Raw genomic sequence first — 207,286 nt, 5'->3', positions numbered from 1 at the left:
AGATTCCAAAGGCATCTGGCTCCGACACTAGCAAATATTTGCCAAGCACCTCCTGTTAATTCGATTTTTCTTTCACTTCTCTCACACATGTCTATCTAGTGACTCCTAGAAGCCAAGTATTGTCTGAAGCTGGAGGGGGGGGGCATGGCGCAGGTGTGAACAGATCTGAACTAGGATGAAGTCTGTATCGTAGTAAGAGAAAGGGAGACAGATAATGGTGTGTGTGTGTGTGTCCTGGTGGGGGGGAGTTGAACTTGGGGCCTGTGTGCTGCTGAGCTTTTGTGCTCCAGGCTGGTGCCACAGCTCCACTTCCGGTTTTCTGGTGGTTCATTGGAGATAAGAGTTTCATGGACTTTCCTGCCTGGGCTGGCTTTGAACCTTGATCCTCAGATCTCAGCCTCCTGAGCTGAGATCTGATGTTTGGTGTAGCCCTTGGCCAGGAAATACAATGAAGGAGCCAACTATACAGTGTGTGAGGTGATTGGGGCTGTGCAGAAGTCACCTGGGAGAGAAGGAAGGGGCACTGGGTGCGTGTGGAATGTTGGGACAGCCGGGGCAGGGGCAGTCCCTGTGGGTGCAGCCTGGGCCCCGGCACAGGGCCGCAGCTCATGGGGCCTGTGAGGGCTTCAGAAGGCTCCCCTCTCCTCCTTCTTCTTCCCAAGACTCAGATTGGAACTCAAGCCCACTGAGCTTTTTTGCTCAAGGCTGGCACTCTACCACTTGAGCCACAGCTCCACTTCCAGCTTTTCGCTGTTTAGCTGGAGACGAGCCTCCTGGACTTTCCTGCCCAAGCTGACTTTGAACCAAGATCCTCAGATCTCAGCCTCCTGAATAGCGGGATGAGAGCTTTGCAGAGGCCTTGTCTGGTGTGGGGTCCATGGTCCCATTGCTAAGCTTCTAATCAAGAAGCGTTTAAAGGCCAGGATCCAAAGAAAATGACATTGGCCAGTTTTAGAAAAACAATTCCCCCCCCCCCAAGGAAAACTGAAAAGTCAGTATTTTAAGAACAGGAAAGAGGGGCTGGGCAGGTGGCTCCGTGGTAGAGCGCTTGCCTTGCATGCATGAAGCCCTGGGTTTGATTCCTCAGCACCACATAAGCAGAAAAGGCCGGAAGTGGCGCTGTGGCTCAAGTGGTAGAGCATTAGCCTTGAGCTGAAGAGCTAAGGGACAGTGCCCAGGCCCAGAGTTCAAGTCCCATGACCAACAAAAAACAAAATAAAAAAACCAGGAAAGAAATCCAGAATGGTGAGCCCATGCTCATGAACGGGATTGAATTTGCACGAAGTAAATGGGAGCAGATGTCCTCGGTAAGGTTGGAACGTCCACGCTACCACGCCACCACCCTCCACCACACCCCAGTCTTCACACAGAAAAATCACCCCTACCTGAGGCTTTAGGTTATGCACTCTAATACCAATAATAAAATTTAAAAACAAAACCGTGAAAGTGCACACTTCTTGCTTCTGACCATTCTCCCTTGAGTAATTACTCACATAGATGTCCCTTGAGTAATTATTTGCATGGATATTGTTCATTTCTTCACTCATTAAATTTTTAATGAGCCCTGAGCAGATGCCAGCCCCTCTGGGGACCCGGGGGAGAACAAAGGTGACCGGGTGCCCGCTGCCCTGGGGTGGCCCACGCTGGCCAGGGCGCCAGGCACACAATGCATCGGGCCAGCGGGCGGGCCACGTCATGTCCTTACTTGTGCCAGAAAACAAGCGGCCCGATGGAGAGGAGACAGTGATGAAGGCAGGTGCTACGCCCACGGGATAGGACTCCAGACTTGGCATTTGAGAGTGGGAATGAGCCCCGGGCAGTCATGTAATTCTCGGTATTCTGGCAAGGTCCATTGCTTGGAGGGGAAGAACCTACCTGGTCTGGTTGAGAAGCCAATGAGGTGGAAATACAGTGGGTGACGGCGAGGTCAGAGGGAAAATGGAGCTGCAGATGATGCAGGCTTACCAGCTAGGGCAAGGCCAGGTTCCACAGAGAGACAGATGACAGACAGATGGGTGACTGACAAGACAGATGGACAGACAGATGGATAACATAGATGAGACTGTCAGACAGATGGCAATTACTAGGTAGATGATGGATCTATCAAGACCATTGCTAGAGAGTTGATAGATGAAGAGATGTGATTGCCAGATGAAGATGATTTCTGCGTAGATGATTGATAGATCAATAGGACACATCAAAAGATACATCAATAAGATTCATAGGTGATCAGTAGATAGATCGATAGATCAGCAGCATAGGTCAGATGTTGATACATGGTAAGTCAATAGACTGAAAGCTGCTCTTTGGTTTGCCCACGGAGTTCTGCATGATCTTGGTAAGAACTGTGGAGCAGTGGGCCAAGAAAAGCCCTGTGTGCATATACCTCATACCCACACAAGGAATAAACCGACTTCCTGAGTCCTGGCCAGGCATATGGGCGGGAGGCTGGCTCAGGGGGAGTGTTACGCTAGCATGTACAAAGCCTTCATTTCTATCCACAGCACTGCTTACCTCCCACCACCACCAAAAAATGCTGACTGCCTTTCCTTCTGCTCATTGTCAGTTTTTCTGCCAGGGCCTTCAGTATCTCACCCTGATATACAGGGTACGGTGGCCATAGATGGCCTTGCGCCCCCATGGTGGGAACTAGCTGACCTGGGGGGGGGAGAAAACTGGGGAGAAGCTGCCTGGACTCAGCCCCAACCTTGGGAGTCTCACATTCTACCCCCTCCTGTTCTACTTAGCAAATCACTGCAGAGCTGGGCACGGGTGGGTGGCTCACACCTGTCAGCCCAGCTACTAAGGAGGGTGAGATCTGAGGATCACGGTTCAAAGGCAGCCCGGGCAGGAAAATCCCTGAGACTCTCATCTCCAACGAACCACCAGAAAACACTTATGACCTCCGGAGAGCGAGACAATCCATCGAGGCACAGACAGGGAAAGGTGGAGAAGAGAAGTTTATTTACCCTATTTGCACCAGAAAAGGGTCTTGAGACTACCTGTCCTGGGCTAGATACCAAGAATCAACAGCAGCCTTGACCACCAAACCTCTGAGCCTCCAATAGGCAGTCCTGACCAACCCCCCCCCCCGACCTTTATGAGTTGGTCTGCAAACCTCCAAACCTCACACCTCCAAACCTCCAAAGGGGAAGGCTTTTTTCCCCTTCCTCCTTCTCTCCAGGCCTCTCCACTGTCCACAGGCCTGCACTGCTCTGCTTCTGGAGGCGCCTCTCCACAGGCTTCTCTAGAGGAAGGTCCCAAATGGCCTCTCGAGGAGGCCCGGGGTGACCTCCCGAGGACTGCCCTGTCCTTCACTCCTACTCCTCCCCTTCCTCGGTGCTAACTCCATCTTAACTTCCTAAGGGTTTTCTCCTAACGGTTTTCCAACTGCCAGTTATGCTCCTCCCCCAAGCTGCCCACTGCCCAATCCCTTCCTGACAGCTCACCGTGGGAGGGTCAATGCTCCACCCCTCCAGGACATGCCCCGCCCTTTCGGCGGCACACCCCGCCCCTTTCGGCGGCATGGCCTCTTGATGCCCCGCCCCCTCCAGCAGGCCGGGCCCCACCCGGTTATTACAAAACCAGAAGTGGCGCTGTGGCTCAAGTGGTAGAGCACCAGCCTTGAGCGAAAAGAGCTCAGGGACCAGGCCGAGGCCCGGAGTTCAAGGCCCGGGGCTGGCAAAACAAGAACAAAACCCTGCACTCTTTACCTGATCTACGTTAACCGTCACCCTCCGCACATCACCTGTAGAATGACAATCAGAAATAAACCAACGTAGAAAAAGCAAGAGGGCTGTGTAGCCAGGAGCCACCACTAAAACGAAGCGAGTGAATGGGCTGTCTGCGAGCACCCCGCGTGGTAACGTGGACACCGGGGAGCCGTTAATGTTAAAAATAAAACCAATCCCCCCCACCTCGGGGTCCGCTTTTTCTTTGTTGCAAAATTGGCATTTAAAAAGGAAAAAGAAAGCCAGGGCTGGGAGGCGGCGGGGCTGGGCCACCGGCTCTGGCCCAGCGCGTGCAGCGACCCGGGTTCGATCCCCAGGAGGACCAAAGAGCAAAAAGATCAGAAAAATAAAAGCATTTGCATTTCCTCTTTTTCCCTGAGGTTTCTGTTTCAACCGTCGGGCCCAGCTCTCCCCGGTCCGGGGAGAGGGGGGGGATCGGACCCGTCCCAGCCAGGACGGGGGATAGCGCGGGGAAGCCCCACGGTGGAGTCGGTCCCAGCGGAGGCCGCCAAGGCGCAGGCGCAGACTCCCCGGGCCGCGCTGGTAAACAAGCCTCAGCACAGGCGCCGTGGAGGAAGCCAAAGCGCCGTTAACCCTCTCTGCGCAGGCGCACACCCGTCCACCCGCGATGTCATCCGTTCTGCGCAAGCGCTGCAGCGCCCCCCCCCCCCCCCCCCCCGCGCGCTCGGCTCGTTCTGCGCAGGCGCAGCGTGTTAAAAAAAAGTTCGTAGCCTTTGGGGTTTCGCTTCTGGAAAAAAAGGAAAAGAAAACCTGGCGTCCGAAAGGTGACCGACCATTCGCTCTGTCGTCCCTTCACCATTTCTTCCGCACTTTTACGGGTGAAGAAGGACGTTCCCGCGGCCGCCGCCGAATGTGCTCGTGGCACTAATGCGCCGGGGCTGGGAGACGAATTTCCTAAAAAAACCCACCAAAAAAGAAAAGAAGAGGACGGGGGGGGGGGGGGGCACCAACACACAAAACCTCTCCGAGACTTCCGCGAGCAGCGACAGTCTTCCTCCGGGTGCGCATGCGCAGGGCGTTTAGTAAGCCTTTTTTGCCCCTGGGCCAGTGCGCATGCGCCTGGTGATAAGCGCGGGAATTTTTGAAACTGTGCAGGGTTCGCCCAGGTTCCAGATTGGGCGCTCGGGAAAATGTCCTTCGGGGCGACGCCGCGCATTCAGTAACCCAGCGCCATGGTCTCGGAGAATGTTTTCTTCCATATATATAATATATTAGACATACATACACAAACATATGTATAACGTATATATTATACATATATAATGTATATTATACATTATATGCTATAATGTATAATACACATAATATGTTTTATATGTTATACACATATATAATATATAACACATTATGTATAACATAGTATGTATGATATATATTATACATATATTGACGGTTGTGGGGGCTCGAACTCGGGGCCTGGGTGCCGTCCCTCAGCTCTTTTGCACAAGGCTGGTGCTCTGCCACTTTGAGCCACTCCTGGTTTTCTGGAGTTCACTGGAGATAAGTTGACCTTGAACCTCCATCCTCAGATCTCAGCCTCCAGGCCCCTCCCCTGCTGTTGGTCCCATGTCTGACTCAGAGCTCCCAGTGGAGGGGCTGAGGTTTGTTCCCAGCCCAGGGAGCAGCTGCAGTGACCATCCGGCCTCTGGCCTTCCCAAAGCGTGTGTTCCAGCTGGGTAAGAACAAAGCTGACTGAGAGAAAGGTATGAGGAGGAGGAGGGGGGTGTGAGGAGGAAGAGGAAGAAAGTGTGGGGAGGAGCAGGAGGTGTGAGGAGGAGGAGGGTGTGGGGAGGAGGAGGAGGGTGTGAGGAGGAGGAGAAGGGTGTGAGGAGGAGGAGGGTATGGGGAGGAGGAGGGGGTTTGGGGAGGAGAAGGAAGGTGTGGGGAGGAGGAGGCTGTGAGCAGGAGGGTGTGGGGAGGAGGGTGTGAGGAGGAGGAGGAGGGTGTGAGGAGGAGGGTGTAGGGAGGAGGAAGAGGTTGTGAGGAGGAGGAGGGTGTGGGGAGCAGGGGGAGGCTGTGAGGAAGAGGAGGGTGTGGGGAGGAGGGGGAGGGTGTGAGGAGGAGGAGGCTGTGAGGAGGAGGAGGGTGTGGGGAGGAGGAGGAGGGTGTGGGGAGGAGGGGGAGGGTGTAAGGAGGAGGAGGCTGTGAAGAGGAGGAGGCTGTGAGGAGGAGGAGGGTGTGGGGAGGAGGGGAAGGGTGTGAGGAGGAGGAGGGTGTGGGGAGGAGGGGGAGGGTGTAAGGAGGAGGAGGCTGTGAGGAGGGGGAGGGTGTGGGGAGGAGGGGGAGGGTGTGAGGAGGAGGAGGGTGTGAGGAGGAGGAGGGTGTGGGGAGGAGGGGGAGGGTGTGAGGAGGAGAAGGGTGTGGGGAGGAGGGGGAGGGTGTGAGGAGGAGAAGGGTGTGGGGAGGAGGGGGAGGGTGTGAGGAGGAGGGTGTGGGGAGGAGGGGGAGGCTGTGAGAAGGAGGAGGGTGTGGGGAGGAGGAGGAGGCTGTGAGGAGGAAGAGGGTGTGGGGAGGAGGGGGAGGGTGTGAGGAGGAGGAGGCTGTGAGGAGGGGGAGGGTGTGGGGAGGAGGGGGAGGGTGTGAGGAGGAGGAGGCTGTGGGGGGAGGCTGTGAGGAGGAGGAAGAGCAGGCTGTGGGAGGAGGGTGTCCCCCAGGTCTCCCAGGGAACCTGCTCCAGACCCCTGGAGGAGGAGGAGGAGGTGCATGGCACCCAGGGCCTTTGTGGAACATAGCGGAACATTTGCATATACACTGTGCCTGTTGGTGGAGGTGGACTTGCGATCTCTAGAGTACAAGTGATATGGAAATCCATGCAAATGATATGCAAATCGATCCGCAGGGAATGATGATGAGAAGATTTGCACACATTCACCTCAAGTGTCCTTGAACTCCTGTTGGTTGAAGCAGAGAATGTGTACCCTGCAGATGCTGGAGACATGAATGTCCACCTGTCTGTCTGTGAGAGAGTGGAAGGAGGAAGGAAAGACAGAAGGAAGGAAAGAGAAAGAAGGAGGAAAGAAAAACGAGGTGTGGTCTTGCTCTACCAAACACTTCATTTTTCTTTTTTCTTTTTCTTTTTTTGGCCAGTACTAGGGTTTGAACTCAGGGCCTGGGCACTATCCCTGAGCTCTTTCACTCAAGGCTGGCATTTTACCACTTGAGCCACAGCACCACTTCTGGTTCACTGGAGATCAGAGTCTCATGGACTTTCCTGCAGGGGCTGGCTTTGAACCGAGATCCTCAGATCTCAGCCTCCTGAGTAGCTGGGATGACAGGTGTGAGCCACCGTACTGGGCCTAAATATAGACTGTTTGTTTGTCTTGCAGAGCTAAGGACCGAACTCAGGGTCTCACCAGCACTTGCCAGGCAAGTGCTTCCACTGAGCTAAATCCATCCCCCTAAAAAAACAAAGAAAGTTTTAAGGGAGGAGGCGGTGGAGGATGGGTGGCGCTGCCCTGGGGAGAAAGTTGAGCTCTGGGTGAGCGCATGGAGGCCCCAGCAGGATCTTTAGCCAGCACTGTTTCCTGGTGAGCACTTCTGAAAGGAGTCCTCCCCTCAACCAGCCCCAGCTCCATGGCAACCAGACGTCAGCAGCCGGGGTGGGGAGAGTCAGGCAGGCAGGCCCACGCAGGGTGGGGGGGGTAGGGGAGCTGTGCACCCCAGGAACCCTGTCATGTGAGGGTTTACCCCACTAAGCACAGGCGGAGGGTGGGCTGAGGGCGGGCATGAGTGAAGGACGGAGCTGCAGGATGAAGAATCACTGGGTTTTTATATATATTTAGTCAGTCAGATATGGGGCGATTCGTGTTTATAAGGGAAGTGAACAGTAGGGGAAGTCAGAACCCCACATCCAAGGTGCGCATCTGAGCTGTGAGCACAAGATCTCGGGGGCGGAAGAGGGGGGACCCGGTGTAAATGCCTTTATTTACCTGCGCGTGGACTGAGAGGCTGGCTCTAAGGAGCACTGGAAGGGGAGCACTACTGTCCGTGGTGCTGAAGGCTTTCCGGGCCTGTACGGGCTCTTGGGGGAAGGGGTTCTGGGGGGGGGGGCGGTGAGGAATGCCCTGGTCACCCCGGTGACCCCGCTTCTCCCCTTCCTTCGGTGCCAAGCAGCCCTGGGTGCTGAGGACAAAGATCACCGGATGACAATGAGCCAGGGGTGGAGGCGGGTGCCGAGATGGGATGGTGGGAGCCAATCAGGTCAGCGATGGCGGCAGCTCTGCTCCTGAAAGGAAAAAAAAAAGGGAGGGAGGACCGGGAGGGAGAGGATGGCCACATTTTTCCCCCCAGAACCACGTGACCCAGCTCCCACGTGACACATTCCAGCAGCTTGGAGAGAGGGAGGGAGGAGGGGGAGCGGGGAGCTGGGCTTGGGGGTGGGCGGGAGGCAGCTGAGCCCGGCCTGGCCTGCATCATCTCCCTGCCCGCAGCAGCCCAGGGCCAAGCTGGGGAGGGTGGGAGCAGGGCAGGGGACAGCCATGCCCACGTGCCCAGCGTCTCCCGGTGCCCCTGGGGATTCTCCAGACTCCTGACCACGAAGACCCCCCCCAGGAGAAACTGAGTCCAGATGGAGGAGGTAGGTGCTAGAGAGCTCTAGACGTCACACTGAGAGCTGACCACCCCAACACCCCATCCCTGCTAGGTAATTTGGGGTTCAGTGGTATCTTGGGTAGGCAATCAGTCCCTGATTTTGTGCCATGCGTGACGGAGGAGCATGGGTGGACCCGAATTGGGGAATTGTGAAAGTGCTCGTTGAATCCTGGAAAGAGACGGGGGGGGGGGGGGGGGGGAGCACGTGTGCGGTGGCCCCTCGAGGGGGGGTGAGGGCGGGGGGGGGCGTTTTGGCTGCTCTGGGCCAGTTCCCAGGGCTCTGGGAAGCCAGGGAGCCGGGCCACTGCCTTGCTTCTTCCCCCTGCTCCCGAACCCGGGGCGCAGCCCCTCCGAATTGCCACCAAGATGGCCCTAGGGAAGTTCTTAAAGAAAGCGACCAAAGTGATAGGCTAAAATTTGCCAGGGACTCGGCTGTGTGTGTGTGTGTGTGTGTGTGTGTGTGTGTGTGTGTGTCTGTCTGTCTGTCTGTCTGTATGTATGTCTGTATGTCTGTATGTATGTATGTATGTCATGGGCCTTGAACTCAGGGCCTGGGCACTGTCCCAGAGCTTCTTTTTGCTCCAGGCTGGCACTCTACCACTTGGGCCACAAGCCCTACTTCCAGCTTTTTGGGGGTTCATTGGAGATAAAGGTATCTCAGACTTTCCTGCCCTGTCTGGCTTTGAACTATGACCCTCAGATCTCAGCCTGCTGCGTGGCTGGGAGTGCAGACATGAGCCACCAGCAGCCAGCTCATTTCATTCCTACAGCACACGGTTTAAAAAGGAGAAAACCAGGGCGCAGAAACATTAAGGAACGTGGCTCAGGTCTCAGAGCTTACAAATAGACCTGGAGTTTGGAGCCAAGGACTCGGACCCCAGGGTGGGCATTCTTGACCGCCTGCTTGTCGGCAGTGACTTCTCTCCAGCAGCAGCAACTGGAGGAATAAATCAGCCCGCCCGGCTCATCCAGACCCCCGGGGAAATTGACGTTTGATCTTGAATTATCCACACAGGCACATTCCGTACCCCCAAATAACCCAGTAAGTAATTGCTCATTCTCCCTCCCTCCCTCCCCACCTCTCTCTGGCTGTATAGATATTTGGTAGTAAGACACCACGTTGCCATGGTGACCGAAGGATGGCTAAAGGGAAAAAGCACCTGGATTACATCATGGCTGATTTTTTTTTTTTAATTGAATCTAGAAGCACCCTGCTATCAGACATACCCTCGTCACAGGCTGGGCTGGATGCACTGTTTTGTTGTCTTTTTTGTTGGTGATGGTGGTGGTCGTGGGGCTTGAACTCTGAGCCTGGGTGCTGTCCCTCAGCTCTTCAGCTCAAGGTGAGTGCTCTGCCACTTGAGCCACAGCGCCACTTCTGAGTTTTTCTGCTTATGTGGTGCTGAGGAATCGAACCCAGGGCCTAATGCATGCGAGGCGAGCACTCTACAACTGAGCCATCTTCCCATCCCCTCTACTTTGTTCTTACAGGGATTAAAAACATCTTAAAACAATGCCCGTGACATAGGCTGTCAAACAGACTAGATCCACAGCTTTAAAATAATAACAACAATAATAATAATGATAATAATAAATATCACACTGCAAAGTAAGGGGACACATCATTCCTTGCCAGTTAGGGCTTTCGGGGTGCAAGGAGAAACGCTCATTTTTTTTAATGTTGTCCTGTGTGGATGCAGGTACTCTCCTGCGAGCCTTCCAGAAGTAGCTGGGGCAGCAATCTTGAAGTTGCAAATTCTTGACTGAGTGCTGCTCTTCCTCTAATGCTGAGTACTGCGCAGTACTTTGTGGAGTAACTGCGACCCTTGGAGCATTGAACCCGCTCTTTTCCAGCCTGGAGCCTTTGGTTCCTGCTGAGATAAATGACAGGACCCACTGGGACAGGAGTCTCGTGGGGTGTGGCGGGGCATGGGGTGCGCCCTCAGGATTCGCCTGTGAATGTGGTACACTTGGCTGAAGGCAAGTTTAGGCTCCGGGGCACTATTACTAGCAAAGCCAAAACAGTATTAAAGTTTTGGGGGGTTTGTATGTGTGTACTGGTGTGAACTCAGGGCCTCACACACTCAGCCTTCTTGCTCACAGCAGGCGTTGTACCACTTGGTTTATGCCCCCATCCTGGCATTTGCTAGTTACTCAGAGATAGGTCTTGGGGCTTCAAACCAGGGTGGGTGGTCTTCCTGGTTTCAGCCTCTGGAGTAGCTAGGATTGCAGGCGTGAGCCACCCGTACCTGGCCCCGTTTCCCTGTGTTTGCCAGTGCCCCATGGTGATAAGGAAATATTTATAGAGCACCTGCTTGGTGCCACACATCGTTCTCAGTTCCTTTTCCTGTGCCGTTGATCATATTTGCACAACCAGTGGGCATGGGGCATTTGTGGGCCAAGACAGTAAGCACCAAGATGTCCAGGACCCCAAGGTGATGTTGCTTAGTGGCCTGTACACCAGAGCTGGTGTGTAACATGCACACTTTCCCAGCAGGCTTCCTCTCCTGTACTTTTGTGCTAGTCTGGGGGCTTGAACTCAGGACCTGGGCGCTGTGCCCAAGCTTTGGTGCTCCAGGCTGGTGCTCTACCACTTGAGCCAGAGGTCTGCTTTTGGCTTTGTTGTGGTAGTTTTCTGGAGAGAAGATCCTTTACAGACTTTTCTAAGCCAGGGCTGGCTTAGAACTGCAATCCTCAGATCTCAGTCTCCTGAGCAGCTGGGATGACAGGCGTGAACCACTGGCTCCGTCTCTGTCCAGCTGGCTGGGTTGTGTCTGCAGGGTTGGCTGTAATCCCACCATCTCCAACCATGTTTATTTATGCTTTCTTTTGTTTTTTTTTTTTGTCATCTAAATAAGGTTTGTTTCCAGAGAACCAGGTGTTTTAGGTGATCTTTTATATTTGCTTTTCAATCTTGATTTTTGTTTATTTCCGCTCTGGTCTTTTCACCACTACTGGGGTTTAACTCAGGGCCTGTTTGCTATGCCTCTAGTCCAGCTTTTTGCTGGTTAACTGGAAATGTAGTCCTTTTTTTTTTTAAATTTATTTATTTATTTTGGGGCCTGGTCGTGGGGCCTGAACTCTGGGCCTGGGCGCTGTCCCTCAGCTCTTCAGCTCAAGGCTAGTGCTCTACCACTTGAGCCACAGTGCCACTTCCTGCTTTTTTTTCTTGCTTATGTGGTGCTGAGGAATTGAACCCAGGGCCTCATGCATGCAAGGCAAGCGCTCTACCACTGAGCCACCTTGCCAGCCCCATGGAAATGTAGTCTTGAGTACTTTTCTACCTCATCTAGCTTCCACAATCCTCCAGCTCTCAGCCTCCTGAGTAGCCTGGATTACAGGTGTGAGCCACAGGTGTCCAGCATTTTCTGGGACCTTATTTTGACTGAACCCGGGACCCTACCCCCCAAGCCCCCTGTAGTTAGCGCTGAGAGTTGAACCTGAGACCTTGTTCATTTCACACATATGCCCTACTACTGCGCTACATTCCCATCCCAGTTCTTTTCATTCTTTTCATCCCTTTGGAAGATTTCCTCTCCTTCCCGCTCCATCCCCAGGCTGCCCTGGCCTTGCCTGGAATTCAAGCAGGCGGCTTGCTCTTTCAAATCTGCAGTCGCTGCTGGTTTCTGGCACTAGATGGCGTCCCGAGTCCAAGTTCACCCCAGTCCACTGTGGGTGTGTGGACACTGTTGTAGCACTAGAGGGCCTGCCAAGCCCAGGTTTCCCTCACATCTGCTGTTGATGTACATGGCGTGAACTGGGGAAGTGCCCTGGCCTTTTCCTGTATTCTGGGGCCAGGGTGGCCCCCAAATGACACATCCCCCAGCTGTTGCCACAGACAAACACCTCACACTGTGCTACACCAGAGCCCAAGCTGCCTGGTCCAGCAGTCTGTGGAGAGCACTGGTACCCACCTCCATTCCTTTCCACCAAGACCATGGATTTCAGAGACAGAATGACTGGAACATAAACTCCAGTCTTTTGGAAGCATGTGTGTGGAGTAGGCCCTGACTTTCAGAGCATTGCTGTGATGATGGCAGAGGCTGGGGATAGGCCTCCTGCGGGCCCACCATCCAGCCTCTTGTTCTACTATTTTAGAATTTGTGTGAAGGAGAAGAGATCAGTAAAGGGGGCAGGGTGCCCTGTTCCTAAAACCCAGGAATCCAGAAGTCCTTGCCCAAGAAGCACCTTCACTTGCAGTGAAGTTAGAAAAGTTTTATTTTTAATGTGTGTGTGTGTGTGTGTGTGTGTGTGTGTGTGTGTATGTATGGTCCTAGGGCTTGAACTCAGGGCCTGTCCACTGTCCCTGAGTCCCTTTGTGCTCAAGGCTAGCGCTCTATCACTTTGAGCCACAGCTCCATTTCTGGCATTCCTGAGTAGTTTATTGGAGATCAGAGTCTCATAGAGTTTCCTGCCTGGGCTGGCTTTGAACCATGATCCTCAGATCTCAGCCTCTCGAATAGCTGGGATGACAGGTGTGAGCTCCTAGCTTTTTATAGAGAGGCAGCTCAAGCCTGTGCAGGAAGGGTTTGAGGAAAATTATCCACTGCCATGATATTTTGTTGTTGTTGTCGGTCGTGGGGCCTGAACTCTGGGCCTGGCCACTGTCCTTCAGCTCTTCAGCTCAAGGCTCTACCACTTGAGCCACAGCGCCACTTCTGGCTTTTTCTGCTTATGTGGTGCCAAGGAGTCGAACCCAGGGCCTCATGCATGCAAACCGAGCACTCTATGGCTGAGCCACTTGCCCAGCCCCGTGCCATGGTATTTTCTAACAGAAAATGATTAAATGTACAAGGTGGTTCCCCTCCTGGACAGTGCACACAGGCGTCCGTGCTCCTCCCGTCTGTGTAGAAGGTGCCCCAGCTGCTAGCTATGGTGAAGTCCAGTCCCCTCCCGTTCAAGGGGGACAGAGCCTCTCCTGCACTCTCGACACCCGTGTGCGGCCCTGAGCCGGCGTGTTTTGTGATCCCCCCATGTTCTGGTGGGCACTCAGCAGATGCATCGTGGGCCACGGGCCGTGGGATTACTATGAATTCCCATGTCTGCATGCTAAGTCTAGGAAAATCCAGACGGTGCGACCAGTGTGCCAGTCTGAGTTCAGACCCGGCCTGAGCCCGACTCAGGAGGCTGGGATCTGAGGATCGTGAGTCAAAGCCAGACTGGGGCAGGGAAGTCTGTGAGATTCTTAACTCCAACGAAGCACCAAAAAGCCAGAAGTGGCCCTGTGGCTCAAGTAGTAGAGCGCTAGCTTTGAGTAAAATAGCTCAGGGACAGCGCCCAGGCCCTGAGTGCAAGCCCTAGAACTTGGGGGTGGGGGGAATAGGGACCAAAGCTGAGTGCCAGTGGCTCACGCCTGTAACCCTAACTCCTCAGGAGGCTGGGGTCTGAGGATTAAGGTTTGAAGCCAGCCTGGGGAGGAAAAGTCCGTGAGACCCTTATCGCCAATAAACCAGAAAAAAGCCAAAAAGTGGAGCTTGTGGCTCAAGTGGTGGAGTCTGGGCCTGGCACAGCGCCCAGGCCCTGCCTGAGTTTGAACCCCAGTGCACCATCTGGACCCACACTGCCGAGGGAGGAGCCCAGGCCTGATGGGACAGCAGTCCATGGTGGGGGGGACCATGTGACAGGGTTTTAACGGGGGCTCGCTCTTCTCTCCTCAGTAGAACTGACCGGAAGGCGGAGAACATGGCTGCGCTCACGATGGACAGGAGCCGGCCACCGTTCCTCTTCCCCACGCTCCCGGTGCCCGTCCACAACCACAGCGAGGTGGAGACGGCCTCACCCAGCCCCGGCCCGCTGGGACTAAATGAGGACGCCGGCTGGCCCGGCAACAGGACAGGCCCCTGGTACGCGCGGACCCCCGGGGAAGTGGCCGCGGCCAGCGTCTTCTTCGGGACCCTGTGGTTGTCTTCTGTCCTCGGCAATTCCCTGGTCTGTTTGGTTATCCACAGGAGCCGGAGGGCGCAGTCCACCACCAACTACTTTGTGGTGTCCTTGGCGTGCGCCGACCTCCTGGCCAGCGTGGCAGGCGCGCCCTTTGTGCTGCTGCAGTTCGCGCTGGGCCGCTGGGCGCTGGGCGGGGCTGCGTGCCGCCTGGTGCGCTTCACGCAGTACCTGACGCCCGGCGTGCAGACCTCCGTGCTCCTGTGCATCTCTGTCGACCGCTTCTACACCGTCGTCTACCCGCTCAGCTTCAAGGTGTCCCGGGAGAAGGCCAAGAGGATGATCGCCGCCTCGTGGCTGCTGGACGCGGCGCTGGCCAGCCCCGTGCTCTTCCTCTTCGGCCCGGCCGGGGACGGCCACTGCCCGCACTTCCCCCCTGCGTCCTGGCCGGGCACGGCCTTCGCCGTGCTGCACGTGCTGGCGGCCTTTGCCGCGCCCTCGGCGTTGCTGGTGCTGGTCTACCGCCGGGTGGCTAGGCACATCTGGAGGCTGGGCGGCCACGGGCGCGCGGTGCGCAGGACCATGAACGTGGTGCCCAGGACCAAGGTGAGGACGGTGCAGGTGTTCCTGCTGCTCAGCCTGCTCTTCCTGCTCTCCTGGCTGCCCTTCCACGTGGCGCAGCTATGGCACCCCGGCGAGCACGAGGCCCGGCAGAGCGCGTTGGTGTTCACGGCTGTCGCCTGCATCGCCTTCAGCTCCTCGGCCTCCAAGCCCGCGCTCTATGCCATCTCCAATGCCAACTTCAGGCGGGGCGTGAAGGAGACCTTCTGCATGTCGGCCACCAAGTGCTACCGCAGCAACGCCTACACCATCACCACCAGCTCCCGCATGGCCAAGCGGAACTACGTCGGCATCTCCGAGATCCCGCCCCTCGCCAAGGCCGGCACCAAAGACTCCATCTATGACTCCTTCAACCGGGAGGCCAAGGGCAAGAAGCTGGCATGGCCCATCAACTCAAACCCGCCTAACACGTTCGTCTAGCGCCTTGGTTCCTTCTGTGACTGTCCTGTGCAGGGTATTAAAAAACGCTCTGGATCAGAAAAACAGAGAGGATTTGATGTATTTTTCTCCCACCCTACTTTCTGAGTCTCTTTTTTCTTTTGGGCTGGTCCTGGGGCTTGAACTCAGGGCCTGGGTGCCATCCCTGAGCTCTTTTGGTTCAAGTCTCTTTCGCTAACATGCTTTCATCTACCAGAATGGAGCTGGTTTCACATCAGACATTGTACCACAGCGTGCGTGAGTTGGATGCCTAGAATAATGTACATTAGCCAGGCACTGGTGGCTCACGTCTGTCATGCTGAGAGGCCGAGATCTGATGTTTGTAGTTCAAACTAACCTGGGCAGGAAAGTCCATGAGACTCTTTTATCTCCAACAAACTACCAAAAACCCCCCAAAACTGGAAGTGGCTCTGTGGCTCAAGTGGTAGAGCACCAGACTTGAGCAAAAGCAGCTCAGGGGCAGCGCCCAGGCCTTGATTTCAAGCTCCAGGATTGGCACCGAAAGAAAAAAAAGAAATATATACATTAGTTACAATATAATTACAATACAATTACAACGTGTGTCAGTTTGATGCCTTCTAGAAGGAAGCATCTTTCTCACTTTTTCAGTCTTGGTTGAAGCCTCCTCTGCCTCACCATATATATGTTTTTCCCTCCACACTGAGTTTTTTTTTTTTTTTTTAACTATGGGGTTACATAGGTCAAACATTCTCAAATATGCCAGTGTGGAACGTTCCAGGAGCTTTTCTTACTTCTACCAAGTAGCATCTAGGAGGAGTACTGTCCACATTCTCTTGTAGCCACAGGCAATGCAAAGCCCTGCTCCATACATTGGGGGGGTCTTTTTTTTTTTCCTACCCAGTACTGGGGCTTGAATTCAGGGCCTGGGTGCTGTCCTTCAACTCTCTCTCTTTTTTTTTTTTTGCTCAAGGCTAGTGCTCTACCACTTGAACCACAGCTCATTTCCAACTTTGTGCTGGTTAGTTGCAGATGAAGAGTCTCATGGGTTTTCCTGGCTGTCTGGCTTCAAACTGTGATCCTCAGATCTCAGCCTCCTGAGTGGCTGGGATGACAGGCGTGAGCCACCAGTGCCTGCTACGTTGCAGATCTTGCCGGGAGCCTCCCATCATTTAATCTCATGGCGAAACAATCAGGAACCTTAGGTAGAAAATGCGTAGCGTTGCCTAATTTTCCCTCTTTGAAGCTGTCCCCATCTGTAATAAGCACAAACGAAACAAGCAAATTAGAGTCAGCACAGAAGGAGCCAAGCCCACATTATTCAGAAGATGAACTCATAAAGAGGTGACATCAGGGTCAACCAAAATGCCTTCTGCACCCCCAGCTCAGCACCGTTTCACCCCTACCCTTGGCCTGTGCCAAGTATGAAGAAGGTTCCTGGCGTGGCCGCTTGGTGGCGGTGTGGCCAGCAGCAGCTGCCAGCACAGGAGGGACAAGGCTGAGATAAACTAGTCAGCGAACAAACAACAAACTTCCCCCCTACCAGATGGCGTTCCCACATCACATGAAACCTGCAAACGCACTCACTAGTCACAGGGTTACCTATATGAACGTGACCATTTCCTAACCCCACGGGACCCCCAAACTGGCAGTGGTACCCCACATCTGCCAGAGTCTCTCCCTTTTCTACCCCTTTAGCATGGGACTCAGAATTCACAGCCTGATGGAAAGGAAGGTATGGTGCAAGTGGTAGAGCGCCAGCCTCGGGTGAAAACGTCAAGCTGGAGCGAAAGCAGAGTTCAAACCCCAGGATTAGTGCACAGATGTGCACAGGCACACGCACATGTACACACACACATACCCCTACCTTAGGGAAAATTTCAGGAAAGGCCTCAATAAAAGTTGCCTGTGTTCCTTGTTAAATTCTGTTGTTGCCTCGCACGCGCGTGCACATGCGCGCGTGTGTGTGCATGGAAGTTCTTTTTAATACCACACAGCCTGTGCTAGCTCCACTGGGAACAGTGGAAATTGCCCGACCACAGGCCAGCTTTCCTTCCTGGGTTTCCATCTGGGTTGGGTGAGACCTTTAGATTCAGGGCGTTGGGAGGGAAGGAGTCCAGTGGGACAGAAGGGAAGAAGGTGGCAGGGGTCCACTTGTCCTCTGCCCCTTCCAAATGCTTGCTAGGCAGGAACAGCTTAAAAGTTGGGGTGCAGAACACAGAAGGAAGCAGCCTTGGGTGGGTGCAGGGCTGGGATTCTCACTCACAGGGAAGTCAGCAAGGCAACGTGCCTGGAATGCCCCCAGCCACTCTGGGGCACGGGCCGCCATTAGGGCAAACACAGGCCTACTCGGAATCAAGCGAGAGCAGGTGCTAAAAAGACAGCTTTGGTGATTGTGAGGTGAGACCCCAAGTAAGATCGAAATGGAGGCACACAAATATTGTAAAGAACTTGGATTTGAGACTGGGGGTGTATGTGGCTCAAGTCCCACCTGACATACAAGGCCTTGGGTTTGATCCCCAATACTGAAATAACGATTACAAAAGCCCCTTTATTTTCTTTGGTCGGTCTTGGGGCTTGAACTCTGGGCTTGGGCGCTGTCCCTGCGCTCTTCAGCTGAAGGCAAGTGCTCTACCGTTTGAGCCACAGCGCCACTTCAGGTTTTCTAGTGGCTTATTGGAGATACAAGTCTCACAGACTTTCCTTGCCTGGGCTGGCTTTGAACCATGATCCTCATCCTCAGATCTCAGCCTCCTGAGTAGCTAGGATTACAGGCATGAGCCACGGGCGCCTGGCACAAAAGCCCCTTTAATTTGTATTGTTTCGCAGGTAATACAGCTTGAACTCACAGCTGCATCAACTTTTTTGCTCATGGTCAACACACCACTTGAGCCATGCCTCCAAGGCTGGCTGGTTAACTAAACATGGAAACCCTCAACTTTTTAGCTTGGGCTAGCTTTGAACCACATTCTTCCAGGTCTTACTCTCCTGAGTAGCTAAGATTGCAGGAATGAGCCACCAGCATCCAGGCCTTTGATTTTTCTGAAAAATTTGAAATTGGCATGCTGCTTTGATTACAGGAGATGGGGCGGGGGCGGGGAGCAGCTACTTTTACTTCAGATGATTAGCTGGGCACATAATGATTGGGCTGGGAACCTGGAGCTCTGCAGAAGGAACTTCCAGCTCCTGGTCAGGTGCTGGAACCCGCCAGGCATCCAGGGCCCATCCACCATGCTGGGACTGGGGTGGACGTGTACCCCTACTTCTCCCCAATGGAGACAAGAACGTGAGCCAGCCAGAGAAGCAGTGGGGCCTGTGGGTGATCGCCCCTCCCAGCAAGCTCCAGGTTCAGACAGCACTTCCACAACAACTGGGGCTAGGAGTCGTCTGGGAGTTGCTTGTGGAGTCTGGAATCTGAAAAGCAGGAAGGAGAGCTAGGACTGCCTTCGTCGTTATCTGGTGGAAGATGTTCTAGACTATTAACTAAATATGAAATATGTACTTAAGGAAAACAGAAGATCTGTAACGGCCATCTACTGCTGCATAACAAATCACCCCTTTGCTTTCTGGTATTGAGGATTAGATCCTAAGCTTCATGCTTGCTAGGCACATGTTTTACCACCAGACACAGACACATTCACTTTTTTTTTTTTTTTTTATTGTGGTGGTACTGAGGTCTGAACTCAGGTTCTTGTGCTCACTCGAAGCTGCCTGCCTGACTTGTGCTCTACTGCTTGAACCATGCCTCCAGCCTGGCTTTTGGCTGGTTGCTTTGGAGATGGAGTCTCACAGACTTTTCTGCTTCCACTGATTTTTGAGCCAAGATATTCTCGTTCAAGGTGACTCAGAAATGGGCCCAGACCGATTTTTCTCTTTAAATCCCATACTTTTTAAAAACAACGCTAAGCAGACAGACATATTACAGTGCTCTGAAAAAGACAGCTGGACATGTTTCTGGTGAAGATACTTTATTTCTCATAAAAATATAATTGTACAATGCTCTTCAGGAAAAGAAAAATCCTTCAATGCCCCAAATACCATGTGGCTTAATCGTCGTCGTCGTCCTTTGAGAACTAAAGAGGTAATTGATATTACGCAGCTGATTTGTGAAATACAGCACTTATGTTTTTAAGTTTTATTTGCCTTTAACTAGAGGTTAAGTCCAGTTTAAACCTATACTTTCTGTAATTAGCCAAATCAAATCTATCATAATTCAAAGATGATAGGATAAAATAAAATGCTAACTGGTGATGCTGAGTTTAAGTCAATTAGTTGGCAAACAGTGATAGTTGTGATTTAGACAGAAGAGAGAGATTTCTGACTTCACCTGGGCCCTACGCCCTGGCCCAGCCTGGGGGGGCTGCACTCCCTGCTGGTCCATGCTGGGGAGCCGATGCTGAAATTCTGGCAGGTCTCTGGGATACACACCACGCCTCCCCACTTCCGTGCCTTTCTCTATGAAGCGGGATGGGGGCTGTGCTCAGTGGGGGTCAGCCCCAGTGGACAAGCAGGGGCGCCCCCTCACATGCCCTGCAGAGAGAGAGGAAGGGAGAAGCGGGGAGGGGAAGGAGGGAGGGAAGGAAGAAGGGGAAGGGTGAAGGTTGAGGCAGGGCCCATGGCTTCGATCAAAGGGAGCACATGCTTCCAGGCTGCCAAAGTGCACGGCCAGCACCGTTCCCACGGCAATCAGAACTCTTTTGTCAAGCCCAGGAGAGTCTCTTGGTCTGATCAGGTCCAAAATACCAAGTGGAAAAAGTCAAATAAATCATGCACCAGGCACAGGGACCACCAGAAAGGGGCTCCTCGACGCTCACTTTGGAATGTTTGCTTTGAAAGGACTCCGGGCTATCAAAAGGGACTAAATCCAGCACAGAGGAACAAGAACAGACCACAGTTGACCAGTGGACAATCCGAAGCCGCCTTTAAATCAGCAGCCGCATCCTTGAGCACGGTCAGCCATCTCCATTCTGTCTCCAGCACGGCCCTAGGAAGACATGAATCTCCTGCGAACGCAACGCAGAAACTGGACCTGCTGGCCGCGCTCACCAGTGATCTGAGTGTGGACTGCGCACAGGACGGGCCAGGCTGAGTCTGCTTCTTCCAGTGCCTGCAGGAGGGGAGGGGAGGGGAGGGGAGGGGAGGGGAGGGGAGGGGAGGGGAGAGGAGGGGAGAGGAACACAGCCTGGCTCTGCCCCAGATAGCAAGATTCAGTCTCAACATCTGCTTCTCCATCTTCTTCAGAAAGTTCTCACTGAACTGAGAACACAAGCAGGCCAGTCCTCTGGACACAGACGGGCACACACACATACACACTGTGGGTGACTGATGGCTGCTTTGGTTAAAAATCAAATGTGATCACTACTCTCCACGTGTCCACGTGGCCGTGGCAAAATCGTTAAGTATAGCTGGGAAGACAGCAGTTGCCCAGATGGGGGCTGCCACGGGGCCTCCTCGGTGGGTTTTGCTGATATGTGCATTGTGCAGCACAGGTGTAGATTGTGACAACAGAGACTAGATTCACTAATGCTTGCGTTGGAACGGCTGACAGGAGCCAGAAATACATGTGACTCAAGTCAACGTAAAGACCCAGCACCTAGTCCGTCATCAGCCCATTTGGTTTCTCTTTGTGGGGTGACCAAAAGGAGAGGAGGTGACACCCAAACTCGCACACACATGTACATACACATGCACGCACTGCGCCCATGTACACAATTACATGGAAAGAACATCAATTAACCAAAGAAGCCATATGGAGTGCAGGTACCAAGGCCCAGTCTTCACCCGTTTTCTATTCCCGGTGTTCGAGCATCGCCACACTTGAACGTGGTGGGCATGGTGGGGTTAGAGCAGAAACTCTACGCTCTGATCTGTGATCCACGCTCGCTTGCACAACTGGCAGATGCCGCACACTCTCAGAGTCGGACCCAAGGCCTGGGGTGGTGATCAGATCTCCTCACAGACCTTCACCCTGAAAAACACCAGGTTCACTGGTCGGTGAGGTCTGCCCAGCCTGTCCTACAACGCATGGCCTTTGTCTTTTGAAAAGTTGTATCAGGCCAGGCACTGGTGGCTCACGCCTGTCATCCCAGCTACTCAGGAGCTGAGATCTGAGGATCGTGGTTTGAAGCCAGCCCAGGCACAGAAAGTCTCCATGAGACTTATCTCCAATGAACCACCAAAAAGCCAGAAGTCAAGCTGTGGTTCAAATGGTAGAGCACTAGCTTTGAGCAAAAGAGCTCAGGGACAGCGCCTGGGCCCTGAGTTTAAGTCCCATGACCAACCAAAAAAAGAAAAAGAAGAGAAATGCAAACTAAGAGACAAGTAGCAAAATTTTGCTTTTTTTTTTACTATCAGTTTGGACTCAGTTAATAAACATCAAGTCAAGGCTGGGAAGGTGGTTCAGTAGTAGAGTGCTCGCCTAGAATGCATGAAGCCCTGGGTTCGATTCCTCAGTACCACATACACAGAAAATGCCAGAAGCCGGGTGCTGGTGGCTCACACCTCTGTAATCCTAGCTACTCAGGAGGCTGAGATCTGAGGATCATGGTTCAAAGCCAGCCCGGGCAGTAAAGTCCATGAGACTCTTATCTCCAATAAACCACTAGAAAACCGGAAGTGGCACTTTGGCTCAAGTGGGAGAGTGCTCCCTTTGAGCTGAAAAGTGCAGGGACAGAGTTCGAGGACCATGACCGACCAAAAAAGAAAATGCCAGAAGTGGCACTGTGGCTCAAGTGGTAGAGCCCAGGCCCTGAGTTCAAGTCCCAGGACTGGCTATAGATAAAAATGAACATCAAGCCCACGTCTTCAACTCACACAGGTTTTATGAAAGGTGGTATCTTCTCCTGTTCAAGCTCCTGTAAGCAGGCGCTCCAGCACTGCTTTTTTCTCCTAACTACTCAGTGTCACCAGAGCATCTGCAGAACGAGGCCACTACCTGGCATCCTCCTCATCCTCATTTTTCTTAGATGGCTAACTAGCCAAGGTTGGCCCAGAATTCACAATCCTCTTGCCTCAGGCTCCCAAGTGCTGGGACTACAGGAGTGTGCCACTATAGCAGGCCCAACACCATATAGTCTTCAAAGTCTGAACAAGTGCTGTTCATAGCCCACAGCCTCCCTCACGCTGTCAAGAAAAACAAACGGGAACTGGAGCCACGTCCAACTTCTGAGATAAATGCTGCGGCCAATCTTCCTGACCTTGGGCTGTGACGCCAGCTCTGAGCAACATAGAGAACAAGATAAGCCCATTTCCTCCAAATGGACACTTTGTACATCAAGGCCATCTAGAAGTGAGGATGTCTGAGTGGGGGAGGGGGGCCGCCAGCCAGACCTGGGAGAGGCCAGCACTAGACAAAGAGCGTTCAACAAAACTCAATGCACACACAGAGAAGCTAGGCATTCTCCCCAAGCAAGATCCAGCCCTGAGGATGGTATGACCAAGTGCCTCACCTACCCGCGCCCCCCCCCCCCCCCCCCCGCACAGCTCCTAGTGTATCTCACTTCATTAGAAAGATGGCCCTCCAGCAGCCTTGGTTTAACCGCCACCACTGCACCTGGGGCCCTGGGGGGGAGGGGGGTCCTCATCCAGCCCGCTCTTAATTCTTCCATTTTGTGGGAGCTGGGACTGAACCCCGGGCCCTCAGGTATGCTAAGCATATAGTGTATACTCCCAAAGAATTAAAAGTATAAACCTTCATTGCAATTATTAAATATTTAACCTACGTGAAAGTTCTTGTGAGCTAGAAACAGTAAGTGATGCCACTCCTGCTTATGGACGGAGCTCTTGCTAGGTGGTCGGGCCAGCCTGGCGCTGGAATTACAGGTGCACACCGCCACACTTGGCCTTCGCTTGCTCTCTATGAACACCATGGGAATCACACTTCAGTATGGAGAATGCATGGCCCCTTCAGCTGCACTTGTGCACTGCACCCCCACATCAAGCTCATGCTTTAAGCACACGCATCATGTAACACACTCACACACCCCCGGCCTGCGGGCCGCCCCAGGGCGGGCACTGTACGCACAGGAATTGCTGGCGGCGTCTGCCTTGCCGGTCTTGCTGAGCCTGCTGGTGCTCTGCTGAGATTTGCTCTGCTCTTCTGCAGTGAGCAGGGCCTTGATCTCAGAAGGGATTTTTCCTTGGTCCATGGCCACGCACCACTGTTTATACTGGAAGAGAAGCAAGTATCGGTGAAAGGTCACACGCACACTGCGGGAGGGAGCCCGCTCCACCCCCATGGGTGCTGGTTATCCCTCTCATGAAGTGTCAGATGCTGCTTGAACTCTTGTCTCCCCAGTGTGCTGTCCCCCAAGCCTGAGGGAAATCTAGTGGGTGCTCCTCTCACTTCCCTTGCCTACCCTCCAGCTCTCTCACATACACACATATACACGCAGCCTCCACACCATGACCTCGTGGTACACATGCCATCAGCACCTGCGTTGGCTCTGGTGTTGCACAGGTGAGGGACCCTGGTATCTGCCCAGCTGAGGTCTCTGCCCGGCTGCCTTCTCTGGCTGGTTGCAGTCTCTGCCCCAGCATCTCAGAGCTCATGCTGGCATCACTATCATCCCACACCAACCGCCATCACCCCACAACTGGATAAACATGGAAATTCACCTGGCCACCATTACACAGCGTTCTACTGCACGTCTGCAACAGGAAATAGATACATGTGCTGTGATTTGAGAAAGAGTCGCTAGACAGCCCAGGCTGGCCTCAATCTACTTATCTTCCTGCTTTAGCGTTCATTGTGCGGGGATCATAGGCATGGGCCACCATGCCTGGCTACAAAGTAGTCACAGTATATGAATGTAGAGCCTCTTCTTTTAGCCAGGGTGATTTTCTAGTGTCTTCTCTCATTAGCAATCTCCCCATGGAACAGGCAGGCACAACTGTCCTGCATCAGTGGTGTGAGGAAATGTAAGCCTGCTGTGCATGCGCACACACGTACACACACACACAAACACACGGGCTACCAGAGGAACAGCCTTTGCAGTGATGCTGCAGGACAGGCTGCTCCATTTTGGGGATCCTGTGACCACCAGGTGGCACTGAGGGCATCCCACCATTACCATGTCCAGCTCCTCTCGGAGAGCACATATGGCCCGCTCTCGGCTGGACACCAGCTCCTCCAGGTATTGGTATCTGAGCTTCTTCCGGGCACGGCACTCCCGGGCACTCTGCCGGCTCCTCTCCAGTTTGGCTTTCAGGTCAATTTTGGCTGGCTTCCGGCCCCGCTTGCCTGGCTTCTTCACTTTGCCACCTACCACCTGCAGCAAGAGAGAAGGCAGGGTCCAATCAGCCTCTGGCCAACCTCAGCCCCTCCCAGGATCCTCATGGAAAAAAGAGGTGCACAGAGACTTTTGCTAGCAAGTCAGTCATAATTAAGTTTGGGTGCCAGTGGTTCACACCTGTAATCTCAGCTATTCGGGAATTTGGAATCTGAGGATCTCAGTTCAAAGCCAGCCCAAATAGGAAAGTTTGCAAGACTCTTATCTCCAATAAACTACTCAGGAAAAAGCTGGAAGTGGTGCTGTGGCTCAAGTGGTAGAGCACTAGCCTTGGGTACAAAGAGGCTTGGCGACAGCGCCCAAGCCCTGAGTTCAAGCATAGGACCAGCCAAAAAAAAAATTATATTCTTTAGCAGTACACTTTTTAGGCCATTTAAAGGTGGATAATACACTAAATGTTTAGTTTATGAAGAATTTTTAATTACCTGAGGAAGTAAAAAATCCATACTCAAAATTACAAGCTCGTTGTGATTGCCATGTTAACAACTCAACAGAGAAGTATACAAAGATTGTGAAGAATTCTCTGAGTATTGCTTTATCTATGTTTTATGCTTATGAAACTCTATGAGAAATGATGTATCCCGAGCAATTTAGTTCAGGAAAGGGGAAAAGGCTAGCTGATGATGGATATTAAGTAGGTTAATAGGAATTTCAGGATTTTCTTTTTGTGCTGGTCCTGGGGCTTGAACGAAGGGCCTGGACACTGTCCCATAGCGTTTGTGCTCAAAGCTCTACCACTTGAGGGGCTGGGACAGTGGCTCAGTGGTAGAGCACTTGTCTAGCATGCATGAGGCCCTGGGTTCGATTCCTCAGAACCACATAAGCAGAAAAAGCCAGAAGTGGCGCTGTGGCTGAAGTGGTAGAGTGCTCACCTTGAGCTGAAGAGCTGAGGGACAGTGCCCAGGCCCACAGTTCAGGCCCCATGACCAGCCAAAAAAAAAAAAATTAGAATTTGGGCTGGGAAGGTAGCTCAGTGGTAGAGTGCTTGCCTCCCATGCATGAAGCCCTGGGTTCGATTCCTCAGCACCACATAAGCAGAAAAAAAAAAAAGCTCTACCACTTGAGCCTCAGCTTTTTGCTAGTTAAGGGACTCTGAGAGTTTTCTGAAGCAAATGCTCAGATCTCCACCTCCTGAGTGGCTAGGATTAGGGGCAGGCAGAGCCATGGCCCTGGCTCCAAGTGCTCTTCTTTTTTGTTTTTTTTTTTGGGTCCGGTTGTGGGGCCTGAACTCTGGGCCGGGGCACTGTCCCTCAGCTCTTCAGCTCAAGGCTAGCACTCTACCACTTGAGCCTCAGCGCCACTTCTGGCTTTTATCTTTTTGCTTATGTGGTGCTGAGGAATTGAATCCAGGGCCTCATGCATGCAAGGCAAGCTCTCTACCACTGAGCCACCTTCCCAGCCCCCAAGTGCTCTTCTTGGAGAAGGTGTTCTAGAGGAGGTGAGCCGTGGCGCTCTGGCCACAGAACCCCCGAGGGCCCCACCAAGGGGAGAGACTCCAGTATGGGGGCGCTCAGTGAGGATCCACAGAGGGGTCCATTGGTTAACAGGGGTCAACTGGGAGGCACGGAGCCCATGAAGAAAAGGCACAGCGGCTCCTTCCCTTGGCCAGGGGCCATGTCCAGGCGCAGGCTTGCACTTCTGAGAAGAGCTGGCCAACTGGGTTGCCAGAGGGGTGACCAGAGTGGAGGCCTAGGCCTGAGTCTCGCAGGCCCCTCAGGCTTAGGGCGCTGAAGGCCCAGGGGCAGGGCGGCACTTGGGAAAAAATCAGGAGGAGGCGGGGCCCACTGGTGCCCCGGGCCCCCCATTTCACTATCCACTCTGGCCCCCACGCCCACCATGGCCCCCCACACCACCCCATGTTCCCCTCTCACGCCCCCCACTTCCCCATGCCACCCCACTTCCCACCTCACACCCTCCACGCCCTCCCTCCCCCTTCAAGTCCCCATCCCCCCTCATGCCCCCAGATCCCCCCTCACGCCCCCACGTCCCCCCATCCCCCCTCATGCCCCCAGGTCCCCCCTCACGCCCCCCACGTCCTGTCACGCCTCCTCCCCCCCACGTTCCCCGTTTCCCCCTCACAACCCCCGTACCCCCTTCGGCCCCCCCACGTCCCCCTCACGCCCACCTTGCTGTCGTCCATGGCCACGGGCCTCCGCCCGCCCGGGCGCCGCCGAGGACGAGATGAGGTCCGCCGCTCCTCCCCGGCCCGCCGCCTCCTCCCCGCAGCCGCAGTCCGCGGGCCCGGAGGCCGCCTCAAGACCGGCGAAGCGGACGCCGGGGGCCGCGAACGCCCCGCGGCGGGGCCGCCGCCTCCGCCGCTCGCCCCATGGCGGCCTCAGGGTGTTTACAGACGCCCGCGACCGGCCGAGACCGGAGACGCGGCGCTCGGCGGCCGCCGTGCCCGCGCGGGATTCTGGGAATGGTAGTCGGCTCTCCCGCAGTCTGAACGCGGCCGACTGGGGAAAGAACTACAAGTCCCAGAGAGCTTCGGCCAGGGCGACTGTTGTTCGGCGGCCCGCAGGCGCCCGGGGGCGGGGCCGGGTGCCAGGGGAACTACGACTCCCACAATGCACTGTGCCCGGCGTCCGGGGGCCCCCCCTAGCGCGCCTGCGCTCTGGAGGCCCGGAGGCTGTTGACCCCAGTTCGAAGCCAGCCTGGGCAGAAACGTGCGTTACTGCCAACTGACCAGCAAAAAGCCAGAAGTGGAGCTGTAGCTCCAGTGGTAGAGCACCAGACTTGAGCTGAAGAGCAGAGGGACAGTGCTCAGGCCCTGAATTCAAGCCCCAGGACCGACAAAAAACAGTATTCCTACAAACAAACAAACAAAAGTTGGGAATGACTTAGAAGAAGGTGGTCCCTGGATGGACAGCTGTCCATCTCTATCCGTGATCCCACCTTTGCTACCTGCAAGGCCCACCGAGCCTCCACCATGCAGCTTCCCCCATTCCCTGCACCTGGGACTCCACACAGAGGCACTGTTGCCCTGCTGGAACATTCTCCCACTGTACTGTTTCTCCTGGTGACAGACTGGCTGCGTGGCACACACCGGTCCCACCTGTTCTTCCAGCTCTCTGTGCCCCCTCACCCCCCTCTCTCCTCTTATTAAAATAGCTTTGTTAGGAGCCAACTGTCCATGGCTCATGCAGGTCATCCCAGCTGGGAGGCTGAGATCTGAGGATCAGGACTTGAAGCAGCCTGGACAGGAAAGTCTGTTTGGTGGGGGTAAATCCCTAGACAAAAAAAACCTCAAGTGGTAGAGCACCTGACTTGAGTGAAAAAGCTCAGGGACAGCACCCAAGCCCCAAGTTCAAGCCTCAGGACACACACACACACACACACACACACACACACACACACACACACACACACACACCTTACACTCCCCACAGAAAACCACTGAATGGGTGGTCAGTATTCTGCACCCCAGAATGCCAGGGCCGTGGTGAACAACAGAGACTTCTTGCTGCTGTTAAGGAGAGCAAAACGAACTCCATCTTCAATGCACTAAGAGCTTCCCCACCCCTGAGAATTAAAATACTGCTCTCTCACAAGCACCTCAAGATCAGGAAATACGCTGTCTCTGTTGAGATTCTAGGAAAGGTCGAGACTGTTTGGACAGTCCCTCTGCTTGCTGTGATAAGATTGTGTAATCTGCTTGACCACCAGCATGGTGAAATGTCAAAGGTTAACAATAGTAAAGCAGCCCGGCCACCTTTGCCCTTCCAGGATGGAGTAGCCTTATTCCCACCCCCATGGGGAAGAATATCCCCCTGCTTTGTGTGGGGACCCATCACATTTGAGTGCCAGTTCAAACCAAGATGAGAGGTTAGTTCAAGCAGTGACGATGAGGCAGACTGTCACTCCATTGGTCACCTGTGTGTGGCCTGGCTGGACTACATGGTTTGCCCTTAAAACCCCTAGCTTGAGGCCTGCTGGGGGGAGAGGGGGGCGCAGTGGGAGAGGGGGGCGCAGTCTGAGCTCCTGAGTCTGTGCTGCATCCCTGGCTGATCAGCTATCCACTTCCCCAATAAATGCATCTTTTTTTTTTTTTTTTTTTGCATGAGACTGTCTCTGTGTGGGACGTGAAATCCCCTCCCACAGACCCTAGTGCACTGACTAAGAAAGAAACCTTAACCACCTTTTGGGGGAAGATGCCCCAGGTGAAGAAAAGAGACCTCTGGATGAGTACAACTCCATGGGCTGCGGTATACTGTGTTGAGAAAGTGCACTGTGGGCCTAAGACAGAGAGAGGCTGGACACAGTGAAGCTCTCTAAGGCTGGGTGGTCAAGGGTTGCCTTGACACCCTTGTGAATGTCCTTATTGCGAGTGATGTGAAATCCCCTCCCAGGAACCAAGGTGATATTGCCTTTATCAGAACAACAGACATTTTGCCTCCCTGATAGCAGTTGTCATAGGGAGAGGATTGGCCGATAATGAAAATGGTCTAAAAAGGAGAGATTTTTACCTTGTTCCTTGTTCTGTGTACTGTCGTGTCTGTCTGTGTCTGTGCTTGCTTCTGCTCTTTTTTTTTTTTTTTTTTTTTTTTTGTCAGTCGTGGGGCTTGAACTCTGGGCCTGGGCGCTGTCCCTCAGCTCTTCAGCTCAAGGCGAGCGCTCTACCACTTGAGCTACAGCGCCACTTCTGGTTTTCTGGTGGTTTATTGGAGATAGGAGTCTCACGGTCTCTCCTGCCCAGGCTGGCTTTGAACCGCGATCCTCAGATCTCAGCCTCCTGAGTAGCTAGGATTACAGGCATGAGCCACCAGCGCCCGGCTGCTTCTGCTCTTGTTTGCTGTTGTTGTGACTGGATTTACTTCACAGGAAGACATGGGACAAGCAGTACCTACTGAGGTACTTTCCCTAGATCTAGTCCTGCGATGATTTAAGGATTTTAAAAAGAAAGCTAATGATAGATTATTAGACTTTGCCAGAGAACCATGCAGACATCCAGGTACAGAGAACAAAGGAAGGTTTATTGCTGGGAAAGGGGACCGGCAAGACCCCTTCTCACAAGGGAGAAGTGAGAAGCAACACTGGCTATTGTTTGGAGTGACCAATATAACCTAGGAGGTTTAGGAGGGGCTAGAAGGGGCTAGGAGGCAGAGACTCTGGTGTGGAAATGAGGGCCAAGGGCTTCATCATGGTGGGCTAGGATTTATGGCTGCTATCCAAATAGTAGATAAGGGTCCTGCAGCTGCTCAGACAGACCTGAAGGTCACTCTGAGGGGCTCTGGCTACCTTCTATGGTGGTAGCTGCCTCAGAGAAGTGCCATCCCAAGGTAAAGGGGGTTGGAAGTTGATTCTTTACTGCCTTTGCTACCTGGGCCTAGTGTTGCCTAGGAAGGGAGCATGCTAAGCTGAGGAGAAGGGAAGGAGTGGACTAAACTATGGGAAGGGAGCTCATTTCACTAACATTCCCAACTCTTTGGTTTTATAAATGATGGGGGGGCACCAGGTCAGGATTATGGGCAAACGTCTCTTCTTCTGGAGCTGCTTCCTGCTGAGAGGTGGTTAAGTGGTACCCTTCCGGGAGCATTTGATTGACAGACTGATTGGTGACAGGTCTCATCTTCACCATGAGGATGTTCTTCATGTACCTGAGCAAGCAAGGCATGATCAAAATAAGGCAGAACATTGTGGTTAAGGGACCCAAGATAGGCATGAGCCAGGGAGTAAACCACCCAAAGAGGTCCCATCCCCCTTTATTTTGTTGGATTTTGTTTTAAAATTCCTTGAGAAGCCTGATTTGTTCCTTAATGGCATAGCTGTTATCGGTTAAGTTAAAACAGCATGTTTTTTACCTCCTCGCACCCTTGATGGTGAAGTAAGAGTAGGTAATCAATGGCAGCACTATTGTCAAGCCTGTGTTCCTGCTGCTTTTGATTTAGCAGTGCAGTAGCAGAGGAGGTGTAATTAATATTTTTGACCACTATGCGTGCCAAACACATGACACCCTTATAGGCCCCGCTGCCAATCCTGGTGTCCCAATCAAGGAGAAAGTGAGGGTAGTATATTATGCTTCAGATCGAAGGTGTAGTTTATCAAAACTTTCATCCAGCACCAGATTTCTAGTTTTACGACCTCATTGAGGCTGGAAAAACTCCTTATGGGGCAGCACCACAGCTAGACAGCTTTAGGCAGCAGTGGGAGTTATGAGACAGATAGGCAGAGATATAAACAAAAGTGTAACTTTCACAGGTCAAAAAATAGCCATTGGTTACGGAGACATGACCCTCCACATACAAAATACGTTCATAGTTGGCATAAGTAAAGTTGCCCTCTTTAGTGCTATACAGTCATGGGTGCAATTTTGGACCTGGGCACAGGTGTTATTTTCCAGCATTATAATCTAGGGTGGTGTATAACATCAGGGTATCTGCTGGTCTCTCATGTAAAGGTTTTCCCAATTATAGAAGCCAGCATAGATGGTATTTATATCTACTGCAGGTTTGCATACCGGAAGAAACAAGCAGGACCTGAGTACAAGTCCCAACTCCAGTTCCTGCCTCAGACAAAAATTAGAGGTGTTAGTCATTTGGAACAGGCAAAACCAGATGTCACAATGCATGTGGTCCTGTAAGGTCTCTGAGGAAGAGGATCCTCCATGTTAGTATTTTAGGTTTCTTGGGCTACAGCAGTGTAGCATGTTTAACACTCTGGTTTGTAAAAACATTTTTCTGGCTGGCAAAGAAAAGCTGATTTCTAGTGGCCCTAACAATGCCTACCCTGGTAGGCCTTTAGGCAGATCTCAATAGGGACATAATCTCAGGTCTACAAACTTTTTTCCTTAACAGATCAATTTATGTGGCTGGTGTTAGCCTAAAAGTCACTGCCAATTATGACACTGAGCAGATACAGGGCATTTGAGATTTAAACTATCCCCAACATTTTACAACCTTAGCTTTTTATTACCTACGATCACAGATGACTGGCAAGTTCTTGCCCAAAAGTGGACAGACATGGCCATTAGAAAGGCATGCTTACAATCTACTTTCCCATGACCTCCCAGCTCTGATCAATTTTTGAAGGGCCAAACACAAGTGACTCCAGGATCTGACACCATCTCTGCCATCCAGGCAGTGGCTTGTAACTGCCTCTGGATGCTCCATCATTGCTTGGGTCCCAGGAGTGCCTTTCTCTATGCTGGGATAAATGCACCTTTGGTATCTTCCTTGGTTGGTCACTGTACTTGAACACAGGGTTTGAGCACTGTACCTCAGCTCTTCAGCTCAGGGCTAGTGCTCTGCCACTTTGAGCTCCAAAGCAACTCTGCTTTTCAACACTCTGCTGGCAGATTAGAGATGACAGTTTCACAGGGACCTTTCTTTGCCCAGGCTGGCTTCGAACCGCAGTTCTCAGGTGAGCAAGTCTTTACAAAAGGTCACTTTACTCCAATTAAAGCAACAAAGATGGTCATTGGAAGTAGCTTTATAAGCATGGTCGTACCTGGAACTTATTAAAGGCCAAAGTTACCTCTGACAGACTTGTAAGACTCCTCTGTCCTTCCCAATGGGGTTGTTGGAAACTGTTACCAAAAAACTATAAGGACAAGCTATAATAGTCATTAAACGATTATTTTGGCAGTCCTAATTTATCTTTTTTTCTGCTTTGAAACATTTACTTTTTAATTTTTTCTCTAGGAAGCCAGCCATGCTACTTCCCAAATTTTTATAAAGGGGATGTCATTTTTTGTTTGTTTGTTTTTTTGGGTCCGGTCATGGGGCCTGAACTCTGGGTCTGGGCACTGTCCCTCAGCTCTTCAGCTCAAGGCTAGCAGTCCACCACTTGAGCCACAGAGCCACTTCCAGCTTTTTTTTTCCTTTTTTGCTTATGTGGTGCTGAGGAATGGAACCCAGGGCTTCAGGCATGCAAGGCAAGTGCTCTACCACTGAGCCACCTTCCCAGCCCAGTACTGGTTTTTCTTAATGCAAGAATTACAAGAACTAGCACTGTACCAAGAACCTAGACTTAGCATCTTTATTTATTTATTTATTTTAGAGCTATATCCAATCCCAAAGTAGCACAGAAATCAAATCACATTCTTTGTTCATATACCACTTATGGTCTGATTTGTGAAGATTAACATTACCGATAGGTGGAAGGGAACACAAGCAATTCAGGACGATATAAAGGTGTGAGCTTCAGTAGATCTGAAGTGGCTTGTGCTTTTTTACCCAGAATCAGCAGGCTTTAGTCATGTGTGATGCAGTAAGGCTGGGGTCAGGGCTAGGCCCAGCCAGTGTGGATTGTTGTACCTCCTGCTGTTTTCCTGCAACATTTCTACACATACTGGTTAAAGACCTGGTTTACATTGGCTTTTGCAGGCTGGTGCCACTGGTTTAGGCAGCTGTGACAACTTTGTTTTGTTCCCTGGGCCTTTCCCCATGCACTGGAGCAAACTACATCTGTTCTCTTGATCTTAAAGGGAGATGATCAGCACACAGGAGAGAAGATGGGAAAACAAAACCTTAGCCTTATTTTACTAGCTGTGATCAGCTGTACAACATTTAACTTTTAGCATAGACAGACATGAGGAATGACATAAATCACAGTCAATTTAATTTACGTTCCAAAGGAAACCATTTTTTAAAAAATTTCTTTCCTAAGGCCCTTTAAAACTGCCTGTTTCCCCCTCCCCCCCCCTTTGGCTTGCTGTCAGGTCTTAGGACTTTCAAAGCAACTCAGATTAAATCACAGCTTCCATTGACAAAGATCTTTCAGCAAGCACAATACTTGCAAGGTGACTTGGAAACCATGACAATTTTACATACAGATAGACAGATGTGTTTGTGCACAAATCATAGAGTGCACTTAGATTTTAATATCTGCCATTTAAGGTTTTTTTTTCTTTTTTTTTGGGGGGGGGATTATTTTATGATGGAACCACGTGGTCAGTTGAAAAGCAAAACTTTGCCAACAACAAAAAACTTAGGCTGGAAACACCAGAAAACCAGAAGTGGCGCTGTGGCTCAAGTGGTAGAGTGCTTGCCTTGAGCTGAAGAGCTGAGGGACAGCTCCCAGGCCGAGTTCAAGCCCCATGACCGACAAACAACAACAACAACAAAAAACTTAGACAGGAGACAGGACAGGAACACAGAGACACGCAGTATGCCAGAATGGACAGGAACACAGAGACACAAGACTGAACAGAAGGATCATCCCCAGGCTTTAGACAAACATATAAACATAAAACAGGACAAAGATAAAGAGACTTTGGAAGGTTTTTTTTTTTTTTTTTTTTGGTTGGTCATGGGGCTTGAACTCTGGGCCTGGGCGCTGTCCCTCAGCTCTTCAGCTCAAGGCGAGCGCTCTACCACTTGAGCTATAGCACCACTTCCGGTTTTCTGGTGGTTTATTGGAGATAGGAGTCTTATGGTCTCTCCTGCCCGGGCTGGCTTTGAACCGCAATCCTCAGATCTCAGCCTCCTGAGTAGCTAGGATTACAGGCGTGAGCCACCAGCGCCCGGCTTTGGAAGGTTTTTGAGTGACCTCAAAAAGATGTTTGGATGGCATGTCCAGAATCAATGAACTGGCTGTCAGAGTGGTGGAAAGCCCACAGGGTCCTGAAATTTGTCAGGGGGTGCACCTCCCCTGTAGGGGTTTCCATTGCCTGGCATCCAGCCCCCCCCCCCACCATGGCCATCCTCCAGTGGCTTTCCTTGGCATTGGGATTTTGGTGAGATCTTTAGAAGCCACATCTTGAAGGATTGAATCTTAGAGCCCCTTGATACACTTAATACAGTTAGGAAATAGGCCAGAGAGGATAGAAAGAATGAAGACAATACCGACATACCAGTTCAGCTCCAATGGAGAGTTAAACTGGGGTGCATGGTGGCCAAAGAAGAGCAAGTCAGGAGACTTTTTTTGGTGGGGAAAAGGAGAGAGCAGTAAAAGAGAGGCGCTGGTCCAGCATGTTAGCCAGCCAGCCACTGTCAGTGATGGATTAACTACAGACAGAGCAGAGGCCTGTGTATTTGGGGTCTAGAAGTGCAGAAGGTGTTAGCCAGAGGAGGGGCTTGGGAAATGTAAGGTGTATGCCCACAAGAGAGACAGGCAGGGAGGCAGGGACAGAGGTTAGCAGAAGGAATTTGTAGTAGACCAATGGTTTCGTTTAGAAAATCCGAACCCGCTACAGAGAGGAAGAATGTACAAGAGGAACCACTGATCCAGGACGGCTGGTCCTTGAGAGGGACTGTGTGTGTGTGTGTGTGTGTGTGTGTGTGTGTGTGTGTGTGTGTGTGTGTGTGTGTGGCGGGGGGTCCCTGGGACCCTGCCTGCATCACACTCTCAGGGTAAGTCGAAGGTCTGTCAGCAGGAGTGGAGGCGATCTAGTAGGAAGTGATCTCCAGTCTGGAGAGAGAGAGAGACATATAGACAGACAGACAGAGACAGAGATGGAGCTGATACCAGACAAGAAAAGTTAGAAGAGATGGCTGGGAGATTTATTGCAGAGAAGGACTTAGGGCAGTGTAGGACAAGTGTGTGTGTGTGGGGGGGGCTTGGAAAGGGGAGGGGCAGCCAAGGCCTGGAATGAGGAGCAATGCCAGGCGGGAGTTTGCCTTGAGAGAGAGGAGGGCTTTGGTCCTGAAAGCTTGGTGGGGAGGAGAAACCACTGAGGAGATGGGAGGGAGTGGAGTGGGAGAAGGGGCTGAGATGGGAGAAGCCATCGGAGGAGCTGCTGAAAGGAAGAAGAGATGCATAGGAGCCAGAGCTGGAGTGGGAGGAGGGGCTGAAGGGTCAGCTGCCACCAGCGTGGGAGGAGGGAGCTGCACCCCTCTGGGACCCCAAGAAGTTGGAAGGGGGAAGGGTTAAGAAGTTAGAGGTAAACCGGGGCACTGGTGGCTCACGCCTGTAATCCTAGCTACTCAGGAGGCTGAGATCTGAGGATTGCGGTTCAAAGCCAGCCCGGGCAGGAGAGACCGTGAAACTCCTATCTCCAATAAACCACCAGAAAACCGGAAGTGGCGCTGTAGCTCAAGTGGTAGAGCGCTCGCCTTGAGCTGAAGAGCTGAGGGACAACGCCCAGGCCCAGAGTTCAAGCCTCACGACCGACCAAAAATAAAAAAAAAAAAAAAAAAAAGAAGAAGTTAGAGGTAGCAGTGATGGCAACAGGAACCCCAGGGAAGGCCAGAGAGAGAAACTTTGAAGACAGTTTGGCCTTGAGAGGGAGAATTTAGCATGTAAGGTATAAGGGCATAAGTAGGGGGGGAGAGGGGGAGGGAGAGGGAGGGGATTTTTAGTCTGGAGATAGTTAGAGTGAAGAAACAAAAAGTCCTGCATGTGTTCCATTTTCTGAGTGCTCACAAGAGTTGTATAAATCCCAAATAATGATGGGGTGAAAGGTGCCATTTTAGGCGGCCATTTGGATGGGCTACCTAGGTCATAATCAAGCCGTGTTCAATCGCAGATCAATGAGGTACCTGAGCTTGAGGCCAGGGACCAGGTGGAGTCAGTATGCACTGGGGGGGGGGGTGCAGTCAGATGGGATCTTAGACTGAGCATTACCCATTGGTGATGTGATCTAAGGCCAAAGAACCCAGGCATCCCTGGAATGACTCGGTCCTTAGGGAGAATAACAGCCGTGCGACACAGTAAAAGGGTCATCGCCCAACCCCTGTGTCCCTGAACGCAGGTCCTGGGTCTTTGTCTGGGGTCTCACAGAAGCCTGGTACCAGGGCTTCAAACTGTGAGACTGGATAAGAGAGAAAGAACATCACCATAGGAGGGCTGGGAAGGTGGCTCAATGGTCGAGTGCTTGCCTCACATGCATGAGGCCCTGGGTTCGATTCCTCAGCACCACATAAGCAAAAAGAAAAGCCGGAAGTGGCGCTGTGGCTCAAGTGGTAGAGCACTAGCCTTGAGCTGAAGAGCTGAGGGACGGAGCCCAGGCCCAGAGTTCAGGCCCCACTACCCCCCCCCCCAAAAAAATAAAGAACATCACCATAGGAATCCCAAGTCCACTTATCCCATACAGATGAATGAAGGACGGTGAATTGGCTGTGGGAGATTGCTGGCATGGTGGCTGTGTCTGTCTGGCAGAAGCCTGGGCCCCTGGGGTCACAACTCTCAGGGTGAAAGGGTGACTAGCACAGAAGCAATGGAGACCCAGGCTAGTTCTAGGCCAGGGCACTACTGTTAGATTATTAGACTTTGCCAGAGAACCACACAACATCTAGGTACAGAGAACAAAGGAAGGTTTATTACGGGGAAAGGGGCTGGCAAGACTCCTTCTCACAAAGGAGAAGTGACAAGCAGCACTGGCCATTGTCTGGGGTGAGCTATGTAACCTAGGAGGTTCAGGAGGGGCTGGAGGGGGCTAGGAGGTGGAGACTGTGGTGGGGACCTGTGGGCCAGAGGCTTTATAATGGCGGACTAGGATTGAAGGCTGCTGTCTAAGTGGTAGATAAGGGGTCCTGCAGCTGCCCAGACTTGAAGGTCACTCTAAGGGGCTCTTGTTGCTTTATATATGGTGGTAGCTGCCCCAGAGAAGTGCCATGTTTACTGATGGACGCAGCTACGTGATGGACAGGGTGAGGTTAGTGGTTGTGGAAGGGAAACAAGTCATTTGGGCCAAGCTGTTACCAGTGAGCACCTGAGCACAAAAGGCTGAGCTCATTGCCCTAACCCAAGCTTTGACGCTGGGAAAGGACAGGAAGGTCAACATCTATACAGACAGCAGGTATGCAATCGCCATGTACATGTATATGGAGCCATTTACCGGGAACACAGGCTGCTGCCAGCTGAGGGAAAAGCCATCAAAACAAAGAACAGATGTTAGACTTACTTCAAGCCATATGGTTGCCAAAGGCAGTCACTGTAATGCACTTATTAAACAAATACACCAAGGAACTCATTTAGGAAAAAGCAAGTTAGTGGAATTGATCCACCGGTTCTACTATATACCTGAAATGGACAAAATGTTAGAAGACATTACCAGCCGGTGTGTACCCTGCCAAAGGACAAATGTGGCTGCCCGTATAGCCGCCAAGGGAAAAAGAGAAAGGGGAACCGTACTAGGAGCTTATTGGGAGGTAGGTTGTCTGCTAGTTTTTGTAGACACTTTTTCAGGATGGATGGAAGCTTTCCCAACCAAGCGGGAAACAGCACCGACAGTAGCAAAGAAGCTTCTGGAGGAAATAACCCCCAGGTTTGGACTCCTGGTGGCCATAGGTTCAGACAATGGACCCTCTTTGATCTCCCAGGTAACTCAGTTACTAGGTAAGTCACTGGGGATCAATTGGAAATTATTGTGCCTATCACCTCCAAAGCTCAAGTCAGGTAGAGAGGATGAATAGGACTTTAAAAGAGACCTTAACCAAATTAACTCTTGAGACTGGCGAAAACTGGACAGCCCTCCTACCATTTGTCCTCCTGCAAGTATGCTGTACACTGTAATTCAAGGGTATCACACCTTATACGATACTGTGCCCTCTCCCTATTCTCTAAGCTTGGATCTGAGGCAATAGCTGAACTGTCTAACCACTGTTTGTTATAGTCCCTGCAGGCGCTGCAAAAGGTCCAAAAGGAACTTTACTCACAGACCAGGGCTGCTCATAAGCAGTTACCTAAGGATGGCCCAACCTTACACCCTTTCCTTCCAGGACAGGTGGTGTGGGTAAAGTGACATAAGAGTGAGTCCTTGGGGGCTGGGAAGGTGGCTCAGTGGTAGAGCGCTTGCCTTGTGTACATGAGGCCCTGGGTTGGATTCCTCAGCACCACATAAGCAAAAAGAAAAAAGCTGGAAGTGGCGCTGTGGCTTAAGTGGTAGAGCGCTAGCCTTGAGCTGAAGAGCTGAGGCACAGCGCCCAGGCCCAGAGTTCAGTCCCCACAACTAGACCAGAAAAAAAAAAAAAGAGCAAGTCCTTGGAGCCTCACTGGAAAGGCCCCGACACTGTAATCCTGATTACCCCTACAGCTGTTAAGGTGGACGGCCTGAAGACCTGGCTCCACGCCTCCCACATCAAAGCAGCCAGCCTGACCAGGGAGGACAAAGGGAAGGCAGTACAACCTGGTGACGATCCACAGAAATGGACATTTGTAAAAAAAATTTATTAGACTGGTAATGATCTTATGGCTGGGATGCAGCATGGTGGAGGGTGGAGACGCATCCCACCCAATGGAGAGATACAGGTAGAAAATTTGGAGGGAAGGGTCGGAGGGTGTACAGGGCAAGGAAAGACTAACTCACCATCAAGTACAATTAGATGTAAACGTGTGTCAGCTGGCTCCACATGTCCCGAACTGTGGAAGTAAAAATAAGGGTGACAGCGTGCCCCATCAATTCTATATGTGCCCAAGTACGGTGGCCTCAGGCTGTGACACCCCGGGAGAATATTATTGTGCCCATTGGGGTTGTGAGAGAATAGTGGTGGCAGATGCCAGGGGATATTGGGTGCTCTCCTGACCTGATCCTGACATCCAGGTCAAAAGAAAGGGGTGTCATGGTTTTGATTGGATGGCAAGGGTCTCAGTTAATAGCCCTGGCCTCCAGGTTATTTTTTCTATAATAAATCCCCAAGACCCCGTTTGGGACCAAGGTCAAACCTGGGGAATGGGACTTTATAGAAGTGTTGTGAGAGACCACAGCACATATGTAAGTGTACAAAGAGTTAAAGTTAACAAGCCACCTCAGCCGATGGGGTCAAACTCCACCCTTCACCTCCAGCCAAGCTTAAACAATGAACCCCTGCCACCTAGTAACAACTAACTCCGACAAAGTGTCTGATACGCCAGAAGAACAAAAAATGGACTTTGATGAACATGGGTCTGGAGTAGAGGCTGAACTGAGACATCTAAGTAAGTCTATTGACAAGCTCACGGACTTGGTGGGGTCTCTAGCTGAAGTCATCCTCCAGAACAGAAGAGGACTAGATAAGCTGTCTTCAGAGAAAGGAGATCTGTGCGTTGCCCTTGGAGAAGAATGCTGCTTTTGGGCAAACCACACTGGAGTCCTAAAGGACAGTCTTGCGGCCGTTAAACCAAGGCTTGATGAGCTTGAAAAAAAGACGAGAGTCTCAAGGATGGTAGGAAAAGCTATTTCACTGGTCTCCCTGGGCAACGTCCCTGATTTCAGCCACAATTGGCCTGCTCGTGATTATTTTGATGTTACTGTTAATTGGCCTGTGCGTAATTAATGCTATACTGTCATTTGTACAAAAGAGGATCGGGGCTATAAAACTAATCATCCTGTGCACCCCATGTAACCCCCTCTGTACTAAGGTAAATGAGTCAAGGATTTGACTAGGCTAAAAGGAAAAGGAGGGAATGTTAAGGAGAGCAAAATGGACTCCATCTTCAATGCACTAAGAGCTCCCCCACCCCTGAGAATTAAAATACTGCTCTCTCACAAGCACCTCAAGATCAGGAAATACGCCGTCTCTGTTGAGATTCTAGGAAAGGTCAAGACTGTTTGGACAGTCCCTCTGCTTGCTGTGATAAGATTGTGTAATCTGCTTGACCACCAGCATGGTGAAATGTCAAAGGTTAACAATAGTAAAGCAGCCCGGCCACCTTTGCCCTTCCAGGATGGAGTAGCCTTATTCCCACCCCCATGGGGAAGAATATCCCCCTGCTTTGTGTGGGGACCCATCACATTTGAGTGCCAGTTCAAACCAAGATGAGAGGTTAGTTCAAGCAGTGACGATGAGGCAGACTGTCACTCCATTGGCCACCTGTGTGTGGCCTGGCTGGACTACATGGTTTGCCCTTAAAAACCCCAGCTTTGAGGATTGCTGGGGGGAAGGCGGGGGGTGCAGTCTGAGCTCCTGAGTCTGTGCTGCATCCCTGGCCAGTCAGCTATTAACTTCCCTAATAAATGCATTTTTTTTTTTGCATGAGACTGTCTCTGTGTGGGACGTGAAATCCCCTCCCACAGACCCTGGTGACTGAGCATGGGGGGTGGGGACTAGGGGGGACTAGTGGGTGACCTGGGAGCTGCAGAGCATACTTGAGCTAACCCAGTCTGCAGGGTTGGTGATCTGCTTCCAGGTGATTTATCTACCTGCCAGGGTCTGTTTCCCCGCCCTCCTCCCCTCCCTGGACTTTCTGCTTGCAAGAACGTTCGTCTCGTCAACTGGGCCTCAAAAGATTCCATGTCAGAGAGCTTTTTGTTTTTGTCCTAAAAGGGATTTGGCCCCGTGCCCGTCTCCCTCTTCCTTTGGCCCACACAGGCAACTATGCCTGCATTCACTCTGCCCTTGCCCAGTGTGGGGGGAAATTTCTAGAGGGAGGGCAAATAACTCAGCCCCCACTGGACCAGGGGAGGCCACGGGGTGCGCTCTAAGCTGGTGGGCAGAGGTGAAGGAAGAGGAACAATGCTCAGGGAGCTAAAAGCCTTCCCTGTCCCAACTTGCCTCCCCTCACCTCTCCCACCCCCCCCCGCCCCTCCCCAGGCGAGGACGGATTCCTCTCCAAGTCCACAACAGCTCATTCTTTGCCAGGACTGGACTTCGGACTCAAGGCCTCTGGCTCACTTGGCTTGGTGCTCTACTCCGGGAGCCACGCCTCCCGCCTGGCTTTTATTTGCTGGTCGTTTGGAGATGGAGTTTCTTGGGCTTTTTTTTTTTTTTTTTTTTTTTTTTTGCACCCGCTGACCTTGAATTTGAATCCTTCCATCTCTGCTGGGATTGCAGGCGTGAGCTACTGGCACCTGGCTCACAAGAGTTTTTTGCTTGTTTGTTTTGAATAGCGTTTTCTTTTTTGCTACTTGAAATACTGAGGTGTTTCTAAGCCGGGGACATGTGTGGTGGGGGTGGGGATACAGTGAGTCCTTGCTTGAATGCTTGCCTGGGCCTTACCTCCAGCCCTTGGTTCCTCTTGTGAGGAGATCCATACATTCAGAGGTGGCCCTGAAACCAATTACTTCTGTTTCATCTTGTGCTGGTGCCACGCGAAGCTGTTCTGGAAGTGACAAATTTGAGCGACTCGCATTTCTCACTCTGGTCTTCATAATTTTGGATCATGCACACACACACACACACACACACTGCCCACCACCCCACAAAGAGGAAAGGTCTAGAAAGCTGAGGACACCAGGTCCCCTCCCAGGCCCTGCTGTAGAAGAGCCTGGGTTGGGCCTGGCTCCCATGGCCCCCAGAACCCAAGGGACACCCCTATCATAAGCCCAGATGCCTGGGCCCCCATTTCCTGACTCTTCTGGGTAACTCCCTCCTCAGCCTTGAGTGTCGCTTTAAGCATCTCACTTTCTTAATCCGGTCAGCAAGAGGAGATCACACGGGGTGGGGTAACCGGTTCTCCATGATACGGGAGAAGTCCCAGGGGAAACCGACTGTGCGAGTCTCTGGACTGCAAAGACTCAGTGCCAGATCTCATGCTAAATCTCCACAGCACCCATACCAACCCGAGCGAGGGGACGGACCCAGGGCATCCTCAAAGAGGTAGGCCTCATACAAGACAGGCCAACTGGGTGGGCGGGGTGGGGGGGGCTTGGTTGAAGGCTTTGGGGGATCCAAAGGTGGTGTTTGCATGTGTGTGTGTGTGTGTGTGTGTGTGTATGTGTGTACGTCACAGGGACTTGAACTCAGGGCCTGGGCAGCTGGGTACTGGTGGTGCACACATGCCATCCCAGTAGCTCAGGAGGCCGAGATCTAAGAATCATGGTTCAAAGCCAGCCCAGCCAGGGCAGGAAAGTTCACCAGGCTCTTATTTCCAATGAGCCACCAAAAAACCACAAGTAGAGCTGTGACTCAAGTGGTAGAGCGCCAGCCTTGAGCACAAAAAGCTCAGGGACAGCACCAAGGCCCTGAGTTCAAGCCCCAGGACTGGAAGCCCTTCCTGTCCTGTGGGGCTGTCGGATTCTCCCCCTGACTTGACCCCAACCCATCAGATGGGCCTGTGCCCAGTGGCTGCGTGGTAACGGGGGCCAGCGGTACTTCACAGCTCTGTGTTGGCTGGCCAGACCCTGCGTGGTTCACTGGCTCCCAGTCCTTTGGCTCCTCCTTTGTTAGATAACGGGGAAAGGCTGCCATGGCAGGAGGGGATTTCATGAGGCTCTAATGAGGCCATCGGTGTGGATGCGCAAGGCCCACATGGGAACCGGGTCATGGGGCTCCCAGCCAGGCTGTCCCACGACCTGGGGTGGGTTCTATAACCCGTGTGGGCCTCGCCTTTCCTTCTGGAAGATGGACCTACAACCAGCACCAACACCACGGGCCTGAGGTGGGGCGAGAAGATGTCACCCATGTCCTGTGCTTCATGGACAGTGCCCACATCCCTGCGTGCCTTAGCAGGTGCCAGCTGTGTGACGTCACACCACACTGAGCTGGGACGTCACACCACACCGAGGCTACCACTCCAGGCCTCAGGAGCCCTTCCCTCGTGTAATCTCTTCCATGTGGGCTCTCCCACGGACCCCTGCTTGGTTTGTGTGGCCCTGGGGCTTGAACTCAGGGCCTGGGCACTGTCCCTGAACTGCTTTTGCTCAAGGCTGGAATTCTACCACTTGAGCCACAGCGCCACTTCCAGCCTTTTCTGTGTATGTGGGACTGAGGAACCAAACCCAGGGCTTTGTGCATACTAGGCAAGCACGCTACCATTGAGCCACCTTCCCAGCCTGTATACATTCTTAAACCATTTCCCCAAACAGGCTGGCCATGTCAGGACTTTCCAGGACAGGTTGGTCAGGACTTTCCTGACCCGCTGGGCGTCCATTTCTCTTTCGGAACGTCACCCCCTTCCTTCACGTTCCCTGTTTCCCCCTCCCAGCCCTGCCCACAAGTTGTATCATTCATTTTCCATACAGCATCTACTGTAGACTACATTCTTTAGACCCGGTATATAGATGCCAATGGGTGTAGGTCAAGGAGCTCCTGATGCATAGAACAAGGTCCTGAGGCCCCAAGAGGCTGGAGGAGTACTAGGTGCAGAGACCCTGCTCTCATAAAGGAGGAGGCAGGTGAGGGTGGAGGCCGGCCTCCGCCAGCAGACACAGACAGGAAGGTGTCCGCATTCAAGTTTGACTCTCACGGTGACTGCTGTGACCAGCTTTGCCTTTGACCAGTTCCCCAAGTTCCCTTACACAACATTTGCCCCATGGTGAAACTGGTTTTGCATGAAACTTCCCCTGGCTGGAAGCAAACCAGCAGGCCAGTGTTTGCATAGGAGGGTTTTACCCTCGCCTGAGTGCCCATCAAGATGCAATGGAGGAGGAAGGTCCTGCAAACCTGAGCACCTTCCCACTGTGGGAGAGATTCTCACACAGGGATTTCCCAGTCTAACACGGAGAGGGCCAAGAAAGACCCAATCAATCCATCCATCAGAGAGGGCCAAGAAAGACCCATCAAGCCATCAATCAGAGAGGGCCAAGAAAGACCCAATCAATCCATCAATCAGAGAGGGACAAAAAAGACCCAATCAATCAACCAATCAATGAGAGGGACAAGAAAAGCCTGATCAATCAATCAATCACAGGGCTAAGAAAGACCCAATCAATCAGAGAGGGCCAAGAAAGACCCAATCAATCACAGGGTCAAGAAAGACCCAATCAACCAATCAACCAATCACAGGGACAAGAAAGACCTCATTAACCAATAAATCAATCACAGAGAGAGCCAAGAAAGACCCAATCCATCAAGTAAACCGAGAGGGACAAGAAAGACCCTATCAGTCAATCACAGAGAGGAACAAGAAAGACTGGTCCAGATGCCAGGTGAACGCATTGTCTCTGCCCCAGTTCTCAAGGTCACCGCAGCCTCCTTTACCTGCTCTGCACCTGGAGGTTCAGCCTTCAGAATCACCCCGGTCTTGTTAATCTGTGATACCAAGCTAGCTGTGTTTCCTGAAAACACAGACTAGATTTTATTCTCTTGTGGAGCCACTCAAAATAATTTAACTAGAAGACACAAAGAAAAGTCTCAGTGGTAACTGTTGTGAGACACGTTTGGGGAAATAAAAATTCATTAAAAAGTAAATGGTAGTCCCTCTGTACAATAGACTAACAGTAACAAATCATTATTTTTTAAAAGCCCTATCAAGGAGACTATCTTTCTGTGCACACACCTAGTCCTGTATTTTTCTGGTTAATTGTAGACAAAATATCACAGACATTTCTGCTTGGGCTGACTTCGAACCTTGATCCTCAGATCTCAGCCTCCTGAGTAGCCAGGATGACAGGCATGAGCCCCCAGTGCCTCGCTAATACTTTTTCATTTTAGTAACTGGTTTGTGTTGGGGGCCTTGCCATTCTTTGTGGTGTTAGCAGCAGAATGGAGCCAAGAAAATATAGGTAGGACACGGGTACCCTGGTCCAGAAGGAATGGCACCACAGTCAATACCTGAGGTCACTTTCCTGAGTTCTTTCCCTCCCAGCCACAAAGACCAGACATTTCCAGAGACTACCTGAGTTCTTTGTGTTTTTATTTTGGTCAGTCGTGGGGCTTGAACTCTGGGCCTAGGTGCTATCCCTGTAAGGAGAGCGCTTTACCACTAGTACTTAATTACATCTGGTGTTCCCCAGTTAAACACAGCCTTCCCATCAACGCAAGGAGGTAGACATGTGTATGTGTGTATTTGTAGTTGTGTGCTGGTCCTGGGTCTTGAACTCAGGGCCTGGGTGCTGTCCCTGAGCTTTTCCAGGCAAGGCTAGTGTTCTACCACTTCAGTCACAGCTCTACTTCTGGCTTTTTGGTGGTTCATTGCAAATGAGTCTCATGGATTTTTCTTTCCTGGGCTGTCTTTGAACTGCACTCCTCAGATCTCAGCCTCCTGAGTGGCTAGAATTATAAGCATGAGCCACCGGTGCTGGCTTTTTCTCCCTCTCTTTTAACAGTTGCTTGTTGTACAAAACAAAAGCAAACTTTAGTGACATCTTTGGGTCCCGGGGAATCTCTGTAGGTCCTCACCACCCTGTCTCCTGATTTTTCTCCTTTAACACTCAACCTTGTGGAAAGAACAGGTCCTATTGTTTCTATTTTCCTCCCTTCCTCCCTTCTTCTAGTAGTACTGGGGTTTGAACTCAGTCATGTTTCAGGCAGGGCCTAGTTCTCATCTCCTGGAGCCCGGACTGGGTCTCCCCCTTTGTGGGTAGCAGGCTGGCAGGCACTCCCTGATTCCTTGTGTCCACTTTCTTCCTTTTCTTTGCAGTGACTGAAATCTTGCCACTTGGTCTTCAGTAAATCTTCCTGCCCTGACATATCTGCTAAAGCAGGCTTGGAGGGCCTCTACCAACACTTCTTCCTGGGCTGAAGGTCAGTATTGCTTTTTCTCTAGGCCCCAAGTTCCTTCTTCCCCATCTCTGGGCTTGTCTACTGCTTCCTAACCACTTTTCTCCTCCCCTGGTGATCTCACCACAGACTAAGCCTGCAGAGAAACCAGCCAATAAACTGCAAAGCCTTATCTCCAGCCAGGTCTGGCCCTGGACCTTCACCCCACAGATGCCAGGGGCGGCCACACCTTGTGGATTCTATGGGTCTTTGGACTCTGATGGCTTTGAGTTCAGCTTCCCATCTTTCCTTTCCAGGGGCTTGTGCATAGAAATAATTTTTACTTTTTTTTTTTTTTTTTTACCAGTCCTGGGGCTGGAACTCAAGGCCTGGACGCTGTCCCTGAGCTGCTTTTGCTCAAGGCTAGCACTCTACCACTTGAGCCACAGCACCATTTCTGTTTTTTTCTGTGTATGTGGTACCGAGGAATTGAACCCAGGGCTCCATGCGTGCTAGGTGAGCACTCTACCACTGAGCCAACTTCCCAGGCCTCTCCAGTATTTTCATCAATGTTGGGTGCCATTCAATTATCAGCTGAGACTTTTTTTGGGGGGGTCTGGTCGTGGGGCCTGAACTCTGGGCCTCGACGCTGTCCCTCAGCTCTTCAGCTCAAGGATAGCACTCTACCACTTGAGCCTCAGTACCACTTCCGGCTTTTTTTTCCCTCTGCTTATGTGGTGCTGAGGAATCGAACCCAGGGCCTCATGCATGCAAGGCAAGCGCTCTACCACTGAGCCACCTTTCCAGCCCATCAGCTGAGATTTTTTTAATCCGTTTTTATAATCATTGGTGTCTTGTTTCCTAATTTATTTGTCACGAAGAGGCTCCTCGAAGAACTCATGTGCAGCAGCCGTTCCACAAGTGTATAAATGGAGAAGGGGTGGGAAGTTTTCAGGCATCTCTGAGAAATGGAGGTAACGGGAAGGGGACAAGGTAACACTGTCCTGGGGACCTCTCTGGTCCACCCACCCTCCCCTGGCCAGGTTCCCTTCTTCCCACCTCGCTGTCTTTTCTCTCCGGACTCCAGTGGATTTTGAATAGTAGACACGGCCAGTGGGTTTATAGATGTCTCTTTCCAGGGTCCCCGTGGAGCTACAGCTCTAACTCCTGGCTCACAAGAGGGTTAGGATGGGAGAGACCTTGGGTCAGCAGAGGTCAAGACACAGGCCCCATAGGTGTGCGTCTGCGGCCTTGTCACAGAGCAGAGCCCGGCTGTCCCCATCTTCAGCGGGAACCCTTGTTCTCCCGAGAGAAATGAGCCGGAAGCATTCACGGGGGTGTTCCACGATGCTTCTTCAAGCGAGGTCCTTTGCCATTCTTACTTTTGCATGCGCATTTGCCGGTCCTGGGCCTCGAACTCGGGGCCTGGGGTGTTGTCCCGGAGCTTTCTGCTCAGGGCTGGCGATGTATCCCCGCAGCCAGATCTCCACCGCGGGCTTTTCTGCGGGTTGAGAGACCAGGGTCTCCGCCACGATCCTGCCTGGGCTGGCTTGGAACGGGGACCCCGACACCTCAGCCCCGGGTCCCCGCGAGGCCTGCCCGGTCCTCGCCCTCAGGGGTCCCCGTGAGGCCTGCCCGGTCCCCGCCCTCAGGGCGTCGCCTCTGCCCTCGCCTTTGCACCCCAGTGGGGCCAGATCTTCAGGAAAGATCGGCGGGAGAAGAGTCGAGAACGCGTGAACGACGACTACCACCCGATCACGCAGAAGAGGTTTGTTCCAAAGAGAGAGTTCAGGCGGCGTGCGTCGCCGCGCCGGCGCGCTGCGCCGTGACGTCACCGCGCCTGCGACTACAAATAGTCCAGGGGCCGGCCACGTGGGGCCTCCCACGACGAGCGCACTCCGAGTGCGCGGCCGCGCGGGCCTCGGCCCCACCTCCGGGGGTGTGAAGCGCAAGCCCGGAGCGCGCCGCCCCGCCCACCCTCCTCCCAACCACCCCCCCCGCCCACCCTCCTCCCAACCACCCCCCCCCCCCGCTGCACGCCCCCTTCCCGCCTCCTCCTCGCCGCCCCTCCAGACACAAGGCCCGCCCGCGCCGTCGTGGCCCCGCCCAGAACGGCCCCGCCCCTTCCCGGGCGGTCCCTCCACTCCCCGAGGTCCCGCCCCTTTCTCCCGGGCCTCCCCGCTTCCCCTCCGCCCCCTCCGTCCCCGCCTCTCGCCGAGGCCCCGCCCCTCCCTACAAGGACGCCCTCCCTGAAGACCCGCCCCTCCCTACCCGCGCTACCCTCCCCGAGGCCCCGCCCCCTCCCTGTAGGGACGCCCTCCACGAGGCCCCGCCCCTCCCTGCACGGAGGCCCTCCCTGAGGTCCCGGCCCCCTTCGCGCGGCGCCTTCCCCGAGGCCCCGCCCCCACCCTGCACGGGACCACCTCTCCGAGGCCCCGCCCCTCCCAGCGCGGAGCCCTGCGGCGGCGTCCTCCCCGAGGCCCCGCCCCTCCGCGAGTCGCGGCCCCGCCCCGGCCTGCCGGCCCCGCCCTCCTCGGGGATCCGCTGAGTTCATTCACTGGGATTGGTTTCAAGTGACGCCATCGCTTTATTTTTAAACCGATGACCTCATCGGCGCTTGAAGTTTCCTGACCCGCGGCTCGGCCCGCACCCCCGCCCCCGCCCGCCCGCCCCGCGGCCCGCGCCCCGCGCCCGGCCGGTCCCGACCCCTTCCTCCCGCTTCTCGACCTTTTCCGGCGAGTCGAGAGCAGCCGCCTGGGCCCCGGTCCCTCGGCGAGAAGACGGGGACGCGGCGACAGCGACGGCCCGGGACGGCCGGTGGGCCGCGGGCGGGCGCCGGGCCGGACGCCGGGGACTCGGCCCGCGCGGACCCGGAGGCCGGAGGTCAGCAGCGGGGCGCGGGCGGCGGGGCGCGGGCCGGACCGGACGGGACCCCGCAGGCCAAGCCGCGAGCGCCGCCGGGCCCCGCTCCCCTCACCGCGGGGCGCACGCGGGGCCCCGGTTCCCGAACCCCGAACCCCGCTCTCCTCACCCGACCCCCGCTCCCCTCGCCCCTCACCCTCGCTCCCCTCACCCCGGTCCCCTCACCCCAATCCGCGCTCCCCTTACTCCCCACCGTGCTCCCCTCACCCCGGATCCCCGCTCCCCTCACCCTGGGCCCGCTCACTTCTCACCCCTCACCCCGGACCCCTTCACCCCGGGGCCCCGCTGGAACTCTGGATCGGGGTTCAAGGCATTCAGGGGGGGGTTCAGGCGGCTCCGGGGGTTCAGGGGTGTCTTGAGAGATGGAAGCGCCGAGCACCTGTGTGGTGTGAGGATAGGGGGCGGGGCGGGGGTCCCAGGAGGGGCGGAGCCCCTCCCCCGCCCCCCACCCGCAGGTGTTGCGCTCACTCACCGCAGCCCCTTTGCACACTTAGCCCGTATGCCCGTGTGTGTGCAGAGACTGAAGCAGGGAAGCGTGAGGTCCTGGGAAGTGCTCAGGATGGCTGGGAGAGCTTCGCAAGGCCGAGGGGCTGGCCGGCGTGGGGGACACCTGTGCCGCGGGGTGCCGGGGTGCGCCTGGCGGGACCCGGAACCCCGGTGGGGGGAGCTGCGGTGCGCCTCGCCGGCCCCGCACCCCGCCGGCCAAACCCATCAGACCTGTTTAGGAAATGACCAGGTGTGCTTCGTCTTTCTCAACGTGTGTGTGTGTGTGTGTGTGTGTGTGTGTGTGTGTGTGCACAATCTGCTGCCAGGTGTGCTTCGTCTTTCTCAACGTGTGTGTGTATGCACAATCTGCTGCCGCCGGTCCGAACCTGGGTTTGGGCGATGGGGTGCAGGAAGCTGCTTCCCGGGCTCGGGGGGCCGAGGGGGGCCGAAGGAGGCTCGGCTCCCCAGGCCTCTGCACACACCCACCCGAGTCTGGAAGTGCAGGTACGTGTTAAAAGAAGGTATAACATTGATGAGCAGGGCAGGGGAAGGCCGCGCTTTAGGGCTGGTGTGTGTGTGTGTGTGTGTGTGTGTGTGTGTGTGTGTGTGTGTGTGTGTGTGTGTGTGTGTGTGTGTGTGTGTGTGTGTGTGTGTGTGTGCTGTGAGAGCAGTGGCCTGGAGAATTAATTAGGAAAACTAAGAATCCACCGCTTTATGTGAGTGTTGTAGTCAAGAGAGTCACTAGGGCACCAGAGAAAAAGTGGTGGGAAGTACTGAGTCTGTACGTGGAAGACTGCTTGGGAAAATACTGGGGTTTTGTTTGTGCTGGGCGCCAGTGGCTCACACGCCTGTAATCGCAGCCACTCAGGAGGCTGAGATCGGAGGACTGAACACACTGAGGTTTGAAGGGGGAGAAGGGGAGACAAAGGGGGTGCGCAGCAAGGTCTGTGAGTGTCTTCGTGTCTTCATCTCCAATGAACTACCAAAAAGCCAGTAGCAGAGTTGTGGGGTTTTTTTGTTTTTTTTTGTTTTTTCTTCCAGTAGTGGGGCTTGAACTCTGGGCCTGGGCCCTGTCCCTGTGCTCTTCAGCTCAAGGTGAGCACTCTACCACTTGAGCCACAGGGCCACTTCCGGTTTTCTAGTAGTTTATTGGAGATAAGTGTCTCACAGACTTTCCTGCCTCCTGAGTAGTTAGGATTACAGGCGTGAATTTTGTTGTCATTCACAGTATCTTAGGTTAAAAGAAGGGGTGGGGCTGGGGCTGGGAAGGTGGCTCAGTGGTAGAGTGCTTGCCTTGCATTCCTGAGGCCCTGGGTTCGATTCCTCAGCACCACATAAGCAAAAAGCTGGAAGTGGTGCTGTGGCTCAAGTGGTAGAGCTCTAGACTTGAGCTGAAGAGCTGAGGGCCAGCGGCCAGGCCCAGAGTTCAGGCCCCCCCCCCAAAAAAGGGGGTGCCGGAACTAAATAACTCCAGTCGGAGCTGGCTTTTAGGTAAAATAATTGGCGCTTAGTGTTTCACACTGGGGAGAATTAGAAATGAACTGGTCTTGAATTGTAGTTGGTCCCAGCACTACTAAACCTACTTTCAGACATACGGAACCTGTGTCACCTGTAGTGTTGAGATGGAACTTTTTTTTTTTCTTTTTTAACCTCTAATTGGAAATCTTACAGGTTTTCTAGAATGTTCAGTTAGTGCGTACTTTTGGTGGGGCATGGGGCTAGGCCTCTGCCTGCTGCGCCCTCTTCACTCTGGGAAGTCCCTGACTGCTGCTCAGCTGTGACCCCAACTGAGCACCTGTAAGAGCAAGGTGGGGTGCACAGTGTGGATTCCAGAGGCTTCCAGGCAGCAGCTGTATGGGCGGAGAATGCTTCTCTTCACCTCTGAGCTAACTCACAGGTAGTTGAGCTACAGCTTTCCAAACTTCAAAACAAGAATATTGTGCCTGGCACCCGTGGCGCACGCCTATAATCCTAGCTACTCAGGTGGCTGAGATCTGAGGTGAGATCTGAGGATCACGTTTCAAAGCCAGCCAGGACAGGAAAGTCCTTGAGACTCTTATCTCCAATAAACCACTAAAAATCCAGAAGTGGAGCTGTGCCTCAAGGGATAGAGTGCTTGAGCACAAAGCTCTAGGACAGTGCTCAGGACACACACACACACACACACACACACACACACACACACACACACACGTTTGGAAATGTAAATGGACGTAGGGCAAACTTGCTTGGATCAGAATGTCAAGGAAAGGCAATCAGGGAAAAAACCACATTTTACAACAGACTCCAGCAGCCTGAAGAACAAGTTAAAAAGATTTCCTAGGGGGGAAAAAAAAAAAAACACCAGTACTTGCTTAGTTGGCTTTAACTTTTTCTTTTTCTTTCTTTTTTTTTTTTTTTTTAGTCGGTTATGGGCTTGAACTCTGGGCCTGGGCGCTGTCCCTCAGCTCTTCAGCTCAAGGCTAGTGCTCAACCACTTGAGCTACAGCTGCATTTCTGGTTTTTTCATGGTTTATTGGAGATAAGAGTTTCACGGACTTTCTTGCTCAGGCTGGCTCTGAACTGTGACCCTCAGATCTCAGCCTATTGAGTAGCTAGGATTACAGGCATGAGCCACTGGTGCCTGGCTAGCTTTAACTTTTTCTTTGTTCAAAATTGCACTGGATTTTAAAATTGAGCCTGATAGAATCTTACTAACACTGGGCTTACGCAAAAAATGAGATTCAGAAAGTAAATTTCATAAGGATATTTTCCAGTGTTTGTTGTCATTTAACCCAATTTTGTTGTTGTGTTGTATTGTGATGTAAATAGAGGGGAAGGCCTTAAAGACTGGCTGAACTTAAAGAAGTGTGGTCCTCACACACCAGAGATTGAGATAGGGTTAGTAATTCAGTTATGTAAAGGACCAGAGGGAACAAGAGCTGTTTAAAGGAAGGATCTAAGGCAGACTGAATGAGGCCAAAGTCCAAAGCTCACTGGACTAGTAGAGAAGTAAATAGACAACTTGGCATGAATGGGAACCCCTTTCGTACCTCAGCTACAAGAAGGGAGGTATGGCTATGAGCTGGTGGCCCACCCCTTTAATCTCAGCTACTCAGGAGGCTGAGATTTGAGAATCCCAGTTTGAGGCCAGCCCTGGCAGGAAAGTCTGTGAAGCTCTTATCTCCAATTAACCACTAAAAAGCCAGAAGTGAGAGCCCTAGCCTTGAGCAAAAGAGCTCAGAGACAGCACTCAGGTCCTGAGTTGAAACCCTAGGGCCAATGTACACGCACGCGTGTGCACACACGCACACATGCGCGCGCGCACACATACACACACACTAAAATCCTGGAAACTTCCAGGATGGAGGAGGACTCATTCTAGTGGGTTTTGTTTTTGTTTTTGTTTTGTCAGTCTGTAACTCTGGGCCTGGACATGGTCCCTTAACTCTTCAGCTCAAGGTGAGCATTCTACCACTTGAACCACAGGGCCACTTCAGGTTTTCTAGTGGTTTATTGGAGATAAGAGTCTTACAGCCTTTCCTGCCCAGACTGGCTTTGAACCATGATTCTCAGATCTCAGTGATAACAGAACTGGAGTCCGGCCTGGGGAGTTGGGTCTGTCCATCCTTCTAATAATGTGCAGGATTCTGTCACCCCTCAACCAAATGCACCGTCCATGCTAGGGAAAACAAGACAGAAGGGTTTTGGCCTTCTGGAACTTACAGTCTGACAGGAGAGGACAGTAAGCTGCAGAAAAGTTTCTACCTCAGGTGACTGATGAGCAAGGAAGTTATAGAGGCTGGCTGCAGTCCCATTGCTCTGTGAACCTGCAGCCTGAGACACTCTGATGACTGATATCGATGTGGAAATTTGAATATCCACACACAGTCAGAACCTATTTGATAATTAACCTTCTATATAGCTTATATATATATTTTTTTGTTGTTGTTGGTGGTGGTCGTGGGGCTTGAACTCTGGGCCTGGGCACTATCCCTCAGCTTTTCAACTCAAGGCTAGTGCTCTACCACTTGAACCACAGCGCCACTTCTGGTTTTCTGGTGGTTCATTGGAGATGAGAGTCTCACAGACTTTCCTGCCTGGGGTGGCTTTGAACTGCCATCCTCAGATCTCATCCTCCTGAGTAGTTAGGATTACAGGCGTGAGCCACGGGCGCTCGGCTGCCATTTGTTTTTTATGGGAACATTAACATCATGTCTAGTGTGGTAAGGGCTGTGTGGTGCTGGGCAGTCCAGGACTGGGAAATGCCTGGTCTGCTGGCATAATAGCTTCTACGTTCCATCTGTGTGGACCCATTGTTTTGGCTGAGGTTCATGGAGAAAGGCAGGTACACACAGATATGTAGGGAAAAAGATGGGGTGGGTCTAAATAGTCTCCATGTAGGTGTGTGTGTGTGTGTGTGTGTGTGTGTGTGTGTGTGTGTGTGTGTGTGTGTGTGTGTGTGTGTGTGTGTGTGTGTGTGTGTGTGTGATGTGGTACCCAGAGCTCAATGAGTGGTCAGTCACGGTGCTGATCTGCTCGGTGAACAGTCAATCATAGCGCTGATCTGCTTGGTGAGCGGTTGGTCATGGTGCCGATCTTGGTGAGTGGTCAGTCATGGTGCTGATCTGCTCGGTGAACGTGGGTCGCTGTGCAGATTTCTGTGCAGTGCTGATCTCGGTGCATGGTCAGTCACCATGCTGACCTCGGCGAGCGTCGGTCACGGTGTTGATCTCAGTGAGTGGTCGGTCCTGGTCCTGACCTCAGTGACCATGAGTCGCGGTGCTGATTGCAGTGCATGGTTGTGCTCTGATCTCGGTGAGTGGTCAGTTATGGTCCTGACTTCAGTGAGCATGGGTCGTGGTGCTGACCTCAGTGTGTGGTCACTTGCGGTGCTGATCTGCTTTGTGAGTGGTCAGTCACAGTGCTGACCTCAGTGAGTGTTCAGTTATGGTCCTGGCCTCAGTGAGCATGGGTCCCGGTGCTGATCTCGGTGAGTGGTCAGTCATGGTGCTGATCTTGGTGAGTGGTCAGTTACGGTGCTGACCTCAGTGAGTGTGGATCACAGCGCTGACCTGCACCCACTTGTGGATGTTTGTACTCGGAGGCGTTCACCTGGGGCCCGGTACTGCGGAGGCTCTGCCCCGCGTGGGAGGGGAATGGGGCTCTGACCGGGGCGGCACCCACGCGTGTCTGAGAAGCGGGGCCAGTAAGATGCTGGTTGGTGCGTCAGGTCCGTGGCCACCCCGTGACATCACCGCATCCCCACGACGTCACTGCGACGGCACCGCAATACCTCGCCCCCCAACATGTGTCACCCTCTGTGGAAAATGGCTCTAAACCCGTTTACCGCCGCTTGGAAGTCTCCATGAACAGCGGGGCCGAGCAGGGTCTTCTTTAGCTCTGTCCATGCGTGCCAGCAATGGCGTTGTCTTCATGGCTCATGGGGTGACTGCTGTGGGGGAATCCCCACAGCTGTGGGCAGGGCCATGGTGGGGCAGGAGCCCCATAAAGTGGGGTCCCCAGAGATGGTGGTATGGGAGTCGGGGGAGGGGGGGAGTAGCCAGGAGCATTTGCTTGTCCTCTCACTTTTTTTTTTTTAAATAAAAAACAAGAGCAATGTGTCAGGGACTCGATGAGTGGAGGCTGAGATCTGAGGATCACAGTTCAAAGCCAGCCCAGGCAGGGAAGTGAGACTCTTTAACTCCAATGAACCCCCAGGTATTTAAGGGAGAATTTTTCAGAATAAAATGCAGAGCTGCCCATGAACCCCAGAATCACTTTGAACTGCTTAGGAACAGTGTCTAATTTCATTACCACCAGATTCCTAAATATTGGTTTAGGAACCTTGTCCTAGTACTGAAACCCTTATTGGTATTTAAAGCAATTGTGTTTGTTTTTGATCCTGTGGATGACTGAGAAGCTTATTCGGGAAGCTTAATTATTTTTGGGGGGGGGGGCGGTCGGTCGTGGGGCTTGAACTCTGGGGCTAGGCGCTGTCCCTGTGCTCTTCAGCTCAAGGGGAGCGCTTTACCACTTGAACCACAGCACCACTTCTGGTTTTCTAGTGGTTTATTGGAAATAAGAGTCTCACAGATGTTCCTGCCCTCCATCCTCAGATCTCAGCCTCCTGAGTAGCTAGGATTATAGGCGTGAGCCACCGGCGCCCAGCAGCTTTTTGGTTCTAAAACTGACAATAAGGATCCTGCACAGCAGAAAGCCCCTCATCTTGCGCCAGCAGCCCAAAGGGGAGATGGGGCCTACCGGCTTTTGTGGCTTTGTTGTAGGATGTAGTCATTGTGGTGTTAGTTTAAAAAGAAGTGTATTTGAGGGGAGTGTTCAAATACCAAGTATTGGGTATTGTGGCATTTGTGTTGCCAGGAAAAAGTAGTTTAAGTTTTCGATAAAATGTTACAAGTCAGTGGCGATTCTTTTATTATGAGCATGACCTTCGTTCATTCATTAAGACAGGGACTTTGGTTTCTGAGCCTCATAGACATTTTTTCTAGACAAAAGATCTATTCTTCTGCTAGTGATGTCTTTGTTATTAGCATGAACAAGTATTTGCTTAGTGACTTTTAGGGGTGAGCGTGGCCCTGGCCTTCTCTGCTTTCTGCCTCTTCGTTTAAAGGAGCTTCCTAGGAAATCTCACTTGTCTTTGCTCTAGGGGGCTCCTCAATTTAGGGCCCACCTCCCTGCGCCCCCTTACAAGGCAAGATGAGCCATGAGGGCTGTCCACCCGAAGCCCCTGTGGACCATTTCCCTCCTCTTCTGGGAATGTGGGCAACCTGCCCCTCACTCTGCCCTCGCCTTTCTTTGTCACCTGCCTCTGTGGGAAAAGCCTGGCCCACGGGCCCCAGGAAGGCCAAATTTTCTGGCAGCTCGGGTACTAGGTACTGCCTTTCACCCCACTCCCCAGTGGCAGCGCCTGCCCACAGCAGGTTTGTTGAATAGCTGGGCCTGGGCACTGTCCCTCAGCTCTTCAGCTCAAGGTGAGCACTCTACCACCTGACCCACAGTGCCACTTCCAGTTCTCTGGTGGTTTATTAGAGACAAGAATCTCACAGACTTTCCTGCCCTGGCTGGCTTTGAACCATGATCCTCAGATCACAGCCTCCTTAGTAGCTAGGATTACAGGTGTGAGCCATCGGTGCCCGGCTATATAACAGATTTATTTATTTAGGTTGTGGGGCCTGGGTATTGTCCCTCACCTCTTCAGCTCAAGGTGAGCACTCTACCACTTGATCTACAGCACCACTTCCGGCTTTTTCTGCTTATGTGGTGCTGAAGAATTGAACCCAGGGCCTCATGCATGCAAGGCAAGCGCTCTACCACTGAGCCACTTACCAGCCCCTACATCACAGATTTTTTTTTTTTTTGTCGGTTGTGGGTCTTGAACGCTGGGCCTGGGCGCTGTCCCTCAGCTCTTCAGCTCAAGGCTAGCACTCTACTGTTTGAGCCACAGTGCCACTTCCGGTTTTCTAGTGGTTTATTGGAGATAAGAGTCTCACGGACTTTCCTGCCTAGGCTGGCTTTGAACCTCGATCCTCAGATCTCAGCCTCCCCCGTAGCTAGCATTACAGGCATGAGCCACTGGCTCCTGGCTACATCACAGATTTTTAAGGCTACGTTATTCCTCATCTCTTGAAATCTGTTTCTTTCTGTGTTCTTTAGAAACCTGTTTTAAAATGGGAAACATTTTGGTAAGCCCAAGAGGACTGTCGTATTTCTCAAAGCTCTGTCTCCCGCCACGGAGGAATTGTGTGGTTTGGGGCGAATTCCTAAAATTTTGTAAAAGGACAGTGTTAACGGCTCCAGGTAGAATTCCACAGCTTAGAGATTTGGAGCATCTCGGTCTCAATTCCAACTCCTTATTGTGCCAGCGCATTCCGTTCAGATTCGACTTTGTACCTTTTATGTTCTCGGGGTCAGAGAGAGCAAAGGTCAGTGGGTTTCATTAAGTGAATAAATGTCAGCAGTGTCAACATGAAGAAAAGTCCAAAGGGACATCTTTCAACAATGTGATTGTCCGGTTTCTGTTTTAGACCCACAGGTGAGTCTGGGTGGTATTTTTTTTTTTTTTTTTGTCAGTTGTGGCGCTTGAACTCTGGGCCTGAGTGCTGTCCCTCAGCAATTCAGCTCAAGGCGAGCTCTCTACCTCTTGAGCCACAGCGTCACTTCCGGCTTTCTGGTGGTTCATTGGAGATAAGAGTCTCACGGACTTTATTGCCTGGGCTGGCTTTGAGCCATGATCCTCAGATCTCAGCCTCCTGAGTAGCTAGGCTTATAGGTGTGGGCCACTGGTGCCCCACTGGGTGGTGTTTTTATTCCACTCCTAAGTGATGATGAACTTCGTTGGTGTTCAGTCCATGAGCTCACATCTTCAACCCCGGAATTACCAGTTAGCTCATTTGTGATGCGGTCTACAACCTCAGGACGCAAGCACTGTTTTGCAAGAGAAAAAAGTTGAACATTTACAATGTTGTACTTTACCCCGCTTACACATGCTTGCTAGCAGATGGCTGAGGGCAGTTCACCCGCACGTGGGGTGTGGCGTGGGGTGTGGCATGGGCTGTGTGTGGGGGGGGAGATTAGGTATTTTCATGTTTCGGCCAAGGACAGCTAAGCAGTGTGTTGGACACTTAACTAGTGATTTTCTGTGTTGGGAGAGGATCTTCACCCTGCACTGCTGCCTTGTGTGCGTGCTAGGGCCGGGGTGCGGGCTCCGTGGTGCATTGCACACCCACGTCACTGGGACACACTGCTGAGATGAGCTACTTCAGGAGGAAGGAGGTGTCTGGGGTGGCTTTAAAGGTCCCACCAGGGTCAGCTCCAGCACTGCCAGGCAGGTTGGGGGCAGAAGGTGTGGGGGACACGTGTCCCCTGGTGGGGACCAGGAGGGCTGCACAGGGCTCTGTTTCTTCCCAGCCTGGCCTCTCCGGAAATCGGCACATGGGCTGTGGGGAAGCTGGGCATCAGCATGGCCACACACTCAAACACACGCACTCACACACCCTAGTGATCAGTCCTGGTCTCCCGTTGCTGCTGGTAATGGGGGCTGCAGTACCCCCTGGCCCCGGCTCCCACCATCCTCCAGCCCCACAGTTATTTTTAGCCCCGGGGCCTTGGGAGCAGGTGTGGTCTGAGCTCCAAGGTCAAGCCTGGAATGTGTTCAAGCCTTGTGCCTGTCTGCTTAGGAGCTGAGAGCTTTGGGAAGTAGCTGCGGTGCTAGGTGAGATAGTGCTGGGTGAGTTAGCGGTGGGTGAGTTAGCTGGTCCTGGCTGAGCCAGTGCTGGGTTGGAGAAAAGTGCTAAGTGAATCAGTGCTAGGTGAACCAGTGCTGGGTGAGCCTGTGCTAGGTGAGCCTGTGCTGGGTGAGCCAGTGTTGGGTAAGCCGTTGCTGGGTGAGCTGGTACTGGGTGAGCAGGTGCTGGCTGGGGACTTTCCCGTATTGTAATGAAGTAATCGCTACTTCCTTGTTAAACAGTTTTCCAAGCATTCATCTTGCTTAGCATGTCTTAATTTTATCCTGTTTCATTCTATAAAATCAAGACTTATAGCCTGGTGCTGGTGACGCATGCCTGTCATCCTAGCTATGCAGGAGGTTGAGATCTGAAGATCTCAGTTCCAAGCCTGCCTGGGCAGGAAAGGCCATGAGACTCTGATCTCCAATGAACCACCAGAAAACCTGAAGTGGAGCTGTGGCTTAAGTGGTAGGGCACCAGCCTTGAGCTGAAGAGCTGAGGGACAGCGCCCAGGTCCAGAGTTGAAGCCCCATGACCGACAAAATAAATAAATAAATAGAGACTTACTAGATATAGATGTTGGCAGGGTTGGAAAGCTAGTACTGAGCTAACATTAGTTGTGATCTTCCTTATAATGGTGTTCTCTCCAATTCTTGAGCAATGCATGTCACTAATAGGAAGACTGCAGTTCCTCTCTGTGCAGAGTTAAAGGGTGAGGCTCCTGAATTTCCCAGAGTACCCTGCATTGGCGGCAGGGCCCCTGGGGAGGTGAGGGAGCCTTGGTGTATTGGACCATCACCACAGAAAGAGAGCAGGGCATGGGAAAGAGCATGCACCCTGTCACTGATTTTGTTACACGTTAATTTCAGTCCTGGTGAATCCATCTAAGAGTTTTTAGTCTTTCAACTCCTTTCAGGAAGTTTGCGTGAGATTTTCCCAGTATGTGTGTGTGTGGGGGGGGGGAGGTAATTGATAAAGTATTTTCTTTTTATCTAAGTCCTACTCGATTCAAAAAGACTTTGAAAACCACAGGGCTGTGGGTGTCCTTTGGAATGAAATGTTAGAAGTCGGAGTTGAAGGGGGCACGGGGAGGATGGGACCCCACTAAAAGTCTCTTTCTGTAAACAAGCAGGACTAAGATCACTGAGGCCCCAGGCCCCCACAGCCCCAGTCAGCAGCCATTCAGGACTATAGGCAACCTGAGCTGGGGCAAAAAGTGGGACAGGACCCAGCGGCCTCAGCCCGGCCCGCTCCCTGCCAGGCAAGATGGGCAGGGAGGGTCTGGGTCCCGGGGGAGGGGTGCTGTCCTGCCAGGTTGTCTGCCCCGAGAAGCAATGGGAGCAGGTCCTGCTCCACCTTGTACATGTTTGTGTCTGCTCACCCCCACCTTGCTGTGTCACGTGGGTCTCGTGGATCTTGTCGCCAGAGGCCAGCTGGGAGGGTGGGTGGAGGCAGAGAGAGGGAGGCAGAGGGAGGGGGGCGGGCTCAGCCAGGGAGGACTGCTCCCGCGTGTTCTCAGGTTTCCATGTTCTGTGCTTCCCCGGGCATCCTTGTGATCAAGGCCCGTCCTCTCCTGTTGGGAAACAGGACACTGGGTTGGAGACTGTCTGAGGAGGCTGGTGTGGCTCGCCCTGTGGGCAGGGAGTGGTGCGGTGGAAAGCATGGTTGATCAGAAACAGGTTCACAGATGTCTGTTAGGGCTGCAGATTGTTTTTGGATCATGGAGGGTTTTACTCACGGTAGTCTTGAGGAACATCCTCTGTGGGAAGGCATGGGGGAAGGCATGGTGCACAGGGCTACCACCGGCATCTTGAGGGGCTGGAGAAGGGGGGAGGGGAGGGTGGGTCAGGTCTGAGCTCCTCCTCCCGCTGTCTGCCACCAGGAAATGGCTGGGGACAGAAATGTGGCAGGCAGAAGGCACAGGGATGTTGGGGTCCTGTGCTAGGGGCTGAGATTTCAGGGGGGTAGGGACCAGTGACTTGAGAATACAGCATGGGGAAGAAGAGGCAAAGGTGGGGGGGTGATGGAGGGGGGGAGGGGGAGAGGCCAGCGCCTAGCCCTCAGCATTCTTCTTCCTCTCTTTTATTCATTTATCTGTTTACCTATTTATTTTTGTGCCAGTACTGAGGCTTGAACTCAGGGCCTGGGCACCATCCCGGAGCTTTTGTGCTCGTGGCTAGCCCTCTACCACTTGAGCCCCAGCTCCATTTCCAGTGTTTTGGTGGCTCATTAGAAATCAGAGTCTCACAGACTTTTCCTGCCCAGGGTGGCTTCAAACTGCGATCTTGAGATTTCAACCTCCTGAGTAGCTAGGATTACAGGTACCAGGCCCCAGCTTCCTTTCATTTTTTGAAAAGTTTTTTTTTGCCAGTCGTGAAGCTTGAACTCGGGTCCTGGGTGCTATACCTGAACTCTTTCGCTCAAAGCTAGCGTTCTACTCCTTTTAGCCATGGTGCCACTTCTAATTTTTGATGGTTCATTGGAAATAAGAGTCTCATGGGGCATTTTCTGCCCAGGTTGGCTTCCGGCTATGATCAGGTCGGAGCCATGGGTGCCTGGCCTGTGGTCCTTTTACTCTCATATGTGTATAATCCTTTATAGTTCTTTTATTATTTATTTATTTTGTTGGTGGTGGGGCTTGAACTCTGGGCCTGGGCGCTGTCCCTCAGCTCTTCAGCTCAAGGTGAGTGCTCTGCCACTTGAGCCACAGCACCCACTTCTGGCTTTTTCTGCATATGTAATGCTGCTGGAATCGAACCCAGGTCCTCATGCATGCGAGGCAGACACTCTACCACTGAGCCACCTTCCCAGCCCTATAGTCATTTTATTTGCACACCAGCCATTTAGTGCTGGGGGCCAGGTGACTAGAACTCATGAATATGCTGCTTTCTGGGAGCTTTTCACACTTGGAGGTAAACTTGAATGTCTCTTGCACACTTTCCCTTGCACCATACCCAGGTGGCTTTCTGGGGCTGGTTCAAATGAACAAGGCGTTCGGTGTGGGCTGAGAGGAGCGAGGACCGGTTCATGCTGTAGTCTGACCCATGCTTTGTCTCTGTCTGTGCAGGCTGTCACCCAGTGGGCTTGGCCGGGGATGGTACAGCGCCTGGGCTGCCCCCAAGCCCCTGTGCCTGGGGCAGCGTGTACCCGGCTGGTGCTGTAAGGGGGACCAGAGCCAACCAAGAGCCAGGACTTCCAAGGAGGACCCCCAAAATGGGATCGGCCCTGCATTGCCAGGCCTGGGCCCCTTGACCCCGTCCCCGCCATGGGGCGGCTGGGCCTGTGAGCACACCACCCTCTTGGGCCGCGGGCACCGAGGAGGAACCAAGGATCGGCAGTGGTCATGGCCCATGACGCAGCTGCAGGTCCCATTGTCACCGAGAAGCTGGTGGCCCTGCTGGAGAGCGGGGCGGAGAAGGTGCTGCTGATCGACAGCCGGCCGTTCGTGGAGTATAACACCTCCCACATCCTGGATGCCATCAATGTCAACTGCTCCAAGCTCATGAAGCGCCGGCTGCAGCAGGACAAAGTGCTGATCACTGAGCTCATCCAACACTCGGCCAAGCACAAGGTGGGCATCCGCGCCCAGCCTGCCCTAGCCCCTCGAACTGATGATTCTTAGGGGCGTTTGGTGTGATGTGTGCTAACACTGGCATCTTCAGGGCATCAAGGCTCAAGGTCACCCTGGGTGACCATCGGACAGGAAGGTCATGGCTCCCCCCCCCGTCCCCCTCGCGCCCCCCCCTTGCCCCCGTACCCTGGGAATGAAGATGAACTCATTGTTTGGTTTCAGTACACAGCGATGCCTTCATTGCTGTGCATTAGGCCAAGGGCAGAAAGCATGTCCCATTGACTGCCCGAAGTGGGCATCAGGTGTCAGCATGTGGCAGAGTCCTACACGGCCTGTGGCGATGAGCCGATGCCCGCCAGCCCTTGCCCGCCTGTCCCCCTAAACAGCCTGTATGCATTCCAGGTGGACATCGAGGGCACCCAGACGGTGGTAGTCTACGACCAGAGCTCCCAGGACATGGCATCCCTGTCGTCCGACTGCTTTCTCACCGTGCTGCTGGGGAAACTGGAGAAGAGCTTCTGTTCTGTTCACCTGCTCGCAGGTGGGGCCAGGGTGGCCAAGCCTCGGGGTGGCTCCTGGGGGCCGTGCACAGGGGCACGAAAGGTTTACAGCCTCTGGGATTTCCTCACTGGGGTGTGGCCTGGTCTGTGGATGTGAGGAGCAGGGCTGATGGCTGCGGGGTGCTATTAGCTGCGTGTGCAAAGCTCCTGGTGCCATTCGGCGGCTCAGAGCCGCGAAGTCCAGGAGGGGTTCCCTGCCTTGTGTTGGTGGGGCCCACCCCAGCAGCAGGGTCCGCCCACCCCAAACCCAGGGAGCTAGTGGACTGCTAGTGGCGGTCACCCCCTGGGCCTTCCTCACTGTGTAGTGTGTGTGAAAAGGATGCTTCTTTTCATTACGGCCTGGTCTACCCGTGGGTTTTTTGGTTTTCCAAGTGGAAAACAGTCTCAGCGTTGGAAATGCTGAGCTGTGAGGAGGCTTCAGAAAGCACTGGGAGACGCATGTGGGAGATGTGCCCTGGGGAGCATGTTGGGGCTCTGCTCCACCCTCTTGCTCCCTCCCCCTGACCCCGTGGCCCCCAGCGTTTGCTGCCCGGCTCACAGGATAGGGTGGTGCAGCTGCTCCACGCATGCTCCTTCCACCCTGGCTCACACCTGTGATCTCGGCTGCTTGGAGGCAGGAGTTGGGAGGATGGAAGTTCAAAGCCATTCCAACTCCAGTTTTTTTGTATTTTTTTTTCTTTTGGTTCCACTTTTGTATGCAGTAGTGATCTTTAAGTCAACATCAGGTCAGGCTCCCGCCTGTCATCCTAGCTGTTTAGGAGGCTGAGATCTGAAAACCAAAGTCAGGCCAGCCCGCACAGGAAAGCCCACGAGACTCTCATCTCCAATGAACCACCAAAAAGCCAGAAGTGGTTCAAATTGTTAAAGCCCAGGCCCTGAGTTCAAACCCCAAGACTGGCACTTGAGCACGCGCGCGCGCGTGTGTGCGCACCCACCCACGCACACACCACACACACACACACACACACACACACAGGGATCTGCTTTAGAATTTGGGACTTAAAGAAATTTGAATGCCACAAAGCTGAAATACCACTGCTTCTGTGTTCACCTCTACAATTTTAAGCAAGGGGTCAAAGGAGAGAGAAGCAAGCCCGCACTCTGAACTGTTCAGCAGAGGTGTTACATGTATTTTATTTTCTCCCCACAGTGGAATCCCCAGTGGCATTTTTAGAACACAGGGCTGCTGGTTGGAACGGGGAGGGGCAAGGCCTTTCCTCTGGGCTGTGCTAGAATGTAGTGGTCTGTAAGTCATGCATGCCTCAGGTGTGCTGAATGTTTTTTTGTTTGTTTGTTTGATTTTGGGTCCCGTCATGGGGCCTGAACTCTGGGCCTGGGCGCTGTCCCTCAGCTCTTCAGCTCAAGACTAGCGCTCTACCACTTGAGCCACAGTGCCACTTCCGGCTTTTTTCTTTTTGCTTATGTGGTGCTGAGGAATCGAACCCAGGGCCTCAGGCATGCAAGGCAAGCGCTCTACCACTGAGCCACCTTCCCAGCCCAGTGCTGAATGTTTTAAACTTCAGCTGCCCTTGAGCCACACACAACCTTCAAGAGCAGGTGCCCTGGGGCCCACGCCGTGCGAGTGTGACAGGCAGACAGACAGGTGGCACTGTGCTCTGTGACCACCGCTTGTGCGGTGGGACCTCCAGCGCTGTGGCAGTGACTCCCTGTCCTTGATTATGGCTGGAGCAAGGGTCAGAGGTACCAGGCAGGAGAGAAACACTCGTGGAAGAAAGATGATAAATCTGAACAGCGGGCATCAGTGCCGGCGTTGGCAGTGGGCACCGGTGCCAGCATGGTGACATGCTGCAATGAGGAATTCTGACTCCACTCCTGTGCCTGCCGTGGTCTCGTCTGACATCTCAGGGGTGTGAGTTTAGCCAGGTTTTAGGGGATCCTGTGGTCAGATGGGCCTGTAATAGCTTATAGATAAAAGCCGTTTCTTTGGCGACTCTGTGGAGCCTTTGACACGCGAGTGTGTGCTATGGTTCCCTGGGCAAAGGGCTTGCTCTATTTTGTGAGCAGAAGTCACATGCCTGGTGAGGCATGTGCTGGGCCCGGGCGCTGGGCGGGGCATGGTGCTGGGCGGGGCATGGCCCAGGGCGTGGGCACTTGGCCGACCCCTGTGCTGCGAGTCAGCGGCTAGCTGTGGGTCTAGCCATGCATGGGTCGGGGGAGGAGGCCTCCCTCTGATGATGCCAGGCCCTGGTCATTGTGCTGAACACAGGAGGCACCACCGAGACCTCCGTCCCACCACACGCCTGATGCCCAGTGCCCCTTGGCACCCCAGGGCAATGGTGGACAGCGGTGCCCTGGTCTTATCAATGGCAAAGTGGGAGCCCAGGGCCTCGGCAGTTTTACCAAATGAGGCATCTGGAGACTGGAAGAGTCAGCATGGCGCAGACTGGATATTCAGGGTGGGGCCGCAGTGGGAGGAAGGGGGACTGGGTCTGGCTGGACAGTTAGAAAGGAAGCCACGCATGCAGATTCCGCGCAGATATAACTCACACATGTGGGGCTATCGCTCTGCACCTGGCTGGCCAGCCTTGGCCAGCACAGTCTCTCTAGATAGGACCTGTGTGGTGATGCGTGACCTCTGATGTCTGCCCATGGGTGACACGTGGCCCCTCCGTCTGTCCTCAGGTGGGTTCGCCGAGTTCTCGCGTTGCTTCCCGGGCCTCTGTGAAGGGAAGGCCACCCTGGTGCCCACCTGCATCTCTCAGCCATGTCTCCCTGTCGCCAACACTGGGCCGACCCGAATCCTTCCCAACCTTTACCTGGGCTGCCAGCTGGATGTCCTCAACAAGGTGAGCAGCAGAGGTCAGAGGTCAGGGGAGAAGCTGGACAGTTTTCTGTCACTTGACATCACTGGCCTCCGAGAGGACTTTGTTTACCCTCCCCTCTTAGGCCCAGCACCATGGCTCATGCCGGGCATCCCAGCTACTCAGGAGGCTGAGATCAGAAGATTGTGGTTCAAAGCCAGCCCCTGCAGGAAATCCATGAGACTCTTATCACCAATGAGCCACCAGAAAGCCAGAAGTGGCACTGTGGCTCAAGTGGTAGAGCACCAGCCTTGAGCAGAAGAGCTCAAAGACAGCATCCAGGCCACAAGTTCAAGTCGGGAGGTTGGCACACACACAAAAAGATGTGCATGCTGTTGACTGCCCTTAGACTGACGCTGTTTTGGGGGTGTGCCTGGCTGCAGTCCTGGGGCGTCTACCACTGAATGTGGGCAGAGGTACTGCCACCACTCCACTTCATGTCCGCAGGCAGCTGGGCACTTTCTTTATCCAGCAAGCCGCACCGAGGCTCCTCCATCCTGTGCCGTCTCTTTATTGTTCTGCATTCTCTGTTCCACTTTTCTCCCAAGCAGTGGCGCTCATGGAACTCTATGATGGCCACATTGATGTGATTTAAAAGCTTTTTTATTTTTCTGGTCCCAGAGCCTGGGACCTAAACTTGAACTCAGGGCCTGGGCATTGTCCCTGAGCTTTTGTGCTCAAGTCTAGCATTCTACCACTTGAGCCACAGCTCCTCTTCCAGCTTTTGGGTGGTTCACTGGGGATAAGAGTCTCACCGCGACTTTTCTATCTGGGCTGACTTCAAATCATTATCCTCTGATCTCAGCCTGAGTAGCTGGGATGACAGGCGTGAGCCACCAATGCCAGCTTTCAATGATTTTTGTTGTTGTTGTTGGTGGTGGTGGTGGTCATGGGGTTTAAACTCAGGGCCTGGGCGCTGTCCCTCAGTTCTTCAGCTCAAGGCTGGCACTCTACCACCTGAGCCACAGTGCAACTTCCGGTTTTCTGGTGGTTCATTGGAGATCAGAGTTTCTTCGACTTTCTTGTCCGGGCTGGCTTTGAACTGCGATCCTCAGCCCCCAGCCTCTTGAGTAGCTGGGATGACAGGCATGAGCCACCGGCACCCCGCTCAAGTGTATTTTTTAAAGCGGGTCTTTTTTCTCATAAAGCAAAACCAAACAGACCATGTTTTAAGCCTCTAAATGCCACTTTGCCTATGTGAGTGAAGTAAGTAATGGTAACCTTGAACTTGCCAAGTGGCTGCTGAGGCCTGGCATGTGACCTCCAGCCCGTGACTCCTGCTCTCCCCTGTCCCTGGCAGGAGCTTATGCTGCAACATGGGATTGGCTACGTGCTGAACGCCAGCAACAGCTGCCCGAAGCCAGACTTCATCCCCGAGTCCCACTTCCTGCGCGTGCCTGTGAGCGACAGCTTCGGCGAGCGGATCCTGCCGTGGCTGGACGCGTCCGTGGACTTCATTGGTGGGTACCCGGCGCGGCACCGCCCTCCACCCCCTGTCACGAAAGGAGCCTGCCCTAGACATCTGAAACCAGAGACTCCATGGGCCAGTGCGCGCGCTCACCCATGGGAGGTCAGGCAATGGCCACGGTGCTGGGTGCCTCGGTGGTGTGTCCAGTCAATGACACCTCCCCTCCTGCTTTTTCTTGCTCGAGTCTGGTGCTCTACCACCTGAGCCATGCCTCCAGGCCTCCTCTGACCTTTTCAAGTCTTGTGGAATAGTGAATTTCTGAAGCCCCTTCTTGGACCAACCCCAGCAACACCTCTTTAGCGTGTTCTAGACGTGTGACCCTCACCCGTGTCCCGCTGTTTTCAGTGGTTAGGGGGCTGACAAAACCCAACAAAGAGGCAACACGCGGTCGCCCGGCGGCAAGGGGCACATGGTGCGGTGGCTTTGTCATCAAACTCCAGTCAGTTCAATCTGCAGGACACACAGACGTGACCTAAGGAAATACAGACTTAACCCAGCACCACCCACAAAATAACCAGGTCCAGTGTTTCAGTGAGGTGTTGGGACCAGTCCTCCTTGCGATGGCGGCTGGGACATCGGAGATGGAGACTGATTTTAGCTAGCCCCTCTCCCATGCACTCGGGGCAATATGAGGGGTCCAGTGACACAGGAAACAAAACCCCACATCCTATGGTCAGGAGAGGCCACATTTCCCCCTCCACATGCGCGTCTGTGTGTTTCCCATACTTAGCAGGCAGGACATATTCAAACAACAGCCGGGCCGCCCCGGAGAGCCGAGTGCTGGCCTTGGCCGCCCAGGGCCTCCACCGCCCTGGTCCGCAGTGCGATGGTGTCTTCACTCCCAGGACCAGGGGAGGAGGCGCAGCGAGTCTCACGTTTCCTTTGTTGGCTTTGACTGTGCAGAGAAAGCGAAGGCCTGCAACGGCTGCGTGCTGGTGCACTGCCTGGCCGGCATCTCCCGCTCCGCCACCATCGCCATCGCCTACATCATGAAGCGGATGGACATGCCCCTGGACGAGGCCTACAGGTGAGCGCCACCACCCTGGTCCACAGAGAGGGGGGTGCTGTGCATGTGCGTGAGCTGGGCTGCAGCATCAGCTCCGGCCAGGGAGAGGGGAGGGCAGGTGAGTCAGGTCTGTCTGTCCATCTGGCTTTGAACCATCATCCTCAGATCTTTTTTTTTTTTTTTTTTTGTCGGTCGTGGGGGCTTGAACTCTGGGCCTGGGCGCTGTCCCTCAGCTCTTCAGCTCAAGGCTAGCGCTCTACCACTTGAGCTATAGCGCCACTTCCGGTTTTCTGGTGGTTTATTGGAGATAGGAGTCTCATGGTCTTTCCTGCCCGGGCTGGCTTTGAACCGTGATCCTCAGATCTCAGCCTCCTGAGTAGCTAGGATTACAGGCGTGAGCCACCAGCGCCCGGCTCATCCTCAGATCTTAAGCCTCAGACTTTAGTAGCCATGAGGGCCCCGTACCTCAACTGCACTCCTCACGGAGCCCGGGCATTCGGATTCCCTGGTTACCAGCACAGGACCGTCCCCCGTCCATCATGCTAGAAGCCGTGGGTCAGAGTTGGCAGAGCTGGAATGTCCAGCTGATGCTTGTAGCGATGTCCTGCCCTTCCCCCCCCCCATTCACTCAACCAGTCTCCATAAGATAGAGCCTGGTGGGAGGGCCCACTGCTGTAATCTCAGCACGTGGGAGGCCAGGGCAGGAGGACCAGCTCAGGCTCCACAGCAAGAAAAAAAGAAAAATTCGGGCACCAGTGGGCACGCCTATAATCCTAGCTACTCAGGAGGTTAGGCTGAGATCTGAGGATCACGGTTCAAAGCCAGCCCAGGCAGGAAAGTCCATGAGACTCTTATCTCCAATAAACCACTAGAAAACCAGAAGTGGTGCTGTGGCTCAAATGGTAGAGCTCTTGCCTTGAGCTGAAGAGCACAGGGACAGCGCCCAGGCCCAGAGTTCAAGACCACTACTGACAAAAAGAAAGAAAGAAAATTAGAATCCTTAGCTGGGAATGTGGCTTAATGGTAGAGTGTTCGCCTAACATGCATGGGTTCGATTCCTTAGTACCACACAGAGACAAAGTCTGCAATGGAGCTGTGGCTCACATGGTAGAGCGCTAGTCTTGAGCACAGAGACCGTGAGAGCTCAGGAACATTGCCAGGTCCTGAGTTCAAGACCCAGGACTGGCAAAAAAGAAAATCCTTAAGATCAGCAGCTGCCGTGGGCTTCAGGCTCCTGGCCTCATCCTTTCTCCGTAGGTTTGTGAAGGAGAAAAGGCCGACCATCTCTCCGAACTTTAACTTCCTGGGCCAGCTGCTGGACTACGAGAAGAAGATCAAGACGCAGCCCGGCACGGGGCCAAAGGGCAAACTGAAGCTCCTGCACCTGGAGAAGCCGCTGGAGCCCGCAGCGGCCGCCCCAGAGAGTGGACACGGGGGTGAGCCACCCCGCAGCGGCCCCTGGGCCCTCAGTGCTGCCTTGGAGGCCCGGCCAAGGTCCGCGGCCCCCATGGCCCCCACGGCCAGCGCACTGGTGGAGGCCGGGCCCCTGGCGCAGGCCCTCGGGGGCCTCCAGCTGGCCCCGGAGCCAGAGGACAGCCAGCGGCTCAAGCGCTCTTTCTCGCTGGACATCAAGTCCGTGTCCTGCTCGACAGGCACGAGCGCGCGTGAGGACACAGCGGATGCGTATAAACCCGCTGCCACGCTCGACGGTCCCGCCAAGCACAGCCATTTTTCACCCGTGCGAGAGGTGTCAGAGCAGACGCCGGAGAGCAGCCCCGACGGGGAGCCGCCGCAGCCCCCGCGGGCCCCGGCCAGCCAGGGCCAGCGCCAGCACCCCACGAGGACAGGGGCGCCCCCCCGGCTGCCCTTTGCACCGCTGCAGCGGAGCGGCAGCGTGGAGGACACTGGCCGCGCTGGCTTCCTCCTCGGCCTGTCCACCAGCCAGCAGCACCTGGCCAAGTCCGCCGCGGGGCTGGGCCTCAAGGGCTGGCACTCGGACACACTGGCCCCGCAGGCCGCGGCCCCCACGCTGGCCGGCGGCTGGTACTTTGCCACCGAGCCCCCGCACTTCTACGCGGCCTCGGCCATGTATGGCGCCAGGGCCAGCTACTCGGCCTACAGCTGCAGCCAGCTGCCCACGGGCGAGCACGGTGGCTCGGTGCGCAGACGGCCGCGGCCCAGCGAGCGCGGAGACTCGCGGCGCAGCTGGCACGAAGAGAGCCCTTTTGAGAAGCAGCTGAAGCGCAGGAGCTGCCAGATGGAGTTCGGGGAGGGCCTGGTGGCCGACAGCCGCTCGCGGGAGGAGCTGGGCACAGTGGGCAGCCAGTCCAGCTTCTCGGGCAGCATGGAGGTCATCGAAGTGTCCTGAGGGTCTCCGCCGGCTCCCCGATGTGTTCCTGCACAGCCGAAGTCCGCACAACCATGGCTGTTTCTGGAAGGTGGAGCCATGGTGGGAGAGGCCCGTGGGGCCAGGGCAGGAGCCGGAGCCCACGCCCCTGCAGAAGCAGCCCACCGACCCCACGCCCTGCCCAAGGAGACTACCTTCAGTCATGGCCCGGCTCCTCCGGTGGAGGCCGAGCCAGCCCCGGAGCCAGTGAAGGCAGAAGCCAGGGGTGAGTCCACGAGAAACCATCCTGTCCCAGGCTGGCCTCCCCAGACCTAAGCCAGTACCACCTCATGCCACGGCCCCACCGATGGCACAGAATCCCCACCGCCCACGGCCTGTCCTCCATCCCCCAGGCCTCTGCACCGAGGCTGGGACGGGTTGGAGGCCCCGTGTGGACGTGGGTTGCAAGACCTCTCAGCTCAGCTGAGCATCTTCCACTTGGTCCGTGGTGCAAATGTATCAAGGCGGAATCTCCTAGGAAATGACTTAGTGAGGAAAAGCCGGGGAGATGAAGGAGGCAGCGCCAGGCGCCCAGCCGGGCACCGAGGCTCCGCCGCACCAGCTCCTGGGTTGGTCTGAAAAGCGGTGGGCTCTGACTTAGGACCTGGTGGCGGGGCCTCTGTGCTCAAGAATGATGCTGAGTGGGGAAAAGTGAGGCAGAGGAGACCCGGTCGCGCCCTGCAGAGCTGCGTCTGGAGTGGGTCAGACATGTCGGGAAGGCAGCATCCTCCCCCTCGGTACCGCACGTGGCCTTCGCCAGCCCCAGGCAAACCCTGCCGCGTCACCTGCCGCTCCCGGGCGTGGTCCTGTGGGCCCACCCAAGACCACAGCGGAGCGTGGGTGGGACGTGTGGGAGCTGCGCTGTGCGTTTCTCATGTGATGTCTTGTCTGTTAATATGAAATAAAGTCAGAACTGTGCCTGTGTACACGCAGGTGCGGGCGTGTCTGTGGGTATGGGACCCCGTTCTTGTCCCTCATCCCCAGCCTTTGTCCCATGGGCCTGGCCCTCAGCCTTCAGGCCCTAGTGTCAGATGTGAGGCCGGTGATGATGTGGTCATATGATGTGGGCTGACCCAGTGCAGGCCCAAGACCCTGAGTTCAACCCTGGCACCTGCCTTCCACCCCCCCCCAAAAAAAAATCTGTTCTCCCCATTTTCATACACACCTCTGCGATGTATTTACATGAACAGGAGGTTAGTGAAAAGCATGTGTGAGCCGGGCGCCGGTGCTCACGCCTGTCATCCCAGCTACTCAGGAGGCTGAGGGCTGAGAATCGCAGTTCACTGCCAGCCCAGGCAGGAAAGTCCTTGAGACTCTGATCTCCAGTGACCCACCAGAAAACCGGAAGTGGAGGTGTGGCTCCAGTGGTAGAATGATAGCTTTGAACAAAAAGACCTCAGGCCCTGAGTTCAAGTCCCATGACTGACGGAAAGAATGGGCGTCAGTTGCTGATGGAAAGTGATTTGAGGTTGCTAAACACCAGGCCTCATGGCAGCACTCAGAGGGTCCCCAGGACAGGAATGGCCACAGCGCCCTCCCACAACACTGCACAGCAGAGCCCTGGCTGCTCCCAGTGGCCATTAGATTCGGTGTCTCGCAGTACTGGTGTTTGCACCTAGGGCCTCTTGTTAGCAAGCAGCATGAATAAAAAGTTACCTGGGCGGAGTGCCAGGGAGCGATACCTGTCTGTCATTCCAGCTACTCAGGAGGCTGAGGACTGAGAGTCCAGGTTCAAAGCCAGCCTGGGCAGGAAAGTCCAAGAGACCCCAGAACCACCAGAAAAACGGAAGTGGCACTGTGGTTCAAGTGGTAGGGCACCAGCCTTGAGCTGAAGAGTTCAGGGACAGCGTCCAGGCCCCATCACCGACAAAAATTACAATGCCACATGCCAGTCCTGAGGTTGAACCCAGGCTGGGTGCTGTCCTGAGCTGTTCTCGAGGCTGGCGCTCTACTACTTGAGCCACAGCTTGTGGCAGATAAAGAGTCTCATAGATCTTTTTGGCTTCAATTGTGATCCTCAGATCTCAGCCTCCCAAGTAGCTAGGATGACTGGTGCCCGGCTCAATGATCTCCTCTGCAGGGAATTCTGGGAAGAGCCCAGGCTTCCAGGGGAACCCGTGTTCTAAGGCAGGGGCTTTGTGTACGTGGCTCCTAGAAGGTGAGGCACCCACACGTCAGAGCAGACCATTTCTGGGTGAGATCGCTCCTTTTATTGACTTATTTTAGAATAAAAGACTTTCCACAAACACCCCACATGGGAGGTGGAGACAGCGTAGCTAGGCTGGACGAGGCATGGCGGCGGGGCTGAATGAGGTGTGCCTGGGTCCCATCTGAAGGCCGCTTCGAAGCCTGGTGTGCTGCCCGGGCAGTACCCTGGGCCCAGGCTTTGTCTCCATTGCCCCCATTCCCATTCCAGCCTCACAGAGAGAGAGGCGCCCCACGGCCGCGGTATTCATGGGACAGGCTCTACATGAGGGGCAAGGCACCCCAGGACCACAGGGTTCACAGGACAGACTCCACGCGAGGAGCAAGGCGCCCCACAGCCATGGCATTCACGGGACAGGCTCCACGCTGGGGGCAAAGCGCAATGAGTGCACAGACCCAGTGAAGGGGGGACTGTCCACTCCCAGCCCAAGTTGGAGCCTGGGGCGCCCCTCAGTTTTCTCACGCCCCCTCCCTCCACATGTCCATTTTTGTCCCTACATGGTGCACGTTTGGTTTGCTTTAAACGTGAAATGAAAACAACACTGTGGGGTTCTTTGAGGAATTCCTAACAATCCCAACATCCCAACCCCAGCCACTCTGAGGGGCCCCATTTTGGCATGGCACCGTCCACAAGGGGAGGGGAGGTTGCCTTGGTGGCCAAGACCCAGCTGCTCTCCCCCCACCTCTGCCCCTGCCGGCCTCCACCTGGCCAGGCAGAGGAAGGGGAGAGGCCCAAGGGGCTGCTCTAGAGGCGCTCGGGCTTCATGCTGAAGGGCTCCAGCCGCTCGCTCTCGGGCAGTAGGCTATTGAGCCGCTCCATGAGCGGCAGGGTCTGGTCGATGCCCAGCTGCACGCGCCGCAGGATGGCCGACATCTCCTGCACCTTCTGAATCTGCTCGGCGTACCTGGCGAAGCGCTTCTGCCGCTCCTGCATGGAGCCGAACAGGGCGCCCACTGACAGGTCCATCTGCGGGTGGAGGCAACAGAGAAGCGGTGGGCGTGAGCCTCGGCCACTGCCACCGCCACCACAGGGAGCTGCGGGGCTATGCCGGGGCCACGCGTGGCTCCACTGTGCTCCTGTGAGCTGGCAACAACGTGGGGACCCCGACCCCCCTCCCCAAACCACAGTGACGGGCCAGCTCACACTCGGGACAGACACAAGTCAGCTCACACCGGGGAACAGACACCAGCCAGCTCACGCTCGGGACAGACACAAGTCAGCTCACACTTAGGGGACAGACACCAGCCAGCTCATACTCGGAGACAGGCGACTGGCCAGCTCACACCTGGGGGACAGACACCAGCCAGCTCACACTCGGGGTTCAGACACCAGCCAGTTCACACTTGGGGGACAGACACCAGCCGAGTCACACTCGGGGGACAGGCGACTGGCCAGCCCAACCATACTGAACACACAGCGCTGCCGGCAGGGAGGGGGGCTGTGGCAGGGAGGGGGGCTCACACAGCTGAGGGAACCCCCAGGAATCCATGTTTCAGGTGGAGATTTTGTAACGTACAGAAAAATGAGGGCCGCCAGCACCACAGGCCACCTCGCCACTCCAAAGCAACCACAGCTGCCTCGTCCCTTCCCGCAGCCCAGCTGCCCAGATGTGGCCACGAGCCGGGCCTCTGCCAGCACCTCTCGGGTGGGCGGGCAGACTGTGAACCGGCTGCAAACCAGGGCAGGACAGGATGGGCGGGGCGTGGTGACTCGGGGCTCCAGCGCCTGCGACCAGCTAATGGGATCTCACTGAAGCGGGAAATGGTGCTGCTCACACCTGCTCACTTGTCAGTTCAGGGCCTGGATAGGGTTAAATCACATTTAAATGCTGGGCTTTGCTCTTTGCCAAAGAATACAGCCTGTGTCTCCACAGGCAGGGGGTCATCGGGGCTGGGCCTCACCGGGATCCCTGGGCCTGGGCAGGGGCCTGGGCAGCGCTGAGGTGAAGGAAGTGTGGGCCAGGCCCAGGGAAAGCAGTTTACCTCCTCCGAGGCAGGCCAGAACGAGCCCACCCTCGCCATGTGTCCTGCTGCTGCCACGGACCACAACAGCCACATTTCCTGCCAGCCAGGGGCCACAACGAGCCACGTTTCCTGCTGCCATGGACCACCATCTTGCTGCGTTTCCAGACACAATCACCACATTTCCTGCCACCACCCATTTTGCCACATTTCCTGGCGCCATGGGACCAGCTGGATTTCTCACCACAGACCAGGGGGAAGTTAGTAATGACACTGCAGGCTCGCAGCCTGACATACAGAGACAGAAAGGGAGCTCCACGTTTTCTAGAAACATCTAGAAACATCCAGCAATGTGCTATCCGGGTCTCTTGTTTTAGAGTAACCTGTCCAACTCACTTCACCATTTCAGGGTGAGGAAGGAGGAAGGGACGTCAAATGTGCTCTAAGGTTAACAAGAATCTGCCAACACTGTTACTTAGATGCACGTGATGTGGCAGCGCTTCCTGGCGAAGGGCCCCAGGGGCATGGCCAGCTCTCCCCGTGCCCAGTGGGAGGGGGGCTGGTGGCCCCAGGCCTTACCTCCTTGATCCGCTTGACCAGGGCGTTCTGGTCGAAGGCCACGGCCTCGGCGCATTGGTGCAGGTGGTCCTGGTACCGCAGGCACAGCTGCAGTACCTGCTGTGCGTCCAGCTTCTCCAGACGGGCGTTGCTCGGTGAGGTCTGGCCGCTCAGGAGCCCTGCCGGGATGGGGGTGATGGGGGGAAATGTCACAGGACGGGGGGGGGGCAGTGGGGTGGAGGTCACAGGTCCAGGGTGGTGGGCAGAGGTCACGGGACAGGGACAGTGGGGCAGAGGTTACTACTCACAGCCATGCTCGGACCAGCCTTCCTTGCAGGGAATGCAGGCTGGGCTGGGCTGAGCTGCATGCACCATACCCCGCACACGCTCACAGCCCCCACCTTCGGGACACTGCTCACAGCCTCCACCTCCACAGACACCATCCGTTCACCTCACCGCCTTGGGAATGGGGGTTACTGGGCTCTCGGACACTGGCCCAGCCAGTTTGGGCCATGTGGATGGTCATGGAACACGGCAGTGGAGATGAAAGGCCATGACAGCCGAAGGTGACAAGACCCAGCGCCCCCAGGGCCCACCGATCGAGTGAGGTGTCTCCTGGCTCCTTCACTGCTGGCCCGCCCTTCCCCTTCCTCATCGGCTTGAGAATCACAGGCCTGAGCTGAGGCCCGGATCACGCAGCTGGGAAGAGCACATGCCCTGGCACTGGGGAACTTGTGGTCTGAGCTGGAGATACTGCCCCAAGCTCCAGGCTCTTGCTTGTAAGTACTGTAAGCATTGAGAATCGTGAGGTACAGGTCACGACACGATGTCCACAGAAGCGTGGCTGCCGTGGTCGTGGACAACAAGCGTAGCATGCGTGCTCTGGACCTGCCCTACACGCCCAGCTGCAGGGAGATGGGCATCAGAGACCCTGAAGCTGCAGGGGCCGCTCACCAGGTGGAGGGGTGAGGTTGGGGGGGAGTGCCTGCGGTGGTGGGGGGGAGGAAGGAGGGGAGTGGCAGGGAGCTGTTCAGTGGTAAAACACTCAGAAACAGCCCAAGCTGGGCACCAGTGGCCCACACCTGTCATCCCAGCTATTTGGGAGGCTGAGATCTGAGGATTGAGGTTTGAAGCCAGCCTGGACAGGAAAAGTAGAGCTGTGGCTCAAATGGTAGAGTGCTAGCCTTGAGCAAAAGACCTCAAGGACAGCACCCAAGCCTTGAGTTCAAGCCCCACAACCAACAACAAAAAAGGTCAGTAACATGTTTCCTGTGGCTTCTGCCGTAACACCCGAGTGTGGCAAGCTGCGTATGCTTTTCCCACCAGCTTGCGCTGAGCTGAGCTGTGACCTGGTTTCCAGGAAATCAGGACACTGCAGAGCCAGTGTTACTGCCCAAAGGCCTTTGAAACATTACCCAGAGGCACCATGGATCCACTTGCCAGGAGCTTTGTCTGTTGCCACCTAGTGGCAGAAGGGTCTAAGCACAGAGGCTGAAGGTCTGGGCACAGAGGACACGGAGAGTCCCCACTTGACCTTGGAGGAGAGAACGATCTTGGGAAAGAATGAGGCCGTGGGAAAGGGAGAGAGAGCTCTTGGTCCAGCCCAACTCTCCTCACTTACTGTTTATAGTGTGTGTGTGTGTGTGTGTGTGTGTGTGTGTGTGTGTGTGTGTGTGTGTGTGTGTGTGTGTATGTGTGTGCAGGTGTGGGTGTCAGAGCCTGAGCTCTTATGCTTAAGGCCGGTGGTCTACCCCTTGAGCCACAGCACCACTTCTGGCATTGGACTGCGATCCTCAGATCTCAGCCTCCTAGGGCAGCTGGAATTACAGGCGTGAGCACCTGGCTTTCTCATGGCTGTTTTTGGTACTTTATTGGTCTTTCAAGTCAGTCAAGGCCTTGTGCTCATTTCCCCGCCTGGGTGGGGATGGGGGTGGGGGTGGGGGTGCCAGGTTGCCAAACCCTTCTTAGGGGAGAGCAGGCCCGGAGCAATGGGGCACAGGCTTAGCAAGTATGGGCACAAAGTGGTCCACCAACTCACTGCCAAGAAAACTAGGCTGCAATCATAAACAGGGCAAGGGGGCACGGCGGCGGGAGACAAGCAAATGGGGCCCGTGGCTGACCCCCCACAGGCTGGCCCAGGACGGAGCCCAGCCCTCACCTTTCAGAAGGGGCTGGAAAGCTGGGATCTCTTGCAGTTTGATGACGTCCGGGTCGTTGCTGACGTTCCGCGAGGCCTGCGAGCCCTGAGCCACCACCACGATGTCGCCCATCTTGGCTCGGTGCTTGGCAGGAGGGGTTGCTAGAAAGAGTCAGACGGCTCCAGAAAGCTGGCCGGCTGCCCTGAGCCCCAGCCCAGCAAAGAGGCTTCCCACGCCATCAGCAAGCCCACTTTTACATAACACAGCGTGTGTGCTTAGGACGGGACCAGGGAGTAAGCAAGGAGGCCCACACAGACACATGCATCCAAGAGATGGGAAGTGGACCTGCCTTGGTAGCAGTCCCAGATGCCTGCAATGTGCCTCAGCCTACACTGCTAATTACTACACTGACTGATTACTACACTACTGATTGATTACTACACCAGTTCATTACTGCTGCCACCTGTGGCTGGGCCCAGGCCATCTTAAGGGAGCCTGGCGGACTGTGCTGGGGCCGCAGTTCTGTGGCCTGTGGTGATCTCCAGTGCTTTCGTGATTCTGTTTCTGCACCGTTATCTCAGGCAAAACACAGCCAAATGTCACACCCTCACATCCCCACCTGTAATATTAGAGACCACTAAGTCAGGAGGATCTGAGATCAAAGGAGAAATTTAAAACACTATCTGTCTGGATGTTCCATGCTGAATTATAAAATGTTCCTATGTGTTTGGGATGCCTTAGACCTGTTGTCGATGGTAACCATGGTCCCCATCCTGTCACCCTGTCCAGCATGCACATGGAGTTTGGTTCTGATGGCTGTGGAAGAGCGGCAGCCGGCTTCCCCCCTTCCCCTCCCAGCGTGGCTTTATGACTTGGTCACTTGGCTGGATGAAAGAAACTCAAGCTAGGTCTGGGAAGGTGGCTCAGTGGTAGAGCGTTTGCCTTGCATGCCTGAGGCCCTGGGTTCGATCCTTCAGCACCACATAAGCAAAAACAAAAAAACCGGAAGTGGCGCTGTGGCTCAAGTGGTAGAGCGCTAGCCTTGAGCTGAAGAGCTGAGGGACAGCGCCCAGGCCCAGAGTTCAGGCCCCACGACCGGACCAAAAAAAAAAAAAAGAAAAGAAAAGAAAAGAAACTCAAGCCACAGCAGGGTCCCTTTGGCCAAGTCACCTCCAGATCTGCTCTGGCCCCGTGAGGATGGACTGAACTTTATCCTGCAGTCTAGAGGGTGTAGTTAATTCCCACGTGGATGGACCGAGCTCTGTTCTGCGGTCTAGAGGATGTAGTTAATTCCCAGCTCTCAGTCACACCTCGGGGCTGGCCAGCTGTTTTGGGGAAAATGAGCCGATCTCTGCTACCTTCACTCCGCCTCAGGAAAAGTCCCCTCACTTCTTTCTGGAAATATGAGTAGCATCCCGCCACCGACTTAACGTGATTCTCGGAGGGGGGGGAGGGGATAAGGAGTAGAGGGGGAGATAAAGGGAGGGGGGGGGGGGGCTTCCAACATGTTCTCCAGCTTCCCAGGTTGTACTCAAGATGCGGCCTCAGAGAGAGGCGCAGGTGAAGGGCGGGGCAGAGCGGGGAGTGGCCCCGCCCCCAGCCCACGCCAGCCCCGCCCCGCCCGCCAGCCCCGCCCCCTGCTGCGGGCAGAGACCGACGCTCGGCTTCCCAGGAAACAGCAAAGTCAACCGCCGCCACCGGCTGCCGCGGGGGTCTGCGCTAGATCTATGCCAGGGCCTGTGTGGATCGAGGCCCCCGCGTGCCGCGTTAGCCGGGTCCTGTGAGGGCGGCCCCGCCCGGCCCCGCCACGCCGCCCGGCCCGCGCCCCGACCTGAGCTGGGGTCGCTGGGGCGGCCCTCGGCCTCGGTGCTCTGCTCGCTGCCCATGGCTCCGGCGGCGCAGGGAGGGTGGGCCGCGCCCGGGCCGGAGCCTGGCGGGCGGCGAGGCCTGGCCCGCGGCTCCCGGGCTCCGTGGAGCCCGGAGAACGAAGGCGGAAAGTGGATGTCAGCGGGCGGCGCCGCTTCCCTTCAGGTCTCGGATGCCTCAGCGCGTTGCTTCCGGGACGCGGGCTTCAGTTCCGGGTCGGGAGGCCACGCCCCCTTGAGGAGGGGCGGGGGAATGAGCGCGCGAGGGGCGTGACCACGCCCCCTTAAAGAGCCAGAGCCCCTCCCCCCGGGCCTGAACTGCCCCCAAAGCTAGAAAGCCCAGATTCACCTGCAAGCACCGCCCACCCGTGTGGCCACGCCCACCTGTGAGCGCGGCCTATCTGCTGTGGCCATGTCCACAATCACTTATACGCACCGCCCACCCTTGGTTAGCACGCCCACACTCGCCTGTTACCGCTGCCCACACCCTGTGACCACTCCTGCCTGCAAACACCGCCCATCCGCGGTGGCCACGCCCATTATTCCCTGTAAGCACCTCCCACCTGTGATGGTCAAGCCCACTCTACCCTGTAAGCACCGCCCACCTGCGGTGGCCACGCCCACGATCCCTCTAAGCCCCGCCTACCTGCGGTGGCCGTGCCTACTCTCCCCCGTAAGCACCTCCCACCTGTTTTGGTCACGCCTACTCTCCCTGAAGCACCGCCCATCTGCTGTAAGCACCGCCCACCTGCCCCCAACTTGCACCAGCTGCGAGGCCGCGCCGCCCCCCAGCCGGCTGGTGCCGCGAGCCCGGGTGGGAGCTGCGCGGGGTCGGGGTCCGCGCTGCCCGGGATTATCCGGAGATGGCGTTTCCTGGCTCCGGACTCCACACCCACTGGGGCCGGCAGTGTGCCGGGCGCCAGGTAGAGGCCTGCCGTTGACACTGGGGCCGCTGGAAGAGGGGAGGGGGGGGGCGGGGAGACGCTCCGGGGGCGGGGCGGGGGGCGGGGCGGGACGGGGGGGGGGGGCTGCGCTGTCCCCACTGCAAACTTTCCGCCCCAGGCGGAAGCAGGAACTGGATGCCAAGCAGGAGCCGCCGCCGCCGGGTATGGGACCCCCCCCCCCGTGCATCCCCGCACCCCGCCTTGCGCGCAACCCCCACACACACTACCCCCGCGCCCCCTCGGCCGCGGGTGGATTCAGGTGCTGGCGGGTGGGAACCGGGCCCCTGTCCAGGCACCTGCAGGCCAGGGCTCCTCTCGCGGTTCTTAAAACCCAGCCAGGCCACTGGGGGCTGAGAGCTGAGGATCGCAGTTTGAAGCCAGCCCCAGCAGGAAAGTCCGTGAGACTCTTATCTCCATGAACCACCAGAAAACCAGAAGTGGAGCTGTGGCTCAAGTGGTGGAGCACCAGCCTTGAGTGAAAGAGCTGAGGGACAGCGCCCAGGCCCTGAGTTTGAGACATAGGATTAGCAAAAATAGGTAGATAGGAAGATAAGATAGACAGATAGACAGAATCTTTGGATGGAAAAACAGATGGATGGATGGATAGATAGATGGATAGATAGTTGGATAGATGGATGGATAAATAGTTGGATAGATGGATGGATAGATGGACAGATGGATAGATAGTTGGATAGATGGATGGATTGGTGGATGGATGGATAGTTAGATGGATGGATGGATAGTTGGATGGATAGATGGATGGATGATAGACAGAACTCATTAAGGGCTCTATTTCTATTCTAGAGAGAGAGTTCTCTGGGTGTCTGAGCCTGCCAGGGTGTCACCTTCGACCTCTGGGGGCCACGATGCTTCCCACGGAAGACTGCAGCTGGCTGTACACCCTGGTGACCCTCAGCCTGCTGACCCTGCGGCTGTCGGCCGGCCAGAAGTGTCTGTCCCAGAGCCTGGAGGACGTGGTCATTGACATCCAGTCCTCGCTTGCCAGAGGCATCCGGGGCGAGGAGCCCACCCATGCCGCGTCTCAGGCAGATTGCCTCCGTCGCTGCTGCTCCACGAAAAACATTGCAGGTCAGGGCGCAGGGGCCAGTAACGTGGGGGGCACACACACTGGCAGGAGTGCAGTATGAGGGCCAGGCACCACAGCTCACGCCTGTCATCCCAGCTACTCAGGAGGCTGAGATCTGAGGATCAGGGGATTGAAGCCGGACCGGGGAAGCAAAGTCTGTGAGCCTCTGTTTCCAATAAACCACTAAAAAGCTGGACAGGGAGCTGTGGCTCAAGCCGTAGAATGCCAGTCTTAAGAAAGTTCAAAGACAGTGCCCAGGCTCTGAGTTCAAGCCCCAGGACTGGCACAAAAGCAAACACACAAATCTTCCTGCCAGGCCCTGGCAGTGGCTCATACCTGTAATACCTATTTGGAGCTTTAGCTAGAAGGATCCAGGTTTGAAGACAACCTGGGGTAGATAAATCCCAGAGATTCTCATCTCCGGCAATAAGCTTGAAGTAGTGGGTGTGGTGCACATGAGAGTGCCCACATTGAGTGGAAAAAGCCACGTAAGAGCACAAGTCTGGGAGTTCAAAGCCAGTATCGGTATGCACGCATAGGCACACATACGCTCATTTTGCCAAAGAGTTTCACAACTAAGGGACAGAGAAGGGAAGGACAAGAGGTCAGTGGGACAAGTGTCTGTGGTGGACTTTAGAGGCCGGGCTTGTTCTGCTAGGCCTCCTGGGGAGGCAGGATCCCGTCCCAGCAGCCTCCCTTGGCAAACTTTCCTTCACAGGAAACAAAGTGTGCAATCTGATGATTTTTGACGCTCGAAAAGCAGAGGGACAGCCCAACTGTTACCTGTTCTTCTGCCCCAGCAAGGAGTCCTGTCCCCTGAAGCCGGCAGCCGCCGGACTCCACACACACAGGCTCATTCCTGGTAAGTTTTCAAGGACCTGGTTTCTTTCTTTTTTCTTTCTTTCTTTCTTTTTTTACTGTCAGTCATGGGGCTTGAACTCTAGTCTTGGGCGCTGTCCCTTAGCTCTTCAGCTCAAGGCGAGCTCTCTACCACTTGAGCCACAGTGCCACTTGGTTTTCTGAGTGGTTTATTGGAGATAAGAGTCTTATGGACTTTCCTGCCTGGGCTGGCTTTGAACCGCAATCCTTAGATCTCAGCCTCCTGAGTAGCTGGGATGACAGGCGTGAGCTACCGGCACCCAGCAAGGATCCAGTGTCTGTGGGAGAGTTTCTCCTTAAGATTCCTTAAGTAGGATTTGAATTTTTTATTTTCTTTCTCTTTCTTTCTTTCTTTTTTTTTTCTTCTTTTTTTGCTTGTCCTGGGGTTTGAACTCTGGGCCTGGGCACTGTCCCTGAGCTTCTTTTGCTCAAAGTGAGTGCTCTACCACCTGAGCACCACTTCGTGTGTGTGTGTGTGTGTGTGTGTGTGTGTGTGTGTGTGTGTGTGTGTGTGTGTGTGTATGATAGGTTATTAGAGCTAAGAGTCTCATGGAGTTTCCTGTCTGGGCTGGCTTTGAATGGTGATCCTCAGATCTCAGACTCCTGAGTAGCTAGGATGACAGGCATGAGCCACTGGGCACATTTTGAATTTCATTATACCAAAATTTGTTTTCCGGTGAAAGTCTTTGCTTAGTTAATTCTATGTATACCTTCCTACTAAAATAAACATACATAGGAAGGCTGGTGTCTATAATCCTAGTTATTCACAGGAGGCTGAAATCTGAGGATTGCAGTTCAAAGCCAGCCCAGGCTGGAAAATCTGTGAGACTCTTACCTCCAATAACCACCAGAAAACTGGAAGTGGCACTGTGGATCAAATGGTAGAGTGGTCGCTTTGAGCTGAAGAGTTCATGGACAGCTCCCAGGCCCTGAGTTCAAGCCCCATGACTGACAAAAAATAAATCCAGAAATGGAGCTATGGCTGAAATGGTAGAGTACTAGCCTTGAGCAAAAAAACTGGGACCTCAGGTCCTGAGTTTGAGTCCATGGAATTATATCACCCCACCCATTGCTTATGAAACAGGTTTTGCTTGAGGTCCTGGAGTTTGAATTCAAGGCCTCAGGCTGGCGGGGCTGGCTCTCTACCACTTGAGCCACACCTCCAGCTCAGGAGGCTTTGTGTTGTTCTTACTTTCTGGTTTGCAATCCTGCTGGGCTGGGCTTTGATGGTCAGGTTTACAAGCATCCTTTGCACACCTACCATGGGCCTGATTCGCTGCACTTTGTCTGCACACTCCTTGCTCACTGCGCGCCCCCCCCCCCCCCCAGGTCCTATCTGAGCCTCTTACAATTCTTTTTGTACATTCTCAGATGACCACGCATGGCCGGGAGCTGCCTTGCCACACCAAGAGTTGACAGCAAACAGGACCTCCCCTGGCCCTGAGGGGACCCCAGGCACTGTCACCCCCTCTCCCCGGGAGCCCACCCGGCCCTGGGGAGGAGGTGTGTCTTCTTGGACCCTCAAAGCCTCAGACCCAGCTCAGGCCACCTCCCCAGCCAGCAGCTCTGCCACCCCAACACCTGACTCCGGAACCCCACAGATGCCCCCCGTTCCCTCCCAGCCGGTGTCTGCGGGTTTTCCAGGTGCGGGGACTTCCTTTGTGGTTCCCAGCACTGTCTTCCCTACACCTTCAGAGGCCCAGGGAGCCACGTCCAGGCTGACCACAAGCCGGGGACACGCGCCGGCCCCTGCCATGCTCTCCCTGTCCGCAACTGCCATCACGGCCACGGCCTGGGGACTTGGGGAGGCCAGGGGGCGCCCCGCCACCCCCGCCTCCCCCTTGGAGAGGTGGCTGCTGTTGGGGACCCTGCTGTCCGGTGTCCTGCTGCTGGCCCTGGGCCTGGTCCTCTTGGGCAAGGCGCTGCTCCACGCCCTACGCACCAGGCCCTACTCGCGCCTGGACTACCTGATCAACGGCGTCTACGTGGGCATCTGAGGGAAGCCATGGGAAGCCTGTCACTGACCAGCCAGGGGAAGGCCACCCACAGGTCCTCTCCCCTTCCCTCCTCTTCTTGACCTCTTCTCTTCTTCCTCCTCTCCTCTTTCCCTGCTCTTCCTCCCCCTGGTCCTTTCCCTCCCTCCTCGCCCCCCCTCCTCTCCCATCTCCTTTCTCCAGGGCTACCAGCCTGTGCCTACAGCCACTACCATCATTTTCTTTCTCTCCCTTCCTTCCTTCCTTTTTCCCTTCCTCCCTCCCTCCCTCTCTCTCTCTCTCTCTCTCTCTCTCTCTCTGTCTCTCTCTCTCTCTCTCTCTTTCTTTCTTTCTTTTTTTTTTTTTTTTTTTTGTCGGTCGTGGGGCTTGAACTCTGGGCCTGGACGCTGTCCCTCAGCTCTTCAGCTTCAAGGCGAGCGCTCTACCACTTGAGCTACAGCGCCACTTCCGGTTTTCTGGTGGTTTATTGGAGATAGGAGTCTCACGGTCTCTCCTGCCCGGGCTGGCTTTAAACCGCGATCCTCAGATCTCAGCCTCCTGAGTAGCTAGGATTACAGGCGTGAGCCACCGGCGCCCGGCTCTCTCTTTCTTTCTTGTCGGTCATGGGGCTTGAGCTCTTCAGCTCAAGGCAAGCACTTACCACTTGAGCCACAGTGCCACTTTGGGTTTTCTGGTGATTCCTTGGAGATAAGAGTCTCACGGACTTGGGGCTGGGAAGGTGGCCCAGTGGTAGAGTGCTTGCCTTGCATGCATGAGGCCCTGGGTTTGATTCCTCAGCACCACATAAGCAAAAAGCCGGAAGTGGCGCTGTAGCTCAAGTGGTAGAGCGCTAGCCTTGAGCTGAAGAGCTGAGGGACAGCGCCCAGGCCCAGAGTTCAGGCCCCACAACCGGACCCAAAAAAAAAAAAAAGAAGAGTCTCACGGACTTTCCTGCCTGGGCTTGGCTTTGAACCGTGATCCTCAGACCTCAGCCTCTTGAGTAGCTAGGATTATAGGTGTGAGCCACCAGGGCCTGGCTCTTTTTATTTTTTACTTTCTTTGTGCTAGTCATGGGGCTTGAACTCAGGGCCTGGGCACTGTCCTTGAGTTTCTTTTGCTCAAGGCTGGTACTCTACCACTTGAGCCACAGCACCACTTCTGTCTTTTTCTGTGTATGTAGTGCTGAGGAATCGAACCCGGGGCTCCATGCATGGTAGGCGAGCACTCTACCACTGAGCCACCTGCCTAGCCTCGATTTTTCTTTTGAAGGAGAAATAAATCAAGTCATTTGAGTGATCTGTCCCCAATTAACTGAGAATAAAACTCTACAAAGTTGCAAGTAGATTGGAATGCCGGGTGGGCCTGTGCGAGGAAGAAGGAGCGGGCATCTTGGCGCGTGAATGTTTCTGGTTCCAGATCAGGTCGATCATCGGTGATTCTAGTTACAAGGGCTTTACCTTTCTTTTTGTATGAATTTCAATCACTTATCCCAGGTGTGTTTCCTTCCAAATAAAGACCTAGATAAATCTGCTGCTCAGTAATGACAGAAGTAGGGAAGTGTGTTTTCCCAGTGAGACAACTCCCTTCCCATCAGTCCACTTGATGCCATCCCAAGGCTTTAACTCAAGGCCTACGCGCTGTCCCTGAACTTTCCCTCTCAAGCCTGGTGCTCTACCACTTGAGCCACGACTGTATATCCCGATTTTTGCTGGCTAATTGTAGGCAACTTCTCTGCTGGGTGGCTGGCTTCAAACCTCAATCCTCAGATCTCAGCCTCCTGAGTAGCTAGGATGACAGTTGACTTGCTCTGCTTATACATTTAACACTTACTGATGTTATTTACAAGCCTTTATCTGAACTCTGATCTGTGATCAGTTATTACTGTATTGGGAGCAATAGTAATAAAATGACATATAGCACCGAGATTAACATGCTGTTATTATTAATTTTGTTTAGTTGCTTTCATTTCTGGGAAATGCTTGTGGTACAGAGAGAAACAAGTTAGAGGGCAGGCAGCTGGTCAAGAGCAACAGACAGCGTTTCCAGACAAGTTACAGGAGGGCAGAGAGTCGGGAAGGCAGCCTCAAGTCCATCTCCGGATTTCAAGGTACTAATCCACAAAAAACAACAGGATTTCTGAGTCCCCTCCAGGCTGGGCTGGTAAAGATGAAAGCCGACTTCCGATGAGAACGCTGTCCCATCAGTGGGCACCAGAGGGCGCAGGAGCTGGGGTCTCCATGAAGGCCTGACTGACCCTCTTTCTACCACCTTCCTCTTCCTTTTCCTTCCCAGGGAGAAATTCGGGTCCCTTTTCCCCCATCTTTAGGGATCAACGTTTAAAGTGATATTAGAAGGGGAGCAGTCCTCCTGAAAGCATCCCTTTTTCGTCCATTTTTTTTTTTCCAACTTAGCAAGCTTGACATAAATTCCCAAGGGGCTCACAGTAGGGTAATAGCAGTAGGGTGGATAAATAAAATCCTTAGTGGGTTTAATTCCGCATGTATTCCTTGCTTTATTTATTTTTGCCAGGTCTGGGGCTTGAACTTGGGGCCTGGGCGCTGTCCCTGAGGTCTTTTGCTCAAGGCTGGCGCTCTACCACTTTTAGCCATGACCTCCACTTCTGGCTTTTCGGTGATTAATTCCAGTCTCCTGGGCTTCCCTGACCAGGGGCTGGCTTTGAACCACCATCCTCAAGATCTCAGCCTCCTGAGTAGCTAGGGTTCCAGACGTGAGCCAGGGGCACCCGACTTGTTTTCCACCTTTCAAGTGGACAATCTCTCTTCCTGGCAACATCAAAGGGGCCTGGGAGACATCCACTCCTTGCCTATCTCCACCCACATGTCACAGGCCACCGGTGGCTAGAGTGCAGACCTATTTTTCCCTTCATCACGTCCTAATTACAGCGTTGGAAAGGATTAGAAAATCCAGCTTAGACAGCGGAAAGACCGGTCCAGCCTGGTCCTCCCTCCGCCCTCCACCCTCCGTCCACAGTCAATAAACGCGGGTTTGTCTAAACGCCTTCTGCCTTCCCCACGCTCTGGGTGCTGTGGCCTAGAGGAAATGAAACCTAGACAAAACGTACAAGAGTTCAGAGTGGTGGGATCGTTCCCGCCATGCAGGCCCGGGACCCCGAGACTAGTACTGCCTCCCGCGCCCCCTTCCACAGGCCACAGGCTCGGCTTCTGTGGGAAGCATGGAGAGAGGAGGACCCAGGGAGACGGGGGACACAGTAGAACGGGGAGATGATGATGGAACGGACAGGGTTTCCTAGAGATGTCATCTCACTCATGTCATCCAACTTACCACACCAATAGACCACACAGCCGAGAGACAGACAGACAGACAAAGAGACAGGCAGGGCTGGGAAGGTGGTCTAGTGGTAGACTGCTTTCCTAACATGCATGCAGCCCTGGCTTTGATTCCTCAGCACCACATACACAGAAAAAGCCACAAGTGGCATTGTGGCTCAAGTGGTAGAGAACCAGCCTTGAGCAAAAGAAACTCAGGGACAGCGCCCAGGCCCTGAGTTCAAGCCCCAGAACTGACCAAAACAACAACAAAATCCAGGACAATTCTGCATTGCCAGGACTTGGTTTGGGGCTGTCCACTCCCTCCCCGGCCCCCCACCCCTACTTCTCACAGCAGCCCGGCTGGCCCCATGAGCCCTCCCAGTCTCCTCCCTGCAGTGTAGGGGGGCGGTGAAGGGGAGGGGGGGAGTCAGACTTTGAGAAAAACAAGTATGGAGAGTTGATGGTGTGTGCTGAACTTTAAAAAACGTGAAATGGTGGTGAACGGTATTTTGGAAAAGAGGCTATCTCCCAAATCGCGCTGCGTTAGTAAAGTTAATGAGGCCCTGATGTTGGGGAGTGAGACTTAGGAAAACACACTGAAAACAAATGCTTTCCTGCCTGCCAGGGGAAATGTGATCTACTGTTTAATATTCAGCCAGCCCCTGGTCAACAACATGCTTTAGAATGGTAATAATTCCACAGGCCGGCCAGGGCTCTGTGTGTGTGTGTGTGTGTGTGTGTGTGTGTGTGTGTGTGTGTGTGTGTGTGTGTGTGTGTGTGTGTGTGTGTGTGTGTGTGTGTGTGTGTGTGTGTGTGTGTGTAGGAGGGGGAACTAACCAGAGGCCCCTCATCTACTCCCCCCTGCATCTACTCCCCCCTGCCAGCTCTGGGCAAGGGGCTCTTTTTCATGGTTCTTGCTCCATTTTCTCAGCTCCAAAGCGGGGTGGGCGCTGGGACCGCAGCAGTGTTCGGTGTTTATGAGGCCTACTAAAGTGGCACCAAGCCACTTACAAAGGGTTAATGGCTGCTGCTCCTTTCATGACCAGGCCCTGAGACGCCTGTGATTCCACTTTCAGTGGCGTGGAGATGTCTGGAGACAGCGAAAGGCGTGTGCCGGGCGTTTCCCTTAGTGCTCCCCGCTGCCCCCTGCCCCGTGCCAGGCTCACCCCTGGCCAGTGGGGGGAAGGGGAGGAAGAAAAGCAGGCCTGCCAGGGCGCCAGGCCTCCCCTGGGAAGCACAGGGATCACGGGGAAATGGGGAACACTCCTTCCTGAGTTGTGAAGACGTGGGGCATGCGGGGGGGGGGGGGGCAGAGAAGGGGTGGCTTGCCTTCCTGGGCAGTTGGTCGCAGAAGCTGTGGCTGGAGGTCTGGGGCCTGCCTGGGTGTAACGTGTGCACATGTACATAGATGTGTGTGTGTGTGTGTATGCATGTGTGTGTGATTTCACACCACTCAGAGATTTTTTACTTTTATTTTTTTGCCAGTCCTGGGGCTTGAACTTGTGGTCTGGGCGCTGTCCCTGAGCTGCTTTTGCTCAAGGCTGGTACTCTACCACCTGAGCCACAGCGCCACTTCCAGCTCTTTCTGTGTATGTGGTGCTGAGGAATCGAACCCAGGACTTCATGCATGCAAGAGGAGCACTCTACCACTGAGCCAACTTCCCAGCCCCATTCAGAGAGGTTTAGAACAAGCTGGTTTAGAAGAAAGAGGTTGAACCCAACCAGTGATATTCACTGTCCTGAATGAATTGATCAGCACTCAGGAGACTGTGTCCAGGACTTGTCACCAGCTGGGGGAGGGGAGGGGCTTGCACCAGGCCACACCCTGCCCCGGGCCTCCACCGCAGGTGTGCATGGTGCACACTCATTTGCATGCAGAGGTACACATGCCTGTGCACCTATAGGTACAAACATGTATCCACGCCCGTGTGTGCATTGGCTATACTTGCATGTGTGTGTGTGAAATATTTCCTAGCTTGGGAGACGCTTGGGTTAGAGTTGGTTTTCTTCTCTTTTATCTGCAAGGGTGGGCATTCCCTGCAGGATTCCCTTCCAAGGCTACACTCAGGGCTGGAGCGGGTGGCAGCCAGGGAGGGCTGAACCTTATTTATCTGGAGGTGGATGTCCACTGTAGCAATGGAAGGCGAGCCCCTGTGGCTCAGGGCTTCCTCGTGCCACACCTGCCTGAGTTTCCAGCAGCAACCCTGTCTCCTCTGTGGAGCTGGAGAGCTGTGGAGGAGGAGCACAGGGACCAGGACTTGGGCTGCAGGCCCAGCTCACAGGTTGCTGAGAGAAAGTCGTTAGTGGGGTGACTCACACAAGCGGGGAAGTCCAGTTCTCAGGGTGCCAAAGATGAGACAGATTAGGCCCTAGGCAGGGGGCTCCAGGCAGTCTTGTGAATGGGTTACAGATTACAACTACCTTGGGTAGGGAGGGGAGGGAGGGAGAGAGTTCTATTTACATTCATAATAAACCCTCACTGTTAATCTTCCAGATGACATATTTTTCTTTTTTTTTTTTTTTGCCAGTCATAGGGCCTGAACTCATGGCCTAGGCACTGTCCCTCAGCTCTTCAGCTCAAGGCTAGCGCTCTACCACTTGAGCCACAGAACCACTTTTACTACTTTTTCTACTTATGTGGTGCTGAGGAATCAAACCCAGAGCCTTATGCATGCAAGGCAAGCGCTCTACCACTGAGCCATCTTCCCAGCCCCTACTTTTTTTTTTTTTTTGAGTTGTTGTGGAGCTTGAATTCAGGGCCTGAGCACTGTCCCTGAGCTCTGTCACTCAAGGCTGGTGCTCTACCACTTGAGCCACAGCACTACTTCCGGTTTTCTGGTGGTTCATTGGGAGATCAGAGTCTCATGGACTTTCCTACCCTGGCTGGCTTTGAACCACAATCCTCAGATCTCAGCCTCCTGAATACTTAGGATTCCAGGCATGAGTCACTAGTGTCCGGCTCTCATAATATTCCCATTGTTAAAAAATATAAAAGTGGGCTGGGATGTAGCTCAGTGGCAAAGCGCTTACCTAGCAAGTGCAACGTCCTGGGTTCGATCCCCAGTACCAAAAAAGACAAAAAAAAATACAGTTAAAAAAAAACACCAAACAACAACAAAAAAAAGTATGGGGGGGGGTGGGAGATGGGAAGGGATGGGAAGGGGAAACAAAGGAGGAGGCAACAATGCTTGGTAAGAAATGTACTCATTACCTTGCCCATGTAATTGTAACCCCTCTGTATGGTATTTTCACAATTAAAACATATATATATATATATATATATATATATATATATATATATATATATATATATATAGAAGTAGGCTGGGAATGTAGCTCAGTGGTAGAGTGCTTGTCTAGCATGTGTGAAGCCCTGGGTTCGATTCCTCAGTACCACACACAGAAAAAGCTGGAAGTAGCACTGTGGCTCAAATGGTAGAGGGCTAGCCTGGAGCAAAAGCAGCGCAGGGACAGCGCCCAGGTCCTGAGTTCAAGTCCCAGGACTTGAAAGGAATAAAAAAAAAAGTATAATACAAACAACTTTTTTTTTTTTTTTTGTCAGTCATGGGACTTGAACTCTGGGCCTGGGCGCTGTCCCTCAGCTCTTCAGCTCAAGGCTAGCGCTCTACCGCTTGAGCCACAGCGCCACTTCCAGTTTTCTAGTGATTTATTGGAGATCAGAGTCTCACAGACTTTCCTGCCGGGGCTGGCTTTGAACCGTGATACTCAGATCTCAGCCTCCTGAGTGGCTGGGATGGCAGGATTACAGCCACCGGCGCCTGGCTTTACAAACAACTTCTTGTGTCCAATCACCTGAGACTGGCTGGCCTGCCCTACTTCTTAGCGTTATTCCCTACGAATACAGACCTCTGTAAGAATCAGAGTTTGCTCTGTGTGTGTACGCACGTGCGCACACGTGAGCAAAACCGCCAGGGCTAAGGGTCTGGGCCCTCTCCCTGGCTTTTCCGCTCAAGGCTGGTGCTCTACCATGTGATCCACAGCTCCTCCTCTGGCTTTTTAGTGGTTCATTGGTCAGAGTCCTCCAATCTCAGTCTCCTGAGTAGCTAAGATGACAGGTGCCCAGCTAGTAAGTTTTCTCATTTCCTGAGAACAAGCCCCTCCTTCCTGGGGACCCATCCCATGCTGCCCAGGTCAGGAACAAGCACCCTCACTACTGGAGGGTGGGATGGGGCCTGTGGCCAGCCGAAGTATGGAAAGTGGTTTCCCATCACCCCCTCCTCCCAGCACAGGGCCTCGAAGCCTTCATCTCCTTCCTCAGCCCACATTCTCTCCTCCTCTGCTCGCCACAGATCCGCTTCACATTCTGTTTATTCAGAAAATAAAGGCCATGAAATCCTGTCTGGCTCTATCTCCCTATCCCCCAACCCCCCCATCTATAGCTGCAGGAGCTCAGGCAGGTTCTGTGGTCCCTGAGGGGAGCATCTTAAAGAGGAGAATACAGGAAATCTTTTATATATTTTATAAAAACCTATCATGAGGCTGTCATTGCCACCATCCCTCCCATCTCTCAGGAAGAAGCAGGTGGGGGCGGGGGCGGGGGAAATGTGGCTCAAGTATTACAGTGTTTGTCCCCCACGCCTTGAGCTAAATACCCAATACCTGTGGTCTGTCCCCCCCCCCAACACTAAGCACTGCTTTTGGCAAGCTGTCTGCTGGATTGTGGGCACACCTTTCTTGGTCCCTAGGTTCCACCTATCTTCAGAACCCTAACTTCTGTGTAAGGTCTGTCTGGTGATTCCCCACTGGACTTGTAGATTCTATTTACTCATTCATGAGTACCCCCACCGCTGAGCCACACCTCCAGCCCCTTTCCCACAGTCTTTTTTTTTAAAGATGTGTTTTTGTGCGACCACTGGGACTTGAACTCGGGGTCTGGGTGCTGTCCCTGTCCCTTATCTTTTTTTTTTTTTGCCCAAAGCTGGGGCTCTGAAGATGGAAGCCATGGCTGGCTCCACTTCCAGTGTTTTGGTGGTTCAATACAGATAAGACAGATAAGTGTCTCATGGAGGGCTGGGAAGGTGGCTCAGCGGTAGAGTGCTCACCTTGCATGCATGAGGCCCTGGGTTCCTCAGCACCACATAAGCAGAAAAAGCCGAAAGTGGCGCTGTGGCTCAAGTGGTAGAGCGCCAACCTTGATCTGAAGAGCTGAGGGACAGCGTTCAAGACCTAGGACAAAAAAAAAAAATAGACATAAAAGCCGGGCGCTGTGGCTCACGCCTGTCATCCTACCTACCCAGGGGGCCGAGATCTGAGGATCATGGTTTAAAGCCAGCTTGGGCAGGAAAATCGGTGATTTTTATCTCCAATGAACCACTAGAAAACTGGAAGTGGCGCTGTGGCTCAAGTGGTAGAGCGCCAGCCTTGAGTGAAAGAGCTCAGGGACAGCGCCCAGGCCCAGAGTTCAAGACCCAGGACTGGAAAAACGCAAAACAAAGAAACGGAACTGTCTAAAGCTCTTACACAGCCCCCTAACTTGGTTGGTTCAGGTCTTTGGTGACCCCCTGCCTGACCCCTGTCCCCGGGCACGCAGCGTGGAGGGCGCCGTGCCTGACCTGACCCTGGACCCCGCGGCGTGGAGGACACTATGCCTGATCTGACCTCCGACGCCGACCCCGCGGCGTGGAGGGCGCCGTGCCTGACCCGACCCCGAGCCCGGAGGGCCGCCCGGCCCCCAGCTCCGGCCGCCGCAGCCCCACCTGCCCGTGCCGGGCCGGGCGCACAAAGAGCGGCGCTGGCGGCGGCCGGGCCGAGCCGCAGAAAGTAGTTCCGGCCGCTCCCTCGGGGTGTCCGACGTCGGGCACGCCCTCCGCGGGGAGGGCCGGCCCGGGAAGGAGTCCGCTCGGAGTGCGCCCCGGGATTGCCGGCTGCGGGCCACCGATCTCGGCCCGCGCGCCCCGGCTCCTCCGGGCGGCCGCGTGAGGCCGCGGGGCGGTGCCGCCGCTTCCCCTTCGCGCCTGCGCGGGCGGCGCCGAGCGGGCGGGGGCGGGGCGGCCGCGCGGAGGGAGACGCGGGCGGCGGAGCGACACTCGTCCATGGCGCGTCGTGCGTCGCCGTGCGTCGTGGCGCGTCGTCCGCCGCGCCGCCGCGCCGCTGCGCGAGGGGCCGGGGCTGAATGAGGAGCGGCGCGGGGCAGCGCGGCGCCAGGGGAGGAGGCGGCGGGATGGGAGCCGACGCCGGCGTCGCGCGGGCCCGGGCCGGGGCGGCGCGGTAGAGAGGGCGGCGGCGGCGGCGGCGGCGCGCGCGCGCGCGCGGGGCCTGGACCGGCTCCTTTCTTCTTCCCGGGTCGGGGAGCCGGGCGGCATGAGCGAGCACCCCCGCCGCTGCGGCGGCCGCCCCGGCCCCTCGCCTCCGCGTCCAGTGGCGGCGCGGCGCCGCTGAGGAGAACGCGGGGAGGACCATGGGGGCCGTGCTGAGGAGCCTGCTGGCCTGCAGCCTCTGCGCGCTGCTGCGAGGTGAGCGGGGCCGCGGGGGCCGGGGCGAGGGGCGCGGGGCGCGGGGCGCGGGGCGCGGGAGGCCTGGTCGTGGAGGAGGCCGGGGCCGGGGCGAGGCGGCCCGGGCGGAGGAGAATGGCCGTGCCCACCGCCGGGCCTCGGTGCACCCCGCCGGGGCGCCAGGCATCCCTCACTCCTCCCGGGCACCCGGGCGCCTCGCCGGGGCCCCGTGCACCCCGCGATCACGTAGCGCTGTCGGGCCGGCTGCCCCGGTGACCCCGGCCCCCCCCCGCCCCCCGCTCGCGCGGTGACCCCGGCCCCCAGCTCCCGCGGTTATCCTGGCCCCGCACTCCGGCTCTCACGGTGTGCGACTCCCAGGTGCGGCCGGCCGGACTCCTCCCAGGTTTGGTTCCCCAGCGGGGGTCAGCCGCTGGGGGACGTGGGGTCACCCCTGGAATCCAGGGCGCCGCCCCCCCCCACTTTCGTGGCGTGGGACGTGGAGGGGCCGCGCGGGACGGGCTCCGGACGGTGCCGCCGCCGCCGCCCTCGGGCTCAGCTGGGATCCCCGCGGCGTCCGCCCGCCCTGGCCCGCCAGGCCCCCCCCCCCCGAAGGTCCCGGGCGGGACCCCGACTCCGGTGAGCGCGGCCGGCCGGGAAGGCCGGGGCTCGGCTCCCTGCCGTCCCCGGGTTCCGGTCAGCTCTGGTCTCGGGACTGCGGTCCTGGGCGCGGCCGGTGTGCGCTGTCTGTCCGTCTGTCAGTCTGTGGGGGTATCTGGAATAAGAGTGACGGCCACCACTCGTTTAAAGTGTCATTTCACCGTTCAGTTGTACAGCGGGGTCGGGTAATGAGTGCACTTATTCTTTTTTGGGAACAACTGTACCCCTTTCCCTTTTTCCCAGTTGGCCCCTCCAGGCCTGGCCCACAAGGTTCATGGTTCATTCTCCACATAGTGGCTCCTGAATAGCACGACTGTAACAGCGCCCGTTTCCTCGATTGTGGATATAAATACACCCACGAATAATATAAAACATAACATGGATTAAAGGAGGATAACCGTGGGGAAGGAACCCAAAGGTGTAACATACTTTTTATGGAAATGAATTGCAGGAAATGGAAACTTTTTTTGTAATTGATGATGTTGGTGGTAGTGGTAGCTTTCGTGTTTTTCTTTTTGGAGAGGGCAAAAGGGGGGGGGGTTGCAGAAAGGGAGGGAGGAAGGATGAACAAATGGTGTCTTTATTTTGAGAAGGAATATTGACTTTCTTTTTTTTTGGGGGGGGGGAGTACGGTCCTGGGGCCTGAACTCTGGGCCTGGGCGCTGTCCCTCAGCTCTTCAGCTCAAGGCTAGCGCTCTACCACTTGAGCCACAGCGCCACTTCCAGCTTTTTTCTTTTTGCTTATGTGGTGCTGAGGAATTGAACCCAGGGTCTCATGCATCCAAAGCAAGCTCTCTACCACTGAGCCACCTTCCCAGCCCGGGAATATTGACTTTCATTACTGCTCTGCACCATTATTTGGCTTGTACATGATACGATGTGTACTTAATAATTATGACTCATGGCAGTCATATTCCAAACTGTCTAGTTCCACATCTAAACTCCAGGAAGATAATGCTTGTTTAATATTCATGTCAGAGAACCCGACACTGTGCTATGTACTTGAGAAGTTTAATAAGTATCTGTTTACTATAGTGTACTCTTGGCTATTGAATTTGACACAAGAGAGGTTAACAGAGTTAACACTGGAGAGCCAGCCAGTGGATTGCTTAGATTTGGGGAAATGTAAATCCAAACCTAGGCTGTGTCTGGATGCTCTGTTGTATTTCTTGGAGAAGGGTGTGAGGGAAATGCTGTTTATTTTAACCCCAGATTAGAGTCCAGAGTTGAATTGGTTCATTACTTGTGTTTGGAGAAGTTTCCCTTGCAGTAATGTGTTTTGAAGTACGATTATATAAGTCCTAGAAGAGTTAATAGTCTCTCTTATTTTTAATAACCAAAGTTTTCCAAAGTAGAGCACTTTTATTTTTGTGGTGGTCCTTTGGCTTGAACTTAGTGTTCTGATGATGACCCTGAGAGAGATTTTTTTTTTTGCTCAATGCTGGTCTCTACACCTCCACTTCCAGCTTTTTGGTGGTTAATTGGAGATAAGTCTCATAGACTTTCCCTGTCTGTGCTGGCTTTGAACCGTGATCTTCAGATGTCAGCCTCTTGAGTAGCTGGGATAACAAGAATGGTTGATGGAAAGGTTCTGATTTACATTCTCATCTTTCTTTGAGTATGTTGTCCTTAGTCAGTCTTGGACTCCCAGGAGTAAAATGTGATGCATTAGTTGTAGTCAGCTCATTTTCTTCACAGAAGAGTTGGAGCTTTAACATTCAGTGTGTGAGAGTTTCGAAGACTCTGTGTCCGGTTGTTTTGTTTAATCAGCAGTGAAAAGCCAGGGAGTTCTGTCAACATCCAGACCGCATCTCTTTCCTGCTATCTATCAGGTGACAAGGTGTAATGAAAAAGGCTCAAGATTTCAGCCTAAAGTCTTAGAGCTGAAGCTTCATTACTTAAGTTTTGTGTTTCTGGTCTGGACAGTCTTTCCTTGTGCCTTTTTTTTTTCTTCATGTATACATAGTAACATATATATATATATATGTAGTGTATGTATACATATATTTACATATAGCATAGTATATAGTACGTATGTAAAATGTGGGGAGGGATACATGTCTGACTTCTTTGCAGGTTATTAAACATGTTAAATAAAGGAGCACATACGGCTTCTTTTTTGTTCTGGGGCCTGAACTCTGGGCCTGGGTGTTGTCCCTCAGCTCTTCAGCTCAAGGCGAGAGCTTTATCACTTGAGCTACAGCTCCACTTCCATCAGTCCCTCTTTTAAAGATACTAAAATGTTTAAAACTTGTTACTCACAAATTTGTGAAGAAAAATGCTCATACCTCCTAACATTTTGTCTTTTCAAAAGTAAGCCCTAAGGGCTGGGAAAGTGGCTCAGTGGTAGAGTGCTTGCCTTGCATGCATGAGGCCCTGGGTTTGATTCCTCAGCACCATGACTGATTAAAAAAAAAAAAAAAAGAGGGACTGGTTACTTTTCAATAGTATTTGGGCTGAGCTTTGGATAGTATAATTTTAGAGCTTAAGTATTTATGAAAGAAGATGATGTTGGAGAAATGGCGCTGTGGCTTAAGTGGTAGAGCACTAGCTTTGAGCACCCAGGCCCTGAGTTCAAGTCCCACATCCGACAAAAAAAAAAAAGATTGCATCCTAATTTTGGTGTTAGTTTTTCTGCCTCATCTCTAGTCTTTATTCCAGATCGTTGCTACCCAATATTGCCTTTAGCCACAGTTGTTTCTTTACATTGAAATGAACTAATATTTGTGAAGTTAAAAGTGAGCATCTTTTATGCAACTTTTGGGCAGGAAGGTGAGGGAGAAAATGGGACAAAGCAAAGGAAGGGATGACATTGTCCAAGAAATGAATTTGCTACCTGTCTTATGAAATAGTAACCCCTCTGTACAAGACCTTAATAAAAACAATAAAATTATATTAAAAAAAGAGTACTAGCTACGTTTTTATTTTTAAAGTCACAAAGACTTTTTTTTTGTCGGTCGTGGAGCTTGAACTCTAGGCCTAGTCGCTGTCCCTCAGCTCTTCAGCTCAAGGCAAGCACTCTTACTACTTGAGCCACAGCACCTTATGGACTTCCCTGTCCTGGCTGATTTTGAACCGTGATCGATCCTCAGATCTCAGCTTCCTGAATAGCTAGGATTACATGCATGAGCCACGTGCGCCTGGCTCCACAAAGACTTTTTAATTTTCACAAATAATAATCATCACTATCTTAATCTACATTACTTATGAAGTGTATGACCGATAACAATAACTTTTTTTTTCATTACAAATCGGGTGATATGTACATTTCTTTCCTTTTGCTTAGTATCAGCTGTTCCCTCTTTCTCTCTCATTCCCTTCCTCCCATCACCGCCTTTCAGTTGCTTAGTTTACTTTCATCAATGTCCAGTGCAGCTGATAGGCATTGGTTCACTGGCTACGTTTTAAGCACTTCATAGCATGGTCCTTGCTACTCTGTGTACATCTCCCATCATTGGAAGTCCTGTAGGCCCCTACTACTCCGGAGTTTTTAACTGCTACCTGGTGCTATGAAAGTAAATGTGAGAAGTTGAATGTGTCTTTAAAGGAAAAATAAAGAGGGGCTGGGAAGGTGGCTCAGTGGTAGAGCGCTTGCCTTGCATGCCTGAGCTCCTGGGTTCGATTCCTCAGCACCACATAAGCAAAAAGAAACCGGAAGTGGTGCTGTGGCTCAAGTGGTAGAGTGCTAACCTTGAGCTGAAGAGCTGAGGGACAGTGCCCAGGCCCAGAGTTCAGGCCCCACGACTGGACCCCTTCCCCCCCCCCCCAAAAAAAAATAAAGAACATGGAATCTATGCTTCTTCAAATGCTAACAGCTTTAGCTTTCTCAGTTTAATGCTATTTGTTACGTTTGATCTACGATCACCAGTGCTGATCCAAAGCCCAGTTTCTAAGATCCCATATGTTTCCTTCCTTTTTCTCCCAGCGGCCCCTTTGCTGCTGTACGCAAACAGACGGGACTTGCGGCTGGTTGATGCCACACATGGCAAGGAGAATGCCACGGTTGTAGTTGGAGGCCTGGAGGACGCTGCTGCGGTGGACTTTGTGTTTGGCCAGGGCTTGATCTACTGGAGTGACGTCAGTGAGGAATCCATCAAGCGAACAGAACTGAACAAAACCGAGAGTGTACAGAGCGTTGTTGTGTCTGGATTACTGTCTCCTGATGGGCTGGCATGTGATTGGCTTGGGGAAAAATTATACTGGACAGATTCCGAAACTAACCGGATTGAAGTTTCTAACTTGGATGGATCTTTACGAAAAGTTTTATTTTGGCAAGAGTTGGATCAACCTAGAGCTATTGCCTTAGATCCTTCAAGTGGGTAAGTTTCCGTGCAGTGCACAGAGGTCACGGTACCTCCTTTTTCTGGTTTCTCTCTAATGGGAACTCCCCCCTTCCCTTTTCATCATTATCAGGAAGGAATTTTAGATTCTTGGGGCTTGGGGTCTCTTTGCCAAGTAGAGCAAGTAGAGTTGTATATGGAAAGTTATGTTTTGTTCTGCAGTACAGTATAGGTTTGTTTCTTCTTATAGCAGTTACACAATAGCCATGTTTATAGTTCTTGGTTTTCTTCATTTGTTTATTTTGTAATTATGAGAGGATAATTACAAGGGAAAGAAGGAATGAAGAGCTAACAAGAGTAGTGTTTGGTTGTTTAAAATGAAATAAGAAACTTGATCGTTTAGCATTATTATGTTTAATCATTTTGTAATAGTAATGTCTTTTATATCAAATGTTACTTTGATAATGTTGTTTTGAAATGTTACCTGATATATCTGCTGGTAAGAAGCTAACAATTCTTAGTTAACAACACCCTCTTTTTCCCCTTCCTGCCTTTCCTTTCCAGACTGGGGCTTGAACTCTGGGCTTTAGCTCTCATCTGGCTTTTCACATAATATTTGCCCTCTGAGAGTCACATGTTCAGTTCTGGCTGGTCAGTTGGAGGTAAAAGTTTTGACAGATTTGCCTGCCTATTTTGGCTTTGAACCAAGATCCTGAGATCTCAGCCTCCTGATTAGCTAAGATTATAGGTGTGTGAACACCTGTGCTTGGCAGAGGTCACTTTTTTTTTTTTTTGGCCAGTCCTGAGGTTTGAATTTTGGGCCTGGGCTCTGTTCCTGAACTCCTTTAGCTTAAGGCTAGCACTCTACCACTTGAGCTACAGGTCTGCTTCCAGCTTTTTTTTTTTGTCGGTCGTGGGGCTTGAACTCTGGGCCTGGGCGCTGTCCCTCAGCTCTTCAGCTCAAGGCGAGCGCTCTACCACTTGAGCTACAGCGCCACTTCCGGTTTTCTGGTGGTTTATTGGAGATAGGAGTCTCACGGTCTCTCCTGCCCGGGCTGGCTTTGAACCACGATCCTCAGATCTCAGCCTCCTGAGTAGCTAGGATTACAGGCGTGAGCCACCAGCGCCTGGCCAGCTTTTTTTGTGATTAATTGGAGATAAGAGTCTCTAGGAAGCCGAGCACCAGTGGCTCACGGCTGTAATCCTAGCTACTCCAGAGGCTAAGGTCTGAGGATCACCGTTCAAAGCCAGTCAGGGCAGGAAAGTCCTCGAAACTCTTATCTCCAAATAACCACCAAAAAACCAGAAGTGGCGCTGTGGCTCAAGTGGTAGAGCACAAGCCTTGAGCTGAAGAGCTGAGGGACAGTGCTCAGGCCCAGAGTTCAAACCCCACAACCGACCAAAAAAAGAGTCTCATGGATTTTCTGCCCAGGTTGACTTTGAACTACAATCCTCAGATCTCAGCTTCCTGAATAGCTAGAATTACAGGCGTGAGTCACCAGTGCCTGGTGAGGTCATTTTTTTAAACTACCCTTTTGGAGCTAAAAGTTTTTGTGTCATATCAAATAAGTTAGAACCCTAACCTTCTGGGAGGGCAGTCTTGTATTTACAAAACTTTGGCCTAGGCCAAGACAATAAATAACTTCTCTACCAATTCATATTGATGTGAACGTGCAGATACCTCAATGTATGTAAACTTTCTTTCTGCTTCTTGGATGTCTGTGTTTTGCATACAAGTCTTGGGTCTGACATCGTTCTTCTGTGTGCTACATGAAGCCTTGTCGTTCCTGCCTCACCACTGGACCAGAAAGTCCCTCAGCTGCAGAGCCCTCTGCAGAGCTAGGGACACACCCAGTCCATCATGTTCTGCCTTTTACACTCCTGTTCATTTTCGGGCTCAGAAGAGTTCTTTTCTTCTCTGTACTAGTACCAGGGCCTTGCACTCTTGGCTTTCTTGCTTGTGGCTGTCCTTGTACCCCTTGAGCCATGCCTCCATTCTACCCTCTACTTTCTGGATGCCTCAGATCTACAGAATGAAAGTATATGTGCAAATCAAGTAAGACGTCTAAGTTGTTGTTCTTGGTGTTTCTAAAAGGGAGATTTTCTGGTTATCTTGTTACCAAATTACCAGAAATTGGAATTTTACCTTTGATGTTCTGTCTGTCCATTTATTTATTTATTTTTCCTGTTTTTTTTAAAAATTATTTTTTAAATTTTTAATTTTTTTTCTTCTGTCCTTGTTGGGGTACATGTATCTATCTGGTAAGGGGCATGGTTCAGTATTACCAATGTGCATATTAATAACTTAATTATAGATAGGATTGTATAAGTAGCTTCAAAAATTGTGAAGTGAGTTATTTAGATCATTTTGTTTTTATTATTCAATTCTAAGTATTGTGTTAGTCACCTTTATGTGTAATTATATCTTGTAAAGGAATTCATCCCTTCAGTCTTGTTTATTGAAACAGGACATTTCTGAATATTTTCAGTATGAGAAACCTGCACTCAGATTGAGTGGATATGCTAAATTAGGGACTTGTGTTTACTGTTTTATTCTTACCTAATCATAGAAATTATGTTTTGTGTTATAAAAATTTATATAGCATAAACATGTATAAAATTTATATAGAATAGGTTGGGCGCAGGTGGCTCACTCCTGTAATCCTAGCTACTCAGGAGGCTGAGATCTGAGGATAGCAGTTCAAAGTCAGCTGGGGCAGGAAAGATAGAAAGACTCTTACTCCAATAAGCCACTCAGAAAACTGGAAGTGGTACTGTGGCTCAAGTGCTAGGGTGCTAGCCTTGAGCTGAAGAGCTGAGGGACAGTGCCCAGGCCCAGAGTTCAAGCCCAATGGCAGACAAAAAAAAAATTATATAAAATAAAACGTGTATAAAGTGGTTCATTGTTAATCTGATTGTCAGTTTGAGGTATTTTTTTTTTTTACTTTCCTATTAAAACAGTTTTTGCAAAGTTAATGCTTACTTGCTTTATTTCCCTTGCAGTTGAAATGAAGCCTATCTTCTACCCCTCACTCCATTTAAAAATTATTTTCCAGAAAACATTACAGATGAATATTAGGCCAGACACAGCAATAAAATTACATTCATACGGACACTAGTGAACAGCTTATAACAAGCTGGTGTTGGTTTCCATAATTTTTGATGAATAGCAGATGTGCATACTATTGCAAAACGTAGCTATAACCACATAGATTTAATTCTTCAGTATAACCAAACATACTTATCCTCTCAATTCAGAGCCAGAATTGACCCTGTTGAAGCCAAAATAAATTAGGGGCCAAGTAGACTACATAATTGGAAAGTTAGTAATGCCTGTTGATGAAGAGAGACTTCTGCTCTGTAAGTCTATAGTCTAGCTTTTGAGAAGCAAAGAGAGGTATTTGTCAGATACAGTAAAGGTGGTCTTAAAAATAATGTTGCTGGGGCTGGGAATATAGCTCATTGGTAGAGTGTTCCCCTAGCATGCATGAAGCCCTGGGTTCAATTCCTCAGTACCACGTAAACAGAAAAGTCTGGAAGTGGTCCTGTGGCTCCAGTGGTAGAGCACTAGCCTTAGCAAAAGCAGCTCAAGGACAGTGCTTAGGCCCTGAGTTCAAGTCCCAGGAATGGCAAGCAAAACGTTGCATGATAAAAAGCCTCACAGAAGCCGGGCGCTGGTGGCTCACGCCTGTAATCCTAGCTACTCAGGAGGCTGAGATCTGAGGATCGCGGTTCAAAGCCAGCCCGGGCAGGAGAGACCATGAGACTCCTATCTCCAATAAACCACCAGAAAACCGGAAGTGGCGCTGTAGCTCAAGTGGTAGAGCGCTCGCCTTGAGTTGAAGAGCTGAGGGACGGCGCCCAGGCCTGGAGTTCAAGCCCCATGACTGACAAAAAAAAAAAAAAAAGCCTCACAGAATAGATTATTCAACTAGTTGAATTTTAACTTTAAGTATTTCTAAGTGACTGTAGATTCTTGGTGTGTGTGTGTGTGTGTGTGTGTGTGTGTGTGTGTGTGTGTGTGTGTGTGTGTGTGTGTGTGTGTGTGTGTGTGTGTGTGTGTGTGTGTGTGTCTGTGTGTGTGTGTGTGTGTGTCTGTGTGTGTGTGTCTGTGTGTGTGTGTCTGTGTGTGTGTCTGTGTGTGTGTGTCTGTGTGTGTGTGTCTGTGTCTGTGTGTCTGTGTGTCTGTGTGTCTGTGTGTGTGTGTGTCTCTGTGTGTGTGTGTGTGTGTGTGTGTTGGTCATGGGGTTTGAACTCTGGTCCTGGGCCCTGTCCCTGAGCTCTTCAGCTCAAGCCACAGCACCACTTGCAGTTTTTGAGTGCTTTATTGGAGATAGGAGTCTCATGGGCTTTCCTGCCTGGGCTGGCTTTGAACTGTGAACCTCAGATCTCAGCCTCCTGAGTAGCTAGGATTATAGGCATGTGCCCTGCTTAAGTGACTAGGTTCTTTTGCAAGATTAAGTTACAAAAGAAAAAAAATAAAACAGCCAATAGGGCACCAGTGGCTCACACTTGTAATCCTAGCTATTCAGGAGGCTGAGATGAAGGATTGCACTTTGAAGCCAGCCCTGGCAGGAAATTTTTTTGTCACTTGTGGGACTTGAACTCAGGTCCTGGGCACTATCTCTGAGCTCTTTTGCTCAAGGCTAGTGCTCTGCCATGTGGAGCCACAGCGCCACTTCCAGCTTTTTCTGCTTATGTGGTACTGAGGAATCGAACCTGGGGCTTCATGAATGCTAGGCAAGCACTCTGCCATTAAGCCACCTTCCCCGCCCTTCATATTCTCTAGTTGGTAGTTTTTTTGATAGTACTGCTTTCTGTAGAAGTCCAGTTACCACATGAAACAGTAATATAAACCAGATAAAAAGTTACGCAGAATGGTTGGCAGGGGCACAGGCCAGTCTCAGTATTGGAGGGGAGACAAGGAGAGGAAGGTAGAAAGGTTGAGGACAGGGTCAACTCACATTTAGATTAGTATGGAAACAGTATATTTCATTCATGAACCTCAAAGTGATGAAAACCAAAGGTCTCTGCCAGGCACTAGGGGCTCATACCTGTCATCTCAGCTACTCCGGAGGCTGAGATCTGAGGATCACAGTTCAAAGCCAGCCAGGGGCAGGAAAGTCCAAGAGACTCTTATCTCCAATAAACTACTTAGAAAAATCGGAGGTGGAGCTGTGGCTCAAGTGTTAGAGCCCTCGCCTTGAGTACAAAGAGGCTCGGGGACCACTCCTAGGTCCTGAATTCAAGCCCCAGGACCAGCAAAAGAAAAAAGGAAAAAAAAATAAAAAAAGGTCTCAGCCCCAGAATTACTACACATTTTAACATTGAAATAGGAATAATAGAAATATATATTACTGTTAATATTTTCTGTGTTTTATCTCAGAAGTGTTGTAAGTTTTGTCAGATTGTCAGTATCAGGGGTTGGATCCACTGCACATATAGTTTAATGACCTCTGAGAGTATGGGAGATTCATATTGATGTGAACGTGCAGATACCTCAATGTATTTTACAATATTTGTAATTTTATTTAGTTATTGTTAAGTGGATATGTGTATTCCTCCCTTATCCCTCATTTCCAAAGAGAAACACAGCCACAGAATTTCAGTGTAGCTAATACTTGTATCTAATTTTCAGTTAGACACTTGGTTTGTGGCAAAGACTTCTTATGTAGTCATTTCCAAGTCATTCTGGGAGGCTGAGAAGTAATGGACACACAGGAGTGCCTTGGAATGTTTGTGTCTTTTTTTCCCCTTGGGAAATTAGAAAGGCTTAAGATGAAATAGAGAGGAATGTCTGAAGAGACTTAGAGCATCTTCGTGATTGTTAATGGCATGTGGATGGATCATGTCTGGGAGAAGGGCTTAAATATTTTATTTTGGTATTGGACTATGTCATCTGTAATTTTGGGTTTAGAAAACAGAGTGGAATATGATGGAGACCTAATTGGTGGTTTTCTGAATTGATATAGGAGCATTTTTTGTCAAATATTCCCTACTGTGTTTCAGAGTTTCATATATGACCTCTGTTCCTACTTGTCTCAGTATTACAATAGGTCTATAAGGAAAGATAATACTTTGATTTTATTCTGTTGTTACAGTGGGAGTTTTGATTCAGGAGTTGTGGGGTAAAGGTTGGAATTTTGCTCTAGTTGTAGGTCTAAGGACCATACTTGGGAGTAACACAGTAGGTCTAACCATGGGCAGGTAGATTTTTTGGTATAATGCCTGTTTAAATAGTAAATATTTTGGTAGTAAATACTGAAATAGCAGACCCCTCCCCCTTTCCTCACTTCCTCCCTCCTTTCCTTTTCCCACTCCCTCTCCCTTCCCCCCCCCCCCCCTTCCTGGATCTAGCTTGACTTTCTTGCTCATCATTAACCCTACCCTTTGACCACATCCCCAGTCTGGAATTTTGCTGATTATTTTGGAGATAGAGTCTTACAAAATTTCCTGCCTGGTCTGGCTTTGAACTGCCATCCTCCAGGTTTTAGCTCCCGAGTAGCTAGGATTACAAGTGTGAGCCACCTGTGCCTGGCTTCTTTTTTTACTAGCATATAGCTGAAATCTTTGGCTTGATTTCAATTCCCTATAGCAGTTTGTTCTTTACAAAGGCTCATAGTGCTTTCTGTAATTATATATATAGTCAAGGGTCATGAGAAAGGTATTGGTCCATGATTTTGTTGTTTCCCAAGCCTTAGCGTTTACTTGCACAAAATGTTCATGTGTCTGAAAAGCCTTCACTTTGCTGCTCTTTTCTTCCTATGGTGTATAGTTTCAGGTTGCAGATGGTTTCTTTTATGTTGTGCTACTATTCTACCATTCATTAGCTCTCTCTGTTATTGAAGTACAGTAGTCTCGCCTTACTCCTGAGGTTTTGCTTTCTACTGTTTTGGTTAACTCATGACACCCATAGACTGGAAAATACTGAATGGAAAATTCATCTACTGAAAGTCTCTGAATGGATCTCCTGCAGACAAAGCCGGGCCCGGGGGGCGGGGGGGAAGGGGGTGTGTGTGGGGGGGGTTGTAGAGAGCTACTGTAACCGGTGTTCTTACTAAATCTTTGTTTCTTGTACTTGGGTTTTGCTGGGTTTCTTCCTTCTGTAAGCTGAATTATTCACAGAACTGATAATTCAGTTCTAGAAAATTCTCTTCAAGTATTGTCTTTGCTGCATCCTTCTGGAACTCTTGGCACCCCCTCCCCCATACTTAGGACCTGGGTACACTGTCCCTGAGCCATTTTTGTGCTCAAGGTTAGCGCTTTACCACTTGAGTCACAGCACCACTTCCAGCTTTCTCTGAGTAGTTAATTGGAGTCAAAAATCTCATGGACTTTTCTGATGGCTGGCTTGGAGCCGAGATCCTCCGATCTCAGCCTCCTGAGTAGGATTTGCATCTTGAGTATGTTTCTTTGTTGTACAGTGTCACTTCTTCTTTGTTGTTCCTTAGTCTCTCTTCCCATCCCTGCCCATAAGTCACACAGTCGATTTTCTGCATTGTGTAGACTGATCAGCATAATCGTATTTGTTCACCCTTCCTCCCTCCCTCCTTTCCTTTCCGTGCCCCCCCCCCCCTTTTCTGGAACTCCTAACTAGACATTCATTTTTTCTTTCGGTTGTGTTTTTGAAGTTTGAACTCAGGGCCTTGTACTTGCTAGGTAGTAGGGGTTCTACCACTGGAGCCATGATCTAGCCTTTGTGCTTTAGTTTTCATGTTATTTCGTTACTTTTCACTATGGGTTTCCCCTTATCTAGCTGGGATTATAGGTGTGCATCATGAGGCCAAGCCCATTTGTTGAGATAGGAGTCTTACTGTTTTTTTGGTCGGTTGTTGAGATAGGAGTCTTATTTTTTTTTTGGTCGGTTGTTGAGATAGGAGTCTTACTTTTTTTTTGGTCGGTTGTGGGGCCTGAATCTGGGCCTGGGCACTGTCCCTCAGCTCTTCAGCTCAAGGCTAGTGCTCTACTACTTGAGCCACAGCGCCACTTCTGGCTTTTTCTGCTTATGTGGTGCTGAGGAATCAAACCCAGGGCCTCATGCATGCAAGGTAAGCACCCTACCACTAGCCACCTTCCCAGCCCACTTTTTTTGTTGTTGTTGGTCTTGGGACTTGAACTCTGGGCCTGGGCACTGTCCTTCAGCTCTTCAGCTCAAGGCTGGTGCTCTACCACTTGAACCATAGCTACTGGTTTTCTGGTAGTTCCTTAGAGATAAGAGTCTCACTGACTTTCCTGCCCGGGTTGGCTTTGAACTTTGATCATCAGATCTCAGCCTTCTGAGTAGCTGGGATGACAGGCATGAGCCACCAGCGCCCGGCCAGGAGTCTTATTTTTGCCACTATAGGTCTTGAACTCCGATCCTCAAGTACAATTCCTGGGTAGTTGGGACTTCAGGTGTGAGCCGTGGCCTCTTTTTCTTAACTCTTACTTAACATGGCTTTTAACTTCCTTTTATGAATCTATTTCTTTTTTGAATTTAGCACTAACCAGATTAACCAAAATTATCCTTATGTAGTCTGTCTCGGTGTGTGTCTTCTTTGTAGTTTACTGAGAGAGTTCATATTGAGATTTCTGGCCACATGTTGATTCTTTCATCAAAGAGAATCCTAGGTTATAAGCTGATAAATGAAGTCACTGGGAATGGAGTGGCTTCCTTCATTGTACATTATCTCTGAATTTTTTCTTTCTTAAATTCTTTTTGTGCTCAATATCCACTTTAATGTTCTACAAGTGCTGACATGTGTTTAAAATCGTGCTTTTATACTTTGTCTCACATTTTTAGGAGTTGTGTAGTAGAGGTCTTAGCATCTGCCACGATGTGAAAAACACACTTTTGCTTTCACCCCCTCTCCCAGTATTTAATAGAATATTTCTTTCATTTATGAATTTTTATTTTGCTGAGAAGAGTATATTAAAGCAGCTTTTTCTCCTGTTGTTTTTCTTTCTTTCTTTTTTTTCCTGGCTGGTCATGGGGCTTGAACTCTGGGCCTCGGCACTGTCCCTGAGCTCTTCAGCTCAAGGTTAGTGCTCTACCACTTGAGCCACAGCAACAATTCTGGTTTTCTTGTGGTTAATTGGAGATAAGAGTCTCATGGACTTTCCTGCTCTGGCTGGCTTTGAATAGCAATCCTCAGATCTCAGCCTCCTGAGTAGCTAGGATTACACCAGCTCCTTGCTTTAGTTTAATTTTATACTTAGAGAAAGGTAAAAGAGCCGGGTGCCGGTAGCTCACACCTGTAATCTTAGCTACTCAGGAGGCTGAGATCTGAGAATTGAGGTTCATAGCCAGCCTGGGCGGAAAAGTCTGTGAGACTCTTACCCCAATAAACCACTCAGAAAACTGGAAGTGGCGCTGTTGCTCAAGAGGTAGAGCACTCACCTTGAGCTGAAGAGCTGAGGGACAGCACCCAGGCCCAGAGTTCAAGCCCCACGCCCGCCCCACCTCCCCCCCCCCAAAAAAAAAAAAAAAAAGGTAAAAGATAAGCAAAACCGAGTCATGCTTGCAGACTGACTAGTCATAGAACATTCCCTGTGCAGTTGGTTCCCCATGAGCTGATTACTGCCTTTTTTGCCTCATAATTAATTTTTTAAAAGTTGTTTTGGTGTTGTGAAGTGGGGTGAGATTCCCCTCTATATGGTATGTTTTTAATTTGACAGACTTGGGCCAAGGAGACAGGATTAGAAATCCATTCCTGCTATTATCCTATTCCTATTATCTTTCTCAGCTGTTCAGCTGTTCCAAGTCTACTCTGTGGGTGTCACGTGACTGTCCTTTCCTCTTTCACATCTTTCCAGTTTGGTAGGTTATTAGATGTTACCCAAACACATCACTCAGTTATGTAAATCTCTTTTTATTTGGTCCGTCATGGGGCTTGAACTCTGGGCTTGGGTGCTGTCCCTTCACTCTTCAGCTCAAGGCAAGCATTCTACTGCTTGAGCCACAGCCCCACTTCTGGTTTTCTGAGTGGTTTATTGAAGATAAGAGTCTCCCAGACTTTCCTGCCTGGGCTGGCTTTGAGCTGAGATCCTCAGATCTCAGCCTCCTGAGTAGCTAGGATTACAGGCATGAGCCACGCATGCCTGGCAGTTATGTAAATCTTGCTTGTGTTTTCCTCTATCTAATGTTGGAAGAATGAATGAGATACAATGATGAGTATAAAGGAATAAAATTACAGAAGGAAAAACTTGTAAGCAAAATTAGCACAGCAAATAGTCTGTTGTTCCCTGATGTTTTAAAATACTAAGATCATAATTCAAATGTCTCAGTATTTGGCTCTTAAGTTTTGCAGATTACAACATCAAAGTGTAGCTATTTTAAGTCACTAGCCTAAAGTTAGGCAAAGAGCCATTCTTCCACGTATCAGGTATTTCCATTAATTATTTTGCACTGTATTTACTGGAGCTTAAAATTTAGTTGGAAGAATAGTAGACACAGTTCTTACAGGACAACCCCAAGTAAGCATAGAGGAAGCAGGATTGGGCTCTTGAGGTCCTGTTCCTGAATGAATTAATTAATCTTGAAGGTGAATTGGTTAGTAAAGAATGATTTTGAAGATTAGATGTAATGACTTTCGAATGGAGAAAAAGAAAGGCATGAAGGCTTTGAAGAGAACAATGTATGTTGAGATAATTAAGTTGCATTTGAGTAGAGCTGTGCTTCAAGTGTTAGGCTACCAGCCTTGGAACAAAGAAGTTAAGGGACAGCACCCACCCAGTCCCTGAGTTCAAGCCCAATACTGCTACCAAAAAAAAAAAAAAGAGTTGCATTTGGAAGCCAGCAATTGATTTGGAGAATAGGATTCAAATGTGGTTGTGTGGGTTTGGGGTTGACTGTTTGGTAGTGGTCCTTAATATGTTGATCTACAGCTTAAATTTGCTTTGGATAGAAGAGAAGGAATTCCCACAGCTTTTAAATTAGATGGGATTCACATTCCACAAACCACAAAATTCATTTTTGATTTTTTTTTTTTTTTGATACCGGGTATGTCTGTTCTTGAGCTTGTGATTCTCCTGCCTTAGCCCCCTGTCTTCTCATTTGTGTCAGGCAAAGTGTGGTCTTCAGATGGCATACTAATGTGTTCACCTTTGCAGCTGAAACTTCAGTCCCTTGTGTTACTGAGTCATGGGAAATGGGCAGGGCTGTGGCCCTTTAATAGCATTTAGCAGTGTTAAATGTAGAAGACATTATTAGTCTTGCAGTTACGGCATGTGCTTCTTGGACTAGAAAACTTCAACGTGTTTTGACTCAACAGACTCTTAGCTACATTTATTTTATTTTTAATTTTTTTCTTCCTGTCCTGGGTGAACTCAGGGCCTAGGCACTGTCTCTGAGCTTCTTTTGCTCAAGGCTGGCACTCTACCACTTGAGCCACAGCTCCATTTCCAGATTTTTCTGAATAGTTTATTGGAGATAAAAGTCTTATGGAGTAGCCGGGTGCTGGTGGCTCACGCCTGTAATCCTAGCTACTCAGGAGGCTGAGATCTGAGGATCGCGGTTCAAAGCCAGCCCGGGCAGGAGAGACCATGAGACTCCTATCTCCAGTAAACCACCAGAAAACCGGAAGTGGCGCTGTAGCTCAAGTGGTAGAGCGCTCGCCTTGAGCTGAAGAGCTGAGGGACAGTGCCCAGGCCCAGAGTTCAAGCCCCACAACCGCCAAAAAAAAAAAAAAAAAAAAAAAAAAAGTCTTATGGAGTTTCCTGCCCAGGCTGGCTTTGAACCATGATCCTCATATCTCTGCATAGCTAGGATTACTGGACTGAGCCACCGGTACCTGGCTCTTTGGTATACTTAAGTTCTTTTTTCTTTAAAGTCTAAGTGATTATTCTCAAAATAATGCCTCAGATAGACCAGGTGCGATGGCTCATGCCTATAATCTCAGCTACTCAGGAGGCAGAGATCAGTTATAGAGTTGTTTGTTCCTGCATCACCGTATCTTCACTAATAGATATTCTCAAACACCTCAGGCTCCCAAATGTTTCCCCATTTTCCTTTGGATCTGTTAGGAGATTGAGGAATGTTTTGAAAATTGGCAGTTTCAAGTTTCTGGCCTATGTTCAGAGTGTAGCTTGCCAGTTTCTCTCTGGTGTCACTTGAGAAGGAGCAGCCTGTACACGCACATGAGCTTTCTGACCACCAAGGAACCACCAAGGGTGCATATCCACTTAGCAGGCTTGCAGGCTGTCCCTTCTAGGACCTTCTGTCACATTCCTGGCCAACACACCATTCTGTTGCCTGCCCTCGCCAGCACTCCTGATGGTTTTGACATTGGTAGGCATATGTTTTTCCACAGGCCTGCTTTTGCAGGGCAGAGCAGCCGCCATGTCTGCCCTGTATAGAACTTCTGGGCTTCAATTCTTGTTGATGTGGACGGGATGCTTAGATGCCAATGTTTTTCATGAGATTTTGTAGATTATTTGGAGGAAATGTTTCTTCTAAAGGAAGTTTTTTTTTTTTTTTTTTAACAGACTGTCAGTTTAATCTTTTTTTTGTGCTGGTACTTGGGCTTGAATTCAAGCCCTTGAACTTGAACTATCAGTTGGCCTTTTGGCTCAAGTCTTGTATTTTACCCTTGAGCGACAGCTCTACCTCTGGCTTTTTGGCGGTTAATTGGAGGTAAGGGTCTCATGGACTTTTACTGCTTGGGCTAGCTTGGAACTATAGTCCATAGATCTCAGTCTCCTGATTAGCTCAGATTACAGGTGTGAGCCAACAGTGCCTGGCTTTTTTGGGGGAGAGGGGTAGGGGTCGAGGGGAGTTCTCACTATATATAGCTCAGCCTAGTTTCTAACTTGAGTTCTAACCTGAGGTCCTTTGCCTTCCTTGTGCTGGGATTATGGGCATGTACCTCCATGTCTGGGATTTTTTCATTATTTTTAAAGGTGAAGACTTGCTTAACTTCTCCACAGAGCATTGTTGAAAGCCTTCGTCTTTTGTAGTCTTACCCTCCCTCCAATCTTTCTCCTCATTGCAACCAGTCCCCTCCTCCCTGTGATCTGCCCTAAAACATGCCAGTCATTTCATCTCCAGCTTGCAAAAGTCTTCAAGTACCTTCATGTTGCTTTTAGAGCACTCCCTAACCCCAATTCCAGTACCGCCTGTCGTGCTTTCCTGTGTATAAATCCCATCATTTTCCATCTTGATGTTCTTGAGAGAACATTCATTAGCTAATAATGATAATTAGAAAATATTTTGTTGGCCGGGCCCTGGTGGCTCATGTCTGTAATCCTAGCTACTCAGGAGGCTGAGATTTGAGGATCACGGTTCAAAGCCAGCCCAGGCAGGAAAGTCCAGGAGACTCTTATCTGCAATAAACCACTAGAAAACTGAAAGTGGCGCTGTGGCTCAAGTGGTAGTAGAGTGCTCGCCTTGAGCTGAAGAGTGTAAGGACAGCTCCCAAGCCCAGAGTTCAAGCCCCATGATCCACAAAAAAAAAGAAAAAGAAAATGTTTTGTTGTTACCTGCATATGTCCTGGTGTTAATAGTTGGTCTTTTTTTTTTTATATGTATATATATAATGATTTTTAGGTTCATGTACTGGACAGACTGGGGAGAAGTGCCAAAGATAGAGCGTGCTGGAATGGATGGTTCAAGTCGTCTCATAATCATAAACACGGACATTTACTGGCCAAATGGACTGACTTTGGATTATGAGGAAAGAAAGCTTTATTGGGCAGATGCAAAACTTAATTTCATTCATAAATCAAACCTGGATGGAACAAATCGGTAAGATACTATATAGATATTTTTCAGAATTTAAGAAAACTGTATTGATTCGACAGGCTCATCGAAGTATAACACCTGATTTTATTAGTGTACCTTTTGTAGGAAGGGGATTTCATTGTGACATATTCACACATGTAAACAGTGTATGCTAATCAACCTCCATCCCTGCTTTATTTCATTCCTTTCTTCCTTGCGTGCCTGTCCTGAGGCTTGAATTCAGGGCCTGGGTGCTGTTTGAGCTGTTTCTTTTTTTTTTTTTGGGTCCGGTCATGGGGCCTGAACTCTGGGCTTGGGTGCTGTCCCTCAGCTCAAGGCTCAAGGCTAGCGCTTTACCACTTGAGCCACAGCGCCACTTCCGGCTTTTTTCTTATATGGTGCTGAGGAATGGAAGCCAGGGCCTCAGGCATGCAAGGCAAGCGCTCTACCACTGAGCCAACTTCCCAGCCCTTTTTTATTTATTTTTTATTGCCAGTGTTGGGGCTTGAACTCAGAGCCTAGGCTCTGTTCCTGAACCTCTCTGTGCTCAGGGAACCTCTCTGTGTTCAAAGCTAGCCCTCCACCACTTGAGCCCCAGCGTCACTTCCAGCTTTTTCCATGTGATGTGGTGCTGAGGAATTGAACCCAGAGCTTCATGTGTGCTAGATGAGCACTCTACCACTGAGCCACTGGTGATACCAGTCGGGCTTTCTTTTTTATCTGTTGGCAATTTTTATAGCTTCTATTACCTTGGGTTTGTGCCTTTTCAAAAGCCTTGAATGTTGTTGAGGGGCTTTTAGTTCCCTCCCTCCCTGTCTCCCTCCCTGCACTCCCCTGCCCCTCCCCATCCTGGGGCTCAAACTCGAGGCTAAGGTCCTGTCCTTGAGATCCTTTTTACTCAAGGATAGTGCTCTACCACTTGAGCCACAGTACCACTGCCAGCTTTGCTCTACCACTTGAGCCACAGTACCACTGCCAGCTTTGCTCTACCACTTGAGCCACAGTACCACTGCCAGCTTTTTCTGTGATTAATTGGAGATAAGGAATTGCATGAACTTTGCTGCCATGCTGGCTTTGAACTGCTATATACTGAAATCTCAGTCTCCTGAGTAGATAGGATTACAGGCGTGAACCACTCGGTACCCAGCTGGGGTTTTTAGTTTCAATACCTAACTGTAACTGTGGAGATGTCCAAAAGCCTGAGCCACAACCTCTGATGTCATCTTTTTAGGTATTACAAGAATCTCACTGTGATGGGGAAATTCCCTTCCAAGGCTAGGTTCATGTGTCAGAATGCATGGCAGTAGTCACAGGGTGTGGTTATAGAATGATTTATTACACACACAGGTGGTCCTTCAGAGATGGGGCCGACTTGTTGGGAGGAGATCTAGAAACAGGAAGCAAGCAAGAGCATGTGTTTTGTAAAGGTCAGTTCAGCTGGTATAGAGTTTGGAAGAAGCACCTGCCGGGTCCATGAACCCTGCAGAGTTGGCCAGAGAGCCGTGTACTTAAGTCACACCGACAGTGGAGAGGTTTGTTAGTGAGTCAGAAGTTGCTAGCACTCAGAACATGACTGCTGTGGCAGACCACTAGAGCACTCGCCTTGTTTTCAGGAGATGTAGACAGGGGCCCCGGGAGTGACTTGGTTAGACCTGCTTGGTAGTCCACAGAGACGTAAGGTAGAGATAACATATTCATTGTGGTTCAAGTGGTAGAATGCCAGCCTTGAGCAAAAGCTCAGGGACAGAGCCTCAAGACAAACGGAAGCCTCCTGAAGACAAACCCAGTCCTCCTTACCATGTGATTATCTAATTTTTCTTTAGTAGAGTATGTTCTCCCTGCCCTCTTTTTGGACTGAGCCACTGGAAAAGTTGAGTTTATGAAAATAGCAGAGCATTTATTTCCTTGGATAGTCTCAACTCAAAACATGATTTACTCACTTTTGCAGAACATTTGCTAGTTATAGTACTCCGTGACACAGTAAAGTCCTGTGCCTTGGATTCTTTACCTCTCCTTCTACATAGCATGAACTGTTTGGGAGAGATGCAGGTCTGCTTTGTCTCATGAATGTATTTTGCCAGTGGCAGGACTTTTGGCTGCCTGGATGTCATCTTAGATGATCATTGCTGGAATTGGTCCTGGTTCTTCTTGGCTTCTTGGCATGTTACGTCTTTTCAACCAGTTTCCAAGACCCGGAGAAGTGACTGAAGACACAGGCTCAGGGTCTGTGTTCTTCCACATCACCCAGGATGAACCTATTTAAGTCTTACTGCAACCCTGGCACTTTCCTGTTGGCTTACTTTCCTCCCGATGATAGAGCTACAGGAAAGGATAGGAGAGGTGAGGGCAGAGCCAGTATCTGGGCAGGGGCATTGAAGCAGTGCCAGTGCTCTGGCCTTCTCTCTCCTGTGACCTATAGAGAACTTGGGACCTGCTGCCAAGTTAGGGGCCATCCTGTAGGTCTGGGTTGGAGCTTTGAGACATCTTGAAAACATATTTGGACTTACCATGTGAATTGTTCTTCCTCTGTGTGTGACCTAAAGGTATGTCTTCCTCAGTATTTGTATTTACTAGTATGCCCTGTGGCCATTGTAAGCAATGACATGGTAGAAGAAAGTTGGAGGTAAGTTGTAAGTTTTCCTTTTCTGTTGACAGGCAGGCAGTGGTTAAAGGTTCCCTTCCACACCCTTTTGCCTTGACGTTATTTGAGGACACATTGTACTGGACTGACTGGAATACACACTCCATTTTGGCTTGCAACAAGAATACTGGCGAGGGTCTGCGTGAAATCCATTCTAACATCTTCTCTCCCATGGATATACATGCCTTCAGCCAGCAGAGGCAGCCAAAGGGTAAGCAATCCTGATTTCTACATTGCAAGGGGGAGCACTGTGGCAGTCTGAAATCTGGCTTTAGTGAGCTTAGCGGTAGAGGAAGAAGGGCATATCTGAAGAGTACGAGGGAATACAGGAAGAAAAGCACAGAAACAAGATTCAGGCCTGGCGCCAGTGGCTCATGCCTGTAATCCTAACTACTCAGGAGGCTGAGATCTGAGGATCGCAATTCAAAGCCAGCCTGGGCAGGAAAGTCCATGAGACTCTGATCTCTAATAAACCACCAGAAAACTGGAAGTGGAGCTGTGGCTCACATTTGAAAGAGTTCAGGGACAACGCCCAGACCCAGAGTTCAAGACCCACGACCAACCCCCCAAAAAAAGAAAATTCAGGTTCTTAACAGTACTCCATCCCTGTCCTTACACCAGACCTCATCCTCTGTCTGGGATATGGTTGGTAAAGGAACTCATTTGCTAGTCAGGGCCCAAAGATACACATTCAGGGGTCATTTCTACAGTTCTATAGTTCATTATATACACACAGTTCTTACTTGTACACTGCATGTGTGTGCTTAAGTAGACTTTTTCTTTTTTGGATGACAACTTGAATGTAACTTCCTAAGCTTGATGATTAAATATTGGCTTAAACATTTCTGTACATACCTCTCTCTCTCTCCTGTCTTCTGTCTTTTCCTCCCTTCTCCCCTCACCCCTCTTCCCTCCTCTCCACTTGTTCTTCTTTTCCCTCTTCTTCTTTTCCCCTCCCCCTACTTCTCTCTCCCCTTTTTTTCCCCTCCTCCCCTTCCCCTCTTCCCCCATCCCTTCCCTTTCCCTTCCTCCTCCCCTCTTCCCACTCTCCCCTCTTCCTACTTCTCTCTCCCTTCTTTTTTTTTCTCTCTCCCCCTTCCTCTCTGTCTCCCTCCCTCCCTCTTGCCCTCCTTCCCTCCTTCCCTTCCTCTTCTCCCTTTTCAGTTTTGCTTCTATTTTTGGTTACCCTTGACAATTGTCTGCTGACAATGATCTCTTATAAGGGAGGAATGAAGCAAAGTTTAAAAGGAATAGGAGAATGTTAAGTGTTTGGCACTTGTGTGTAAATAACTGTCTGGCTGTGTCTGAGCAGACTTCAGATTTATGTTTCAAAGCCCAAAGTGAAAAGTTTTGGAATCATGTGTTGCTTGGTATTAGTTCTTTCCATTTAGGGGGACATAATCAAATATTGGAGTCTGATGGTCACAAACTCATAAAAACATTTTAAAATTACTCTCTGGTACAAAAGGAAATGTTTACTCGTGAACTTCTTAACTCGCATGGTCAAACCTCAGGCAAAACTCTCTCCCACTCCCCTTTGAAAAAGGTACAGTTGATCCTTTGAGAGTTTGCGTGGATCTTTCTTTTCTCATGTTTCACGGTCTGCAGCTTCTGCTGAATTTTCTATATTATTATTTGAATACATCCATACCAGTTGTTTCCACAGATGTGCTAGTTTTCATGAGTGAATGAATGAGATAGGTCTCACTCTTGTAGTCCAGGTTGGCCTCAGACTTACTCTTTTGTCTCAATTTCACAGGTACCAGGATGCAGGTATGGGCCACCAGGCCTGACTTTGTTTAGTTTTTCCTCTTTTTTTTTTTTTTTTTTTTGCGGGGGTGGGGAAATCATCCTGGGGCTTGAACTCAAGGGCCTGGGCACTATCCTTGAGCTGTTTTTGTTTCTTTGCTCAAGGTTGGCGCTCTACTTCCTGAGTAACTAGAATTTCAGGTGTGAGCTGCTAGTGTCTAACTAGTTTCTTTCTTTTTCTTTTTGTCGGTTGTGGAGCTTGAACTTGGCTTGGGTGCTGTCCCTGTGCTCTTCAGCTCAAGGCCAGTGCACTACTGCTTGAGCCACAGCACCACTTCCTGTTTTCTAGTGGTTTATTAGAGATAAGAATCTCCTGGACCTTCTTGCCCGGGCTGGCTTTGAACCGAGATCCTCAGGTCTCAGCTTCCTGAGTAACTAGGATTATAGGTGTGAGCCACTGGTGCCCAGCTACTAGTTTCTTTTTTAACCCATTCTCCTCCCGCTTCCTAGGGGCTAATTTCCATTGTTTTAAAAATGGTTTTACTATTAACTTTAGCTTGTAAACTCTCAGGGCAAGGCTTTTGTGCTTTACTTCTTATTTTTTCCCTTTGGTAACAAGTAAATGCTCACTAATTCTGTTCCTTGTGGCAGGGTCGGTAGGTGGGTGACATTTGGTACTAATTTTGGTTTATCACAGTTGCCATGTTGTGGCTGTTAACCTTTGTGTATGTAGAGTGAGGAAAGGTTGTCCACTATCATTGGTAGTAATCAATGTGATTTATGTTTGACAGCTACAAATCCATGTGGAGTTGATAATGGTGGTTGTTCCCATTTGTGTTTGATGTCTCCACTCAAGCCTTTTTATCAGTGTGCTTGCCCAACCGGGGTCAGACTTCTGGAGAATGGGAAAACCTGCAAAGATGGTAAGCTGACGTCATCCAAGAAAAAAACAGTCTGCCATATTAGTTGAGGTTTTTTATGACTTATTTTTCTTCTCTGTAAAAGTATAAGCTCTATAGATCACAGTGCTTTGGGAAGTTAGTCAAGTTAGTCACTGCCAAATGATTATGGGGACTGGTGTGTCTTGTATCTCATGGCATCTTTCTTTCCTTCCTCCCTCTTCCTGGGACTTGAACTCAGGGCCTGGACACTATCCCTGACCTTTTGTATTCAGGGCTAATGCTCTACCACTTGAGCCACAGCTCCACTCTGACTCACACCTGTCATCCCAGTGACTCAGGAGGCTGAGATCTGAGGATCATGGTTCAAAGCCAGCCCTGTCAGGAAAGGCCATGAAACTATCTCCAATGAACCACCAGAAAAACAGGAAGTGGCACTGTAGCTCAAGTGGTAGAACACCATCCTTGAGCTGAAGAGCTGAAGGGACAGCACCCAGGCCCAGAGTTCAAACTCCATAACTAAAAACAAAAAAGAACAACATGGAATAGATAGTGATTGAACAAGAGTTTGAGAGAGAGAGAGAGAGAGAGAGAGAGAGAGAGAGAGAGAGAGAGAGAGAGAGTGTGTGTGTGTGTGTGTGTGTGTGCATGTGTGCGTGCGTGCGCGTGCATGAACTCAAGACCTAGGCAGTGTCTCTTAGCTTTTTCTGCTCAGCCTGGCGCTTTACCACTTGAGCCATAGCGCTACTTCTGTGATTATCTTTTCATTTTCTTTTATTTTTTTATGCCATTCTTGGCAGTAGAACTCAAGGCCTGGATGCTATCCCTGAACTTTTGTGCTCAAGGCTAATATTCTGCTTCTGAACTACAACTCCATACTTCAGCTTTCTTTGGATGGTAATTGGAGATAAGATTCTTACAGACTTTCTTCCTTGGGCTGTAATTGTACTCTTCAGATCTCAGCCTCTTGAGTAGCTAGGATTACAAGTGTGAGCACTGGTGCCTGGCTCTTTGTTTGCCTTTAATGCTAAGATAAGTGCTTTTTTTTGTGTGTGTGTGGGGGTTGATTGTGGGGTTTGAACTCTGGGCTTGGGTGCTGTCCCTGCACTCTTCAGCTCAAGGCGAGCACTCTACCGCTTGAGACACAGTGCCACTTCCGGTTTTCTAATGGTTTATTGGAGATAAGAGTCTCACACCTTTTCTGCCCAGGCTGGCTTTGAATTGTGATCCTCAGATCTCAGCCTCCTGAGTAGCTAGGATTACCGGTGTGAGCCACCGGCTCCCGGCTAAGATAAGTGCTTTCCAAAGGAAGAACAATTCCAGATTGGACTTTTTTTTTTTTTTTGGGTTAGTCATAGGGCTTCAGTTCAGGGCCTGGGTGCTGTTCTTAAGCATTTTTCACTCAAGACTGGCGCTCTACCACGTTGAGCCACAGCTCCACTTCTGGTTTTCCAGTGGTTCATTAGAGAGAAGAGTATCACAGACTTTTCTGTCTCGGCTGGCTTTGAACTACAATCCTCTGACCCCAGGAGTCCAGGCATAAGCCCCCTGGCATCCAGATTGGACTCTTTAGAGTAGGGTCTTTTCCTGCTCGACAGCACAGGTTACTACTTCTGCTTCTTTTTAATTCCCCATGGGGAGAAGGTATTGGGAGAAGTAGCTGATTCGGACATTTCAGGGACTTCTTTTAGGAAGAGCACAATTCTCTTCTTTTCCCTCTTAATGAGAATTGCTCTCCATTCTTCCCGGCGGATCACTATGCCTTTTCCAGCAACCAGAAAAACCTGCTAAGGAAGCCATTCTGTGTAGCTGTGTCTTTTTTTTTTTTTTTTTAAATCGAAAAGCAGAAGGCTTTATTTCAGTGTGCCGGAGAGTTCCTGGCAGGGAGGTCAGGGAGTCAGAGACGGAGTCTCGAGTTCGTGTTCTGGATGTTCGTTATGGCTTGGCAGTGATAAATTACCTTATAGTCAAAGGTGAAGCTGGCTGACTCCTGTCAGATGGTTTCCATGGCAAACAATAATTTGGTTTCAGTTTAAACAAAAGGTTTTTGTCACATTGCTTTTTTGTTTAAAAATGTAGCCTGACTTTAAAACAGAAAATTTATTTTAGCAATAGAAGTTTGTTTTCTCTCAGGGCTGTGCAAATGTACAAGTTTAACCGGTTTTAAATCTCAGGTGTACATTTGGCAGGTGGTAGTCTTAAATCCCAGTCTCTGGACCACTGTGCTCAAGTGGACAGTTCTGAGTCCTCTCTGCCCAGCGTGGGCACTGCCCTGTCAGCATCATTCCTACCTGGGGCCTGCGTCTCATTTGGGGCTGCCTTCCTGTCTCTGGTTCACTTTGCCTCAGTGTGAGAGTCAGATCAATGCTTGAAGTTTATATACCAGTGTTTTCTTTTGCACACATCTTTTTGGCTAGAAGGTTTATTTTCCCCCACGGTCCCTTGTCAATATACTTTTTTTTTTTTTTTTTTTTTTTTGGCCCTGGGGCTTGAATTCTGGGCCTGGGTGCTATTCCTCAGCTCTTCAGCTTAAGGCTGGCACCCTATGACTTGAGCCACAGTGCTACTTCCAGCTTTTTCTGCTTATGTGGTGCTGAGGAATCAAACTCAGTGCATGCAAGGCAAGCACTCTACCACTGAGCCACCTTCCCACCCCCAGGTGAGCAGTTGTTTTGGATACCCTGCTCTTCCTCTTGAGCACTGTGGTCAGTTGACCAGGCTCCCTCCCTCTGGTGGGGCTGTTGTTTTCTCTACAGTTGCCTTTATGCTCATGTCTATCCTGTACTGCTCAGAATGTAAGACAGCTTACTGAAGTGTAATTTATATACTGTAAAATTCTTTCTTGTCAGACATACGCTTAGTTATTTTCAATGTGTGCAGAGTTGTGCAACCATCACCATAAATCCAGTTTTTGTAGCATTCCCACTAACCACAAAGATTCTTGTCATAGATACTTTTTTTTTAGCCTTAAAAAATCCTTCTTGAGGAAAGACTCTATTCTCTACTACCTTGCTCCTTTACTTAGCTATTTATTATAAAGTCATTGTTATACTGGGGGTTGAACAGAGTTTGAGAGTCTCAATGCTCTTGCTTAGCTTTTTTGTTCATGGTTGGTCCTCTGCCACTTCATCCACATCTCCTGGTTTTTGCTGGTTAGTTGGAGATGAGAGTTTTGTGGATTTGTCTGCTTGGGCTGGCTTTGAACCTTGATTTTCAGATCTCAGTTTCCTGAGTAGTTAGGCTTATAGGTGTGAACTACTTGTGTAAAACCATTATTGATTACCAACAGCTATATTAATCAGAAGCTATCTAATAAATCAAAGCAGAGAGTGGGTCACAACTGGATTGTCCAGTTATTCTAGAGCTTGACCTCCCAGGAGACCCTCCTGTTTTTGCAATATCACTGCATTTTCCACTTTGAGGAGAATGGCATCTCATTTCTTTCATTTTTAAATCCTCAAGCAGTTCTTCATTGATACAGAGCAGCTACATTTTGCTCACACCCTCAAATGATTTCTTTTTCATTTTTCCTTACTGTAGGTGCTACCGAACTATTGCTTTTAGCCCGGAGGACGGACTTGAGACGTATCTCTCTGGACACCCCAGACTTTACAGACATTGTCCTTCAGTTAGAGGATATCCGCCATGCCATCGCCATTGATTACGACCCTGCGGAAGGCTACGTCTACTGGACCGACGACGAAGTGAGGGCCATACGCCGCTCCTTCATAGACGGCTCCGGCAGTCAGTTTGTGGTCACCGCTCAGATAGCCCACCCTGATGGCATTGCTGTCGACTGGGTGGCACGAAACCTGTACTGGACGGACACTGGCACAGACCGGATAGAGGTGACAAGACTCAATGGGACCATGAGGAAGATCTTGATTTCAGAGGATTTAGAGGAACCCCGGGCCATTGTTTTAGATCCCATGGTTGGGTAAGAAGTTCTGCTGACTGTAACTCTTGTCTGGTGTTTCTGATTTCCATAGGCCCTTGGGAACAGCACTCCATGGTAGGAAGTACAGGAACTTTATACTGCCTTATTGGAAGCAGCTCTTAAATGAGACTACAGTGATTAAATAAAATCCTAGGTTAAGGATTTGGTCCTATGGTCTTTTGCCTTGAATATTTTTTTCTTTCTAAATTAAGTCCATATCTTGACTGCATTCTTTTTTTTTTTTTTTTTTTTTAATATTGACTACATTCTGACTATCAGAATTGTTAAAAAAAATGTTTTCAGAACTCCTCCCCTTGGCTCTAATTTAGTTTCATCCATTTCAGTACTTGTAGGGGAGATTATATCTAGTTCCCCAAGTCTTGAATACTGCTTTATTCCTTCCTTAGCATTCTTTGTATGTGTGGCCATGCCACCCTGACTGCAGGCTGGGAAGGAAGCAGTAGTTTTCCTCAGACTCCCAGTGTTACTGTTGGTGTGAGATTTCTCTTGAGGACGAGCAGAGTGGCCAGTATGGTATCTCAACGCATATATACCCAGTGCACAGAAACCTCAGGGCCACAAGAATCACAGCACTGCAGGAAGAATTAATTACCTGTTTGGAGAATCTGGTTTGTTTTTTGAAAATCCCTACCAGTATAGCGATGACACACCATCAAGAAAAATGTTAAAATTATGGGAAAAAGTATAAAATACTGAGAGAAAAAAGATAGAAGTAAAAGTGGAATCTCATTACTGGGAGCCATTTTCAAAGCCAGTTACAGAAAACACTGATCTGAAAGTTTCAACAGACTCAGGTACTGCTCCAAGAATGTATTTGACATAGTTTGATTGTGTAGATGCTTCTGGTTTTTAGCATTCTGTTCTGTAGCAGTGGCTAATGACAGGAAATGTCATGTGTGGATGGAGCTCACATTGTCTACTCTTAGCTCACTCTCTGTATACTTCCATAGGTACATGTATTGGACTGACTGGGGAGAAATCCCGAAAATTGAGCGAGCAGCTCTGGATGGTTCTGACAGAGTAGTATTGGTTAATACTTCTCTTGGTTGGCCCAACGGTTTAGCCTTGGATTATGATGAAGGCACAATATACTGGGGAGATGCCAAAACAGACAAAATTGAGGTTTGTTCCTTGCTTTTCATGTTAAAACCAATTTTACAATGGTTTCTGAGTTGATAGTAATTTAGGGCAGATATTCTTACCTTAACAGTGTTTTAGAGAAATATTATTCAACATTCATACTTGTGGAGATAAATGGGCTTCCTCCCACCTAACTAGGATTTCTGACTTACATTACATGGGAAGCTAACGTTGTTTCTGGTCTTAAGAACTTACAAGAGTGATTTTCCTCATTTTGGGTAAAGCTACTGCCAGAACCTCCTAGAGGAAGTTTCTAGGAGGATGTTGGTGGGCCATATATTAAATATTAATGGATACTACAGACAAGTTGCTCTACCATGTATCACAGGCTGGTTTTGAACTCTCAATTCTGTCTGAGCCCCCCTCAAAGCTGGGATTACAGACATGAGCCACCGCACTCAGCTGCAATTTTTAAATTTTTATTTTGTGCCATATAGTAGTTTGTAGAAGATATTTGCCAAGTGATAGAATTAAATTTGTGCAATCAAATAGAATTATAGTGAAAATAGTGGTAAGTATTTTATCACAGTGCTTTGGAAATGGAACATACTGTTGATATTGAGTGTGAAGTTTTAAATTCACAACTTTGAAGTAGGCTGTACTAGAGGTTTTATAGCTCACATCATACTGAATTATGATCTTATTTTTCCTCTGGGGGTTTCAAGAGCCCTCATGTAAGGAGTGGCTTTGAATAGCTCTTCAGAGAACCTTTGCACATACCTAATGCGTAGAAAATTTGGACTGTAGAGCTGTTATTTGAGAAAGGTAATTCTGAGGAGTGCCAGGGACTTTTGAGGGAACCATGAATTGAGCGCTCTTCCCTCCAGAGTGGAAACTTGGAATCGAAGTAGCCCGTTAGTATTCCACGAGGCCCACATACTGAAAATGGCCCCTCTGTCTTGCAGCTGGTTTCCATTACCAGCACATTTTGCCCTGTGACATTTCCTCCTGTTTTTGTTTCACCCAGATCCCCTCCTCTACACTTAGTCCAGGTTAGTGTTTGAATCTTGAACAGCAGGGGGTAGTGCTAACGAGACAGTGGTGTGATTCACTTCCAGACTGGCTGTTCAGTTGGGTGTGCCCAAGTACGACCCCCCACCTAATCCACACATACACACGCGCATACATGCACACACTCATGCACACACGCATGCAGTGCCTCGAGGAAGGCAGAGCCCTGGTGTCCTGGAAGACTGAGGAGTGGTGAGCCGCATCAGAAAGAAAGCTACGGTTGACTAGTTTGAAGACAAAGGCCTTGTTTCTTGCTGGGAGTTTTTCACTTCTGGAATTCATTCAGAATCACAAATAATTCAGGAGGGGTTCAGATAAAGGAATGACAATTTATGGAGTGACAGAGTTAAGTTATAAAGACAAAAGACATACTTGATTACATAATGTTTATTAACAGAGTTGCTTGTCTTGAGTACAGTACACTTGAGAATTAGTATCTGTTCTGGCTGCTTTCTTCTGTCACCTTGTATGTCCTCGTATGTACAGTGAGGTCATGGCTCCCTTGCCCGGTCTTTCCTTCTTCTCCAAGGTGCCTATTTGAGGCTGAGACCCAGGGCCTCACCTGTGGGGCTGCATTCTCACGTAAGCTTGCCTTGCAGATCCATCTCTCTTCCTCCAGGTTTCTGCACTTAACTGTTGTTCTTTGTCCTCTTTTGGCAGCTTGTTTGCTGTTAGTGGTAAAATTAGTTTCAGCAAGCTACACAAAGATGGCTTTATTCTTTCTACTGGAGATTCTGGAGACCTTTTACAAGTTGTGGTTCAATGGTTTTGTCGTTTTCACAAATAGTCTAGAAAACTGGGCAACTCGTACTTTTGTTTATCTGTGCAGGGATCTTCCCCTACTCCTTCCCTTTTCCTCTCTGTTTCTTTCCTGGGCTGTGATGCCCAGGCTCACTTCAACCTCCTGGACTCATGCGATCCCCTTGCCTCAGCCTCTTGAGGCTCCTGTGTGTGCCATCACACCAGTCTGGCACATTTGAGGAGGAAACCGTTAGCTCTCTCCACTAAGACTAGAAGTCATTATAGAAACTGTATTTACCACACCATCATTTTTTCTCAGTTTACTTGATAGTAGCTGATAATACTGAACTTGAAAACCTTGGGAAAGATAGGTTATCTCTTCCCCAGAGGCTTTTGGGCGAGTCTCCTGTTGTGTAGTGTGTAGCTGATGATCCCAGGCACTGATCTGATCTGAGACGAGCTCCCTGAGACGAGCTCTCTTCTAGTCCCTTCTCTTGAGAAAGCCTCCCGGCTTTGTCATGCCTAGGAACGAAGCAGCTCCATCTAAGAGTCTGTCAGGTCCTGGCTGTGATCCCTTCCTTGTCTTTTGGAGGACCTGAGACTTCATTCAGGATCAGGCTGCACCTGTTGAAGTTGCATTTGTTGTGGTAGGGCGTGGCAGCACGAGGGAGAGCTCAGACCTCAGTGTGCTTGTTCACTGGGGGCCTGTCTTAGGCCCTCCTTCCTGCTGCTCTTCACTCTTTCCAGTAGTCATGTGGCCAGGGAGAAGGAATGGGGAACCCCTGGTTTCTAGATCTGACATGTTTTTAATGGAATTATAGAACAAACACATTTCCCTCTGATTTATCTCAACCTCTGGAAATTGGAATGGGACATCGGTCATTGCTGTGATACCATACTAAAGGACTACCACAGTGGCTGCTGCTTCAGTAACAACGTGTGTGTGTGGTGGGGGGGGGGGCTGTGCCTGCTTCCTCTGCTTGTCAGCTGATAGCGGCCACTTGCCTGTAGGTGGTGTTTAAAAGGTACTTGCTGGTACCTGTCAGGTTTCTTATTACGCTGGAATGATTTCATCCCTTTATGAACGGACTTTCTGGTTCACCCGTCTGCACTGTGTTCCCACACCTCCTGACTTCTGCCGTGTTCTTCTAGGGCTTCCTGTATTAGCGGAGAAAGAGCTATTGGTTTGCTTGGTTGGCTGGTGTTCTGCTATTTGACTTCCAGTTCTTTGCTGATTATTTTTGGAGATGGACTCTTTTGGACTTTTCTGTCCAGGCTGGTTTTGAACCTCTGTTCCTGGATCTGATCTCAGGCTCCTAAGTAGTTAAGATTACAGTACAGGTGCAAGCCACTGGCACCTGGCTTTGTGCTTTTTGTTTTTTTAATCCTTCTTTTGCTGGTCCTGGGACTTGAACTCAGGGCTTGGGTACTGCCCCTAAGCTTTTGTTCTCAAGGCTAACATTCTACCACTTGAACTGAAGCACCATTTCCAACTTTTTAATGGGTAATTGTAGATAAAAGTCGCACAGACTTTCCTGCTTGGGCTGGCTTTTCTCAGTTTTGACCTCCCCAGTAGCTAGGCTTGTAGGCATGAGCCATGGCACCCGGCCCTGGCTTTGTTTTTGAGAAGCCTTGAATGTGGAAGGTAGCTCAGGCTGGCCTCTCTCTGGCCTCTGCCTTGCAAGTGGTAGGATTATATGAGGATGTCACCTTGCTTGGTTAGCTTGTGTTTTCTTTTCTTTTCTTTTCTTTTCTTTTTTTTTTTTTTTTGGTTGGTCGTGGAGCCTGAACTCTGGGTCTGGGCGCCTTCTGGCCTTTTCTGCTTATGTGGTGCTGAGGAATCGAATCCAGGGCCTCATGCATGCAAGGCAAGCGCTCTACCCCTGAGCCATCTTTCCAGTCCCAGCTTGTGTTTTCTTGAGGGTACCTTTCCACTTTTTAACTGAATAAAAAAAATTAAGCTTTGTATTGAAATAATGACAGTATCATATCTAAATTTTCCTCACAGTTCATTCTTCAATTATTCTTTTTTTACCTAAGCTTCTCTTCTGAGGTTCTGATGACAGTGTGACAATACCTGGTAGTTAATAGGTTTAAAAAAGAGAGATTTTTCTTGTCTAAGAGTATCTGGATTTGTTTGAAATCTTAGTATGAATTTCCTTACTTTAGAGGATACAATAGCTATATGTGGTTTTGTCAATTCTAATTATTTCTGGCATAACTTTTTTGGGCAGCAGAAATGGAGACTATTAACATGTTTAGTAGCCAAGGAATTTTGAATAAAGAGGGTATTATTGTCTAGGATGTGTGCTGAAAACTTGGCATTTGGTGAATGTTCTGTTTTATATTCTAAGCCTGAAATTGCAGGGCTATGTTTTCCTCTGATGACAACTTTTTTTTTTTTTTTTTTACCAACACCCTACCTAATAAGGAATCCCCCCCCCCCCCAAGGATTATTTATTTTTAAAGGAATTTCTTTGCTTGGCATCTTTAACCTGTATATTGTGAAAGTCTGTCAAAACTCATAAGGGCCTATTTGTGATGTTTTTTTCCTGCTGTTGGTTTCTAAGATTAATCCTGTGTTAAGAAATTGTAATAATATAATTACCTATTGTTGAGATAAAACTCTCATGCTTATATGGCAAGTATCAGCAGGTACTTCCTTTTGAATCTTTGCCAGTTTATGTAATATTTAGTGTTCCTTTAGACTGATACTTTTTGTCTGAGAAACCTTCAAGAATGGTTTCTGCTGCTGTACCATGCTCTACGCATACATTTTCCCTACACCTTCATGAGACTTGATCATGGAAGAATGACCAGTAAACTCCATCCAGTAGGTCCTCAGCTGAACAGACAGCACCTGGATTTTGAATCTCTGTCCACTGAGTTGTACCTGCGGTTTTGTCCTTCTGTATCCTTTTTACATCACCTCATGATAATGAATTTGCAAAATCTGCTCATTGATTGTGAGTGCCCACTGATGAAGTCCTAGCACCATTACCTGACAGAGTTGCCATAACCCATAGCCACCCATGCCACTGTCATCCAGTCATGTGCTGTTGTCTCCTTATCTGCCTGCCTCGCTCCGTTTCTGGAGTCTGTAATAAGAGAGGCTTACTTGATGATAGGTGTACTGACGCTATCCTGAATTGCCACAACAACCCCTAGAGCCATACCAAACAAGGGCTTCCTCCCAGTAAGGCGCCAGCGTAGTTTTACCTATAGAATTAGCATAATCTGATGCAAGTTGGTACTTAGAAAGCACATGAGTGACCAAGTTTGAACTTGCCCTTGGACTTTTTTTTTTTTTTTTTAATATTTTGGTGCTGAGGTTTGAACTCAGGGCCTTGTGCTTGCTTGGCTTGCTCATGGCTGGTCCTGTAATACTTGAGCCATACCTCCCTCCTGCTTTTCTCTTGGACTTCCTGCCTGGGCTAACTTTGAACTGCAGTCCTCTGATCTCAGCTTCCCCAGTAGCTAGAATTATAGATATAAATATAAAACCACCTAATGTGTGTGTAGATAGTTCTAGTTCAATCAGATTATTCCAATTCATACATTCCTTTGGGGTTTTATATTCCTGCAGGACAAGAGCTTTGGTTTTCATGTCCTGCCTTTTTTAATGGTACTAGAGATTGAACACAGGCAAGTTCAAGGCACTTTTCCACTTGAGCCACATTGCTGGCCTGCTTTTCTTTAGTGTTCCCCCTTGCCCATAGTGTCTTGCTATATCACTTCTTACATATCTCCAGTGAGGAAGTACTGGCTCCTCACCGATCTGTCTGACCAGTTGCTCAGGACGTTCACCTCTTCCAGGGGTTCTTTTCCTTGCGGTCGTTTCCTTGTTGCAGTGTTTTGAGCCTGGCTTGCAGAGCCTCTTAGGTTGGTCTCAGTGTCCTTTTCACATGCATTGTTGAGCATTGTAGTAAAAACTATCTAGTGGGGCTGGGAAGGTGGCTCAGTGGTAGAGTGCTTGCCTTGCACACATGAGGTCCTGGGTTCCTCAGTGCCGCATAAGCAGAAAAAGCTGAAAGTGGTGCTGTGGCTCAAGTAGAGCGCTAGCCTTGTGCTGAGGAGCTGAGGGACAGCAACCAGACCCAGAGTTCAGGCCCCACGACTGACAAAACAACAACAACAACAAAAACTAGTGCAAACGATGTCATCTTGCTATTTCTAAGTGTGCAGCGTAGTCGTGTGACTGTGGGCACAGTTTTGTGTAGCAGGTCTCTTGTCAGATCTCTGCCACTTTATTGGGGTACATGACTGAAACTAGCCTTTAAATAACTGCTTTCCTTTTCTTTTCCTCTCCCTCCAGCTTCTGCCAACTGTCATTCTAGTAATCTGTCTGGTACTGGGATAGAATGTGATGTGGTCAATTTGTTGCTTGTCGTGGGGTATTTTCTTTTCATAAAATTCAAGTAGAATAGTATTCCATTGTGTATACATTCACTACATTTTGTGTAATCTATTCATCTGTTGCTGTCTCGTTGGCTTTTGTGAACTATGCAACCACAAATGAGCAAATATCTCTTCAGGATCTGGTTTTCGATTCCTTTGGATATATACTAGAAGGGGGACTGCCCGGACATGGAGCAATTCTATTTTTAAACCTTTGAGTACCTCTGTCATTGTAAAAGCACTTTGTGGAACAGTGGTGTATTCCAACCAAAGAGCTTTGGTTCTTTTTAATGAGGAATATTTTAAAAATCTAGTCTGGGGCATCCGGTGTCCTCATCAACATGGGAGTAATCTTCCTTTTGATACTTACATGTGAGCGTTAAATTTTTCCTACTTGGATTACAAACAGAATTTCTTGTAGGCATGCTTGAAAAATGAGGGGCACTGTTTGCTTGTTGGCTTAATATTTTCTCTTGTGGGGCTCTCAGAAGTGTCTCGTGGAGCATATGATAATTGTTACTCAGTGTTGATCATAATGAGGCCTTTATCTGGAAGTCAGGGCTTTATTGTATTCCTCAGGCTTCCTGAGAAATTTGGGTTTTAGAAAGACTTGGTTTGGGGAGTGACTCTTGCTCAGCTTTATTTGTCTGCAAATGAGGATGATTGTAAAAGTCTATGCTAAGCAGAGCTCCTTGGGAAAATATTATAAAATTACTTAGTGTAAATATACTTTTGTGCTCTTTTTTTGTTTGTTTGTTTTTTTGTCAGTCGTGGGGCGGCTTGGGCACTTTCCCTGTACTCTTCAGCTCAAGGCAAGTGCTCTACCGCTTGAGCCACAGTGACACTTTTCTTTTCTTTTTTTTATGTCGGTCGTGGGGCTTGAACTCTGGGCCTGGGCACTGTCCCTCAGCTCTTCAGCTCAAGGCTAACGCTCTATTTTGTGTTCTTCTTCTTTTTTCTTTTTATTGTGAAAATACCGTACAGAAGGGTTACAATTACATGGGCAAGATAATGAGTACATTTCTTATCAAACATTGTTGCCTCCTCCTTTGTTTCCCCTTCCCTTCCCTTCCCATCACCCATCCCCCCCACCCCACCCCCCTTTTGTGTTCTTTTCATGTTGAAAACTTCTTGGGTACTTGGACCTACTTGTCTGGAGCTAGGTTACAAAGCTGTTAATCTAACACTACACCTCCAGAGCAGGGAGACCTTCCTGCCTGCCTCCCCTCTGCGTGCTCGGCATTGCTTGTTGCTTCCATGGGCTTTAGCAGGATTGAAATGCTGTTTGCCCAGATAAATGTTTGTATGCTTGAACCTCAGGGTCTAAGTGCTGTCCCCGAGCTTTTGTGTTCAAGGCTAATACTGTTCCACTTGAGCCACAATTCTACTTCCAACTTTTTTTGGTGGTTCATTGGAGGTAAGTGTCTCATGGACTTTGCTGCCTGGGCTGGCTTTGAACCGTGATCCTCAGATCTTAGCCTCCTCTGTAGCTAGGGTTGCAAGTGTAAACCACTGACACCCAGCTTGGGTTTTATTTATCTTTTGGCCTTTCTTTCCTTTAATTTTTCTCTCTGAAAATAATACTCAGCTGATCTGTGTAGCATTGTGTACATACATAAACTTAAAGCCCATTCCAAAAGCTGTACTTAGGGCTGATAATGGAGCTCAGTAGAGTGTGCTTGTCTAGTTGAGCAAGGCCCTGACTCCCTCCGTGGTCACACACACACACACGCACACACACACACACACGCACACACACACACACACTCACACACACTCACACACACACACACACTCACACACACACACACACGCAAAAGACTTTCATGTTCACCAGGCTTCTTGGGTTTTATTATTATTATTATTTTTTTTTTTTTTTGTCGGTCGTGGGGCTTGAACTCTGGGCCTGGGCGCTGTCCCTTAGCTCTTCAGCTCAAGGCGAGCACTCTACCACTTGAGCTACAGCGCCACTTCCGGTTTTCTGGTGGTTTTATTGGAGATAGGAGTCTCACGGTCTCTCCTGCCCGGGCTGGCTTTGAACCGTGATCCTCAGATCTCAGCCTCCTGAGTAGCTAGGATTACAGGCGTGAGCCACCAGCGCCCTGCGGGTTTTATTATTTTTTTATTTTATTTTATTTTTTTGCCGGTCATGGGGCCTAAACTCTGGGCCTGGGCACTGTCCCTCAGCTCTTCAGCTCAAGGCTAGGACTCTACCCTTTGAGCCATAGCGCCACTTCCGGCTTTTTCTGTTTATGTGGTGCTGAGGAATTGAACCCAGGGCCTCATGCATGCAAGGCAAGCGCTCTACCATTGAGCTACCTTCCCAGCCCCTCCTTGGGTTTTATTTTTGTTGTTCTATTAAGATGGGGTCTTGCTGTGGTGCCTCAGCTCGCCTCATTCTTTTCAGTTCAGGTGACTTTCCTGCCTCAGCCGCACTTACTCTGTTTTTAAAAATACCATTTTTATGCACACACATAAATGTGCACATGCATACTTATAGCCATCTAGCTAGCTAGCTATAGCTAGGATTATAGGCTTGAGCCACTAGCACATGGCTTTTGGTGAAGGTTTAAATGCACCTTCTGGAATAGTGTAGCACTGCTACCCCAGCTCACTTCATGATTGGTGCTGGGATGTCTGTTGTCATCTGTTCCTTGAACGTGTCTTGTCAAGTGAAGTTGCATAGCAGCCATTTGGGTAGTAGACTGGCTGCATTCCAAGGTTTCATGGGTAATCCTGTCTTGACATTTAATGAGCTGATGAAACTGCTGTAATGTCTGTAGAAAGTATGCCATCACCTGGCCCTCATGCAGAGAGGGTGCTCCTCGCCTGTGTCTATTTCTCTCTGTAGCCCACATGCTCAGTGTGGTTTACAGTATCTGGTAATGCTTCCGAATAATAAACCAAGGCCACAATGTGGTTAGGACAGCTGAAACCGCTGGAGACTCTAGTTCAGATCTTGAGTGAGATTTTAGAAATGACAGAAGCTTAATTTCAGTTTAATTAAACCACTCTGAGGTAATACAGTGAGGCACTCTTAAGAGTTGCCAGATGTAATTAACATGTCGGTTTAGCTTTTAAAGCACAAGGGCAATATTTGGAATTGCCTGTATTTTTTTTTTCACTTGTTCTAGATTCAGAATGTACCGACAAGCTTTTGCTGTGTTTTATTTTAAACATAAGGAGTTTTATAAAGCTAGTAACCTGTCCAAAATAGTTGCTTATTGAACTTAAGATGATAACATCAAAGAATTGATTTATTGAGCAGTCTTTTCTTTTCTCTCCTCCTTTCTCTCTTTTTATCATTTGAGAGAGTTTCACTGTATATCTCAGGCTGGCCTAGAACTTGCTATGTAGACACAACTTGCTTTGAGCTCAAGATTTCCAACCACCATCTTCTGAGTGCTGGGATTACAGGTGTGCACCACCATGCCTGGCTTTGAGATCGTGTTTATCTGATAGTTTTTTGATAATGGTGGCTGCTTTAATCAAAATAAAAAAAAAATAAAAAGACTGCTAAGTGGAAAAGGTTCTTTAAAAAAAATCCAGTGGTTTTTGAGTTGAGTGTTTGTAGGAAAATGTTTCCTTATGTATAAGAAGGCAGAAATAAAACTCTCAGGATAAAATGAAATAGGTTGAAAAACAAGATATATGGTAAAGTTTTTAATATATTACAGTTTGAAAATAAGTTTGCAAACTTAAGGTGAAGATATTTTGAATTTTTTTGTTTTGTTTTTATGTCCAGTTGTGGGGCCTGAACTCTGGGCCTGGGCACTGTCCCTCAATTCTTCAGCTCAAGGCTAGCGCTCTACCACTTGAGCCACAGCTCCACTTCCGGCTTTTTTTCTTTTTGCTTATGTGGTGGCTGGGGAATCGAACCCAGGGCCTCATGCATGCAAGGCAAGCACTCTACCACTGAGCCACCATCCCAGCCCGATATTTTGAATTTTGACATAGTCAATTAATAGATTTACCAGGAACATTAGAGTTGAATCATAAGAGATCAGAGGAGAAGATGAAAAGTATAAGCTTATGTTGGATATTTGAGATTATTCTCAGTAAATAATCATGTTGTAATTTTCTGAAAGTGATAGGAAAACCTAAGATGACTGGGATTTGTTTTTAAATACATTTGGAGGCTAAGTACTTACTGTTTTCCTTCTTCAAATCTACACTTGAAGGTTATGAACACTGATGGCACTGGAAGACGAGTACTGGTGGAAGACAAAATTCCTCACATATTTGGGTTTACTTTGCTGGGCGACTATGTTTACTGGACTGACTGGCAGAGGCGTAGCATCGAAAGAGTGCACAAGCGGAGTGCAGAGCGGGAGACCATCATAGATCAGTTGCCTGACTTAATGGGGCTAAAGGCCACAAGCGTTCATCGGATCATTGGTAAGTCATTCCAAAACCTCTTCAAAATGGAACCTGAAAAGAGGCAAAGAGTAGTTTGTAAAGCACCAGTGAAATTGTTGATGTTTGAAGCAGTATAGAAATGTTTACTCTTTCCCTCCCTCCTTCCCTCCTTCCCTTCCTCCCTCCCTCCCTCCCTTCCTCCCTCCCTCCCTCCCTCCCTTAGTAGTGGGGACCTAGGTGCTGTCCTTGATCGTTTTTTGCTCAAGGCTAGTGTTCTACCACTTGAGCCACAATTTTACTTTCGGCTTTTTGGTGGGTTCATTGAAAATAAGAGTCTCATGGACTTTTTTGCCTGGGCTGGCTTTGAACCAAGATCTCGAGATCTCAGCTGCTAAGGGGTGTGAGCCACCAGGGTCTGCCTTTTAATTCTTTGATTGTTCTGTTTGAACAATTTGCGTTGTTACATACACAAACACAGGCCTTGCCACCCCTCATCCTGTTGGATGAGTGATACATCTTATTGTAAAGCTTCTTATGGGAATAAAGGAAAGTATTTTGCCATCCTTCCACTTCCTATGGATCTTGGTATTTGGTTAGAATTGAAACTCGATTAGAGCAAGATGAGTCCTTGTGAACCAAATGTGTGCTGATTTTTTTAAATTTCTTGATTTAATTTTTGTTACCTTTACTTGTACAAAGGGGTTTTGTTCAAGTGTGCATTGACTTAAAATTGGACTGTGTTGTGTCAGTGAACCTGTTCTGTGTGTTTCACAACAAATGTATCTTTTAGGTTCCAACCCTTGTGCTGAGGAAAACGGAGGGTGCAGCCATCTTTGTCTCTATAGACCTCAGGGACTTCGCTGTGCCTGCCCCATTGGTTTTGAACTCATCAGTGACATGAAGACCTGCATTGTCCCAGAGGCTTTTCTTTTGTTTTCGAGGAGAGCAGATATCAGACGAATTTCTTTGGAAACAAACAATAACAATGTGGCCATTCCACTCACTGGTGTCAAGGAAGCCTCTGCTTTGGATTTTGATGTGACAGACAATCGGATTTATTGGACTGATATATCACTCAAGGTAAGTAAGGGAATTTTGGAGTAATGACCTTAGGAACTAAAAGGGAGAGCTTCCGTGTGTGTGTGTGTGTGTGTGTGTGTGTGTGTGTGTGTGTGTGTGTGTGTGTGTGTGTGTGTGTGTGTGTGTGTGTGTGTGTGTGTGTGTGTGTGTGCGTGCGTGCGTGCGTGCGTGCGTGCGTGCGTGCGTGCGTGCGTGCGTGCGTGCGTGCGCGCGTGCGTGCGCGCGCACACATGCCTGTGCCAACTGTAGGGCTTGAACTCAGAGCCTTATGTACTTACTTGGCTTTTTCACTTAGAGCTGGCACTTTACCACTTGAGCCACACCTCCAGTTCTGGCTTTTTGCTGGTTAATTGGAGATAAGAATTTTATAGACTTGAGAACAACGAAGGAGGGGGTAGCAAGAAATGTACTCATTACCTTACTCATGTAACTGTTACCCCTCTGTACAATATCTTCACAATAAAAATAAAGCCAGGCACTGGTGGCTCACACCTGTAATCCTCCTAGGCAGGAGGCTGAGATCTGAGGATCACGGTTTCAGAGTCAGCCCACGCTGGCTTTCAGCGTGGGCTGGCTTTGAAACCACTCAGAAAACTGGAAGTGGTGCTTTGGTTCAAGTGGTAGAGCGCGTGCTTTGAGCTGAAGAGCTGAGGGACAGTGTTCAGGCCTAGAGTTCAAGCCCCATGACCGACAAAAATAAAAAATTTAAAAATTAAATAAAATAAAAAGAATCTCATAGACTTTCCTGCCTGGGCTGGCTTTGAACCTTGGTCCTCAGATCTCAGCTTGAGCCACCAATGCTGGGCTAAGGGAGAACTTCTTGAACTAGTGTGTTTTGTGTGTGTGTGTGTGTGTGTGCGCGCGTGTGTGTGCGTATACACGCGTGCATGCACATGCACAGTTTGATTCTGGGGTTTGAACTCTGTCTTTTGTTTTTCACTTTTGGTTTTTGTGGTGCTTAATTGGTGGTAAGAGTCTCATAGACTTTCCTCTCTGGGCTGGCTTCAAACTGTGATCCTCAGATCTCAGACTCCTGAGTAGCTAGGTTTACAGGCATGAGCCACCAGCGTCCAACTTTAGCTATGTTTTTATCAGGTAAATGTCTTAAAGATACTTGACTCCTGATTATTTAAAACACAAATTAGAAGCCTGAGGTAAAAACTGCAAATTATGGGTGAAAGCATCCCTTTGTTGTTTTCCTCTCTCTAGAATACATGTTGAGGTATGTATGGGGATACAGGGATGAAACTCCTTGGGCCTGGCAGCTGTATTCAGGACCTGTCACTTTCAAGAGTTCTGCCACTCCAGCCATGCCCCAGCGATCTTGCTTTTAGTTTGTTGTTTTGATGTGTCTCACACTCCAGCCTAGCCTGTTCTCAGATATCCTCTCACTTCTACCCCTGGTGAAAGTAGGCTCAGGTGTGACCTTTTTATTTTTATTTTTATTTTTATTTTTTTCATTCAAGAGAATAACATTTTTATTTTATTTTATTTTTATTGTAAAGATACTATACAGAGGGTTACAGTTACATGAGTGAGGTAATGAGTACACTTCCTCTTGAACATTGTTACCCCCTCCATTGTTTTCCCCCTACCATCCGCTCCCTCCCTCCCTTCCCCGAGGTTCTTTTTTTTTTTTTTGATTGTGATTAAGTGATTACATAATTTCCGGAAATTCACAGTATTGTGGAATAATGATGCTCATTTAAAGTCACAAGTTCATTCTAACTTTCCTGGAGCAAATTGTCTATCACAGTCTGTAATATATAATGGTGCTCACATGTTATATACCATATATGTGATCAGCAGCATGGGGATATTTAGTAGTGGTTCAACCAGATGAGTGGGAGTTCTTTGTTTCTTAAGTCCTGTTAGTTTTGACCCTTGACCTTTTTAGAGATAGGGTCTGACTTTTTGTGCAGCTTGGCCTTGAATTGCAGTCTTCCCAATCTCTGCCTCCTGAGTCACAGGGATTATAGGAGGTGCCACCATATCTCCCACCCAGTGGAGCAATTCTGATTCTTCAGCAGTTCCAACTTTTCTTTTTTTTTGGGGGGGGGGGTCCAGTTGTGGGGCCTGAACTCTGGGCCTGGGCGCTGTCCCTCAGCTCTTCAGCTCAAGGCTAGCACTCTACCACTTGAGTAACAGCGCCACTTCCGGCTTATTTTTCTTATGTGGTGCTAAGGAATCGAACCCAGGGCCTCGAGCATGCAAGGCAAGTGCTCTACCACTGAGCCACCTTCCCAGCCCAGTTCCAACTTTTCAAAGTGGCAGTGGACCCACATTTGCACTTATTAGAGATTGATACCAATGTTTTTTCTGCTCTTGAAAACTTTGCGTGTGAATTTTGTTGGTGTGTAAAGTTTTGCCACTAAACACTTGTCTCCAACATTAACCAGTGAGGCCGTTGTTCTGTGTTTTGTGCTTCTGCAGACCATCAGCAGGGCCTTTATGAATGGCAGTGCATTGGAACACGTGGTGGAGTTCGGCTTGGACTACCCAGAAGGCATGGCGGTGGACTGGCTGGGGAAGAACCTGTACTGGGCAGACACGGGGACCAATCGAATCGAGGTGTCCAAGTTGGACGGGCAGCACCGACAGGTTCTGGTGTGGAAAGACCTGGATAGCCCCAGAGCTCTGGCCTTGGACCCTGCAGAAGGGTGGGTGGCTTTCTTTGTGCATTTTGAGTGTCATCAACCTGCACTTGCTTGCGCAACGCCATGCTAGGCTCCAAATGGTTGTAGTAAACCCACAAAAACAGTGAATGCTCAGAAACAGCAGCAGTCTTTCCCACAGTGTCAGGTCCCAGCATCCAGAAAGAGTACATGAAAAATTCCAGAAAAAAAGAATTCATACAACTTAAATAGCTTTTATAAAAGCTTATTATTAGATTTTTTTTTTCAAATTTGCTACTCACTTTTGCCCTTAACTGGGTCAAGTTGATAAGTTAAACCATATCATAGGTAGGTATAGGAAGAAACAGAACAGGTAGAGTTACTGTCCTGGGTCTACTGGGGGTGGTAAAGGGAGATGGCTACACATTGCCCAAAGCTCCACTACTTATCAACTCAGTATTTATGTGTTGAGAATTGAGCCCAGGCCAGGGCCTTGCACAGAGAAGCTCCATTTTACAATATACATTAAGCCAAGCTGGGCTGTTAAGTTTATCATGATGGCACAGAAAGCAAATGGAGTTAGTTACATGACTTGTTTTTCAAGGCTGGGTGGGTGGTCCTTAGAGAAGTCAGCAGGTTTCAGACAGCAGTGAAGACATCTGAGCTATGAAGGAAAACTTTTAGGAGAAGTCAGCATTGTGAACATAGCAATACTGCTGCCTCTGTACTTAGAAAGGGTTCCATGAAGTTACCACAGTGACCCCATGATTAGCTACTTAGCCATCTAGTTGGAAGGCTATCAAAGACAGCTTCTCTGCTTTGACATTGTGGTGAGATTATGGTAGTATTTGCTCTGAGCATTAGTGGCCAGTCAGATAAATTTAGAAGTCCGGAGTTCTCACTGAGGGCTCCAGTACTCATTAGATAAATTTAGAAGCCCTTAGTTCTCACTAAGGATTCTAGTGTAACTTGCTGCTGGCAAGTGTAAAACTTCTCTCACAGTTGTTCTCTTTGCTCTTCTGTGTGCACATGCTTGTCAGCTGATAAGTGCAATGTAAGCAGAGTCTAGAATGGCTTTCATTTTCAGGAAAGCTTGTTCATACATTGCTGCCGTGCCAGCCATCAGTGGCCCAGTGGCACGTGAATGTCTGTCCGAGGTGTTTCTGGCTCTGTCTCTGAAACTAGCTCCTTACGAGCTGAGTTGAAAGGCATTCGGCTCAAGGACTAGGTTCAAGTCATGGAATTGGCTTTGAAACACAGGACAAATCCTTCCCATTTCTTTAGTACTTTAGCCTCCCCATCTCTACAATGCCAGGGTGTGGGGTTCCTCAGTTCTATATTTCACAGGGACCTGCTAGTAATGTTCATAGCCTTGCTGACCTAGCAGGGAGCTGACTCATTGTATTTGACCAGTGCAGTGCATTCCCATGGACGGTTCTTACTGGTGCACTGTGCGCCCGTGGACCGCTCTTACCCGTGCAGTGCATTCCCACGGACAGTTCTTACTGGTGCAGTGGCTCCCCTGGACCACTCTTACCCGTGTAGTGCGTTCCCACGGATGGTTCTTACTGGTGCACTGTGCTCCCATGGACTGCTCTTACCTGTGCAGTGCATTCCCATGGATGGTTCTTACTGGTGCAGTGGCTCCCATGGACCACTCTTACTGGTGCAGTGCATTCCCACAGATGGTTCTTACTGGTGCATTATGCTCCCTTGGACCACTTGTACTGGTGCAGTGCACTCTTACTAGTGCAGGGCATTCTTGCAGACACCTCTTAGTGTTGCAGTATGTTCCCATGGACTGTTTGGGCTTTGCTTCTTACATCAACCTCAGGCCATTGCTGCTTTTGCATGTGGTATGCTCTTGCAGCTTGTTTTGATTACACAAGTTGAAAGTAAGTCCAGTATTTTAGATATTTAAGTTGCTATGTTCAGATTTGTGCACCAGGACTTGATCCTTTGCTATTATCTTAAATAATAGTTTCATAAATGCTCATGCACAATAAAGAAATAATTGGTTTGTGTCCAGTTCCTAGGTTTGAATGGAACAAATTCATTAGAAAGGCTGAGAGCTAACTCATATCCTTTTCTAAGATGTGTGAAAATAGGTTTAGCTGAAAGTGACAAAATAATTGAAGAATTACAGCCCAATTTGTTTTCCCCATTTGCTTGGTTTACCATATGTATTTTTAGTTACTTTTCATGAGTGTGGGCCTATCGAAGTGGAATGCTTATGGAACGTTTCCATTGTTAATTCCTCAGATTTATGTACTGGACTGAATGGGGCGGAAAGCCTAAGATAGACAGAGCTGCCATGGATGGAGGTGAGCGAACCACCTTGGTTCCTAACGTGGGTCGAGCAAATGGTCTGACCATCGATTACGCCAAGAGACGGCTTTACTGGACAGACTTGGACACCAACTTAATAGAGTCTTCAAATATGCTAGGTAAGCTCTGCTGCTCTGCTCACAGTGCATGCTCTTCATACAGAAGTCATGGCTGCTATTCACCATGGAAAAGATTCCATGAGCGACACCTTCCCTTTTCTCAGAGTGTACCCTTATTATTACTAACAACAGTCTAGTTACTTTAAGTCATGTCTATTTATTATGAAGAAAATCTCATCCTTGTTTGTAATACTGTGGTTCTGTAGGTATTTCTCTTTGTGGGAGGAGCAAATGCTGACATATAGGCCGATAAGAAGTGAAAATACAGCCTCAGATCATTCATGGGAGTTGGAAGCAGCAGAGTGATTTCTAGTGGGAAGTGCAGGAATAGTTTCCTAGGACTGGTCTGGTATTAGAATTGTTTTGAAATGAATTGTTCTATTTTAAATCAGTTGCAGATGTAATGCTTTCTGTTAAGACACTGTGTCTTCACACATTTCACCCCCTGCTTCTCTACTGACTTTGAAATTAGGACTCAATCGGGAAGTGATAGCAGATGACTTGCCTCATCCTTTTGGCTTAACTCAGTACCAAGATTATATCTACTGGACGGACTGGAGCCGGCGCAGCATTGAGCGTGCCAATAAAACGAGTGGCCAAAACCGCACCATCATTCAGGGCCATTTGGACTATGTGATGGACATCCTCGTCTTCCACTCCTCTCGGCAGGCAGGCTGGAATGAGTGTGCCTCCAGCAACGGGCACTGCTCCCACCTCTGCCTGGCTGTGCCCGTTGGGGGGTTCGTCTGTGGGTGCCCTGCCCACTACTCCCTGAATGCTGACAACAGGACTTGTAGCGGTGAGCTGCATGTCCCCTCTGCCCCCGCTAAGGTTACATGAGACGAAAAAGCCTCATTTTACATGCTACAGTCCAGGTTTTCCAGAGTGAAAAGTTGTGGAAGTCCAGTGCCGATTGTTTAAAAAGGAGAATATCTAAAAGGAGAGGACCAAAGGGAGAGATGCTCATTTTTGTCACTTACTTGATGATAACAACTTGATGCTACAGAAATTTAAATCTTTTACCTTAGGGCAAGCCAGACAGTGTCACAGAAAAGAATGACTGGTGTTTTTTGTTTTTTGTTTTTTTTTTTACATAATTCTTAGTCACAATGAAGGAAGGAAAGAGCAGCATAGATAGTACATTAAGGAAAATCCAAAACATAATCTCCTGTGTTTTGAAATGCACAGGCCAAGCCAGATAGAACAACTTATTTTGGTATGAGGCCAGACAGGGCACACAAAGGAGGATGTCTAACTCAGAACTAGACGGGGAAGTGGAGTACACATGCTGTAAACCCAGTGCGCATGTGCTAGTCTATGCCAGTTCTGTTAGCAGATCTGCCCATCTAGTGGCGAATCCAGATTTTGGAGCTGGGAAGGGTGGGTATACAATAGCTTTCAGGTCAAAGGTAGAAAATAATTTGCATTAAACATAAACACTGTTAACAAGGCAGCAACATGGTTGCTGGGGAGATATGGGACATGACCAATGTTTACATGAGGGCCTGTGTCCTAGTGGAGAGACGAGACAAATTAGTAGATATGATTAAAAACAAATCTAGAGATGAGAATATTCAAGGCGGACATAGTAACATAGTGTGTTAATGTATTAAGGGAGTAGGGGGAAGGTGTGTCTTCTGAGGTGGCTCCCATGGGAGATGTTTCATCGGGAAGTTGCGTGGTTTGGCTAATGAAGAGTGGGCCATACTCCAGCCCATGCCCAGTGCACTTGGTACCTTGCTCAAGTGCACTGTGGTGCCTGCTGGGCTTGGCTTGGTCTTATAGCTCACTTCGTTCTTGCCCAAGAGCAGCACCTTCCTTTTAACACAGCTGCCTTCTAAAGATGACTGGACAGCTTCCTCCGCTGCACCCCTCCAGCCTCTGCAGGCCACGTCTTCGTTGGGAGAAGGCAATATGCAGATAGCTGCCAACATCATTTTGCAGCACCTGTGGGAGGGAGTGGTTTGAGACAGAGAGTGTAGATTCAGACATACTGTGTCAGGTTTAGCACTGACCGTAGATAAACTCTTACCTTCCTCAGAAATACTGAGCCATTTGTAGTTATTAATACCTTCAGTAGATTTGAAACAAGCATTTATTTGGAGCTACGTTTGTTTCCATCCATCCACCAATAGGTGATGCTGGTTCTGAGCTCAGTCATCCTCTTGCCTGGGACATCCTGGGACACTGTGCCTCAAGTCTTGCTTTTAATCTTAATATACATTAAAAAAAAAAAAAAGATTTTTACCCAGCTGTGGAGTCTCATTAAAGCTTCAAGCCTGACTTAGAAAAAATATCCAGTAAAATATATTGAGAGCCCACTATGTATTTAATTAATTGAACCCTAGACAGGAAAACTTGAGAACTAAAATTTCAGGGTCTTCTTATCTCACTGTATGTCTTAGTATGTATAAGTGGTGCCTATTATGTCAGAAACATACAAATTAGTCTTCTTTATTTTTAAAATTTTACTAAGAAAATAGTAGTCAAAATAAAATTCTTCAAGAAAATCGATAGAGGTTTCTAGCAAATCATTAGATTCTTTTTAAATGCTCCACTCTGGATTTCTAAGAATAACTTGAAGTCCCAAGCTTCTTGGTGCATGCCAGTGAGTTCCTTTAGGACGTGAGCCAATATGCATCTGAGTGTAAAACGTATAAAACCCAGGGACAGCAGGAGTGGGGCTCTGATGAAGGCAGAGAGTTCTGGCTTGGCTATTTATATTTCTGTTCCCGAGAAAGACATGATTGTGCTGGATTTAATGACGGAGTACCAAGGGAAATAGCGTATAATTATGGAATTTAAGACGTAGACAGTAGTTTCCCTTATTGGCTATTTTGCTTTCTGTGGTTTCCAGTGACCTGCAGTCAACCTTCATATTAAGTGGAAAATTCCAGAAATAATTTTTCTTTTTGTTCATTGTGGGGCTTGAACTCAGGGCCTGGGTGCTGTCCCTGAGTCTTTGTGCTCAAGGTTAGTGCTCTACCACTTGAGCCACCGTACCACTTCCAGCCTTTTTTGAGTAATTTATTGGAGATAAGAGTCTTACAGACTTCCCTGCCTGGGGTGGCTTCTAACGGTGATCTTCAGGTCTCAGCCTCCTGACTAGGATTACAGGCATGAGCAACTGGCACCCAGAAAGATTTTTTTTTTTGTGCCAGTCTTTGGGCTTGAACTCAGGGCCTGGGCGCTGTCCCTGAGCTCTTCAGCTCAAGGCTAGTGCTCTACCACTTGAGCCACAGAGCTACTTCCATTTTTCTGGTGGTTCATTGGAGGTAAGAGTGTCATGGACTTTCCTGTCCAGGCTGGCTTCCAACTGTGATCTCAGAGCTCAGCCTCCTGAGTAGCTAGGATTACAGTTATGAGCACCAATGTCCAGATTTTCTGCATCTGTTAGGAGTTGATTTTTACCTTCTTCCTGATTGCAACCACCATATGTACATAAGGTAAAATAGGGTCTTTTATATGTTTTTATAAAATCCTTCACTGAAATCACATCTACCGTGTTACACTGCAAGGTGAACATAAGTAGGCTAGCTGTGCCATGGGGTGAATTTATAACTGGGTTGGCAAATGGCATGCTCTTTAGTGCCACTCTGAAGAGAATTCTCAGAGGCATGCCAAAGGGTTCTGCCCTGAGCCTTGCTGTGTTTGTTTTGTGAAGTACCTACTGCATGCAGGCGGATCCAGTCTTGAAAGAGTGCTGCAAGACTTAGTCACTCTGTCTCAAAGTCTCCTCTTTCCTTCTAAGCTCCCACCACTTTCCTGCTCTTCAGTCAAAAGAGCGCCATCAACCGCATGGTGATCGATGAACAGCAGAGTCCTGACATCATCCTCCCTATCCACAGCCTTCGCAATGTCCGGGCCATAGACTACGACCCGCTGGACAAGCAGCTCTATTGGATTGACTCGCGGCAAAACGTGATCCGAAAGGCACAAGAAGATGGCAGCCAGGTAATGTTCTTATCTTCTGACTAGTTGTTGTGTTGTTTCATTTAATACAGTGTGTGTCTGTGTGTCTGTGGATGCTAACTGAAAACCCAGAACGGGTGACTTTTTTTTTTTTTGGGGTCCGGTCGTGGGGCCTGAACTCTGGACCTGGGCGCTGTCCCTCAGCTCTTCAGCTCAAGGCTAGCGCTCTATCACTTGAGCCACAGCACCCTTCTGGCTTTTTTCTTTTTGCTTATGTGGTGCTGAGGAATTGAACCCAGGGCCTCAGGCATGCGAGGCAAGTGCTCTGCCACTGAGCCAACTTCCCAGCCCCAGAACGGGTAACTTTTTACTTGAGAGGAACTGCGTGATGGGGTTGGGGTGGAAATGGTAGGGGGGTGGTTTGGGCTTGTGTGTGGATGAGTTCATCCCTGCCACTGGTCTTTCCAGAGTTAGAAGTTTTGAAGTCAGGTGGGCCTTTGTTCTGATCCCTGTTCTTGTGAGCCTTTAGCTTTAAGGAATGCAGAAGGGACTTTATAAACAACAGTTACATAGCTATTTGTTTATTACTTAAAAGATTCGAAAATCAACCTAACAATCTCAGTAAAATTAAAAAACATCCAGGATGACTGGCTACTGGTGGCTCATACCTGTAATCCTAGCTTACTCAAGAGGATTGTGGTTCAGAGCCAGCCCAGGCTGCAAAGCCTTATGAGGTGCTTATCTCCAATTAACCCCCCAAAAGCTGGAAATGGAGTTGTGACTCAAGGGGTAGAGTGCTAGCTATAAGCAAAAAAGTTCAGGGACAGTGCTCAGACTCTGAGCTCAAGCCCCAGGACTGGCCAAAAGGAAAAAAAGGAGTGGGAATCCCTCACAGGTAAAAGCACTGGAAGTAGATAAAGCTATCGCAACCAAGCTAGAAAGACAACCAACTAATTGGGAAAAAATATTTACCAGCAATATATCAGACAAGGGGTTAACATCCTGTATATACAGGGAACTCAAGAAACTAATCCCTCCCAAACCCAACAAACCAATTACTAAATGGGCAAGGGAACTAAAGAAGGACTTCTCAAATGAAGAAATAAAAATGGCAAAGAAACACATGAGGAAATGTTCATCATCCCTGGTGGTGAAGGAAATGCAAATAAAGACAACCCTGAGATACCACCTTACCCCAGTCAGAATGTCCCACATCCACAAATCAGCCAACGACAAATGCTGGAGGGGATGTGGAGAACGAGGAACGCTATTACACTGCTGGTGGGAATGTACACTCATACAACCACTTTGGAAAGCAGTCTGGAGGGTCCTTAGAAAGCTAAAGATTGACCTCCCTTACGACCCAGTCATACCACTTCTAGGCATCTACCCTGAACAACAGGAACCAATATACAAGGACACGTGCACCTCCATGTTTATTGCAGCACTGTTCGCAATAGCTAGGATATGGAAACAACCTAGATGCCCCACCACAGATGAATGGATCCAAAAATTGTGGTATCTATACACAATGGAATATTATGCAGCCATTAGAAATGACAAAATAATGGCATTTGCAGGGAAATGGATGGAGCTAGAAGGAATCATGTTGAGCGAGGTAAGCCAAGAACGAAGAGACAAACAGTACATGGTCTCCCTGATAAGTGGATGATGAATCCAAAATGTTAGGTAATATGACAAAACTAACAGGACTTAAGAAACAAAGAACTCCCACTCATCTGGTTGAACCACTACTAAATATCCCCATGCTGCTGATCACATATATGGTATATAACATATGAGCACCGTTATATATTACAGACTGTGATAGACAATTTGCTCCAGGAAAGTTAGAATGAACTTGTGACTTTAAATGAGCATCATTATTCCACAATACTGTGAATTTCCGGAAATTAAGTAATCACTTAATCACAATCAAAAAAAAAAAAGAACCTTGGGGAAGGGAGGGAGGGAGGGGATGGTAGGGGGAAAACAATGGAGGGGGTAACAATGTTCAAGAGGAAGTGGAAGTGTACTCATTACCTCACTCATGTAACTGTAACCCTCTGTATAGTATCTTTACAATAAAAAAAAAAAAAAAAAGAAAAAAAAAAAAAAGCACTGGAAGTAGCCACTGCAAGACTGTGGAGTCTAACTTTGCTACCTGTGTGTCTGTTTCTTTCCTTAGGGCTTCACTGTGGTTGTGAGCTCCGTTTCCAGTCAGAACCTAGAAATACAGCCCTATGACCTCAGCATTGATATTTACAGCCGCTATATCTACTGGACTTGCGAGGCTGCCAATGTCATCACTGTGACAAGGCTAGATGGGAGGTCAATCGGAGTGGTGCTGAAGGGCGAGCAAGACAGACCTCGAGCCATTGTGGTGAACCCAGAGAAAGGGTATGTTACTGGAGCGGCATTTGGACATGTCTGCATCAGCCAGTCCCTATAAGTGTCCTGTGAGCCAGGGACCCCTCAGTGTTCTCCGCCCCGGTCCTCTCTCATGGCTTTCATGTGTGTTCTCTCTTCTCCCTGCCTCAGGTTTCTTCCCCCGTGAAGTAAGTTTTGCTGCCACATCCCCCATGATGTTTTCCTTGCTCCCCTGCCCTTGCCATGTGGGCTCTGTGTGTGCCTCACTAGCCCGGCATCGTTCTTCCCAGTCACCCTTAGGCTTAGCTGTTTGCCACTTGTGTATTCTTAAGTAGGCCTCAGGTCCTTTTATGAAGAAGGAACAGCTCTTCTTTCATTTAGCTCAGAGCTTTGCACTTCATAAACATTCAGTACTCTCACATCTAGGTAAGGACTTCAGCAGGAAGTTAACTTCAGAGGAGTTAGAGGAAAGGGTTGAAACCTACAACTATAAGATACCTGTGACTTATTTTTAGTTGTTGCACCTGTCAGCTGAGAGAGAGCTTGAAATTTTGTGTTCAAGACATTCTGGCCACATTATTCTGAAGTTGTCGTGCCTGTGTCTAGCACTGTTATGTTAATCCATGAGACTTGGCATCCCGAGGACTGTGTGAACCCTTTGTTACCTTTATTGAAAGTGGTGGATGTATCCCTTGACCTCACGCTTGTCGAGGCAGGCACTCCTCCACTTGAGCCACTCCTCTCACCCTTTTTGCTTCAGTTAGGTTTTAGGGTCTTGAGTCTTTGACCCACCTGGCCTCAGACCATGATCCTCTTATCTATGACTTCCTATGTAGATGGCATCAGGGGTGTGTGCCATCACACTCTGCTTATCAGTTGGGATGGGATCTTTTTGCTCAGGGTGGACTCAAACCCTTATCTTCCTGATCTATGTCTCCTGGGTAGTTAGAATACAGGTTTCAGGCACCATGCCTGGCCCTCTGTAGCCTTTTTACAAAAAGTTGATCAGTAGGTACAGAGTTAGAGTTCAGGTCTGCACTTGAATAGTATAGTGACTAGAGGTGGCAATGTGTAGTGTGTGTTCCGGAGTGCTAAAGAAAGGACTTTGAATGCTTTTGCCATACTGGTGACATGTGCTTGAGGAGGTATGTTTAACCTGATCGGCCATGAATACATGTGTCAAAACATGACCCTTTTTGTGGTTTAGGTATCAGTTAAAAAGTAAATTTACACTTCTGTAATTGCAACACTCTGGGTTGGGGCTGAGGCTGGAGGATTGTACATTTGAGGAGTCAGAGCTACATAGATTGTCTCAGGGAAAAGAACAACAAAAACCAAAAGTTAGGTTTTAAAGTACTATTTTACCTCTCTGTTTTTTTTCATTGGCAGTGTTGCTGGCATCAGACCCCAGGTCTCCGGCATGCTAAGCAAGTGCTGTGCCACAGAGCTGCATCCCTACCCTGTCTCCTTAAAAATGTGCTGTGTGGCCTTTTCATGTTGGTAACATTGTTCTCTCCTATCTCTTCAGGTATATGTATTTTACCAATCTTCAGGAAAGATCCCCCAAAATCGAACGGGCTGCTTTGGATGGGACGGAGCGGGAGGTTCTCTTCTTCAGTGGCTTGAGTAAACCAGTGGCGTTGGCTCTCGATAGCAGGTTGGGCAAGCTCTTCTGGGCTGATTCAGATCTCCGGAGAATTGAAAGCAGCGATCTCTCAGGTACCCAGCAAGTGTTGCCCGTGCCTTGATGGAGGTCGTGCGGTAGCTCCTCAAAACCATGTGTATGCTTCTTGTCTTGGATTATTCTATATTAAATACAGTGACAAGTTAGTTGGAGAAGAGCCTTTTCTTCAGCAGTCAGCACTATTACTTCCTCTGTCATCTAGTCATTTGCCAGTTTTCAAGACCTGTAAATAACATACTTCCAGTCTACTCATGTGGCCCAAATCCTCGCTTGTGATTCTCTACCTTGATTATTACTCCTTCTGGACATTTACAAATAGCCACTCTTAACAAACAACACGGTTTACACACCGTAGACACTTTCCTAACCATGACATCCAGTAGCACTGCTTTTCCTAAAGAGTCTTTTAAAAGTATCTGGACCTACAGGGAAATGGTATGGTTGTGTACTTCACTCACCTTTCACAAACCCACTACGCCCCTTACACTTCCTTGTGTTTTATTCACATTGGCTTATTTCTCTGTAGTCCTCCGCCTGTAATCATAGCTGTTGCCCCTTCCTTAGTCTCTGATGTCCAAATACTCTGTATGACAGGGGAAATGAATTTAAAATAATGCACTGTTTGTATTTGGTGGAGTGGCAAAAAGTATATTAAAGCCAATTATACTCTACACTGGCCGGATGGTAGAATGTGATATATTTTCATGTACTTTGGCAGAAGTGGAAATTGGTAAAACGTTTATAGAGGGCAGTTTGCCAGTAGTGACTAAAATATAAACAGGCATTTCTTTGATTTGGTGGCTGTCTTAGAAACAGTAACATGGGTACAAGGTAGATAGTTGTGAAGCTATAAATGTACTTTGTGAAGTAATAGTCTATTATCAGTGTGCAGAATACCAGCACTATTCAAGAGAATTAGATGTAGGAGGATGATTTTTAAAACTAAGAGTTACATCTGCATAAGGATACATACATGACATGTCTGAATGTTTTTCTGTGACCTAAAACTAGTAGTGGCATTCTATATAATAATAATAGATCTTGATCTAGATTTAGGTTCAGGTCTAAATACAAATATGCGCACTCACACACATGTTGCAGTATTTGTCTAATATTGTATCATTTTCTCCGTACTTAAATGTAGAGATTAAAAAATGGTGGTCCCTAGTGGGCAGTGTAGCATGCAGCACTGAAGCAACCGAGGTACAGCCACCGTGATGCAGGGGACTTCTCCAGTGTTGGGTGGGACTCGAAGGTCATCCCCCTGATGTTCCTTTTCTTTTTCTTCCAAGGATTTTCTCTTTGTAGAGTTGTTTCAGTTTGTTCAGAAACCCCACCCTTATATTAGGACAGATGTGGGTTAGCTGGAGGTCTTGAGTGGTATGGGGAGTTATGTAGAAGGTGGGACTTTTAAGTAATTCCCACTGACACCTTCCTGCCTTCACTTTGCCTGATGGGCTCAGGCCTGGGGCAGGGAGGACATGGAGCAGCCATGTCGGTGACACACTGCCTCTGCGACTGCTCGCTCCTTCTGACCCACCCTCAGGTGCTTGGTGCTCCCTGACCTCAGGGGACCTGAGCAGCTCTGGCCTAGTGTTCCATGGGTTACTGTGTTGTCCAACCTGCAGATACTCCGTCCCTCCCGCTGCTTTGTCGTCTGGGGTTGTACTGGACCTGTGTTTTCACCAAGGGCATTTCAGTAGTTAGAAGGGAGCACTCCTGTACTTGTTCTTCATCTCTCATGGACAGGGACTGAGTCTGTGGAATAGTTTCCCTGTTTATTAAAGCAGCATTAGACCTGCTTTGGAATGCTCCTTGAATTCCTAAACTGTAAGCTAATATCTTTGATTTATTTAGAAATCCTGGAAATGTTCTGAAGTATTCAGAGACTGTTAGGAAGTTAGGGAGGGAATAAGCAGCTCATTTTCTTTTTGAATGAGGGAAAGGAATCTGTGAGTAAAGTGCAGGGGTGTGAAGGACCTTACCCGTTCAGCAGTAGAACAGGCTGCCTGTCAGGAGACTGCATAGCTCTGAGTGTGTTTGGCAGACATCATTCCTGACTAAAGACCTACAGTTCCGTAGATTGCTCTGTGTTCTGTGAAGCCAGGCGGGGTGAGGGTGAACTTGTTCTCCTTGGACAGCTCACAGGCTTGCGGCAATGGGGTCCAGGTGGTGTTCCCTGCTGCTTCATCTGGAGAGCGCTTTCATCTGCTTTATGCAGGAATTCTCATAACACTTAGTGACTCCCTCACTCCGTGAGCTTGAGTATTTGCTGTGTATGGGCATCTGTTCACTCTTGGTCACACTTGAATGTCTGGTTTATTCTGTTTTCTGAGTACTAAGTGTTGAGATAAAGAACGTGTACTTTCATTTCTGCAGAACAAAGCTGGTCTTCCGGGGCTGAATGGTGGTGGGAAAGGTGGTGGGGCCTGCCAATCATAGCAAGGGTGGTGGGCCCTGGGTGGAAGGGCAACAGTGAGTGATGGCTGTCGAATGCTCTCCTTTCCAAGGTGCCAACAGGATAGTGTTAGAAGACTCCAATATCTTGCAGCCTGTGGGACTGACCGTGTTTGAAAACTGGCTCTATTGGATCGATAAGCAGCAGCAAATGATTGAAAAAATTGACATGACCGGTCGGGAGGGCAGGACCAAGGTCCAGGCTCGGATTGCCCAGCTCAGCGCCATTCACGCCGTGAAGGAGCTGAACCTTCAGGAGTACAGTAAGTGCCACGGACCACACTCCCGGCACCTCTGCGCTTGAGTCTGTGGTTTCCTCTCTCTTTCTGTCTTGGGGGTATTACTGATATGCTATCAGTTTTGTCATTGTTTTGAACTTTAGAGCTTTTTCTATCTAGTTAAGCATCTCCCCTTAAAACAGGCATGAGGGAGCTGGGGTACCAGTGGCTCATGCCTGTAATCCTAGCTATGCAGGAGGCTGTGATATGAAGATTATGGTGTGAAACCAGCCTGGGCAGGAAAGTTTGTGAGATCTGTGACTCAAGGGGTAGAGTTACTAGGTGAACAAAGCCCCAGGACTGGTGCACACAACCTAAAAAACTCAGTATGAGGGAAGGTGTGGCCTTTTTGATTTAAAAATTGTTGGTGTGAGGGTGTAGTTCATCAGTAGTTCTGCTCCCAGCACTACAAGAGTCAAACTACTCAGCTAGGGAAAGTGACGCTTTTTCCCTGTCTTCTCCAAGACACTGGTCTTTCTCTTTTCCTTTATGTCCCTAGAGTTTAAACAAAAGGAAAAATGACATTCTATGCCATGATGAGTATATTTGTCATGGGTTAACTATAACCTTAAACAAAAGCAAAACAAACTAAAAATTAATGTTTACACATGAGGGAAGAATTGAGTCAGAAAGTCCTTATTCTTTCCCTTAGATAAAATTTTCAGTTTCAAACTTAGATAAGTAGACACACACACACACACACACACACACACACACACACACACACACACACACACACACACACACACACACACACACACACACACACACACACACACACACACACACACACACACACACACACACACACACATATATATAACACTTTTGAAAATGCTTGATCTTCTTGGCTTAATTTCTTGTTAATACTTGTATCTAATTTGTAGACCCAACCACACTCACTTCTATAAGCCTTGTTAGTGTCAGCAGGGCTAATGTTAATGGAGAACTAGGAGACTATTCCAGCCCTTGCCTTGCCAGCTCAGTGCTTGCTTGTGGAATCCACGTCTGTGAAAGGGAGATACAGGAGCCAGAGGGGCACTGCGTCCAGCTCACTTGTCCATCGTTGCCACAGTCCATGAATTAAGTCAGCGGCATTTGGGATTACAAAGTTGGAGTTTGTTATTTCATAACATATAATAACTGAGGCTGGATATTTAATATAAATTAGATAATAACATGGTACCTACCTAAGTTACCTGACTTGTGGATGCTTGTGCTTGGGAAAACTTTGTTAAATTTGTAGTAATAAGGGCTGGGAGTTAGTGGCTCACGCCTGACATCCTAGCTACTCAGGAGATCTGAGGATCATGGTTCAAAGCCATCGTGGGCAGTAACACCTGTAAGACTCTAATTAACCACCAGAAAAATCAGAAGTGGCACTATGGCTCAAGTGGTAGAGCACCAGCCTTGAGGTAAAGAGTTCAGGGACAGCGCCCCATGACTGACCAAAAAAAAAGGATTTTTTAAAAAAATGAAAAGTATCATGAAATTAAAGGGTTGAGAAACACTGCTGCAGCTTGTGTCTTCTAATCCAATAGTGTTATCTTTGGATTCAAACCAGTCAACACAGCAATGCAGAATCAGATAAACATTCAATTTGTGAAACAGACTTTGTCAAATGGTTTTTTTAACTTAGCCCAAATTCAATGAAATAATAATAGTAATGTTGCACATTACTTTTTGCAACTTTGTTTCCTTCTGAATGGTTCAGTTCCCAGTAACCTTAAATTTTTTTCTTCAGGTAAGTTTTATTTTCCATGGATTCCTCATTAAAATATACTTTTCAGTGGAATAGGCTTTGTAGGAGATTAGACTTCTACAAAGTTTTTGAGTTCAAATCTTGGAGAGTCCTTACTGTGTAAATAGACTAATATCTAGGTCTTAGCTGTCTCCCTGTCTTTTTCCTAGTTCTGTTCATCAACTTATTTTATTTACATCATTAACATGAGCCTATGGTGTTAAAATATTTTTGAGCATGATTAAAATATTTTGCATTAACTTGCTTAAGATACCTGCTAATGCTTTAAAGGACAGACCTGAGCATGGTGTTGCCTATGCCCCTAGCCCAGCACACAGGAGGCTGAAGCAGGAGGATCACTTGAGCCTTAGGGTGTGGGACCAGCCTAGGCACCGTAGTGTGACTCTGGTAGGATGCTGATGACAGTGCACGTGCATGCATGTGTGCAATAATAGATCAAACATAGATATTTTCTTATGGTCTGTATGGGGACAGAGTAAGGAACTATATTGTGTTGAACTAAAGTTGGGTTTTCTTTTGTTTCATGCATCACTTATTTTCCAGGACAGCACCCATGTGCTCAGGATAATGGTGGCTGTTCGCACATCTGTCTCGTGAAAGGGGATGGAACTACAAGGTGCTCCTGTCCCATGCACCTGGTTCTGCTTCAGGATGAGCTCTCCTGTGGAGGTAAATGTGCTGTGACTTTCTTGTGCAAATACAAGTGCCACCATATTCTCTGTCTAGCCTGGAGGTGGGTAGAGGTGAAGTTGCACATTCTTCTAACTGGGTTGGTCCCTCGTATTCCTCTTCACTGTGTGGTGCCTGTGAGTTACTCCTTTTCCCCCCCGCTCCCCAATCCTCTCATAATTGCTATTTCCATCTGTTTCTGTGAGGTCCCTACATATGAGTGAGGTCTTAGGGTGTTTGTCCTCCTGTACCTTGCTTATTTCATTTAACATAATATTATCACTTGTTTTGGACATTAGGATTTCCTTTTTTTTTAAAGGCCAACTATTATTTCACTATATATGCATCATCATATTTTCAGTTTATGAATGACTGTTTCCTAGTAACATGTTAGGAAGGCAAGATGAAAAAAGTTCTTCCATCTCTTCTGAGCTCTATCCACTGAATTCTCATTGCTTGTCAGTGGATATCATTGTTGGAATTGTGTCCACTGAGGTTTCCTGCTCTTTTTTATTACTTATCTACCCAAAATAAATTACTTTTGAAGCAGCATCTCAGGTGATCGCTTTGTGGTGAAATGGTTTCATCACGGTGGACTGAAACACAGTTTGGCAGTGCCCTGCACCAGGTTAACACCCGCTCTGTTGTTTGAAAAAAATCACTGAATACAAGAATTGACTTTATACCTACAGTTATTAATGAGACTGATACACAAATGTTTTTGGTTCAGGTGACAAAAGATTGTTTTGATTTTGTTGTTGTACAACATTTGAGTCTTAATGTTCACAGAGGCCTCAGCTTGGCCACCCAATTATGGAGTTAGGAGGAGGTGTTTGAACCTTTTTTTTTTTTTTTTTCCTATTAATGGAGTCTTTTATTGCCCAGGTCCCCCGCACCTCCCCCACGCCCCTCTCTTTTTATTTTATTTTATTTTTTGGTTGGTTGTGGGGCTTGAACTCGGGGCCTGGGTACTGCCCCTGAGCTTTTTCTCTAAAGATGAGCACTCTACCTCTTTGAGCTATAGTGCCACTTCCGGTTTTCTGGTGGTTCATTGGAGATAAAGAGTCTCATGGCCTTTCCTGTCTGGGGCTGGCTTTGAACCATAATCCTCAGATTTCAGCCTCTTGAGTAGCTAGGATTATAGGCATGAACCACCAGTGCCTGATTAGCATAAGTTTTTAAAGAAACTATGACAGTAGTAAATAGGACAGACTTTAAAGAGATGTCCTTCTAGTTCTGTTTTTGTTGTTGTTTGCCTTTGCTGGGGTTTGGATTCAGGGCTTCTTGCTTGCTTGCTTTGTTGGCATTCTTCCCACTTGAACTACATTTTTAGCCTGGCTTTTTGTTGATTATTTTGGAGATTGAGTCGAGGACTTTTCTGCCTGGGTTTTGAACCGTTATCCTCTGATTCCCCTAGTGACTAGGATTATAGATCTGAGCTACTGATGACTTTTTCTTTTTTAGCTATCAGGTATTTATAGGAGGTTGTGTGTCCTTGGGTACTGGGTCAGCCTCTCCAAGCCTCCGTCCTCATTTGTAAAACAATGACATTGTCTGAATGGCTTTTCTCTTAGAGACTGTCAGTTTTAGGTGTACAATATGAGCTTCATGCCAGAGGGATGTAGGGTCAGGAGCTGATTTTAATATATTCATAATACAGTTCATAGAACTAATTCATCTGGAGAAACTGGCCTTCATGTATCTCCAAGCTGTGAGTGTGTAGCTGTGTGGAGTGTGATCCTGCCTGATTCTGTTTATTCTCATCAGGTGCCAGTAAGTCTTACCCACCACTCCTTGTGTTTATCAGTGCAAAGGTAGTGAAAATGACATCTTAGAATAATTGTTAAAACAGTTCTGAGCTGTGGATCAATCGAAAAGCAGCGTCAGAATCCTAGGAGATGGTTATTCATAGGAAGCCTGGATTCTAGTCTGGCCTTAAAATACATGGAGTTTGCTGACCACAGTGATTATTGCCAGATTATTTGTGAGATTGTAACAGCTTGCAGATAAAATCCTACTTGAATTACAATGTGAGAAAACGTGAGTCATAGTTTGATAGGAAGTACTAGTTAGATGTGTGTTGTAAAGCATATAAATGTTATCAGATGTGCAGTGCTCTGGAGCGGACGTTGCTACCTCTGTGTGACCAGTGTTGTGTTTTGTCACTCCCTCCCCGTCCATTTGAAGAACCTCCCACATGTTCTCCTCAGCACTTCACCTGCTTCACCGGGGAGATCGACTGTATCCCTGTGGCGTGGCGCTGTGACGGCTTCACTGAGTGTGAGGACCACAGTGATGAGCTCAACTGTCCTGTGTGCTCCGAGTCCCAGTTCCAGTGTGCCAGTGGGCAGTGTATCGATGGTGCCCTTCGGTGCAACGGAGATGCAAACTGCCAAGATACATCTGATGAGAAGAACTGTGAAGGTACCCAGAATTCCTCAGTGCCAGCGCACAGAGCCTTTCCTCGTCAAGTAGTTGGGCTTTCTTTATATTTGAATTCCTTATGAACGTAAATGCCATGTAGCAAATGGATAAGGTGTTTACAGGTTACTATGTGGTAGTCAGACTTCTGCTACTGTAATGGCATACCTAAGGCTGGGTCACTGAGGGTTGTGTGTGTGTAGCATTAGCATCAGCTGGGCTCTGAGGAAGGTTTCATGGCAAATGACAGTGCAGTAGCAGGAATACTTTTGTGATAACACACCTTAAGACAAACTGCTGGAGCAAGAGGAGGGGCGGTTTCCTATTTGGATAACTTCATGTTAAGAACTGAGCAAACGTCTCCTAAGAGCTACCTTAATCCACTCTGAGGAAAGGAACACAGTGATCTTCCACTTGGCTCCCTGTGCCTCTGTCCTCAGAGGTCCGTCACCCGTACAGGGCCACCCTGTGAACCTTGCCTCCAGAGCTCCAGAGCACAAACCTTTCAGGCCGTACCGAAACCATGTCTAAACCACAGCAGTGAGCTGAGTCCTGTGAGAGAACATGGAGAGATTGGGTCATCAAGATGTAAAAGTAGTAGTTTTCTAGTAAGCCCTAGGTATATTGCATTCTCTTCCCTTTGTGAGCCTTGTACACTATAAAACCTGTTCTAGTGACCTACAGGATAAAGTCGTTATTAGTAAAGGAAGAACTTGAAAGAACAGGAAGTTACTTGCTAGATTCCCTTTCTGCTCTTTCCTACTGAAGGACAGCACAGGGAATAATAGCTAGAGGCTTTCCAGAAGTCTAGTTAGTGGGTTTTCATTTGTACTCAGAAAGCACCTTTTAACTCTTGGTGGAATTGCCTGACACACAGTAAAAACAGGAAAATGATTTGCATTTTCCTAGTGCTCTGTTTGATTGACCAGTTCCGCTGTGCCAATGGTCAGTGCATAGGAAAGCACAAGAAATGTGATCATCACGTGGATTGCGGAGACAAATCTGACGAGCTGGATTGTTGTAAGTACATTACCCTGAAGGCCACGTGGGCTGTGTCTCTAGTCCATTATTTTGCTGGTTTATTAGAGATGGAGCCTTGCAGATTTTTCTGCCTAGCCTACCTTCAGACTGTGGTCCCGGGTTCTCAGCCTCCTGGGTAGGTTACAGCGCTTTCTCCTTCCTTTTTTCTTTTCTCCTGGTCCTGGGGCTTGCATGTTGTCCTTGAGCTCCTTTTGCTCTGCCACTTGAACCACAGCATCACTTCCAGCTTTTTCTGTGATTAGCTGGAAATAAGAGTCTCTCAGACTTTCCTGCCTTCAAACCGCAGTCCTTCTGAGTAACTAGGATTACAAGCATGAGCCACCGTCTCCTGGCTTCTCCTTTTCTTTATGATTAAGATTTCCTTATTAAGAATAAGTATTAAGTTGTCTATTTTTTATTGGTATTATAAAGGTGATGTTCAGAGGAGGTGGACAATGCCACCCTTCCCCTGGCTCTCTCCCAGTTTTTCCCTCCTGTCCCCACCCACAAGTTGTATAGTTCATTTTTCACATCGTGTCTAGTGAGTACCACTGCTGCATTTGTTCACCTTTGTCCCTCCCAAAGGAAGATAAATGAACAAATAAGACAGGAAAACAAAAATAGAAACAACAACAACAAAAAGCCTTTTTAAGTTGGCTTTTTGTGCCAGGGATTTTTTTTGTGTGTGTGTTGCTTTGAGAAATCCCTTAAAGAGAGCAGTTTTGTTATGTTCAGAGAAACATCCACAGAAGTAGATTTCCATAGGTGATAGCCTAAATGTACATACAAAAAATGCTTTGCCGTTGTCTTACTATACGCATTGTCCTTGTTGGATAATCATGTAGTATTCTCCATTGTAGATCCAACGGAAGAGCCAGCCCCACAGGCCACCAACACAGTCGGTTCTGTTATTGGAGTGATTGTCACCATTTTTGTTTCTGGAACCATCTACTTCATCTGCCAGCGGATGCTGTGTCCACGCATGAAGGGTGATGGAGAGACCATGACCAATGACTATGTGGTGCCCGGCCCGGCCTCAGTGCCACTGGGCTATGTGCCACACCCCAGTTCTCTGTCGGGGTCTCTTCCGGGTGAGTTGGGAAGCTACAAGAACAGATACACTCCCGTGATAGAAATAGGCTCTTTCAACTAGATGGCTTTAGGTTGAAAACACTTTATTTTTCACACCTCCTTAAATCAGAGGGCTTGTGGCTCAGTGGAAACTGCTCAGGGATAGAGAAAAAGATCATTGGTAGGTGCTGAGACCTCCCTCTGCCCTGATGGTATCATGGCTCAAAAAGTGGGGAGCCTGTGCCTGAGGTGAGGACCTAGAAGCTACAGCCCTCAGGAAAAAAAGAGTCCAACCTCCCCACCAAATCCAGATGAGCAGACTGGGCTTTGGACAGCTGGATGGCAGGGGAAGGAGTGTGGCTGACAGGGGTGAGGCCAAGTAGTCAGTGTTACATGGAGCGTGCGGACAGCACCGGGGCAGGTTGCTCCTTTCCAGAAGCAGTCCTGCTGGTAATGAGCTTGGAGGAGCAGAGGCTTCTGAAAAAAACTGCTTACTCTGCCTCTAGCCCTGAAGCAAGCAGACAGCTGCAATAATGGGTCATACCTATTTTCATAATCTCTTACACATTAGTAGTTTTGATTGTACATTTTTTTTTAACACTGGGGGGAGAGGAATACCTTTCACATGTTGTGTTTGTGCCCTGAAATTGGCTTCTGCTTTCCTCAGAGCAGTTAGTATCTCTCCCCCACTTCAGGACTTCCATTGGAACCTCTCACCTTGCAGGGCTTTGACTCCACCAGTAGGTGGAGCTGTTCTGCTATGGATAGGGAATGAAGGCTTTTTTACTTTGTTTGAAATCACGGTTTTGACTGTTGGTGTTTACAATCCCAAATTACATATGATGTTATGTCCTGGGCATGGCTCATCTGCAGTCTTTGTCCTCTTTCATGTTAGGAATGTCTCGAGGAAAGTCAATGATCAGCTCCCTGAGCATCATGGGGGGGAGCAGTGGACCTCCCTACGACCGCGCCCACGTCACCGGAGCATCGTCAAGCAGTTCTTCAAGCACCAAAGGCACTTACTTCCCTGCAGTAAGCAGCCTGATCTGTTTTGTTGTTCCTTGAGTGTTAAAAACATATAACATCAGCCAGGCACCAGTGGTTCACACATGTAATCCTAGGAGGCTGAGATCTGAGGATCACTGTGTGAAGCCAGCCTGGGCAGAAAAGTCCGTGAGACTCCAGTTAATCACAGAAAAATCGAAAGTAGAGACGTGGGTGTAGTTGTTAGAATGCTAGCCTTGAGCAAAAGTTGCTCAGGGACAGCACCCAGGCTCTGAGTTCAAGCCCCAGGACCAGGAAAAATACAAACTAACATCATAACATCTAGGATAACCACATTTGGAATGTGTACTCAATGATGGTAGTGTAAAAGTTGTTTTAATGTAGAATTTAAATATATAAGGCTCTAGGGACTTAGCACCACCACTAACTATCCTGTGTTTATATAAACCTTTTAAGTTTGCTAGCTAATAACCTATTTGAAAGAACTGCATTAACTTTATAATTGAAGTAAAATAGAATCACTGTGTACATAACTTGGCAGGTGTAGAACCTTCATTTTAGGAAAAAAAGCTAGGATTTCCCCCAAACTTATAAGTTTTCTGTGAACATAGAAAAAAGGTTTGAAAAAAAATCAGAATGTAGGTTGAGAGGCACATATGAAGTGGTATAGCACCTAGCGAGCCTGAAGTGGAGATCCAATTCCAGTACTGCCCCTCTCCTCCTCCCCCCTCCCCCCAAAAAAAGATGATGAAAATTAGACCCCAGCTGTACTAAATGAGTGAACAGTCTATTTTCTTTTCATCCCTTGGTTGTGTGTGGCCATGGTAACATTGTCTTCTAGGGAAAGGGAGCCAAAATTCTAAAGGGCTGTTTGAGTTTTCCTTGGAAAAGAATTATGTTAATAGTATACATATAGGAAGGAATAGAAAACAAGATGGAGGAAAAGGAGATAGAATCTGTGGTGTTACTTAATACATTAATCATTTTTTGTTTTAGATTTTGAATCCTCCGCCATCCCCTGCTACGGAGCGATCACATTACACTATGGAATTTGGTTATTCTTCAAACAGTCCTTCAACTCACCGGTCATACAGGTAATGAACATCAAGCATCAGAATTGCTGAGGAGGATGAAGAGGTGGAGTTCATTGTGGGATTGGTGAAGATGTGTAGAGATTGTATTCCATCATTGGCATGGTGAATTCCAGGTGATTAGGTGATTGTGTTCTGCTGAGGGACGTGTCCAACTACAGATGCATAGGTGATGGTGCTTTGCCTTTGGGCTTGGACTCTAGATGCCATACACTCTGCTGTTGTGGCCTTGGTGAACTGGAGACTCTGGGGCTATGGTATCCCACCTGTGGGCCTACTAAACTCCATAAACATATAAACAAACAGTCAATACAACATAATTACATGGACATAAATATAAACATGGTAAACATTTCACCTGCTGCACCACAGACCTGTGGCTGCTTGACGATGGTATTCCATCTGTGTGCTGATGACTTCCAGATGCATAATGGCAGAGTTGCTACTGCTATGTGGTGAAGTGCCGATGCATGGGTTGATAGTATTCCACTTGTGGGCTTGATCAGTGGACTTGTAGGCAGTGGTGTTCTACGTGTGTGCTGGATCACCAGATGCGTGGACAGTGGTCAGGGACCTCCAGGTACGTCAGCATTCCCCTATGCTTGTGACTTGTCTGACATCCATAGGACTCAGCACTAATATTCCAGATGTGCCCTGTGGGAACTCCACGTTCAGATGCCTTTGTATTCCAACCATGGGCAGACTGAAATCGATGGATAGGAAACCCAGATGTATATATGATTGTATTCCAACAGTCACACTGCCATGAAAGAAGAGGGTTTTCCACAGGTACCTGTGCTAATTTCCAGACAGGTTGGTGATTGTATTCCAACCCTTGGCATTATGATTTCCACACAACATAGTGACAGTAATCTTGGTGCTGCTTGGTGTAGTATAGATGCCTAGGCATCTGTGGTCTCTATAAACTCTAGAATTTTCTTTTGTGCCAGTCCTGGGGCTTGAACTCAGGGTCTAGGCACTGTCCCTGAGCTTTTTTGCTCAGGGCTAGCATTCTTCTTTTTTTTTCTTCTGTCAGTCGTGGGGCTTGAATTCTGGGCCTGAGCCCTGTCCCTCAGCTCTTCAGCTCAAGGCTAACGCTCTACCACTTGAGCTATAGCGCCACTTCCATTTTTCTGAGTGTTTATTGGAGATAGGAGTTTCATGGACATTCCTGCCGGGCTGGCTTTGAACCGAGATCCTCAGATCTCAGCCTCCTGAGTAGCTAGGATTACAGGTGTGAGCCACTGGCGCCCGGCGCATTCTTCTTTTTGAACCACAGCTCTACTTCAGTCTTATACTGGTTAAGTTGACATACTCTCACAGACTTGCCTGCACAAGCTGGCTTCCAATTATGATCCTCAATCTCAGTTTCCTGAGGAGCTGGGATTACAGTCATGAGCCACCTCACCCAGCTGAATTCCAGACATTTTAAGGACCGTATTCCAATGGTGGTGTTGCTGCACTCTAGAGACACTGGGGTGGTGGTATTCCAACTCTGGCCTTGCTGACTGCAGGAGGCATGGTTGATGGTATTATTCCCTACCTGTACTGATCTGTGTACTCGAAGGAGATCATATTCCTTGCATGTGCCTGGTGTGAGATCTGGATACATAAAGCGTTGTGTCTTGGTGACATCCAGATGCCAAGGTTCAGGTAGTCCAGCGATGAACTCTGGACTCTGAGCTGGCTGACCTAGATTTGTAGGCAGTGGTATTCCAGACCTGGGTTTGAGGAAGTCAGGATATATCTCTGATTGTATTCCAAGTGGGAGGTTGCAGAAAGAAGATGGTATTCTACCTGTACACTTGCTGATTGTAATCCAGCCATTGGCACAGCACTTTCCACATGACATGGGAATGGTATTCCTTGATGGAAAATGACAAACAAAAAGCATTCACCTTTGCCTGACAGACTTATCTTACAACTGCCCTTGCCGCCTATTTCCAATCTCTTTTCTCAATCGTTTCCTCGCACCTTCCCCTTCCCCAAACATACCCCACAGCTCTCAAAGAGATAACCTGTGACCAGGGACCTTCCCATCTTGCCCCTATCCCAGTCAATACCAACTACTCCTGACCTCTATCCCACCTGACTTCACTTTTCTACCTAATAAAAGAGCTGAGTATCAGTTTTTCTTCGTCCAGGCTGAAGGAAACTTGGTTGCCTTTTTCAGATTTTCAGTCCAATAAAACCTGTTGGTCTGTTGAGTTTGCCATTCAGCTCTTTCTTTATTCATAGTTCTGGCACTCCAAATATTTCCTTACATTCCTTATTAGGCTGGATGAAGTACAGATGTGTCACCCACAATATTACTGCTGTGAGCTCCGTGAACTCCAACCACATTTGGGGTGGTATTCCTGCAAACACGAAGGTGATGGTATTCTAGCTCTGTCCTTGCTGCATACTGGAGGCATACTTGGTGGTGTTCTACATCTGTGCTGATACCTGTACTCCTAGCTGCTGCTGTTCCATGTGTGTACTTGGTGAGAGCCAGATGTGTAGGCATGGCAGTTTTCCTTGGGTCTTGGTTGATGTCCAGATGTCCAGGTGCAGTTATCCACGTGTGAACTCTGCCACTCCAGGTGCATATGCTATTGTATCCCAAGGGTGAGAGGTGAAATTCCCAGTTGATAGGGGCCTGAAGAAGTTCAGATGTGTGTGTGATTGTATTCCAAGGGTGAGGTGATTGAAAAGACCTCAAGATAGGATGGTATTCCAAAGGTCCAGTTGAATAGGTAACTGTATTCCAAAGGTAGGCTTTGTAAATTCCAGATAAAATGCCAATGTTGTTCCATATTACACTTGTTTAAGTACTGATGCTTCTGTTGGCTTGGTGAATTCCATCCATGTTCAGGATGGTATTCCAGCTCTGATATTTCTGCATCCCAGCTTTGGACTTCCTGGATGCTGTATGGTAGTCAGTGGTAATCCATGCGTGTTGCTCCAGCCATTTGGTATTGCATGCGCTTGCTGTGTCCCGATGGGTTGGTACAGCAAGTGCACTTGTGTCTTGACTAACATCTAGATGCCAAGGTACTGATATTCCAAATGTGCGCTGTGGGAACACCAGGTGCATATGCCATTGAATTCCAGTCATGATCCAGAGGGACTGCAGATGGTGATGGTGATGGTATTCCAGATGTGGGCTGGAGAGTCTCCAGGTGTTTATATGATTATATTCCAAGTGTGAGGTTGCTAAAAAGAAGATCAAGGAAGAGACTATTCTACCTGTGCGGTTGCTCATTGATGGGTAGGTGATTGTATTCCAAGCATGGCTATTATAATTTCCACATGGCAAGGGGATGGTATTCCTTACTAGACTTGTTGCAGTGCTGGTACATAGGTGATGGTATTCCCTGTGTCAGTTATGCTGGTGATGGTGTTCCCACTATACCGCTGGTCTTTCTGAATGCTAGGATTGGGTCAGGGTACAGGTCTGTTGATCCCTGTACTCAGGTGCTGGTATCCAAAATGTGAGCCCCAGCTGTTGCATGCACCATTGTATTCCAAACAGGAACTGGCGGAGTTTCAACGATGTGCGTGATGCTATTTCCAGACAAGGGTTGAGAAGTCTAGATATGTGCAGAATTGTATTCCAGATGTGAGATTGAAAAAAAAAAACCAAGATAGAATAATATTGCACATGTGTGCAGGCTAGGCTTCAGTTGACTAGGTGACTATATTGCTAGGATAGGCTTTGTAAATTCCAGATAAAATGGCATTGTTAATTCCATATTGCCCTTGTTGAAGCACTGATGTATTGGTGATGGTATTATTCTGTTGGCTTGTTGAATTCTAGCCATATTCAGGAAGGTATTCCTGTTGTATTTCTTTATTCCAACTTTGGCAATACTGAATGCTGCAGGGGAGCTTGATGGTAATCCCATATGTGTGTTGATCCCCATACTCGGATGCTGGTATTCCAAATGTGAGCTCTAGCTGCATACGCCATTATATCCAAAACATGAACTGGCAGGACTCCCACGATATATGTAATGATATTCCAGACCAAGGCTGGAGGAAGTCTAAATGTGTGTATAATTGTATTCCAACTGAGAATGCTGCAAAGTCACCAGAATAGGACGGTATTCCACAGATGTACTGGCTAATCTCCATTCAGGTAGGGATTATATTCCAATCAATGAATGGCATTATAATTTCCCCAGGGGATGCTGACTGTATTCCATATTGGCTGATGAAGTAGTGATCGTAGGTATTTTCTTGTGGTGGTGAATTGCAAACTCTTTCAGGATGGTATTCCAAATGTGGTATTGCTGTACTCTAGAGATGCTGGTGATGGCATTCCAGCTTTGGCCTTTTGAATGCTGGAGATGTAGTCAATGGTGTTCCACATCTGCTGATACCTGTACTCCTAGCTGCTGCTATTCCACACATGAGCTTGATGGTATCTGGATGTGAAGGCATTTCAGTTCCCCTTTTGTCTTGTAGATGTCCAGATGTCTAGGTACAGGTATATCACATGTGAACTCTGCCACTCCAGGAGCAGATGCCATTGCATTCCAAGGATAAACAGGTGAAATTCCCAATTGATAGGAACTGTATTCCAGACCTGGGCTTGGAGAAGTTCAGATATATGTAGGATTGTTTTCCGAGGGTGAGGACATTGAAAAAACCCAAGATAGGATGGTATTTCACATGTGGGCTTGCTAAGCTCCAGTTGAGTAGATGACTGTATTCCAAGGGTAGGCTTTGTAAGTTTCAAAAAAAAAAATGATGATGTTGTTCTGTATTAAGCTTGTGAAAATGCAGATGTGTCAATGCTGCATTACTTCTGTTGGCTGGTGAATTCCAGCTATATTCAGGTGGTATTCCTATTGTATTCCAACTTCCACCTTGCAGGGTACTGGAGTGTGGTCAGTGGTAATCCACACGTGTTTTGATCTGTGTACTTGTAGTCACTTGACATGCCATGTGTGCTTGCTGTATCCAGATGGCTGGTTTTGCAAGGGTACTTGTGTCTTGGCCTATGTCCAGATGCCCATGTACTGATACTCCAAGCATGCATTCTGAGAATGCCAGGTGCATACACCATCGGATTCCAATTAGGAGGGGCTGAACAGCAGATTTATAGGTGATGGTATTCCAGATGTGATATTCAAGATGTTTATTCTATTCCAAGTGTGAGAAGACCAAGGTCCATATGCCAGTGTATTCCAAGGGTGAGCAGGTTGATTCCCAATTGATAGGGGCAAGTATTCCACATCTGGGCTTGGTGTGTGTGTGTGTGTGTGTGTGTGTGTGTGTGTGTGTGTGTGCACGTGCGTGCGCGCGCGCGCGTGCGTGCGTGCGCGTGTGTGTGTGTGTGTGTGTGTGAGAGAGAGAGAGAGAGAGAGAGAGAGAGAGAGAGAGAGAGAGAGATTGTATTCCAAGGGTGGGATGATTGAAAAGACTCCACGATAGGATGTGTGTGTGTGTGTGTGTGTGTGTGTGTGTGCGTGCGTGCGCGCGTGTGTGTGTGTGTGTGTGTGTGTGAGAGAGAGAGAGAGAGAGAGAGAGAGAGAGAGAGAGAGATTGTATTCCAAGGGTGGGATGATTGAAAAGACTCCACGATAGGATGCTATTCCAAAGGTCCAGTTAAGAAGGTGACTGTATTCCAACAGTAGGCTTTGTAAATTCCAGAATACAGCATCAATTTCAAATTATGCTTGTTTGAAGTGATGATGTGTTGACTGGTATTGCTTCTGTTGGCTTGGTGAATTCTAGCTTATTCAGGATGGTATTCCAGTTGTGATATTTCTTTTCTTTCTTTCTTTTTTTGCCAGTCCTGGGGCTTAAACTCAGGGCCTGGGCGCTGACCCTGAGCCTCTCTGTGCTCAAGGCTAGCACTCTACAACTTGAGCCACAGTGCCACTTCCAGCCTTTTCTGTGTATGTGGTGCTGAGGAATCGAACCCAGGCCTTCATGCAATGCTAGGTTAGCACTCTATCACTGAGCCACATTCCCAGTCCCAGTCGTGATATTTCTGTATTTCAACCTTGGTGATGGTGAAGGCTATAGGAGTGGTTGATGGTAATCCATACGTGTATCAATCCCTGTTTTGGGTGCTACTATTCCAAATGTGAGCTCTAGCTGCATATACCATTGTATTCCAAACACGAACTGCCAGAATTTCCATGATATATGCAATGGTATTCTAGACTGAGGCTTGAGGAAGTCTAGATGTGTGATAATACTGAAATCAATCTGTGAGGATATTGAAAAAGCCTCAGAAAAATTATACTCCAGCCGGGAACTGGTGGCTCACACCTGTAATCCCAGGAGGCTGAGATCTGAGGATCGCAGTTCAAAGCCAGCCTGGGCAGGAAAAGTCTGTGAGACTCTTTATTTCCAATAAACCACTCAGAACACCGGAAGTAGTGCTGTGGTGGCTCAAGTGGTAGAGTGCTCCCCTTGAGCTGAAGAGCTGAGGGACAGCGCCCAGGCCCAGAGTTCAAGCCCTACAGCCAACCAAAAAAAAAAAATGATACTCCACATGTGAGCTTGCTAATCTCCACTCAGGTAGTGATTGTATTCCAGTCAAGGGTATTATAATTTCCACATTGGCTGATGAAGTAGTGGTGTTCCTGTGTGCTCTTGGTGAATTACAGACTCTTTCAGCTGGTATTCCAGATGTGATATTGCTGTACTCCAGAGGTGATGGTGACAGCATTCCCACTCCGGCCTTTTTGATTGTTGGAGGTGTAGCTGATGGTTTTCTGTATGTGTGTTGATCACTTCCATAGCTGGTCGTATTCCCTGTGTGTGCTGTATGAGAACCAGAATTGTATTGTGTCTTGGTAGATGTCTGGATATCTAGGGGCAGGTATTCTATGTGTGAACTCTATCACTCCAGGTGCATACAGCATTGTATTCAGATGGTGAGCAGGGGAAATCCCCAATTGATAGGCGCTAGTATTCCAGACCTGGGCTCGAAGAAGTCCAGGTGTGTGCGCTGTTGTATTCCAAGGGTGAAGTGATTGAAAAAACTCAAGATAGGATGGTTTTCCAAAGGTCCAGTTGAGTTAGGTGACTATATTCCAAAGATAGGCTTTGTAAATTCCAGATAAAATGATATTAATTCCATATTAGGCTTGTTGAAGTGCTGATGTATTGACAGTGGTATTACTTCTGTTGGCTTGGTGAATTCTAGCATATTCAGGATGGTATTACAATTGTGATATTTCTATATTCCAACTTTGGCAATGCTGAATATAGGGTTGGTTAATGGTAATGTGCATCGGTATTACTCTGTATTTGTAGCTGTTTAGTGTTCTGTATGTGCTTGCTGATTGATGTCTAGATGGGTTGGTATTACAAATGTACTTGTGTCTTGTTTGACATCCAGAGGCCCAGATACTGATATTCCAAATGGCTACTCTGGGAAAGCCAGGTGCATACACACTGGATGAGCAGGATGGACTGCAGATTTATAGGTAATGGTATTCCAGATGTGGGCTGGAGAGTCTCCAGATGTTTATATGATTATATTCCAAGTGTGTGGTTGCTAAAAAGATCAAAGAAGAGGATGTTCTACCTGCTCATTGATGGGTAGGTGATTGTATTCCGAACACGGACGCTGTAGTTTCCATATGACAAGGGGATGGTATTCCTTACCAGACTTAGTACAGAGCAGATTCATTAGTGATGATATTTTCCATGTATTTTGGTGGATTTCAGCCATATTCAGAGGGTAATATTCCAATTGTGTTAAGTTGCACTGGTGATGTTATTCCGCCTGGTCTTTCTGAATGTTAGGACCTAGTTGATGGTATTGTACATGTGTGTTGATCCCTGTACTTGGGTGCTGATACTCCAGTGTGAGTTCCTGCTACATACGCCACTGTATTCCAAACAAGAACTGGCAGAACTCCCTTTGTATGTAAGGTATTCCATCCAAGGTTTGAGGAAGTCTAGATAACGTGTATAATTGTATTCCAGCTGCGAAGATGCAGAAAAGGCTCCAAAAGAGAAAATGATACTCCTTATGTGTGCTGGGTAATATCCACTTGGGTAGGAATTGTATTCCAATTGATGGCATTATGTTTTCCACAGGACATGGTGGTATGGTATTCCATATTGGGCTGATAAAATAGTGATCCTGAATTCTGCAGGTGTAGTCAATGTATTCCAACTCTGGCCTTGCTGAATACTGCAGGCATATGACTGATGGTATTCCACGTCTGTGTTACTCTATGTACTTGTAGCTTCTTGTACTCCGTGTGTGTGCATGGTTATCTTTGGATGAGTAAGCATTGCAGTTCCCTTGTGTCTTGGTTGACATTCACATACCTAGATGCAGATATCCCACACCTGAGCTCCAGGTACATATCCCATTGTATTCCAACCATGATCTGGAAGAACTCCACTAGATTGGTGATGATACTCCATCCAAGGCTGGACCAAGTCTAGATGTGTTTATAATTGTGTTTAGAAACTCTGAGGTTGCTGAAAAAGGACAAAACAGGATGATCTATCACATTGACACTGGATAATCACTCAGATAGGGGATTGTATTCCAGTTGAGGGCATTATAATTTCCACAGGAGATGGTGATGGTATTCCACATTGGGCTGATGAAGTAGTGATCCCAGGTGATGGTATTTCTGTGTGGTCTCAGTGAATTGCAGACTCTTTCAGGATGATACTCCAATTGTGGTATTGCCGTACTCTAGAGATGCTGGCGATGGTATTTCAATCCTGGCTGTGCTAAATGCTGGAGGCGTAGTCAATGGTATTCCACAGCTATGCTGATACGTACCTGTATTCCTAGCTGCTGGTACTCCATGTGAATGCTTGGTGAGGTCTGGATGTGTAGGTGTTGTAATTCCTTGTGTCTTGGTTGATGTCTAGATGTCTAGGTGCAGGTATCCACGTGTGAACTCAGCCACTCCAGGTCCATACGCCAGTGTATTCCAAGGGTGAGCAGGAGAAATTCCCATTAATTGGGGCTGTATTCCAGACCTGGGCTTGAAGAAGTTCAGATGTATATTCTCAATTATATTCCAAGGGTGAGGTATTTGAAAAGATCCAAGATAGGATGGTATTCCATATGTGTGTTCCTCGAGTATGTGACTGTATTCCAAGGGTATGCTTTGTAAATTCCAGAAAAAAATGGTGATGTTGTTCCATATTAGGCTTGTTGAAGTGCACCTGTGTTGGCCTGGTGAATTCCTGCTATATTCAGGATGGTATTCCAGTTGTGCTATTTCTGTATTGCAACTTTGGCAATGCTGAGTGCTATAGGGTTAGTAATGGTATTCTACATATATGTTGATCCCTGTACTCAGGTGCTGGTATTCCAGGTGCATATGCCATTGTCTTCCAAACATTAGCTGGGTAAACTCCCACAGTATATGCGAAGGTATTCCATATCAAGGCTCGATGAAGTCTAGATGTGTATATGATGATATTCCAATTGTGAGGATGCTAAAAGGTCTCCAGATGAGGATGGTATTCCACAGGTGCGCTGGCATTATAATTTCCACAGAAGATGGTGGACTGCACTCCTTATTGGACTGATGGAGTGGTTATAGATGATGGTATTTTTGTGTGCTCTCAGTGACTTGCAGATTCATTAAGGTTGATATTCCACATATGGTAATGCTGGAAGGGGGGCAGTCGATGGTATTCTACATGTGTATCGATCTCCACGCTCATCTGCTGATCTTTCAGATGTGAGCATCAGGTGCATATGCTGTTATTCCAAACATGACCTGGGTAATGCACGAGATGCACGAGGAAGTATAGATGTGTGTATACTTGTATTCCACTGTGAGGATGCTGAGAAGGGCCCCAAAGAGGGTGGTACTCCACAGGTGCGCTGACCGATCTCTGCAGTGAGTGACTGTATTCCAGTTGATGGAATTCCCACTTCCGCAGGAAATGGGTGAGGGTATTCCATGTGTGTTGATTCTTGTGTTTGTTGGCAGTCGTGTGCCTTCTGTGTGCGTGGCGAGGTGTGGATTCCTAGGTGTGCATTTCTGCTTGTGTCTACACTGCCCTCCAGAAAGCTAGGTGCTAGAATTCCAGTTGCCTGAATTCTGTCCCTGAGCTTGTGTTTAAGCTCAAGGCTAGCACCTCATCATTTAAGTCACAGCTCCCCTTTCAGGTTTTTGTGTTTTAATTGGAGAGAAAGGTCTTGTGGGCGTTCCTGCCTGGGCTGGCTTTAAACCATGATCCTCAGATCTCAGCCTCCCAAATAGCTGAGATTACCAGGTGTGAGCCACCACTAGACTGTTAACCATTGTATTTTACTGGTGGAGCAAAATCTAGAGAAAACGGTGTTGTGTTTGATGAAGTCCATCTGTGAGGGGGCTGCATAGACCAGGAAACATTCCATGTGTGCGCTTGCTGTTCTCCAGATGGGTGGGTGAGGGTGCTGAAATGACAGGCTCTGTGAATTCCAGATGGAACGGCGTGCCAGCTGAAGTGTGCGTGCTGACTGGTGCTCTTCCTGTGAAGTGTGCGTGCTGACTGGTGCTCTTCCTGTGAAGTGTGAGTGCTGACTGGTGCTCCTCCCGTGAAGTATGAGTGCAGACTGTGGGTGCTCCTCCCATGAAGTGTGAGTGCTGACCGTGGTGCTCCTCCCGTGAAGTGTGAGTGCTGACTGTGGGTGCTCCTCCCGTGAAGTGTGAGTGCTGACTGGTGCTCTTCCCGTGAAGTGTGAGTGCTGACTGTGGGTGCTCTTCCCGTGAAGTGTGAGTGCTGACTGTGGTGCTCCTCCCGTGAAGTGTGAGTGCTGACTGTGGGTGCTCCTCCCATGAAGTGTGAGTGCTGACTGGTGCTCCTCCCGTGAAGTGTGAGTGCTGACTGGTGCTCCTCTTGTGAAGTGTGAGTGCTGACTGTGGTGCTCCTCCCGTGAAGTGTGAGTGCTGACTGGTGCTCTTCCCGTGAAGTGTGAGTGCTGTTGTGCTCCTCCTGTAAAGTGTGAGTGCTGACTGTGGGTGCTCCTCCCGTGAAGTGTGAGTGCTGACTGTGATGCTCCTCCCATGAAGTGTGAGTGCTGACTGGTGCTCCTCTTGTGAAGTGTGAGTGCTGACTGTGGGTGCTCCTCTTGTGAAGTGTGAGTGCTGACTGTGGGTGCTCCTCCCGTGAAGTGTGAGTGCTGACTGGTGCTCCTCTTGTGAAGTGTGAGTGCTGACTGGTGCTCCTCCTGTGAAGTGTGAGTGCTGACTGGTGCTCCTCTTGTGAAGTGTGAGTGCTGACTGTGGTGCTCCTCCCATGAAGTGTGAGTGCTGACTGGTGCTCCTCTTGTGAAGTGTGAGTGCTGACTGTGGGTGCTCCTCCCGTGAAGTGTGAGTGCTGACTGTGGGTGCTCCTCTTGTGAAGTGTGAGTGCTGACTGGTGCTCCTCCTGTGAAGTGTGAGTGCTGACTGTGGGTGCTCCTCCTGTGAAGTGTGAGTGCTGACTGTGGTGCTCCTCCTGTGAAGTGTGAGTGCTGATTGGTGCTCCTCCTGTGAAGTGTGAGTGCTGACTGTGGGTGCTCCTCTTGTGAAGTGTGAGTGCTGACTGGTGCTCCTCCTGTGAAGTGTGAGTGCTGACTGTGGGTGCTCCTCCCGTGAAGTGTGAGTGCTGACTGTGGTGCTCCTCCTGTGAAGTGTGAGTGCTGACTGTGGTGCTCCTCCTGTGGGCTTGGTGATTACAGCCATATTCAGGGGATATTCCAGCTGTGGTCTTGCTGAACTACAGAGACGTGGGCAGGGGTGTTCTGTATGTGTGCTTAGTGTGATCAAGAGGCTTAAGGGTAGATACTCCAGCATGTGCTTGTTTGAGCCCCAGTTTTAAATGTGGTTTGAGTCGGCTCTCAGACAATGTGTTCCCTGGTGGGTTTGGATGCCTTCTGTGGTCCTGCAGAACCGTACTGTCAACGTTGAACTTCATGTTGTCTGGGGGTACCGCGATGGTATTCTGTGATGGGCATTGTGAACTCCAGACACAGGGGAGGTATTCTACCTGGGGCCCAGTGAAGTCCTGGTGTATAGGCATCACATTCTACCTCTGGGCTGGAGGAAATGCACACATCTGGGCTGTGCTCTTTGCCTGTGAACTGCTGAAGTTCAGGTGTATAGAGGATAGTTTCCCATACCTGAGGCTGGTGTTTCCAGGTCAGTAGTCAGGGCGCAGGAGCTGTGCTGTTGTCCCTCCCACAAATTTTCTTACTATTATTTTTTTGGAGTTTGTATAAGGGTGTTAGGATTTAATGTGTTTATTCAAGTGCTTCTCCATCATTCACCGTGTCCACCTTCCTTCCCCTGTCCATCTGTCTCCTTCCCCAGACTCGTTAATCACATAGATACATTAGTATTCTTGCTGTATTTGCCCCATCTCATTCATTTACCCTCTCCCCTAGTCACCCACCATCTTGTTTCAGCTTCCTGATTCTCTTTTTTTGTGGAGCCAGTCCTGGGGTTTAAACTCAGGCCTGGACCTGTCCCTGAACTTCTTTGCTCAAGGCCAGAGCTCTACCACTTGAGTCACAGCTCCACCTCAACATTTTGGTGGTTCGTTGGAGATAAGTGTCTCATAGACTTTCCTGCTTGGGCTGGTTTCATGCTGTAGTATCTAGATCTCAGCCTCCTGAGTAGATACGATTACAGACTTGAGCTACTGGTGCCCAGCTGCAGTCTATATTTTAAAAGTAATTTTATTGTTACTATTAGTATGATGGTACAGAGGGGCTACCATCTCATAAGACAGATAATGAGTACATTTCTTTTTGGACAATGTCACCCCTTCCTTCTTTCCCCAATTTTCCTCCTCTTTCCTTACCCACAAGTTATACACATCATTCTCCCTGTAGTGTGTGCTGAGTAGCGTGACTACATTTTTTGTTCACCCTCCCTCCTTCCCTTTCTGTACTACCCTCATTTAACCCCCCCAAGAGAAAAAAAAAGTAAACACAAAGCTCACCACCCACGATAACAACAGAAAGAAACCATGTTGGCCGGGCGCTGGTGGCTCACGCCTGTAATCCTAGCTACTCAGGAGGCTGAGATCTGAGGATCGCGGTTCAAAGCCAGCCCGGCAGGAGAGACCGTGAAACTCCTATCTCCAATAAACCACCAGAAAAACAGAAGTGGCGCTGTAGCTCAAGTGGTAGAGCGCTCGCCTTGAGCTGAAGAGCTGAGGGACAGCGCCCAGGCCCAGAGTTCAAGCCCCATGACCAACAAAAAAAAAAAGAAAGAAAGAAAGAAACCATGTTGTATTATCTTTTTAAAAGAGTTAATGGTGACTCTTGGTGTGATGTAATCTAGTACTAGTTTTTGGCTGTTTCTGTGGGTTGGCAGCCTGTCCTCGTGACCAGTTCTACAATGGGTTGTTGTTCAGGTTAAGTGTGATTGATTTTCTAAGAATAAAATATTCTTAGGGAATTGAGAACTGCTAAACACAGAAATTTTGAGAAGTCAGGAGAAGAAAGTCTGCTTTTGGCTCTGTGTGTTGCTGTCAACAGAGCAAAAGATGGAATAAACAGGTCTCACTAAGTGAAGTGTGATTGCACACCCAAGCGTCAGGTGTGCCTGTGTTCTAGCCTGGTGATTGTGCATCCAGGCACATACACACCCACAGGGCACATTGGAGACTTACCATCGTACTGCTGTTCCGTGTGACTTCAGAAAGCAGCAGAAGTGTAGCATGGTGCCCTGCAGCTGCTACCGCTGTGCGGTGTTCCGAGTTGCCGAGCACTGGTAGTGTGGTGCCTTTGCCTAGGACAAAGTAGAAAGTACTTTGTGTTGTTGGCAATTCTCCTTTCCGTTGAGGGTGATACTTTTGTTTTCATGAGTTACCATAAGGCCACTTTCCTTGCCACATTTGTTAAAGCCTGAAAATAGAAAACAGGATTTAAAATTTTATTTTATTTTCTTAAGGTTTTTTTTTGTTTTTTTTTTTTGGTCCGGTCATGGGGCTGAACTCTGGGCCTGGGCGCTGTCCCTCAGCTCTTCAGCTCAAGGCTAGCGCTCTACCACTTGAGCCACAGCGCCACTTCCGGCTTTTTTCCTTTTGCTTATGTGGTGCTGAGGAATCGAACCCAGGGCCTCAGGCATGCAAGGCAAGCGCTCTACCACTGAGCCATCTTCCCAGCCCAAGGTTTTTTTTTTTTTTTTTTATTGTTACTGTAAAGGTGATAGTGATGTGCAGAGGGATGACAGTTATGTAAGTCAGGTAAAGAGCACGTTTCTTTTTGGACAATGTGCCCCCTTCCCTTGCTCTCTCTCTTTCCCTCCCATCCCATCCACAAGCTGTATGGTTCGTTCTCCACATCGTGTCCAGTGAGTACCACTGCTGCGTTTGTTCACCCCTTGTCCCTCCATTTCTCTGACCCCCATGCCCCCTCAAAGACAGAACAAACTAAAGAAAACAAAAACCTCAACAAAGAAAAAAAACCTCTTGTTTCCATTTCCTGGAGTTTATTTCAATAATACATTTTCATTTTAAAAAGTTAATTCACGTTTTAAAAAAACCGAGCAAAATAAACATAATTTAATTAGAAACAATTCTGTGTAACCATTTCCCATGTCTCAAGTTAGTTTGTTTCATTTGTTGAGACTTCTGATCTGAATATTTGGCCGTTTAAAGGCTAGGTGGGGAAACTTGAGAACATGTCGGTATTGATATTTGCAAAGCCTTGAAAAGCTGCTCAGCACATAGGCCTGCTCACTTCGGGGCTTCTGGCAGCCATGTCTCCCGAGGCGAGCAGAGTGTGTACCCCCGAGTTCCGTGTCAGGTGCTCCCTGTCAGAGGCGGCGTTTGAGTCCCTGCCCCTTTTCTTCTTGCCCCTTCTCTTGTGGTGCCCTTGTTTAGTGGGAACTCTTATATACAAACCATACATTATATACAGCATATATAATACATAGATGTATAATGAAATAAGGTGATTTTTGCCATATAGCTGGACACCAGCGGCTCGCACCTGTATTCCTAGCTACTGCAGCTGTGGAGAGATCTGTCTGTAAACCTAGAACGGGGGATGTAGCTCTGTGGCACACCTGTGCTCTTGCTTTGGTCCTCGGGTGCGACGCACAAGCTGCAGCCCTGGTACATACCCGGCCCCAGAACAACTTCGAGTACTCCTTTTCCATTTTGAAGTACAGCCCAGCTGCAGACGCAGCGGCGTCGCCAGGTTGTGTCCACCTCTGTCCCATCCATTTTCACTTGCTGCCAGGGACCACGTTGTGGTCACGAGTGTGATGCTGGGCTCCCTTCCTCTGCCCAGCACCCCTGGGGTCCGAGAAGGCAGGCTGGTTTATATAACAGGAACTCTGTCTTCCAGCTACCGGCCCTACAGCTACCGGCACTTTGCGCCCCCCACCACGCCCTGCAGCACCGACGTCTGCGACAGCGACTGTGCTCCCAGCCGCAGAGTGGCCTCTGTGGCCTCCGCAGCCACAGCCAAGGGCTACACCAGTGATTTGAACTACGACTCGGAGCCCGCCCCTCCTCCCCCCACGCCCCGAAGCCAGTACTTGTCAGCGGAGGAGAACTGTGAGAGCTGCCCGCCGTCTCCATACACTGAGCGGAGCTACTCGCATCACCTCTACCCACCGCCACCCTCGCCCTGCACGGACTCCTCCTGAGCAGAGCCGTCTCGGACCCCTCGCCCGGTGGAGACCCGAGTGGGGATGAGCAGCGTCGTGTACAGTTAACTTTATAAAGGGGCTAGGGAATGCTGAAGATATTTGTACAGAAGAAAAGGATATTTATATATTTTCTTAAAACAGCACATTTGCTGCTTGTGCCATAAAAGTTTGTACAAAAAATAAATTTGTACTAAAAGTTTTATTTTTGCAAACTAAATACACAAAGCATGCCTTAAACCCAGTGAAATGACAGCGTACAGAGGAAGCAGGGCTAGTAACGGCACCGCTGCTCAGGAGTGTCTGGGCCACATCGATACCAAAAAGGAAGAAAGAAGAAATTAAGTTCACCCAGCGATACTTGGAAATAACCAGATAGTCTCAGGTTGACACACAGTTGAGGGTCAACAAGAATTCACAGAAGGAAAACAAAACAGCATTACTGTTAACCTTGAACAAAGGGCTTCATTTTGTGACTCCTGATAGTTTTAGGAAGGAACGTAGATACCTGACAGTGATCTGTCCTGGGCTTTATTGCGGTGGGAGAGATCATGTCAGAAAGTTTGGCAGCCTGAGTCTGCTGTCCCCTGCCCCAGCTCTCCAAAGCTGGTGGACTAGCCCCCAGCCATCACTGGGCTCGGCCCTTCCGTTTGACTGCTGTTTTTGCATAGTGATAAAAAATTAGCCATATTATTGATCTTCAGTACTTCCAGGATTGTTTTCGTGCTCATTAGAATATCTACAGTATATGCAGACAGTGTTTCAGATTTACAGACCTGAGCGTTACGTTCTCTTGTAGATGAATCCTGTAGCATATGGCATCACAATATGAAATCATCTTCACATATGAATTTTGAGTAAAACACTTTACATATGTTCTGGTTAGAGACAATCTTTTAAAAAAATTGTTATCACTAGGTTTTTCCTATATTGATTGTGATATTTTCATGTTCTTCATGTGTTTTTTTTTTTCTTCAGAATGATATCTACATACATACCTCCTCTAATGTGCGACCTGAGTTTTCTATCTTTCTTCCTGTTACCCACTGTGAATGTCAGGTTGGTCAGATTATTCTTCCAATCCCCTTGCGTGGTGTGTGCGTGTGTGTGTGCGTGCGTGTGTGTGCGCGTGTGTGTGCGTGCGTGTGTGTGTGTGTGCGTGTGTGTGCGTGCGTGTGTGTGTACGTACGTACTCTCTTATCCTTTGTGGATTAAGACAGCATGAGTGTAGGGAGCAGAGGAGCAGGCTCAGTGTGAATTCCTCACCTGTCAGAAGGGGGTAGGTGGGGACATCTGTGTGTCCTGCCTGCCCTGCCTTGTGTGGCATGGGGGCTGCTGGAGCCCCTGCTCTGCTGCCCGTCCCAGGCCCAGCCCCTTCTCACTGCTAATACTGTTTTTAATCTGGTGTGTTCTTGCTTTAATACATTGTGTTCAGTTATTGATTTGTTATTGTTGTTGCTGTCTTGATGAGGCCCTTGGGTATTATTAGGCTGGTGGGTTCCACAGAAGAGAGGACAGAGTTCTGGCAACAGTGAGGGTTGGAGCAGCTTATCAGGTACACTTGTTTTCGCCTGTGAGCGAATGATACCCGTCAGTGACTCACCTTTCACTCTGACAAGCAGGAACTCTTCCTCTTGTTGGAACAAAGTGTCCCCAGTCTACACAAGACTGACGTGGCCCCGGTCCCATGGTAGACAGCGGCATGTGACGCATACATGAAGGTGAAGTTTAGCAATCACTGGGTGCCACTTGGGGCTTGAGAATTCTTGTGTTTACAGTGTCGTGTGCATCTTTATCTGGTGGGCTTCCACTGTGAGAACTTGCACTGTAGTGAAATAAGAGCCGCCTTGTCTCAGCCCAAGGAGTTAGACCATGGTGACGACAAAGCACTCCGCGGAGAGGTGCTGGCTCAGTCAGCATCCTCTCTGCCGTGTTGAGAGGCGTTCCTTCATGGCTGAGAGTATTTCTCAGATGGGGGAAGGACCTCTTGATCCTCAGGCCAGATGCACAGCTAAGCTTAGGGGGAGAAAAAAGATTTCCATGAAATTTTAGTTTGTGTTTAGCACTTGCCGCATCACCAGTGGCAACTGTTGAGCAGAAGATTCCAGAGCTGTTTCTATTTTAACATAAAAATACCCAGTAAGTTTACCACCAAGCAATATGGGATTCTTTTCGTAAGTTTGAGGAAAACTATTGTAAAGGCACAATGGGACTTTAGGAATGAAGACCCTGTTTTCATCTGATGTGGGCCAAGTAAGCGCAAAAGCAGTTTGTTTATTTTTATTTTTATTTTTATTTTTTTGTGCCAGTTGGTCCTGGGGATTGAATTCAGGGCCTGGATGCTGTCCGTGAGCTTCCTTTGCTTAGGCCTAGCACCTCACCGCTTGAGCCACAGCTTTCCCAGTTTTTTTTTTGTTTTTTTTTTTTTGATAGTTTATTGGACATAAGAGTCTCACAGACTTTCCTGCCCAGCTAGCTTCAAACCACGGTCCCCAAGATTACAGGAATGAGCCACTGGTGCCTGGCTAAAAGCAGTAAAATTTTACTGATGACTGAAGTGCATATTAAGCTCAGTTGCGATGGTCGCTACAGTTATGTGGAAGGCAGGAGGATCGTGAGAGTTTTAATGCCAACCTGGGCCACATAGCAAGTTCTGGGTCAGCATGGGCTGTGTTTGTAAGACTGTCTCGTAAAAACTAAATACCCCAGTATCAATCATTTGGTTAAAGTGCAAGGTAGCCACACATGTTTTACGCAGCCCTCGCTTTTGAGGGAGCGTCTTTTTCCTTGCATAGATCAGAACCAATCCTTTTATTTCTTATTCAGAAAGAAAAATCTGGGGGTTTTCACACCCCTAAATAATAGTGCTCACAGGGTGGATAGGAGAATGTTAGCGTTTTGACCTCAGAGACTACACTAGGTACAGATAAATGACTGTTGTTTAAATCGTAATAGCATTCTTTTTCTTTCTTTCTTTCTTTCTTTGTACCTTTCCTGGGGCTAACCTGAACTTCTTTTGCTCAAAGTCAGTGCTCTACCACTTTAGCCACAGTTCTACTTCAGTTTTTCTTTTTTTTTTGTTTTTTTGTTTTTGTTTTTGGTAGTTAACTAGAGATGAGTCTCATGGACTTCTTTTGCTTGGGCTGGCTTCCGACTGGCAATCAGATCTCAGCCTCCTGAGTGAGTATAGGCGTGAGCCACTGGCATCCAGCTCCCAGTTTCTGACCTCTAGGATCATATACTTTCACAATAGTCTCAGAATGTGGCTTTTGACCTTCTTAGTTTTAAGAGTAGAGGATATTGGATCTTAAGACACAAAATTATGTAATTTGAAACACTGATGTGAGTATTGTTCTCAGGACACTTCTCTGTGGTTGGGTTCTACAGATTAGACTAACTCGGTACCTAAATGAGGGTGGGGATTCTTGGGTTTATTGTGATGACTTAGGCTGGGGACGGGGGAGATGGGGGTCTAGTATTGGGGCTTAAACTCAGGACCTGAGTGCTGTCCCTGAGCTTTTTTACTCAAGGCTGGCATTCTACCACTTAAGCCACAGCTCTACTTCTGACTTTTTGCTGGTTATTGGAGATGAGAGTCTCAGAGACTTCTGCCCAGGCTGGCTTCAAACCACAATCCTCATATCTCAGCTTCCTGCGTAGCTAGGATCACAGGTGTGAGTCACCTGCACCCTATATTAATGATTTAGAATCAGAGATTCCTGGCTCTGCTCTCGTCCTTCGCCTGAGGTGAGATTTACCCTTTCATAGCCATTTGAAAACTGTTGATTGCTGAAAAAGATTCCTAGATAGAACATGCCCTTTGCTCAAGTACAGAGAGTACTTTGAGACCACGTGCTTTTTCTGCTTACTCTCTGTCTGAGGTTTGTCTTTCCCAGAGACAAGATGGTGAGGTGGAAATGTGCATCTGTTTGTGTCGGTGCCTGAGTCTGGATACTGAGAGGAAAACAGCAAGGAGTGATGTGGTCCAGTGCCGTGTGGAGCTGTTAACAGGGTTAGTGAGGGATGTGAGAATCAGGAAGGATGTCGGGCCAGGCTGGCTTACATACAAGTGAAGGAACTGGCAGTGCTTTCGGGTGTTTATCCTGTGTGTTCTTAAATTGTTTCCTAAGCTTTAACTTGTCGTGTCTTAATGTCAGCTGGTGTTTCTTGTACATCGACGTGGGTACGATGGTGCTTTGCAAGGATGTATTTATATTATAATGGCCAACATTTGGTCATCCCTCGTCTCCCTCACTCCCCTCTTTTTGTAAAATAAGTGCTTTAATTATAAACTGTACAAAAGGACCTTGTATAAACCCTTTTTCATTATTACAATAAGCTGAATTGTAACAAATGAAATGTTGATTTTTTTATAATAAAACTTTGGAAAAATACAAGTGTTCTTCCTTCTTCGTGAGAAGTTAAAACCCTTGCCCTTCCCATGATGTCGGGAGGACTCAAGTTCCGGCCTGGTGGGGCCTGGCTGTGTCGCTTGTGTTCACTCAGGTCCTGCCCTAGAGAGGGGTGGGGAGGACCCTTGCCCGAGTCAGTGCTGGTGGAATGTGGTTGGAACAGAACGGCTGGTGAGCTGTGCTGCAGGTGACCTTTGTCACCAGGCTGGGTGTCACGGTGTGGAGTCGCTCCGCTGCGTAAGACCGTGCGGTGACACCTCTACAGAGCTGAGCTCGGGGTCCTTGCTGAACTCGGCATCCGGGCGGTAAGTTCTGCTGGCTGTGGCGATAATGGGAAGGAGGTCCGGAGTGCTGCAGGACTGCAGCGACTGTTCCCTTCTGCCTTGATACCGTTCTGCGTTCGGGCTGCTTGCGACAGATTCCACAGATGCACAGATGTCTGTCATTTTGGAGAAACGTCTAAGAGCTTTATTGAGCTATAATTTGCATGCAGTGCATGGCATGCATTGAACACACACGGTGATACACGTCCTCATGTAACAGGGAGATGGTCGAGGCAGTGAGTAGTTCAGTACCCCAGGGCCTGCCTTCGTCCGCCCCTTCCTGTCCCAAGACGGTCAGTGGCTTCCTTTCTCAGTGTGGATGAGTTTGCATTTTCTAAAGTTTAATAAATTTATACAATGTATCCTTTCAGTTCTGCTTTTACTCAGTAGAGTGACTTTTTTTTTTGGTCAGACCTGAGGCTTGAACTCAGGGCCTGGGTGCTGTACTGAGCTTTGTCACTCAAGACTGGCTAGCACTCTACTGCTGGAGTCACAGCTGCACCTACAGGTGTTTGCTAGCCCATGGCAGTAAGAATCTCACAGGCTTTCCTGCCCGGGCTGGCTTTGAACCACAGTCCTCAGATCACCGCTTGAGTAGCAGGGAAGACAGGTGTGAGCCACTGGCACCCGGTGTATGCTTCACTTTTTAAGAAACTGGCCATTTCTCCTCGAGAAACTGTTAATGCTTTTTTTTTTTTTTTCCTTCCTTTTGGCACTACAGGATTTGAACTCACGCGTGGCCCTATGTTGATCTGCGTGGGGCCGCATGCCTCTCCTCAACCGCCCTGCACACTTCAGCCACTCCGTGCCCTGGGCTCCGCACCCTGCGCTCTCCACCCTGGAGCTGCGTTCCTGGGCTGGCTCAGCCTCTCACCCGTGCAGGACTGGTGGAAACGGTCATTTGTTATTTACTGTTTCAGGCAGGAGATGGAGACTGGCTCCTGGCGCTTCATCTTGACAAGAGGTCACAGGTGACAGCAGGTTCTTGAGCGCTGGTCGGGACTACAGGCAGCAGGGGCCACACTCGGTCACATACCCGTGTATAAGCCAAGCACTGGGGCTGGGCTTGTGTCAAAAGTCGGCCTGGCATTAGGTCTACGGAATGAAGCTATACCTATTCTTGTTTATCGATGTTTCTGGTCCACTAGCAAGCCCGTTCCTTCCTGGAGAGACGTTTTTACATTGGGAGTTTGGGAGCATTCTTGAGGAAAGGCCCAGTGCAACCAGAGACAGAAAGAGCAAACCACGCAGGGGAAAGTGAAGGGATAAACTTGCAGAGCTGGGCTGGACTTGGTTGGATAACGAGGAAGGAAGGAGGCTAGCAGGAGGGAACATCCCAAGTAGAGACTTCTCTCAGGCTCCGTGGTGAATGGTTTGGTTGGATCAGGGTGGGTTTTATTTGGGGGGGGGTGTCTATACTGTCTCTAGTTGTGAGCAGAGACCCTGGTCCAAGTCCCCCTTGAGAGAGGAGCAGGAAAGACCCAGCATGACTCCTCTTAAAACATGCCACACTCCCACTGAACACACCTCACTTTCTAGAAAGCCTCATGGACAGAGCCAGTTTCTGAAGAGCAGTGAGTGAGGGCTGTGTTGGAGAGAAGATGGGAATAAGAGGGAGAGGAGAGGAGATGGGGGGGGGAGGAAAGGAAGAAAGGGGGAGGAGAAGGGATAAAAGGAGAGGAGGGGAGTAGATTCTGGCCTCAGCCCAGGCAAGCAGGCCTCAGGAATGTGGCAAGGCCTCTGCTGTCGGCTTCCCCTGCTTCTCTGATTCTGGAATACTGACCCTTTGGACAGCGGTCATTACTACTCAGGGAATAACCAAGGGACTCCTCTCAGAGAGGCTCGCGCACTGAGCCTCTGCAAACTGCCAAATGTTCCTTAAAGCTGCATCACTACCATGAGAATGGCGTCATCTCTGTCTACAGGTGGGCTTGGGGCTGTGCCGGGGGGAGGGGGGGGGCGCGGCAGGGGCAGTTCCTGGGGCTTGAATTCACGGCCTGGGCACTGTCCCTGAACTTCCACTCAAGGCTGTTGCTCTACCACTCAAGCCAAAGCTCCACTGCTGGCTTTTTTTTGTTGTTTAGTTGGAGATAAGCGTCTCACAGACTTTCCTGTCTGGGCTGGCTTTGAACCTCAATCCTCAGATCTCAGCCTCCTGAGTAGCTTGGAATGATAGGCGTGAGCCACCCGTGCCTGGATGAAGTCATGTCTTTTATTTAGTTATCCCATGTGTAGTTCAAAAAATAAGGCCAGGCACCGGGGCCTTGTACCTGTCTGTATGGAGGCTGAAGTGGGAAGGATTGCAGTTTGAGACCAGCTCGAGGAAAAGAGGTTTAGGAGACACCGCCCCTACCACCCCGGCTTCAGCACAAGCATAAAAAAGAATGCTGTTCTAGGCGGATAGGGGCAAAAAGTTTGAGAACCAGACCAAAAATAACTAGAGCCCAAAGGGCTGGAGGTGTGGCTTAAGCAGCAGAGCACCTGCCCAGCAAGAGCAAAGCCCTGAATTCAAGCCCCAGCACCACCAAGAAATCATTATGTAAAATGAAGAGTACTAGATACCAAGAAGCACGGGCAGGCAGTTTATGGCTTTCCCTCACAAGGTGGGTGGCCGGCTGGCTGGACTTGCTGACACAGCTGGTGGGGGACGGCTGGGACAGCGGTCCCCCTCTGTGTGGGAAATCAGTGTGACCACTTATCTTTGTAGACATCCCCACGTCCAGTGGGGAACCTGAGCCACGCTGGTCCAGCGGAGTCTCAGTCTACTTCGTCATGTGATATCCCAAGTATTTTTTCCTAGAGGGGGAAATGAGAGAGAGAGAGAGGGGAGGTAAATCCCCCCAAATTCCGAGTCTGATTCACCCTAGCAGTGAGTCCCAGAAGGGCTCCCACGTCCAGCCCCATCGACGGCCTTCCTTCCTTAAAGCCTGGAAAGGCGGGGCTCGGGGCTGCACCTCGCGCTGACCCGTGCAGGGAATCTTGATGAGGCGAAGTTAGCTCATTGCTATGTAATCAGACGATTGGACTGATAGATGTCTTCTCCTCTCCCGGTTTCTGAACATCTAGGTTGTATATAAAGTAATGGTAGTGGCTGGGTGCCTGTGGCTCACGTTTGTAATCTTGGCTACTTAGGAGATTGAGATCTGAGGATGACGGTTCAAAGCCAGCCTGGGCAGCAAAGTCCATTGAGACTCTTATCTCCAGTGAATCACCAAAAGAGCCAGAAGTAGGGCTGTGGCTCAAGTGGTAGAGCATCAGTCTTGAGTAGAAAAATCCACTAACAGCACTTAAGTCATGAGTTCAAGCCCAGGGACCAGCACCAGAAAACAACAACAAAAACAACAAAAAACTAATAGGAGCTATGGGAGATCACAGAGGCGGGAGAAACAGCTCCTTGAATGTAAAGAAACTGTGCTTTGTGCTTGTGACCCACCTCCTCAGGAGGTTGAGACCTGAGGATCACAGTTCAAAGCCAGCCCAAGAGTCATGAGACTCTTAACCAGCCAAAGAGCCAGAAACAGAGATGTGGCTCAAGTGGTAGAGCACCAACCTAGAGTAAAAACGCTCAGGGACGGCACCCAGGCCCTGAGTTCAAGCCCCAGGACCAGCGGTTTCCACTGTTTGCTTATCACTTTATGTGGTCATGGGTCCTATCTGGTGACAAAAGGTTGCCAGACCCCTGGACCTCTCTGCTGGCCGAGCGGCCTCCTGCCCTGTGGGCACCATTTGCCCACCCTCTGCCTGCAGGATTTGCCAGGGCAGAAGTCACGTCTTGTGACTTGGCATCTCTTCCCGCACACCCGACCCATCCCGGCATGCCTGTGTCTCCCCGTGCCCTGCGTGGAGCTCACGTGGAACAGGTGCCAGGCAACAGAGGCCTCTCAGGTGCGCCCCTGCCTCTCCTCCCCCCAACCCCCGCAGCACCCCTCCCGCCTTGGGGCGCCCCCCTCTACCCCGCCCCTGGGCACTCACCCATCCTCCGTGCTGCTGGACCCAGGGCGAGAAGTGATCCTTCAGGTACTTCGCTCCGAAGCCCAGCACCCGGTTCATGGGGTGGGTGTCAATGGCCGTGAGCTTGGCCATGGCGTCTATGGCCAGGGCCGCCTTGAAGCCCTGGGCCTTCACCTCCGACTCCCCGCGGGTGTCCACGTCCCTCAGGAACTGGTCCGTGATGGTCTTGAACGCAGGGTAGGACAGCGTCTCCCGGAGGCTGCTCAGCAGAGCCTTGTCCTTCTTCAGCTGTGGATGGGAGGCAGGCGTCGGCCCGGGGCGGGCTGGGGCCGGGCGTTGACCCGGCCGTGGGCAGCGTGGACGGAGGTGCTGACTGGATCTATCCAAAGGTAACTGGCCACAGACCGGGGGGGGGAGTGGGGGGCAGCTCTGGGAGTGTCATTTTGAGGACCCTGTGTAAGGGGGGGGCTGCTGTGTTCACCAGCCACCCCATACCTTTTCCTTCCACTTCACCTCCCACCTCTTCCTCTGGCTCACTGCCCTTAAAGAAATCACTGCTGGTGGTCACTGGTGCTCACGCCCGTCATCCCAGCCACTCAGGAGGCTGAGATCTGAGGATTGCAGTTCAAAGCCAGCTCAGGGCAGGAAAGTCCATGAGACTCTGATCTCCAAGGAACCACCAGAAAACCAGAAGTGGCGCTGTGGCTCATGTGGTAGAGCGCCAGCCTTGAGTGAAAGAGCTCAGGGAGGGCGCCTGGGCCCTGAGTTCAAGTCCCACGACAGACAAAAGCAACCCCAGCTTTCATTCTGTGCTTTTCCTGGGCCCTGCTCGGGGCTGCTCACCACAGGATGCTGGTGCCCAGGGGGGAAGGAGATGAATATACCCCTACATCTTCCGAACTCGTTCTTTTTGCCTTTTTCTCTTTCGTCAGTCAGGGGCTTGAACTCAAGGCCTGGGCACTACTGTCCCCTAAGCTCTTCTTCAGCTCAAGGTGAGCACTTTACCACTTGAGCCACAGCTCCACTTCTGTTTTTCTGGTGGTTCATTGGAGATAAGAGTCTCATGGATTTTCCTGCCCAGGCTGGCTTTGAACCATGATCCTCAGATCTCAGCCTTCTGAGTAGCTGGGGTGACAGGCATGAGCCACCGGTGTCTGGCCTTTTTCTTTTCTTTCCTTTTGTGCCAGTCCTGGGACCTTGACTTTGGGGCCTGGGCTCCGAGACAGTTTTAAGGGTTGTCCCCTGCCCCCCCACTCAAGACTAGCTAATGCTCCACCACTTGAGCCGCAGTTCCCACTTATGGCTTTTGGTGGTTCACTGGAGATGAACCTCCATCCCCAGATCTCAGCCTCCGGAGTAGCCGGGATGACAGGCGTGCTAAACAAGGGCGTGGCCAGGAGCCCAGATCACCGTTGATGGAGATGCTCGCACCTCTCTTTCCAGTTGGTCTCCCGAGGCTTTCAGCAGTGCCACGATCCTGCCTATCACGGGGTCTTCTCCATCTGTCGGGGGAAGGCTCTGTTACTTCTTCAGGGCAGGGACACAGTCCTCACAAGAGGCCGGCGGCCATGCCTGCATTTCCAAGAGAGGAGGGCAGGAGCGGCCCAAACCCCAGGATCCTCTCCTCCAGCCTTCTCTCCTTCCTCAGTACCCCAACCCCACCTGGAGCTCAGCCTGCCCTCAGAAGAAGGGCGCTGGAGACATGGTCCTCCCGGCTCCTGTCCCTTGAGAGAAACCCCCTCCTTCACAAATCGTTGGTTGTTTTTTTTTTTTTTTCTGGCAATGGGATTTGAACTCAGGACCTGGGTGCCATCCCTGAACTTTTTCGCTCAAGGCATGCGCAACACCATTTGAGCCATAGCACCACTTCTGATTTTCTGGTGGTCCATCGGAGATCAGAGTCTCACGGAATTTCCTGCTTTGAACCAAAATCCTTGGACCTCAGCCTCCTGAGTCGCTGGGATTGCAGGCGTGAGCCACAGCGCCCAGCTTTGTTTTCTTGTCACGTCAGCCTTCAAATGTGATGGCTTTGATCTGGTTCATGTGTACACCTTGTAGGCCTCCCTGGGCCTGGGGCTCCTCTCCGGTCTCTGTGGCCCATGGTGGGCAGAGCCTCACACTACTTCAGGGCTGGGGACACAACAGGGGGGCCATTTTGGAGGGAGGGGGATGCCAGCCTCCCGCTGCAAGCACTGGGCTGGGCGATGTGTGACCCCGACCCCTCCCAGGCTCACCCCAGCCCCCAGGCTGGAGCAAGGCTGCTCACCTTTCTCGGCTCCCGTAGCTCCTTCTGCCCCTCCAAAGCCTTGGTGGACAGCGTAGGGGACCACGTACTCCTTGAGCTTGTGGCCTCCCTGGTGGAGCCGGTCTTCAGGTGGCGGCCACGAGTAGACAATTTCGGCCACTCGGTTGGCAATGGAGGCAACCTTGGGGTCCACGGCTGAAACGGAACAAGATGGTGCTGATCTCCTCCAAGAATGACGTTCTTGTTTGGAATACTAACTTACAAAACTGTTAGCCCCATGCTGGTGGCTCACACCTGTCATCCCAGCCACTCAGGAGGCTGAGGTCTGAGGACCACGGTTCAAAGCCAGCCTGGGCAAGAAAGTCTGTGAGACTCTGATCTCTAGTTAACTGCCAAAAGAAAGAGAGAGAAAGAAGCTGGGCACCAGTGGTTCATACCTGTCATCCTAGCTACTCAGGAGGCTAAGATCTGAGGATCACGGTTCAAAGCCAGCCTGGGCAGGAAAGTCCATGAGACTCTGATCTCCCATGAACTACCAGAAAACTGGAAGTGGCGCTGTGACTCAAGTGGTAGAGCGCCAGCCTTGAGCTGAAGAGCTCAGGGACAGTGCCCAGGCCCAGAGTTCAAGCCCCATGACCAACAACAACAACAAAAATAACCATATACATATATATATATATATAAACAAACTAAGGAAAACACACGGCCCTGAGTTCAAGTCCTACTATCAGCCTTTAAAAAAAAATGATGGGCCTGGGAAGGTGGCTCAGTGGCAGAGCGCTTGCCTTGCATGCTTGAGGCCCTGGATTCGATTCCTCAGCACCACATAAGCAAAAAGAAAAAAGCCAGAAGTGGCACTGTGGTTCAAGTGGTAGAGCGCCAGCCTTGAGCTGAAGAGCTGAGGGACAGTGCCCAGGCCCAGAGTTCAGGCCCCACGACCAGACCCCCCCCCCAAAAAAAAAAAAAAGACAAAAAATAAACGTGTTAGAATGAAAGCCACTGTTCTCGTTCATCATGGCTGCTCATGACAGGCAGGTGGGCAGGTGGGAGGGTTCAGGAAGGCTCCCTGCTTCTTTAAGCGTCTAATGGTGGGGTGGGGGCACTGTGGGGCTGGCAGAATGCAGGCTGGAGTAGGGGCTTAGTCCTGGGCCTGTGCTGTGCAGAAGCCAGGCAGAGCCAGGAGCTGGGAATGATTTCCCTGAGCCGCAGTGGGCCATTTTCTCCCCAGCAGGTACAGCAGAGGGCTCTGGGGTGCATCCCACAGGACACCGTGTGGGGTGTGGGGAGGAGCAGCCATGTGGAAGAACTTTCCAGAAAGTGAGACCGATTGTCCTTTCCTTGCTAGCTTTTGTTTACAATCCCACTTAAAAGGTAGACATGATGGCTGGAGTCCCCTTAACTATCTTGGAATATAAGGTCATATATCTAATATATACATTATATATTATAGAAATATTATAATTACAGGTTTTACACATGTTGCCTATGTGTTACCCAGCCTCACACACCGTTTTCCAACCAAACTCCTTGACCCCTGCTGCTCTTGGTTGATTGGTTGTTAGGAGGGCTGGCACTCGAGCACTTTGCTCAAGGCTGGTGCCCCACCACTTGAGCCATTCCTCCAGCCCGGACTTTTTTTTTTGGGGGGGGGTCCAGTCGTGGGGCCTGAACTCTGCGTCTGGGCGCTGTCCCTCAGCTCTTCAGCTCAAGGCTAGCGCTCTACCACTTGAGCCACAGCACCACTTCCGGCTTTTTTTTTCTGCTTATGTGGTGCTGAGGAATCGAACCCAGGGCCTCAGGCATGCAAGGCAAGCGCTCTACCACTGAGCCACCTTCCCAGCCCAAGCCTGGACTTTTTGCTATTACTTAAAAGAGCTGGATTCTCCTGACCATTTCTGCCTGGGCTGGATTTGATGTGTAGTCCTCTGGATCTCAGCCTCCTGTGGTGGACATGACCCGCTGCCACGCTGCTGTTTCTATTCATTTGTATTCTCAATCTCATCTAAAAGCTTTAAAAAACTAAACTAAACTAAACCAAACTCCTTCGGGCAGCCCCTCCTGGTCAGACCGGCTGTTATAAATATGAGCACAAAGCTGGGCCCCCGTGGCTCACGCCTGTCATCCCGGCTGCTCGGGAGGCTGAGATCTGAGGATCGTGGTTGGAGGCCAGCTCCGGGCAGGAAAGTCCGTGGGGGAGGCTGCTCCTCACCGGATGGACACGGAGGAAGGAAAGGAGGATCGAAGGAAGGAAAGGAGGGGATCCGGCCTACCTTCACTCTGCAGGCCCTGCTCCACGCTGGGCAGGGACAGCGAGGACGCCTGGCCGTGGGTGCGGATCTCCCCGGGCGGCGAGCTGGGTGAGTCTTCCTCCCTCCCCGGGCCTCCCCCAAACAGCCGCCTCCAGGACGGCCTCTTGCCAAAACCTAGGCTCTTCTCGCCCAGCATCGCCGTGTGCCTCCAGGACCCCGGCCCGTGTTGCGTCCAGGCGTCGGCTGCCCAGGGCCCCGGTCCCTTCTGGGGCTCGGTCCTGGTCCTCTGCAGCTTGGCCGGGAAGATGGGGCTGCCCTTGAAGGCATGGTGTCTGGCGTAGAAGGCCAGGATCTTGAACTCCATGCTGTCTGGGTCGTCGTCCGACAGCGGGATGTCTTCCAGCTCGCACGTGCTGCTGCTGCTGCTGCTGTTGCTGTACATGGCGGCTCTGCAATTTGCAAGACAAAGCCACCCGTGTCCCCGTGGGCGCGGGGACGCCTTGGCGTGGCCAGGTGAGGGGCCAGGTGAGGGAGGGCGGCCTGTATTTTTCCAGACTTTAAGTGCGCCAGCGGAAGTGGAGGGAGCTGAGCAGGGCCGGGTGTGGTGGTACATTTCTATAATCCCGGCGTCTTGGGAGGATCGCCGTGGGTGGCAGACACGCGGGAGACTCCAGCCGAAAAGAAACTAAAACTGCAAGGGCTGGGAGCTTGGCTCCCATGGTGGAGTTACTGGGTGGGGTTTTTGATACAAAGCTCCCTTTACCCCCACAGGGCCGGACCCCGCAACTGAAGCCACTTGGCTGCTTGGTGGGCGGTGGGGGGGGGGGCGGCCCCCTTTTCTTGAGGCCTTGGGAGAAATTCCCATGCACCTTACAAACCGCGGCTGGAGTTTCCCAGTGCTGAGCAGGGCAGCGGTCTGGTGAAGAGGGGACGTGGCCCCCCACATGGTGGATGCTGGGGTACAGGGCGCCGCACGGGAGGACGGCATGGCGGGTGGCCTGGCGCGGAGGGGCCGTGGAGAGGCGTGGAGCGGGGGTCGGATTTCCTTCACACCCAGCCTTCCCCGCATCGCGCGTGGCTCCCGTGTCACTCAGTTCAGTGGGCTTGGGGGCGGCTGACCCTTCACTCCGTGGTCCCCCCCCCACTTCTTCCAAGACGCCCCAGGGCGGCTTCAGCCCCCGCAGATTTCAGCCCCGTGCCCCGCTGCTCCTCCCTCCCACGGACACAGACTTTCTCCCAGCAACTGCCCACGGGGGCTTTTGTCACACACAAAGCTTGTCACCCGTGTTTCCCTCTGGAGCCACCCCTCCCCTGGGGGGCACCCTCCCCTCCCAGCAGCCTCTGCAGGTCCGTGGGCCCGTGGGGGAACCCCGTGGGCTTGTGGACTGCATCACAGGCACTGAGGGGCGTGACGAGGCCGTGGGGTGACCACCTAGCCTCCTGCGCCACCAGGGCCGGAGCCCAGGTGTGGGGGGGGATTGGGGGGTCCCCTCTGCCTGACCCTACAGAACCCCATGGTGCCACCAAGTTCATGTGGTCACTCTGAGTGACCCCGGGCCTGGCCCGTCACCCCAGGATTGCCTGTGCCCTGGGCGCCCCCAAACCTCCAGTGCACCTTCATCCTGAAAGTGAAATGAGGAACGCGGTCGCACAGAGCCCGGGGCGGGGGCTGGGGCCTCGTGGTGCAGGGTGGGGGGGGGAAGCCCCCCCAGCCCGGAGCCCCGGACCCCGGGGTGTCAGCCCAAGTTCCCCGGCGGTGCCCGGGTCTGCGAGCGCCAACCCTGGTTTCCCCACGCTGGCCCTGACTGAACACGGGCACACTGAGCTCACAGGGGAGCCAGGGCCCCATGGTTGACTCCGCTCACTGCCAAGGCCACCAGCCCAGAGACCGAGCTGGGAACTTTGTATCCACGGGGCGCCAGCTCCCCCAGCCAGGCCTCCTTCCTCCCCACCGGCCGCCCCTGGACGGTGACTCAGCCTGCGGTGCCCTTACCCGCTCCCGATCTGTCTCCTGATCTGTGCCTGGAGGGAAGGTCACTGCCGGGCCACTCTCAACCTCCCAAGCTCAGGTGGCTGAGCCTAGCCCAGGCATGGAGACCGAGGCCACTTCCTCCACAGGCCCCGCCCCCGCCGCACGGGAGGGGCTGCCCTTTGCCCCCTGGTAATTTGCCTCAGAAATGTCTTCCAAGTGGGACCATTCCGGTTCTCCAGTCTCTTATCAGTTTAAGGCACGTGGGCAGCCGCCGCCCTCAGGGCAGGTGTGAGGCTCAGCCTGCTTGACCTCAGGCCCAGAACCTCCATGGGGCTTTGCCCTACATCCCCCCCCCCTCCAGTGACTCTGGAGGCTGAGACCGGAGGATCGGGTTCCAAGCCAGCCCTCCCCGGCCCCCCCCGAAAGTCCCAGAGACTCTGCCGCTCTCTAGTTAGTCACTAAAAAAAGCTAGAGGCGGTGGGCACTGTGGTTCAAGTGGTGGAGCACCAGTCTTGAGTGAAAAACAGCTCAAGGACAGTGCCCAGACCCTGAGTTTGAGACTCAGGGCTGGCACCCCCCTTCTCTCCCACCCCTAAAAAAAAAGGTGTGTTTTCATGGTTTTAGGCCCCAGAGAGCCATCGGTATAGTTGCTGATCACTTTACAGGTTAGCTCAGCTGTGTAGCCCTCCTGGTGACCTTCCTGCCGCAGCTCAGGAAACTGAGGCCTACCATGGCTCAAGGCAGCTAGGATGGACAGAGACCAGAGCCCAGGACACCAGCACCGACCACTGTCCCATGTGAGCCTTTGCTCGATGCTCTGCTCACCATCACGGCCCTGGGACTTCGGCCTAGGAAATATCAGTGGATGTGCAGAGGTGGGGATCGAACCCAGACTTGTGCCTGGGTGAGGCAAGCTGCCAGCCTCAGAAACCCTGTGGCCCAGGCTGCCTCTTTCGTGACATGAAACCCCCCTGTGGTGCTGGGAGAGATTCTTCCAGAAGGCCCACATCACAGCGTCTCCAGTCCTGGGGGCATCTGCCAATTGGCCGGTGTCTTCAATGAGAAGCACCTGACGCTTTCCGCTCCTGGGCCAGGCACTCTGCCAGCTGCGCCACGCCTCCCACCCCTGCCTGGAAATCTACCAGGAAGTCTGGAAGGAGCCAGAGGCCTGTGGATGGATGGATATGGATGTGTGGCTGCTGATATGCAAATGAAGATATGTAAATGCAGGCATGCAAATACAGCATGCAAATGAGCAGCCATGGGTAAGTGCCTGGGCCGGCTGCCATGGCTTGGGGCGGGGCTGCGGTGGGTGTTGGTGGCGCCATCGCCACGTCTTTGCAGGTGGCAGAGGGACCCTGTCAGGATGGTGAGCTGGGCTGCGCCAGGCACCAGGCAGGATATCCCGTCGGTGACCCCCTTGCAGCCCAGTACCCTGCCCAAAGCCCACCCACCTCCTGACGTGGGCTCCGGCTGCCGGGCATGGGTGCTTGGGTCTCTAGGCTTGGGGGAGCATCGAGTTCGGGGCTGCTCATGGTACTTACTCTAGGTACTCTGGGAACTCACTTTGGGCACCCTGTGTGTTCTGGGTACTCATTCTGGATGCTCTGGGTACTTGCTCTGGGTGCTTGCTCTGGGTGCTCTGGTACAAGCAGAGGGAAGAGGCTGCAGCCCCACTCCATGCAGAGGTCCGAAGGGACAGAAATCATTTGCCCAGCACCCACCCTCAGAGCCAATGCGCAGAACAGACACAGACGCTGGCATGAACACACGGTGGGGCCTTAAGGAGGGACAGGGGTGGCGGTGGAGGGGGAAGGGGGGTTATGTGAAGTACAAAGAGATCCTGCTCCGAGGGAGAGATGTCCCATGGCTCTGTGTGTGTGTGTATGTGTGTGTGTGTGTGTTGACACTAGGGTTTGAACTCAGGGCTTTGCACTCTTGCTTGCCTTTTTTACTTGAGTTTTCCTGCTTAGGGCTGGTGCCACATCTCCACTTCCAGCTTTTTGCTGGTTCACAGGAGTTGAGAGTCTCACGGACTTTCCTGCCCAGGCTGGCTTTTAACCATGATCCTCAGATCTCAGCCTCCTGAGTCGCTGGGATGACAGGCAGGAGCCATGACACCCGACTGAGTTTTCAATGCTGTCCCTGCACAAGAACAGAAGGGTGTGAGGTGATGGGCTCACCGGCCCCATTTCACCTGGCCGTGCTGCGATCGTTTACCAGCGCTGCCTTGGACCCACGGATACGCAATTCTCCAAGGAGAAGCCTCAGGGCGCTGCAGGGAGCCGTGTTTGGGTGGCGCTTACCAGGCGGCTTTGTCCTGGGCCAGGCCCGGCCCCTGGCCTCGCTTGGCTGGAGGAGCAGCGGGCCCGGTTCCGAGTTGGGGTCATGAGATGCGTGGAGCCTGATGCTGGGCGTGGTGAAGCTCCGTCCTAGGAGGAGGGGAGAGTTGGTGAGACCCTATCTCTCTGGGGGTTTGGAGGGGGAGGGGGATGGGGGGAGGGGACAGCCGTGTGTGCTGTGTGTGTGGGAGGTTCTGGTGACAGCAAGCTGCTCTCTTTCCTTCTGACTCTGGTCCTTGCCCACCTGCCACTTTCTGCGCTCCCTTCTCCCCCGCCCCCCCCATGTCGCTGGAGTAGTGCCCCCCTCCCCCCATGGATCCTCTCCACGCACAGCTCCACAGTGCAAAGTCTCAAGTGTCATCTACGAACACTCAGGGTGCCCACAGTTCACCCCCAAACGCCTCTGCTTAGCTGAGCATCCAGCATGATTCTTCTTTTATTCTAGGGAGGCCAGGTAGGGGAGGCCGGGTAGGGGAGGCTCCTGGAGTTTCTGGTAAAGTCCGTTCTGTGGCCACAGCCCCTTTGCCTGGAGGGGTCCCCTCCACTGGGGTCACCCCTCTGAGGACCCCAACCTCCCCGTCTGCACCCCCAGAGTTCCTTGTGGCCTCCACCGAGCACGGCACCCGCGTCTGCCAGCTTCCCATGGCAGCGTTTGGCCGTCCTTCCCTGGGGTGCCTTGCTCCTCAGCCAGAGCTGTGGAGGCTGCGACCCCCAAAATCCACGACTCCCAGGGCCCCCCTCCCTGTTCACCCCAGGCCAACGCACCCCCGCTGGTCCGCTCACATCCCCCCAGATTGCGGTGGCCGGGTGGGGCTGGGGGGGTGGGGGGGCAGCTGGGCCTGGCACTGAACCTCTCACCTTCCTGGCACCGTCACAGAGGTTTCCACGGGAGGCAGAGCTCTGTGGAATGCCAGGGTCTCTGCTACCGCCAACGGGGCCCAGGGCGCTGAGACCCCCAGGTTAAAACCCTTTACGGGAGGCCAGCGGTGCATGCCTGCCATCCCAGCCTCGTGGGAGGCCAAGAACTGAGGATCCCAGTTTGAAGCCAGCCGGGGCAGGGGAGTCTGTGAAACTCATCTCCTGTGAACCACCAGAAAACCAGAAGTGGAGGTGTGGCTCAACACAGTAGAACGCCGGCCTCAAGGGGAAAAAAAACAAACAAGAGCTTGCTGCCCCGAGTTCAAATCCCAGTGCCAGCACAAAAAAACAAAGTTAATCTGTACTTGAGAAATTAGACTTGTGTTGGGTATTTAGGCCGAGGAGGGCAGGGTAGAAATAAAGTTGGGCCGCGGTTCAAGCCTTGCTGGGGACACAGGCAACGGGCCCTCCTCTAGAGTAACAGAGTCTGGCGGTTCCTTCGATCATCCCTTCTGTCCCCCACCTGCACCCATATTCTCCAACAGGGAGTTGTGTGGGAACTCGAACCTGGGACTTCACCCCTTCAAAGAGCCTCTCACATCCCCTGGTGAACCCTGACCTGGGAGACGGTGCTTGCCAGGATTAAACAAATGGCCACTGCCTTTGTTCAACATGGGGTTGAGAAGATTTCAGAGGAAAAAAAACAACCCACATACAAGAGCGTGAAGGGCCGCCTGTCTGACTGTGTGTGGTGCCGGTGGACGGACAGATGCCGGTGGATGGACAGAAATGCTCTGCCACCAAACCAAACCCAAGTGGCTGAGACTCCTTGGAGCAGGGCCGGGGCCTGTTAACCCATCCACCCAGGAGCCACTGGTAGAGCCGCACTGACACACCTGGCCACTGGGTGGCGCCACACACACACACAACAATGAACTGGCAGGACTTTGCCTAATTCAACCAAACGGGTGGTGGTGGGGAGGGGGGAACCGACAACAAACCAAACCAAATAAAAGAAATGATGGAGATGAGAGTCTCAAGGATTTATCTGCCCCTTGGCGGGCCGCCAGGGTTACAGATGGGAGCTACTCCGCTCGGCTTCCCTCTGCTTCTCCAGAGAGTTCCTTTCTATCTTTCCTGTTGGCCCTTGGCCTGCCACGGTGCTTCATGCCCACAGCTCCTGAACGTCTGTCCCCGAGCCTGTCACCCGTGCCTTGAATTATAAACGGTGGCACGCGATCACAAAGCCCGGCACGGCGTCCCTCGGGTTATCTGTCCTCCAGCCATCGTGGTTGCTCTGTGCCACGCACATCATAAATCCAGATGCACATCATAAATCCAGATGCACACCTGTCTGGTATTACTGTAAAAATAAAGTGTCTGTCATCCCAGCAACTCTGGAGGTTGAGATCTAAGGATTGAGGTTCAAAGCCAGCTGGGTGAGGAAAGTCCATGAGATTCTGATCTCCAATGAAAACCAGAGGTGGAGCTGTGGTTCAAGTGGTAGAGCACCAGCCTCAAGCTAAATTGCTCAGTGACAGTGCCCAGGCCCTGAGTTCAAGTTCCAGGACTGGTACACACACACACACACACACACACACACACACACACACACACACACACACACACACATTTTCAAGTAAAACCCAGTCACTTGGAATAATTACAGCAGAAACAGTGTCTTGTATCTACACAGCTGGTATGTCTGCCACCCTCTTATGTAGTTTATATCAAATGTTGTTCTAGATCCTTCTATCAAACCCCATTTCCCATTGGCCCGAGGAGCTGCTTGGGTTCGGTGGCAAGCTCGCTTGGCCCTTGTTTACCTGGTCAGTGGTCACCGGCCTCCGTCTTTCGGGGTGTTTCTGTTGGGTGAGGAATTCCGGGCCAACGGTTTAGAACAGAAAGAATGTCCTCATTTCCCGGGGCTGAGGGAATCCGGAGGCGCTCCGGGCTGCTCATGATTTGTGCTGTAGTAGCTTGTGTGTGCGTGGCCTCCTGCAGGCTCTTAAAATCTTACCTGCTTTTGCCTATGTTGGTCCTGGGGCTTGAACTCAGGGCCTGGGTGCTGTCCCTGAGCTCTTTGTGTGCAAGGCTGGCTCTGTACCATGTTGAGCCACAGCCCCACTTCTGGTTTTCTGGTGGTTCCTTGGAGATCAGAGTTTCACAGACTTTCTTGCCCGGAAAGTTTGCAATCCTCAGATCTCAGCCTCCTGAGTGGCTGGGATGACAGGCAGCAGCCACCAGATAGAAGTGTGGAGGTTTGAAGTCAGGACCTTGGGCTTACCAGGCAGGTGCTGGGCCACGTGAGTCACGTCCCCAGCTCTTTGTTTGTTTCTTGTCCGGCAGGGTCTTGGACCCAGGCTGGGACAGGCCTGGACTCAGATGACCCCAGCACAGCCAGGGCCGGCTCACAGCTCGGTGCTCAGCTGCAATGCCTGAGATGGAGGCTGGCCGTGGAGATCCAGGCTGGCCTCCCACCACCATCCCCTCAATTCCAGCCCCCCAAATAGCCGCCCGGCTCAGAGATCTTCCTTGGGGTTTACAAAGTCTCCCCCCTCCCCACCCTGTGTGCCTCATTCGCAGAAGCCCGCGTGCTCCCAGACCCCAGCCCTCCTCTCTGGGGCCAAGGTGTTGAGTAAGCCCCCCTCGTGATTTGTAGGTGTCATGGAACCAGCTGGGGTCAAGGGACTGAGGCCCGGCTCCGCTCCCCGGCTGCCCCATTACCGTGGTGGGACTGCAGGGGTGCGGAGGCGGGGCGGGGGGGGCAGGGGTGGCAGTGCCCGCATTCTCTGCTGGAGGGCCGGGTCTAGCCTGGGCCCCGCCTGCTCCCAGTTCAGCCAGGTCCCCCCAGGCCACACCACTGAGACCTGACTGAGCCGTGGTCCCCGCCGCCACGTCGTCCCTTCCCAAGTGTTTTTCTCGGCAATGGAAACGACTTAGACTTAACCCCTTGGGGCCGGGGGAGCTGCACCTGCTGCACCACGCCACCGCCCAGGACACCACGGCCCTGTGTGTGCCAGTCCCAGGAAGGCCACCGTGGGCACACACCATGCATGCAGGGCAGCTGCCCTGCCCCGGGGAGGCCAAGCCAGGCTGGCTCCCGCCTCCCTGCCCCGCCACCCCCCCCCCGCCCCCCTCCTTCCTGGATGAAGGAGATGGGGAGGGGGGACAGGACTCTGCAGGACACCACTGACATCAAAGAGCCAGGGCCAGGGCCATAGGACCCAGTGTCTGTGCCACTGTCCTGAGGTTTGCAGACCTGCCTTTGCGGGAACAGACACAGACACTGGACACACAGACACGGGACACACAGACATGGGACACATGAACACAGAACACACAGACATGGGACACACGGACATGGGATACACGGATACGGGACGCATGGACACGAGACACACGGACATGGGACACACAGACACAGGACACACAGACACACACCCGGACTCAGGCACTGCAGGTCACCACACCTCCCTTGCTTCCTGGAAGAAGTTTGCAAAAGCATCTGTTCATCATTCATCAGATTCCCTCAGCCCCCCCCAACCCCCCCATCCTGGGTGCACAGTCCCCACCCATACAGTGTCCACAGCCCCTCCCCCCAGTGTCCCCAGCCCCTCCTGTGTCCCCAGCCCCTCCCCCAGTGTCCACAGCCCCTCCCCCAGTGTCCACAGCCCCTCCCCCAGTGTCCACAGCCCCTCCCCCAGTGTCCACAGCCCCCCCCAGTGTCCACAGGGACCCCCATGTCCACAGGGCCCTCATGTCCACAGCCCCTCCCCCCAAGCGTCCACAGCCTCTCCATAGTCTCTCCCCCAATATCCACAGCCCCTCGCCCCCCGCCCTGTGTCCACAGCCCCTCCTGTGTCCACAGTCCCCTCCCCAGTCTCCACAGCCCTTTCCCCTCCCATGTCCACACCCCTCCCCCCCTGTGTCTACAGCCCCCCCTCCTGCACACAAAGGTCAAGCAGCTCCCACAGTGTATGAGGAAGTTGGTGAAAACTGCAGGCTTTTTTTTTTCCTGGAGTTCAGTGCTTCTGGTAAGTCTCGGATCCAGCATCTAGCGGTTAACCGCGGAGACAGGAAATGACATTTCGCGTTTTTATCGCTCAGCCAGCACCGGGAAGAACAAGGCCAGCCTGTGTTTAGGGAAGAGGGCGGCCTTCTTGTCTTAAAGGCACAGGTTCTCCTACCCTGTGTGTGTGTCTCTTGTGTGTGTCTGTGTGTGTGTGCACATGTGTCTGTATGTGTGTCTGTGTATCTATATGTGTGTATCTGTGTGTGCATGTGTGTCTGTGTGTATCTGTGTGTGCATGTCTGTTGTGTGTCTATGTGTGTGTCTGTGTGTATGTGTGTCTGTGTGTGCGTCTGTGTGTGTGTGTGTGTGTGTGTGTGTCTGTGTGTGTGTGTCTGTGTGTGTGTGTGGCCAGCTCCAGCCCCCCACCCGCTCCCCCCACTTCCCTGGGAAAGGCCAGAACTGGGCCTGGCTGGGATGGAGCCCAACACTATCAGCTATTGACAGGGGGAAACTGAGGCACCAGTCAAGGGACTCACTTTCCTCTGTTTCAGGACCAGCAGGCAGAAAGGAGTCTGCAGCCCAGAGTCAGCCTGGCGAGGGGTGGCCGGGCAGCCAAGCCCCGTGACCCCTTCCAAGGCCACCGCCGCGGGTCGGCCTTGTTGGTGCAAGCTGGGGACCCGTCATTGGGTTGGCCCTGTTGTTGCTACTGCTCTTTCCTTCCTCCTTGGAGGGGACTAAGGCAGACAACCAGTACTGTGCGAACCCTTGCGGCCTTTGCTGGTCTCTGGGCTGAGGGAATTCCGGCCTGCTCGGCAGCGCCCTCTCTGGCCGTCCCTGGGTCTGCAGGACGCCGGGCCCAGATCTACCCAGGAGATTCGTGTGGGAGCAGCCGGCTGGCCATCTTCTAAGGTCCTGTGGTGGCTGAGGTGCAGTTGGGGAAGGCAGAGAAGAAAGCAGAAGGAGACAGACGACAGGCTTAATGCGGGCGTGAAAACCCTTCTGAGATTGTTTGGAAAAGGGGCTTGGGGTCAGAGAATGGACCGGGAAATACTGTTCCCGGGTGTGGAAATGTCAGCGGGACCCCACACGCCCGTGCAACTGTGAGCCCACGCCGGAGCCTCACACCTGCAGTCCCTGCCAGGTGCGGGTAAGGTGCGCCGAAAGGAGTCCGCCATGTGGTTTAGGCAGAAAAGCATTTATAGGGGGGAGGACAGCGAACTGTGGCCACATACAAGATGGAGGCATGCTCAAAGAGAAGGAGAGGGGAAGAGGGGAGGGGAGGGGAGGGGAGGGGAGGGGAGGGGAGGGGAGGGGAGGGGAGGGGAGGGGAGGGGAGGGGAGGGGAGGGGAGGGGAGGGGAGGGGAGGGGAGGGGAGGGGAGGGGAGGGGAGGGGAGGGGAGGGGAGGGGAGGGGAGGGGAGGGGAGGTTGAGGGATTATATAGGAAAGGCGGGAGGCGGGACCTCCACAGATGAGGAAGGAAGTGACCTCAGAGCCAGGGAACCGCCCACTGTCTGAGGGAGGCGGGACCAGGCGGCTCAGGAAGTGACCTCAGCGTGTGAGAAAGTGACCTCAGCGTGTGAGGAAGTGACCTCAGAGCCAGGAAAGTCTCGCTGTCTGACGGAAGTCCGTGGCTGACTCACAGGGAGGTGACTGACAGGTGAGTTTTGTTTTGTTTATTGCGTTCGTGGGGCTTGAACTCAGGGCCTGGGCTCTGTGGCTGGGTGTGCGGCCCTGGATCAGGTGTGCAGCCTGGGGTTGGGTGTGCGCCCTGGGTTTGGGCGTGTGGCCTGGGGTCGGGTGTGCAGGTGGGGGTCAGGCGTGTGGGTGGGGGGGTCGGGCATGCGGCCCAGGGTCTGGTCTGTATGTGTGTGCGGCCGGGGGTCAGGTGTGTGGCTGGGGGTTGGGTATACAGCCTGGGTTCAGGTGTGTGGCCTCGGGGTCCGGTGGCCTCCCCTGGCTGAGGCTGTCCTTGGGGTTCACTAATAGTTTTAAGGTCACCCGTGACAGGTCAGTGCATGGTGGTGTGGACCTCAAAGGCTTGTATGGTGTGGTGTGGTTGGAACTCTTGGCCCAGTGGCGTCTCTGGCGTGGACTCTGACATTCCCTGCGTGTCCTGGCGCTGGCTGGGCCATTGATCTCCGGTCAGACACTGACAGACGCAGAGAGCCCAGTGACCTGAGGGCCGGGAGCCTGGATGGGGCAGGGGTGGGGGGAGGGGGGGAGAGGGGAGGAACGAATCTAAAAATCTGTGAGTTGTTTTTCTTGTGAAGATTCTGAAAAGTTTTTCTACCAAGGACTTTTGTTTTTTTTCCAACTCTCATTCTAGAAAGTAACCGGGAAAGAGATCAGGAAAACTTTTCTTCTCTTCAGATCTCTCACTGCCTAAATATATCAATACACAAAAAACATGGTAACTTTCTGAGTGAAACAAGTTATACATAATGCATTTTTTTTTGTTCCCAAACAGCATGGCTTTATATCTGTAAAGGGCACTAAAAATAAGCTTTGCATGTATTTCAATCTCTGGCCCCTAAGTTTTCTTTGAAGAAAAAAAATATATTTTTTTGTTCTTCCATGACAAAATTCTGGGGAAAAAATATGTATCTCATCTATTGCTTTGTTCTCGCTCTGTTTTTTTTTCTGAGACTGGGACTTGAATTCACTGTCTGACATTTGCTTTTGCTCATTGGCTGGCGCTCTACCCCCTGAGCTATGGCTCAGACTGTTGCTTTGTTACTTTTTCTTTTTGATCGCTCGTGGGGCCTGAACTCTGAGCCTGGGCGCTGTCCCTCAGTTCTTCAGCTCAAGGCTAGTGCGCTACCTCTTGAGCCACAGCGCCACTGATGGTTTTCTAATGGTTTATTGGAGATAAGAATCTCACAGACTTTCCTGCCCGGGCTGGCTTTGAACCGTGATCCTCAGATCTCAGCCTCCTGACCGTTGCCCTGCAGGAGCTGGCTGCCATTGCCATGGAGTTCCCCTGCCTTCCAGAAGGATCTCCAAGGGCTGGGCCTGGGCAGGCGGTGAGCGTGTGCACCCGGCGGGCTCCTCTCGGGCCGCACGCGTGCCCTCCGCCCGGCCCTCCGTTCCCCTGGTCCAACACGATGGCTGCACAAGGGTAACGCAAAGCTTAAGGCGGTGACGCCCTTGTGTCTTGGTGGGCGAAGGAAATTGTCCCGCGGTGAAAAACACAGCCCCGCTCACTTTTTTGGTTTGATTGTGTGGCACCAAAGAATCGAACCCGGGGCGTCCTTGTGCATGCTAGGCAGGGGCTCTGCCTCTCAGCCATGCCCCCGGCCCCATTGTAAGTGAACCATTGAAAATCAAATGCCATGTGTCGGGGAAATGGTTAAATGAGTGGTTAGCTATCTCTCAGTTTGGAGTGATACTTCGGAGGGTTTTAGGAAATGGGAAATCCTGACCGAACATGCAAAGCGTGGCCGTGAAAGTACATGTATCATGAGAGCCATGCATGTGTGCGCCTGGACAGACTTCTGCCCACCCCGTGTCAGTCACGGTGGGCTGCTGATGACCTGGCCTCCCTACTTCTTGTTTTGGCGACACTGAGATTCGAACTCAGGGCCTGGGGGCTGTCCCTGAACTTTTTCACTCAAGGCTGGCGCTCTACCACTTGAACCACAGCGCCACTTCCGGTTTTTTGGTGGTTCCTTGGAGATCAGAGTCTCATGGACTTTCCTGCCCAGGCTGGCCTTGAACCATGATCCTCAGATCTCAGCCTCCTGAGTAGCCGGGATGACAGGTGTGACTGCATTACTCTTATAGCGGGGAGGAGATGAGGTCATGTCCAGGGACGGAGGTCGGGCTGGTCAGTGTGGGCTGCGCTTGCTCGCAGCAGGAGGCTCCAAGCATGGCTACATCAGACCCCGCACCCCAACACCCGGGGATGAGGCAAAGTCTCAGGCTGTGTTCAGCCCGGTGTGATTGGTGCTGGCTCCATTTCCTGCCTGTTTCTCCCAGTTCTGTGTTCCCAGACTCCTTGGTGCCGTTTGCGGGGCGAGTGGGAGTCCGGGTGTGGGGTCCAGGCCCCGCATTCTCCTCACTTCTGGCCTGACTCCGAAGCAATGTAATTGACAGGCCTGCGCTTACACAGATACCCCGATGTCGGGGGTCCGGGATGTGCAGCGTGCACACCCCAACTTTGAGGAGCTGGGGCGCGGGGCAATGCTCTCAGGAAGGTGGCGAGAGTCCTGGATTCTTCGAGTCTCGGGACTTGTGGTCTGCTGACCCTGCGTGAGCAGACAGGCCGAGGGAGCTCAGAGCCGGGCCTGTGTTCAAATCCTGAGCCTCATGAGCTGTGTGACCTCAAACAAGATGGTCAACCTCTCTGTGACCAGGAGGGCAGTGTTACGCGGTCTGCAGGGCTGCTGTGAGGTTTTGAGTTGGTTACTGTGTGACAAAGGTTTCAGAAGACTCTAGAATGGGTCACAAAAGCGCTGATGGGTAAGAATCGGAAGGGACTGGTGTTAATGTGCGTTTGTCATCTCCTTTCCCTGCTGTGGGATTGGGGGTGTGTGCAGAACTACGTGCCCTCCCTCCCCCCCCCCCCCCAGCTCTGGGAGCCTTTCCTGTCTCCTCTCCTCTTCATTTGCTTTGCTTTGTGTAACAAAGGAAACTGGCGACTTGGGTTCAAACTTCCTTCAGCAAAAATCTTCGGGGGGAGGGGCAGGGGGAACTGGGAACAGGAATCTGGAAGCTTCCTTTTTCCCTTTTCCTTCTTCCTCTGGTGGGGTGGCAGTTTCCTGTTTGTGGAGGTTGAGCTGGCTCCCCCCGCCCCCCCACATTGTCCTGGGAGGACAGGGCGGGGTCCCCCCAAACATGTCTTTGTCTGGGAGCTGTGTTGGGTCCTCCAGCTGCCGTTCCTCAGTTTACATCACCGGATAGACCTAGAACTGGTTCCCAGTGGTTCTGTGGCCCGGCTGGGGATCACAGCTCAGAGGCTGCCCTCCCCGCCCCGCCCCTTCCCTCCTCGTCCCCCCCTCCCCGTCCCCCCTCTCCCTCCCCCCCCACCCCTGCTCTCCCCCCCTCTGGGGGGGAGCCGCTCCACCAAGGCCCAGAGCCAGACCACGGCAGCCAGCGCTGAAGTCAAACCAGGAATCTGCTCCAAGCAGAGATGCTAGGATTAAAATAAAAAGAAACCATAGCCCGCGCTCGAACTCGGGAGCTGGCAGGAGGCAGCGGGGAGGGAGAAGCACTGGGGAGAGGCGGGGGGGGGGGGGGAGGCCTGCGGGGGGAGGCTGGGCCTCCAGGCATGCAAGGTGCTGTCTCTGTCCCCCGTGCACAGAGCACGCGGGCTTGAGAAAAATGGAGTCTCATGGCCACAATTGGTTTGCTGTGATCGTTTCGGCATGGGCTGACCACAAGACACCCCCCCCCCCCCCCCCGTTGTCACCCAGGCCGGGGACGACCGGCTGAAGCTTGGCTGTGGCCACACTCCTGGCCTGTGGCGAGGTGTCGCTGTGGACCAGCGTGGGCTGGGCTTGTACCAAAGACGGGACCTCCGGAGCAGGGTTCTGAGGCTGGCCTGCCGTCCCTCCTGGTGGCCGGGCTGGGCGCTGGGTCACCTCTAGGACAAGAGAGGGCTTTCTGCTCTCAGGAACAGGCTGCCTGGCCCCGAACGAACCTGGGCAGCTTCCCCGGCCACCATCCGGCCACCGTCCCCACTCCCCCGTGGCGGAGACGCACAGGTGCTGCTCCACTTTCAGCACCCATCAGAAATCACCGCCAGGCTTTTCTAGACGGCGGCTGCCCCTGACCCCAGTTTCCTGACTCGTGGGACATCTGACACCTGGTGCTGTCACCCAGAACCACAGCTAAAAAGTCATCGGTGGTGGACACCGGTGGCTCCCGCCTGAGATCTGAGGATCGTGGTTCAAAGTCAGCCCAGGCAGGAAAGTCCGTGAGACTCTGATCTCCAGTGAGCCACCGGAAAACCAGAAGTGAAGCTGTGGCTCAGGTGGTAGAAGCACCAGCCTTGAGCTGAAGAGCTCAGGGACAGCGCCCAGGATCTGAGTTCGAGTCTCAATGTCAGCACCCACTCCCTGCCAAGAAGCCATCTTTTTTTCTATTTCCACCATTGACTGGGTTTGTGGCCTTGGCAAATGGCCCAGCCCGAGCTTCGTTTTGGATGAGACCACCTCGCCGCCGTCTTCTGCAGAGTGGGTGCCGATGCTTCCATCCTGGACCTGTCCTGAAGCTCAGCTTCAAGATGTACGCACAGAGCCTCTCCCTTAACAAAGCAGCTGCAGGAAGGAGTGGCTGGTGGGGGGGACGGGTGGGGGGAGGGGGACGGGGTGGGGGGGGCGGGGGAGGGGAGGGGGCTGTAGTTAGAGCCCCCAGAGCCGCTGCTGTTTTCCCCCTGCTGCTTCACCACTGGCGTCTGCGTGGGGCTGGGCCTCCGGGCCCACGGCCTGGTTAATTCTGGCAAGATGCGTGTCTCTGGCTCATGATTGGCTGAGGCAGGCTTGGAGCACCCCTCTCGGCTCCCACCCCTGCAGGACCCTGCGTGTGGCCCTAGCTGGTCTCAAACCTGCCACCTTCCCGCAGATCTCTGTTGGCCTTGGGTTCTGGAGAATGTCGACGCTGTGGGTTTGGAGGTTCCCAGCAGTGGCAAAGGCCCTGGGGCCGCTTCCCCCGCCAGGGCTGGAGTGGTCATCAGCACTAGCCAGGGCCATGCCCGGTCAGCCCTGTCCCCGGCCAGAAGGATGCCTCCTTCCTCCTCCCTCCTCAACCCTCCCTCCCTCCTTCCCATCACTCCAGTCCTGGTAATGTGAGAATGCTCATGTTTCCTGGTGCAGAGGATGGACCAGGGCCTCACCAGTGCCAGGCCCGCCCTCTAGCACCTGCCCGTATTCCTGGGTTCAGGGTCTCCTGGCCACCTGTCCATTCCTCTCCTGTGCCTTCCTCCCTCATTTGCTGCATGTGGCATCTCCCTGGTGACTCAGTCCCATCTGGACAGGGCCAGCCATGCCGATTTTACTGATTTATTATTATTATTTATTTTGTCGGTTGTGGGGCTTGAACTCTGGGCCTGAGCGCTGTCCCTCAGCTCTTCAGCTCAAGGCTAGTGCTCTACAGTTGAGCTACAGCGCCACTTCCGGTTTTTTGGTGGTTTACTGAAACTAAGAGTTTCACAACTTTCCTGCCCGGGGCTGGCTTTGAACTGTGATTCTCAGATCTAGCCTCCTGATTAGCTAGGATTACAGATATGAGCCACTGGCGCCCGGCTATTATTATTATAGTCCTGGTGCTTAAACTTGGGCTCTGTCCCTGAACTTCTTTGCTCAGGGCTGGCGCTCTACCACTTGAGCCACAGCACGATTTCTGGTTTTTTGGTGGTTCATTGGAGATCAGAGTCTCAAGGACTTTCCTCCCCAGGCCGGCTTTGAACCTCGATCCTCAGCTCTCAGCCTCCTGAGTGGCTGGGATGCCAGGCGTGAGCTGCGGGGCCGGCTGGTTTTGCTGGCTTTGTGTGGGAAGGTGAGAGTCTGGGGCCTCCTCTCGGGCTTGCAGACAGCCTGACTTCTGGGATGACTCTGAGTTCAGGACGCGCACTCTCGGTCACTGCTGGCCTCCACCTGTGCCGCTAAAGGTTTCTGCCTCCATTGAATAAGAAACTTAATTATTCGTCCCTCAGATAAAGGCTCAATTATCATCCATCCATCACGAAGCCGCCTGGCACTTGCTTTGGAGCAGATGTGAGGGCCAGCAGAGCTGGCAGGGGTGGAGGGAGGGGGTCCTGGCCCTCACTCCATAAGGGGAGGATGGCCGGGTTCTGCGGGCCTCCTTGCCTGGCCTGGGAGATCACAGCTGGGGGATCCCCTCCCCGCCCCCCCCCCCCCGGCTCCGTGCCTGTACTTGGGGGAGGAGTCTCAGCTCACTTGTGGCCTGGGCTGGTCTTGAACTACAACCCTTCCGATCTCCTAGAATCTGGGAGCCCAGGGACGCCACCCCGGGCCTTGGACTCCACCCCATCCCACCTCCCAGCGGTCTCCCAGCTTTGTCTCATACACCTCTAGCCTGGGTGGAAAATAAGGGGACCCTGGGCTCACGCCTGGTCACCACTCCTCCAAGTGTGTGTGGGGGGCAGCGCCCCTGGACCCGAAGTCCAGCCAATACCCATCTGGCGGGTTCTCCCGTGCCAGGCCACGGGCGCCGTATGAGGAGCCCAGGGCCTGAGCAAGAAAGCACAGACTTGGAGGTAGGAGTCTGTATGCGATGCTGCTCCCTCGTTCATGGGCCATGGGGATGTGGGGTGATGGACCCGCTCCCTCATTCATGGATCATAGGTGTGGGGTGATGGGGGCCAGACACTATTGATGCCCAGATACCCACAGCAGAGGTGGAGGGTGGAGGGCAGCCTGGACAAGAGTTGGCCAGAGCTCGTCTCAATTAACAGTCTGGGCATGGTGGTGCACAGCTGTTTTTCCAGCTACCCAGGTGGGAGGATTCCAGTCCAGGTCCTGGCCCCAAGCAAAGAAAGTGCAAGAGTAAGCTAAAGCAGAAGGCATGGAGGTCTGGGGTGAGGGCAGAGGTCGTACCTGGAGGCATGGGGTGAGGGCAGAGGTCATGCCTGGAGGCATGGGGTGAGGGCAGAGATGACCTCTGCCCAGCAAGTGCCAGCCCTGAGCTCAAAGCCTAGTGCTGCCAGTAATAGAAGTGATGATGATGATAAATAAAAGATGTGGAATTAGAGAAAATCTGTGGTCATCTGGCTCAGAGAAAACATACGTCTGAAAGATGAAAAATTAAGACATATGACTATCTAAAAAGAAATTATAATAGAGCTAAAAGCCCTTTCCAAAAACGTGTAACTTAAAAAAGGCATGTGCTAGCCAGGCGCCAGTGGCTCATGCCTGTCATCCCAGCTACTCAGGAGGCTGAGATCTGAGGGTCACAGTTCAAAGCCAGCCTGGGTATGAAAGTCGGTGGGACTCTTATCTCCAATAAACCACCAGAAAACCGGGAAGTGGCGCTGGGGCTCAAGTGGTAGAGTGCTTGCCTTGAGCTGAAGAGCTGAGGGACAGCGTTCAGGCCCTGAGTTCAAGACCCATAACTGACCAAAAAAAAAAAAAAAAAAAAGTAAAAGAAGAGAAATAAAAAATCAAAACTCCACAGTGTCATTTGTCTCTCAGCCAGCAGGGGTTACAGCTGCACACCGGAGCCTTCACTGTAGCGTTGTGGGTGCTCAGCCTCATGCTGTGGAAAACTATGATTTTCGGTGCTAGATCGTTGTCACTGGGACAGGAAAGGCCTAGTTTATAGCCCTGTGCGTGTGCGTGGACACCATGTCCAAACGGGGTGGTGAGAACTGGGCTTCTCCTGTTGTTTGCTTGACTTAAACAGGCTACACCCAGACTCAACTTGATGTTGAAATGCAAATGGTTTGTTTTTTGGGGCACGGACTCTGCTGGATTTTCCCGTGTTGTTTCTCCTCATCCAGGGAATCAGAAAGTGAGGCTGCAGGGGACAGGACAGTGCCCCGGCTGGAGCCAGTTGGCACGGCCGCACGGACATGTGTCTGGACTGATTTGCCTAATAAGCAATGCAAATGGCCGGCTGGAGCTGATTTTACTAGAGGAAGAGGCTGGGGCTGGGGGAGAGCTTGCAGACCCCAGGTCCCAGCCTGGGAAAGGGGTTCTCATCTCCTAGTGGTGCTGGACGGGAGCTGCTTTTGCTGGCTAGGTTCCCAGTGCATGCATCCAGAAGAGGTGGTGGTAGGTTAGGATGAGTCTACAGCTCTGGGGCTTTCTCATGGACTTTCCCACTCCTAATTCTATGCTCTGACAGAAATCTAGTGCCAGCAGGACAGTGTGTGTACGTGCTAGGGTTGATGCCTTTCCATTCTTGCCCTCCCTTCCTCCCTTTATGTGCAGTACTGGAGTTGAACCCAGGGCCTCATCCTTGCTAGGCAGGTGCTCTACTGCTGAGCCACACCCCAGTCCTTTTTGCATTAGTCATTGTTTTTCAGATTAGACACTCCTAGCTTTTTCCTTCTGGGCCTGACCCTGGACCTCCATCCTCCTCTTGCCACCTCCCTGGTAGCTGGGACCAGGGAGTCCCTGGCCAGGAACAGTGAGGCCTACCCTTGCCTCTTCCTTCCAGACAGGTGGGCCCAGCAGGTGCAAGGGCCCCAGTTTGCCATTCAAATCACCTTTAGGCGCAGCTCTTACCTTCCTAGCTGACTGCTTACTGGGGCCTGTGTGTGGCGAGCGTGGTTGAGGCTGCACAACAGCATTTCTCTCTCTCTCTGTGAGCTCAGTGAGCATCATTACACTCGCCACTCCATCAGTGCCTCGGCTGAGCAGGCCAACAGCCTTTGTGTGTCAGACAGACCTAGGGACCCCAGGCTTCCCGCTCTGGGCCAGTTCACAAAGGGTGCACCGACAGTGTGCACTTCTCGTACTAGCGCAGCACCATTAGTAGTAG

At 50.7% G+C, this 207,286-nt stretch overlaps 7 protein-coding genes and 1 non-coding gene across 28 annotated transcripts; 4 read left to right on the top strand and 4 right to left on the bottom strand.

The window, feature by feature from the left end:
- The first annotated feature begins 4,439 nt into the window (after positions 1-4,439).
- On the top strand, positions 4,440-15,347 carry LOC138805068 (probable G-protein coupled receptor 19). Of its 10 annotated transcripts, none has more exons than XM_069989636.1 (3): positions 4,471-4,516; positions 9,113-9,384; positions 14,000-15,347. In XM_069989636.1, the coding sequence occupies exon 3, from the start codon at positions 14,025-14,027 to the stop codon at positions 15,261-15,263; it is 1,239 nt and encodes a 412-aa protein (XP_069845737.1). In that variant the 5' UTR covers positions 4,471-4,516; positions 9,113-9,384; positions 14,000-14,024; the 3' UTR covers positions 15,264-15,347. The 10 variants fall into 10 exon arrangements, with proteins under 10 accessions (XP_069845742.1, XP_069845740.1, XP_069845737.1 ...); XM_069989642.1 differs by lacking the exons at positions 4,471-4,516; positions 9,113-9,384 and adding an exon at positions 8,172-8,328 and having other exon boundaries at positions 14,000-14,185; positions 14,291-15,347; XM_069989634.1 differs by lacking the exon at positions 4,471-4,516 and adding an exon at positions 8,172-8,328 and having other exon boundaries at positions 14,003-15,347.
- A 926-nt stretch (positions 15,348-16,273) lies between these two features.
- Positions 16,274-27,005, bottom strand: LOC138805069 (cAMP-responsive element-binding protein-like 2). 3 transcript variants are annotated; one of them, XM_069989643.1, is made up of 4 exons: positions 26,655-27,005; positions 24,311-24,508; positions 23,263-23,407; positions 16,274-16,495 (listed from the first exon to the last, which is right to left on the bottom strand). In XM_069989643.1, the coding sequence occupies exons 1-4, from the start codon at positions 26,667-26,669 to the stop codon at positions 16,377-16,379; spliced, it is 477 nt and encodes a 158-aa protein (XP_069845744.1). In that variant the 5' UTR covers positions 26,670-27,005; the 3' UTR covers positions 16,274-16,376. The 3 variants fall into 3 exon arrangements, with proteins under 3 accessions (XP_069845744.1, XP_069845745.1, XP_069845747.1); XM_069989644.1 differs by lacking the exon at positions 16,274-16,495 and adding an exon at positions 19,191-21,207 and having other exon boundaries at positions 26,655-26,986; XM_069989646.1 differs by lacking the exon at positions 16,274-16,495 and adding an exon at positions 22,734-23,094 and having other exon boundaries at positions 26,655-26,989.
- A 14,807-nt stretch (positions 27,006-41,812) lies between these two features.
- On the top strand, positions 41,813-71,058 carry LOC138805067 (dual specificity protein phosphatase 16-like). 2 transcript variants are annotated; one of them, XM_069989631.1, is made up of 8 exons: positions 41,813-41,925; positions 45,629-45,732; positions 61,387-61,890; positions 62,293-62,431; positions 65,094-65,257; positions 66,573-66,732; positions 67,644-67,767; positions 69,004-71,058. In XM_069989631.1, exons 3-8 carry the CDS (start codon positions 61,663-61,665, stop codon positions 70,112-70,114), a joined length of 1,926 nt encoding a protein of 641 aa, XP_069845732.1. In that variant the 5' UTR covers positions 41,813-41,925; positions 45,629-45,732; positions 61,387-61,662; the 3' UTR covers positions 70,115-71,058. The 2 variants fall into 2 exon arrangements, with proteins under 2 accessions (XP_069845732.1, XP_069845731.1); XM_069989630.1 differs by lacking the exons at positions 41,813-41,925; positions 45,629-45,732 and adding an exon at positions 48,207-48,570.
- Positions 71,059-72,319: 1,261 nt separating this feature from the next.
- On the bottom strand, positions 72,320-79,072 carry LOC138805066 (BLOC-1-related complex subunit 5). Of its 6 annotated transcripts, none has more exons than XM_069989627.1 (6): positions 78,827-79,069; positions 78,166-78,320; positions 77,016-77,156; positions 74,879-75,036; positions 74,321-74,455; positions 72,320-73,304 (listed from the first exon to the last, which is right to left on the bottom strand). In XM_069989627.1, the coding sequence occupies exons 3-6, from the start codon at positions 77,125-77,127 to the stop codon at positions 73,083-73,085; spliced, it is 627 nt and encodes a 208-aa protein (XP_069845728.1). In that variant the 5' UTR covers positions 77,128-77,156; positions 78,166-78,320; positions 78,827-79,069; the 3' UTR covers positions 72,320-73,082. The 6 variants fall into 6 exon arrangements, 5 of the variants coding, with proteins under 5 accessions (XP_069845728.1, XP_069845725.1, XP_069845727.1 ...); XR_011365432.1 differs by lacking the exon at positions 78,166-78,320 and adding an exon at positions 73,855-74,138 and having other exon boundaries at positions 73,218-73,304; positions 78,827-79,072; XM_069989624.1 differs by lacking the exon at positions 78,166-78,320.
- An 843-nt stretch (positions 79,073-79,915) lies between these two features.
- On the top strand, positions 79,916-85,668 carry LOC138805065 (MANSC domain-containing protein 1-like). Its single transcript, XM_069989623.1, has 4 exons — positions 79,916-79,966; positions 80,609-80,893; positions 81,610-81,753; positions 83,142-85,668. Exons 2-4 carry the CDS (start codon positions 80,671-80,673, stop codon positions 83,765-83,767), a joined length of 993 nt encoding a protein of 330 aa, XP_069845724.1. The 5' UTR covers positions 79,916-79,966; positions 80,609-80,670; the 3' UTR covers positions 83,768-85,668.
- Positions 85,669-93,374: 7,706 nt separating this feature from the next.
- On the top strand, positions 93,375-180,020 carry LOC138805063 (low-density lipoprotein receptor-related protein 6). Of its 2 annotated transcripts, none has more exons than XM_069989619.1 (23): positions 93,375-93,506; positions 98,068-98,461; positions 111,948-112,145; positions 114,777-114,973; positions 117,303-117,434; positions 120,951-121,347; positions 122,319-122,490; positions 132,840-133,056; positions 133,808-134,097; positions 136,531-136,757; positions 138,975-139,159; positions 139,632-139,958; positions 142,911-143,113; positions 145,260-145,471; positions 146,970-147,160; positions 149,636-149,845; positions 152,166-152,291; positions 154,479-154,715; positions 155,622-155,732; positions 156,593-156,823; positions 157,699-157,835; positions 158,805-158,902; positions 179,928-180,020. In XM_069989619.1, the coding sequence occupies exons 1-23, from the start codon at positions 93,452-93,454 to the stop codon at positions 179,932-179,934; spliced, it is 4,554 nt and encodes a 1,517-aa protein (XP_069845720.1). In that variant the 5' UTR covers positions 93,375-93,451; the 3' UTR covers positions 179,935-180,020. The 2 variants fall into 2 exon arrangements, with proteins under 2 accessions (XP_069845720.1, XP_069845719.1); XM_069989618.1 differs by lacking the exon at positions 179,928-180,020 and adding an exon at positions 174,168-176,786.
- Positions 132,516-132,588, bottom strand: Trnaa-ugc (transfer RNA alanine (anticodon UGC)). The gene has a single exon. It is a non-coding gene; the product is annotated as a tRNA-Ala (tRNA).
- A 1,755-nt stretch (positions 180,021-181,775) lies between the features above and the next one.
- On the bottom strand, positions 181,776-194,717 carry LOC138805064 (apoptosis facilitator Bcl-2-like protein 14). Of its 3 annotated transcripts, none has more exons than XM_069989620.1 (7): positions 194,650-194,717; positions 191,930-192,055; positions 187,673-188,100; positions 185,424-185,597; positions 184,589-184,659; positions 183,179-183,445; positions 181,776-182,002 (listed from the first exon to the last, which is right to left on the bottom strand). In XM_069989620.1, exons 3-7 carry the CDS (start codon positions 188,091-188,093, stop codon positions 181,964-181,966), a joined length of 972 nt encoding a protein of 323 aa, XP_069845721.1. In that variant the 5' UTR covers positions 188,094-188,100; positions 191,930-192,055; positions 194,650-194,717; the 3' UTR covers positions 181,776-181,963. The 3 variants fall into 3 exon arrangements, with proteins under 3 accessions (XP_069845721.1, XP_069845722.1, XP_069845723.1); XM_069989621.1 differs by lacking the exon at positions 194,650-194,717 and adding an exon at positions 192,731-192,778; XM_069989622.1 differs by lacking the exons at positions 191,930-192,055; positions 194,650-194,717 and adding an exon at positions 189,645-189,756.
- Positions 194,718-207,286: the final 12,569 nt, after the last annotated feature.

This window comes from Dipodomys merriami, unplaced genomic scaffold (assembly GCF_024711535.1).
Source record: "Dipodomys merriami isolate MVZ:Mamm:240054 unplaced genomic scaffold, mDipMer1.0.p SCAF_384, whole genome shotgun sequence".
NCBI classification, from domain to species: domain Eukaryota; kingdom Metazoa; phylum Chordata; class Mammalia; order Rodentia; family Heteromyidae; genus Dipodomys; species Dipodomys merriami.
This window is presented reverse-complemented; position numbering and strand designations above follow the sequence as displayed.

Coding starts and splice junctions, on each gene's coding strand:
- LOC138805068 (XM_069989641.1), top strand. CDS start 14,025: ATGGCTGCGCTCACGATGGACAGGAGCCGGCCACCGTTCCTCTTCCCC.
- LOC138805069 (XM_069989643.1), bottom strand. Junction 23,408..24,310: donor TCCGAGAGGAGCTGGACATG/GTAATGGTGGGA, acceptor CTTCTCTTCCAG/TATAAACAGTGGTGCGTGGC. Junction 16,496..23,262: donor AGACGCCGCCAGCAATTCCT/GTGCGTACAGTG, acceptor TGCTTATTACAG/ATGGGGACAGCTTCAAAGAG.
- LOC138805067 (XM_069989631.1), top strand. CDS start 61,663: ATGGCCCATGACGCAGCTGCAGGTCCCATTGTCACCGAGAAGCTGGTG. Junction 62,432..65,093: donor TTCTGTTCACCTGCTCGCAG/GTGGGGCCAGGG, acceptor GTCTGTCCTCAG/GTGGGTTCGCCGAGTTCTCG. Junction 66,733..67,643: donor CGCGTCCGTGGACTTCATTG/GTGGGTACCCGG, acceptor TTGACTGTGCAG/AGAAAGCGAAGGCCTGCAAC.
- LOC138805066 (XM_069989624.1), bottom strand. CDS start 78,881: ATGGGCAGCGAGCAGAGCACCGAGGCCGAGGGCCGCCCCAGCGACCCC. Junction 75,037..77,015: donor TTTCCAGCCCCTTCTGAAAG/GTGAGGGCTGGG, acceptor CCATCCCGGCAG/GGCTCCTGAGCGGCCAGACC. Junction 73,305..74,320: donor TCTGGCCTGCCTCGGAGGAG/GTAAACTGCTTT, acceptor CTCCACCCGCAG/ATGGACCTGTCAGTGGGCGC.
- LOC138805065 (XM_069989623.1), top strand. CDS start 80,671: ATGCTTCCCACGGAAGACTGCAGCTGGCTGTACACCCTGGTGACCCTC. Junction 80,894..81,609: donor CTCCACGAAAAACATTGCAG/GTCAGGGCGCAG, acceptor TTTCCTTCACAG/GAAACAAAGTGTGCAATCTG. Junction 81,754..83,141: donor CACACACAGGCTCATTCCTG/GTAAGTTTTCAA, acceptor GTACATTCTCAG/ATGACCACGCATGGCCGGGA.
- LOC138805063 (XM_069989618.1), top strand. CDS start 93,452: ATGGGGGCCGTGCTGAGGAGCCTGCTGGCCTGCAGCCTCTGCGCGCTG. Junction 112,146..114,776: donor AACCTGGATGGAACAAATCG/GTAAGATACTAT, acceptor TTCTGTTGACAG/GCAGGCAGTGGTTAAAGGTT. Junction 143,114..145,259: donor CACAAGAAGATGGCAGCCAG/GTAATGTTCTTA, acceptor TTCTTTCCTTAG/GGCTTCACTGTGGTTGTGAG.
- LOC138805064 (XM_069989620.1), bottom strand. CDS start 188,093: ATGTACAGCAACAGCAGCAGCAGCAGCAGCACGTGCGAGCTGGAAGAC. Junction 184,660..185,423: donor AGCTACGGGAGCCGAGAAAG/GTGAGCAGCCTT, acceptor TTCCCCCGACAG/ATGGAGAAGACCCCGTGATA. Junction 182,003..183,178: donor TCCAGCAGCACGGAGGATGG/GTGAGTGCCCAG, acceptor TTCCCCCTCTAG/GAAAAAATACTTGGGATATC.